At 45.8% G+C, this 235,378-nt stretch overlaps 2 protein-coding genes across 5 annotated transcripts; one reads left to right on the forward strand and one right to left on the reverse strand.

Annotated features, from left to right (window-relative positions):
- Positions 1-4,686: 4,686 nt before the first annotated feature.
- On the forward strand, positions 4,687-28,573 carry CHST7 (carbohydrate sulfotransferase 7). Of its 3 annotated transcripts, none has more exons than XM_030305651.1 (2): positions 4,687-6,368; positions 28,051-28,573. In XM_030305651.1, the coding sequence occupies exon 1, from the start codon at positions 4,876-4,878 to the stop codon at positions 6,334-6,336; it is 1,461 nt and encodes a 486-aa protein (XP_030161511.1). In that variant the 5' UTR covers positions 4,687-4,875; the 3' UTR covers positions 6,337-6,368; positions 28,051-28,573. The 3 variants fall into 3 exon arrangements, with proteins under 3 accessions (XP_030161511.1, XP_030161513.1, XP_030161512.1); XM_030305653.1 differs by lacking the exon at positions 28,051-28,573 and adding an exon at positions 16,265-17,529; XM_030305652.1 differs by lacking the exon at positions 28,051-28,573 and adding an exon at positions 13,303-13,612.
- Positions 28,574-29,424: 851 nt separating this feature from the next.
- SLC9A7 (solute carrier family 9 member A7) lies at positions 29,425-163,098 on the reverse strand. Of its 2 annotated transcripts, XM_030305045.1 has the most exons (17): positions 162,714-163,098; positions 99,058-99,257; positions 97,602-97,679; positions 93,924-94,000; positions 90,969-91,081; positions 81,728-81,833; positions 81,246-81,387; positions 79,382-79,487; positions 77,868-77,956; positions 77,662-77,775; positions 75,076-75,187; positions 71,163-71,316; positions 60,112-60,171; positions 55,738-55,801; positions 48,609-48,691; positions 38,971-39,076; positions 29,425-35,409 (listed from the first exon to the last, which is right to left on the reverse strand). In XM_030305045.1, the coding sequence occupies exons 1-17, from the start codon at positions 163,042-163,044 to the stop codon at positions 35,158-35,160; spliced, it is 2,187 nt and encodes a 728-aa protein (XP_030160905.1). In that variant the 5' UTR covers positions 163,045-163,098; the 3' UTR covers positions 29,425-35,157. The 2 variants fall into 2 exon arrangements, with proteins under 2 accessions (XP_030160905.1, XP_030160906.1); XM_030305046.1 differs by lacking the exon at positions 60,112-60,171.
- Positions 163,099-235,378: the final 72,280 nt, after the last annotated feature.

The raw sequence follows: 235,378 nt of genomic DNA on the forward strand, positions 1-235,378 counted from the left end.
ACAAAAGGAACCTATTGAACATCTGCTATATACTGGACACCCTCCTAAGCTCTTGCACTCAAGACCCCTCATGACTCACTTTACAAGTCTTAATGATTATCTTTTTTTTAAATGTTTATTTACTGATTTTGAGAGGAAGAGCCCGAGCAGGGGAGGAGCAGAGAGAGAGGGAGACAGAATCCCAGGCGGGCTCCACGAACCATGAGATCATGACCTGAGCCGAAATCAAGAGTCAGACGCTTGACCGGCAGAGCCACCCAGGCGCCCCAACCAATTGATTATCTTTAAGACCCCAAATCAGAGGAAGGCAGAGTGGACACAGAGACAGGCTAGGCAGTTGGTAGAGACTCACCTGGGCTAGGGTGTTAGTACTGGCAATGGAGACACATGAATGGATTGAAGGTAAAACCAACCTGACTTGGTGATGGGTTGCCTTGAGGGAAGGGGGCTGACGAAGAGGCAGGTGCTATAAACCAACTTCTTCCTACATTTCCGATTGCATAATAGAAGAGATGATTCCCCCATTCACACATTAACCTCGAAATGCCCTTGAGGCCACCAAGAAGGAACGTCAAGGAGGCAGCAAGGAGGCAGCTGGATTTCTAAGTTCGGAGCTCCAAGGAGAAGTCTGGGCAGGAAATGTCAGTCTGGGCTTATTGAAGACACCATAGAGTGAGAAGGGATAGGGCCTAGGGCTGAAGCTGAAATAATTTTTTTTATTTTATTTGTTTTGAGAGAAAGAGAAAGAGAGAGAGAGAGAGAGAGAGAGAGCAGGGGAGGGGCAGAGATAAGGGGAGAGAGAGAATCCCAAGCAGACTCCAGGCTGTCAGCACAGAGCCCAACGTGGGGATGGAACCCACCAACCGTGAGACCATGACCTGAACGGAAACCAAGAGTCGGACGCTTAACGGACTGAGCCACCCAGGCGCCCCTGAAGCTGAAAGAATACAAATATCCTAACATCGAATGGCCGGGTGGAAGAGGATGAGCTTCCCACAACAGCGACAACAAAGACTGGAACTCATAGTTGACGCTTTATTTCATCTCACGCACTGTTGTATCCTTCTATCTATCTGTCTTGGAAAATTTAATTCTTCCAATAACCCTGCAATAACCCTACTAGCAGTAGCATCCCTGTTTTACAGAGCCTGGTCTCCCAAACGCTTTGCTCTGAAGGTGCAGCTATGAAACGACAGGAGAACTGGGCAAGCGTGATGTCCTAGAAACGGAAAGAAGACAGTTTGGAGGCGGGAGCTGTCAAGGGTTAAATGCTACTTATTGAAGGGTCAACCAAGACGGGACATGAAATTGTCCTCTGGATTCAATAACGCGGAAGCCACGGAGAAGCTTAGAATGAGCTGTTTATGCAGCCATACGGGGCCGGAATCCAGATTGGAGTGTGCTGAGGAATGAGTAGGAGAGAACAAGTACAAAACAACTCCAGCGAGAAGCTGGGCTGTGAGGCTCGGGTGGAAGAACCCGCGGCAGGCAGGACAGGGGCGCGGCTAAGGGCGTGGCTAAGGGCGTGGCCAAGGGCGGGGCTGAAGGACGCAGATCCAGGCTGGAAGCCAGCCGAGCTCTGAATTTGAGCTTGGGCTTGGGGCCAAAGGAAGGGGTACCTTTTTCAAGGTGCTCGGTCCCATTTTTGCAATTCATCTGCCTGGTGAGGGCACCTTCTGATTCCCATAAGTCTCTGCGGCAGTTGTGCTAGGGGAGGGTGTGAATCAATGGGATTTCTTTTTTTCCAAAGAGAGAGACATTTGACTATGTTTAATTCTCTCGTTGGTGAGAACACTCTGGTTGAGAGCATGTGGTTGAACAAACAGGAAAGAGAGGTGGTGATTGAGAGCAGGGACTAGGCATATGCGATTGTCCCAGAAAGGAAAAAAAAAGGGGTGGTACCAGGTCTACTAAATTAGGTGTGCTAGAAGTCACTTTACAGAAAACCACTTTTTCTTTCCTTTTCTTTTCTTCAATTGAACTATAGGTAACACAATGTTACACTAGTTTCAGGTGTATGTCGTAGTGACTGACAGTGCTATCCATTATGCTGTGCTCACCACAAGGGTAACTACCAGCTGTCACCATACAATGCCATTACGATACCATTGACTATATTCCCCACGCTGTGCCTTTCATCCCCGTGACTTATTCATTCCATAACTGGAAGCCGGTATCTCCCAGAAAACAGCTTTATTTCTTAAAAAAAAAATCTTTTAAATGCTTATTTTTGAGATAGCACAAGCGGCGAAGGGGCAGAGAGAGGGGGGACAGAAGATCCGAAGCAGGCTCTGTGCTGACAGCCAGAAAGCCCAATGTGGGGCTCGAACCCACCAACCACAAGATCGTGACCTGAGCTGAAGTCAGACACCCAATCGACTGAGCTACCCAGGCACCCCAGAAAACAACTTTATTTCTGATCGAGCTTTCTGCTGGGCAATTTGCCTTGGTAATTCCTAGGGTTTCCCTACTCCTACGGTTGTGCCATAGACCTGGGGTCTTAGGATCATTAGGTCTTGGTCCACATAGGTGCCTCTGAAATGTCACCTACACTGTCTCTGCGACCCTTCTGCTGCCTCCAAGTTGCATCTGGGGCCCAGGAACGTTTGGGATAGTGCCTCCGATCATCTGTCGAGATGAACCATAGCTACTCCATGAGTTCTGCTCTTCCCTGACTCAGTGTCAGGAAGAAGAGCTCAGGTGCTTTTTGCCGTGGGGTCCAGAGACTTCTCTCTCCCTTCACCCACCCCCAACCCAGGGGAAGAGCCAGTAGAGTTCTGCTCTTTCCCCAGAGTCAGTGTAGACAGACACTGCCAAAGGGCGCAGTGAGAGGAGGGGAAAAATTTGTGGCTATTTTAAAAACCGACCACACCCTCCGCGCCTGGAGTTTAGGCTTTTGGAAAAAAATACCAGAGACTTTTTGCATTTTGCCCAGCCACATCCCTCCCTTCAGGTGAGCAGGGAGCCATCCAGTTGCTTAAAAGAGGAGAGGAGGGAAAAGTAAAAATATAGGGAAGGAAAAAGTTATCCTTTAATATTGGAAAATAATATCCCTGCCACCAAAGAGAAGATGGGGACAGAGGTAAGTGGATATATGGCTCTATAGTGGAAAGTGAGAGACTGTCTGATAGTTTCATTTTCTCTATGTAGTAGGAGGGAAGTTCATTTGTTGAAAACAGGGGAGAGGGTGCAAAGAGGGATATCAGAGGTCTGAGATGAGCAGACCAGGTTTGAAATAGTCATAATGGAACCCAAGACTGGGAATTGACATGGAAAGTATAGGATTTCAGGGATCACTTGAGGTTGACGATTATGACTTATCTGCCCTGTGGGGAAACTTCTTGCAACAGTGTTCGCAGGCACGGAGAAAGCCCAAGGCAGGGTTTAAACGGGGCGGGGTGGGGGTGGGGAGCTGTTGCCAAATGAGTAATGAAAAGCCAGAAGGTCAGGGAGTTTAGGTTATTGGCAGAAGCATTATCAAAACAATGGTCTGGGGTCTCTTTGCAGAATACGAAAAACTGAGACCAAGGTGGACGCAGTGGTCAATGAGGCTGGGGAACAGAGAGCAGGATGCTTCAGCTAATGATTTCAGAGGTGGAATAGTTTCTGTGATGAAAAAGACCAGAGATCTTTGGCGATGTTCTTACTTTTCCAATTGGAACACCTTCCCCAGATGGAGGTGAGCAGATTTGCTTTCTATCTTCCATTAACCTTACAACAGCTTCCTCCAAGGGGGTGTTCACTATCCTGCTGAAACAGAGCAAAATTATCCTTTTTAGTTCTCTTTTAGATTTCAGGAACTTCAATCTGCTTCTCGGACTTCCTGTCACGTTTTCATCCATCCTTGAGTACATATCCCTGCTTATGGGTCCTTTTAAACACTGATCTCCCGAGACAGTCCACCATCCTACCACTCTAGTTCTGTAAATGTCTTTCGCTCACGTGTCAGAACGGGCTAGGTTATGCAGCGGTAACAGGTGCCCCCCCCCCCAATCTCACAAGGTCAGGAGGTACGGGGGTGCTAAAAATCATCCGCATTTTACAAATGAGTAAACTGATCTTTGGTGTCTGAAAAGGTGCATAGCCCTCAGCGGGCAAAACCCTAAGGAACACAACACTTCACAAAGGCTCCTCCTGACCAATTAATCGCGCTACGTGAATACGCAGCCTCCAATTCCTCCGGTCCACCATGCAGCGTGCAATTGCGTATCTTTATCTTAGCGGAGAAGTTTTCCCATCCAGAACTCAGGAACACCCACCCCGGGGGCCGACGGGGACGCTGGATGTGGATAGTGACCAGGAGCCCCGCTCTAAATAGTGTGGGGGCGAGTCTGCCTACGACAGAGACGACCAGGCGGGGGACATAAAACAGAAGAGTCGGTGGAGTTCTCCGGGTGGGGTCCACGTCCCGTCACTGGGTACATTCTGTACACACGAGCCCCTCCCTTGCCTGAAGTCGATTGCTGAAGACTTGACTTCACTACGGAGGAGTTGGGGAAAGGTGGGGTCTGGCTCGGTGCGCCCCAACCACCGTCCCCACCCCGCAGCAACCCCGCCCAGATCTGGCAGAGCCCTGGGCGATCCCGGGCGGGTGAGGAGGCGGGGAGAAGCTGCGAGGTCGAAGGCGGGGCGGGCGGCTGCCAAACCAGCCAATAGGCGGCTCTCCAGCGGCTGAGCCGAGAGAGGGCAGGGGCGCCGACACCAGCACCATCGCCTCCCAAGTTTCCCCTTGTGGATGCAGGGCGCGGGTGGCTCCGCTCCTCCCGGCGCAGAGGGCCCCGAAGAGGCCGGAGGAGCGGGCTCGGGACGGGATTTGTGAGGAAGGGGAGAGGACGGGCGCCCCACCCACTCGCAGGGTGGGGGGCTCGGTGAACGATGAAGGGCCGGCGGCGGCGGCGCCGGGAGTACTGCAAGTTTGCGCTGCTGTTGGTGCTCTACACGCTGGTGCTGCTGCTCGTCCCTTCCGTACTGGACGGCGGCCGCGACGGCGACAAGGGCGCGGGGCACTGCCCGGGCCTGCAGCACAGCCTGGGAGTGTGGAGCTTGGAGGCGGCGGCGGCGGACGAGCGCGAGCAGGGTGCCGAGGGGCGGCCGGCTGCCTCGGGGGGCGCGGGCCCTTCCCCCCCGTCCCCGGGCAACCTCAGCGGCGATGTCGCGGAGGCGGTGTCTCGCGAGAAGCAGCACATCTACGTGCATGCCACCTGGCGCACCGGCTCGTCGTTCTTGGGCGAGCTCTTTAACCAGCACCCGGACGTTTTCTACTTGTACGAGCCCATGTGGCATCTATGGCAGGCGCTGTATCCGGGCGACGCCGAGAGCCTGCAGGGCGCGCTGCGCGACATGCTGCGCTCCCTCTTCCGCTGCGACTTCTCGGTGCTGCGGCTGTATTCGCCGCCCGGGGACCCCGCCGCGCGCGCCCCGGGCGCGGCCAATCTCACCACGGCCGCCCTCTTCCGCTGGCGGACCAACAAGGTCATCTGCTCGCCGCCGCTTTGCCCCGGCGCGCCCCGTGCCCGCGCCGAGGTCGGCCTCGTCGAAGATGCCGCCTGCGAGCGCAGCTGCCCGCCCGTGGCTCTACGCGCCCTGGAGGCCGAGTGCCGCAAGTATCCGGTGGTGGTCATCAAGGACGTGCGCCTCCTCGACCTGGGTGTGCTGGTGCCTCTGTTGCGTGACCCCGGCCTCAACCTGAAGGTGGTGCAGCTTTTCCGTGATCCACGGGCCGTGCACAACTCGCGCCTCAAGTCCAGGCAGGGGCTGCTGCGCGAGAGCATCCAGGTGCTGCGCACCCGCCAGCGGGGCGACCGCTTCCACCGCGTGCTGCTGGCGCACGGCGTGGGCGCTCGGCCCGGGGGCCAGTCCCGCGCCCTGCCCGCCGCACCGCGCGCCGACTTCTTCCTGACCGGCGCGCTCGAGGTCATCTGCGAAGCCTGGCTGCGCGATCTCTTGTTCGCGCGCGGAGCTCCCGCCTGGCTGCGGCGCCGCTACCTGAGGCTGCGCTACGAGGACCTGGTGCGGCAGCCGCGCACCCAGCTGCGCCGCCTGCTGCGCTTCTCCGGGCTGCGCGCGCTCGCCGCCCTCGAAGCCTTCGCGATCAACATGACGCGGGGCGCGGCCTACGGCGCAGACAGACCCTTCCACCTGTCGGCGCGCGATGCCCGCGAGGCCGTGCACGCCTGGAGGGAGCGCCTGAGCCGAGAGCAGGTGCGCCAGGTGGAGGCGGCCTGCGCTCCAGCCATGCGTCTGCTGGCCTATCCTCGCAGCGGAGAGGACGACGACCTGGAGCCGCCTGTGGATGAGGAGAAGCCGCTGGAGACCGAGGCCGACGGCGCCACGTAGCCCCCCGTCGTGCGCCCCCGGGACGGATCCGGGTAAGGTTCGGGCTAGGGAAGGGCCTCTGGGGAGCTCAGACCAGCCTGCGGGGTGGGGGGGGGGGGGAATGGGGGTGGGTGCCATCCCAGATCTCACCCTGTCTGAATAGATTCGAGCGGGTGGGAAAGCGCTGCTGGTAGAATTTGGAAGAGTGTCGGGATCTCCAGCTTAGCCACTTGCCCCCTCCGAGGAGGGCCCTGCGACGAGAAGGAGGGGGTTAAGTTTGGCTGAGGCGGAACATAGGCCCCCTCTATGAAGTAGGAGGGGTCGGTCACCTGTTGAGCACCTGTTGAGCATGGGGCAGGAGAGGGAGGGGGAAGAGAGGGAGAGGAGGGAAGAGGTCTGAAGAGAGCAAAGATTTGAAACAGTCATAATGGAACTTGAGACTGAAAATTGACATGAAAAGTATCGGATTTCGGGGACTATTTGAAGCTGGTTTTTTTGTTGTCCTTGTTGTTTTTTAACCTTGACACCGCTCTGTCCTGTGGGGAAACTTGGCAACACAGAGAAAGCCCAAAGCCGGGTTTGGTGCACAGTTATGGGCTCCTCTCCTCCCTACCCCTAATCTGTTTCATACTTCTTCTCTGTCTCTCTCTAATGCTCAGCTCCAGGGCTTTCCTTCTAAGTTACCAAGCATACAGGTGCACAAAGGCCTCTCTTGAAACGGTTTTTGCACGTGTGTGTGTCTCAGGGTCTGGTATGGTCGCAGAGAATGGACTCTGCTTTCTCCTGGCTCCTGTAGCATTTTCCTTCCCCCCGCCCCCCAAAGGCTGGCGTTTGCAGGATATTTGACCACATCCCATTCACACCAGGTCACAAAAGCTGCCTGGTCAGCTTCCTCTAGCGCCCACAAGACCTTAGCGCCGGGCTTCCCGCATTCTGCCGCATCCCTTTGAGAGATGGAACCTTTACAGGGACAGTAGCACCTTTGGCCGTGAAAAGACAGCCCCCACCCTCGATTTTTTGTTCTTTCTCTATAAAGCATGTGTCGTAAGACGCTAAGATGGGTCATAAATGACCTCAAAATGTGTTCAGTGTCCGTACATGGTTGGGCTGAGGGAAGAGTTTGTTCTGCATGATGCTGACCTTAGGGGTCTAGTTAGTGGCTTGGGAACGTGTTTCCCCAAACTGAGTGCGACTCTGTGTCTTGGGAGGGTGCAGCCTTCTGCACTGTGCAGTCTGGAGGAGGAGGAAAAGCCAGGCCTCGAGGGCGGAAGTGACTTAAGTTTCCATTCATTATTTTATGGTGTAATTCAGTATTCCCCTGGGATGAAGCTCTGAGGACAAAGTGGAAGATGTTAATAAAGACGGATTTTGTTGTTCTTTAATAGACCAGGGTTGCAGAGCGATTTTGCTCCCAGCAATCAAGTGGTTTTCTGGGTCAGTTTCTGTAATTGCTAGGAAGTCTGTGTTCTTTCCTGATTTCCAGAGCAGAGGAAGGTAAGGCACAGTGTGACTTGTCACGTCTTAACAAAAACATCCTTTCATCTGCTAATCCTGTTTTTGCAGATGTAAGTAATGAACCAGCCCCTCACCCTCTCTCACAGGCCTGAGGGAAGAAAGCCTCTCCAGGACGAATTCTGCAGCATTTTATGACTTTAAGAAGGTGGGGGGGGGGGTGCCTGGGTGGCTCAGTCTTTTAAGTGATGGCTCAGGTTATGATCGGACAGTTTGTGGGTTCGAGCCCCACATTGGGCTCTGTGCTGACAGCTCAGGGCCTGCTTGGGATTCTCTTTCTCTCTCTGTCTCTCTCTTGCTTTCTCTCCCTGTCCCTTCCTGGCTCGCATGCTCTCTTTCTCTCTCTCTCAAAATAAATAAACTTTAAAAAAGAAAAGAACTATCTCCCAGACACCTTTATGGTTTTCATTTTTACTATCAGTTATTCAGCTCTGGCTGGGGCAAGGTAAGAAAGAGAACAGAGAGGAGGACAGAGTGTATAATCTTCACCCTCTAGGAAGTTAGAATCCGTGTTGGTAACAGTGATTATGGAGCAGATGCTGGTGCTGCTGTTTGGAAGGCCAACGAGGCTCCCTTTGCAGGGACATTTGGGAGCAAGCCTTAGGCTCTTGCGTACGTTAGTGACTGAGCCCTCCTTCCCACACTTCTGCCGAAATTATCGGCCCCTACCATGTCACTCCCAACGAACCAGTGGATTTGTTAAAATGCATGAATTCCTGGTTCCTAGAAAGGTAACGTCGCTGGCCAGGACTTTCCAAAAACCTGTCATGCCCTGCTCTAGGGACACATGCATCGAGCTAAACACTGTACACGTGCCATTACTTTGGTCTATCATCAGTTTTACAGATGACGAATCCAGGACTCAGAGAAGCCAGGTGACCTGCCCAAAGTCACACCAGGGCTGGGGAGGGTGGGGTAGCCTTGGTGTTAGACCCCAGAGCTCAGAATCTCTCCTTCTCTGGGCCCCTTGGCTTCCCCTGGCGGTACCTTTGGCACCCCGGCCAGGCTGGAGTGGGAGACACAATTAGCTTTATTGTTAGTGAGTTCCAGCCACTGGACAAATCCATAAAACGTCCCCGGGCTGCCCACGGCACCTATTCACCTTCCCCCTGGCTGTCCTTCACATGGGACATCATCGCGTGCCCTGTGACCCGACCAAGAACCAAGGGGGGTTTGCTCCTTGCTGAGTCGCAAACACACCGGGTGGAGTTGTTGCACAAGGGGAACTTTATTTGCATCAAGTAAGGAGAGCATGGGAATAACTTCCAAAGCCATGACTCCCCAAGGGTCAGGACGAATATTTAGATGGGGGAGCCTGGTTGGGGGGGGGCGGGTGTCGCCGTGCACGGCTTCGCCTGTGCCTTAAGGAAACATGCGTATCCATGCCCTGCAGGTTATGTCAATGAGGCTTATGTGCTCCTCGGGCGGAGACTTTATATTACAATGAGGTGCTGACAGTTGGAGGTCATTTTAGAGGTCGCTCCGGGGTCCACAGGTGCGAGTGGGGAGGGGTTAGGCTCAAACTGGTCAGGGTGGTTTTGGTTCCCATTTGCCTAAGAGAGAAGCTGGAAAGAAGAGTTTAAGGGAAAATGTGGAACAAAGGTCAGTGAGTACATGCAGGTGGCAGTAAAAGTCAGGCATCGGGGTCTAGCTGGTGACACCCCTAGCTCAGCAGTGAAGGGGGGAGGGTGCTCTGCGTCAGTTCACCCGAGTACCTTCTGGATGGTCCATCCCGGACAGCCAGGATCTGGCAGGGAGGGAGGGAGTGCACTTTTTTTCCGGGCTGGGTGGGGACCAGAGCGCCATCAACCCGAGTCCCCAAGGACTCTTCCATCTTTTCCACCTTCTCGGCTTTCACTTACCAGCTTATCCTCCCAAGGATAATGCTACAAGATCATAGCCTCGGCAACGAGCATCACTTCCTCACACAAGGACGCTGCAGCGTTGTTAAAATGCAGGAAGGAAGCTGGTTAGCGGGTAAGGAAGGGGTGGAGGAGTTTTCCCTCGCCTGTCTCTCCTTCAATCTGGTTATAAAACCTTCCCAGAACCCCCACCCCCAGCCGACTTCCTTTGACCTCTCACTGGCTAGCACTTGGTCACGTGACCGGCACTAGCCCATTAATTGGGGAAAAGGAGGGGGCTCCTTGTGATCGGCTTAGACCCGAGATTCTCAGCCCCCCCCTGAACAGTACATTCACCTGAGGAGCTTGATTGATTGATTGATTGATTTTCAAATGTTAGTACCTGAACTCCACTCCCAGATATTCTGATTTTACGGGTGTGGGGTGGGGTCCAGGCACTGGAATGTTTTATTTACTTATTTTTTTAATGTTTATTTATAGTTGAGACAGAAAGAGACAGATCGCGAGTTGGGGAGGGGCAGAGAGAGGGGGAGACACCGAATCTGAAGCAGGCTCCAGGCTCCGAGCCCGCAGCTCGGAGCCCAGTGCGGGGTTTAAACTCACAAACCATGAGATCGCGACTTGAGGCAAAGTCAGATGCCCAACCGACTGAGCCACCCAGGGGCCCCGAGGCACTGGGGTGTTTTAAAAGCTCCCCAGGGGATTGTACTGTGCGGCCAAAGTTGAGAACCACGGTGGGACCTGGACTGGTCATGGGTCATCGCCCAGGCGGTGCTCTTGCCCCTGGAACAAGATCCAGATAGGGACTGAAGGGCTGTTGATGAGCAGAGAACTGTGGGCCACAGCAATTTAAGTAAAGGCACTTGGAGCTCTGAGGTTCCAAGAAGCTGGAGGGTGTTAATATGGAAAGGGAAAAACATCTTCAATTATTCATGGCCCCGTTTATCACTCTCTCCCATTCCTTCGAATGCTTTGTTGTCTCTAGCTTCTTACTTAATAATCCATCATTGTGCCCGCGATCCGGTGCTGTTCCAAACAGACCCATGCGCTGTCCTGTCCTTTTCAGCGTGTCTCCCTTTGATTTCTGCCCTTGGGAAGCCCCAAGATGTCATTCCTGTAGGCATCTAAGAGGCCTTGGTCTTAGGGTGCCTGGGTGGCTCAGTCGGTTAAGCGTCCAACTCTTGGTTTTGGCTGGGGTCATGATCTCACCATTCCGAGTTCGAGTCCTCATTGGGCTGCCAGTGTGGAGCCTGCTTGGGATTCTCTCTCTACCCCTTCCCATGCACACACACACACTCTCTCTCTCTCTCAAAATAAATAAAAACAAAGACACCCTGGTCTTTGTTCTTGACAAGATATAGATGGGCCCTTTGAATGAATTTAGAAAAGGAGGTAAGCGCACTGTAAACTAATAACCCAACGATCAGAAAGCTTTCTAAGGACACTATCCAGACAGAAAAAGAAATGACCAGCCACCACCAAATCCCCAACAAAGCATTTTTTTAAAGATTTTTTTTTTTTTGAGAGAGAGGGAGATGGAGAGAGAGAGCACACGCTAGGGAGGGGAAGACAGGAACTCCAACTCAAGAACGATGAGATCATGACCCCAGCCCACGTTGGATGCGTAACCAGCTGAGCCACCCAGGCACTGAAAAGTGAAACAGGTTTTTAAAACCCGTCCACATCCAAATCCTTAATGTCCCCTTGTGAGGTTAGTGCTGCCTCTGATCAAGACATTCTCCGAGCTCCCCTGTGGGTGGGGCTGCCTTCCCAAGCAGGACCCCCTCAGTTGATGGTGGATTTGGTGTTTAGGAAAAATCCAGACTCGTCAAGCGTGGCAGGTGAGGCAGGGGAGGAGGCTGCTCCTGCGAAGTGAGGTGTGGCCATAAGGTAGTAACCAAGTCATTTCTTGGCACATATGAAAATCCATTTTTGTGTTAAGGTGCAGGAACCCAGGATTTTGAGCCTGGCCCTTCTGGTTACCTCTTTTTTTTAAATGTTGATTTATTTTTGTGAGAGAGAGTTGGCGGGGGGGGGGGGCGGGCAGAGGATCCAAAGTGGGCAGAGAGCCGATGCGGGGCTTCAACTCACGAACTGTGAGATCGTGACCTGAGCCAAAACCGAGAATCAGATGCTTAACCGATTGAGCCACCCAGGCACCCCTCTCCTGGTTACTTCTTTTTTAAAAAAAAAAAAATTTAATGTTTATTTTTGAGACAGAGAGAGAGAGGGGGGCAGAGAGGGAGGGAGACAGAATCTGAAGCAGGCTCCAGGCTCTGAGCTGTCAGCACAGAACCTGACACGGGGTTCAAACTCACAAACCGTGAGATCATGACCTGAGCCGAAGTCGGACGATTAATCTACTGAGCCACCCAGGTGCTCCCTGGTTACTTCTTGACTGACCTTGGGCAAGTCCCTAAACCTTTTTTGGCTTTAGTGTTCTTACCAGTAAGAAGAGGAGGTCAAGAGGATTTTCAGGGCTTCTTGGAGCTGAGGGGAGGCGACATTTATTGTGTGCCTAGTTTGTGCACTGTTACATGCTTAATGCGTGTTGTCTGAGTGTCTTCACCTCAGCCTTATGAAGTACACAGTATCCCCATTTTTGGATGGTGAAACCAGCTCAGAGAGGTTGGGTAACTGTCAAGGATAACACAGCCGGAGGATTGCAATCAGGTGCTATCTTGAAACTAGCATCTAAAATTATTTTAGAAATAACATAAGCACACGGTGGAGAAAGAGCTTAAAACTTAAAATAACCCGCCAGTCTTACTTCCCAGAAGCAACCACATGTGTTTCCTAGAAGACAGACATGTCTTGGGGTATCTGTCTAGAAACGTTTTATGTGAAATCAAGCATAGTTAGCCTTTGCAGTCTAGTTCAGTCTTCTTATTTTTATTTCCTTAAAACATTTCTAATTGAGAGATAATTGACATAGGACACCGTGTTAGTTTCAGGTGAACGACGTACTGATTCAATATTCGCGTATATCGTGAAGCGATCACAGTCTAGTTAACGTCTGCCTCCGCTTGTAGTTAATTTGTTTTCTTCTAATGAGAACTTTTAAGATCTACTCTCTTACCAACTTTCAAGTGTACCATACTGCATGTCCACGACTTATTTATTTCATACCTGGAAGTTTGTGCGTTTTGACCCCTTTCGCCCATTTCGCCCGCCTGGCTCTGGAAAGTACCAACCTGCTCTCTCTCTGAGTGTGTTTGTTTTTTGGATTCCCCACATAAGTAAGATCATACAGTATTTGTCTTTTTTCCATCTGACTTATTTCATAAGCATGATGTTCTCAAGGGCCATCCATATTCTCGCAAATGACGAGATTCCCTTGTGGTTTGTGGCTGAATAATCCTGCATCGTGTATATCTAAGCCGTAGTTTCTTTATCCATTCCTCTATTGTAAATAATGCCGTAGTGAACACGGAGGTGCAGGTATCTTTTTGAGTTAGTGTTTTTGTTTCCTCTGGAGAAATACCCAGAAGGAGACTTCCCCGATCATGTGGCGGTTGTGGGTTTACCTTTTTCAAGGAACTGCCATACTGGTTTCCGTAGTGGCTGCACCAATTTCCATGCTATCATGCATTTTTGCTTCCATCTGCTTAAGTCCAGAAACATGACGTCTCTGATGAGAGTAATCAAGAACGTGAGTCTGAAGAAGAGGGTGGAGAGAAGTCACAAGTTCCAGATTCTAAATCGCTATTTTGGGCAAGTCCTCGAAGTCCGGCGCTGGACAGAACACCCCCGGGGAATTCGTCGGCTGCTGTACATTCTCTCTCCGCCAGCCCCTGGCCACCAGCCGAGGGCACGGATGTCACCTGTGTTTTGGAGAGTCTCAGTAGTGATTGCATTTAATAAATATGAGGGCGGGGCCCCTGGGTGGCTCAGTCAGTTAAGTGTCTGACTTCGGCTTAAGTCTTGATCCCGTGGTTCGTGGGTTCGAGCTCCACGTCCGGCTCTGTGCGGATAGCTCAGAGCCTGGAGCCTGCTTCGGATTCTGTGTCTCCCTCTCTCTCTGCCCCTCCCACACTCACATGCACACTCGCTCACTCTCTCTCAAAAAATAAACATTTAAAAAGTTTTCAAAAATAAATACAAAGCCATATTTTTCTTTCCATAGGCTATTTAGGGACATTTTTAGGAACTCTTTCAGTATCTCTGTGCTGGGGAAAAGACGGGAGGGGAGGTTGCTTTTCATTCTGAAAGCTGGGTTTTTAAAAAATGTTGACTGTTTCGAGACTAAAATTGTATATGCTTTCAGGAATTTGAAAGTCTGAGAATACCAGCTGCTGATGGTTGCCATTATGTTCTTACAAAATTATTTTCTGTTTTTCTGTGGAATGTTCCAGCAGCTATCAGTGTCATAACGTACTGCTGAGTTACATTTATCCTTCAGAGGATCAGTAACGTTTAGGGAAAGATTTATGGGCTTAAGCAAGAAACTTAGTACCAGCTCGCTGTAATAAGTTTTTACCTATTCAGATTAAACTTCACGATTCTTTAGCTTTTGTTTAGGGGTTTTTCTGGTGATCTTTTACGAAGAATCTTTTCTAAGGCACTGTTCTCTTACCTTTTTTGTGCCAGTGTTTCAGAAAATCGCGAACTGGATTCCTCTGCTTCCACTAATCCAGTTGTGACAAAATCTAACGTGTGAGGTATGATACAAAGGGTACAGGAATCGGGGCACCTGGATGGCTCAGGTCATGATCTCACAGTTTGGTTCACGAGATCCAGCCCCTCACTGGGCTTGTGCTGTCAGCGTGGAGCCCGCTTTGGATGCGCTGTCCCCACCTCTCTCTCTGCCCGTCCCCTGCGTGCACGCTCTCTCTCTCAAAAATAAATTAAAAACTAATAAAGGTTACAGAACTAAAATAATGAAACTTGGTAAAACATTATAGGAGTGTACTTTAACATATTTCATTAGTTCCCAGTCCCAACGTGACATTGCTACGTTTTTTCATGTTTATTTATTTGGGGAGACAGAGAGAGGCAGAGAAAGAGGGAGAGAGAGAATCCCAAGCAGGCTCTGTGCTGTCAGCGCAGAACCTGACGCGGGGCTCGATCTCGTGAACTGTGAGATCGTGACCTGAGCTGAAATCAAGAGTTGGGACGCTTAACTGACTCAGCCACCCAGGCGCCCCTCATTGCTACATTTGTAATCGTGTGTAAGTGTTAAGTATGTGTCTAAGAAAAACGCTACAGTAGGATGGCTTAACAGGTGACCTTGCATAGCAAAGGGTGCACACTTTTTACATTTTGAGAGGTAAAGTTCTTTGAAGTTGCTCTAGTGTTCACTCCCAGCGTTTCTGGGAGTGTCTGTTTCCCAGACTTTCAACAACGTGCATTTTCCCTAATTTTTTCATCTTGGCTAGTGTGATGGGTGGAAAAACGCTTCCCCCCAGAGCCCGGGCTCTCTCTGATCCCACAGCGCCTCTCAGACCGTAAATAATTGCCTACATGTCCGGTTGTGGTGACCAGGATGCCCCGACGAAATCGCCTTCTTAGCCTCCTGGACTCCACATGTATTTGGCAGGTGTCGTTCCCGTGATCCCTTCTGAAGGACTGGGTACGCTGTGAAATCAAAATGATCATCTTTATATAAAACCAGGCAGACACGTGACCGCCGGCTTAGGACTGGCCTTGTGGTGCTGTTGCAGTGGGTTCTACCTATTGACTTTGAACTTCCACTATTTCGGGACGCTATCACTGGGGGGATTTCGCTGATTTTAAATAAGGTTTAACCCGTTGTGCACGGTCTCGGTGCTCCTGAGAGCCCTCTTTGTTGTCTGGGGCAGCGGGAGGGCACAAATGCCCCTTTGCAGTTGTTGAGGAAGGATTCAGAGGGTTTTCAAAGAAGTTTTTTTCAGTCTGGGCAGAGATTTTCTTCCCATGAATACAAATGTCATATAAATAGTCCGAGCGATGCTTTTAAAAAACATTTATAAGCAGCTGGCTTAAAATTCCTCAGTATGCCTTTTCTCAGGCTGCTGGCAGCATGAACAGCCCGGAGAAGACCAGAAACTGAAAAACGCACAACTGGTCTTTTATGGGTCTGAGTTCCAGCTGAACAAAGTGAGTTAGAAATGAACCTCTCTCCAGGCACCTGGGTGGCTCAGTCGGTTAAGTATCTAGCTCTCAATTTTGGCTCAGGCCATTGTCTTGTGGTTTGTGAGTTCGAGCCCTGTGTGGAGCGTGCTTAGGATTCTCTCTCCCTCTCTCCCTGCCCCTTCCCCACTCTCTCTAAATAAAGTTTAAAAAAAAAATTTTTTTTAATTTTTTATTTATTTTTGAGACAGAGAGAGACAGAGCATGAGTGGGGGAGGGGCAGAGAGAGAGGGAGACACAGAATCCGAAGCAGGCTCCAGGCTCCGAGCTGTCAGCACAGAGCCCGACACAGGGCTCGAACTCACAAACCGTGAGATCATGACCTGAGCCGAAGTCGGATGCCCAACCAACTGAGCCACCCAGGCGCCGCTAAATAAACATTTTTTTAAAGTAAAGAGAAAAGAAATGAACTTCTCTCTTTTTCTTTCTCTCTCCCTCTCCCTCCCTCTCTCTCTCTCTCTCAGAGGTCTCCTGGCTCGTCATTCTCTTGCTTTGTAGTGGAACTGAAGGAATTGGCTCTATTGAGAGAAACATTTCTGCCTAGGTGCGGTATAGAGTAAGAACAGTAAGGACTAAGAAATAGCCCTGGCCCAAGTTCAAGAACATGGGGAAGTGGAGAACCCTTTGGGAGCCGAACAGGAAGCAGTTTCAATTGGAGAAAAGTTGCAGAGCTCAGGGATGTCTTCATGAGAATTGGAACACTTCAGCTTTGCTCCCTGCCTACCCCCCCCCTCCGCCCCCGGCCCCGCAGGCACCACGCCAGCATCCGGGTGTGACAGCTTCTGCAGCTGCCCTCGTTCACATTAAAGACCGTCGTGCTGGATGCTGATAGTGGATATTTCTCAGTGAGGGGGTTAAGGGGCTGTGAAGGGCGACCACCACGTCTGACTTCAAGGATGACCACGTTCAGAGTGAACAGACTGCCCTCCCCTGAAATCAACATGAGTAGCAAGGAGCTTTGCTGTAGGGCGACATTCTGGAAACAGCCACTGAGGCAGAACGTGTGTGCGTGCAATGGAAGCCCTTTCTGTTAAGCCTTTCTTTCGGACAGCAGTGCTAAAAGGAGCCCCAGAAGGCACCGGGCGAGCCGTGAGGACGCAGGGCAGTCCCTGGGCCCTGCTGGCCAGATGCCTCAAATCCGGCCGGAAATGAGATTGTCTAGAAGGCCAGCTTGGAGAGATTCATATGGTGTGATTAATGTCATTTGGTCGTGGCAACCAGCAGGCCAGAAGCAGAGGAACCAGCCTACCTGAAAAGTCAGAAACGGAACATGACAGAAACGTTTAAGGTGTAGGGAGCAGGTAGGGGCTCGGGACCGTGAGTTCTTTTGTAAAGGTGGTAAACTGAAGGAAGTCGGGAGCAGGTGCCAGCGTGGACTTGGGAGGAGGCCAACCGAAGCAGTTTTTACATACCAGACAGGTCAGGTGAGCTACAGGGAGAAAGACCCCAGAGCTTTTGAGGTCACTCTCCCCATGGCTGAGACCAGACTTTACGAGAAAGGACTCGTCACCGTTTCAGAGAGATCATGGGAACAGTAAGCCAAAACTACTAAAATCAAGAGTGTTTTAAAAATAGGACTTCCTTTCAGACAGCCTAGAGCTGGCATATGTTAAATGTACGGATATTAGAAGCAATGAAAGTAGATGGCCCTTTCTTGCTCTAATGAAGGATATCACCAACATGGATGTAATAAAGGAAAATAATACATTTTTTCAGGTTCTGCAAACAATAAAAAAGGTTACCCTTTGTTGTCTTTCTGTGCCCTCTCCCCCCCACTCACCCACCCCACCCCCAGCTAGGGATGGCAAAGGGGACTATCTCGCAAAAAAGGAGGTGGTTGGCTGAAAAAAAAAACCCACACAAGCACACCCTCCCAAAGATAACAGCATTCCCAGCACTACTGAATTCCTTTTACATTTCTTTTCTTTTCTTTTTATTTCCCAACAAAGGGAAAGAGAAATAGTTTTGAACTCAGGAAAAATTCACATCCTGCTCCTAAATATGGCAATTTCCGGCAGTCCTACGGGCCCAGGGGAAGAGTGGTTTCCCCACGCCAACACCCTGTGCCAACGTGAACCTGCTCTTGGCCATGGGGCCATTTTATCCCCCACTGAACTCTGGACAGGGCTAGATCCGGGTAGAGCTGACACGGTGCCTCACTCTAAAGGAAGAGATGGGCACGGACGCCGTATACTGGCGAGACATCCTAACCTGTGAACCCTAAAGTTGATGGGGGGGGTGGGGCACCCCAGGGACCCCCTCCCCCACCTGCAGCCAACTCCACGGACCAGTAGCCCCTGTGGGGGCCAAAGGGCTGCCTGAATGACAGATCCAAGCTCCCTCACTTCCTAGCCACACTAACCCGAGCCGCCCCCCACTTGGTAGATGACAAACATGTGCAGGTGGGCGATCAAATCTATGTTCTAAGATCCTGACTCAGTTCCTTTACTTGAGTCGGGAACAACTTTACTCACAAAAGCAATTATGTATGCCAATTAAAACTAGACCTCGGAGCAGCTCAATGAAAGGAAAAAACAAAAGCCAACTTAGGCAGACTTCGCGGTTTCCAAGTTTTATAAACACTGGTTTGGAGCACATTTTATTCATTTTGTTCTCGAGCGAGCTCAGAAACTTGGGACATTTTTCGCTGGGGGTGGGCATGATAAAACTAGAAACATGCCATTATTTGATCCCGTTCTATTGGGGAAGTATAATGGCCATTTAATTTGGGCTCCGGCTGACTCTGGAGCTTGACCAAATGACTCGCATGGGTTGAGGTTTTCCTTGGAATTCTGGAGTGGAGAGGTGAGTCCTTTTCTCGCACCGTGAGCAGAGAGGAGGGCGGGGGGGGGGCAGTTCAGCTCCTGGAGGGCTGCCAGCAAGTGGCTTCTCCCCTAGTTTCTCCCCCTACTCCCTAGGCACGCGTTTTTGTTTGTGTGTTTTTTTTAATTTATTAATTTATTTTTTATTTACAAAAACTTTTTGGGGGGTGCCTGGGTGGCTCAGTTAAGTGTCTGATTTCGTCTCAGGTCATGATCTCATGGTCTGTGAGTTCGAGCCCCGCATCGGGCTCTGTGCTGACAGCTCAGAGCCTGGAGCCTGTTTCTGATTCTGTGTCTCCTGCTCTCTGCCCCTTCCCCGCTTGTGCTCTGTCTCTCTCAAAAAATAAACATTAAAAAAATTAAAAATAAATAAACATAGAAAATAAATTTTTTTTAACATTTATTTTTGAGAGACAGAGCACGAGCGGGGAGGGGCAGAGAGAGAGGGAGACACAGAATCGGAAGCAGGCTCCAAGGCTCTGAGCTGTCAGCACAGAGCCCAGTGCCGGACTTGAACTCACGAACGGTGAGATCAGCACCTGAGCCCAAGTCCAATGCTTAACCCACTGTCCCACCCAGGCAGCCCTGTGGGGTTGTTTTTGTTTTTTTTTTTTTTAATTCAGTCCCTGTTTTCAACTTAAGCGAGAGTTGCTTCAAGGATTAAATCCCACTAGTGCAAATATAGTGGCAACACCCCTCCCCCCTCCTGCCACTTGATTTGTCAGACGGAAAGTCTGGAAATAATTTATAACGTTTATGCTATTTAAGTACATTTCTAGCTATTTGGGGGGTGCGGTTGTATTAGCAAACTAAATGTTTCCTATTACATTTCGCTTTAGAGTCACAGTGAGGGAATGCTTGCCCTTTGACATTTCTGGGGTTTCAAGTATTATTTTAACATCATCCCCAAGCATCTTCCTTAAAAAAAAAAAAAAAAAATCTTAATGGCCCTATTGTCGTAAACACTGTCAGTCATTTCCTCATTTCCGTTTTCCTTAGCGCCGCATTTCACCCATTGGGGGTTAAAACAGGAGGGTTAAGAAAACTTAAAAAGGGGTTGACAGATAATGTCAGGAATGCCATCCACAGAGGGTGAGGCCGGGCTGGGATGGTGGGAGAGGACCCCACGAGCACCCGTGGCCACTGAAAAGGAGCCTAACGCCCGTCCTCAGCCCATCTGCCCTGGAGGGGATCCAGGAGGAAGGCTGTTACAATGGGCTGGAAAGTAATTCACCCGTGATAGCGGGGCCCAGCTGAATACCCGGAAATCTCAGCCCCCCCCCCCCAGCCCAAGCACCACGTCGTCACACCGACTCATAGCATCTGGGAAGCAGCTTTCGGGGTGATCAAGCCGGGGTGCCTCACCTGGCACAACTGTGTGGGCCGGGACACGTGCGTACCTCCGGAGGCGAAACGAAGAAAAACTTGGAAAAGGGCCGGGGGGGGGGGGGGGCGGCGATCTACAAATGCAGTGGGAGGGGGAAGTGAGCTGTCCCGTGCCCCTGGGGGGGCCGTACCTGACTCCAGCCGGGCCAGGAAGGCCACCGAGAGCGGCAGGGCTGCAAGTTCATTTGGTGTGGCCGTTCTGTCGTCAAACTTGAAAGCCAGCAGGAAGTTGATTTTCCCCCCTCCCCCCATGCCAGCTTCGAAGGTTGGCCGAAGTGTGATTAAAATGCTAAGCGTGTGCCTCCCTGAGTTGTACCGGAGGGCAGGGAGCCTCGGCCAAGCCAACTGCACGCAATCGCAGTGAGGCTCCGTTCCCTTTGATGGCACTGAGGCTAGCCAACCAGCTGCGTTTGGGGCCTGGCTGCTCATTTAAATAATCAGGGAAACTGCCGCACAGGAGGCAAAATACACGCAACTCTTGGGAGTATGACTTTGAATCTGTAAGTAAACCATCGTTTCTTTAAATACATTTTTTAAGTTTATTTCTTTTAAGACACGGAGAGGGAGAGTGCGCACAAGCAGGGGAGGGCCAGAGAGAGGGGACAGAGGATCTGAAGTGCTGACCGCAGAGTCCCATGGGGGGACTCAAACGCATCAACCCCCACGACCTGAGCTGAAGTCGGATGCTTAAACCAACTGAGCCACCCAGGCGCCCCAACAATCCTTTTCCTAAAAGCGCACGTGGGGGCGCCTGAGTGGCTCAGTCAAGCCTGACTTCGGTTCAGGTCATGATCTCTCAGTTTGTGGGTTTGAGCCCCAGGTAGGGCTCTGTCCTGAGAACTCAGAGCCTGGATCCTGCTTCGAATTCGGTGTCTCCTTCTCTCTCTGCCCCTCCCCCACTCGCAGTCTGTCTCAAAAATGTTTAAAACATTTTTAAAGAAGTAAAAGTGCAAGCAAATTTGTGAATTGAGCATGAAGGAAAGACTTCACACTTCAAGGCCACATTTTCTTTTCTTTTTTTTTTTTTTATATATGAAATTTATTGACAAATTGGTTTCCATACAACACCCAGTGCTCATCCCAAAAGGTGCCCTCCTCAATACCCATCACCCACCCTCCCCTCCCTCCCACCCCCCATCAACCCTCAGTTTGTTCTCAGTTTTTAACAGTCTCTTATGCTTTGGCTCTCTCCCACTCTAACCTCTTTTTTTTTTTTTTTCCTTCCCCTCCCCCATGGGTTCCTGTTGAGTTTCTCAGGATCCACATAAGAGTGAAACCATATGGTATCTGTCTTTCTCTGTATGGCTTATTTCACTTAGCATCACACTCTCCAGTTCCATCCACGTTGCTACAAAAGAAGGCCACATTTTCTTAAAACAACCCTTTTCCACATGCTTCACAAAACAGTAATGTACTGAAATCTCTATACTTCTGGAAATTAGTTGCACTAACTTTTGCAAATTATCTCTTTTCAGGGCCCCTTGGTGGCTCAGTCAGTTAAGTGTACAACTCTTGGTTTCAGCTCAGGTCATGATCTCATGGTTTTGCCGGTTCGAGTCCCACATCCGGCTCTGCACTGTTAAGTGCGGAGCCTGCTTGCGATTCTCTCCCCCTCTCTCTGCCCCACTCCCACATGTGCTGTCTCTCTGAAATTAAATAAATAAATAAAATCATCTCCTCCTGTTATCATACAGAGTAGGTCTTTTTTTAAAAAAAATTTTTTTTTCAACGTTTTTTTTTTTATTTTATTTTTGGGACAGAGAGAGACAGAGCATGAACGGGGGAGGGGCAGCGAGAGAGGGAGACACAGAATCGGAAACAGGCTCCAGACTCCGAGCCATCAGCCCAGAGCCCGACGCGGGGCTCGAACTCCCGGACCGCGAGATCGTGACCTGGCTGAAGTCGGACGCTTAACCGACTGCGCCACCCAGGCGCCCCATAAGTAGGTCTTTTTTTAAATTGAAGTCTTAGGTTCCAGTATTGAGTCCACATTTATATACATTACAAAGTGATCTCCATGATAAGTATAGTCGCCATCTGTCACCATGCAGCGTTATTACAAAATATTATTGACTACGTTCCCTATGCTGTACTTTGCATGCCTGTGACTTAGTTATTTTATCACTGGAAATTCAGTGTCCTTAGTCCCCTTCACCTATGTCACCGATTCCCCCACCCCACCCCCTTTCCTCTGGTAACCACCTGTTTGGTCTCAATATGAATGTGTTTTGTTTGTTCCTTTACTTTTTTAGGCTACACAGTATTTGTCTTTCTCTGTCTGACTTATCTCACTTAGCAATAATACCCTTTAGGTCCATCCATGTTGTCACATATGGCAAGATCTCATTTCTTCTGGTTAATATTCCATTGTGTGTGTATGTTTGTGTATCTATATATATACATATATAGATACATATATAGATACACACATATATGTATACACACATATACACATGTATGTATACACACATACACGCACAAAAAAATACACACACACACACACACACATATACACAGCATATCTTAAAAAAAATTTTTTTTTAATCTAGGGGCGCCTGGGTGGCTCAGCTGGTTGAGCGTCCGACTTCGGCTCGGGTCGTGATCTCATGGTTCATGAGTTCGAGCCCCGAGTTGGGCTCTGTGCTGACAGCTCAGAGCCTGGAGCCTGCTTCTGATTCCGTGTCTCCCTCTCTCTCTGCCCCTCCCCCGTTCATGCTCTGTCTCTCTCTGTCTCAAAAATAAATACATATTTTTTAAAAGTTAAAAAAAAATTTAATGTTTATTTATTTTTGAGAGAAAGAGGGGATGGAAGGGCACAGAGAGGGAGACAGGATCCCACACTACAACAGAGAGCCCGATGCAGGGCTCAAACTCACAAACCTTGAGATCGTGACCTGAGCCGAAGTCATTTAACCGACTGAGCCACCCAGAAACCCCAAGATTTATCTAATTTTTAATCTTTTCAAAGAACCAGCTTTGTTTCATGGATTTTCTCGGTTTTTCTGTTTTCAGTTTTACTGATTTCTTGTATTTATTTTCATCTTGTTTTTTGAGGTGGGTGTTGATCATCCATCTGAGACCTTACATCATTTCTAGTAAGCATCTAATACTATAAATTTCCTTCTCAGCACTACATTGTCTGTGTCTCACAAATTTTGATATGTTGCATATTCATTTTAATTCAATATATTGGTGTTGTTTAATATTCTACGGATTATTTACAGGTGTGTTCTTTAATTTCCAAGGGTCCAGAGAATTTCTTGCTCTTTTTCTACTATAGATTCTTAGTTTGATTCATCATTAGAGAACACACTCTGTATTATCATTTCAATTCTGTGAAATTTGTTCAGGTTTGTCTCATGAACCAGGATATGGTCTAGCTGGTGAATGTTCCATGCGTGCTCAAAAAGAATGTGTTTCTATTGTTATCAGGTGGAATGTTGCATAAATGTCAATTCAGTCTTGCTTGGTTGATGGTATTATTTCGTTCCTCTATATCATTGTTGATTTTCTGTCTAGTGAATTGTATCACTTGTTAGAGAGATACTGACGTGTCCAACTATAGATGTGAGCATGTCAATTTCTCCTTTCTGTTCTTTCAGGTTTTGCTTTTAAAAAATTGAAGTTCTGTCGTTTGCTGCATATATACACATTTAGGATTGCTATCTTGGTGGGTTGAACCTTTTACCATTACATACTGTCCTTTGCTGCCCCTGGTAATTTTCTTTGCTCCAAGGTTTATTTTACCAGATATTAATATAACCATTCTTCCTTTTTTCTGATTTTTAAAAATTGAGATGGAATTCACATACCACAGTTCACCCTTGAAAGTGTTCGATTCAATGGCTTTTAGCACATTCGGAAGGCTGTACATTGATCACCACTATCGAATTCCTGTTTGTCTGATTATTATTTAAAAGTAGCAATTTATTGGGGCACCTGGGTGGCTCAGTCGGTTGACCGCCCGACTCTTGGTTTCAGCTCAGGTCAGGATCTCACGGTTTCGTGAGTTCGAGCCCCACATCGAGCTCCCAGCAGAGCCCGCTTGGGATTCTCAGTCTCCCTCTCGCTCTGCCCCTCCCCCGCCTGTGCTGTGTCTCTCTCTCTCTCTAAGTAAATAAACTTAAAACAAAATTTATTTAAAAAGTAGCAATTTATCAACCAAGTCATCAGTTTTCACACAATTTCAATAACTGTAGCAATTTCCTGAACCACCTGTAGAAATTCTGAAATGATGGCATTGTTGTTTCAAAGCTCTTGTTCTTTACTTGACCTGAATGATCCCCCACTTTTAGCACCGCTGCAACTTGTAAAACCTGTAAGCTGCTTGGTGACCTTGGACTTGGCTATGGCAGCAGCTCACTAGACCCCTCTGTGGCAAGTGTCTGGGTCTCGCACCACCGATTCCCCTCTCAATTAATGTTTGTATGGCTTACTCCTTTTCATTCTTTGACTTTTCAACCTACCTATAAGGTATTTGAAATGACTTTCTTGTAGACAGCATATAGTTGGGTCATGTTTTTAAAACCATTCTACTGGTATCTTTTTGGTTTTGTTTTTTGTTCTTTTTGAGAGAGAGAGAGAGCAAGAGCACACACACTGGAGAATTGGGGAGGGGCAGAGGGAGAGGGACAGAGAGAGTCTTAGGCTCCACTCCCAGTTTGGAGACTGATTCAGGGCTCGATCTCACAACCGTGAGATCACGACCCGAGCCAAAATCAAGAGTTGGATACTTAACCGACAGAGCCACCCAGGCGCCGCAGCTCATCTCTTTTTGTGTATCTGTGAACTTAGACCACTGATACTTAATGTTATTATTGATATTATAGGGCTTCAATTTGCCATTTATAAAACTTAATTACTGTTTGTTCCCTGTTTTTTGTTCCCATTTCCCTTTTTGTGCCTTCCTGTTAGTTATTTGAATATTTAAAAAAATTCATCTTTGGGGCGCCTGGGTGGCTCAGTCGGTTGAGCGTTTGACTTCAGCTCAGGTCATGATCTCAGGGTTCGTGATTTCGAGTCCCGCGTCGGGCTCTGTGCTGACAGCTCAGAGCCTGGAGCCTGTCTCGGATTCTGTGTCTCCCTCTCTCTCTGACCCTCCCCTGTTCATGCTCTGTCTCTCTCTGTCTCAAAAATAAACGTTAAAAAAATTTTAAAAAATTCATCTTATTTGCAGTTGTTTTTTTTAAGTTTATTTATTTTTGAGAGAGAAAGAGTATAAGCCGGGGAGGGGCAGACAGAGGGGGAGACACAGAATCTGAAGCAGGCTCCAGGCTCCAGGCTGTCGCCACAGAGCCCGACATGGGGCTCGAACGCATGAGCTGTGAGATCATGACCTGAGCCGAAGTCGGACGCTCAACCGAATGAGCCACCCAGGTGTCCCTGCAGTGTTTTTTTTAATGTCTATGTTGAGAGACAGAGTGCGTGTGTGAGCAAGCACGAGTCGGGGACGGGCAGAGAGAGAGAGGGAGAGAATCCTAAGCAGGCTCTGAGCTGTCAGCACAGAGTCCAGCTTGGTCACAAACTGTGAGATCATGACCTGAGCCAAAATCGAGAGTCAGACATTTAACCGACTGAGCCTCCCAGGTGCCCCCCATCTAGTAGGCTTTTACAATTTTGGTTATTGTACTTGACAGCTCTAAACTTTCCATTTGGTTCTTTTTTAAAAAATATTTTCCCATGGGGCGCCTGGGTGGCGCAGTCAGTTAAGCGTCCGACTTCAGCCAGGTCACGATCTCGCGGTCCGTGAGTTCGAGCCCCGCGTCGGGCTCTGGGCTGATGGCTCAGAGCCTGGAGCCTGTTTCCGATTCTGTGTCTCCCTCTCTCTCTGCCCCTCCCCCATTCATGCTCTGTCTCTCTCTGTCCCAAAAATAAATAAACGTTGAAAAAAATTTTTAAAAATATTTTCCTGCCAAGAATTTCTATTTTTAAATTTGTATCAAGTGTGTTCCTGATGGCTAACTAAAGCATAGTTATGAGAGTGGCTTAACATCATTTGCAGATAATTCCAGAGTCTGTGTTGGTTCAGTGTTGGCACCTGTCCCTTACCTTTTCTCATTCAAGTTGAAATTTCCCTGGTTCTTGGCTCGATAAGTGATTTTTTTAATGTTTGTTTGTTTTTGAGAGAGAGGGGAAGGACAGAGAGAGAGAAAGAGCATGAGTGGGGGAGGGGCATACAGAGAGGGGGTAACAGAGGATCCCAAGTGGGCTCTGACATGGGGTTCGAACCCACAAACCATGAGATCATGACCTGAGCCGAAGTTGGACACTTAAGTGACTGAGCCACCCAGGCACCCCTGCAGTGTATTTTTTCCCCTCATGTTTATTTATTTTGAGAGAGCAAGTGAGCAAGTGTGAGCAGGGGGGAGGCAGAGAGAGAGGGAGAGAGAATCCCAAGCAGGCTCCAAGTTGTCAGCACAGAGCCTAAGTGGGGGCTCAAACCCATGAGCCACGAGATCATGACCTGAGCCGAAGGTGGACGCTTAACTCAGCCACCCAGGCACCCGGAAAAGTGGTTTTTAAATTGTATCCTATTTGGGATACATTTGAATCTCTGAATTTTATTTAGATCTATTTTAGCAGGTCTCCGCGGACACTGCTGGGGGAGGAAGGGGTGCACCACCTGGTTCCTGGCAGGTGGGGGCGGTAATCTAGAAGTGTGTGTGTGTGTGTGTGACCATTTACGTTTCCGGCCTGCTGGCATCTTCAGCGTCTATTCCGGGACACAGGGGAAACAGAAAGGCAACCCAGGGAACTCATGGCTCCGTCGTCCCTTATTGTCTGTGGTCACTCCACCTTCTTTCCCCCACCCTTTAGAGTTTTATCTCTGTCTTACATATCATGTGGGGGGATTGTAGTTACACTTTGTACAAGGAATAAGGAGAAGGGCGTTTACTCTAGCTTATCTGGAACTAGCGCTAACCCTTCTGGAAAAAAATTTTTTTTAAATATTTATTGGTTTTTTGAGAGAGAGAATCCCGAGCAGGCTGTGAGCGGTCCGCGCACAGCCTGACTCGGGGCTTGAACTCACAAATCCGTGAGATCACGACCTGAGCCAAAACCAAAGAGTCAGACGCTGAACCGACTGAGCCAGCCAGGCGCCCCGAAATTACCTTGTCCATGTGAATCTTTACGGCACACGTTTCATCATCTTGAAGACGCTTCTTTCCCCAGGCTCGGCGTCACTAGTCCTCTTGAGCCGATGGCCAGTGTCAGCACGTTAAAACATAATGTCAAATCTGGCACATGGCCAGGGCAAGGGGAAGGATCACAAGGGAGCAAGAAACTGGTGGCAGGACTAGCGCAGGGTATCGTAAGGAGACAAAGAGTAAAGTTCAGATGCCGCAAAGTAGGAAGCTGGACTTGTTGCCTACAGACAGCCCCCGTTTTAGGGAACAGCCGACTCTTGTTGGCATGATTTATCGTGCACGTGTGAAGGATGGAGGGTGCCGTGGTCAGTGCCTGAAGGTACCGCTCTGATCCCAGGCCTTCCCCCGCTCTGCGCAGCTGGTCTCAGAAAGTTCTCTTCTCGGGGCGCCTGGGTGGCTCAGTCGGTTGAAGGTCCGACTTCGGCTCAGGTCACGATCTCACCGCGTCGGGCTCTGTGCTGACAGCTCGGAGCCTGGAGCCTGCTTCGGATTCCCCGTCTCCCTTTCTCTCTGCCTCTCCCCTGCTTGTGCTCTCTCTGTCTCAAAAATAAACATTAAAGAAAAAAAAAAAGAACGTTCTCTTCCCAACAGGTGCCCCCTCCAGCAGCAGTTGTAGAAAGCGCAGTCATGCGGACGGGGGTGCCCATCGTTCTCCTATCTTCATCCTCACCAAACCCCTCTTGGGCCACATTTTCTCCTGGCCTGTCCTCACAAAGCAGAAATGACAGTTCCTGCCTCGGTGTGGATTCCCAGCACTGGATGATGCAGCTTCCATATGGAAGGTCACAGGCTTCATGTTTAAGAGGCCTTTAAGCCGTCAGGGTTCAACAGGCTTTTCTGTCTGTGGACTTCTGTGTCCTGAAGTTCAAACATCCTTTGTTCCTTCCCTTCCAGGTCAGTCACCATGAACCGGGGCGCTCAGCATGTTGCCCCAGCACCGGAGAAGCCACACTGTGGAGGCGGTGTCTCACGCTGTCACAGGCTGCGACTTGGCTTGGTACCCACGGCTGTGCAATTCCGCAGCGCGGGGATATCGTGAGCTCTTAGATAATGACCGATGTGTTGGTTGCAACGCAGTTGTCAGTAAGGAAGTGACCGCACAATGTGGATAATTATGTCCATAAAATAGGAAGAACTTGAGTTCCCAGCCCGAACCTGCCTCTCCTGGAGCCGTAGCAACAGCGCGTTCTCGGGACAAAGAAGAGATGCGATTTGGTTTAAAGTGGACTCATTCGGCTTTTCTTCAAACAGCCCCCCCCCCTTACACCTGCCCCCAAACCAATTTTTGAAAAGTAATTTCTCTCCCTGGGGTGGGAGAACCCCACGGACCCGAAACAAGATTTTGCTTTCAAGTTTTTCTGTCTGGTGTTGTTGTTTTTGTGCTATTAAATGACCCTGGGGTCGTTGTTAACGACAAGATTTGTTTTGTTTTGTTTTGCTAGGATGCAGATTTCATGATGAAGTTCAGTTGCGCGGTTGGGGGGGTAGGGTGGGAGGGAGAAGCTAGTCTACATACAAAGGAATATGAAGGAAACTATACTGAGTTCAAGAACCTTAGCAGTTATCCAACACTCAAAGCCTGTTAACAACTGTTGTAGGCCAGAAGTTACAACACAGACCAGATTTAAAGTGTTTCTCTTAATCCTAAGGTACGTTTCAAAAAAATCTCCGAAATCTGTTGCTGTGATTAAAAAAATATTTTTTTAATGTTTATTTTTGAGCCAGAAAGAGACAGAGCTTGAGTGGGGGAGGGGCAGAGAGAGAGGGAGACACAGAATCCGAAGCAGGCTCCGGGCTCCGAGCTGTCAGCACAGAACCCGACGTGGGGCTTGAACCCAAGAACCATGAGACCATGACCTGAGCCAAAGTCAGAAGGCTCAACCGACTGAGCCACTCAGGCGCCCCAGTTGCTGTGATTTTTTAGACCCTGTTTTAAAACTTAAGGTTTAAAGCACCTGAATCGGGGGGTTGGCAAAAATCCTTTTCCGTAGAAAGTCAGATAGTAAATGGTCTGGGCTTTATGCACAAATACCTGCTCACTTCTGTCACAGCTACCCAGCTCTGCATGAAAGCACTCACAGACATTGTGCAAATGAAGGAGCCTAGGGCATTCCAATAAAACTTTATTTACAAAAATAGGTGGTGGGCCGGATTGGGTCCAGAGGGGCTGGCTAGCCTTACTTTGTCTTAGAAACACACTGAGAAAAGGATCACACAGCATTCTTCTACTAACTGACGATACTTATAAAATGCAAACACAAGATGAGCTCAGCCAGTTAATCTTTTTATTTTGAGTTTTGTAAAAAAAAAAAAAAAAAAAAAAGCTTTGAGAAAAACGTGTTAACTACCGGTCAAAGGCCAGAAGACGTGTGGCTAGATTTACAATACCAATCTAAACATATACACAAAGGCAAACGTTAAGTAAAATGCTAGGGAAAGTTAGCACTTTGGGGGCCTAACCTCGGTTTTCCTTATTGCACATAAAGGTTGCTGACAACTCCAAGTCCTCACCTTTTCACAGTTAAACATACTTTTATTTCATGGAACATGTTTATTTATATAACATACTATACTGTTAATTTTATAAAACCACCGGTTTGCTACTGATGAATGGAAACAGAAGATAACATTCTCCCCAGTTACATTATGGAAGTGCTTTATAAAAAGTGCCCCCACCCCCACCCCCGGACAGTCCTGTCATCCCACGGTAAATCCATCCTATTCTATTTTTAAAAACTGCTTTGCAGCTATTAAATGAATCTTGGTGGCCTTCCCATTCGATCATTTTATTGGACACAGTGAAACTTCCTAAGTAAAAAAATAAAAAGACAACCTAGGAGGAGGTGATCCTGAAGTCACAGGCTTTGAAGCAGTGATTTCAGTGCTGAATTCCGAATCCACAGACTTCTCACCCATACGACTGGAAATCATTCCTCTGCTTCCCCGAAGCCCACAGCTGGAATCATCGCAACAGAAGTCCACCCCCAAATGTCCAAGCCGTCGGACGGTCACCCAGTAGCACGGGGGTCTCAAATTTTCAGTGCTTTAGACAGCAGATGTGGAGTTCCTCCAACGTATGTACACGCCCAGTCGTTTTCCACTGACCCTGGCAACTGGCAATTCCGTGTAACGTGTTTTAAAAGGCGGCCATCCGAAAGAGAAGACGGCCCCTGCCGGGTGCTCTGATGTGCATTTCGGGGCTTTTCAAAATGCGGCAGAAAAGTGGCTGCCTGTGTGCTCCATGTGGGCCATGGTTCTAACCCTGCTTACAAAAATAAAACTAACATCAAAAGCTTTGGTTTTGCTTTTCACGATTGCTGCTAGTACTGGGTGACGAGATGTGTTAGTATATATATATATATAAAAAAAAAGCTCTCCTTATGAAAATCGAAAGAGGGAAAAGGCGTTGATTTCTAGGTGTGGTTTTGAAAAAGATTGTCAAAGAGAAGAGCCCTACTTGCTTTTCCTAGTGAGAGACTAGCAGAGCTTTCTAGAGTATGTCTCTGCGTATTGTCCTTATTGGGTTTTAGAAAGGGGAAGGTCTCTTCAGCTACTATGAAAGCACATTCAGATTAGAAAGCTTGTTTCTAACTCTTGGCCACTAGGTTCCTTCGACTGACTGTGTTGGAGCGCACAGCACCGGACATGGGCGGGGCCAGAGTTTCACTTAAAAACCAACGTAAGAGATCAGAAGTCACCGATACCACTTTCATAGCATGTGACAGACTCGCTCCTACACGAACTCATCTTCAGAATCAACATCAAGAGGCAGGCGTGAAACGTGAAACGTGTCAAGTTCCCCGTTTTTCCAAAGTGGAACGGGAAGTCACATGCTTATTGGATCAGCAAGCTGACCTTCCAGAAGCCCTCCTTCCAGAAGCCCTCGTTCCAGATTCCATCTTACAACAGATGGCACGGTCGGCTTTGTGATGTGCCTCTTAGGACTCACAGTGGGGACCAAGCTAGGTGTCTGAGAGGATGATCCCCCCCCCCCACATTGGCCCCGCCACCAGTCTCCCCTAAGGGCATCGGCGGTGTTTCTACCTTTAGAAATCATCCTGTTCGTATTGAATATCTGACATGGTGACATTAACTGCCCCTGTGGACAAAGAAAGGGGGAGGGAGAGATGACTGGGGGTGGGAGGATGTCATGAAACAGCCCTCTACTTTGGAAGGAGATCGCCCTAGACTGAAATGTACATGGACAGCTCAGCTAACGCTTTTCACGTTTTCCAGAGACTTCATTTGTCAACCAAACCACAGAGGGCATTTTCGGGGCCGGAGAACACAGCCTGAAAGCTCCTTGCAGTCTGCTTGATGAGACATTTGATGTCGCAGTGTGGTTTTCGGCTGCAAGGCGTCAGTGCTGTTTGGCCACCCCAGGGAGTACCCTGGATGGGCAGAGACCGTGTAGTTACGTACACGCTCTTCCTAGATTGGCTTCCTAGGAGGAAACGCAGCCTCGTTTAAAGTCCAAATTGCCCTCCGGGGGAGACAAAGTTCGGGTCGCCTTGTAGTGCTCGAAAAGAGTATTAAAGGGGACAACCGGGCTTCATGCCTCCCCTCTGGCAACGCCGGTGCCTCGTGAGCGTGAGCACGAAGGGGTCACAAGCTTCCCCTAACCGCAGGCCCAACCTCTACCCTGAGGTCTCCAGCGTGGATGCAGGCAAGTGGGGGGGGGGGGGGGGCGGGGCAAGCTGAGTGTGGCCAGAAAGAAAGCTGACTTGGCCGCAAAGGGGACCCCGTTTAGTCACACGTTGAGTGGAACAGCCAGCTTCTCCCAAAACCTTCCACTTGACAGTTGGCTGCTCGGTTAAGACCGAACCCCTTTTCTTTCCACAGGCGGGGGCAAAGAGGACAGGTGATGCATCCCGCCCCCCCGCCCCCGCCCGAATACATCCCCTCACATCACCCTTCTCTCCCTTTCACGCACTAAGGTTTTCAAATGTGACGCCGTCAGTTGTACTTTAGGGAGAAAGTTCTGGAGTTCTGCCAAGAGTGTCCACACGAAACTCTTTGACAGCCGTCAAGGCTGGGTTACTGGTCAACCCTCAGGGTGGTCCACGTGACTTGCAACTAAAGAAACTTAATTTGCTAGGCCATCCTTTAAGGTTCCAAATAGGGTCCATTGCAAGGTGTAGGCTACAAGGCTCGCAACTCTGGTTGTGCATTAGAATCCCTGAAGATCCAAAACAAAGCACGGAAGCCAGGCCCCACTCCAAGCCTCCCGAATATGAATCTCTGAGGATAGGGCCCTTGCACTGATATTTAAAAAAAAAAAAACCAAAAAAAACAAAAAAAACTAGCCAGGTAATCCTAATGGGCAGCCGTGGTTGAGAACTTGTGTGCTAGAATTATCCAGCTCTGCTGAACTGTCACCCCCCCCCGCCCCCAACCTGGAACAAATATGTTTATAAGATGTTAAACGTGTTAAAAAGACGTGAAATTGGATGCACTCAGCCGTTTCAACCTGATTTATGCCAGGCTGGCTGCAGATAGTTGGCCTTGTGTTAGTTGGTTTCTGGGCTTCGTGGCACGCACTTTCCCCCACTCAGCATAGGCATAGTACTTCTAGAAACACGGAAGCGTTTCAATGAATGGACTCATTTCCCAGGACCTCTAGTAAGGTCAGGATTATTCCGCACATCTTGCAAACAAAAATTAGAACCATAGGTCAGTGACTTACTCCTATCCACTGAAGAAAAAAATCCAACCAAGTAACTACAACCCTAGCAAAATTTTGGTCTTGGCAAATCTCCACTTGCTTATATTTAAGTAGGTCCAAATAAAAGGTTTGCAGTCAAGACTACAAGACCCTTTTGGGGAAAACACAACAATCTGTGGATCGACGTAGGCCTCGGATGGAGAACTCTGGTTATTTTTCCTCCTTGATTTCTTATTAAGTTGCCGAAAGCTTCCTGGAAAACCATTAATGACAACACAGCCTTGACGTTAATTAAGATGGGGGGGGGGGGTCCCTAAACAGCCAGGGTGGCTATTTTCATGAATCATATCAGGGTTTTTCCGGTAGTTTCTTTCCTCCAAAATTAAACAAGTAAGCGACATAAGAGATAAACAAGGCTTTATAAAGACCCAACCAAAGAGCCGGCCAGCCTATCCATCTCTGCAAATACCCAACACACACACAAGCCTCACCTTTATAGGCTTGACTGGTCGTTACTGAGAGAACTCCACCGAATAAAACTTCTGCCGGTTCTGGGCGCGGGCACATATGCACATCTCCAGCCTGGCAAGCTGCTCTCTGCACTCTGACACAACACCCACGACACAATGACCTCCCATCCAGGGGCTCTCTAAAAAAGAGGTTTCTCTGGCTGTGGCTCGTAGGTCTTCTTAAGTCCTTCACTAGCCTAGGTAATTCTGAGCCTCATGGGGTTAGATATGTGGTTTAGCTTGTTTTTCAAGCTTACAAATCCCACGGGTGCCCCTGATAAAGTCAAAATGGACTTTAGGGTAGACAGAAAGGAAAGGGGGGGGGGATAAAAAGCATCTAATTATATTATATCGAACCATATGAAACTGCCATTTGTTTTTTTCTTTTTAATGGTTCAATATCAGCAATTTCATATGGCTCAACCTAGTAATAATTTTTGCCTGGTTTACACAAACTATCACAAACTATGTTGTCTGCCACAATAAGAAAAATGCCCACATTTTATGAAAGCATTTTTTTTTAATAAATCGGGTTTTCAAATAACCTAAATTTCAAACCACGCTCACGCATTCAGCTGGTGCAAGCCTCCCCGGATACCAAGAGGACGACCCTTCTTTACATGGCACTCAAGTGTCAAGACATCCGGAGACTTAACCTTACAGACAGAACGTTCCACCGGACTGAATAATGCTTAATTTTCTAGGGACTTGCCTCTAATTTCTCACGTGGCCGCTGAAATCTCATGCATTCGTTGGCTCAAGGTTTGGAATTCTCCTCGGGTCTTTAGAACAGTATCCTGTATTTCGTTTTTGCAGTTAATTTTGTTCGCAGTGTGATTCCCACCCCCGCCCCCCAATACTAGCCTACTGCCTCCTAGGCTTGTTTTTGCTTTCTCGTCCCCAGATAAAAGCATCCCAACCAATTTTGGTGTTGTTCCTAAACCCACAGTAGGTATCTCGGCCCTCGGAATCATTTGCCAGGCAGTCAGCTTGTACGGTGGCCCTGAAGAATTGACTGATTTTTCGTCATCAGTTTCTAACCAGTTTCTGCTGTTCCCAGATTAATGTGAAAAACCCAACAGTGTAACACGATTTTTGCCTTTGGTTTTGCTTTTGGTAGCTTCTTCTGGATGGAGGCTTCCAGAGAAGGAATTCTAATTCTTTCCCCGTGTCGAAATGTTCACGGATAGATTTCCATTCTTCAGTCTAGAGGAAACCCGGGTTGCAAAGAGTCCAGAAGCCTGACGTGAGGTCGCAGTCCCGCAGCCCTCGGAGCCAGAAGTGCCTGCGGCAATTGCTTCTTCGTGAGTTCCGTCCCATTTACCACCGGCTTCCGTCATCCTTGGAGGTCCGGTCTCAGCTGCCTTCCTTCTCGATTGTTCTTCCAGCCTGCTCTCCTCCACCTTGCTATTCCTGCAGCCAGCCAGGCTTGCACTGCTGTGTACGGATCTGAAGCCTCTCCTGGGGGGACTCCAACCCCCCCCACCCGCCCCACACCTTGTTCAGATACTGCAGGTGAATGAGTTAGACCATTAAAGCATGCTTTTTGTTTGTTTGTTTGTTTAACTCTGAACAGCACACTACTATGTGAAAAAGTGGGAATAGGTCTGCATCTGTCTTGATTTAGAGACACTTTAGCCCCACCATCTTGGGTTAAATTGTAAAGGTTATTAAGATAGCTTCAGACCCCAATAAAACAGAAGCGTTAGTTCCACTCAGTCAGTGCCCCGCCTCAAACAACCCTGGGGCTTGCAGCCGTCCTCACCCTGCCGGTGGGCCGCCCCCGCCCCTCATCGCTGCAGGCTCTGGGGTGGGGGGAGGGGGGAGTCACGCATTGTCCTCCAGGGGGAACACTAGGCGCGTGCCCCGGCTCGAAACCGGCTGGTCTCCCATCCCCAGGGCTCGGTCCAGCACCTCCTCGGAGCTGCTCTTGGTTCTCCGACTGCCCTCGAGGCTCGTGGAGGCCGTGTGGGAGCCTGAGGAGCCGTTTGCAGTCACTGTGCTGTCCCCGTAGGTCAAGGTGAGGTCGCCCTCGGTCAGGATGAAGTCGGAGTCTTCTTCTCTCAGCGGTTCTTGGTTCTGAAAAGTGCAACGAACGACAACGACAAATGGGAGACCGGCATCTTCCGAGGGCTGGGGCCAACCCCCGACCTCAGCTCCTCATCTGAAAACCCCGGGCCCATGAAACTTGCCTGCCCGGAGCCTCTGGTGTGCATGAGGGTTGCAAACTGTAGCGTGCTATTCAAGGCAAGGTGCTGCTGCCGGAAACCAAGCCTTTGAACCCCAGGAAGCAGTTCTGATTTCAAATGCCTGACAGCTGAGGTTAGTGACACAAGGGGAGAAAGGGAGGCCAGCTGGGGCTTTCAGGTTCCCAGCCCACAAGGGAAGGCAGGGCAAGGTCACTGGGTGAACTTACAGATAGGTTTCAGGGCCCCCCTTCCCTGGGCAGGAGGCCCCATAAACCACCCTGAACCCACCTGATTTACATCTGAGCCGCTCTTTGTCCCAGTGAGCGATTGAGGGAAGGGGTCAAAGCATAATTACGATATCCTTCCTGTCCCCACAGAAAACCCCCCTGATGGGAAGCCCGGCGGCACAGATGCGGCGGGGCATCCAGAAGGAGGGTCTGTTTTCTCAAACAATCTGTTCTATGCCTGCCGGGAAGGTCAGGGAAGGGCTCACTTGATCCTTACCCCTCCCTGCCTGTGAAGGGCGGGAACACTCCTGTCACAGAGAAGAAAGCCTGGGCTAAGACAACCTCGGAAATGTGCCCGAGGTTTCCCCAGCTGGTGGGAAGCAGAGTTAGGATTTATGCTGGTCGGACCCAGGTAAAGGATGTGAAAAAATCACCCCATCGGGAGGAGGATGGACAAAAGCCGCAGTGAGAGTAAAAAAAAAAACCAGGCAAGGCGGAGCAAGGCAGGCGTTCGTTCTAGCCAGAGTGGCAGCCTCCGCAAATGACCACACCGTGGGGGAGAGCTCAGGAAGCAGCCCGGGGTCAGACACAAACCTTTCACCCTCTAATGGGTTTAACCAGCAAAACAAGGGGCGGTTCGCTCCCCTGCCGTCCCCACTGCACACAGGGTCAAACGCTGCGAGCGCCTCTCTTGAACGGCAAACACGTTTTCAAAATGCTCCGGCACACCGCTCTTGCTCTCCTATCTGCCATCTGTTCTTCAAAAGGCACCTGCATCCTCTACGTGTCAGGGTGTCCTCGGGGCAGGACGTGGGAACCTGCCTCCCTGACAGCCTCCTGCTCCCTCCTCCCCTGTCCGCACCAGTCACGCTGCTGCCCAAGGCCACGGGCAGATTCTCCCCAACCATGCCTGAATTCCCATCTAGGTGAGAAACCGGCACAGCACGTGACCGCATCCTCTTGGCACCCTTCCTCGAGATGCTTAAGTCACAGGAGGTGCCAGAGGAGTACCTATTCAATGCCCCGGCCTAGGAAGGGCTTCTGGGTCTGCCTAGCTCCTTCTCCTGTCCCAGCCTGTCTGGGTACACTCGCTGGTAACGAGCTCGAGCTTGTTTTCTGCGTTGCTTCTCAGTGATGACGGCTGCTCGGCGCTTCACAACATGACTCCACTTAGCCAGTGCTCCCCGGCTTTTTTGGATAGGCAAGCCCACGCCTCCTCTCGCTTGCTGCCTCAAACCCTCGCGGAATGAGGCAGGGCGCACACGTGCAACTAAATAACAATCCCGCACTCAGGCAGAGCGTTCATTCCAAAACTCACTCCAAACTCCCCAGATTCCTACTCTCCACCAGTGTTGAGAAAGGCCTGAAATTCGATCTGTCCTGTGATAGTTTTCTTAACAACAAATGAGATCACGTTCCCTGGTTTAGCGTTAACCGTGTCTCCTTTCGCAGGCGGTGTCTGCAAATGGGGCCACGCCCTCTACAGCATCGCAGAGGAGGCCCCCAGACACCAGCCCCTGGGTGACCCTCGCTGACCCCTGGCAGGGGAAAGCAGGGCTGAAATTCACCGGCAGGAGGAAACGGGACTGGATGTTGACCCGTTCCATTACGAAACTCACAAGCCCGGACAAAGAGTACCCAAGGAAAGGTCATTCCGAAACAAGGACCTAGTAAAACCCAGTGGAGAGGGATTTCCAAGTCAGAGCCTCCAATTCTAGATGACAAGATCAACAAAAGTTTTGTTAAGCTGGAGGCTTGTAATAATTATGTAACGGGCTGTCCACTGAAGGCTGCTAGGAAAATGCTGTGGAATAACCTTGCAAACGCGCGTGTTGCAGGAACGTGGGCGTTTGAAATAACCAGAAGTCACACTTTCCTGAATGGAAGAACACGGTTTCCTAGGTGCATGCAAACAGTGAATAATGAACATCTTCAAGATCTCCCAAATAAACCGGAAGTCCAAACGCCCTCTAGGTGATGGGTGAGGTCAACAGTGCGTCAAACAGCCACGAGAGCCGCCCAGCCCAAGACCCTCACCAGGCTCAAAAGCCTGCAGGGAGCCCCTCCACTCTCCCTGTGGCTTCCTCAATTAACTTTTCAAAGACCCTTTGCTCCTCCTCTCTCAACAATAGCAACCCTCACCGTGTCTGGAGCAGACTGAGACCCTGGTAGGGACCCCAGCCCAAAGCAGCAGTGGCAGTATGGAGGGATTCTTGCTTATTGCCCAGCTACAGTGTCTATTTTCCCCTCCGTACCATCCGAATGCAACGGTTTCCAAGCCCGCTGCCCTGCCCCGTTACCTGATCAGGACCCTTCTCGCTCAGACCTGGGCTTTGCATTCTGCTTTCTCAACACTAACCAAGTAAATTGCAGGTTATTTACTAATACTCTGAAACCTGCATTAGGATCACAGCTCTGTCAATTACCAATCCTGGGACCAAGGCAGTTTCTTCCTCTGTAAGATGGTAGTTATCTGCCTATTTACGGTATGGCCGAGAGAGCCATTTGTGAGCTGGAAAGCTCTACATAAATATAAGGAGTTCTTTTCTCCCGGGTGTAATGGTTATGTAGGATGGTGGAGGAGAGAGAGGAAGAAGGGCCTTTCCCCTCTCCTCCAGTCCTTCTATGGAGGTAGATTCTTGCTTTCTCCACAAACCCTCTGCCCAGCAACCCCGGTGAAGAGCTCACGAGTCAGCCCCAAAGCTCAGATGTCCACCGGTGTGGATATTCTTTTCGTACTGTGCTGAGTCTGAATCGGAAAACGGAAAGGACCTAACCATCTCAACATAAAGACACCATTTGCAAAAGGAATCTTCACGTTTGCTAAACACTTTGTGGTTCACCATATGTTTCCATACCTTAGCCTTTAATCTCACAGCCAAGCCCAGACGACGAGGCCCACTTTACAGACAAGAAAACTAAGGCTGCTAAGAACACTTAGATGGCCTCAGGGCTTGGATTTGAATGTAGCTGTTCTGTTTCCAAATCCAGAATTCCTACACCATGGCTGCAGACACCGCAGGGCCCCGCGGCCCAGGTACAAGGTTTCTCTGTTACTGTGCAAAATACACAAACATACGTTAACTTGGCCATTTCTAATCATCTTATTTAGAAAAGCAAAACTTGTGGGTTTGGAGGCTTGCGTGCAACACGTTTCCTCTTCCTGGGGAAGACAGTACCCTGGCTCCGTGATCAGGAACACAACCCTGACATGCTGTACTTACGTCGTACACCTGGGGACTGGTCAGACACCGAGCGAGCAGGCCACACCAGGCGGGCAGCGTGGTGGTTAAGGGGGGGCCGGTGTGTGTGAGGATGGGCTTCAAGTAACTTTGAAAAGAGGATTAAGGAAAATGCCTGCAAAGAGAACACACACCCAACGAAACATGTTTAGAAATCCCAAAGAGTAGGGGCGCCTGAGTGGCTCAGTCGGTTAAGTGTCCAACTTCGGCTCAGGTCACGATCTCATGGTCTGTGAGATCGAGCCCCGCGTCGGGCTCTGGGCTGACAGCTCAGAACCTGGAGCCTGCTTCGGCCCCAATGGCAACCACCAATCTGTTTGCTGTTATCTGTGAATCTGGGTTTTATTCTGTTTTGTTTTGGTTTTTAGACTCCACATGTAAGTGAAATCATGTATCATGGATCATTTGTCTTTGTCCGATTTATGTCACTTAGCACGATAGCTTCAAGGTCAATCCATGTTGTCGCAAATGGCAAGATTTCATTCTTTTTAATGGCTGAGTAGTATTCCACTGCATGTGTGTGTATGTGTGTCTTCCTATTTATTTATTCTTTCTTTATTTTTTCTTCCTATTTATTGATGTATAAACTTTAGTCAGAGGTTTTTAATCCCCTCCTGTGAAAGACGGTACATTTAATTCATTTATACTCCAGCTTTTCTTTAAAAAAAATTTTTTTATGTTTATTTATTTTTGAGACAGAGAGAAACAGAGTATGAGCGGGGGAGGGGCAGAGAGCGAGGAAGACACAGAATCCCAGGCAGGCTCCAGGCTCTGAACTGTCAGCACGATGTGGAGCTTGAACTCACGAACCGTGAGATCATGACCTGAGCCGAAGTTGGCGCTTAACCGACTGAGCCACCCAGGCGCCCCTATACTCTGGCTTTTCCATTTTTTCCTGATTTTTATTATACTTAATTTTATACTATAGACACGTAACACTTGCATTCTATTCTATAAGTCAGAAGTAAAGCTTCTGTGCTTTGTCTACGGATTGAGTCTAAATGTTAAAAGCCAGTAACTAGCATTGGTAATATTATTTAACGAATACTATTTGCTAGTAACCCAGCAGAGTGGTTAGAACACTATTAAAGGAAATGTGATACAATGTCATTTAAACTTTGTTCCTGAGAAGAGAACATGAGCTAAATACAGGCTCTTCTTTGAATTTCCTTTTGATCTTGTACATTTCTTGTGGGTTATAACAAATCGTTTCTTCTTCAATGTTGTCTCCTTAGCTGGGTCTGATTTTGATTGTGTTTGATCCTTGTGTTGTTGGTGGTTTTTTCCCCCCTTCTACTAGAGTCTGCACAGTGCCAAACTTTTGTGAATTCCTGGGTGTCTGAAAGCCACCTGTCTTTTTTTTCTAGGCTCAGAGTTTTTTCTTTTCATCCTAGAACTCTGGCAATGCTAGATGGTATTCTAACATTCAAGTTTGCTGATGCCACATTGGGTTCTTCTCTTTATTTTTATTTAATTAATTTTAATGCTTATTTTTGAGAGAGAGAGAAAGAGAGAGAGACAGACAGACAAAATGTGAGTGGGAAAGGGGCAGCGAGAGAGGAAGACACAGAAGCCGAAGCAGGCTCCAGGTTCCGAACTGTTAGCACAGAACCTGACGTGGGGCTTGGACCCACAAACTGTGACATCATGACCTGAACCGAAGTCGGATGCTTAACTGACTGAGCCACTCAGGTGCCCCTGGTTCGTTGTCTTTAGAGGATGCCACTTTTTTCTCTTTGGAAGCCTTGAAGAGCCCCGCTTTTCCTCCTTAGTTTTAGAATGTTCTTTCATTCTTTCTTTGCTTCTTTTTTTCCTCCATGGTCTCTATCTTCTCCTTTCATATTCTGTTCAAGGACTGTGGACCTTCTGGCTCTAACCTCCCTGTCTTGCAACCCTTTCTTGCACATCTCTGACTTTGTGCTTGAATTCTTACAGATTCTCTTCCTCAACTTCATCTTCCAGATCAACAGTTCGGTCTCCACCATGTAATTAAACTATCCATTACATTTTGGGGCTCATTTCAGAAACTTTAATTTCTAAGAGCTTCTTCTCATCTGAGTGCTTTTTCTTTTTCTTTTTAATTTTTTTAATGTTTGTTTATTTTTGAGAGCGAGTGAGTGAGCAAGCGAGGGAGTGGGAGGGGCAGAGAGAGAGAGAGAGAGAGAGAGAGAGAGAGGAAGACACAGAATCTGAAGCAGGCTCCGGGCTCTGAGCTGTCAGCACAGAGCCCAATGCGGGGCTCGAACCCATGAACCACGAGATCATGACCTGAGCAGAAGTCAGACGCTTAACCTACTGAGCCACTCAGGTGCCCTGAGTGCTTTTCCTAATAACCCGTTCTTACATCGTGACTGGAAAAGCCTCTCAACTCCAAGGCTTTTATTAGAACAATTAAAAAAAAATAGGGGTGCCTGGGTGGCTCAGTTGGTTAAGTGTCTGGCTCTTGATTTGGGCTCAGATCATGATCTCACGGTTGGTGGGTTCAAGCCCTGCTTCGGGCTCTGCGCTGACAGCTCGGAGCCTGCTTGGGATTCTCTCTCTGCCCCTTCCCTGCTTGTGTTCTCTCTCTCTCAAAAATAAACAAACAAACATTAAAAAAAATTTAAAAAAGAAAAATTAAAAAATAAGTATCTGGTAGGGTGCCTGGCTGGCTCAGTCGGTAGGGCATGCAACTCTTGATCTCAGGGTCATGAGTTTGAGCCCTGCATTGGGCATAGAGTTTACTTAGTGAAAAAATATACATATGTAAGTACACACACACACGCACACACACGCTTGGAATTAATTCCTTTGGCATGCCCCCCTCCCATGTCTTTACTCAGTTTCTCAGTTCATCAAGCAGGTGCGGAAGTCTACCACTCCAAAGTTGGATGGTGGGGAGGTTACTCTAGGGAGAAAAATCTTTGGTGGCCTCAAGATCTGTTTCTCTACCAATCCCTCCCCAGGCAGTAGCTCTCCTTTCTTTAGAGAGCTATGGCCCGAGGAGAAAATTAACAGCTATCAGCCGATCTGCTGACACAGAAAGTACTGGTTGCAGTCGTCACTAAACAACATTCTTTAATAAATCAGCTAGACAAACTGTCTCAAGACTCGAAGACAGATGGAGTCGGAGCAGAGAAAACTACAGCTTTGGTCTTGCAAGCAGTCACGAATATCTCTTCTGTGATTTCCAGGAGCCCCGGGAGAGCTGTATGTGCACTGAGCCTCTCATCTTACACCGGAAGGCCATCGATTCCATTTTCAGGCTTGTTCCGGGAAGGAGGTACCACGCTTCCTCTTGCCGGCTTGTGGGGATCATTCCCGCCCAGCTGGATCCTCTTCTGTTGTAGCCAAAGCCAAGTCTTCTCATTTAATCACCTCTGGAGCTATAGAATGAATCGTGGGCACCTTCCTGGTATAATTCCTCAGACGCTTTCCGTTCTTGGTCTCCCACCTCCAAACTAAACAAGTAGAAATCCCAGTCACTAAACTTTACATTCAGAGACTTCAGAGATCACTCCTGTTGCCCCGCAAAGAGTCAGTTTCTTCCGCACTCAGCTTCACTGAAGTACGACTGACAAACACTGAATGCATGAAAGGTGTACAAGATGTTTAGATATGCGTATATTGTGAAATGATTGCTACAATCAAGCTAATTAACATATCCATCACTTCACATGTTACCATCTTTCTGGCTATGTGTGGTGCAAACGCTTAAGATCTACCCTCTCAGAAAATGTTAAAATTTCCAGCACACAATACAGTGTTGGTAACACTCAAGTTGTTGCCATATCTTCATTACTGTGAATAATGTTGCTGTGAACATGGGAGTGCGGATTTCTCTTGGAGAAATGTTTTGAGGAACCTCCATACTGTTTTTCCACCGTGGCTGCACCAATGTACATCCCATCGACAGTGTAGAAGGGTCTCCTTTTCTCCACATCCTCCCAACTTGGCTTGTTATTTTTTTCCCATTTTGATAACAGCCATCCTAACAGATGTGAGGAGAGATCTCATTGTGGTTTTGATATGCATTTCCCTGGTGATGAGTGATGTTGAGCAACTTTTCACATATCTGTTGGCCAAGTGTATGTCTTCTTTGGAAAAATGTCTATTCAGGTCCTTTGCCCCTCTTTGAATTGGGGTATTTGGATTTTGGCTGTTGAGTTATAGGAACTCCTTATAGATTTTGAATATTAACCCCTTATCAGATATATGGATTGCAAATATTTTCTTCCATTATACAGGTTGTCTTCTCATACTATTGATGGTTTCCTATGCTGTGCAGAAATCTTCTAGTTTGATGTAGTCCCATTTGTCTATTTTTGCTTCTGCTGCCTACGCTTGTGGAGTAAAGTCCAAAAACGCACTGTCAAGACCAATGTCAAGGAGCTTTCCCCTGTGTTTTTTTTTTTCCTAGGAGTTTTATGGTTCCAGGTCTTGCACTTAAGTCTTTAAACATTTTGAGTTCCTTTTTGTGAGTGGTGCAAGATAAGTTCCAGTTTCATTCTATTGCATGTGGATATCCAGTTTTCCTGACACCATTTATCAAGGAGACTGCCCTTTCCCTATTACATATTCTCAGCGCCTTGGTTGAAGATTAGTCGATCCAATATGTGAGAGTACGTTTCTGGGCTCCCTCTTCTGTTCCACTGGTCTGTATATCTGTTTTTATTTTTTAACGTTCATTTATTTTGGAGAGAGACAAAGAGTGCGAGTGGGGAGGAGCAGAGAGAGAGGGAGACACAGAATCTAGGCTCCAGGCTCTGAGCTGTCAGTACAGAGCTTGGCATGGGGCTCAAACTCACAGGCCAGGAAATCATGACCTGAGCCATAGTTGGATGCTTAACCGACTGAGCCACCCAGGTGCCCCTGTATATCTGTTTTAATGCTAATACCATTTTGATTACAATGCCTTTGTAATATAATTTGAAATCACGAAGTGTGGCACCTCAGCTCCGTTCATTTTGCCCTAGATTGCGTTAGCTATTCACAGTATTTTGTGGTTCCATACAAAGTTTAGGATTGTTTCTTATTTTCTGTGAAAAAAAAAAAAACCCACCATTAGAATTTTGATAGAGATTTCATTGAATCCATAGATTGCTTTGTGTAGTATGGATATGTTAACAATATTAATTCTTCTAATCGATGAACACAGATATCTTTCCATGTATTTGTGTCCTCTTCAATTTCTTTCATCAATGTTTTTCAGTTTTCAGTGTACAGATATTCACCTACCTGGTTAAATTTATTCCTAAGTGGTTTACTGTTTTTTTTTTTTTTTGTTTTTTGGTTTTTTTTTTAATTTTTTTTTCAACGTTTATTTATTTTTGGGACAGAGAGAGACAGAGCATGAACGGGGGAGGGGCAGAGAGAGAGGGAGACACAGAATCAGAAACAGGCTCCGAGCCATCAGCCCAGAGCCCGACGCGGGGCTCGAACTCACAGAGTGCGAGATCGTGACCTGGCTGAAGTCGGACGCTTAACCGACTGCGCCACCCAGGCGCCCCAGTGGTTTACTGTTTTTGACGGTATCATAAGGAGACTGTTTTCTTACTATCTTTTTTGGATAGCTCATTGTCAGTGTATAGAAATGCAACTTATTAGTTTTAAAACAGTTTTCTGGTGGAGTCTTTAGGGGTTTCTATATATAAGATCATGTGATCTGCAGAGATAATTTTAATTCTTCCCTTCTGATTTGGAGGCCTTTTATTTCTTTTTCTTACCTAATTGCTCTGGCTAGGACTTCTAATACTGTATTGAATAGAAGTGGCAAGAGTGGGTGTCCTTGCCTTGTTCTGGATCTTAGAGGAAAAGTTTTCAGCTTTTTGCCCTTGAGTATGATGTTGGCTGTGGGCTTGTCATATAATGGACTTTATTATGCTGACATACATTCCATCTGTATCTACTTTGTTGAGAGTTTATTTTTTATCATGAAAGGCTGTTGGATTTTGTCAAGAGATGCTTTTTCTGCATCTATTGAGACCATATACTTTTATTTTTTATTTTGTTAATGTGGTGTATGTATCACATTTATCAATTTGCTTATGTTGGACCACCCTTGCATCCCAGGGATAAATCTCACTTGGTGTATGATCCTTTTAATGTGCCACTGAATTCAGTTTGTTAGTGTTTTTTTAATGTTTATTTATTTGAGAGAGAGAGAGAGCGTGAGTGGGGGTGGGAGAGGGAGGGAGAGAGAGAGGGGAAGGGGGGGGAGAGAGAGAAAGACAGAGAGACAGAGAGAGAAAGGGAGAGAATATATCTGAACTGTGAGATCATGACCTGAGCAGAAATCAAGAGTCTGATACCTAACCCACCAAGCTACCCAGGTGCCCTAGTTTGTTAGTATTTTGTTGGAGATTTTTACATCTATGCTCATCAGGGAGACTGGCCTGTAAATTTCTTTTCTTGTAGTGTCCTTGGGCTTTGATATCAGGGCAATGCTGGCCTCATAAAATGAAGTTGGGAGTGTTCCCAACTTTTCAATTTTTTGGAAGAGTTTGAGAAGGTATTAATTTTTTGAATGTTTGGTGGAATTCACCAATGAAGCCAACTTCATTATGGTGACATACATTCCATCTATATCGAATTTGTTGAGAGTTCTTTCTTTTATCATGAAAGGAGGTTGGATCTTGGAAGCTTTTATTTGTTGGGGGCTTTTGATTACTGATTCAATCTCCTGCTTGTTACTGGGCTATTCAGATTTTCTATTCCTTCTTCATTCAGTCTTGGTTAAGCTGTAGGTTTCTAGAAATTTATCCATTTTTTTCTAGGTTATCCAATTTTTAGTGTATAATTGTTCATAGGAGTTTCTTATGACTCCTTGTATTTATGTGCTATCAGTTGTCATGTTTCCTCTTCCATTTCTGATTTTTATTTATTTATTTTTATTTATTTTTCTCTTAGTCTAACAAAAGGTTTGTCAATTCTGTTTATCTTTTCAGTAAAATAACTCTTACTTTCATTGATCTTCTCTATTGTTTTTCTAGTTTCTATTTCTGTTCTGACCTTTGTTATTTCCTTCCTTCTGGTAACTTTTGGCTTACTTTCTCCTTCTTTTTCTAGTTCCTTGAGGAGTTAGTTTGTTTAGTTGAGATCTTTCTTTCTCCTTAATGTAGGCATTTATCACTATAAGCTTCCCTCTTACAACTGCTTTCACTGCATCCCATAAGTCATATGTCTGTTAGGTCCGTTTAGTCTACAATGTAGTTCAAGTCCAATGTTTCCGTACTGATTTTATGTCTGAACAATCTACCCGTTGTTGAAAGTGCAGGACTAAACGCCCATAAGAATCAATTTCTTATCACGTTCGCAGTTTGTCACTCTTCTGTGAACTCTCTCCAATTTTCTCCACGTCCTTTCCAAGCCCGGGGAGTAACATGCGTTCTGAATCATGATGTAGATAAAGTACATATGGCTTTTTAAAATCCCTGGGTGTTCTATTTCAGTTAATAGCAAACAAGAGAATTTGAACCACTGTTTCCACTGAGAGCAACTACAAGAGCTGGGCAAAAGATAAAAACATAAAATAAAACACAACAAAATCGGCTGCTTAATGGCATCAGATAGATGCCATGGCAGTGACGAGGGCCAGAATCTGGTGGAAGACATCCAAGAGGTGAGCCTGGTACTTGGTGAGCCACATTTCCCCAAAAGGCACCTGAGAAGCTGAGTAGAGCATCTGACAGACTGACAAAGATAGAGTGAATCTGACAAAAACTGGAGTCCTATCCTTCTGAGGAAGACTATGGAAACACCTTAGGCTCTGCATTAGAACCTTAGGGAAAAAAAGGCCACCAGAAAACAGACTAATCCTCACAGGAATTGATTCCCGGCTTCAAATCACCTTTACTCCTGACTGGGTTACAGTGATCTGGAACTGCTAACGCCCTTGCCTAGCCACTGACCAGATGTAAGTTCATCAGCTCTGAAGGATGACAGCCTCCTCAAGAGCATCTCAAATGATCAATGATCTCTACACTTTTTTGTTGCCCATGTCCATCACTCAGTAAAAAAAAAAAAAATAGATGTGCAGAAGATAAACAATAAAGTTTCTAGAAGATAAGGGAGGAAACTGGTTTCGTGACTTTGGTGTAGAGAAAGATTTTCACAACAGGACACAAAAACTACTAACCAGAAAAGATCAATAAATTGGATGAAGGCCTTTTGTTTATCAAAAGATTCTATTTAGAAGTGAAAAGGCAAGTCACAAGGAGAGATTTTTGTATCACATATAATTAGCAAAGTACTCACATCCAGAATACCTAAGGAATGCTTACAAAATGGTAAGGAAAAGGTAGGCAGCCCAAAAGAAAAATGGGCAAGAGACTTGAACAGGTGCTTCATAAAGGAACACACCAAATGGCCAGTAAATATATGGAAAGATGGTCAACCTTATTAGTCATCAGATAAATGCAAATTAAAACTATAATAAAATACCACTATAAACTCAATAGAATTGCTAAAATTAGCAAGACTGACAACACCAACAGTCAGTGGGGATGTGGAGCGACTAGGACTCTCATACCCTAGAGGTGAGTGTGTAACGTGGTACTACCATTTTGTAAAACTGTTTGGCACTATCTTTTAAAGTTGAACCAATGCATGTCCTATTACCCAGCCATTTCACTCCTGGGTATATTCCCAACAAAAAAATATACGTATACGTGCACCAGAAGACATGGACAAAAATGCTCATAAACAGTATTCTTTTTTGAGATGGGGGGCGGAGGGGCAGAGGCAGAGGGAGAGGGAGAGAATCCCAAGCACGTTCCATGTCAGCCTGACGTGGGGCTCGATCTCATGAACTGTGAGTTCATGACCTGAGCCAGAATCAAGAGTCAGACGCTTAGCCGAATGAGCCACCCAGGCACCCCCGTAGCTGTATTTTTCATACTAGCTCTAAACTAGAAACAATCTACGTGTTCATCAACTATCAATGGTAAGTAAATGGCGGTATACTCATACAGTGAAATACTATACGGCAATGAAAACAGGTGAACTAGAGCTACACGTGACAACATGGATGAGTCACACAAATGATGTCAAGAGAAATAAACCAGACACTAGGATGTATATAGTCTGCAGTCCCATTCATACAGAGTTCAAGAATTTTTTTTATGTTTTCCAAGACTGTATGCGAACTACCTACCCATTAGATCATGATGTCAAGTTAATCTATGAGAATGAACTTTCGGGTTTTTAAGTTTCACCTGAGGGCCAAGCGAATCTCCTAGTGTAGAGTTGGCCATGCAGGTGGCCCATAGAAGTGACCTTCCCCACACGGATAAACTGCTCAGGTTCTACTTTCCTTCCCGACCGCGGCACCTTTCATCCTGTGATTTTAACTAATTCACCTACATAGGCTTATTTCCCTTGGTCATAAGAGCCACCCAAGTCTACCAGGCTGTGGGGTAGCTACCCTAATGACATACTAATGATTCCTCTTGGCCAGAGAGATGTTTGCCGGGACTACCTATGGTTGAACGATCATTGCCTGTGGCCCAAGAGAGGCATGACTGCACCTTATAGCACGCACACAGCCTTCCTTACTCGTCAGAAGTTGTTCACGGATGACTCAACAAGAGAATTTCATCACCGCTGTTTCATGAGTACAGGGAGGTCACTGAAAAGGATACTTGTGGTCAAAGCTGTACCACAGCCTGAAGAGCCACGCACTCTCCTGCTTCGTCCGGTTCCCTCTGGCAGAATCCGGACCATCCTAGAACAGACAAGAGGACAGACGCTTAGTTGGAGAAAAGGGAATGAAATGGGGTGTGGGGAGGGGGGCGGAAGCTTCTTTTTTAACCGTAAGTTTTAGAGATTTTGAGCTCAGAGTCAAACATCCTATATCACCAAAGTTTTAGATACACTAGGAGGTAATGCCTTTTTTAAAATTTAAATTCAAGTTAGTTAACATATAGTAGAGTATTGGTTTCAGGTAGAATTTAGTGATTCATCACTTACATATAACACCCAGTACTCATCACGAGTGCCCTCCTTAATGCCCATTGCCCATCTAGCCCATCCTAACCTCTCGCCAAACCCAATGCGTTACCATCACCTGGAACGCTGCAGCTCTTGTCGAGGAGACTCGGGTAGGTCCCAAGAAGGACCATTACAATGAGTAAAGCAAAGGAAAGCTTTCTTTCTGAAGACAAACTAACAAAAGGTCTTCAGAGAGCTCTGCCTGCCTTCCACAAGGAAGATAAAGGGACCTTGAATGCAAGAAACTAAGAGACACCTTGTAGCCCTGAAATGTTACGAGTTGTAAGTTCCGAGCAAATATCAGGTACGACTTTGTAACAGGGGTGCCTAACAACTTCTCGTTCTGAGAGATGGTGCCAGACGCAGGACTAGGTACAGGAAGAATGTGGATAAATCCACGTATGGTGGCTTTGGAGAAATCAGGGGAAGTGTCTGCCCACAGACAAAGCGGGGACCTGCTCTCTCACCATGCCCCCTCCCCAAACCTGCATTCCCACGGGAGGGTTTACACCCCATGTCTTCAGCGCAACATCCTTTCGTACGGTCACCTTCTCCCACTGACAACACCTTGCCGGGGCGATCCCTATTCATCCTTCAGGGCTGGGTACAAGGCTGGCCTGTCTGAGAAATGTTTCAAAGGCAACACAGCAGTCCAAGGGGTATACGTAATGAGTGTCACAGGCTTCCTCAACCAACTATGGGGGTCCAAATCCTAATTCTACCCCTGGCTGTGCCACTGTCTTGTTGTGTGACCCTGTTGTATGATTACCACTGTAGCATTAGCGAACATCTATTTCCTGTCACATAATTATCAGTTGTTTTTTTTTTTTTGGCGACACAGTGCTGTTGATTGTACTTATTATGTTGGGCATGAGATCTGCAGCACATATTTATCTATTAGCTGCAGATCTGTCCGCTTAAACATCCCCCCAATTCTCTCGCCCCCGAACTCCTGGTCACTCCCATTCTACCCTCTGTTCTTGTGAGTTACACATGGGATTTATTCTTAAACTTTGTATTGACCTTACTAAGAGAGAAGCCCCTTGAAGAAAATACCGCTGGCTCTCCTTATCACCAATTTTCAGGGATATAACAATGAGTGTATTTTTTTTCTGCATACATTAAGCACCTACTGTGTGCCAGGCACCATGATGGGTACTGGAGACAAAAAGGAATGACGTTAGCACTTGCCCCTCAAGGAGCACGTTTCCGAGGTGGGGGGGCGGGGCGGGGAGAGCGGGGGAAGACAGACAGATACGTATACAGTGACAAGTGTGATGAAGAAACAGAAAGCAGATTAAAGAACTGAGTTCTTACTGTTAAAAGATAGAAAAGTTTAACCTTAAGGTCAGTAGAGTAGTTAGAACAGCTTATGGTTTTTTTCAGAGGTAGAGCAGCACACTGCCCCCCTCCCCCGCAAAGATTTCTATCTCCGAATCCCTGGAGCCTGTATGTTATGATACCCGGCAAAAGGGGCTTTGTAGATGGACTTACAGTTTTCTAGGAGGCCCAGTGCAATCACACAGGTCCTTAAAAATAGACAAAGAGGGCAAAAGAGAGAGTTGCGGTGGAAGAAGGGGCAGGAAGGATTCGAAGTGTGACAGGGACGCACCCTGCTGTTGCTGACTTTGAAGACAGAGGGGGCCACAGAGCAGGAAATGCACGTGCTTCTAGGACATGAGCTTGACCCTGGGCCAATGGTCAGCAAGGAAATAGGACTGTAGTCCTATAACCACACGGAACTGAATTCTGCCAGTAACCTGAATGAGTTTGGCAGGGGGTTCTTGCCCAGAGCCCAACCCCACCCAACGCCTTCATTTTGGCCTTGAAACGGAGAAACCAGCGGAGTCCACCAGACTTTTAACCTACAGAATATAAGACTGTTGGTTGAAGCCGCTGAGTTTGTGGGGATCCGTTACGGTGGCTCTAGAAGTCTAATGCAGAACAAAAGAGTAAAATAAGTGATATGACCCAGTTTGGGCCTTTTTCATGTCCCTGGGATGGTGGGGCCAACGCTTCTCTGAAGGGGGTATAACAGGTTTTAAAAATGCGGGTTCAGGTTCAGTGGGTCTAGATGGGTCCTGACAGTCTGCATTTTTACAAGCTCTCTGATGATGCCCAGGCTTCTGGTCCATGGGGACACTCGGGGCTGCAAGGACACATCTACTGATCTCACATCTGGCAGTCGCCACTCTTAACCCTTCACCACATTGTCACCACACCCTTAAGGATACGGATTCGTGTGTCCCCTTTGCAGATGTATCCCCAGAGCCTGAAAGAATGTCTGAAATAGAACAGGTGCTCAGTACGCATTTGTCAAATGAGTGAATTAATGTCAATTGTGAACTTCTAGGAAAAAAAAAAAAAAAGAATAGCCAAAAGGGAAATTAGGGACCAAGGGAGGCAATCAGAACAAAAAGAAAAGCGTGGTGGGGGTGGGGGAGTCAAAGAGTAGGAATTTGAAGAAAAAAAAAAAAAGGCACTACAGCAACTGTTTGAAATCAAAGATTTAAGTGACTGGGTATCAGATTTCAGCCTGGAGGAAAGCTGGAGAAGGACCCAGAAGAGTTATAGGTCAATAACAGCTGATTTTCTGCTCGAGGGTGTGCGCGCACCCGCACGGTGCTGTCCTTTCCTCCACATTCCATTAATATCCTGCTTGTGATCTTGCCCTGCTGAGATGAGAAAGCCAGGATAAATTCAGAGTCAAAGTGCTCCTAGCTACTCCAAAGCGGCCCCATCGACGAGTGCTCTTCTATAAACTTGGGGAAGGAAGTGAATGGTTTGTCTGCACGTCCGGCCAACGGCCAACGTCAATCTCAGCTCTGTCTGGCAGGAACAGCTCCCCCCTTGAATGGGGTGAGAGGCCACCCCCAGGCCCAGGCAGCTTGCCTCCAGCTGGGCTTGTTTTTGTTTTGGTTGCAAAGTCACCAAGACCTCCGGAGAAACAAAGCAACTGAGGTTTTTGTTTTGTTTTGTTCTAATGAGTCAAACTTGCCAGGGAGGTGAAGCCGAAGTCTGCCCACGATATTCTTATGCTTCCCTCACAGAAAAGCCAAAAGTCCTAGCCAGAAGCCCCTTTCCCTCGCTCACATGAGCTAACATTCTGGGCTTCTAGATCTAGTGAGGAAAACCGCACTGTCATAACAAATTCGCTCCCGTCAGATGTCACTTTCCTGTTTGTTTTTCAGAAGATCATTTGGAACATGCGGTGAAGAAAGCTGCCCTTTCTTTGCTAATGGGGAACAAACATCTGGACTTCCCCCATTTAGGATTTCAGTTTCATGACATCACTGAGCGTGTGACCTGGATCCCTTTCAGGGGAAACTGCAAGAACCCAGGATTTCACCCAAAAATGAGGAGCCCATTTATTTCTCTGTTTTCCTGTTGCTCGTGACCACTGAGTGCTCCCAGCCCTGCTGTTAGCGCCTCGCTGGACCGAGAAGGTCAGGCCAGGAGGACTGAGAGAAATAAGGCCCTTGAGGTACAAGGGCATGAGTCACCTTTAAGAAGGTGCCCCGGGAAACCAAACTTGAAGTTCGCCTTTTCCCCCCCTAGTCTGACAGCAATCTTGAAAGACTTTGAAAATGCCAGTGGAACTCATTTTGACGGCCCTCTGCATGACTGTGTGAGAGGCTTGGGAGGAGGGAGGTCAAGGGGCTGATGTGACAGCAGATCCTGGTTAGAGGCGGCCAACGGGTGCCACTGGGAGTTCAGCAGAAGTCACCAGCGCCTGCCCATTCTCAATTGGCCCAAAGGGCCCTCCAGGGAGCCATCGGGAACACTGATGACCCCTCCGGACCCATCTAGGGAGGCTCCTGAAACTCACCCCGCCTGGGGCAGGGTGCATTATCTTAGCTGTCACTGCATGGGCTGAATGCAGTGCCAGAACCCTTAGCACTTGGGACCCACAGCTTTCTCAAACATTTCCATGGAGAAGTGACCAGCCAGTTTGTTTCTAAGTCTCGTTACAAGCCAAGCGTTGCCATGTGAATTTCTTCTGAGATGAACAGTAGGTTCCGCCACATGAAACCAACCAAACCATTTCAGGTGCTTCCTTTCAGACATGCTTAAATCCAGAGGCAGGGGCAATTAAAACAACAACAACAACAACAACAACAACAACAACAACAACAACAACAGCAGCAGCAGCAAAAGGGCTGGGAAAGTTTGACTCATCTGGAACTGACAAGCTGAAATCTCTCCAAACCCTGGCTATCCAGCCGGAATTGGCCTGTTTTTCTCACAAAATTCATCTTGACCAGCCGCGGTCCTGGAGAGGAGGCTTTGGAATAGGGCAGTCATATCCCACCAGAGCCATTATTTTCCATTAAGTGGAATAAAGACACTTCACCCAGCGTTTTCTTATAGTGAGTTTCAAGATCTCCCTAAGGGTTATACACTAAAGTTTATTTATTTATTTTTGAGGCGGGGGGGGGGGAGAGAGGGAGTCACAGAATCCGAAGCAGATTCCAGGCTCTGAGCTGTCAGCACAGAGCCTAACGCGGGGCTCCAACTCACAAACCGTGAGATCATGACCTGAGCCGAAGTCGGACGCTCAACCGACTGAGCCACCCGGGCACCCCTAAGTGTTATACTCTAAATTAGCTTCTAGGTGCACAAGTCCCGAACGCTTGTTTTCCAAACTCCTCAATCAAAACTAGAGTCCAATGGCAACTTTTCACAAAGAATTTCTCATTGAAACTTCAAGCTCCCAACACAATGGCCAGTTCTAATAGAATCTCTTCTGAAAATGTCCAGGTCTTTCAGAGGTCGTGGTTTTGTGTCCCTGAAGGAGCATCACCACCAAGATGTGACCACCCCTGAGAAGGAGATCCGAAAAAGCCGTAGCGGCACCTCCCGGCCCGGCACAGCGCAACACTTTGCAACACTTGCTAAATCTGGTGTGCAGGATGGAGCTGTTTAGAAGGTCCCCTGGAATCTTCAATATGTAGCCTGGATTTAGGATTCGGTGCAATTCCAAGCTGACTGGAAAAGAGGGAAATGCCCGCCATGGCTTCACGCACAACACACAACACACACGAGGGGTCGGGAACCTTGCCGGCGGTACTGTTAACTCCTGCCGTCCCCCCATCTGCCCATCAAATACCCACTGAGAACACCCCACCCACCCCCACCTTCGTTGCCAGGCACTGCGCTCAGCGCTGGAGATTCCATCCCAAATAAAAGACTTCCTGATGCCTAAGGCCAAGTAATAGCATTTTGTACCAAATGTCTGCTCCTGTCATAACCCTTCTTCCCCCAACCTTGCCTGCCCGGGAAATGCCAGCCTTGGGAAGGGGCGAACCTGAACACACGACAAGGGTGTCGCGGCAGCTCAGAATCACGTCTGCCCCTTTGTTGACGCTCCTCCCATAAAGAGGTGACAGTCCCTCTCCCCTCCCCCTTGAATCTGGGCTGGCTCGAGCAGCTCACTGTGACCGCCAGAAAGTCACAGATGTGACGCCGGGAGACATCCAGGGTCAGGAATGGCCATGTAGCTTCCACCTTGCCTGCTGGGACGCTGGCTTTCGGAACCCTTAGCCATCGCGTAAGAAGTCCGATACCCCGCGGCCACATGGCGGAGCCAGGCGCAGGCATTCCGGCCGGCTGCCCTAGTCTTTGGGGTTCTCCCAGCCCAGGTGCCAGATACAGGAGTGAATGAGTCTTTGGATGATGCCAGCCCCCAGCTTTCTACTCGGAGCAAAGGCAAGCAGCTCGTATTCTGCCCTTTCCGACTTCCTGGCCTCGAGAATCCATGAGCCAGAGGATCGGCTGCTCACTTTCCTATGCCCGGTGCGGTTGGTTATATGCAGCAACGGTAACCGGAGCAGATTCTCTGCAGCAGCGGGGACGACTCTTCCCTGCCGGTCACACTCGATGCTGCCACGGGGCTCCTCTGGCACCACCCCGCCTAAGCCTTAACCATTATGACCTTCAGCCCCTACGGCAGGAGGTGGGGGGTATGAGTCTTGTTCTCTGACGTTAGCGGGCTCGAGGGGAACTCAGTTGTAGAGGATTCCAGCCCCTGGAGGAACAGGACGGCCTGTGATCAGCCACATCCTTCCTCTCTTCCTCAGATTCCCTGCACTGGAGAGTCAGACCCCAGCCCTCTCCTTCCCCTGTGTGGGCACCACTGACAGACTCTGACCCAGTGACGGCGAGCCCACCACCAGTGTATTCAAATACCCATGCCTGGAAAGTAGGCAGTCAGGGACTTAGCTTGAATGCTCTTCCTGGCCGGCCTACCCCTCAATATGTTGTTTAAGAACGTTGACTCCACGGTCAAGTCCCGCCTTCATGACTTTCTAATTCTCCAACTGTAGACGACTCACTTAGACTCTCAAACTCCAGCTTCTAATCTGTAAAATGGGGATAACGGTACCTACCTCATGAGGTTGTTATCATGCTCACAGTGAGGGAATCCATGTAAAGATGCCTGGCATGTAGTAAATGCTCAACAAATTGTAGCTATTTAAAAAAAGTTTACTTATTTTGAGAGACAGAGCAAACATGCATGTGTAAGCAGGGGAAGGGCAGAGAGAGAGGGAGAGAGAACATGAGCAGGGGAGGGGCGCAGAGACAGGGAGAGAGAGAATCCCAAGCAGGCTCTGCGCTGTCAGCACAGAGCTCAACGCAGGGCTAGAACGCATGAACCGTGAGATCATGACCCGAGCTCAAGCCGAGCCGGACGCTCAACCGACTGAGCCACCCAGGCGCCCCAACTTTAGCTGTTTTTAACAATGTCTTCCCCTGGAAGGAGCATCTCTTGTGACTTACCCCTTGTAAGACTTGAAAGCTGTCGTTGTTGGGTGGTGGGTCTTGATCTGGGTCAACACCGACTCTAGAAGCCGCCAGGGAGAAAGACAAGGAGAAAAACGGAGAGTGTTAGCTTGGACCGTGGCGGCCATGCTGGCGGCAAGTAGCCAAGAGGGCTGACCATCTCCCGGAAGCGGAAGGAGTAGTTAGCTAAAAGAAGAGGAAGGCCGCCATGCAAAAGTCGTGAGAAAGAGGTCACGTACCATGCCAGAGCCCAGGGGGCAGAAGAGGCAAGAAGTCCCGTGTGCTCACACCCTACCCTGGCCTCTGGGGAACGGCACCAGATGGTCCGAGTTATCCGAGGGGGGATCCCGCTGCCCCCCACCTTTTCCTTTCTGCTGCTTCCTCCCCTCTGCCCTGACCTTTGAATTCCCCAAACATCTGCTACGGGATGTTTCACATGTCCAGGGCAGTGCTGGAGGAATTCATAGTGAACACTTAGACGCCACCGTTGATATTTTGCTGGAGTTTCTTTATCGCATATCTAGCCATGTCTCTATCGGCTGTCTAATTTTTCAGAGGCATTCAAATAAAGTTGCAGCCGTCCGTACACGTCGCCTCAATACCCGAGCGTGCACATCATTAACGTTTTGTCCTGGTGGCCCCCGCGTCCTCCTGCAGCAGAGACGACCTGAGAACCGGCACATTAGAGATCAACAACTGAAGGCAGACGGAAAAGGCCAAGTGGCGAGATCCGCTCACAGCAAATCCCATGCGTCTACTGGGGTTGAGCTGCCCTGTACCTTCCTCACTCGGAGGCAGAAAGCTGTGATGCCCATGACACGGAGAGCATGGGGAAATGGGGGAGAAAACAAAGAGGCCAGGAACATTCTCTGTCTTCCCTCGCTCCCTTGGGTGCTGCAAAGAACTGTAAACTGAGAACGCGGCTTTTTTTGTTTTTTGGGTTTTTTTTTTTTTTGGGCAGGTGTAACTTGAGCTTAAAGGGAGGTACCAAGTGGCCTCAACCAAGGGTCTCTGCAGCCCCGTGTGCACACCTTACTTTTCTCCCTCTCCCTCCCTCTTTCCCACCTGTGAGGCCACGTCACGTCTTGAGAAAAGAGACGAATGGAAAAGGGAAATAGAAGACAACCTCCTCGCAAAGCCAACCTCCGCCCTGTCTCATTCCAGGTCTGTCCGGCACTCACCCAAGGCGTGGAGCCCTGGAAAGGGGCGCTCTGGAGGGAAAGGGGACAGATCTCCCAGATGTCGCGGAAGGCGGAGTTGAAAACCACAGGATGAATGCACACATCTGGCAAATATTTGCTGAGTGCCTACTCTTCTAGCTAAAACCTAGTGTACCTGACACAAGAGTTCCTCCCTACGGGCCTGGGGCTTGGGAGGACCTTTGCAGGGAGTTAGATGGACTTTGCTCTGTGTCTAGGAGCTGCCTCCAGGCAGGAGGTTCTGACGCTTGGAGGCTTGTCGTCATCACCGGACGTTATCCGGGGGACCTCTGCGCAACAAATCTCACAGAGATTTTCTGACCGGAAATCCGTCCAATTCAGGGGCCTCAGGGCTGTCCCTTAAAAACGTCACACCAGGGCCTCCATGTACCCGATGTGTCTAATGCATCAGAGTGCTAGAGGAGGGGTCGCATATGGGCTTCCTCACTCTTGATGTTGAGCCCTCACCTGTTTTGGAGACCCTGAACGAATGAACATACAGTTCGCAGAGAAAAGTCCTCTGTATGGTGAGTTTGTCAGCATTTGTAAGATCAACGGCTAGGAATCCAGGATGAGGCCTTGCTCTTTGGATTCTGCAGCAGCACGAAGCCACTTAATGGCAGGCTAGTTCACTTGGATGAGCTCCCCCATGCAGACTCAGAGGGGCGGAGCAGCGGTTACCCCGGCATTTCTCAGACGGCCTGCCAGAATGCCAGGTGACACAGCTGTCCTAGGCCTAGCCAAAAGGCCTAACCATACCGTGGGGCAGGAGCAATGAGACTATGGGATCTGAAGGGCATGGAATGCAGTATGGCCAAGGACATGGCGGCCCAGACCTGCCACTCATAATCTCTCCTTTCTGTACTGTGAATTTCGAAACAGGTGTAATGAGCCTTCATAAGTGGCTTCTATGTCAGCAAAGATGAAACAAATGGACTTTGCTGGCCTAGACGAAATAGGAAGGCGACGGGTAAGACAAAAGGTCACGTATGCCCCGTATTACGATAACGAAAACAAAACCAAATACAGTAAAAGCTGCCACATGAAATTTAGCCCCCTCTATTCTTTTAACGAATCTCTATTAAGAGGAAAACAACTTGTTTCACAAGAATCAAATTCTGTGGAACAAGAGCTGCTTAGAAAGACTAGGTGGTGACTATTCTCACTCGAGTCCTGGCAATGTCAGTGGAACTCTCTCTCCTGGGCCCGCCGCGGCCAGGCCGGAATGCAAAACAACAACGCACAACACGTTGAAAGGACTTGATAAACTCACAAAAGCAGGGCCACCTTAACCTCATCTCAAACCCGTAATGTTCAACATTTTGTTTGGGGGAACCTGGGAATGATTCCAGATCCACGCTGTCCAGCAGAACTTTCTCCAACGATGGTAGTGGTCTAGATCTGCGCTGTCCAATGTGCTAGCCACGGGCCACATGGGGCCGGCCGCTGAGCAGTTGAAATTTCACTCAGTTTCACACCAAAAGAGAAAACAAAGCAAGCAAACGAGTATGCTCATTCTGGAATGAATAAATACAGAAAGAAGGTGAATAATTTCCCTTCTGGTCTAAGTACCTTGGGATCAGCTGCTGTATAAAATGCCGTGAAATGCCAGGAATTTTAGAAGTGTTCCACTTTAATCGATAACTTTTCAAAAATTTGAATGGCTGAGGTCCTAAATAATTGGAGGACCATGAGACACATACCTTCATGCAAAACCCTGAACACCAGATCATAGTCGGGATTCTCGAACGTCCCAAGGGTAATAACTTGTACTTTGCCCAAAGGACCTTCCTTCCTGAAGGTGGGATATTTCAAAAGAAAGGGTTTCCTCTGCAACTTAACTGGTACCTAGAGTCAGGTCTCCAAAAGTTAACGTGTGTGTGTGTGTGTGTGTGTGTGTGTGTGTGTGTTTGCGCATGCATGTGTATTTTAAACAGTAGAGAAAAATGTGAACCCAGGGAATTTAACAGCTTCCTTTAATTATATGCACATCATTACAGTATATCTGGAGCCTAGTGATATCGTGATGAACATGCCTGATGACAGGCATCGCTATTCTCTCTGCTGCCCTCAGTGACGTACTTTCACAGTGGCGAGAACAGAGTTCAAGCCTATTCTGCGCTGGTTTATCTACCAGCATTGAGAATCAGATCAGGAAGGAAAAAAGAAACATTCAAGTCTTTGCTCTGCTTGCTCACGTTGCCACTCTTAAGCCTAATCCAATCGTAAACTTGGATGAACACTGAGAAACAAACCGCATTAAAAGAGTCTTTATCTTCTGGTTTAAAAAACAACTCTTTTTTTAAACCAGAAGATAAAGACCTTTTGGGATGAGCACTGGGTGTTGTATGGAAACCAATTTGACAATAAATTTCATATAGTGAGAAATAAATAAATAAAATAAAATAAAATAAAAAACAACTCTTTTTGTATCTTCTCATTCACCATAAGGTACAAGTACACAAATACAGACTTAAAAGTCTAAGAGAGTGTTGGTGCTTGATTAAGACTGATTCTCCAGTCACGGCGGAAATATCAAATGCTAGTTCTCTTGGGGCGCCTGGGTGGCTCAGTCACTTAAGTGTCGGACTTCGGCTCAGGTCATGATCTCCTGAGTTCGAGCCCCGGGTTGGGCTCTGTGCTGACAGCTCGGAGCCCGGAGCCTGCTTCTGATTCTGTGTCTCCCCTACTCTCTCTCTCTCTGCGCCTCCCCCATTGGCACTCTGTCTGTCTCTCTGTCTCAAAAATAAATAACCATTAAAAAACAATTCTGTCTTTAGGAGTTAAAAGCCTTGTCTACTAGACCAGAAACAAGACTTTGTGGGAAAAGATCTGCGGCTCTGAAAATGGACTGCTCTCAATGCTAAGCTCAGTGGTAAAAGAAGGGAGAGACACTTGCCATCTCCGGCCTTGGTGTTGACACACGTTGTCCAATATGCAGGGCAAGGGGACAGAATCTCAGGAACACCAACACATCAATCAACCCAGAGAAAGGGCGGGAAAAAGGGTTAGACGTGACCCGACCTCTTGCCCTTTTGCTGGAAGGGGCAGGGGGGTGGCACACACAGGGAGGAAGAAAGAGACAAAACAGCATGGAGAGAAACATCTCAGGTTAGGAGGAGGAGAGAAGCCAGGCCCGGTTAATTGGTTTCTGAGGACGCCCTTGTGTCACCTGAAGTACTGTGAGCGGCGTTCGTTCTGGTCCTCTTCGGAGGGCTCCTCGACGCCAACTCTGGGCAGCAGAAAAAGGGAGTGTGAGTGTGACAGGGACACGGGGGAGCCAGGAGCTACGGACACGGGCCCGGGACCACGCCCATCAGAGAACAGGCTGGCTCACCTTGAATATAAATCTAGACCCTCTCTTCAGCTGTCCCCATTGGCTTAAACCTGGAGAGGCCGAGGGGCCACCAAACTTAGATTCAAAGCAACAATGGTAGGAGCTAGCTCAAATGAGGATCGACTCGGAAGGAAGACGAGCCTCTCAAGATATAACGGAAGGACATCAGAGGACTAAGTGCAACGCGCAGGTGATGAGTTCCTACTTTTCAGGAATTCATCTGTTTCATAAAGCAAGATCCATCCGTAGGAAAACCGGGAGACAAAGTTGTCACTAAACACACACTTGAAGTGTTTACACATATTTTGACACATGTTGGACAGAAACAGCAAAAAGTAAACCATGTTGTCCACAGGTTTGACCTGAAGGTCAGGAGCCCAACTGCTGCTATTCTCTTTGTCTTGCGCCTTAGAGCTGGCACGGCCCATCTGCACCTTCCTTAACAATTTCTGGGTTATTCAGGGTTCATTTGAACTTTGCCATCGTGCTCTAGGAGCAGCGTTTCACCATCTTGGCGCTGTTGACATTCTGGGCCCTGGCCTCTGCCTACGAGATATCAGTAGCATCCCCCCTGCCCCCTTGAGGCAACCAAAAATATCTCCAGACATTGACAAATGTCCCCTGGGAGGCAACCTGCCCTTGGTGGAGAACCACTGCGCTAAATCATGTGCAATACCAATTAGGGGTGCTATTGCCCCCACGGGTGTGAAAATTGGTTCTTAGGAGACAAAAAAAAAACCCTTTAGATATTACAGTGGTTTCTAGCCCTCTGAAGCGTGATAGCACAGAAACAGGTATATAGCAGATCTGTGGTATTAAATTTTCACTGGAAGAGGTCTTTGGGAAAAAGACATTTTTGAAGGACTTCCTGTGGGGGGTGTGGGGGGGCAATAATGAAAACCAGAAGGGCAAAGACAATGCCCAAACTCTCATGCTACTAACATCCCCTGAAATATATGAGTGAGAATGTGATGCTTCTTCAGGTGCTACTTTTAACTAGTCACACGTTCAGAACGTGACTTAAACCAGACTCTGTATTTTACGGGAGCACTGAAAAAGCGTAACAAATTCCAGAAAAGCGAGCCGGACTCCACCAGTGTAAGAGTCACTAATGACCAGAACAACAGCAAGCGTAGCGGTACTAATGGTGATAGAAGAGCTAAAATACAGCAAATGCTTACCCTGTGCCAGACGGTACGTTTAATGAGCAAATTCTTTATCACATTTATTTGTCGTCACATTTTGGCCTCACGCTAGTGTCCCCATCGAAACCGGTGAGGGACAGTGAGTTGACGAGCCTCAATAAGTTGCCCAAGGTCACAAAGGTAGAAAAATGGTGGAATCGCGATGGCGGCATAGGAGGACGCTGGGCTCACCGCGTGTCCTGCTGATCACTTAGATTCCACCCACATCTGCCTAAATAACCCAGAAAACCGCCAGAAGACTAGCAGAACGGAGTCTCCGGAGCCAAGAGCAGACGAGAGGCCCACGGAAGAGGGTAGGAAGGGCGGCGAGGCGGTGCGCGCTACACGGACTGGCGGGAGGGAGCCGGTGCGGAGGGGTGTCCCACCGGCCAGAGCCCCCGAGTATGGCTGGCAAAGGCGGAGGGGCCGGATGGAGTGTGTTCTGACAGCAAGTGGGACTTGACATCTAGAAGGTTATAAGCTAATAGCTCTGCTCGGAGGGCGGGAAGGCTGGACGACAACGGGAGGGAGAGTTGTTGAGCCCCGGACGACACAGCTCAGCTTGGCGGGGAACAAAGGCACTCGCCAGCGCCATCTCCCTCGCCCATCCCCCAGCCAAAATCCCGAAGGGAACCGGCTCCTGCCAGGGAACTTGCTGGCACCGCGCAAACACCCAACGCTGTGCTTCTGCGGATCCATCCCTCCGGTGGGTCTGACTCCCTCCCGGTGCCGCAGGGCCCCTCCCTAAGCGGATCTGCGAAGGAAAAGCGAGCTGAGCCTGCCCCTCCGCCCCCGTGCACCTTGCCGATCCACCCCAGCTAATACGCCACATCCCCAGCACCACAAGCCTGGCAGCGTGCAAGTAGCCCAGACGGGCCACGGCACCCCACAGTGAATCCCGCCCCTAGGAGAGGGGAAGAGAAGGCACACTCCAGTCTGACTGTGGCCCCAGCGGTGGGCTGGGGGCAGACATCGGGTATGACTGTGGCCCCGCCCACCAATGCAAGTTATTCAAGACAGCACAGGGGAAGTGCCCTGCAGGTCCGCACCACTCCAGGAACTATCCAAAATGACCAAATGGAAGAATTCCCCTCGAAAGAATCTCCAGGAAATAACAACAGCTAACGAACTTATCAAAAAGGATTTAAACAATATAACAGAAAGTGAATTTAGAATAATAGTCATAAAATTAATCACTGGGCTTGAAAACAGTATAGAGGACAGCAGAAAATCTATTGTTACAGACATCAAGGAACTAAGGAACAGCCAGGAGGAGCTAAAAAATGCCATCAATGAGCTGCAAAATAAAATGGAGACAACCACGGCTCGGATTGAAGAGGCAGAGGAGAGAATAGGTGAACTAGAAGATAAAATTATGGAAAAAGAAGAAGCTGAGAAAAAGAGACATAAAAAAAATCCAGGAGAATGAGGGGAAAATTAGAGAACTAAGTGATGCACTAAAGACAAATAATCTGCGCATAATTGGTATTCCAGAGGAGGAAGAGAGAGGGAAAGGTGCTGAAGGTGTACTTGAAGACATCATAGCTGAGAAATTCCCAGATCTGGGGGAGGAAAAAGGCATTGAAATCCAAGAGGCACAGAGAACTCCCTTCAGACGTAACTTGAATCGATCTTCTGCACGACATATCATAGTGAAACTGGCAAACTACAAGGATAAAGAGAAAATTCTGAAAGCAGCGAGGGATAAACGTGCTCTAACATATAAAGGGAGACCTATAAGACTCGTGACCGATCTCTCTTCTGAACCTTGGCAGGCCAGAAAGGAATGGCAGGAGATCTTCAATGTGATGAACAGGAAAAATATGCAGCCGAGAATCCTTTATCCAGCAAGTCTGTCATTTAGAATAGAAGGAGAGATAAAGGTCTTCCCAAACAAACAAAAACTGAAGGAATTTGTCACCACTAAACCAGCCCTACAAGAGATCCTAAGGGGGACCCTGTGAGACAAAGTACCAGAGACATCACTACAAGCATAAAACATACAGACATCACAATGACTCTAAACCCATATGTTTCTATAATAACACTGAATGTGAATGGACTAAATGCGCCAGCCAAAAGACATAGGGTATCAGAATGGATAAAAAAACAAGAACAAGACCCATCTATTTGCTGTCTACAAGAGACTCATTTTAGACCTAAGGACACCTTCATATTGAGAGTGAGGGGATGGAGAACTATTTATATCATGCTACTGGAAGTCAAAAGAAAGCTGGAGTAGCCATACTTATATCAGACAAACTAGACTTTCAATTAAAGGTTGTAACAAGAGATGAAGAAGGGCATTATATAATAATCACAGGGTCTATCCATCAGGAAGAGCTAACAATTATAAATGTCTATGCGCCGAATACGGGAGCCCACAAATATATAAAACAATTACTCATAAACATAAGCAACCTTATTGATAAGAATGTGGTAACTGCAGGGGACTTTAACACTCCACTAACAACAATGGATAGATCATCTAGACACAGGATCAATAAAGAAACAAGGGCCCTGAATGATACACTGGATCAGATGGACTTGACAGATATATTTAGAACTCTGCATCCCAAAGCAACAGAATATACTTTCTTCTCGAGTGCACATGGAACAAATCAGGAGACTATACATGCTGGCGAGGATGTGGAGAAACAGGAATCCTCTTGCACTGTTGGTGGGAATGCAAATTGGTGCAGCCACTCTGGAAAACAGTGTGGAGGTTCCTCAAAAAATTAAAAATAGACCTACCCTATGACCCAGCAGTAGCACTGCTAGGAATTTACCCAAGGGATACAGGAGTACTGATGCATAGGGGCACTTGTACCCCAATGTTTATAGTAGCACTTTCAACATTAGCCAAATTATGGAAAGAGCCTAAATGTCCATCAACTGATGAATGGATAAAGAAATTGTGGTTTATATACACAATGGAGTACTACGTGGCAATGAGAAAGAATGAAATATGGCCCTTTGTAGCAATGTGCATGGAACTGGAGAGTGTGGTGCTAAGTGAAATAAGCCATACAGAGAAAGACAGACACCATATGTTTTCACTCTTACGTGGATCCTGAGAAGCTTAACAGAAACCCATGGGGGAGGGGAAGGAAAAAAAAAAAAAGAGGTTAGAGTGGGAGAGAGCCAAAGCATAAGAGACTCTTAAAAACGGAGAACAGGGGCGCCTGGGTGGCGCAGTCGGTTAAGCGTCCGACTTCAGCCAGGTCACGATCTCGCGGTCCGTGAGTTCGAGCCCCGCGTCAGGCTCTGGGCTGATGGCTCAGAGCCTGGAGCCTGTTTCCGATTCTGTGTCTCCCTCTCTCTCTGCCCCTCCCCCGTTCATGCTCTGTCTCTCTCTGTCCCAAAAAATAAATAAACGTTGAAAACAAAAATTAAAAAAAAAAAAAACAAAAAAAAAAACGGAGAACAAACTGAGGGTTGATGGGGGGTGGGAGGGAGGGGAGGGTGGGTGATGGGTGTTGAGGAAGGCACCTTTTGGGATGAGCACTGGGTGTTGTATGGAAATCAATTTGACAATAAATTTCATATATTGAAAAACAAAAAGCCAGAAGACAAAGCTGAAAATGAACGTAAATGCTAATTTACTACATGCTATAAAATAATCTAAAAAGAGAAAAAAAAAGAAAAAGAAAAAGGAAAAGAAAAGAAAAGAAAAGAAAAGAAAAGAAAAGAAAAGAAAAGAAAAGAAAAGAAAAAAATGGTGGAATCAAGGCTGCGACACAGAGGCTCTTAGACCCAGGAGCCCAATTCCCTCACCTCACAGAATCTGCCCTTTGATTACATGCTGGCGTCCTTAAACTCTCTTAAAATAATCCAGTTACAAATGCTATTACATAAAGAGCTCAGGGCTTTTCTCTGCCTTTGTTCTTCAAGTTATCTCGCAAAGAGCTTTATCGTAAATTCTCTGTCTCACAGGATTACCCTTACTTGTCCTTGAGTGTTTGCGTTCCTGCACACTGGGCTGTGAAGGGCAACTGCTCGTTGGACTGTGTCACTTGAAGCGGGGGCTCCAAAGAGAACAGCCACCATGCCGCCAAAATGTGCTCTGGGCACATACGAGACTCCTCTGCTGAAGCAATCGTGTGGTCACTTTTTTTTTTTTAATTGCCAAAATTATGTCCTTTGTGAATAACAACACCTGCTCAAGAGACTAAGAAAAATATGCAGTCTGTGCATTAACGGAAAACCATTGGAGCATTTTTGCTATTATGTTTTAAAATATCAATCACAACCTACCAATTTAGAAAGGTAAGCTGGATTTCTGGAAAGCAGCGACCTGCCTGTGGGTTTGTGTTGTATTCGTTTTTATGTTATGGACAGATGAGAATTTAGCCATGGTTAAAAATCACAACTAACTCCCAAGGGGCCCTTGGGTGGCTCAGTCGGTTGAGCATCCGACTTCAGCTCAGCTCATGATCTGGCGGTTCGTGGGTTCGAGCCCCGTGTTGGGCTCTGTGCTGACAGCTCAGATCCCGGAGCCTGCTTCGGAGTCTCTGTCTCCCCCTCTCTCTTTCTGCCCCTCCCCCGCTCTGCTCCACTCTCTCTCGCTCTCTCTCAAAAATAAATAAGCATTAAAAAAATTTAAAAACAAATCACAACTAACTCCTAATTATTTATGGTGGAACTCTGAGACCCACCCTGGGCTTCTGATGTTGAGCAGCCACTTAACACCTCATCAGGGCCTCTGTCAGCAGCCTAGAGAAGTAAGGAACAAGTAGGTATTAAGTTTACCAAGGTCACGGAGGTCAAAACCCCACACTGAACTTCACGGGGTTTCTGAATCAATTTAGAATAAGAACCTGGTTCACATAAATGATTCATGGCCATCAGGTAACATCACAAGCCACAGGCCAGAAAAACAATCAATCTCATTAGTTTATTTGTGAGGGAATGTCTTTCCGTGTAATCTCTACATATGTCAGTTTCCACACTTACGTAATCACTATTTATACACATCAGGAAAATGCAATGAACTAATGCCATGTGTATTTTTCACCAATTTGCTTCATGACGCTGTCTGGGTGGAGTTGGTCAGAAAGAAGGAAAGAATAAAGATAGGGGCAGAAACCGGAAAACGATACAGAAAATCAAGGCAATGAAAAGCTAGCTCTTTGAAAATATCCACAAAGTTGACAAACCTCTGGCAAGACTGAAAGAAAAAAAGAGAAAGATACAAATTACCAATATCAGCAGAGAAACAAGGGATATCACCGTAGAGCTCACAGACATCAACAGTTTCACAAACTACCATAATTCACCCAGTAGGAAACAGATCATCTTAATAGCCCTGTAAGTATTTTTTTTTAAATGTTTATTTATCTTTCAGACAGAGAGAGACAGAGCATGAACGGGGGAGGGTCAGAGAGAGGGAGACGCAGAATCTGAAGCAGGCTCCAGGCTCTGAGCTGTCAGCACAGAGCCCGACGCCGGGCTCGAACTCACGGACCGCGAGATCATGACCTGAGCCGAAGTCAGACGCTTAACCGACTGAGCCACCCAGGCGCCCCAAATAGCCCTATAAGTATTAAAGAAATTGCCTTCACAATTTAAAAGCTCCTGAAAAAGAAGTCTCCAAGACCGGACGATTTTATACGAGAATTCCATTAAACTTCCAAAAAGAACTAACACCAATTCTACACAATCTCTTTCAGAAAACAGAAGAGCAGGGAACATGTCCCAGCTCATTTTGTGAGGCCAGATTACTCTGATACCAAAAACAGACAAAGGTAGTACAAAACAAGAGAAAACTACAGACCAATATCCCTCATGAACACAGACCACAAAAATCCTTAACAAAATAACAGCTAATAGAATTCAGCAGTGTATTAAAAACTCATACACCACGACCAAGTGGGGGTTGTCTTAGGGAAGTATTTTAATTAATTGATGTAACCCACCATATTAACAGGCTAAACAAGAAAAATCATATGATTATATCAGTAGATACAGGAAAAGCATTTGAGAAACTTCAGCATCCGCTCATGATTAAAAAAAAAAAAAACCAACAAAACCTCAAAAATCTAACAATAGATAGAAACTCCCTCAACTTGATGAGGAACATCTACAAAAACCCTACAGCTAATATTATACTTATTGGTCAAAGACTGAATATTTTCCCCTTACGACTGGAAACAAGATCAGGATGTCAGCTCATGTCACTGTTACTCGACATCATATTGAAAGTCCTAGCCAGAACAGTAAGTCAAGAAAGGGAAATAAAACGTACACTGATTGCAAAGGAAGAAATAAAACTGTCTCTGTTTGCAAATGATGTGATGGTCTATGTAGGAAATCCCAAAGAATTTATAAACAAAACCAAACAAAAGCCTCCCAAAGCTAACAAACGAGTCCAGCAAGGTCACAGGATACGAGATCAACATACAAAAACCCACTGTATTTCTATATCCTAGCAATGAACACATGGAGCCTGAAACTGAAGACAGAGTAACATTTATAATTGCTCAGAAGAGAAGAAGTACTTAGATACAAATCTCACAAACCATGAATAAATGAAGAAACGTGCCGTGTTCATGAATTGGAAGACAGAAAACGAGATGGCAGTTCTCCCCAAACTTACTATAGGCTTAACGCAATCCCTGTGAAAATTCGAGCCAGGTTTTTTTCTTATTTTTTAGAGATGGACAGTCTTCTTCTAAAATATATATGGAAAGCAACGAGAACAGCTACGAGAGTTTTGAAAAAGAATAATGTGGGAGGGCTCGCTTTACCTGATGCTACAGCTTATTACATAACTATAGTTATCAGGACAGTGTGGAGGGGTGACCACATTCATCAGTGGGGCAGAATACAGACAAACCCACGTGCATCGAGCCAACTGATTTTTGGCAAAGGAGCAAAATTAATCCAACAGGGTAAGACTTGTCTTTTTAACACATTGTGCCAGAACAACCGGATGGCCAATAGGCAAATAAAAAAGATAATAAAACCTAAACCTGAGCCTCGCAGCTTATATAAAAATTAACCCCAAATGGACCACAGACTCAAATGTCAAGCATAGAACTAAGAAACTTTTAGAAGATAACATAGAAGAGGGGCGCCTGGGTGGCTCAGTCGGTTGAGCGTCCGACTTCAGCTCAGGTCACGATCTCGCCATCCGTGAGTTCGAGCCCCGTGTTGGGCTCTGTGCTGACAGCTCAGAGCCTGGAGCCTGCTTCAGATTCTGTGTCTCCCTCTCTCTCTGCCCCTCCCCCGTTCGTGCACTTGCTCTCTCTCAAAAATAAACATTTAAAAAAAGAAGATAACACAGAAGGAAATCTTCACGGCCTAGGGCTTGACGGAGAGTCCTTACATATAACACCAAAGGCACGATGTGTAAAAGGGAAAAAAAAAGATAAACTGCACTCCCTCAAAACTAAAACTTCTGTTCTTTGATGACTCTACTAGAAGGATTAAAAGACAAGCTACAGACTGGGAGAAAATATTTGCAAACCACATCTCTGAGAAAAGACTAGTATCTATAATAAATAAAGAACACTCAGAACTCAATAAAAAAACCCAAACAATCTGATTAGAAAATAGATGAAAAGTGTGAACAGGTGTTTCACCGAGGAAGACAGATGAATGGCAAATGGGCACATGAAAAGATGTTCAACATCATCGGTCATTAGAGGAATGCACATGAAGGCCACGGGGAGGTATCCCCACCCACCTGTTAGAACAACTACAATGACAAATGGTGGTTAACACCAAATGTTGGCGAGGAGGCGGGGGAACTAGATCTCTCGTACACCCGGTCACACACACACTCATTTCCGGGCCCCTCAGTGTGTGCTATGTTCTGGGTGCTATCTATATGTTACATCAGTATTTCCACAACACAACAGTGATTATATTTGTACACGTACAGCTCGTGTGCCTCATGGAAAGCTGCTCACACTCTCAGCTCTGGGTAGGGCAGTTTTGATGGCCCGATTTAGAAAAGGGTTACCAGAACTGCAAAATGTCCCCAAGTCACCTCTCTACTCTCACTGGAAAAGTATTCAGTCGTATCTGTGTGCGGTGGGGGAGGGTGGCAGGAGGAAAAGGGGACTTATAAATGAGCAGGAAAACCAAACAGGATTTCCTCAGGCTCTGAGCATCCAGGGTACCTACGGAGTGCCCCAACAGGAGCAGAACGTCACCTCGGAGGTCACCGAATGCAAAGGTCCTCAAGTGTGTGCGGGGGACAAGCCTCCTCTCTTGCGCTTATTCTTACACAGAACAAAGATGGTACCGTCTTAGGTCTCAGACTTAGCGCCAAAAATCTGTCCATTTTCTTCTTTAGGTTTGTATTCCCACAATGAATTATTTTCCCTAGAGACTCGTGCCTAGGAGATCGAAATTCTCATCACCCCCCATTTCACGACGCGGCGGCAGTCCCTAACACAGCCGACCTTCTTAAGGTTAAGGCTGTGGACTGTGTGGCAAGACTGCCCGGGTTCAAGTCCCAGCTCATCCACCGAAAGCTCTGTGACCGAGCAAGTTATTGCCAGCATCGCAAGTGTTAGCTATGATATGACTGTCTCTGACCCCCCCCCCCCCCGCTAGGTTCTGCAGACCCACCAGGATGCAAGGCTGAGACTCGCTAGCCCAGAAATGGTGGGGCTGGCAGGCGCCAAGCCCAGGAACCCCTGCCCGCCATCGATACAAAAGTCCCTGATGGTGGGGGAGACTGTTCTCTCAAATTCCAGCTTTCTCCCAAGTTCCACGTGTCCTCCTCACCCTAAGGATGACTACGAGATCTTTGTAGGTCCTCTCTCCTCCAAAGGTAGGTATGCTGGACACCGTTAGGCCAGTGCGCTCTGTGTTCCAGAGAAGGGAGTAGGGATGAAAGGCCAGGAGAGAAAGGAAGAAACAGTGCCACCTTGTGGCTTTTCGGAGGATCCTTCACACCTAAGCACTCAACCTCTGCAGACCCAAAACTGAGGGGCGCGGTGGGAGCCCCTCTGGGGAGGCAGAACTTCACGTCCAGGAGAACCGAGGCCCAAAGACGTGAAGGGCTTGCCTTGAACCAGAGCCGGGGTTAGGCTCTGGGGCTCTTGACCCCTGCTCCAGGCTCCTCTGTCCCCTAAGGAGCTGGGGGCGCAGAAGCACACTCTGGAATCCAAACCCTCTTTGAAACAAAATCAAATTTAGGTCAGTTGCTCTCTCTCCCGACACAGCTGCCAAACCACAGGCAGGGGACATCCATGAGGCTGCAACAAATAAGGGTTACGCAGGAAATGCCACACCTCTTTTGTGCACTCAAGCGAGAGGAGACACGGTTTCCTCTGAAAAACAAAACCCTAATTGCCTCTTTTTATTTCTTGTTATCATCTGAAGCGGATGAGCTTCTTTTGAAGGCCGCAGGTTTGATTTCAGAGGAACGTCAAATGCCAGACTCTGCCAGCAGCTTTGAGGCTTTTGAATTCTGGCCCTGTCGCTGTTCCAGCAAGGTCCAGGTGTTTCTAATGCCCCGTGCGTCTGTACTCACAAACATTTTACACGGCAACCCTTTTTCTCATGGAAAACTCAATACTCTGACTTTTCAGTTATTGCTTTTTATTTTTAAGCCCTCCCGCAAACCCACAACAACAACAACAACAACAAACGTAAAAACCTTCCATGCACTGAGCTGTCTCCCCCTGTGTGTGAGCACAGGGACATAGTTAGACGCAAAACTGGCCCTGCTTTCAAACTGACCTTATGTTAAGCCACGACAGCATGGGTGTTGTGCCTCCGCCAATGATCCAGACAGTGAAGAAGACGATGAGGAGGGTGGTCGTGAACATCATCTGGCGAGCGTAGGATGCCGTGTCGCGGATGGCCAGCGCAAATGCCATCGCACCCCTGAGGCCTGCGGGGACCAGAGAGGAAGATCTGGTTATAAGGGCGGATGACAATGTGTCCTCAGATCTGTTGCTGCCACTCAGGGCTAATAAACTATAACATCCACGTATGTTTCGGGAGTCAAACTGTCTTATTCAGAAAGAAGGACCTTAAGGGAATGTGGTTTTCTCTTGTTTGAAGTCTTCTTTTGCAAAATGCCCAAATGCGATGAGAAAAACACTGCACTACTTTGTCCGGCACATTCTAGAACAATAACACTCTTATTACGGAGATCATTCTCCTGCTAGTAACATGAAATAAAAAGAAAGATAAATAAGAACTAATGAATATAAGCTCTCTAGGTCTGTGATTCATTATAAACTGAAGTAACAGGCTAGGTCTGAATACATCAAATACATATTTGTGATCTGTGTCCCAAGACCCACAGAGCAGCCTAGCATTTCCTTAGCAAAGCTACACAGAGAAGTAACAATACCACCTGATCTACATCAAGCGTTGGCAATTTTTTTCTGTAAAGGGTCAGATAATAAATATTTTAGGCTTTGGGGGTCAAGAGGAAAAATCAAGGCTATTTTGTAGGTACTTACATAGAAGAGAAAAAAAAAACAATCCAAATTTCTACCAAATCTTATGGGCAAAAACCAAAAAGAGAATAATAACAACACAGTATAATGTGTTGTGATATAGGTAAATTCTTTTGGAGGACTATATTTCACTTAATTGGACTTCAAAGTTAGTGTCCTCTATCGTCAAATAGATTGTAAATGTCCATCTGTAAAAGCCACTCTCAGCTGTGGAGTATATGAAAATATGCAACGGCCAGATTTGGCCCAGGGGATGTAGTCTGCTGGCCCTTTTTCTACATTAACGGGTATTAAGGCTAAGCGCCAAACACACGGTGAGTACAGCATAGCCTGGAAAGAAGTTGAGTCATGATATTGGACATCTGAAACTAATATAACACTATGTGTCAACTATCCTAAAAAAACAACCCTGGGAGATAGAAATTAAATGTACGCAGTTAAGTATATTCATCTTTGCGTTTAAGTTTCAGAGCAGATGCTGTGACCTACAGAGTGCAACACTCACAAAGGAACTGAAACAGCACTGAATTTTTTTAAATGTTTTATTATTTATTTTTGAGAGAGAGAGAGAGAGTACGAGCGAGTGGGGGAGGGGCAGAGAGAGAGGGAGACACAGACTTCGAAGCAGGCTCCGAGCTGTCAGCACAGAGCCCGACGCGGGGCTCGAACTGACAAGCCTGGAGATCATGACCTGAGCCAAGGTCAGACGCTTAACTGACTGAGCCACCTGGGTTAATATATATTCACAAATATTTGTTCTCCTTTTATGCGAGTTCTCATATTTTCATCTTATGCTAGATTTTAATTACATTTAATAAAATGCTGTTTGCTTAAAAGATTAAGCTCCCACATTTTAATGTTTACCTTTCTAAGTTCTTTTGTTCCTTCTTCATACCATGCTCACCATTTGTTTTACGGTAAAGGCCGAATCCGTGGTCTTTAATAGACATCTGGTATAAGTTCCTATTCACCTTTGGCCAGACTGTGTATATTATATGAGAGAATAAAAAGTAATACCCACTGTATCTGTTTGCATATTCTCCCGCCTTTCCTAACAGTTTGGTAAATTCCCTCATCTGCGAACTTCACAATTCACTAAAACATGATTCAAAAAAGTTACATCAAAGGGGCACTTGGGTGGCTCAGTTGGTTAAGCAAACACTCGACTCTCGCTTTCAGCTCAGGTCATGATCTCGCGGTTCATTAGTTCCAGCCCCGCCCTGGGCTCTGTTCGGGTAGTGCGGAGCCTGCTTGGGATTCCCTCTCCCTCTCTCACTGCCCCTCCCCTGCTTGCTCTCTCTCTCTCTCTCTCTCTCTCTCGATAAATAAATAAACTTTAAAAAAGAGTTACGTTAAAAAACAGAGCCAAGTTAATGTTTTCTATTAATCCGTACTTGGGAAATAACACACACATCTAGATTGCCTTATAGCCAGCTTCGTCACCGATGAATACTTTGGCCTCTAAAGGGATGTTGTCTCAAAGAAGAAAAGTTAGGGGTCAGGGAGAGACAACGTGTGCTGCATTGTCTGGAGTTCCTTTTGATGGCGACATTGTTCCCAGCAGGAAATAATCTTTATAGGAGATACCTTTAAACAGCACTGTGGGGGCGCCTGGGTGGCGCAGTCGGTTAAGCGTCCGACTTCAGCCAGGTCACGATCTCGCGGTCCGTGAGTTCGAGCCCCGCGTCGGGCTCTGGGCTGATGGCTCAGAGCCTGGAGCCTGTTTCCGATTCTGTGACTCCCTCTCTCTCTGCCCCTCCCCCGTTCATGCTCTGTCTCTCTCTGTCCCAAAAAAATAAATAAACGTTGAAAAAAAAAAATTTAAACAGCACTGTGTACTGCCTTTTAGTCCAGAAAATAGTGGACATATTTTAAGTTTATCTTGGTGAATGAGTTCTCTCCAACTCATCTTGCTCTTCTCCACTAGAACTTTCTCTTTTAGGGGGGAAGGGGGTGCCTGCATGGCTCAGTCGGTTAAGTGTCTGACTTTGGCTCAGGTCATGATCTCTCGCCGTTCGTGAGTTTGAGCCCCACGCCGGGCTCTGTGCTGGCAGTCAGCTCAGAGCCTGAAGCCTGCTTCGGATTCTGTGTCTCCCTCTCTCTGCCCCTCTGCCCCCCCCCCAAAATAAATAAACGTTAAAAAATTTTTTAAAAGAACTTTCTTTTTTCTAATATTTATTTTTGAGGGAGAGAGCACAAGCAGGGGAGGGGCAAATAGAGAGAGAGACAGAGGCAGACAGACAGACAGACAGACAGCTCTGGTGGAGAAGAGCAAGATAAACTTAAAATATGTCCACTATTTTCTGTCCTTTCTCGCCTCAGCGGCTTCTGCACACTTCTCAGCTTTAGAGTGGAGAGGGGGGCATCTGGGAGACAGTATAAATCAAGCAGAATTATCACGGCCATTAACTTCCGCTTTGGGGCTCATCTTTGCTTACTCAAGTGAATTTTATTTTTTGCCTCACGGGAAGTTGGAGCTAGGAGGAAGCTCAACAATTAGCTCAATTTCATTATTTTCCAAGAGTGGATACTGCAGCTGGGAGGTACTGAGTGATGTGGCCTGTGTTCTTTCTCATTAAAGGCCCATCTCCCGGGGCACCCGGGTGGCTCAGTCAGTTAAGCCTCTGACTTTGGCTCAGGTCATGATCTCGAGGTCTGTGAGTTCAAGCCCCGTGTCGGGCTCTGTGCTGACAGCTCGGAGCCTGGAGCCTGCTTCGGATTCTGTGTCTCCCTCTCTCTCCGCCCCTCCCCTGTTCATGCTCTGTCTGTTTCTCTCTCTCTCTCTCAAAAATAAATAAACATTAAAAAAATTTTTTTTTAAACAGACCTATCTCCCTTCTAAGTTTAGGTCTGGAGCCCTTCTGGAAGATTAAGGGTTATGCACATCAACTAGAGACAATCAAGCACTTTAAATACTCCTATATCGCCAGGGCCCGTGGGCGGTAGAGATAAACATGAAGACGCGGCTGTTTTAGGGGAGAATGTTCACATTTGGTAGTATGGTTCACAAAATCGATATTACCTCTGTGTGACGCATAGGTCGGTCTACTCAGCACTGTGGGAGAATGCAAAAAGAACCAGGAATTTTAACTTCTTTTTACGAACCTTATCCATCATAGTTTAGTCACGCTGACACGCCTGCCGAAGAAAGCTCATTTTCTTTACATTCCCGGGGCTTTTACCTGAAAACATCATCATGTGTTGAAAGTTCCAGCCAATCTTATGCCTTCTGCCCAAGTTGAGGAAGAAGGAGAGCGGGTAGATGTGTGCAGCTCGGCCCAGGAAGATGGCAACCTGACCACCAGGTGGAGGTTAAGGGCCCAACAGGTTTCTAGAACGGCAGCTTCGCCCGGCCTCTGGTGGAGCAGAGAATTTTAGGAATGCTGGGACACCCTGTGACCAGGAGCTAACCGCACCACGATCAGGAGGGATGCGCAAGGCAGCCGGGCTAGACCCGGTGCCCTTGGAACGCGTGTCAGCTACAAGCAGGACGCAGATGGCCACCTTTCCCGACCTCCTAGCTCACAGAGGTAATGCCTGGCCTGCTAGACGCACTGTTGGAACTTCTTGATTTAATTAAGCAGGTGTGGACCAAGTCTCCCCCCTATCTACACCTAAACTGAGGAGCCCTGGCAGGGGTGGGGAGTTGAGAGGAGCAAACAGTGGCTTGGGCTCCGTTAGAAGAAGGAAAGTCATGGGGTGCCTGGGTGGCTCAGTCGGTTAAGCGTCTGACTTCAGCTCAGGTCACGATCTCGAGGTCTGTGAGTTCGAGTGCTGCGTCGGGCTCTGGGCTGATGGCTCCGAGCCTGGAGCCTGCTTCCAATTCTGTGTCTCCCTCTCTCTCTGCCCCTCCCGCGTTCATGCTCTGTCTCTCTCTGTCTCAAAAATAAATAAAACATTAAAAAAAATTTATAAAAAAATAAAAAAAAAAGAAGGAAAGTCATGAGAAGAACAAATCTCTAACCCGTGGGTCAAGAGCTCATAAGCTTTAGTCAGAAGTAAACAGGAGGGGCTCGAAATGACCAGGAAGATGCTATGGCTAAGAGGTGCGGAAACTTGGGAGCACTTGGGACACTTCAGATGCATTCATGTCCCTCCCAAGACTCAAGAGGGGGCAGATGTCTCTACCCGGGTGGCTCAGATGTCTTTTTGGAGGCGTGAGCCCATGGAGGCAGAGGAGTGTGGCAAGCAAAAAATTCAGGGAAACGGGCCATTCGTCACTCGCTGAGTGGAGGACAGAGCCCGGCAGGGAGCCACATGCTGTCGTGGTTACAGGAGGAAACTGCCATGGGACCCGCGGGGACCGGGAGCTTCCGTTCCAGCTGAGTGCCAGCTGCCCAGGGCCGCAGCTGTTTCAGACAGAAGCCAGGGCGGAACTGTCCTCTGCCTTCTCCAGGGTAAAGGACGGACTGTTTTTCTGCTTTTAGCTTTTTTTTTTTGTTTGTTTTCTCCTTTGGTGTTGTGTTGTGTTGTGTTGTGTTGTGTTGTGTTGTGTTGTTTAGAACGGCAGGAAAGCAGGTAGCGCTCGGAAAGCTCGATTCCATCCCAGAAGCCAGGCAACCGTCCTCCAGTGGGAAGTGGCCTTTGAGATTCCCAGGGGACCCGTCTTGCACCCCACCCCCCCCCCACCGTGAGGCCCTCATCTGCAAACAAGGGCGGTGCTCTCACTATCCCTTGCAGGATGCTGTGCCAGGAATACAAATCCAGGAGGCATGTGAGGAGGTCTTTCTGAATCGAGAATAAAAACACTGATCCCCTTAGATTTGCAGCTGTCACTCTGGTGAGTGTGTAAACCCGAGAAAGGAGCCCCGGTGGAAGCCGATTAACACTCTAACTGGAAGGCCTCCACGTGGCATTGGGCCACTTATCGCTATCTAGCTGCTTGGTGAGGGTCAGCTATGCCTGCACCGTAAACGAAAAGCCCAGAAGAGAAAAACACTCTTTTTTTTTTTTTTTTTTTTTTTTTTTTTTTTTAAGGTTACCCACGAGGCCTCAGAAAAGGCAAGAGTACGGGCATCTGGGTGGCTCAGTCGGTTGAGCGTCCGACTTCGGCTCGGCTCATGATCCCGCGGTTCGCGGGTTCGAGCCCCGCGCCGGGCTCTCCGCTGATGGCGCAGAGCCCAGAGCCTGCTTTGGATTCTCTCTCAAAATAAATAATAAACATTAAAAATTTTCTTACAAAAGTAAAAGGCAAGTGCAAATGCCCAGCAATAGGGGACTCCAGCTCCAGGCTGAGCTAGATCACTCCAGTTCCAAGGCCCTCCTGACTTGAGAGAAGCCAATCCCCTAAACTGTGTCTCTCTTCCAAAAACTGTGCTCACAGTGGAACTGAGTCAAGGAAATGAGTATTTTTCCATTTTGTGGTCTCTTCCTTTCCTTTTTTTTTTTTCCCCCTTAGGGGGGGAAAAAAACGTCTTTTCCACAGTGAGCTGTCACGGTAGGGATGCTCCCATGAAAGCGTGCTTATAACGCCTGCGGGCTTCTCTGGGCAGCCAGAGGAAAGGCTCCTCGCTCCCATGTGCGGCTGGGACCAAGACTAACAGAACCTTCGGGTCTTCGGAACTGGGAACCTCCTGGATTGGGATTCGTGCAGCACTGAAGTAAAAATGATTCGGGGACTGATGCAGATCCTGAAATACGTTTAGGTCTACGAACCCACGTAAGCCTTCTTTTTTCTCATCATGAAAACACCATGAACTAGCTTCCCCAGCGGCGGTCGCCTGTCCACGCAGAAAACGGCAGAACCACACACACACAAAAAAGGATACAAAAGCTCCAATGATGAAAACGGGGCTGAAGACATGCTTCTGGAAGGTAAAGAGAGCCAGGCCCATGTAGGAGAAGATGAAGTTCTCTGCCAGGAAGTGTAACACCTCAAAGAGCTGCACAGAAAGGGAAAAGGAAGCCGTAAGTCGTGTGGGCCCCCTCCCTGCTAGTCACAGGGCACTCGTGAGGACCCAGGGCCCACTCTCACCTGCTTCGTTCGACTTCTTGATTCCACCGACAGATTATTGTAGGTGTAATGAGCCTGCGTGATGCCACAGAAAAGGACAGCCACAACGCCTGGGGAGGGGTTGTTAAAAAAGAAAAAAAAATCAATGATGAAAAAAAAAAAAGGAAGCAGGAAAAAAATCCCCGCTGAAACAAAAAAGTTAGGGTAGGCCCAACATATCCAGCTACTGGAACAGTTTGGAAAAGTTTCCTATTCCTGAAGGTTCCCCCTGCCCCCACCACTCCTACCAACCTTTCCTTCTTCTCATTCTGCCCGCCTTCAAAGCCAAGGTCCTTGACTTCCCTTCTTGCTACAGTTTTAAGGGCATTGTCTCCCCCTCCTCTAAACTGCTCCCGAATTTGGCATTTAGCGTTCATTTCTTCAAAGAGGCCATGAGGGCCCATCGTGCCCTTTTGTCCTGTTCCTCTCGGTTCTCAGAAGCCAGGGATTTTCATTCCAGGCAAACGCTTTCTGTTTTTGCCTCGTCTAGGGCTTGAGACCAAATGGATCCAGAGTACCGTTCCATTTATCCGAGCCTTCATTACCTCGATTTCTGATTAATGGTAACCATTTTGTTGTGCAAGACAGCTGACACGGGGGCCTTTGCCTATACATTTACAGATAACTGTCAAGTTTTAAAGAACTGGGATATTTTACAATGCTGCCTATAAATGCATGTTGCACTATTTTGAAAAGAGGATAAAAGGGCTCCCCCAACTACCTGGCTCATGTATAGTAATTGTACTTGATTTTCTAGTGGAAAATTTCAGGGATTTAATAAAAATGTTTATTTATTTTTGAGAGTGAGCGAGCAGCGGAGGGCCAGAGAGAGAGGGGGACAAAGGATCCGAAGTGGGCTTTGTGCTGTCAGCAGAGAGCCTGACGTGGGGCTCGAACCCACAAACTGAGATCACGACCTGAGCTGAAGTCAGACGCTTAACCGACTGAGCTACTCAGGTGCTCCTGTGATATTCATCTTTCTTTCTTTTTCTTTCTTTTTCTTTCTTTTCTTGTCTTTTCTTTTTTCTTTTTTCTTTCTTTCTTTCTTTTCTTTCTTTTTTCTTTTCTTTTCTTTTCTTTTCTTTTCTTTCTTCCTCTCCTTCTTCTTCCTTTCTTCTTTTCCTTCCTTTCTTCTTCCTTTCTTTCTTCCTTTCTTCCTTTTTTCTTCTTTCTTTCCTTCTTTCCTTTCTTTTCTTTTTTCTTTCTTTTTTCCTTCCTTCCTTCCTTCCTTCCTTCCTTCCTTCCTTCTTCCCTCCCTCTTTTCTTCCTTCTTTCTTTTCTTTTCTTTGGTCCTTCCTTCCTTCCTTCCTTCCTTCCTTCCTTCTTCCTTTTCCTTTTCTTTTCTTTTCTTTTTTTGACGAGAGATTGTGAGGTGCTAAAACCACACGGTTACTTACACTAATAATTCATGAAACTGGCGTCATAAAAACACAGCACTGAAACACAGCCCCCACTACAGTAAGGGGAAGGGCAGCCCAAGGGTCGTGTGAACCCACCTGTAAAGCCACAGGCTTCCGCCAAAAGGAACGTGCTCCAGGACATCAGGAAGAAGAGTGCCGTCTCCAGGAGGGGGAAGCAGTGCAGCTTGGTGAACTTGGTCACGTGGGCCCCCCCGTCAAGGAACTCGGCTCCAGGAACAAGTTATCAGGGCCACCAAGAACCACGCTCCATCAGCCCGGGACTCCCCTCCCCCTCCCCAAGGGCTATCCTTTCCCTCCAATGCTTCTTTTGGGGACCCCACAGCTGCTGCTCGGTTCTTAAAGTCATAAAAACTGAGTTCTTTTTAGCAGGAAAGAGGTTACTGAGGGCTGGGAGAGAGGAGAAAGCGGGACACCGTTTCTTGGGTCCACGGTTTCTGTCTGGGATGATGCAAAGGTTCCGAAAACAGACAGAGGGGATGCTTACACAACGTGGACGCACGTAATGCCACCGAGGTGGACACTGAAAAGGGGTTACAGGGGCAAATTGTGTTATAGGTATTTTATCGCAATTAAAAAAAAAAACAAACCGATAATGTAGCATACCGAAAGCCAAATGGGGTGAATGGCACGGTATGTGAATTTTATCTTAATAAAGCTGTCTTAGAAATTGAACTTTCTAAGGAAACCAGAAAGAGGTCTTCTGTGCTCTTTGCAATGCCCCCTGGCTCTGAGGAGCACGATCTTGGCCTGAGGGGTGACTGGCAGGTCAGTCTTAGCAGTGCCGGGGTGGGGGGGGGGGTACCACAGGCAGGCCGGGGGAGAGTAGGCCAGTGAGACTCTGACCTCTGTGGGCCACCAAGACCAGAGTTCACAGCAGGTGTCTCATGAAGGCATGACACACTAAAAAAAAAAAAGAAAAAGAAAGAAAAAAAAAAAGAAAGCACACCCCCAGGGGCAACTACAAGGTGCTTGTGTCACTTTCTGGGACCAGAGATTGCCCTCATAGCACTGCCCTTCCACAGTGGTCCAGCACGGAACTATCTCACGAGTGCTTTCACCGAACAGTGGAAGTCCCCGGGGCATCTAAAGGGCCTCTGTGAAGAAAGCAACTGGATCCGCGCCATCCAATATGGCAGCCGCTAGCCACACGTGGCTCCTGAACGCGTGGCGTGTGGCTAGTCCGAACTGAGATACGCGGGAAGCGCAAAATATGTGCCGCGTCTCAAAGATTTAATATACAAATGAATGTATAAAGTCTCATTGATAATTTGTACAATGATCGGAGGCTGAGACGATGCGGCCGGCACGTGTGGCTCCCGTTACCTTGTACTGGGCAGTGGCGCCGTCGAAAGATACGACGAAGGACTCAGCACACCTGCCCGGGGGCCGCCTGCTCATTCCACACTGTGCTTTTACGTCGCTTGGTCGGTGTTTAACTCAAGATGATACCATCCTTCGCTTGAGGGAGGCCACCTTGCAGTAATTCCCACCAATGGCCGCAGGTGGTTGCGGCCACAGTAGCCGGCGTGACCCGTAACAGTAGGTGGCAGTGGCGAGCTGGAATCTAAAGTACTTCCCAGCCTGCTCCCTCCCGGCCTCCTGTGTGGTGGTCCCTGACCCCCTGCCTCCTCCTGGCTCTCTTTACCACCACCCCCTAAAGCCAATGTTTTCCCTGAACTCGCATCCCCAACTAGTTCACAGCAGGGAGCCAATGCAAAGGGGGGGCACCGAGCTTGGGCCAGAGTCACACTCCCCAACCTTTTCTCGGACTCTTAGCTACACCCTCGACGGTCACGTTTGACCAAAGGGACCCATTTCGGGAGCCTGCAGAAAAAAAAAAAAAATCCACCTCTGAAAGGGAGAACCGAGACCTTGTTGTCACGAGCGCAACAGCACACGATCCTACCCGGGGCGGGCACGATGACCACCAAAAGGATATTAGAGCCGTCACGACGCCAGTTACGGCTCCCATGGTAAAAGAGCCACTGAATATACCTAGGAAGATGCCCACTGATTTAAAAAAGGCAGCAGCATCAAAGGCATGAGTGTTCAGCCCCGCTGGCTGGTAGGCAACGATAGACCTGGGGTTTAAACAGAAGAGAGAGTTAAAACGGAGTGCACTGTCTTTACACCACGGTCCCCCCAAATACCCACAAACATAGGCATCTACACTCTGCCGAGCACTCCCCGTGGTGTAATTCATTTCATCCACAGCCATCCTGTCACGCTGGTATCAGCATTCAGATCGCTGCCAAGTGGACAAAGCAACATAACTTTTATCGACCAAGCTGATAAAACCTCATTTAAAAAAAACCCAGCCAGTTCAGTGTTGAACGCTTTTAAGATAAGCCTCTGAATTTGGCCCAGAGCATTCAGGAAGCCAGACTCTCTCTTCGTCGGGGAAGAAATGCTGTTACTTACGAGGACAGGACGATGGCAACAGCATCATTGAGGACGCTTTCTCCAAACAGGAGTGCGTAGAGGTCCACGTCTGCGTGCAGTTCGTTAAATATCGCCAGTACGGTCACTAAAAATGAGCACAAAGCAAATAAATTCGTTTCAGTTTCTGACTTTAAGCCACTGATGACAAATGCAGAGAGGCAATTCCTGCCTTTGGCGGGACAGGGTGGTTTGGGAGACAGTAAGGGAGTCAAGGACAGGTTGTGTATCTGCGGGATAAATGAAAATGACAGTCTTCCTGGTCTGGATGAGGTCTCATGTGGTGCTTGATTCTAGTAACACTGCACTGCGACTCTGCGCTTTCTACCGCAATCCCATCATGCTTTGAAAATACCGCTATTCCAGAACTTAAGAAAAATAATCACAGTTCATGTGATCTGGCTCCACCGGTGGGTTGAAATCTCTTTGAAGGCAAAAACCTTGTTTCATTGACCACCGCGTCCCCAGAACCCAGTATAGGTACGGAGAAGGCTTTAGTAAAGGTCTGTGAGATAATGGAAGTCTTCTTTTATGACAGAGCAGATGTCTGTCATAGCTCATAGTCTTGACATGTCTTAGACATTTAAAAAACAGCTATTCTCCAGGGGCGCCTGGGTGGCTCAGCTGATTAAGCGCCAGACTTTGGCTCAGGTCATGATCTCATGGTTCATGAGTTCGAGCCCAGCGTCGGGCTCTGTGCTGACAGCTCGGAGCCTGGAGCCTGCTCTGGATCCTGTGTCTCCCTCGCTCTCTGTCCCTACCCCATTCATGCTCTGTCTCTCTCTCAAAAACAAATACACAGTAAAAACAATTTTTAGGGGCACCTGGGTGGCTCAGTGGTTGGGTGTCCGACTTTAGCTTGGGTCACGATCTTGTGGTCCGTGGGTTCGGGCCCTGCGTCGGGACCTGTGTTGACAGCTTGGAGCCTGGAGCCTGCTTTGGATTCCACATCTCCCTCTCTCTGTACCCCTCCCCCATTCACTCACTCATTCATTCATTCATTCATTCATTCATTCTCTCTCTCTCCAGAAAATAAACATTAAAAAAAATTTAAAAAAATTTTAATGAACAAAAAGCAGCTATTCTCCAGATGAGCAGTTCTCAAACTTTTGGTCTCAGGACTCCTTTATACTCTTAAGGATTATTGAGGCGCCTGACAACCTTTAGTTTTGTGGGCTATAGCTATCGATAGTTACTGTATTAAATAAAACAAAAATTTAAATACTTATGCACTTAAAATTACTAACGAACCCATCATATGTTAACGTCCATGTGTGTAATGAAAAATAATTATATTTTCCAAAACAAAACAAACTTAGTGAGAAGAGAGCCACTGTTCTACAGTTTTTCAAATCTCTTTACTATCCAGATTAACGGGAGACAGATGGTTCTCTTATGGTTCTGTGTCCGATCAACAGATAGTCAGCACTACATGTTATGTAGCCTCTGGGAAACTCCACAATACTGCACGCTCATGATAAAAATGGATGTTAAGAAAGACAAATAACATATTACTATTATTAAATCAGCTTGGACCTTGTGCAGACCCCCTGAAAGCTTCTCAACATTCACACCCAACTACCTTCTGCTTTTTTTTAATTTTATTTTAGAGAGAGCACAAGTGAGTGGGGGGCAGAGAGAGGGAGACAGAGGATCTGCGCTGACAGCAGAGGGCTCGACGTGGGGCTTGAACCCATGAAACGCGAGATCATGGCCTGAGCTGAAGTTGGACGTTTAACCGACAGAACCACCCAGGTGCCCCTTATTATTATTTTTTTTATTTGAGAGAGAGAGAGAGAGAGAGAGAGAGAGAGAGAGAGAAAACACGCATGAGCCGGGGAGAGGGCAGAGGGAGCAAGAGGGAATCCCAAGCCGGCTCCACGCTCAGTATGGGGCCGAATGCCAGGCTCGATCCCATGACCCTGGGATCATGACCTGAGCCGAAATCAAGAGTTGGATGCTCAACTGACAGCCACCCAGGTTCCCCTAAATTTATTTTTTTTAATGCTTTTTTACATCTCGTTTACTGCCCGGGTTCCTTGTCTGTTTCTTCCTGTCAACTCTTTCCATAATGCTCCACTGTTTTACCCCTCTAATTTCTGAATTTTCCAATCCTGAGATATACAGTTCTTTCATAACCTCTATCGCTTTCTCAATTTCCTTTAGCTTCTATTGGAATATTAGTCTTAGTGTGCTTTGGTACCCGATTTTGCTGATACGACTTAATTATCTGCAACTTTATTATTCAGAAGGGCGATCTTCATTTTTTTCTTACAACATGCTTGCGTCCGATTCACCAATCTGTGTCTGCTGCTCCCTGTTAGGTGAGATGGGAAGACCCAGAATAGCTTTTCTCCTTTCATGGCTCTAGGGCTCCCTCTGCTGGTCTTACATTGAAGTATTGAAAATATGGCCCCTGAGGGTAGCCACCTTCTCAATAATTTTCTTTAAGTGTTTATTTTTTGAGAGAGAGAGAGAGAGAGAGAGAGAGAGAGAGAGAGAGAGAGACAGAGCGCAAGCAGGGGAGGGGCAGAGAGAGAGGGAGACACAGAGTCCGAAGCAGGCTCCAGGCTCCGATCTGTCTGCACAGAGCCCGACACGGGGCTCGAACCCACGAATGCGAGATCATGACCTGAGCTGGGAGTCGGACGCTTAATCAACTGAGCCACCCAGGCGCCCCGCCACCTCCTCAATATTCAATGAAATCTACTTCCTCTGTGTTCTATTGGCATCTGAGCTTGCTTTCTCCTTTAATGCCCTGTCAAGCAGGTCCCAGGCATTCATTTTTAGGGAGTGGCTCTGTCCTTCCAGAGAGATTTTCACAAGGTGCTTTTTTGAGAGCCCTGAGGGCTCAGGTCTCTCTAGCAGCCTCACACCTCCTCCCGTTGTCAGCCACAAATCAGAGCCTGTAAAGCACCTCCCAGCTGTAACGGTTGTTATCCGATATGCCTACAAAGTTCTTTACTCCAGGCGGGGACCCTTCCTTTTGAGGGTGAATACTTGTAGGAACGTTCCCTCCTCTTCTCACCTCTGCTTCCTCCTGCACAGCTGCTGTTCGGATCCCTAAGTCCCCCTGCTGCTGGCGGTTCGACGGCGGCAGATGACATTTGGGGATTCATGGGCCCTCCGTCAGCTAGCTGGAGCTCTGGTTTTCCATTTGCTTTCCTGCTTTCTCTATTTCTGCTAGGGGTTAAGGAAGATTCCCAAACTACACTCTCCCCGTCGTGCTTTCCTTTTCAAGTAAGTTTAATTCATTTATAGAGGGGAAGAAAGAAGTGATGTGGATATGACAGATGTTGACTGTGTCCAGAGGCTGCCCAGGTAATGATGCCCCTCCGTGCTCCAATCGCTACTCTAACCGTTCGAGCAGTAGTGGGACATCAACAGGGGGGCACTACCAGAAGCCGCAGTTCCTAGAGGACATGTCAATCTCTTTCCTCCACCCTTAAATACAGTTTACTGGGTGACACAATAGGAAAAAATCTTTAGGGATTTGACTGAAAACATCTTATTTTCTGGATTATCTATCTATCTATCTATCTATCTATCTATCTATCTATCTATCGTAAGAGTACGAGTTGGGGAGGGGCAGAGGGAGAGGGAGAGAGAGGATCCCATGCAGGCTCCATGCCCAGCGCACAGCCCGACCCAGGGCTAGATCTCATGACTGTGAGATCATGCCCTGAGCCGAAATCAAGAGTCGGACCCTCAACCAACCGACTAAGCCACCGGGGCGCCCCTGGATTATTTACTGCATGAACAGTATCTGTGGCTCCTTAGAGAAAATCCGTGCTGGTTAATTTTATGGGCCAACCTGACTGGGCCATGGGGACCTCAGATATTTGATTAAACATTATTCTGGGTTTGTCTGTGAGGTTTGGGATGAGATTAACACTTGAGTTGAAGGCAGAAGTCTCCTGCCTTTGGACTCGGCGTGGGACTACACCATTGGCTTCCCTGGTTCTCAGGCCTCTGGACAGCAGATGTGGGGACTTCTCAGCCTCCATAATCACAGGAGCCAATTCTTTATAACCAATAAATCTCTTTTCTCTCTCTCTCTCTCTCTCTCTTTCTCTCTCTCTCTCTCTCTCCACACACACACACACACACACACACACACACACACACACACACACCTATATATTCTGTTTCTGTGAAGAACTCTAACACAAAACCTTTATTCTAGTACCTCATCACTCTGTGACAAGAACTCTCTTTTTAAAAAAAAAGTTTGTTCATTTTGAGAAAGAAAGAGAGAGAGAGAGAGAGCAGGAGAGGGGCAGAAAGATAGGGACAGACAGAATCCCAAGCAGGCTCTGCCATGTCGGTGCAGAGCCAGACGCAGGGCTCGATCTCATGAACCGCGAGATCGTGACATGCGCTGAAATCAAGAGGTGGACACTTAACCGACGGAGCCACCCAGGCGCCCCAAGAATTATCTTGTTTTAACCCAATACGAAAGAAAAATTAACAATGCTAATAATAATAAACCACAATTACTAAGGGCTTACCATGAAGCAGGCACTATGCTAAACATTATTTTTAATGCTTATTTATTTTTGAGAGAGCAAGAGTGGGGGAGGGGCAGAGAGAATGGGGGACAGGGGACCCAAAGCGGGCTCTGCACTGACAGCAGAGAGCCCGACGTGGGGCCGGAACTCACGAACTGCGAGATCGTGACCTGAGCCGAAGCCGGATGCTCAACCGACTGAGTCACCCAGGCGCCCCTCTGCTGAACACTGGACAGTGTCATTTAGGCCTCACAAAACCCTAGGTGGGCAGTACTATCATTTCCGCTAATTCAGAGATGAGAAAACGGGTCTGATGGGCTGCTTTCTGCTACAGCATCCAAACTCCTAAAATCTCAGTGGTCGAACCCAGGAGAAGTTTTATCCGTCATTCTTGTGACACGTCCACTGGGGGGCTGGCACCGGAGGCCTGTGGTCACACCAGTCAACTCAGGAACGCAAGACTGCTAGAGGCTGGTCTCAATGGACGGGCGGCCCAGGAGACCTGGGGCCCAGGACTTTATCAATCAGGGTCCTGGCAGGAAACAGACAGCACCCTCGAACTGAGCAACTTGAGAAGCGTTTAATAAAGGGATTATTTACAGAAGTGTGGGCAGACTATGGGGAAACCACAAGAGAGAGAGGACAGCACGTGCGGGTGAAAACGGGGAGCTTTTATACCATCCCTCGGCCTGGAGGGTCCAGAGGAGGCGTGACTCTGCAGAACCAGGAGCCAGTCTGTGTCTCCACCCTCCTTCTGGTCTCCCACTGGTGCTCCCCTGTGGACACGGCCCAGGGGAAACCAGCAGGCAAAGGGACTTTGAAATCTTCCACACAAACCAGCCTCTTGGTGCCAAAAGGAGGGTGGTGAGTAAATCTGGAGGGGCAAAGAGGAGCCATCCCACGTAGCCGCCAACTGGCTATGAGAGCTTAGCACACAGCAAAGTCCAAAGATTTAGTGAAGTGGGGGGGTTTAAGCTCTGTGATTTTCCAGAGCCCCCGTGACTTTATTTTCTTTTTAGAAATGTTTTTTTTCTTTTTTTACAGTTTATTTATTTTGAGAGAGAGAGGGAGAGGGCGCACACATGAGGAAGGGGCAGAGAGAAAGAGGGAGAGAGAGAATCCCAAGCAGGCTCCGTACCACCAGCGTGGAGCCTGATGTGGGGCTCGAACCCATGAACTGCGAGATCATGACCTGAGCTGAAGTCAGATGCTTAACCACCTGAGCCACCCAGGCGCCCCCCCCTTTTGACTTTAAACACTATTTTCCTAAAATACTAGTTACTGGAAGTAAAAAAAAACAACAACAACAACAGTTAACTCACCCATAACCATAAAGGCTAGCTTGCATAATTAATACTAATCACAACGAACATTTACACAGCCCTGCTCTGAATGTGGCTGCTCTGGTTTTCAGTCTCTCATCCTCCCCGCCCATCACTTTATAAAACAAGGCACGAACCCCGCAGTGCCCCTTCTGAGCAAGCCTGTGCACGGCCAAGAGGAAGGAGCACTGTGGGTATGGACCACCAGAAGATGACGGGGCAGGGGTGACATACTGGGTGAGTGGCCTCTCAAGGCGGGGAGTAAACAGACTGCTCCCCTGTACAGTGGGACCCCCGAAATCAGGGACAGCAGGATCACAACAGCCGTTTCTAACCGGGCGCGGACTAAGGAATGACGAGTAGTTGACCGAAGGCCTCTGGTACGGGTATCTAAAAAGTAGCGGGGGTAAAATAAGAGAGCAGACAGAGGAAGAAGGGAAAATCAAGAACCGGGATTTGTTCCTTCGACTAAGTTGGCCTGAACACTTCACGTGTGTACTAAAGGGCACTTAGCACTTGCGAACCCTCAGTACACAGTGGTGAGTAGCGTTAAGTACAAAATAGGCTCGACTCAAGAGCCGTGGGTGCGAGTCACTGGAGGAGGTAGGGGAGTGCGTGTAGGCAGGTGGCAGATGGGACCTGAGCCTCAAAAGACAAGCAAGAGACTGAGCAGCCCAGGTGATGCGACTAGAAAATTACTGGCGCCACCGATCACCGATCACCGATCTGGAAACCTGTGTCGACATTTCAGAAAGATTTCCATTAAAAAGCAGTTAAAGTTAATGTCCTAGGGGCGCCTGGGTGGCTCAGTCGGTTAAGCGTCCGACTTCGGCTCAGGTCATGATCTCGCGGTCCGTGAGTTCGAGCCCCGTGTCGGGCTCTGTGCCGACAGCTCAGAGCCTGGAGCCTGTTTCAGATTCTGTGTCTCCCTCTCTCTCTGACCCTCTCCCGTTCATCCTCTGTCTCTCTCTGTCTCAAAAATAAATAAACGTTAAAAAAAAAAAACAAAAAAAAAAAACAAAAAAACACAGAGGGGGGTGCCTGGCTGGCTTGGTTGGTAGAGCACGCAACTTTTGATCTCAGGGTCACGAGTTCGAGTCCCATGTTGGGTGTAGAGATGGCTACAAAAAGAAATAAGCTTAAAAACAAAACAAAACAAAACAGAACTGGGATAGCGAAACCAAAAGGAGAGACCATTTTTTTTAAAAATGGGGAAAACAAAGAAATTTCTGCCTGAGCCAGATGTGGATAGAGACCAACGTGATTAGCAGATGCTATGGTCAGGGCTTTATACCTGTTAGTTCATTTACTATTCGCAACAGCCCTGGGAAATAGATATCATTACTCCTACCTCATGAATGCAGCAACTGACATGGAGCAGAGAAAGTGTGCCCAGGCCACCCTGGTCAGTGGCTGGCAGGGCTGGAGCTCAAACTTACCCCTGTAACTCCACACCCCGCGCTCTTTCTCAAACACCAGGGTGCTTCAACCAGCCAAGCCTTCGATCCTTCGATATCAATTTGCTTAGTGCTTTTAATAAGTTATGGGGCTAAGAGAGGTCAATGGTTTTTGGAACAGTGATGTTTTTCAGACCCATACGACTGTCTAGGGCCGTGCCATCCAATATGGTAGCACTGGGCACAGGTAGCTATTTAAGTTGCTTAACATGAAATAAAATTTTAAAACCGGTTCTTCAGTTGCATTACCCCATATTTTAAGTGCTCAATAGCCACACGTGGCTACTGGCTACCATTCTGGACTGGGCACAGAACATAGAACATTTCCACCATCGCACTGACCTAGGGGACTCCCCCGAGAGGTGATGCAGTTGTGTGGTGGGGAGAATCTTAGTAGCTTTAAAATCATCTCTGTCCAGAAGGTTAGTGGGCCTTTCCACCGCCACTCTTGGGCCTCCACCATGTCTCTGCAAATTCTTCGCCTACGATGTACTCTCGGTGGTTGACATTATAGGAAGGAATAGCTGTGACTACTTTATGTGAACTAATTATAGGTTCCACCTTTGAGAGGAGAGGGTTTCTGTTTGTTTTTGAGCTGCGGAGGAAGGGGGGCATATAATAATTCCACTTTTAAGAACTGGCTCAACTAACGCTTAAAAAATACAAGGTAAGAGATTTATTAATAGGAACCAGGTCATGGAGCAAAGGAGTTTACAAATAATGTTACATTCACTCCAGTGGTACCAGAGTACATTTCCACTACAAAAAGGGCTTATTTATTTTTAATTTTATTTTAGAGAGAGAGAGTGCCAGTGGGGGAGAGGGGCAGAGAGAGAGAGAGAGAGAGAGAGAGAGAATCCTAAGCGGGACCCACGCTCAGCACAGAGCCCGACATGACCCTGAGCCGAAATCAAGAGTCGGACCCTCAACCGACTGAGCCACCCAGGCGCCCCAAGAAAAGGCCTTATTTAAATGAAATGATGTATTTCCGGGGCACCTGGGTGGCTCAGTCAGTTGAGGGTCCGACTTTGGCTCAGGTCATGATCTCACGGTTCGTGAGTTCGAGCCCCGTGTCGGGCTCTGTGCTGACAGCTCAGAGCCTGGAGCCTGCTTCGGATTCTGTGTCTCCTCTCTCTCTGGCCCTCCCCTGCTTGTGCGTTTTCTCTCTCTCTGTCTCTCAAAAATAAATAAATAAACATTAAAAAAAAAAAAGAAATGATGTATTTCCTAAATGAGGCCAAAGGCAAGGCACGGAGGAAGAAGACAGTCTTGGTGCGGAAATTATGACCAAATTAGACATTCTGAAATGAAAGACAAAAGGGAAAGAAATACAGGTGGAAGCAACCCAAGTGTCCCGTTGCCGATGGACAGATAAACAAAACGTGGTATATATGCACAATGGAATATTATTCAGCTTTGACACCTGCGACAACAGAAATGAACCTTGAAGACGTTACGCTGAGTGAGATAAGCCCGGCACAAGAAGACAAACGCTGTATGATTCCACTTCTCTAACATATCTACGGTAGTCGAAGTCACAGGGACAGAAAGCAGGATGGTTGGTTACCAGGGACTGGAGGCAGGTGCAAACGGGGGGAGTCACTGTTTAACGGGTACAGAGTTCCAGCGGTGCAAAATGACAGCCGGGAGCCTGCTTGGGATGCTCTCTCTCTGCCCTGTCCCCTACTCCCACGTACCCAACCTCGTAACAAATAAACTTTAAAAAATTAAAGAAAAAGAAATAAAAGGGAAACGCACACACTTCTTACAAAAGCCATCTACCTCCGTTAGAACACTTCCGGTCTCTTCCTCCACCATTCCGTGCTACTTCTATTTAGTCTCTGTACCGCAACCAGAGTTAATGATCGCTCTGTACGTTTTAAGATGTAACTACTGGAATATCGGGATGACGAAGCCAATATGTGCAAAATACCTGGGTCAGTGGCAGAGATGATGGCTCCGAAAAAGAGACAGTCTGTGTAGTAAAACTTATCCGAGAGCTGCCCCACGACCTTCATGAGCTTCACTACACCGTACATGAGATTCCTGTAAGAAGGGAAGGTAAACTGCGTCAGAAGAGGAAATGAGACCCCGCCTGGGTAGCCTAGCCGACACGCGAACCGAGCAGCACCGGAATACCGCAGTTCGAGAGTGATCTGTGAAAACATCGGGCAGCTGTTGTGGTTGGACAGTCTCACCAGGAACACGTGCGGATAAGGCTTTGGCACCAACAAATGGTTTGCAGTTAATGTCGTGGCGCTGACACATCTGAATGCCTACTCGATTTCTCAGAGTTGTGCTTACTCACAGCTATAAAGCGCGGGCCTCGGTTAGCAACGACTTTAAGGCATCTTAAGCAGCTGGGTAATGGAGAAGAAAGGAAGAGGAAGAACGCTGCATCGTGGGTGATAGATTGCCACGAAACTCACAGGGTTCTAAGACAGTGTGTGTAACGCTGTGGAAATGAGTGCACGGGGCGAAGCTGGAGAGAGAGAAAAACCGGGTGGGCCACAGAGGTCTAAGCGTTCCACCTTCTCGGCTGGGACGGGTTTCCAAATTCTCTAAATGTGGTAGTGAAATACCAGTGCACCCATTGACACATGCGGCCTCTCCTTCTCTGCGTGGCTTGGGCAGGCCAGCCACGGCTCTTCTTGTACTGTGCAGCATGCGCCATGGCCCGAGACAGGCCACCAAGTTAAACATTTCAACTTGGTTACAGCACACTTCCTACAGGAGAGCTCACAAAATGGGAGGAGTGAGGAGTATTCAAAGGCCTAGTACATGTTACTAAGGGTGTATGTGTGTGTGTGTGTGTCGGGGGGGTGATGGCAGCTGCAGGGGTTAGGGGAGTAAAAATAACCACAGAATAGACTCATTGTACGCTACAGCTAATGCTCTCATCATGATACTCTTGCTGGTAAGGGCCACCTGGTGGCTCCTCTCCTTTGCACCCTGGGCGCCCAGAATGATACACTGTTCAATTTTAATTCCCAGTAACTCTGTGATACACGTTTGATTTGCCTTGTGTTGCTCGTCAATTACCTTTCAAACATTTCCTGAGAATGACACGTGCCTCTCCCTTTCCTTCTCCCCCAGACTTAAGACTCGGGCGCTAGGCTTCTCTCTGGCGGCCTTTTCCCATCTGGCCACCCATGCCAGTCATCTAAGCTGTCACTCTTCCATGGCTCGTCTCTCTCAAAAAGGACAAAGCCTGAGCCCCTTCTATTCTGGCCACATGGAAGGCCCTGGCCTTGTATCTCCAGCTTTCCGGCTAAGTTTTTAAAAATTAACTAAGGTCCACACTTTCTTCAGATTTTCTTAGCTTTTCCCTAACGTCCCTTTTCTGTTCCAGGATCCCAGCCAGGATACCACACGACACTGAGCCCTCACGTCTCTTTAGTCTCCTCCTGGCTGTGACAATCTCTCAGACCTCGTGTGGTTTTTGATGACCTTGGCAGTTTTGAGGAGCACTGGTCAGGCGCTCTGTAGAATGTCCCTCAGCTGGGACGCGTTGGACTTTTTTCTCATAACTACACCGAGGTAATGTGTTTGGCGGGGGGGCGGGGGGTAAAGTGCCACTGTCATCACAAACATCAAGGGGGCAGAGTATCAGTGCGATTTACCACTACTGCCTGCAAACCCCCCTCCCTGTACTCCATGGAAGGAAGGAAATCACTGCGAACAGCCTGCAAACAGAGCAGGAGAGGAGGTACATTCCTTCACCTGCGGGGTGGGGGCTGGGATCGACATACCTTATTTGGAACTCTTCTGCACAGGAGATCCGTCACCTCTCCCCCATTTATTTATTCTCCCAATCATTTATTTATTTTTTTATTTTATTTAAATGTTTAATGTTTATTTATTCTTGAGAGAGACAGAGCATAAGCAGGGGAAGGGCAGAGAGAGAGAGGGAGACACAGAATCCGAAGCAGGGTCCAGGCTCCGAGGTGTCAGCACAGAGCCCGACACAGGGCTTGAACCCACAAGCCGCGAGATCACGACCTGAGCCGAAGTCGGACACCCAACCGACTGAGCCACCCAGGCGCCCCTCGCCCAATCAGTAGTGTCTACATCAGTAGACACTCAGAGGTTTGCTTCATGGTTTGGGACCGGTACGATGTTATTTTGTTGTTCTTTGGCCATTGGCCTTGGGGGAACTTTCAGGTTGGCTCTGTGTCTCTTTGACATGCTCTAAGTTCTTCCATGTGTCTGTTTGTTTTCTGGGCGCTTTCTTGCTTTTTTGGCACTGTGCTATGCCCTGTTCTTATCTCGTGTATTTGCTGCCCTAGCCCTAGAATCTGCGATTTCTGCAAGGCATCCTGCTTCTTTTTATTGGAGAATGTTATCAGGAATCAAGATTGGGGGACTAGGTGCAATTTTATTTCATTTTATTTAAGCCTAGTCTTAATTTAAATAGCTACGTGTCATAAACATCAAAACATCATCATAAACATCAAAATCCTGGGCTCTGCTGGTGTTCAGGGGCTGGGGTGGGGGTCAGGGGACACGGGGAGATGTTGCTCAAGGGGAACAAACTTCCGGTTAGATGATTAACAAGTTTGGGGATCTAAGGTACGGCATGGTGATTATAGCTAATAATACTGTATTGCATACTTGAATTTTGCTAAGAGAGTAGGTCTCAAATGTTCTCATCACAAGAAAGAAATGGTAATGATGTGACAGGCTGAAGGTGGTAGCGAATACTATGGTGGTAATGACTGTGCAATTTCTAAATGTATCAAGTCAACGCACTGTCCACTTGAAGCTCCCAGGATGGAATGTGTCAAGTGTATTTCAGTACAGCTGGGGAAAACACCAACTCTGTGGACCCATGTGGATCTCATCTCTTTGGGAATGTTAATTTGGTTAATGACAAAGAGTAACTTACCCAATAATGAAGCAGGAAACGGCAGTCCCCAAGAAAGCATAAGCCAGAATAGACCCGAGATTTCTGAAAAAGTGTCTCTACAGAAAACAAAAGGCAGGAATCACATTGTGATTTTTGATACTGAGCATGAGAAACACAGTAAAAGTCTCTTGAAAGTGAGACTTTACTTACTGCCTCCATTATAACAAGTAAGAAGTGAAATTACTCCTGAATAAAGCTGTTTAGCTATAAACATTGTGGTTTTAAAATATCCCTTGTCCCACTAATCACTGAGGAAACAAGCAAGGGCTTGGTAAATTTCAGACAAAAGTCCCCTGATTATATTAAAGTACACGGAGAGAAAGTGTATGTGAGAGAGTGAGTGAGTGAGTGTAAGTAGACCAATCATTTTCATAGATTTAGCCCAATCTATTTACTGGTAACTTCTGGTTGTGGTGTACCTTAGATCATTACAGATCTAAGTTTCAAACTGATAAAGTATGAAAGTGCTGTCTAAGGAGCTTTCTGCTTAATTCAGTATCAGAAAACAGTGTCCTCAGTATCCGCCTCATGGCATCGGAAATATCTCCTGATATTCTTCTGGATTTATCTTTGCAGCCTGGGAAAGAGGGCCAATAAAAACAGAAGTGGAGAACTGAAACATAGGTAGCTCCGTTTAATCTGGGCCCATTTGTAAGTTTATATATATATGTGTATAAGTTTATATGCTTATACCAATGTAAGATCTAGCAATTATTCAGAAATAGATGGCAAAATTGCAATGCTCTCAATGCTTCTGTACATTCACTGGTTACCTTCACACACACACACACACACACACACACACACACACACACACGGCTTTAGTTCTTATAAGTTATTATGCCCATGGGACATTCTGATGTGGAAAGTCCCTGTCCTTGGGGTTCTTAGGACCCTGAGCCATGGTTCTTACTTCTCAAGGCATAAGCTGCTCTCATCGGACAATGAGAGCTATTTAACAAAACCAGACGAACCATAAACCCCCAAACACCCTAATTCAATAGGGGCCAGGAAGACTTCAACTAAGAATTTTAAAAGGCAGGAGAGTCCCAGTGTACCAGCTGAGCGACATCAGGGAAAGACAGGGCTTGGGAAGAACTCAGCATGATCAAAGGAGCCACCACGAAGTGCCCAGTGCTTGGCCCTCTCTGAAGCTGTGAAGAAGGTGTCAAGGAAGGCCTAGGGCCCCTAAGCCACCTGCTCAGAAGAGAATCCTCCAAGGGCTTGCCACACCAGCAGTCACCAAATGGGGGTGCTGCCTGTATATATTATGCACACATTATGTCTGCCTTTTAAATCAGTCACTGTCTCCAGTCTTTTTTTTTGCTTTCTTCTGGGTAACCATCCCTAGAGTTACTTTGAAAATGTTAAGTAAATTCATATCCGTGATTATTTGCCCAAACAAAACATTAGGAATATAAATCTGCCACCCCAAACACCCCCATGACATATCCTAAAATCTCACACACACACACGCACACACACACACACAACTACCCGTCTCTGTTCCTATTTGCTGATATGAATTGGCATACCTTGAAAAGAAAGGTATGCCAGGCCACTTATTTGTGTCTCATTACACCCAGTACTTAATTATGTGCCTCACAGCTTCCAAAGTGCTTTCACATACAGTGTAGATGCAAGACGTCGAAGGGCTCCAGAACCACATCCTCGTAGGGAAGAAAGCACAGCACCTCCTGGCCCTAGGACCGGATTCTGGTGGAATCCTCTGTCTTTCACCCTGTTCTCATTTGGCCAGTCATGTGTGGCTCCTCATGGCCGGGACCGAATCAAAGCTAATTCCAATGATCGTTTGTTCAGGTTAGGGGGAAAAAAAAAAGGCCCACGTCCCCCTGACAACTATATGTGCACAGGTCAAAGGGTCTGAATATCTGTCTCCGTAGCTACCTTTAAGTGGTGAGTTATTACACGTTTAATTGATAACAGGTTTGATCACAGGTGGCAAAACCAGACAAAAACCAGCTATTTCAGTGCCTTTATAAGGACTATCTAAAAAGGAAAGTGACTGAATGAACAGCGGACAGCCTGAAAGACTGCCATCTTAAAAACTTAGGCTCAGGTGGTTGACTGTTGCTTTCGGCTCAGGTCGTGATCTCACAGTTCATGAGTTCGAGCCCCGCGTCGGGCTCTGTGCTGCCAGCTCGGAGCCTGGAGCCTGCCTCGGATTCTGTGTCTAACTCTCTCTCTCTGCCCCTCCCCCGCTCGTGCTCTGTCTCTCTCTCTCTCTCTCTCAAAAATAAACGTTTAAAACATGTTTGAAAAATAAAATAAAATTAAAAAAATAAAAACTTAAATTGGTAACTGGCAAAGCCTGTTATTTGTTCTCCTTCTGAGGAAATAAGTCTGACACAGGGAAGGCTCTGCAGAACCCAAAGTGTTTTTCAGCCATTAGAGCAGCTCTTACAACCAGTGATTTGGTTCCATTTATTTATTTACTTACTTATTTATTTATTTATTTATTTAGAGAGACAGACAGACAGACAGACACAGACAGAGTGTGCAAGTGGGGGAGGGACAAAGAGAGAGGAACAGACACAATCTTCCATGGGGCTCGAACTCAGGAACCATGAGATCACGACCTGAGCCGAAATCACAAATTGGGCGCTTAACTGCTTAACTCACTGAGCCATCCAGGTGCCATACCTTATGTAACTGTAGTACAATATCAAAACCAGGAAACTGGGGGCACCTGGGTGGTTCAGTCAGTCAAGCATCCGATTTTGGCTCAGCGCATGATCTCGTGGTTCGTGGGTTCGAGCCCCGCGTCTGGCTCTGTGCTGACAGCTCGGAGCCTGGAGCCTGCTGTGGATTCTGTGTCTCCCTCTCTCTCTCTGCCCCTCCCCTGCTCAGGCTCTGTCTCTGTCTCTCTCTCAAAAACAAATAAACGTTAAAAAAATAGTTCTCTGTCATTTTATCACGTGTAGACTTGCGTATCCATTGCTGTATCAGGATACAGAACTTTTCCATCACCACAAAGATCTCTTTCAGGCTGTCCTTTTATAGTCCCTAGCCCGAGGCAGCCACTAATTTGTTCCCCGTCCCTATACTTTTGTCATTTCTAGAATGCTATTACATGAAATCATACAGTCCTTGATCTTTTGAGGTTGGATTTTTTTTTCCCACTCACCATAATGCCTGTGAGATCCATCCAAATTATTGTGTGTATCAATAGCTTGTTCTATTTTATTGCCGAATAGTATTCCATGGTATGGGTGTTTGATTAACCGTTCACGTATTGCAAGATATTTTGGTTGTTTCCAGTTTGGGGCTGTTACAAATAAAATTGCTATGGAGAATTGTGCACAGGTTTTTGTGCGAACGTAAGTTTTCATCTCTCTGGGATAAACCCTCGGGAATTAAATGGCTGGGTCGTATGGTGACTGCAACTTTGGTTTTATAGGAAACTGAAACTGTTTTCCTGGGAGGCTACACCATTTTATATTCCTACCGGCAATGTGGGAGCACTCCAGATTTTAAAAGAGAAACCAATCACTGATGATGAGACAAATATAGTCTCTGAGTGGGTGCAGAACACAGTGATAAGCAATCTGGGAGAAGGGAAAAACTAGAAAATTGTGTAGGTACATGAACGCAGAGACTCCCATGTTTTAAGAAATACTGGCAAAAATCTCTTACCTTCTTTAAACTGTAGCCGGCATGGAAAATAATCGGAGGCAGGAGAATGTTGAAAAAGACTTCTGGATCAAACGTTACCTGAAAGTTTAAAAAGAAAAAAAGTCAATTTCCAGTTTAGTACCAGTTGGTGCTATAATATTTGCTTAATATTTTAAGCCACTGACTAAAGTTTCAATGTTTAAAAAAGCAAATAAGACAGATGTGAAAAATCATGGACTCATCACAACAGAGAAGCCACTCCTGCTCTTGGTGTGTTGTTTAATACATATTAAGAAACAACAGTTTGGGGCACCTGGGTGGCTCAAGTCGGTTAAACGTCAGACTTTGGCTCAGGTCATGATCACACAGTTTGTGGGTTCGAGCCCCCGTGTCGGGCTCTGTGCTGAGAGCTCAGAGCCTGGAGCCTGCCTTAGATTCTGTGTCTCCTTCTCTCTCTCTGCCCCTCCGCCACTCATGCTCTGTCTCTCTCTCCCTCAAAAATAAATAATCATTTAAAAAATTAAAAAAAAAAAAACAGTTCAGTGCAATCTGAGATTTCCCAGAAAGCTTCGGGCCAATGGTTTGGGGATTTTTTTGGCCAATGTTTTTAAACAAGAAATAAAAAGCTTGATTTTTATCAAACCTTTATTCAAGGTTCCACTGCAATAGAAGATGCTGTCATGGTTCTTTATTAATTTTCTGGATCCTCCCACAGATTCATTTATAGACATAATTCTACTGAATTTAAGTCTCTTTTGAGGACCAGCCTTTTGTGAGACTTGATGTTGCCTGGATCAAAGTCTACAATGACACTAGAGGCTTTCTGAACATCAACATAAAAATTCAACAGCTCTAGGGCGACTGAAATTACCTTCTAGGCTTGATACGGGGAAATCACCCTGAAACTATTATAAAAGAGCAAAATCTTATCACATCTAGAGAAGAATGAAGCAGTCTATAAACCTCCCAAACTTCAAGAATTTGTTCATGTTGGCAGATGGACGGGCTCTTACTGAAATTAACCTTAAAGCTTCACTTTAATTATTAAAAGCCAAGTTAGCATGTCTCTTTAGAAACTGGAAATGTTAAGCAGCCTAATTAAAACTGCAATGCTTCTGGGCACCTGGGTGGCTCAGATGGTGAAGCATCCGACTTCGGCTCGGGTCATGATCTCGCGGTTCGGGGGTTCGAGCCTCACGTCGGGCTCTGTGATGACAGCTCGGGAGCCTGAAGCCTCCTTCGGATTCTGTGTCTCCCTCTCTCTCTGCCCCTCCCCCGCTCTCACTCTGTCTCTTTCTCTCTCCAAAATAAAATAATCATTTAAAAAAAAAAAAAAAGCTTCCTAAGCCAAACTGAGAGCCAGGAATGTTACCAATACTCCAGGAGTCTGAAAGGATTTCTCTTGCCAAGGTCGACATGGAGTCGGAAAGTCAAACACCCCTGGCAGGGCAGCAGTGGCTGAGCGTCCCCAGCTCACCTTCCTCAATATGTCATTCTGCTCTACGCTGTTGATCTTGCCAGGGCCGATTTCTCCTTTCAGGGTGTATTCGAAGAACTTCCCACTGACGTTCACTAATAAGGTGCTGAAGGCCCTGTCTTCCTGAGTACAGCTCACTGACTTGTCATGACCACCAGTGGCGGGGGTGCCATACCTCAGGATCACGCCCACGATGAGCCCTGCAACAGAGTGAACAGAGTGGGAGAAAAAACAAAAAACCACATCAGGCCTGGGGAAAGACAGACAGAGAGCAGGGAAAGAGCGACACGGTCGACCGGCAACAACAAAGAAGCCCAGGAGTCATCTCGGAGCCCAGGGACAAGGTGTGTATTTAAGAGCGGCGGCGTAGTCCTTCCGAAGGGTTAACATCCTCTCGTACAAGTCCCTCGGCCACCGGGAGGACGAGGTGGGACAGTACCTTCCCTGGTTATTACGGCGCCGAGTAATTTTCACGAGTGATCACATCTCACTCCTCGGGCTTTTGGCGGAGGAACATGCAATGATAAGGAGCACAGTGTTTTTCTGCCAAGGACAGCACAAAGCACAGCCTCTGAGCTTTGATCTGGTCCAGCAGCCTTCAGGCCAGTCCTGCTGCCGTCTGCCAGCACGGACTGGGCCGCAGGAATTTCTAGCTCCTCCGAATGTAACGTTGCTTTGCCACACACCAGGGGGAGGGGGAAGGGGGTATAAAAAAAAAAAAAGAATGAAAGAAAAGAAATGCTTTGGTTTAGGTCGTTTCAAGTACTGGGTGGAGGAAGTCATTACGTCCCTTGGGGAGCTGCACAGCACAGTGCAAATGCTTGCAATCATGACTCAAAGGGTGTAGAGCTGGTTTCTTGGACCTGTGGCTCTAATACAGCTCAGATAATTAGCTGCAAGTCTTATTTTTTTTTAATGTGTATTTATTTTTGAGAGAGAGAGACAGAGCGCGAGCAGAGGAGGGGCAGAGAGAGAGGGAGACCCAGAACCCGAAGCAGGCTCTAGGCTCCGAGCTGTCAGCACAGAGCCGGATGAGGGGCTCGAACTCACGAACCGTGAGATCATGACCTGAGCCGAAGTCAGACACTTAACCGACTGAGCCGCCCAGGCGCCCCCTAGCTGCAAGTCTTTAAGTCTCATACCATTCTTAGGAGGGGTTTCCCATTAGGAAAAAACAAAAACAAAAACAAACCCCAGCAAAATCGTGTATAAGCATCTGATTCCACAGTGAAGGAATGTTGTCCCCCTGGTCCTGGACATGTGACATGTGAAGAAAACATAAATCACCACGAGACACTTTCTATGATTCTCTTTTAGGAGGAAACCTTCAGATCTCTCTCCGTATTCCATTCTTTGCGAGCAGTGTTAAAAGACAGAATGGTAAAATGCTCTGCCATCTCATTTTGCCATTAATGGAGAAAGTTCTGTGAGATCAATGTTTACTGTATTCTGTGCATAATGTTCTATAACGTCTCTTATCACCAAGACATAGGAGAACCCACAAGACATTGCTGAAGAATAATATATGAAATCTAGAAAAAACACAGGTCCTTTAGCCAAACTCTGTCTGTACTGCATTATTAATTATTATTATTATTGGGGCACCCGGGTGGCTCAGTCAGTTAAGCGTCTGACTTCGGCTCAGGTCATGATCTCGCGGTTTGTGGGTTTGAGCCCCACGTCAGGCTCTGTGCTGACAGCTCAGAACCTGGAGCCTGCTTTGGATTCTGTCTCTCCCTCTCTCTCTCTGCCCCTCCCCTGCTCACGCTCTGTCTCTCTCTCGCTCAAAAATAAATAAACATTTATTATTATTTTTTTCCTTCCCCTCCCCATGGCCTTCTGTTAAGTTTCTCAGGATCCACATAACAATGAAAACATATGGTATCTGTCTTTCTCTGTATGGCTTATTTCACTTAGCATCACACTCTCCAGTTCCATCCACGTGGCTACAAAGGGCCAGATTTCATTCTTTCTCATTGCCACGTAGTACTCCATTGTGTATATAAACCACAATTTCTTTATCCATTCATCAGTTGATGGACATTTAGGCTCTTTCCATAATTTGGCTACTGTTGAAAGTGCTGCTATAAACAAAGAGGTTAGAGAGGGAGGGAGCCAAAACATAAGAGACTCTTAAAAACTGAGAACTGAGGGTTGATGAGGGGGTGGGGGGGGAGGGTGGGTGATGGGTGTTGAGGAGGGCACCTGTTGGGATGAGCACTGGGTGTTGTATGGAAACCAATTTGACAATAAATTTCATATTAGAAGGAAAGAAAGAAAGAAAGAAAGAAAGAAAGAAAGAAAGAAAGAAAGAAAGAAAATAAACATTTAAAAAAATCTTTAAAAACATGTCAGCTGGTGAAGAAAGAATCCCTGACTTCACAGGCATAGGACTAATATCAGGGAAGAATTTCGTTTTAAACTTTTAAAGAAAGCAAACATGGATGAAATTCCTTTGACATTTAACAAGCTTAAAACAAGATGGCGAGGGGCACCTGGATGGCTCAGTCAGTCAAGTGTCTGACTTTATAGCTCATGATCTCATGCTTCACGAGCTCAAGCCCCACTCTGTGCGGACAGCTTGGAGCCTGGAGCCTGCTTCAGATTCTGTGTCTCCCTCTCTCTCTGTCCCTCTCCTGTTCTCTCTCTCTCTCTCTCTCTCTCTCTCTCAAAAATAAATAAAACATTTAAAAAACTTTGTAAAGAAAAAATACCAACTTCCTTCACAACTGCCAACTTTTCTAATTTTTAAAAGAAAGACATAACAACAACAACAACAGCAGCAAAATAACCGCTCTCTACAGTTTATATATATGCCCATCCAAAAACTGGTGGTATGAGGAAGGAATTTAATTATGGACAAAGTGTGGCTCAAAAACCCCATAAGGCCATTAAAGAAGTTGGCCTCCATTAGTCTGGTGCCAGTTCCTGCTTTTGTGATTGAAGTTGTTGGGAAGAGAGTTGAGCAAGTCAACACTCAGCTGTAATTCGAGACAGCCATCCACCTGCTGTGATATTTAGATGTCTCTATTAATAAAAGCCTTTGTTAAGGAGCTGGCGAACAGGTGCATGGATACACTGTTCTCCTCTAATGAGATTTCACTTCCATCCTATGAGCCACTGGGAGTAGATGATTGCCAGTTCTGTCTGGCTACCACTGTGGGCTTGTTTGCGGCACCCTCAGAGTTGTTCTCAGCTTGAAAGCTTCATCTAACATGCTGAGAAGAGAAAGCACTTCATTCCACACCCAGTTACACGGTGTGCGAAGAAAGCGAATACAATCTTGAAACGTTTCCATTTGTAATCACTCTCTATTTCCTGCTCTCCGCCTCAGGCAATTACTGATCTACTTTCCGATCTCTCTAGATCGGACGTTCCATATAAATGGAATCATAGGGGCGCCTGGGTGGCTCAGTCGGTTAAGCGGCCGACTTCGGCTCAGGTCATGATCTCGCGGTCCGTGAGTTCGAGCCCCGCGTCGGACTCTGTGCTGACAGCTCAGAGCCTGGAGCCCGTTTCAGATTCTGTGTCTCCCTCTCTCTCTGCCCCTCCCCTGTTCATGCTCTGTCTCTCTCTGTCTCAAAAGTAAATAAACGTTAAAAAAAAATTAAAAAAAAAATAAATGGAATCATAAAATAGGGAGCCTTTTGTGTCTGGCTTCGTTCACGGAGCGTCATGTTTTCAAGGTTCACCTGTGTGTAAGGAAGGTCTTAGTACTTCATTAGTTTTGATTGCTGAGTAGTATTCCATTGTAAGGATATACCATATTTTGCTTATCCATTCACCAGTTGATAAGCACCTGGGTTGTTTCACTTTTCTGCTATTATGAATAATGCTGCTGTGGATATTTGCATACCAGTCTCTGTGGACATAGGTTTTCATGTCTCTAAGGCAGATACCCAGATGCCATTTTGTGACAATCCCTTTCCCCCCCAAGCAATGAATGAGAGTTCTAGTTGCTCCCCACCTGGTAAGTCTTGACAATACACCAGAAAAGCTGTGAATCGCCACACGGCCAGCCTGGGAGTAATACTTCCCTGCCAGAGGATGACTTTGATGAAAGAAGTAAAGTGAGCCCATAGCTCTTTAAGACCCAAGTTCTGTCTTGTCCCGACCAGTATATGAAACACTAAAATAGTGAAAATCAAGCCCGTCGGTCAAGCGTTCGGCCTCCAATCCAATGCCCCTCTTCTTTAGCAGCTGACATTTCTGAGGTTTGATTAAGACCAAGATGGAACACGTTTTTGTGATTCGAAGCCACTATCCGTTATAAGTAGTGTCCCCAAATATGGAATGTCACAGTCAGGAAGAAGAAGAAGATTTTAGGTCTTAGAGATCTGCTTAACAAAAGCAGACACGGAGAAACCGTTACACTGTCCCATGAAGCTCTTGGAAGAGGTTTTTATTTTTTTTTAAGTCTATTCATTTATTTTGAGAGAGACCGAGACAGCACGAGTTGGGGAGAGGGAGAAAGAGAGGGAGAGAGAGAATCCCAAGCAGGCTCTGCGTTGCCAGCGCACAGCCCAACACGGGGCTCGAACCCACGAAACCGCGAGATCATGACCTGAGCAGAAAGTAAGAGACGCGCACCTGACTTAGCCACCCAGGAGCCCCATTTGGAACAGGTTTTTATTGGAAACTAGGCCCAGGGAGGTAGACACGGCTTGATGGCTGGACTTTTTTAAATTTTTTAATTAAAAAAAATTTTTTTAATGTTTTTATTTATTTTTGAGACAGAGAGAGACAGAGCACGAGCAGGGGAGGGGCAGAGAGAGAGGGAGACACAGAATCCGAAGCGGGCTCCAGGCTCTGAGCGGTCAGCACAGAACCCGACGTGGGGCTTGAACTCACGGACCGCGAGATCATGACCTGAGCCGAAATCGGACGCTTAACCGATGGAGCCACCCAGGCGCCCCAAGAACTTGATGGCCGAACTTTTAACTAGAGGAGTCCAATATGGTACTCACATGTAGGCTGAGAGCCTGGAGCCTGCTTCGGATTCTGGGTCTCTCTCTCTCTCTCTGCCCCTCCCTTGCTCATTCTCTGTCTCTGTCTCTCCCTCAAAAACAAATAAACATTAAAAAATATTTGAATGCTTTTAAAATAAAATTCACAGATAGGTTTGAGTGGAAGATAATGGGAGGTCAGCAAATCCCTGGATTAGGTCTGAGGACCTTTCAAACTACGGTGCTGGCTTTCTGCTTTAGATCAGGTATATGATTTATTGGCTTCTGCTTCATACTCTGACATTTCCCAAAATCAAGGACAGCACCTGTGGGCTAAGTCGTCCCTCAACACATTTTAATTGCTGTGCTGTATATCTCTCCTTCGATTAAACACATCAATCAAATCCACGTCAATTGCCAAGGGACTAGACTACAAAGGTTACCACAGCAGATTATCACACACTTCCCTGACCTGTCTGCCACTCTTTGAAGGCCCAGCCGAGACTTGCAGATGAGCATCAACTGCCCTTTGAAATAAATTAATCAATCTTTCCTCTGAGCGTCTGCCTGGAAGTCTCTCCCCCACTCGGTCTTTCCCTAGTCATCCCCCACGGGGTTTACTCCGACTTTTCCTTCAAGTCACAATATAGTCCTCACTTCTTCCAGGCAGGGAAGCCCTTCGTGACACCTCAGGACAGGGCACAGTCCACAACCAGGGCTGTCGTCACAGCATTCGACATGAAAGATGCTCCTTGGAATTGTTCAAGGCACACGTACACAACCATATGTGGCCGCCCTCTTCATGAAGCATCTCTAGAACACGGTCCCTCCTGCGCTCTGAATGCCTTTTACCTGTGTGTCCCCCAGCCCCAGGACTAATTTTCCCGAGGGCAATGCTCAGTGAGTGCTCGCCAGCCATTCCTGCACCTGACCCACCATGGCCACGCAATAAATGACGGCAGACGACGGGGACGTTCGTCAGTAGCCATCTGTTAACCAAGAATTACCTCATGTGAGTTATAGAAAAAGATACTTAGCTCTGAACTCTAAGAAAGCAACTACAATTAGTTTCAACCTCTTAGCTGCCATAAAAATCCAAGAACGCCCACACTGATCAGCCTTTAGAATTGGGCCCAAATTAATGACCACAAGTCGAGTACTCTCACGGGTTAAAAACCTTCCAACGGTCTTATGAGGCGTATCATGGAATCCACCTTCCTAGAGGCTCTGAAGTTAAGTAACGTTGCAAATAAACAGATGCGCTGATCGCAGTTACCTTAGACAGCCATGAAACTGGGACACACAACAGCAACCACATTTGACGCTCATGTTACCGGAATCACTGAGGGATGGCTGAGTCTTAAACGGAAAGAAATGCAAACATATGGACACACACGAGTGGAGGTAGGGTTTTTGATAACACTGGGGAAAAGAAATGAACAAAATAGAGCTTGTACTTACCTACGTTTTAACTGAGGATGGTCTATTTTTGAAAATTAAAGAAAACAAAACCCATTTAAGAATTCACCTGAGGGGCGCCTGGGTGGCGCAGTCGGTTAAGCGTCCGACTTCAGCCAGGTCACGATCTCGCGGTCCGTGAGTTCGAGCCCCGCGTCGGGCTCTGGGCTGATGGCTCAGAGCCTGGAGCCTGCTTCCGATTCTGTGTCTCCCTCTCTCTCTGCCCCTCCCCCATTCATGCTCTGTCTCTCTCTGTCTCAAAAATAAACATTAAAAAAAAAAAAAAAAGAATTCACCTGAATTCAAAGGCTAGCAACCAAAAAAAGTCTGCTGTGGAATGAACTGTGTTCTCTCGAACTTCGTATGCTGAAGCCCGAACCCCCCGCCATGGGACTGTATTTGGAGATAAGGCTTTTAAGGAGGAAATAAAGGTTAAATGAGGTCATAAGCGGGGCTCTGCTCTGACAGGACTGGTGGCCTTATAAGAAGAGGAAGGACACCTGCTCCCTCTTCCCGTGCACACGTACACAGAGGAAAGGCCACAGAGGACACAGTGAGAAGGTGGCCATCTGCAAGCCAGGAAGACAGGCCTCACCAGAACCCAACTGGGCCGGCACCGTGATCTTAAGACTTCCAGCCCTCAGAATTGTGGGAAATAAATTTCTCTTGTTTGAGCCACCCAGTCCGTGGTATTTTGTAAACAGCAGCCTGAGCTAATACACTACCTTGCTGAGAAATTCCAGGTGGCCTCTCTAAACTATCAACAATATCCTTTTGGCTAATGCACACCTGACTGCACCACTAGGAAACTTTTCTTTCACAGATGAGAAGTTAGGATCCCACTGCTCTAACACAGGGTCCTTAACCCTTACTCCAGAGATGGTTTTTGTCTGTCTTTCCTTTTCCCATATTGACCTCCCGGCATGAACTCAGACTTTTGTAGAAAGTATTATCCTAGGGCACTAAGAAACTACCATACCTCTGTTCTCCCTGGTCAGAACTGATGGGGCCAGACAAGAGATAAATTTCCATTAATGCTTTTAAAACATCATCTTGGGAAGATGTCGAAATGTGTTTAGAAATCTAGTCGTAGGCCAACAATACATAATTTTTTAAAAATGTTTATTTATTTTGAGAAAGAGAGAGAGAGAACATGACGAGCAGGGTAGGCGGCAGAGAGAGAGGCAGAGAGGGAATCCCAACTAGGTTCTGCACTGTCAGTGCTGAGCCCGATGCGGGGCTCAAGCCCACGAACCAGGAGATCCTGAAATCAGGAGTCGGATGCTTAAACAACTGAGCCATCCAGGCACCCCCACAATACATAATTTTTAACTCAGATGATCAATGCAACAATTCTAAAAAAGGAGGACAAAGGTTTAAATTTAAATGGATGATTACATATATTAGTAAGTTAGCTATAATAAGACTATAAAAAACTTTATTAGGAAATATGTCAGATACCCCAAAATATAAGTAGAGTACATATAAGGGGAAAGAGAAATATAATCAGGTAAGAATACATGGGGGTGTTCAAAGGTACTGGTAATTTTCTGTTTCTTAAGCTGGACAATAAATACAGAGCCATTTATTCTACTTTTTAGCTTATAAACACTATTTTGTATACTCAATGCAGTTCACAAGAATTTATCAGGATAAGGGCCACCTGGGTGGCTCAGTGGGTTAAGCATCCGACTCTTGATTTCGGCTCAGGTTGTGATCTCCTGGTTCGTGGGATTGAGCCCCGCGTCGGGCTCTGCACTGACAGTGCGGAGCCTGCTTGGGATTCTCTCTCTCCCAGGCTCTCTGCCTCTCCCTCGTTCACACTCTCTCTCAAAATAAATCAATACACATTTAAAAAAAGGGAACTTATCAGTAAGAATGGTCTACCAGACATCTCTGTGGCTATCACTCAGTTCAATAGCACACTGCCAAGAGATCTAAGCATGCTTCGTATTCTTCCCAGTCAAGACGTGAACTTGCCCCCCACGCCCCCAGAAACTACTACCCTGAACTGGGTGTTCACTATGCTCTTAGAGTTTAACTGAGGCCATACGTTGCCGAATTTTGCACGTCTTTGAATTAATTACGTGTGATGTGAATTATTCGGGGACTGGCTTTTTTCACCCCATAATACGCTTATGAGAGTCATCCATACTGACATCCGGCTCCGGGGCAGGATTCTCACTTCTTGAAATTCTAATTTGGTTCTTTTGCAAATACGCTGGACTTTTTGTTTGTTGACAGAATCTGCACTGAGGGGTGACTATGTTTACGACCGTCACTTCTGCACTCTGTGACTACTGGTTGCTTACTCCAATCGGCTTCACGGGGTGGATAACAACACACTATTGTAAAAGGCTCAAATGCTTTCTGCAAAGGATACCGGCTAAATAGTGTCCCTTCACGTGGCGGAGTCTGTAACCACTGTATTAAAAAGAATGCAGCAATGCCACATCCGACTGTGGCTCAGGTCACAATTTCACTGTTGGTGAGTTCAAGCCCCGCGTCGGGTTCCGCGCTGCCAGCTCAGAGCCTGGAGCCTGCTTCGGATTCTGTCTCCCTCTCTCGCTCTCTGCCCTTCCCCCGCTCACACTCTGTCTGTCTGTCTCTCTCCCTCTCTCTCTCAAAAATAAACATTAAAAACTAAAATATATAAATAAATACAAATGACAGCTAAATACTAAAGGGGAGCCAGGCCATTTCCTGCCTCTCTGCTCTTGGCACCTGCTGTCTACGCTGCCCGGTCTGTCTCCCAGTTCCCACCATGCCCCGCCCCCCCCAACCCCCCGCAACCCCCCCCTCCCGTCTACCTGGTCACTTCCTATTCATCTGCAGGACTAATCTGAAATCACACCAGCTTTGGCACAAAGTTAACCGCTCCTTCCTCCGGGCTGTTAGTGCGTGTCTATTCTCCCCAGGAGATGGCAAACTCCACGGAACCCAGCACAACGTCTGGGACATGGTCATTGTTCAATAAATGTTTGCTGAAAGAATGAAATAACAAAAATCAAAAACTGTGGGGTGCCTGGGTGGCTCAGTCGGTTAAGCGTCCGACTTCGGCTCAGGTCGTGATCTCGCAGTCCGTGAGTTCAAGCCCCGCGTCGGGCTCTGTGCTGACCGCTCAGAGCCTGGAGCCTGTCTCGGATTCTGTGTCTCTCTCTCTGACCCTCCCCTGTTCATGCTCTGTCTCTCTCTGTCTCAAAAATAAATAAATGTTAAAAAAAATTTAAAAAAAAAAGAAAAAGAAAATCAAAAACTGTAATGTGACTACAAATAATGCTAATAGATTACACACATATGAAAGCATCGGTTCCCCAAACTGTGACCATATTGCCCTTTCCCCCCCTGCAACTTACATCTAGGGTTTGGCAGGCAACGAAGCGGCATCCGAAAAAGATTGCTTTTGTATTTGGGGTGCAATTTCTTGAGTCATGAAATTGGTATCTGGGAAGTATCCAAAGTCAACAACCAGAGGCGACATTAATGACACATCAAGAAACACGTCACACCATGCGCCCGGCAAAATCTTTTATGTGTTTATGAGGGCAGAATAAAATGTAATTACTCGGTAGTTCAAGTTTGACCCAGCTCGAAACTATATCGTATTTAACAGCCTACTTGGTAAAATTATTTTATAACAAAACACACACTGGAGAGGCTATAACAGAAAATCTGGGGGCGCCTGGCTCGCTCAGAGGAGCATGTAACTCCTGATCTCGGGGTCATGAGTTCAAGTCCCACGTTGGGTGTAGAGTTTACCTAAATAAACTTAAAAAAAAAAAAGAAAGAAAAGAAAATCGGTTTTTCGTCCTTCTGAGAGCTTGTACCGAACAGGTGTATGCTGTATTCCAGGAGGAGAGGGCTTTGGTCTGGGTGTTAAGCAGGCATGGAGCATTTAGCCTTCTGAGCTCCCCCACCAACACCACACACACACACACACACACACACACACACACACACACACACCTGCCAGCCACACACACACACACACACACACACACACACACACACACACACACACCTCTGCCAGCCTGGGAACACATAACTAAGGATAAAGCCAGCCAAAGTGACAACCACCATAAAACAGGCATATAAAGGGGCGCCTAGGTGGCTCAGTCGGTTGAGCATCCGACTTCAGCTCAGGTCATGATCTCGTGGTCCATGAGTTTGAGTCCCATGACGGGCTCTGTGCTGACAGCTCAGAGCCTGGAGCCTGTTTCAGATTCTGTGTGTCCCTCTCTCTCTGCCCCTCCTCCGTCCGCACGCTGTCTCTCTCTCACTCAAAAATGAAATAAACACTAAGAAATCAATCAATCAATCAATGAATCAATGCATGCATGCATGCATGCATGTCAGGGCGGGGCGCCTGGGTGGCTCAGTCGGTTAAGCATCTGATTTTGGCACAGGTCCTTATCTTGCAGTTCGTGGGTTCGAGCCTCACGTCGGGCTCTGTGCTGACAGCTCAGAGCCTGGAGCCTGCTTCAATTCTCTTGTCTCCCTCTCTCTCTGCCCCTCCACACTCACGCTCTGTCTCTGTCTCTGTCAAAAATAAAATAGGGGCGCCTGGGTGGTGCAGTCGGTTAAACGCCCGACTTCAGCCAGGTCACGATCTCGCGGTCCGTGAGTTCGAGCCCCGCGTCGGGCTCTGGGCTGATGGCTCAGAGGCTGGAGCCTGTTTCCGATTCTGTGTCTCCCTCTCTCTCTGCCCCTCCCCCGTTCATGCTCTGTCTCTCTCTGTCCCAAAATAAATAAACGTTGAAAGAAAAAAAAATTAAAAATAAAATAAAATAAAATAAAATAAACATTAAAAATTAAAAAAAGAAAACCAGAGGCATAAAAAGGTGACACGGTAAGGAACGGAATAAATAATTCTTTCAGGTGAAACAAGTAGTAGAGGAAAACTTCACAGAGAAGGTGGCTTTCTCAGTTGGGCCTTTCAAGATGAGTCAGACTTTCATGGATGAAGGAAGAAGGAGGTGTGAGCTAGATTTCAGAGAAAGCCCTCAGCATGATGTGGGGGGAGCGAACGTTATAGCCAGACCAGCGTGGCTGGAGCACAGACCATGTTAGGAGAAAGAGGAAGGGCAGAGACCGTGTGCCAAAAGTGAGGTTGGCTCGAGCTCACAAGGACAGACTTTAACCCACAGAAAGGAGACACCACAGACTTCTGGGCTAAGAAGGGGCAGGATCAGGCTGCAGGAAGACGTGGAGACGGCTGCAGGAAGAGAGAGGCTACAAGTATAAGAACTTTATCAAGCTTTCCTAAAAGTATCATGCCTCTCGGGGAAAAAAAAAAAAAGATAAAAATCAGAGTGCACACAAATTGAGGGAGAGGGGCAGAGGGGCAGAGAGGGAGAAAAAGAGAGAAAGAGAGAGAGAGTGCACAGACCCTGACACGGGGCTCAATCCCACAATGTTGGGATCATGACTTGAGCCAAAATCAACAACAGTCAGATGTTTAACCAACTGAGCCACCCAGGTGCCCCTTGTAGCTGTGTGTGTGTGTGTGTGTGTGTGTGTGTGTGTGTACATGTATTTAAAGATTCTTTGTCTTTTGGAAATAAACACTGAAATATTTACCAATAAAATTTGGGATTTTGTAACCACTGAAGTCTACTCCTGAAACCAACATTGCACTGTATGTTAACAAATTAAACTTGAAATTTAAAAAAAGCTTTTTTTAAAAGTTGGGATTTTGTATCGGCAACGTGGGTAGCTGTGAGGGGTACAGGTTAAACAAGATCGACCATGAACTGGTAATTAACGAAGTTGGCCAACGGGTACATGGGTTGTGGTTTACTATATTTCTGTGTGGGGTTTTGTTTTGTTTTGTTTTGTTTTCTTTTGTTTTCATACCATGAAACAATTCTCTGACGCGAGCCAGGCGTCCCACAATTCAACTCAATTCTGACACTATCTGCCTGGAGATGACGTCAGTTCCCACAGGGTAACGGCTCAGTCCCACAAGACTGTCCCCCCTCCCCCCAGCCCACTTCACCTGCCAATCACAAGTCCAGGTGGTCACCTGTGCTTCTGACCAACCGGCTACAGATGAGAACTGTGGATCAGAGCTCCCTCTAACCCTCCCCTTGGATTCCATTCATTTGCTAGAGCGGCTCACAGAACTCAGAGAAACATCTTACTTACTAGATCACAGGTGTATTATAGAAGGCTAGAACTGGGGAAGAGCCAGATGGAAATGATGCACGGGGCTGTGTGGGGAAGGATCCAGGAGCTTCTAGGCCCTCTCCAACTGCGCCACTCTCCCCAAGTGTCCATACATTCACAACCCAGAAGCTCTCTGAACACCAGCCTTTTAGGTTTTCATGAAGGCTTCGTTACACAGGCATGGCTGATTAAACCATCGGCCATCGGTGAATGATTCAACCTCCAGCCCCTGTCCTCTCCCCTGGGGTTGGGGGTGGGGGGAAACCTAAAGTTCCAACCCTCTAATCACAAGGTGGGTTCCCAGTCCCAGGTGCTTTCCTAAAGTCCCCTCATTAATGTGAACTCCAGTGTTTGAAAAGGCTTTTAGGAGCTCTGTGCCAGAAACAGGATTTATTTATTATAAATCACAATACTAGGGTCTCGACTTTTATGTGTTTGAAATTTTCCATAATAAAAATATTTTTAAGTAAAAAAGTCATCCAACCAACACGAAGCTGTAAAGCAGTGATTCCAGGGGCTCCGGGGTTAAGCGTCCGACTTCGGCTCAGGTCACGATCTCACGGTCGGTGAGTTCGAGCCCCGCGTCGGGCTCTGCGCTGACAGCTCGGAGCCTGGAGCCTGCTTCGGATTCTGGGTCTCCGTCTGTCTCTGCCCCTCCCCTGCTCTCACTCTCTCTCTCTCTCTTTCAAAAATAAATAAACATTAAAACAATTTTAAAACAGTGATTTCAGCAACTGTAGCTCCAGCAGTCTTTCCACCTCCCCACCCCCACTCCAGACACCCACAGCCAAATCCCCCCAACACCTCAACCTCCCCAGGTGCAAGAAGTAGCTGTCACTCCTCCCTGTGAACATCCTTGTCTCCGTGAGTGCCAGGTCCCTGTGAGTCAGCCCCATGTCATTCGCCCACGGGCAGCCACCTATAATGCACAGTGGCAACCATTCTTCTCACATGGATTTTTCTGGCAGCCTCCTTAAGCTGCCCCGCATCCACCTCATGCTCCTCTCGTCCATCTACCTCCAAACCACTGCAAGGATGGCCACTCTAAAATAAACATCTCTGCCTACCTTTTTTTTTTTTTTTTTTTTTGGTAAGTAACTTTAATGTTTATTTATTTATTTTTTTGAAAGAGAGACCGAGCGCGAGCAGGGGAGGGACAGAGAGAGAGGGAGACACAGAATCTGAAGCGGGCTCCAGGCTCTGACCTGCCAGCGCAGAGCCCGAGGCGGGGCTTGAACCCACAAACCGTGAGATCGTGACCTGAGCCGAAATTGGATGCTGAACCGACGGAGCCACCCAGGCGCCCCACATCTCTGCCTAGCTTAAAGTCTTTCCGGGGCTCCTCACCATCTAGGAAACAGAAACCTCTGCTCCCTGGAAAAGCCCAATCTGTTGATCTCTTTGTGTTGGTCTGATAAGGTCCTGAGGTCTTCCTGATGCCACCTTAGCGACTTCAGTCTTCACAAAGGACACAGACTCCATTTTCGAGCTGAATGTCTGAGTCGTGCAGTGAACGGCACAGTAGTGGGTCTCCTGAGGCGGGGTGGCCGGGCAGCCCTTACTGAAAAGCCAGAGTCACCATTCAGCCAGCGTCCTCTCAGTTCTGTACTCATGCCAAGGCCTGCCTGACCGTCCCCATAGGAGATGGGCTTCAAGGCTCGTATGTTCACAGCAGCTGGCTGACTAGATGGGCAAAATGTGGCCACAAACCAGAAGTTTTCTTTGTGAGGCTAAATGATCTGTTTAAGGCTCTCACTCAAACCCAATCAGCTGGTCTCCTACGTGTCAGAGTGACGGCACCTAAGCAAAGGAATCCAAACAGAAACTAACCATAAAAGCAGGAGAATTTAAGCCACAAAAAAGACATAAGCTGTTGTAAGAATAACAAATTGCAAAATACAGCAAAATACAAGCAGAGAGTATTTGGAGAAATAAGCCAGCCACTGGAAAGCTGCGCCCATGATGTCTTTTTCCAGCACCATTGACTATGTTGTCAATTTCTTCCTCCCATGAGCTTCTCAGTCACTCAGTGCCAAATGACAGCTTTTGCTTGCAGAGAGACAAAAAAAATGTCTTTCTTGCCTCAAAGCACTGACGCTAAGTAACACTGGACAGAACAAAGAGATCTAGGATTGGTGACAGTAATCAATTTAATGACAGCACACCTGACTGGCACCTCACCAGGTTGTACATTCAACAAATACTTAGTGAGCAGCTTACCACATGCCAGGCACTGGCAGTCAATAGGGCAGTCAAGGGGCGCCTGGGTGGCGCAGTTGGTTGAGTGTCCGACTTCGCTCAGGTCAGGATCTCACGGTCAGTGAGTTCGAGCCCCGCATTGGGCTCTGGGCTGATGGCTCAGAGCCTGGAGCCTGCTTCCGGTTCTGTGTCTCCCTCTCTCTCTGCCCCTCCCCCGTTCATGCTCTGTCTCTCTCTCTCAAAAATAAGTAAACGTTAAAAAAATTATAAAAAAATAGGGCAGTCAACAAGAGTGATAAAAGTCCTGCCCTATGTGGGCTTACATTCTAGTAGGGGAAAGAATGCTTTAAGCTTACATTCTAAAGATGTGTGTGTGTGGTTTTTTTTAAGTAATGTCTACACCCAAGATGGGGCTCGAACTCACAACCCTGAGATCAACAGTCATGTACTCCGGGGCTCCTGGGTGGCACAGTCAGTGAAGCAACCAACTCTTGATTTCGCCTCAGGTCATGATCTCACAGTTCGTGAGTTCGAGCCCTGTATTGGGCTCTGTGCTGGCAGTGCTGAGCCTGCTTGGGATTCTCTCTCTCCTTTTCTTTGCCCCTCCCTATTTGTTCTCTTTCTCTGTCTCTCTTTCCCTTTCTCAAAAAAAAAAAAAAAAAAAGAGTCACGTGCTCCATTGACTAAGCCAGCCAGGCATCCCTAACCTCACATTCTAGCAGGGGAAAGAATGTTTTAAAAACAAGGCAAATAAATAGTGCATTATGATGCTAAAGAGGAAAATAAAACAGGGAAGGAGCACAGGTGGTGTTGTGGGAGGTCCTGGGACTGGACAGTGGTGCAACATCACAGAGCAAGGACGGAAACAATGCCGATGAAAAGAAAGGGTAACAAACACTCATAAATCTTCTCATCTTCTTGCCACTGTGTTCTCTACCACTTATTTTTTTTCCGTGTTTTTAAAAACAAAATGCCCATGCCTTATTTAAACCAACCAAAAACGGCGTTTGGCTCATCATTTGCCAAACATGTATTGAGAACCGGCCTACGTATAAACAAACCCGTGTAAAGTGCTGAAAGGAATATACCAGGGCGAGTGCACGATGATTTCTGTCCTCTGAGAGGCCATCATCCGATTGAAGGTTACGTTACGGTAGTGGACGTTCACAGTCCTTAGGGGAATCATCACACAGTCAAATGCTGTGTGGGCAGGGAGGTCACCACACCATCTGGAAAAGTCTGTTGCAAAATATACTGTGAAGAAGAAGTCAGTGGAATATGGCAAAAAAAAAAAAAAAAAGATTGGAATGAGCAAAAGGGGAAACAGAAGTAAAAGAAAACACCAAGGCCTTGAGCTTTAGGTGGCTGGCTAAGATACGGACAGCATCTCCAGAAGGGAGAATGTCCAGTGGGAAAGCTGGTGTTAAAAATGGGAAGTGCAGGGGCGCCTGGGTGGCTTCGTCAGTTTAAGCATCTGACTTCGGCTCACGTCATGATCTCACGGTTTATGGGTACGAGCCCCACATCGGGCTGCATGCTGACAGTGTGGAGCCTGCTTGGGATTCTCTGTCTTTCCCTCTTTCTCTGCTGCTCCCCCACTTGCCCCTTCTCTCTCTCTCTCTAACAAAAATAAATAAACTTAAAAAAAAATGACACCTACACTGTCATCATCTACAGATTCCAGAGCACGGCATGTTCAGGGGGAAACGGCCCAAACAATGAGAACGTTTGCCTCCAAGGAAAAGAATGGGATAAATTTCTTTTTTTTTTTTAATTTTTTTAATGTTTATTTATTTTTGAGAGAGAGAGATAGAGACAGAGCATGAACGGGGAAGGGGCAGAGAGAGAGGGAGACACAGAATCAGAAGCAGGCTCCAGGCTCTGAGCTGTCAGCACAGAGCCCGACGTGCAGCTCAAACTCACAAGCCGCAAGATCGTGACCTGAGCCGAAGTCGGACGCTTAACTGACTGAGCCACCCAGGCGCCCCAAGAATGGGATCAATTTCTATCCAAGAATAAGGAAAGGCCTTTTTTTCCACTTGTCTCTTCTTGGGACTTTTGCATGTTGCACTGTGATCTGTATTATGTTCCCCCAAAATTCATTTAAATAAGTGATGAGTTTCAGGACTATATTGTAGGAATTCCATACAAGACTAAATAGAAAGACCTGTAAGCCAGCTACATAAACATGGCATCTGACGCCATGGATCAGAGAGTGAAAGAAATTGATCAGATCAAGGTCTGGCCTCTGGGCATCTCCACGTTTAGGCAAACAGAATGAAAGCAGGGACAGCTGGATAGCGAGAAGACCCTCCTATGTGCCAGGAAGAACCTCACTCAAAAATACTTCTAAAAGCATCATGGAATGCACTTGGAATGGTGGGGGCAGAAGTGAGGGTCCCCAAGATTTAAAGGTAAGAGAATGAAGGTTTTCTCAGCCAGCAAAACTGCCATATGTTAGATGTGACTGGCAAATTGTGGAAGTAAACCAGGAGATCAGCTGCCCATGTGCCCTGAAAAGCCTGGGGATCCCCAGACCACAAAGTGACCCAGATGGAATGCACCTGAGATTCATCTGGGGGGAGTCCAGCGTACTGTGTGATATCCAGTTTGAAAAATACCGTGAAAAGAAGAAGAAAAGCAAATCTCCAGAAGTCAGATGGTAAGATAACCCACATAACCACTGGCTGACAGAAAGGATACGGTGCCTCACCTAAACCAGTTTCAGCGGGGGGAGGGACAAGGCTGTTCCTACTAAGGAGACAGACCCATCAGCCATTTCCAGTCTAGATATAAGCAGATCACAACCAACTGCTTCTGTTTTTATTCCGTCTTCTAAGCAACCTTCTGACAACAACTTGGGATCTACACAGAGGGATCTGCTACTTGTCTACACACAGAAAACAGTCTGCTCTGTCTGAACTTTGCACTCTGGTTAGGTTCAGACTCTCTGAGCCTGGTGAACATCAGCTTGGCCCTGAAGGACAGAGTCCCTCGGGCTGCTGACAGTTTCAGCTTTTGAACGGGCGACATCACTGTCTAGGGTCTGGGCCAAGGTACATCCTACCGGTGTGGCCTCTTGCAGCCTGCCAACCTTCTGCTGGTGACATCTGTGCCACAGGCCTTAATATCACACTGCAAAAGCGTCTTTTCCCCGTTTCCATTTTGCAGCTCACTCCTATCATGACAACTATGTCTGTTTTCCGGGGGACCCGATAATACCAATATTTTCTCCGAATCCAGTCACTTCATACACAGACAAAAGTCACTGTTAAAAGCCATCAGGAGGGGCCACCCCTAGGTGGCTCAGTCAGTTGAGTATCTGACTTCCGCTCAGGTCATGATCTCGTATTTGTGGGTTCAAGCCCCGCGTCGGGCTCAGCTGACAGTGAGGGTCTCACAGCTCAGAGCCTGGAGCCTGCTTTGGGTTCTGTGTCTCCCTCTCTCTCTGCCCTTCCCCATTCTCTCTCTCTCTCTCTCTCTCTCTCTCTCAAAAATAAATAAATATTATTATTTTTTTAAAGCCACCAGGAAACAGCTGGGCCTAAGCAATCACAAAAATCTCACACTGTTAAAAAGCCATCATGAGGGGCCCCTGGGTGGCTCAGTCAGTTAAGCACCGACTTCGGCTCTGGTCATGATCTCGCAGTTCGTGAGTTCGATCCCCGCGTTGGGGCTCAGAGCCTGGAGCCTGCTTCGGATTCTGTGTCTCCCTCTCTCTCTGCTCCTTCCCCACTCTGGTCTGTCTCTCTCTACCTCTCAAAAATAAATAAACATTAAAAAAAAATTTTTTTTTCAATCACCACGTACAGACGTCTCCATCGCTCAGCGCTGCCTGTCCTACTCGGACACAAATGACTGGGAACTGCACACAGGAGAGAGAAAAAACCGGCTGTACCTTTCCTCTCCCTGGTTCCATCCCACCCCTCTGCCCCTGCGGTGCCCACCACCCACTTTAGCCTACGCCCAGGCCAAGGTTTACTAAATATACATATCCACAAATATATAGTATTCTTTTGCTTTTGCATTTTTTTTTTTTTTTTTTTTTTTTTTTTTTTTTTTAGGAAACAGGTCCAGCTGCTGGGACAAAGACCAAAATAACAGAGGCTTACGTGAGACGGGAGTCCAGTTTTCTCTCCCCTAAGGGTCAGAGCGTAAACACTGCTTGGGATGAAACGGTGGCTCCCCTGTCCTCCTGCTCTAACCTCCCCTGGGGGCGCCCTCACCAGCGGGCCCACATTTCAGGGGAAGAGAACTGGGCACACTACTTCTACTCACGCCCCACTGGCCACGCCTCGGTCACGTGGTCACATCTGGCTGCAAGAGAGGTGACAAAAGAAAGTCTTCTTTCCAGGAAGCCATGTCATCTCCTCCTCCTCCTTCTTCTTCACTTTTTTTTTTTTTAGTTTTATTTAGTCAACTAATCTCTACAGCTGACACGGGGCCCGAACTCATGACCCCAAGATCAAGAGTCGTATGCTCTTCTGACTGCGCCAGCCAGGTGCCCCGCCCGCCATTTCTCCTTCTAAAAGATCGTTCCAGGGCGCATGGTACCACATTTCCCTTTCTTCCCACTCGACGTCATGTTTTTGGGAGTTACCCATGTTCAAAACAGCAGTTCGTGCATAGACACTGCTGCTCAGTGCCATGTTGCGTGTCCTACACGACAGGCTTTCTTTAGAATTTGGGATCTATATTCTAAATGTGGTGTATCCATACACCACGTTTATTGAACCATTCCCCTATTGTTAGACACTTGGGACTTTTTAAAAGATGTTTTTTTAAGTTTATTCTGAGAGAGAGAGAGAGAGAGAGAGAGAAAGAACGCGAGAGTGGGGGAAGGGCAGAGAAAGGAAGAGAAAGAGAACCCCAAGCAGGCCCGATGCGGGGCTCAAACTCACGAACCGTGAGATCACGGCCTGAGCCGAAATCAAGAGTCAGACGCGTAACCGACTGAGCCACCCAGGCTCCCAACACCTGGGACTTTTAAACCCACTCCATTTACAAAGCATTTGGATCACATCAGGAGAAATGTTAAATTGGCTAAATGCTAACGTATGGGTCAGTCTCAGGTACAGGCTAGTTGTTTTGTGAAGCCTTTCAAGTCCCCTCCAGCAAGCCAATTAAAACAAAAATTGGTAATATTAAACTATATAGAAGGAGGAGTTAATTTTATGGTCCTCCTTGGCTTTCTGTTATTGTAATAAAGCATTAAATGGTGTTCTGGGTTTCTTGACAACTGAAAGAGAAAGAAAACATTGTGCACCACTCGATTCACATCATCTGAACAAAGGGAATAAGCCTGTTATGAGAAATAAATGCTTGATCCTAATTCTAAATGTTTTTTTTTAACATTTATTCATTTTTGAGAGACAGAGAGAGACACAGCATGAGCAGGGAAGGGGCAGAGAGAGAGGGAGACACAGAATCCGCAGCAGACTCCAGGCTCCGAGCTGTCAGCACAGAGCCCGATGCGGGGCTCGAACTCACGAACTGTGAGATCATGACCTGAGCCGGAGTCGGACACTCAACCGACTGAGCCACCCAGGCGCCCCGCTTGATCCCAATTCTAAAACAAATCTGTCCCATGAGCCCTTATCTAAAGCTCAGTTAGCAAAAAGAGAATAACATCTTTAACAACCAGTTATGTAGCAAATGTACAAGGCTTCTCCAGGAGAATGTTTTCGTTGGTGGACCCTTAACGAGCAGAGGACTCAACATGAAAATATTTTCTTCTGAGGGTCAGGTTAGCGCCCAGGTTCACGTCAACATGGGATTCCTGCCTGGAAGGGGACACCCATGAGGATGTCAGGAAAGGCTGATTTCCCCCGGAGCCTGGTGGCTTCCCAGTGGTCCGGTGCTTTTGGAGGCCATACTATTAGGGACTTCGGTCTTATTAGGGGATTTTTCCTCTCTTCTGTTAGCTCAAAGTTTCAAACCATTTTGGAGAAGTGAAAAGATACTGGTTATGTCTGTGAGTTTTTTTCATGACTGTGAAGCATCCAGATATGGTATCTTCTTTTCATTTTTACTCATATTCAGTATTTTTCCTAAGCCACAGTTCTGATACATTACCCCAGGGTTGTTCACCTCTTCCTATTACTGTAGTTTTCCCCAAATAGAAAAAATATACTTTAGTATGTTAAGAGACAATAATTACTTTTTTTGAGAGAGAGAGAGAGCATACGTGCGAGAGGGAAGGGGCAGAGAGGGAGAGACAGAGAATCTTAAGCAGGCCCCATGCCCAGCACAGAACCCAATGTGGGGCTCGACCTCAACTGTGAGATCGTGACCTGAGCCGAAATCGAGTCAGATGCTTCACCAACTGAGCCACCCAGGTGCCCCTAAAAGATAATAATTTCACATCAACCCATGCAGAATAAGAAACACTTATTGGATATCTACTTGACTCTAAGGGTTTTATTTCTAACATTATCTCTTAATTTTCACCACAACTTCCTGAGGTAGGTGGAGTATTTTTACAGTACTTTATAGTTCAGAAAACTAAATTGTTAAGAGTAAGGAACTTGCCTAAGGTCACATAGCTGATCCGATCACAGGAACTATAGGATTCAAAGGCATGTACTTTAATTCCAAAGCAAAAGTTCTTTCTGTTATTTCCTGATGCCTCCCAGATGACAAGCGAATTACAGGTAAGATTTTGCTCAGCTTGATGAATAACGTTATGTGCCTATTGTAGTGAACGCCTTAACCTTCCCTCAAAACACGCTACCCTGATCTGGTCGTAATGAATACATCCCCTGTGTCTTATTTCCTAGTGTGCTCTACAAGGACCTCTCCCCTTGGGGCGCCTGGGTGGCTCAGGCGGTTGAGTGTCCGACTTCGGCTCGGGTCATGATCTCACGGCTCGGGAGTTCGAGCCCCACATCGGGCTCTGTGCTGACAGCTCGGAGCCTGGAGCCTGCTTCCGATTCTGTGTCTCCCTCTCTCTCTGCCCCTAACCCACTCGCATTCTGTCTCCGTCTCTCTCAAAAATAAACAAACATTAAAAAAAATTTAAAAAAAAAAAAAGGACCTCTCCCCTTGATCTGACCTGACAGGTTTTATCAATGCCACCACACTTATGGACCACACATTTGTTCAACGAGTAAGTTTTCAGCTCTTACTATGTCTCAAGCACTGTTCTAATCCTCGAGGATATATATCAGTGAACAAAACAAACCGAAATTTCTGCTCTCATGGAACTTTACATTCTACTAGGAGGAGAAATTCTCTAAAGTTCCTTAGTCACGTTGATATCTCACTTATCTAAACAAATACCCTACATATTATTTTAAAATAATCAATATGTATTTTCATCACAGATTAGCCCAGTTCTTATGTTATTCCACACCCCTAACTAGACTGTAAACTCCTTGAGAACTAGGGTCTATACATTTCTTTTTTTTTTTAATTTTTTTAATATTTATTTATTTTTGAGACAGAGAGAGACAGATCATGAGCGGGGTGGGGACAGAGAGAGAGGAAGACACAGAATCTGAAGCAGGCTCCAGGCTCCGAGCTGTCAGCACAGAGTCCGACGCGGGGCTCAAACTCACAAACCATGAGATTGTGACCTGAGCCGAAGTTGGACGCTTAACTGACTGAGCCACTCAGGCGCCCCTAGATTTCTTTTATATTCTATTCCCACATGGAATAGCATAGTACTAGACGTACAGTAAACACCTGACTGCCCCAACCACTGCTAATTAGCTAGTCAACCTTGGGCAAAATTGCTTGGGCCCTCCTGGCAGCCAAAGTTAAATGAGCTCTATTTGCCAAGCCAGCATTGACAGGTCTACTTGAGTGAGATTAAGTAGGTGAATTCCTGCTTCAGTTTGAATCTCTGCTTCTCAATTACTAGTTTGATGACTTCACTTCTAATACCTGTTTCCTCTGTTTTTTCTTTTTTTTTGTTTTTAACGTTTTACTTGTTTTTGAGAGAGTGCAAGTGGGGGAGGGGCAGAGAGTGGGGACAGAAGATCTGAAGCAGGCTCACTGCGCCGACAGCAGTGGGGTGGATGTGGGGCTTGAACTCGTGAACAGTGAGACCATGCCCTGAGCTGAAGTCGGATGCGCAACGGACTGAGCCACCCAGGTGCCCCTCGGTTTCCTCATTTGTAAAGCAGGTATGTTAACAAGAGTACTTGCCTTGTACTGTCGTTGATCTCTGTAAGTGTAAGAGTCATGGCGTACCTGGGTGGCTCAGTCGGTTAAGTGACCTACTCTTAATTTCAGCTCAGGTCATGATCTCACGGTTGGGGAGTTCAAGCCCCAAGTTGGGCTTCGCACTCACAGTAACGAGCCTGCTTGGGATTCTCTCTCTCTTCTTCTCTCTCTCTTTCTCTCTGCCTCTCTCCCTCTCCCCCCCCCCAAAATAAATAAATAAACTTTAAAAAAAATACTTAAAAAAATGTAAGAGTCATGGCTCAGAATCCACTCACATCAAGGAAAAAAAAAAACCCAGAAGCTCTGAAATAAATGTGGACAATAAAAAACCAATGTGATCAAATATCGAATGGTATTGAACACATGTAAAATGCTCTATCAGAACAGATAACTATAGAGGTTTCCCACTATGTACTTTCTCCTCATCCTCTAATCAATCCTACCTGTCATCAAAAAGTCAAGAAAAGGGGCACCCGGGTGACTCAGTCGGTTGAGCGTCTGACTTCGGCTCAGGTCATGATCTCCCAGCTCGTGGGTTCGAGCCCCGCATCGGGCTCTGTGCCGACAGCTTGGAGCCTGGAGCCTGCTTTGGATTCGGTGTCTCCCTCTCTCTCTGCCCCTCCCCTGCTCGCATTCTGTCTCTCCCTCTCTCTCTCTCTCAAAAATAAAATAGACCTTAAAAAAAAAGTCAAGAAAAAAAAATTCCTTAACATGATCTTTAGGGGCAACTGGGTGGCTCAGTTGGTTAAGCAACTGACTCTTGATTTTGGCTCAGGCCATGATCTCATGGCTCGTGGGATTGAGCCCCAAGCTGGGCTCTGCACTGATAGCACAGGGCCCGCTTGGGATTCTCTCTCTCCCTCTCTTTCTCTCTGCCCCTCCCCTGCTCTCTCTCTCTTCCCCTCTCTCAAAATAAATAAACTTACAAAACATTACCTTTAAATTACTGTCACTACAACAGCCTGATTTTCTAAACTTTAATTGAATGTTTCACTAAGTACACCATGGACTAAAGGTATCTGGAGGGGGGGTGCTGGGGCTTAACTGCAGTACATATTATCTCTTGGTTCTCATTTTTGTCAAAGTATAAATTTCAAAGAGTCAAAAACAAGAGTCTCACAAAAATAAACAGTGAGCAAATGTCAAGGATATTTCACTATTTCGTTAGGAGGCAAACAGAATGGTAAAAGCTGGTGCCTTGGAGGAAAAGAGAGACCACTATAGATGCTCAATGCTGAAAAAAAAAAAGATTGCTACGTTAGATTTTAAAACACGGATTTCTATGGTCTGAATGTGTCCCCCACCCCAATGCATATGTTAAATCCTAATCCCTGGGCCTATTGTGAAAGCACTAACTCCTGGTTCAAAATATCCAGTGGCAGATTGGAGGTGCAAATGATTTACACCCAAACACGATGGATGACTGCGATGTCAACAAGGAAGTGATTCCCAGGTGGCTTTCAAATCCTACCTGAGGCTATTTTGATGATCAATTAAATTCTTTTTAATGTTTATTTTTGAGAGAGAGAGAGAGAGAGAGAGAGAGAGAGAGACAAAGAGGCAGAGAGAGAGACACACACAAGGAATCTGAAGCAGGCTCCAGGCTCCGAGCTGTCAACACAGAGCCCGACGTGGGGCTCGAACCCACAAACCGCGAGATCATGACCTGAGCCGAAGTCGGATGCTCAACCGACGGAGCCACCCAGGCGCCCCTATTTTGATGATCATATAGATTTTTGTAATTTAGGTTTTCCTTTTCTTTCTTTCATTTAAAATTTTTGTTGTTGTTGTTTCGGATTCCAGTTCCTTGATGTTTTGGGAAGGGGGAAATCACCCTGTCCTGAAGTCAGCTGGCTTCCAGACAAAGCCAGAAGTCTGATCAAAAGGAGAAAAGGGGCTGCCCAGGACCAAAACAAAACAGAAACCCTAAGGCTTGGTTCTCCATCCCGGGCGTCTGGTCACATGAGCTTTGCGAAAACACGTTGACCACAATCACGTATTTGCATTTTCCCAAAGAAACAATGAAATAAATGGGAAGGGGGGTGTCTATATTCCCGGACATACTCAACTGGTTCTCCACATCCTATAAAATGGACACATTTTTTTTAATACGAACTCCACAGGACTATTAAATGACTCTAAATCCTACAGAGTACCACAAAATTGCTTCAGTATTTCTTTTGCTAATTTCTATTATGTTTGGGTAATAAAATGTTTTAATGTCATTAAGAAAAAAATGGTCGTTCAAGGAAATCTAAGCAATCCTCTTAAATATCCTAATGTATACTGGTATAGGGTCATCCAAAGTTTTCATCCTCCTCAGAATGAGTGAATACCATTCCGACTGATTAAAGTAGAAACACAAATCCAGTTAAAACATCAATGCACACAGTAAGACAAAGGATAGAAGAAAAGCCATAATCAAACAAGTTACCTGAGGAAAACCAGAGAGAATCAGTTTAAAGCTTTGTGCACTTTTTGGACAAGAGCAAAAAGGAAAACACAAGAATAAACATGAGTTTCTTATTCTAGCCTAAGTGTTGATAAATCACAAAATTATTGTGTTGGTCCTGTACTCCAACAAGATTCTGTCTCGGGGTTTTTGTGGAATCTGGGGAGGGGGGAGCCACGAAGGTCAACAACAGCTTTAATAACATTTTTCTCCAAAATACAAAGGCATTCCACAAATAAGTAACTCTCAGAGAAAACTAAAGGCATAATGTTAGTTTGGTTCTATGAGGGCAATTCTGTGGACGGAATATTGGAGGGAAATAGTATATGGCCCAATGTCACTTCCTGATGTTTGGGCTAAAATTATTTTTTGAAGAATTAATACATAATATATTCCCCAAGAACATTCCTTTTGCAAATACCAACATTTCCAGCTAGGCTTCTGACGGACAAGATGAATGACCAACACGACTAAGGTCACTTAATAGCTGTACGAAGCTACCCTTTCAGGTGTGTTAGTTGTCAAGCTATTTGCTACCAACAAAAACAAAACAAAGATCTTGATGTGTATATTCCTGCCTGTTGAAGGGAGGTTCTAAAATCAAGCACAAGATTCTCCTCAGAAAGCAGCTCTTGTCCAGGCATGGATGCAATTACTTGATTCTAGCACAAAAGCTTGGTGGTACCTTTCCCGGTCCTGCCAACCCTACTTTCCAAGCACTCTTCCTGTTCATCCCCAATCCAACTTACCATCGTTACTCTGGTTCAAGTCTCCTGCTCGACTTCCCACAATAATTTCTTAACTATCCTCCCTGCCTCCCACCTGGTTTCCCAATCATCCATTCTCCAACCACCACCTAATTTCTCCGAACCACAGATAAGGCTAGTCATGCCAACGGTGATGGAAACAGGACATTCAAGGACCACAAAGTCCTGGCGCCTGCCCCTCTCTCCGACTTCACTTCCTACCACCGTCTGCCCCTCACGTGTAAACATTCGTCACAGTCGACACTTCAGGATTCCCTGCACAAACCTCCCTATCATGTTGGCAATACTCTCCTCCAAGACCTTCCTCACAGAGAATAGAAAAGAAAAAATGAAGACAAGAGAAGAAGAGAGAAGAGAACCTACCTATATTCTGAATTCCCAGAGCAAAATCTCTCAAGCAAAAAAAAAAAAAAAAGCATCACGTGAGTGGATGTTAAAGGTGAGACCTCGTGGTACAAAGAAATCCAAACTTAAGAATGAATGGACTGAACAAAGAACTTCAGATCACCATTCCCACCAGAGGACTATTTCTAGTCCAAATTCATACAACGGTATTAAGAAAAGTACAAAAGTGTATTTTCTGGGGCGCCTGGTTGGCTCAGTTGGTTGAGCGTCCAACTCTTGATTTTGGTTCAGGTCATGCTCTCATGGTTTGTGGGTTTGAGCCCTGCGTCGAGCTTCGCGCTGGTGGTGCAGAGCCTGCTTGGGATTCTCTCTCTCTCTCTCTCTCTCTCTCTCTCTCTCTCTCTCTCTGCCTCTCCCCTGCCTCTCTTTCAGAATAAATAAACTTAAAAGTATACATATTTGTGTTTTAAAAAGCGTATTTTCTGACTGTGTCGATTATCTTTGTGATCCTATCTGAAGATACAGTTTAACTTTGAGTTGGTCTTCCAAAATTCCAGGAAGTAATTTTTATTCTCAATAGAGTTTAATGTAACAGTCTGCTTAGATTCAAGTGCTCCAATAGATAGGGCACTTCCCATTCCTAAAATTAAGTCATTTAATGAGAATTGCCAGAAAGAGACTTTACTAATAGCTCTCCAGAATGGCAGAGAACACATAAGACATGTTTCCACTTTACCGCTCTCATCAGCCAGAACCGGTAGAACTTTCAAAGATGCCAATGTCCTGTTATCTTGGACCGAGATCAGAGCTGCGAGAGGAGACTGAGGCAAAAGGGCACACCCCTCAGCCTCTGGTTTCCCTGGCTTCCAAGCCAGAAGCAAATGATTCTCTTTTTTAGAATTCATCCATTAAGCTCCCGAGATATAAACTGTTTGCTTCAACATTCATTTTCCTGTAGCGTCGTCTTCAGATGCTGCGCGGTTTTAAGTTCATGACCACGACACAGCTTGGCTTCCAAAGTGAAGGTCCGGGATTCAGAAAAGACCCTCCTCTCTACATGGCACCACCAGCCCACCAAAGACTACAGAGAATCTCATACGAGCAAGGGGAAGAGAGAGAGGGAGACACAGAACATGAAGCAGGCTCCAGGCCCCGAGCTGAAAGCACAGAGCCCGACGCGGGGCTCGAACTCACGGACTGCGAGACCGTGACCTGAGCCGAAGTTGGATGCTCAACCGACCGAGCCACCCAGGAGCCCCGAGAAGCATTTTTTTCCATTTTGCTTCCTACATCCTCAGACAACATATAACTTTGTGGTTTGAACTATTAATTGTCCGAACACTAGATTAAACATGGGTTTACTATTCTAGTCTAGGGGTTGATAAACCAAAAATCTATTTTGATGATCTTCTGCCCCCAAAAAATTTGCCTCTGTTTTTTTTTGGGGGGGGGGGTGGAGGGTAACTGGGTACCAGGGTCAACAACAGCCTTAATAGTACTTTGCCCCCAGATGCAAAGATGTTCCATGCAGAAGTAGTGTATGAATATGGGTTTCAAAACAAACCTAAAACTTTAACTTAGATTTTCATTATGTTTTAGAATCGTCACTGCCTTAATGTTTAAACACCTGTTTAAACCCTCTATGAAGGGGAAAATGCCCGTTTGTGGCTTTTGTAAATATAAATGTCGTAATCTATGGCTTTTAAAGAAACATTTTGTTTCTGTGATGATGTTTGCTAATCTAGCTAATAGTTATTTCCAGAAAAATGGAGCACAATACCGAGTAACAGGGACTTTTTCATGTACGAGTAGGAACTGTTTCTTCCTCAAGCCACAGTTACTTGAATTATTCTGAGAATAATCGTAAAAACTACAATTCAGTGAAGAAATACAAAGGGTTTTGTCAACCCCATCTATGATGCTTGATTTAGGCAAGGCACATAAAGAATTGCAGTATTAAAGAAAGTAATAAAATAAGATATGGATGCTGAGGAGAGTCTTCAGGCACGTATACTGATAAAACCATTAAAAATGAGGTGAAATAGAGGATCTGAGGGCTCCAAAACTTTCTATGACAAAGTCAGCCCTTCTTTGTGCCTGCAGGTCATTTTAACAGTGGGACTGCCATTTTCTAGATGCCACACACGAGTTGTGTTGCAGGCTCAAAGCAGAGGTGTGGGGGGAACTTCCAGAACGTTCTTCCCTGGCAAGCAGGTAGACCTTCTGTCATTTTAGGCCACCGCATGGAAACGACTGACACTCACAGCTTCGGTCACAGAGTGGGGACCGGTCACGCTTCTTTCAAAAGAAAAATAGGACAGTGAAAACACCAACAGCTTGATCGGTGGGTGGGGGCAGCCTGTGCTCAGCCAGCAGGGTGAGGAAGCTGGTTCCCTGTGATAAAACATCGGGCTGCTTACAATGTCGACTAGCGACCACATCACTGTTTGGTAGCAAAGAACAAAAACCATGATGAGAAGGCTGTATTTGATCTACCCACCTAGCAAAAGAAAGGGGAATAAAATACATAACTCACCACCACACATAAGTGGAAGGACTTCATAGAAGAAGTCTTTGCTATAACTAAAGGGCCTGGGTGAGGCAGCCCACATGTTAACACGGAGGACTGCTTCCAAGAACAGGCGAAAAACGGTGACAAAGTAATGTCTGAACCCCTGAGCCAGCCCCAAACACACACTCGTTGCTCAGACCTTGCCTGGGTTTCCTCCAAAAGCAAACTCACTCACTCCTCTCTGAAGAGGCAAAGCAGGGGGTCCCAGGGGCATCACAGCTGCGAGCCCCAGGAAGGATCTAAAGATCCAAGATGGGGGGGGGGGGACATGCACCTTCTGATCCCAAGAATTTTGAGGATGGGGCTGTCTCACTAGCAAAGGAGGTCAACAGATGCGAAGTGTGGCTCTACAACCATAACGCAGGGCTTCCCTGGGAGTGTGCCAGCCAAAGGGTAGGTGCTGTCCTCACCTGCACACCACGTGAGGGGTCCGTGCTCCCGGACACTGCCCTGTGAGATGACCCTGGGCGGCGGTCACCTGCATAAGCCATCCAATTCAATCATCAACAGTGACATGTAAAAAAAGAAACCACTGGGGCGCCTGGGTGGTTCAGTCAGTTGAGCGTCCGACTCTTGATTTCAGCTCAGGTCATGACCTCTCGCTTCGTGGGTTCGTGCCCCGCATCGGGCTCTGTGCTGATGGCGTGGAGCCTGCTTGGGATTCTCTCTCTGCCCCCCTCCCTCCCTCCCTCTCCCCCCCTCAGAATAAATAAACATTACAGAAAATAAAATAAAAATAGGGGCGCCTGGGTGGCGCAGTCGGTTAAGCGTCCGACTTCAGCCAGGTCACGATCTCGCGGTCCGTGAGTTCGAGCCCCGCGTCGGGCTCTGGGCTGATGGCTCAGAGCCTGGAGCCTGTTTCCGATTCTGTGTCTCCCTCTCTCTCTGCCCCTCCCCCGTTCATGCTCTGTCTCTCTCTGTCCCAAAAAAATAAATAAATAAATAAACGTTGAAAAAAAAATTTTTTTAAAAAAAGAAAAGAAAATAAAAAGAAACTATCCCACTTGTGTCCTGTGAGGAAGAATGCAGCACAAGACTAGAGGAATGGGAGGGGCTCACAGCAGGGACACCAGAACCACACTGCCCAAGTTCAAATCTCAGCTTCACCCTTGACTAACCTACTCTACTTCTTTGTGCCTCACCGTTCTCATCAGTAAACTGTGACCGCTAGTGACTTATTACGAGGAATTAAATGAGTCATTATTTATAAAGGACCTGGGATGACACTTGGCACATGTCAAGAATCTGTTACATTTTTTTTTTTTTACAAAGAAAATTAAATAAAATGAAAATGTTTACACAACTAGGGAGAGCCCCTGGCCCCATTCAGACTTCTCACCAGAGCTATAGAGCTGGAGTTCTTTTTTTTTTTAACGTTTATTTATTTTTGAGAGCAAGCATGCACAGACACATGAGCAAGCATGGGTGGGGCGGGGGTGGGGGGGGGGGAGAGAGAGAGAGAGAGAGAGAGAGAGAGAGAGAGAGAGAGAATGAATGAATGAATGAATATCCTAAGCAGGCTCCACAGCAGAGCCCAACGCGGGGCTCGAACCCACTAACTGTGAGATCATGACCCAGGTGGAAATCAAGAGTCGGACGCTTAACCGACTGAGCCACCCACGTGCCCGTTACGCAGCTGGAGTTCTCATCTCCCTTCTGCCCTAGGTCATCTGCTGACAGGTGTCTCGGGGCTTGTCGCGAGTGCAGGTGTTCACGTCTCACCTCCTCGCTGCTATAATCCCGATTCAGGTCCCCGTCATCCCCAACACGACTACTCTAAAGGCATCCCCCCAGCCTGTACCGCTCGTTTTTCATTCCGAGCGGTGATGGGTTCAAGCCAGCAGCCGGGCTCCTGGGACCCAAACAGGTTCTCAGCTAACACAACATTTACTCGCCTCTAGAGAAGGAGATACATCAGGGACGGCAGCTCCATGGGAGGCCCAGGAGCCACCCAGGCACACGGCTTCTTCTATCCCCTCACCCACGCAGCTTGTCGCTACAGAGAAGCCACAGCCCCTTTTCCCGCCGATTCTGTATGCCACCCGCGTGCAGGCCAGAAGTCCACACCTCCCCACAACAAGCAAGGCAGACACCATATCCTCTAGTTGCCTTAACTCTACTGTCTTCAAAGGCACAGAGTATGGGAGACCAAGGTCATTGCTCAGGCAGGCCTAAATCAACGCAAGCCTTCACTCACAAATTCAACCCGATTCTTAATGAAACGGAGCCCCGGGGCTCCAAAAGGGCAACCGAGGCCCACACTCTGTTTCCTGAATACGTTTCCCGTATTATGTCCTACGGGTGATCCCCACATGCCCTAACCTCAGCCACACAGCCCGACCTGGCTTTTGGTGCAGTGACTCCCAGTGAGGGCGTCAACTCATTAGGGGCAAAAACCTTTTCTTTATTTCTTCTTCCCACACCTGGCACCCTAGCGTAGTCTCTTAAATACAAAAATTTCCAACCAAACATTAACCGCATTTAAGCGACAAATAAAGCGGAGTCACAATTATTCTGCTCCAGTGAAGGAAACTCATGCGAGTTTTCAAAGTTTCAATTATCTGCACAACAGTAAGGATGCACAAGAAATATTAAAGACCAGAGCCTCATCCAAACCCCTGTCTCAATTTCCAGAGGAGGAAGCAGCAGCCCCAGAGGGATCATAAAGGGAATTGTTCTTTTTTTTATTTTCTTAACGTTTATTCATTTTTGAGAGACAGAGAGAGAGCTGGGGAGGGGCAGAGAGAGAGAGGGAGACACAGAACCTGAAGCAGGCTCTAGGCTCTGAGCCGTCGGCACAGAGCCCGACGCAGGGCTCGAACCCACAAACTGGAAGATCATGACCTGAGCTGAAGTGGGACGCTTAATTGCCTGAGCCACCCAGGCGCCCCAAAGGTAATTTCTTAATAAACCGCTCCACACAGCATTCCCATAGCACTCACTGTGAGTAGGGTGTGCATCCCTGTACGACAGTCACAAAAGCTTGTCAATATGACTTAATTTTGTGAAAATCATGATTGGGCTTACTTGGGTCTTTTATGGGAAGACTGAAAGCTACAACTAATAGACAATAACAAAATAAACACACACACGAAAGCAATCCATACGGGGGGTGGGCAACACAGGTGAAAGGGGGAGGAGGGTACAGGCTTCCAGTTGCATAATGAATAAGTCACGGGGATGAAAGGCACGGCACAGGGAATATAGTCCATGGTATTGTAATAGCGCTGTATGGGGACGGGTGGTAGTTACTCATGCGGTGAGCACAGCATAACATACAGACTTGTTCGATCACTATCCTGTACACCTGAAACTAACATAGCATTGTATGTCAGTTGTACTTCAGTGAGAAAAAAAAAAAAAACACCAATCAATATACATTAGGGCTATCCCACAGTTTGACTTAGACAACAGTCAGCTTTGGTCTTCAGAAGTCACTGAAGATCTCTTGCAATGTCATTTTTGGTATTCCTTAACTGTTCATGACGAATGGCGGCATGGGTTGTCATCACATGTGTCCAGCATAACAGTTCCTTTGTACTTACTATCCAGTCTGTTTGTAACTTGGGAGTGCAGATTGCCTTATGTGTTTTACGTGGAGAAATTCCATCAGTCTCTTGAGTGCTATATCCTTTATTATCCTAAGAATAAAATAATGACTGGGAGAGTGGTTAATTTTATATACGAAACGGTTAGCTTGTTAAGAATGTATTAAGATCGACACGAAAAAAAAAAAAGCCACAAAGGAAGAAACTGACAAACTGGACTTTATCAAAATCCAAAACTTCTACTCTTCCAAAGACAGGGTTGAGGAAATGAAAAGCCACAGGGAGAAAATACTGCAAATCATTTATCTGATAAAGGTTTTGTACCCAGGAATTCTAAAAAATGCAACTCGATAAGAAGACCAAAAAAAAAAAAAAGGATTAAAAATGGGCCATAAATACGAACAGAGCACTACAGAAGATACACAGATGGCAAATAAGCATAAGAAAAGATGCTTCACAGGGGAGGTGGGTGGGGGTAGGGGTGAAATAGGTGATGGGGCTTAAGGAGGGCATTTGTCGTATTGAGTGCACTGAGTGATGTATGGAAGTGTTGAATCACGATATGGTGCGCCCGAAACTAACATAACACTGTATGTTAACTACACTGGAATTTAAAACACAATTTAAAAAAAAAAAGAAAGAAAAGATGCTCCACATCATTAGTCATTAGGGAAATGCAAATTAAAACAACAATAAAAATACTACTCCACCCTCGAATGTGCTAAAATTAAAAATTTCTAAATGACGAAAGTTGGTAAAGGGTGTAGGAGCCATTGGAAATGTATGCACTGCTGCTGGGAATGCAAAAATGTTCGGTCCCTTTGCAAAAGGTTGCCAGGTTTTTATAAAATTAAACATACACTTGCCATGCAACCCAGAAATCTCTCTTGGGTATTTATCCAACAGAAATGAAAACACATGCCCACACAAAGATGTGTAGGCAAATGTTCACAGCAGCTTTATTTATAATACCCAAAACTGAAAACAACCCAAATGTTCAACGAATGGGGAATGTGTAAGTAAACTGTGATCCAGCCACACGGATGAATCGCAAAAGTGTTATGCTAAGTGAAAGAAGCTAGACACAAAAGGTTACCTAATGTATGATCACATTTACATGAACTTCTAGAAAAGGCAAAAAGTGCAGTGACAGAAAACAGATCAATAGTCACCAAGGGCTAGAGTGAGAGGAGGGCATGACAGTCTGCAAAGGTGCGTCAGGACTTTTCAGGGGGACAGAAACGTTCCGTATCTTGACTTTGGTGGTGGCCACACAAGCGTATACATCTCTCCAAACTCGTCAAACTGTATACTTACAAGGAATGCATTTTATTATATATAAACTGTACCTCAATAAAGGCACCTGGGTGGCTCAGTCGGTTAAATGTCCAACTCTTGATTTTGGCTCAGGTCACAATTTCACGGTTCGTGGGATCGAGCCCCACCACAGGCTCTGTGCTGACAGGGTGGACCCTGCCTGGGATTCTCTCTCTCTCCCTCTCTCTCTGCCCCTCCCCTGCTCACTCTCTCTTCCTCTCTCTCAAAATAAACAAATAAACTTAAAAAAAATTAAAAACTAAAAAGGAATATATCGAGAAATAAATAGGCAAACAGACTGAATATTTGTTGGAATGAATTAAGGAATGCAGAGTGCGATCACTGAATAACTTAAGAAAAAACAATTTATCTGGTGAAGTCAACCAATGTCTAAAACTTTAAGTAACAACACAAGATAGAATAATAGAGGGGCGCCCGGGTGGCTCAGTCGGTTGAGCGTCCGACTTTGGCCCAGGTCATGATCTCACAGTTCATGAGTTCGAGCCCCACGTCAGGCTCTGTGCTGACAGCTCAGAGCCTGGGGCCTGCTTCGGATTCTGTGTCTGCCTCTCTCTCTCTGCCCCTCCTGCTGGTGTTCTGTCTGTCTGTCTCTCTCTCAAAAATAAACATTAAAAAAAAAAGAATAATAGGTATTCAATTATAACATAATTCTACTCTTTGTAGAACTGCTTGGCACAATGCCGTTCAAAACATCACAAAGCAAACTTCCGGAGTCGCATTTAATTTCTAGTTATCTCTTTAGTATCAGCCTCATATGACCTAATGAACTCCCATGCAATCTAGCCGCTGATAGTGCTGAGAAATTATGCTCTCTAGTGTCAAACTTTAAAAATACGACTAGTGACATTTTGAATTGTACTGCAATTTATAATGTATTCCTGAGTATAACTGCAATTTTATTTAATTCAGAGGTTCACTCTAAGCTGGTGATAGTTTGGTTTGATCCTGGCCACATACTGATCCTTAATACAAGTGATCAATCTGTTAACTTTTGGGGTCTCAAGTTCTGGTTCACGATCAGCCAGCTTCCACGAAAAGCAATGTCAAAATACACTCTGGGCTCAACCTTCTCTGTCTTCAAGCACCTATGATAAATCCCACCATTACCAGCATTTACACTAGAAACCCTAATTCATCTTTGGTACTTTCATTTTTTTACAATAATTTTCAAGATACTTCATTACAAGGCGGAAACACAGTAAAAAGCACTTGGCAATTTTCAGGTAATATCCTGGGCTATTAAGATGAAAGAAAATAAAAAAAAATAATGTGGCTAAACAAATTTAAAAGGAAAGAAATCCAGAACAACAATACGGTTTAAAGATATGACAGACAAGAGGGGCACCTGGGTGGCTCAGTCGGTTAAGCATGTGACTCTTGATTATTGGCTCAGGTCATGATCTCACGGTTCGTGGGTTCTAGCCCCACGTTGGACTCTGCCCTGACAGTGTGGAGCGTGCTTGGGATTCTCTCTCTCCCTCTATCTCTGCCTCTCTCTCTCAAAATAAATAAAGAAACTTAAAAAATTTTAAAAGGTATGACAAACAAGAAAACACCATTTGTAACAGTAACAAAAACATAAAATATCTAGGAATAAGGTTAACCAGAAATGTATAATACTTAAGAGGAAAACTCAGAAACACTCCTGAGGAACACAAAAGTCTTGAAAAATGGAAAGGCATAAGAAGCCCTTGAAAATGAGGAATCAACATTGTAAACATTTTTCTTCCCACATTAATTCCCAAATCCAATGCCATTCCAATAAAAATACCAATAAGCCTTAGGCAGGAACTAGACAAGCTGATTAGAGAGTTGTTTGTAAAACTAAACAGATATGAAGAACCAGGAAAACTCGGGGGGGGGGGGTGGAATGAGCGTCCGACTTCATTGGGGGGGGTGGAATGAGCGTCCGTTGGTTGAGCGTCCGACTTCGGCTTAGGTTATGATCTCGTAGTCTGTGAGTTGATGGGGGGCATCAGCTCTAGCAGATTTTAAAATACTCTAAAGGCCTCAACCATTGGTATTAATATTGGTACAATATTAATATTGGTGGCATCAATTCATGAGTAGAGGCATACCAATGGGTCCGTATAAAAAGTCCAGAAATATGTACAGGTATTTAGTGCATGACAGAGAAAGCATCTCCAATCAGCAGGCTCAATATGGACTTTCTAGTAACTGGTGTTGGGACAACTGGGTAGGCATTTGAGGAGTACCCTTGTAATGAAGTCCAGACATCTTAAAAGAAAAATTTGAACACTTCAACTTCTTGATAACAACAACAACAAACTTGTAAGAGGGAGAAACACATAATCAAAGGTTTTTTTTTTTAAGACAAAATGAAAAAAAATCGCAACTCATCACAGATAAAGGCTAATTTCTCTAAGTACAAAAAGCTCCCAGAATCAAGAAAATGACAAGCCTGTAGGAAAAAAAAATAGGCTGAGAAAATAAATACACAATTCAAAGAAAAAAATACAAATGGCTCTTAAGCATTTGAAAAGGTATTATTTGTAAGAGCAATACGAATTAAAATAATTCCAAGACCACATTCTTACTCTCAAATTGACAAAAATCCTAAAGTTTGACACCATACCCTGTTGGCAAGATGTTGCTGCTAAGAGTGAAAAATGGTATAACTTCTAATGGGAAGAATCTGGCAATATTATCCAAAATAGCAACCGTATTTACCTTTAAAATTTTTTTTTCAACGTTTATTTATTTTTTTTGGGACAGAGAGAGACAGAGCATGAACGGGGGAGGGGCAGAGAGAGAAGGAGACACAGAATCGGAAACAGGCTCCAGGCTCTGAGCCATCAGCCCAGAGCCCGACGCGGGGCTCGAACTCACGGACCGCGAGATCGTGACCTGGCTGAAGTCGGACGCTTAACCGACTGCACCACCCAGGCGCCCCATCGTATTTACCTTTTAATCCAGGATTCCTACTTCGAGGAATCTATCCCACAGATACAGATAGGAAATGCTCAAGGTTATCTGGTGCAGTAATGTTTGATTACAATAAGACTGGAAACAAACCTAGAGCCCATCGACAAAGGACTAAATTAGGATACCTCCACACAACAGAGTATCTTGCAGCTATAAAAGAATGAAGGGAAAAAAGGAGGAAAAAAAAAAGAATGGAGAAGACTTCTCTGATCTAATACGGCAACATTTCCAGGATAACTTACATGAAAAGCAACAGGCGCTATAGTATAGGACACATGGTATACTGCTTCAAGCAGGGAAAGGTGGAAATTAGTACATACACTTGGATTTGCTTGTATTTATGAAAAAAAAACACAAGATGAAACAATGAACTAACAAAAGTGGTTACTACAATGTCAAGGAGAAATGGACGAGGGGGAGAGGGTATAACTTTTTCAAGGTGTCTCTTTTAAATTTGCTTTTATGCTTGTACCATGTATTCAAAAAACATGCGTATTTGCAAAAGAGACTCAGCAAGGAAAAAAATGGGCAAGGCTCAACAATGTATTATTAAGGGCTAGGTATACACATCATAAGCTTACAAAGTCTACTCGGACATTTACCAAATTTCTTTTGTTGTTTTTGAGTCCACTTTTATTCATTTATTTTTTAATTTTATGTTTATTTTTGAGAGCGAGAGAGACAGAGCCCGACGCGGGGCTCAAACCCACAAACTGTGAGATCATGACCTGAGCCGAAGTCTGGTGCTTAACCGACTGAGCCACCCAGGCACGGCGTTGAGTCCAATTTTAATTCCTTTGAGGTCAGAGAACATTCTTTGTAGGATTTCAATCTTCTAAAATTTAATAACACATGTTTTATGGCCAAGCGTAGAATCTATTCTGTAGAATGTTTCACGTATGTTTAAAAAGGACGTGGGGCACCTGGGTGGCTCAGTTGGTTGAGCGTCCGACTTCAGCTTGGGTTATGATCTTGCGGTCTGTGAGTTGCAGCCCCTCATTGGGTTCTGTGCTGACAGCGTGGAGCCTGCTTGGGATTCTCTCCCTCTCTCTGCCCCTCTGCCACTCTCTGTGTCTCTCACAATAAATAAACTTTTTAAAAAAAAGGATGTATATTTTGCTGTTGTTTTGCTCTGCAAATGCCAGTTAGGTCAAGTAGGTTGATGGTATTGTTCAAATCTTCTATAAGCTTCCTGACTTTTTATCTAGTTGTTCTTTCAATTATTGAGGAAAAGGTATAGAAATCCCTACCCACTCTAGTTGAATTGCTTATCTGTCAAGTCTGTCGTTTTTTGGTTCATATGTATGGGGGCTCTGTTTTTAAGTGTGTATACCTTCAGGGGCGCCTGGGTGGCTCCGTCGGTTAAGCGTCCGACTTCGGCTCAGGTCATGATCTGGCGGTTTGTGAGTTCGAGCCCCGTGTCAGGCTCTGTGCGGACAGCTCAGAGCCTGGAGCCTGCTTCCGATTCTGTATCTCCTCCTCTCTCTGCCCCTCCCCACTCACACACACTCTCTCTCTCTCTCTCAAAAATAAATAAAACATTAAAAAAAAAGAGTTGCATGCTCTAAATAAATAAGTAAATAACCAACTGTGATTCCATAAAATTCACCCAAGTGTATAATTCAATATTTGTTAGTAAATTTACCAAGTTATGCAACCATCACCACTATTATCCCAACGAGATCCCTTGGTACCAGCTTACAGTTAATATCCATTTCCACACCCAGCCCCGGGCAACCACTAATATACTTTGCTTATGTGCATTTGCTTTTTCTAAATATTTCACGTAAATTGAATCACACAGTAGCTGTCCTTTTGTGCATGACTTCTTTCATGTAGTGTAATGTTTATGAGGTTCATCCAGATTTCTGCGTGAATCAGCATTCATTCTTTTTAATTGCTAAACAGCACGGGCAGTCCTGCATCTTGGTGGGAACCACAAAGCTGACTACGCAAGCTGAGAGCAAGAAAAGCAATCTTAATAATCAATGGGAAACAAATATCATTGTCCCTGGGTCTTTAAAAAATTTTGTCTGGGGTGCCAGGTGGCTCAACCAGTTAAGCCTCTAACTCTTGATTTCGGCTCAGGTCATGATCTCACAGTTCATGGGATTGAGCCCCGAGTTGGGTTCTGCACTGGGCATGGAACCCGCTTAAGAGTCTCTCTCAAAAAAAAAGAAAAGTTTGCCAAGAGTTAAAGACTCTTACTCTTGGTTATAAACGTAAAGAGAAAGTGAAAAGATAATAAGACTAACTTTTATTTAATGCCCTGTAACTTAAAACATCAGAAACACTGAGAACCAAAGTTTATTTCTTTGTAAAAAACTTATCCAGAGTAGTCCGAACGGTGCTCGCTTTTTCTCATCCTATAGCTTACAATATAAAGCGAGCATCTTTTCTTCTTTTGTTTTAAATTTTTTTTAATGTTTATTTTTGAGAGAGAAACAGAGTGCAAGCTGGGGAGGAGCAGAGACAGAGAAGGAGACACAGAAACTGAAGCAGGCTCCAGGCTCTGAGCTGTCAGCACAGAGCCCGATGCGGGGCTCGAACTCACGGGACTGCGAGATCACAACCTGAACCGAAGTCGGTCGCTCAACCGACTGAGCCACCCCAGAGCCCCTAACATTTGACTCCCCCAAAACGTAACTACTAACAGTCTACTATTGACCAGAAGCCTTAGCCATAATGTAGTCTGTTAACACATACTTTGTATGTTGTATTATATGCTGTATTTTTACAACAAAGTAAACTAGAGAAAAGAAAACGTTAGTACAAAAATCATAAAGAAGAGAAAATATATTTTCTTATTGAAAAAAATCCACGTATAAGTGGAACTGGGCTGTCCAAACCTATGTTGTTCAAGGGTCAACTGTAATTCTGTTTACGTTTGATATAAATTTCTCTTCCAGTGTTCTCACTTTTTCTTGCTTTGCTTTCATCTTTGTTGGCCAATTTCCTCTCTCGGTTACCTACCCTTTGTAAAATGTCACATGGGCTTATCACTGGGAGACAAAGAGGCAACACAACTACATGCTCTGCTGCCTGTGTGTGGACTGAATCACAGAAGGACAGTAACCAATAACACGCAGACTGTGAATGAAATGACATGGCTGGTCATGGATCCTGACGTGCATTCGTTATTTGTGTAGTGATTTCTGGAGCGAAGAACTGCCAGTAAAGTGTACCCTTTGTGCAGTTACAGTTAATATACCATGGTACCCCAATTTGAATCACGTTGCGAGGATACTGGTGTTATTTATTTATTATTTTTTTTTTAATTTTTTTTTCAACGTTTATTTATTTTTGGGACAGAGAGAGACAGAGCATGAACGGGGGAGGGGCAGAGAGAGAGGGAGACACAGAATCGGAAACAGGCTCCAGGCTCCGAGCCATCAGCCCAGAGCCCGACGCGGGGCTCGAACTCACGGACCGCGAGATCGTGACCTGGCTGAAGTCGGACGCTTAACCGACTGCGCCACCCAGGCGCCCCAACTGGTGTTATTTAAACCATGGTAACTGAAATTCATACATGCCAGACCGATGAAGGTGGGACTGCCTATATTCTGGGTGGGCGGGGCTTAGAACTTGCTTCTAACCAAAAGAATATGGCAAAGGTGATGGGATATCATTTCTATAATTATGGTACGTTATACGGCAAAGGTAACATGATTTTGTAGGTATAAAGCCCCTACTATTCCTTTTTTTTAAGTTTATTTATTTTGAGAGAGAGAGAAAGAATGCGAGTAGGGGAGGGGCAGAGAGCAAGGGAGAGAGAATCCCAAACAGGCTCTGCACTGACAGTGCAGACCTCATGAACGGGAAGATCATGACTTGAGCCAAGATCAAGTTAGAGGCTTAACCAACAGAGCCACCCAGGTGCCCCCCTACTGATTCTTGCTATGAAGTCTACTTCATTGGAAATTAACGTAGCTACTTTAGCTCTTTTGTTTAATGTCACATAGTGTATCTTTATCCTTCCTCTACCCATGTCTTTATAAAGTGGGTTTCTTATAAACAGCATATAGCTGTCTTCTTTTTCTTAATCCAATCTGACAATCTGTCTTTTAGGCCATTCACATTTAAAAAAAAATTGAGAGAGAGAGAGAGAGCCTGAGCAGGGAAGGGCGACAGAGAGAGAGAGAGAGAGAGAGAGAGAGAGAGAGAGAGAGAGAGAGAAAAGGAGGGAGGGAGAATCCTAAACAGGCTCCACACTCAGCACAGAGCCCAATGCAGGGCTCGATCCCTCAAACCTGGGATCACAACCTGAGCTCTAATCAACAATCCGGTGGACTGAGCCACCCAGGGGCCCCAGGCCATTCACATTTTCATACTTAAAGTGATTGCTGATATGGTGGCATTAAAATCTATCTTGCCGGCTGTTTTTCATTTGTTCCATTTGTTGTTTCTTATTTCCTCTTTTTCTGCTTTCTCTCCGTTGTGTTGAGCGCCTTTTATGATTCCATTTTATCACTTCTATTGCTATTTTTACCTGATGCTTAGTAGGGCTTAGATGCTTAGCTCAGTAGTGGGGAGGGGGGAGATGGGGGCATTCTTTTATGTTCCAATGAAGCCCCATTATTAGGCAGCACTGTGACCCTGGGTCTTAGGGCTGTGGCCTTCATAAGCATTCCTGATGGTCCTCAAAACACAGTGCCATCACTTTTTGCTATCCTTCCTCCTGCAGATTAAGACTTTTGTTCCTTAGGGAGATACGGAGACGTGTCTGGGCAGAGTTGGGCATGGCTGTTGCTCCCCTCTCCCAGCCAGCATATGGGACAAACTTTCTCCATAATCTTCCCTGTGAGCGCCTGGTGGGGATCTTGGAGGAAAAGTCTGCAAGAGCGGGAGAGCCTCTTCTACCTCTGTCCCCCGCCCCAACCATTAGCAATTCATTCAAAAGATGCTGGTTTAATCAGGGGCACCTGGGTGGCTCAGTCGGTTGCACCTCTCACTTTGGCTGAAGGTCATTATCTCGTGGCTTGTGAGTTGCAGCCCCAAGATGGGCTTGCCGCTGTCGGTGAGGAGCCCACTTCTGATCCTTTGTTCCCCTTCTCTCTCTCGGTCCCTCCCCCACTCATGCTCTCTCCCCCTCTCCCTCTCTCAAAAAAAAAAAAAAAATACTAGTTTAATCTTATCCAGCAGTGTCTGTACTGAGTAAGCAAATGCTCGAATCCGATTTCTCCCTGCACTGGCTCCTGTATGCCTTGAAATCTCAGTTTTCTGTGGCCAACTCAAGACAAGTCGCTGCTCTGCAATGTGTGTGCGGCTTTCTTCTTGTTGTAAGGATGGGAGCCCTAAGGTGTGCATCCTGGAGCTGAAACCAAAAGGCTTTTCATTGGTGTTTCAAGTGAACTTAGATCTTATATGCAGCCTTTTCCCACAAAGATCAGATATCTGACATACTGAGAGACGGTGTCAGGCGAATTATAATGCGCTGTGACAATTCGCTGAACATTCAGTTAAACAGATAAACAGAGAGAGATGGGAAATTCCTATAGTGTTAATATCTAATCAAGGATTCTGATCAATGGGCTAGAACTGATTTTCTTATCTGACTTGCTCTAATTCCAGTGAAAGAAAGAACTTGTTTTCATAAACTTGTTTTTTTAAATTATTTTTTTAATGTTTATTTTTTTTTTATTTTTTTTACATTTCTTTATTTTTGAGAAACACAGTGAGACAAAGCATGAGCAGGGGAGGGGCAGAGAGAGAGGGAGACACAGAATCTGAAACAGGCTCCAGGCTCTGAGCAAGCTGCAGCATAGAGCCTGATGCAGGGCTCGAACCCACGAACTGTGAGATCATGACCTGAGCCGAAGTCGGACGCTCAACCGACTGAGCCACCCAGGTGCCCCTTAATGTTTATTTTTGAGAGAGAGAGAGAGAGAGAGTGCAAGCTGGGGAGGGGCAGAGAGGGAGACACAGAATCTGGAGCAGGCTCCAGGCTCCGAGCTGTCAGCACGGCTGTCCCTAAACTTACATGTTTTTGTGACATATAAATGCTTGATGTCTATGTGGCCTTTTGAGGTAGAGGAAAATGCTCAAACCTGCATCACACCTTTGACCTTATGTCACTGGCCTAACCAGGGCCCCATACTGGTGGGGGAGATGGAGAACACTGCAGGTGCTTAAGTGACCAACTCCCGTAGAGATGTCCTCTTTTACAGAAACCCAACTCTAATTATGAATTTTTCAAACAATAACTGAATTGTAGAAATCGAAGAGATGTCACTATAAAACTAAATAACAGGGGCGCCTGGGTGGCTCAGTCGGTTAAGCGTCCGACTTGGGCTCAGGTCATGATCTCACCGTTCCTGAGTTCGAGCCCCATGTCGGGCTCTGTGCTGACAGCTCAGATGTTTCTCTCTCTCTGCCCCTCCCCTGCTCGCACTGTCTCTCTCTCTCAAAAATAAATAAAGATAAAAGAAAAATTAAAAGCAAACAAACTAAACAACATGATTCAGAGAGATCAGTACCCTCTACAAGCATCATTTCCCTGGCTGAACTTATCAAAAAAGGTCTTAGACACCCTAAGTATCACTGTTAAGGTGGCCCTATGAGAAACAGACAGTGTTACAGAAATATCTTCCATTGTGCTTGCCAGTATTAATGTATACATTAAATCAGAATGTTAATTACACTTTTTATAAAAAGGGTTTTTAAAAAAAAAAAAAAGCTTACTTATTTTGAGAGAGTGTGTGAGCAGACTGTGAGATCATGACCTGAGCAGAAGTCAAGAGTCGAACACTCAACTGACTGAGCCACCCAGGCGCCCCTAGAAAGGGCCTTTCATTCTTCCCTCCTATCTACCACCATTTCCTCCCCGAGTCATATATAATTCAATAAAACAGCACTGACGGATAAGCTTACAAAATAGTGGATGTGGGGTTTTTTTTTTTTAATTTTTAAAAAAAAAAATTTTAAGTCTTTTTTTATTCTTGAGAGACAGGGTGTGAGCAGGGGAGGAGCACAGAGAGAGGGAGACACAGAATCTGAAATCTGAAGCAGGCTCCAGGCTCTGAGCTGTCAGCACAGAGCCTGACGCGGGGCTCGAACCCACGAACCGCGAGATCATGACCTGAGCTGAAGTCGGACGCTCAACTGATTGAGCCACCCAGACGCCCCAAGTGGGTTTTTTTTTAATGCACATACTTAACATTTCAAATGTGAACTGTTTATCATAATTACGTCATCCCATGCTTTAGGCATATATTCCCACAGCAAATACAGCTTGTGCCTCAACACCTAGCTTCCTTCAGCCCGATGAGAGGGATACTGAGTCCTTTGAAACTGACCACGCGGCTTCTCTCCTCCCTTCTGGGCCTCAGGTCGACGTTCTGCCCTTTCTTGTGCTGCTACACGCCGCAGGGACACAGGGAGGGAAAGGGGGGGCAGCACTGGGAAACCGCATTTCCAGGCCTCCTTCCAAGTGGCTTCCAGCGAGATGCATCCAATGGGCAGCACAAAGAGAGACTAGAGCGGGCGAGAAAAGAAGCCAAGGTATCTCCATCTCTTTGCCGTGTGCATACATGCATGCGCTCTCTCCCTCTCTCCTTCTGTCCCCTCTGCCCCCCACCCTCTCTTTCAAGTAATGGCTGTGTGATCGCCATGGCCGAAGCTTCCAGCAGACAGCCCTCCCTATAGTGGTTCCAGTTCCCGCCAGGTGACCTCTTTCCTGGGTTCTGTGATGCTACCTTCTCCCTACGCCAGCCCTAGGGATGACAGGTGGCTTCCCGCTATTACTTATGTCTAGGTGGCTTCAGGGCACCCTGTCTGGCTTCTCAACTCTTCCAGTGCCTTGGTTCATAGCTGCCCCCTGCTGAACTACTTGCCTCTTTTTCCCTGAGGGGATAGTGGAGGGGGACGATTTCATCTGCCACATCAGAGCCCCGCCTTTTACCGGATTTCCCCCGCAATGGATACAAATCACTACAGATGACCATCTTGACGGTGTCTCTCTCCAGTGCCATCACAAACACTCCAACAGCCCACTGCCGCTGAAAGTAGACAGTTGTCTCATTCATGCCACTGAAGAGAATCCCTCTGGCTCATTCACAGCCTACTTTGTTAATGAATGCCATTGTTTCTTTCCCCAGTTCTCTCAACGGCAAAAATGTACCGCAGCCGACACATTCCTACACTAGAATATGACAGTCCGTGGTAGGCTTGTGTTCAGTGTGTGTCTGCATAAACACACAGACACACACATGAAGTCCACGGCTCAAAAAGAAAAAAACACCAAAAGGGGCGCCTGGGTGGCCCAGTTGGTTAAGCATCCGACTTCGGCTCAGGTCACGATCTCCCGGTTCGTGGGTTCGAGCCCCACGTTGGGCTTTGTGCTGATGGCTTACAGCCTGGGGCCTGCCTGTGTCTCCTTCTCTCTCTGCCCCTCCCCTGCTTGCGTGCTCTCTCAAGAATGATCATTAAAAACAAACAAATATATAAATACCAAAAGACAGAGGGTACATGTATGGGTGTTACAATGACACACACACAAAAAGACCAAAATCCCTTTATGGAACGAAGGCTTCCACTTCCAGACAAGACAGAGAAACAGGGACTAGATTTATCTTCAGGTCTAAAACAAAAACAAAGAAATACATGCGGTAACAGTTTTCAAGACACCAGAAGTCATGCTGAAGAACTGATCCCTGAGAGATGGGGAAAAATGAGGTGAGCGCTATGACGGCTCCAGCCTACTGCCTTCAGAGAATTTCCAAGCCACAAAGTAGGGAGGGGAAACCGAGACAGAGGTCTAGCCAACTCTCTAAACTGACAAAGCTGAGGGTCTAGATACAAGGTGAAGGTGGCTTAAGTTCATGGGACAGGGGACTGGCAGAGAGAATCTGAATAGAGAGAGAATCCTGGAGATCCACAGAGGGTCTCTCTCTCTCCGGTATTCAGGAGAGACCAGCATATGCGTATGAGGGGAAAGAACAATCTGAAAGGATTAGGGATGGCAGTACCTGGCTACAGGGACAGTGCCTGCTCCCACAAGCCAGACTGGAATTCACAATTCACAGGACACATGGGTAGAATATTCAGGATGGTCTTGCTTCAGTAGTGGGAATTACTAGCACTGCTCCAGACCTACCTAACAAATCATGAAAGCAAGACCCCGAAGGATCAAACTCTTTTGCAGTGAGTTAACTGCATCTAGGTACAAAGTGCAAGACGATTTGTAGGAATGCAAACACGTCCGGCACTTAACAAGGTAAAATTTACAATGTCTGGCATCCAACTAAAGATTAGCAGACATACAAAGAGGCAGGAAAATACAACCCATAATTAGGAGGATAGTCAATCAATTAAATGAAACTGACCCAAATTTTAGAAGCAGCAGGGAAGGGCATTAAGACAGCTACTGTAACATATTCCATATGTTCAAAAAGTTAAGCAGAGACGTGGAAGAACTTCTGAACATAAAAACTACAATGTCTAAAGTGAAAAATACACTGGATCAGATTAATTGAGATTAGATACTGCAGAAGAAAGAGATGAGTTAATTTAAGGGCCCAGCAAAAGAACCATCCAAAATGAAACACATGGAAAAAATAATCTCAAAATAGGAAAAGGCACCAGTGGGCTGTGTAACAATTTGAAGGGGTCTAATATACACGTGACTGGAGCCCCTGAGTGGGAAAAGGAAAGGATAGAAAAAATATTTCAAAAAATAATGGCCAAAAATTTTTACAAACTTAATGAAAACTATAAAAAACACCCCCCCCCAAGACCAAATGAATCCCAAGCACATGATACATAGAGAAAACTACGCCAAGGTAAACGGTAATCAAACTGCTCAAAACCAGTGATAAACAGAAAATATTAAAGGCAGCCAGAAGAAAAAGACATGTTACATACACAGGAACAAAGACAAAGATGACATTAGATTTCTCATCAGAAACAATATAAGCAAAAAAATGCCAGAGCAGAAAATGGAGACAGGAGAAAAACAAAATCACTCCAGAATTCTATACCCAGCAAAAGCATCTTTCAAAATGAAGGTGAAATAGAGGCATTTACGCATATGCCCACACAAAGAAAGAAAATTGATACATCTAAAAAAGTAATGGTTTTAAAAATAAGAGTGTGGATGAAACTAAAGAAATCTCAGGAACACAAAAAGCTAACAGTCCACTGACACCATGTGTTATTCTGCAGGAAAACGTTAACCTAACAGGCCTGATGTTGTGATCTCTAGGAGGGCCAGCTTGCATGACTGATCCTTGTAATACCTCATGGGAACTTGGTGTATAGAATACTCCCTATGCTACTAATTGATAAGGCTGTTTTTGTGCCTAGAACACTAAATTCTGCCCTACCAGCCTGGCTGTTGTTTTTGCAAATGTGATTTACGGCAAACACCTGCTTTCCTTCTGGGAGTCAGAAATTTCGGTAAGAGTCCTGATCAGCCCTTAATTTAAAAAGTCGAGGGGCGGGGTACCTGGGTGGCTCAGCCTGTTAGGCATCTGACTTCAACTCAGGTCATGATCTCACGGTTTGTGAATTGAGCCCTACATCAGGCTCTCTGCCGTCAGCACAGAGCCCACTTCGGATCCTCTGTCTCCCTCTCTCCCTGCCCCTCCCCCACTCGTGTTCGCTCCCCCTCTCTTTCTCTCCCTCTGTCTCTCAAAAATAAACATTAAAAAAAGAGATGAAGTCTTAAGCAAGCTTCCCTGGGCAGAAACACTGCACATGTGTTGCTGTATTTAATTGCTGGAAGAAGTGTGTCCTGTGAAACCCTACCCATAATCCCCCAAGGGAGAACTTTGGAAGCCCACATCTAGACTCTTCCAGACTCTACCCATTACACCTTTTCCCACTTGCTGATCCTGCTTTTTATCTTTTCGCTGTAATAAATCATAGCTCTGACTATAAATGTCTCTGAATACCATGAGTCGTTCCAGCAAATCATCAGATGTGTGGGTGGTCATCATATGCCCAGTTACCAAATATAAGTGGTACCTTTTAAAAATGTTTTTAAGTTAATTATTTTTGAGAGAGAGCACAAGTGAGGGAGGGGCAAAGAGACAGAAGTGGGGGGAGACACAGAATCCGAAGCAGGCTCCAGGCTCTGAGCTGTCAGCACAGAGCCCAAAACGGGGCTCGAACCCACAAACCACGAGATCATGACCTGAGCTGAAGTGGGACGCTTAATCGACTGAGCCACCCAGGCGCCCCTATAAGTGGTACGTTAAATCTTCACTCTTTCTTCAAACCCTTCCTGTGGACCTGAACTCCCTACTCTTTGGCCTCCCCTAGAATCCCAAGCAGTGCCTTATCCACTGTAGTCAAGAACATCTGCATCAGGTCCTCAAAACAGCCCCATATATCACACTCCAGTTTCAAGTGGAACTCAGAGCAGGTGTAGAAGTTACAATTAGGTTCATCAGCAAATAACAAACACCGATTTCCAGGCTCCTTCTGAGCCATCAGCACAGAGCCCGATGTGGGGCTCAAACGCACAGACTGTGAGATCATGACCTGAGCCGAAGTTGGACGTTTAACTGACTGAGCCACCCAGGCGCCCCATGTTGGCATTATTCAAAATATGTTACTAAAAGTTTAAGATGTTAAGTGAAATCTCCAAGATAACCAGCAAGAAAATAACAATATACAGAAAAGGAAAGAAAAGGATCAAGACTGTACACTATAAAAAATCAACTAAATACACAAAAGGCAGTAATGGAGAAATTGAGGAACAAAAACCATATAAGTCATAGAAAACAAATAGCAACAAGGCAGAAGTAAGTCCTACCTTATCAGTAATTACTTTAATATTAATGAATTAAACTCTATTATTAAAAAAATCTGAGATTGGCAGAATGGGTAAAAACACGTGATCCATTTATATGCTGTGTATAAGAAAGTAACTTTAAACACAAAGACACAAAGAGGCTAAAAGTAAAAAGAACAGTCTATGCAAATAGTAATCACAAGGGAGGCGGGATGGCTGTAGTATCTGACAAAATAGATTTTAAGTTAAAAATTACAAAAGACAAAGAAAGATCTATGTTGACAAAATCTTCAATACATCTAGAAGGTACAACAATTATAAACATACACATGCCTAAAAATGGATTCCCCAAATACATGAAGCAAAATCTGACAGGACTAAAGGAGGAAATAGTTCTATAATAATAGTTGATTTCAAAAACCGACTATCAATAACATATAGAAAAAAGAGACAGAAGGAAGATCAATAAAGAATTAGAGTACTTGAAGAATACTATAAACCAACTGGGTCTACAGACACATACAGAGCACTCTGCCCAACAACAGCAGAATACACATTTTTCTCAAGTACATATGGAACATTCTCCAGGATGGACTCTAAGGTCACCAAACAAGTCGTAATAAACTTAAAGAGTCTAAAAGTATATGTAGTATCTTTTCCAATCACAACGGGATGAACTAGAAATCAGCAATAGAAGGAAAACTAGAAAACTCACAAATGGGTGGAAAGTGAACAACAGACTCTTAACCAATAAGTCAAAGAAGAAATCACAAAGGAAATTAGAAAATACCTTGGGAAAAATGAAAACAACATGATGTACCAACAGTTATCAGATGCAGCAAAAGCAGTGCTCAGAGAGAAATTCTTAGCTGTAAGAGTCTACATTAAAAAAGAAGAATGATCTCGGAGCACCTGGGTGGCTCAGTCAGTTAAGCATCCAACTCTTGATTTTGGCTCAGGTCATGATCTCACAGTTCATGAGCTCGAGCCCCATGTCAAGCTCTGCGCTGACAGTGTAGAGCCTGCTTGGGATCCTCTCTCTTTCTCTCTCTCTCTGCCCCTCCCCCACTTGTGCAGGCATGCACTCTTTCTCAAAAATAAATAATCTTTTTTTTTTTTGAAAAAAGAAGAATGATCTCAAATCAGTAACTTAACTGTACACCTTAAGGAAGTAAAAAAAGGAAGAGCAAACCAAAACCCAAAGCTAGAATAAGGAAAGAAATGAAAAGATTAGAGAGGAGATAAATAAATAATAGAAGAAAAAAAGCAACAAAACCAAAAGTTGGTTCTTCGAAAAGATCAACAAAACTGACAAACTGTAGCTAGGGTAACTAAGGGGAAAAAAAGACTCAAATTACTAAAACCAGATATGAAAAAGGAGACCTTACTATCAACTTTACAGAATTTAGAAAGATTACAAAAGAATACTATGGGGGCCCCTGGGTGGCTCAGTTGGTTAAGTGTCCAACTTCAGCTCAGGTCGTGATCTCGCAGTCCATGAGTTCGAGCCCCATGTCAGGCTCTGTGCTGACAGCTCAGAGCCTGGAGCCTGTTTCAGATTCTGTGTCTCCCTCTCTCTCTGCCCCTCCCCCGTTCATGCTCTGTCTCTCTCTGTCTCAAAAATAAATAAATGTTAAAAAAATTTTTAAAAAAGAATACTATGAACTGGATAATCTAGATGAAACTCACACATTTCTAGAAACACACAAACTATCAAAACTGACTCAAGAAGAAATAGAAAATCTGAATAGACCTATAACAACAAGGAGAGTGAATCAGTGATCAAAACCTTCCCAACAAAGAAAAGACCAGGACCACATGGCTTTATTGGTTAATTTTACCACACATTTAAGAAAGAACTGACAACAATCCTTCTCAAATTCTTCCAAAACCTGAAGCAGAGTGAATACTTCCTGACTCTATGAAGCCAGCATTACCCTGATATCAAAGCCAAATTCATGACAAGAACAGAAAACTACAGACCAACAGTCCTTATAAATGTAGATGCAAAAATCCTCCAATACTGGATAACCAGATTCAGCAGCATATTAAAAGAGTTATATACCATGACCAAATGTAATCTATCCCAGGAACACAAGGATGGCTCAATATATGAAGGTCAATCAGTGTAATATACCACATTAATAGAATGAAGGAAAAAACCCACATAATCACCTCAACTGATGAAGAAAAAGCATTTGACAAAAATAGTATCTTTTCATGATAAAAACACCCACATAAACCAGAAATAGAAAGGGACTTTCCCCATGTGATATAGGGTATATGTGAAAAACCTGTATCTAATATCATACTTAATGGTGAAAGACTGAAACCTTTTCCCCTAAGATCAGGAACAAGACAAGGATACCCACTTTCACCATTTCTATTCAAGACAGTAATGGAAGTTCTAACCAGAACAATTAGGCAAGAAAGGGAAATAAAAGGCATCCAAATTAGAAAGTAAGAGGTAAAACTAACTCCATGTGCAGATGACATGACCTTGTATATAAAAAACTCTAAAGAATCCAAAACACTGTTAGAGAAAATAAACAAGTTCAATACAGTTGCAGGAGACAAAATCAACACCCCAAAAAAAAATCAGTCATATGTTTATACATTAGCAATGAACAAGAAACCTAAGAAAATAATTTCACTGATAATAGCATGAAAAGCAAGAAAATAGTTGAAAATAAATTTAAGGACACGTAAGAGTTGTATACTAAACCCCAAAACATCACTGAAAGAAATTAAAGACCTAAATAAATGAAAAGATATCCATGTTATGGACTGTAAGACTAAAAATCATTAAGATGACTGGGGCACCTGGGTGGCTCAGTCAGTTAAGTGTCCGACTTTGGCTCAGGTTATGATCTCACTGTTTGTGAGTTTGAGCCCCTCATCAGGCTCTCTGCCATCAGCACAGAGCCTGCTTCGGATCCTCTGTCCCCTTTCTCTCTGCCCCTCCCCTGCTCTCTCTCTCTCTAAAAATAAACTTAAAAAATCATTAAGGTGACAATACTACCCAAAGCAATATATAGACTCAATGCAATCCCTATCAAAATCTTAATGGCAGAAGTGAAAAAACACTTCCCAGTTTCAAAACTTATTACAAAGCTATAGTGGTACTGGTATAAGGAGAGACATATAGACCAGTGGGATAGAATTAAGGGTACCAACACCATTCAATGAGGAAGGGACAGTTTCTTCAACAAATGATGCTGGTATAACTGAACATCCACATACAAAAAAATAAATTTGGACCCTTACCTTATACCATATATAAAAATGAACTCAATATAAACCAAAAATCAAAATTTAAGAGTTAAAACTATAAAACTCTTCATAGAAACAGTAAGAGAAAGCTTCATGGCCCTGGTTTTGGCAAAGATTTCTTGGCCTAGGCAACAAAAGAAAAAATAGGTAACCCGAATGTCATCAAAATTAAAGCCTTTGTGCATCAAAGGCCACTATCATAAAATAAAAAGGCAACCCATGAAATCGGAAAAAGTATTTGCAAATCATATATCTAATAAGAGATTAATATCCAGAACATATAAAGAACTCCTACAACTTAGCAACAACATAAAAATAAACAACCCAATTCAAAAATGGGCAGAGGACTGGAATGAACTTTTCTCCAAAGAAGATGCCCACGAAAAGATGCTCCGCACCATCAGTCATTAGGAAAATGAAAATCAAAACCATAATAAGCTACCACTTCACAAGTACTAGGATGACCACCAAAAAAGACAACAACAGAAAATAACAAAGTATTAGAGACGATATGGAGAGACTGGAACACTTGTGCACTGGGGTAGGAATGTAAAATACGGCAGCGGCTGTGGAAAACAGTTTAAGCAATTCCTCAAAAAGTTAAACAAAGAGGGGCACCTGGGTGGGGTCAGTCAGTTAAGCTCCCGACTCTCGATCTCGGCTCAGGTCATGATCTCATGGTTCATGAGATCGAGCCCTGAGTCGGGCTCTGTGCTGACAACACGGAGCCTGCTTGGGATTCTTTCTCTCTTTCCCTCTCTCTGACCCTCCTCCGCACGTGCTCTAGCTCTCTCCTCTCAAAACAAATAAATACACTTTAAAATAAAAGTTAAACTTGGGGGCGCCTGGGTGGCTCAGTCGGTTGTGGGTCCAATTTCAGCTCATGCTTCGTGGGTTCGGGCTCCATGTCGGGCTCTGTGCTGACAGCTCAGAGCCTGGAGCCTGCTTCAGATTCTTTGTCTCCCTCTCTCTCTGACCCTCCCCTGCTTGTTCTCTGTCTGTCTGTCTGTCTGTCTCTCTCTCTCTCTCTGAAAAATCAATAAACATTAAAAAATAATAATAAAATAAAAGTTAAACACAAAACTACCATATGACCCAGCAATTCCACTCCTAGGTGTATATTCAAAAGAACTGAAAACAGGGGCTCAGTCAGACACTTGTATGTTCACGGCAGCATTATTCATAATAGACACAAGGTGGAAGCAACCCAAGCGTCCAGGAACTGATAAATGAATGAACAAAATGCAGAATGGAATACTATTCAGCCACAGAAAGGAATGAAGTTCATATATATGCTATGACATGAATGAACCTTGAAAATATTATGCCAAGCAAGGAGCGCCTGGGTGGCTCAGTCGGTTAAGCGTCCAACTTTGGTTCAGGTCATGATTCGCGGTTTGTGGGTTCGAGCCCCACGTCGGGCTCTGCGCTGACAGCTCGGAGCCTGGAGCCTGCTTCGGATTCTGTGTCTCCTTCTCTCTCTGCCCCTCCCCTGCTCCTGCTCTGTCTCTCTCTCTCAAAAGAAATAAATAATAACACATTTAAAAAAATTTTTTTAAAAAGAAAATATTACCCCAAGTGAAATAAGTCAGGTACAAATAAGTCATACACGTATATGAAATGTCCAGGATAGGCAAATTCATAGAGACAGAAACCCGATTAGAGGATACTGGGGAATGGGGGGCAGAGGAAGGAATGAGACATTGCTGTTTAATGGGTACAGAGTTTCTATTCGAGGGGATAAAAAAAAATTTGGAAACAGCGGTGACGGCCACACAATTTTACAAATGCCATCGGTGCTAGCGAATTGTACAGTTACAAATGATAAAAACGGCAAATATTACCATATGCATGCTGCCACAATAAAAAACATTTTAAACCACCATGTGGCTTATCAGCTGAATACACAATTGTCTGCAAACATACTCACCTATCCCTTTGTGCTCCTTCCTGAAACAGCTCTTGCTGTGATTCAGGCAGATGTTTTCACACACACAGTTTTCCCTCTCAGAAACTTCCCTGTCAGTGGGAATCTGCGGCACGAGAACCTGAAGGACCTTTCATGCGAAGCAGTGTTACGGCACCTTCTCTTTGTTAGACAAAACAGTATCTGTTAAATATTTCCATGGTGCCCACTATGTGTCTGGCGCCATTCTCGGGACAGAGGAGACGGCAGTGAACAAAAGACCGATATGCCTGCCCACCCAGTCATTCAGGCTTATGTTCTAACGTCTTTTGGAAGAGACTGATAGGCCTGTGGGAACCAGCATTGTAAGAGTAGTGAGACCTGGCAGTTCCACAGACCCAGTTCTACCTGCCTCCCCAGCTCTGTGACAGTGACCTACAGACGAGGCAGATTTTAAGCACCTGCTCCCACCTGAGAAGCTGGCATGGCCACTCTGAACATCCTTTGGCAGTTCTTCTGGTTTTTTCCCCCTTAGCAACTGGTAGCCTCCTGCCATATCGTCTTGGTCAGGGCCGCGATAACAAAGCACCATAGAGCAGGTGGCTTATACATCACCGAAATGTATTTTTCCTCACAGTTCTGGAGGCTGGAAGTCCAAGATCAGGGTAGTAGAATGGTCAGGTTTCTGGTGAGAGTCTCTTCTGGGTTGCAGACTGCTGACTTCTCACTGTATACTGTATACATGGTGGGAGAGAGAACTCCCAGAGGTCTCTTTTATAATCCCATTCTTTTCTAATCGCATTCAGGAGGGCTCCCAAAGGCCACAGCTCCTAATACTATCACACTAGGGGTTAGGATTTCAACATATGAATTGGGGGAGGCCCAACCAACCAATGTATACCACATATCAATGGGGTAACACCTGGAGTGTGGCCATTGGGATGAAAATGAACAGGCATTTTGGCCCCACTAGGATCCAAGGGCCCCAGGCCAATCTAGCACCGGAAAAGCCAGTCTTCCAAATTGGTCAGCCTCACTCCTTGCACCAGTACACTGGAGTTTGTGGCCAAGGCCCCAGCTAATAATAAAGGGACGCTATGGTTTGTTTTATCCTCTGAGCATAGATTTCCCTCGGGAGACCCCCTGGAAGCGGGGCATCGGGGCCGGATTCAGGCCAGATTCAGGTTCTGCCGTACCCGGGCCAAACACATCCTGAACCGTATTGATCTCATCCTTTAGGGTACCCCCACTTACTAATCTCAAACGGGCAACCCAAAACGAATGAGGTGCTAGGCCTAACTTTTGATCTCTTTGTCTGGCAAAATGGGACCCATAACACGGCCAAACGGCTTAAAGTATGCAAAGTCCTAAACACAGTGCCCGGCCATCATAACAGGTGCTAAAAAAAAAAAAAAATAGTTGCTATTTTTCTACAGTTATTTAATTACAAGCAACACAGTGAATATACTTTAAAGGGTGAAAACTTAAATAACAACAGTGAGTTTCGAACTTCAACTTAAAACAACAAAAACAAAACCCTGCTACCGTAATGAAACACGGATTTCTGGGTCCCACTCTGAGGCCGGACCTCCTAGTTCTAACGAGCTCCCAGGTGATGCTGATAAGTGCATTGAGACAACTTCACAAACTCCAGATGAATACTCTCTCCAAACTGGATTACTTAAAAAAAACTTAGCTTGTGCTCTCTTCGGCAGCACATATACTAAAAAAACTTAGCTTAGCAGCAGCAACCAAACCGCATGCAAATTCTCCCACTTCTCTTTTCTGGATTATGTGGGAGAAAGTACTCATCAAATACTGCATCGGACGTTGGCTGGCTGCTTTCCACCCTGGTCCCCTTCCTCCAGCTAGACTACACTGCCCCGCCTCTCTTCCAGTTAGATGTGGCCTCATGACCAAGTTCTGTCCAACAGAAGTGGGCAAAGTGACACGAACCACTTCCACACTTAGCACGCGGTCTTCCCGTGTGATCCCCTTTTTCTTTCCTCATTCACTGGCCGGAGAGAGAGGATTTCAAGGAAGCCAGAAAATGGAGGACACCTGGCTCCTGAACGACCACACCGAGAACCACCTGCCAGACCCTTGCACTGAACTCTTCTTATGTTAGGCCACTGAAATGTGGGGTTGGTCTGTTCTAACAGCTAGCATTACCCTAATACAAATATCCACATTGATTAAAAGCCAGGTAGCATGCTTTACCCAAAAGAGAAAAGTCTCCTAATACCTGTTCTCTTGCAAGTGGAAGAGAGGCAATTTTTCAAAAGGCATGTGAGCTTTAAAATGAAACCAAAAGGGGCGCCCGGGTGGCTCAGTTGGTTAAGCGTCCAATGCCAGCTCAAGTCATGGTCTCGCGGTTGGTGAGTTCAAGCCCCGTGTCAGGCTCTGGCTGGACAGCTCGGAGCCTGGAGCCTGCTTCGGATTCTCTGTCTCCCTCTCTCTCTGCCCCTCCCCCATGCTTTGTCTGTCTCTCTCTCTCTCACTCTCAAAACTAAATAAGCATTAAAAAGAATTTTTTAAACCAAACCAAAAAATTAAAATTCAAAAGAAGTTACTGATTCTCAAGTCGTGAAAGCCTAACGTCATCTCACAGCAACTAACGTCAAACAGCATTCCTCAATTTCAGAGTTCAATGAGAGTAACGGGTTGTATACCGCCTCACCTGTACAACCTTTCAGGGAGGAAAGTTAACAGGTTACCAGCTAACAGGTTAGCAGGGAGGTTAACATCGTCCCCAGTCCTCTATTTTAATGAAAATTTTGAAACACACAAAAAAAGTTGAAAGATGAATAGAAAACACACCCTTTCATCCACCACCCAGGTATAGCAAGTGCTAGCATTCTGCCATATTGGTTTCCTCTATATATGGGTGTGTGTATTTTTTTGACTGAACTTTTTGAAAGTAAGCTGCATGTGTCAGGACTCATACTTTCACCCTTAAATAATTCAGCCTACAATTCCAATGAGTACGTACGTTCTCCTGTATAACCTCCATTATCTCACCTAAGAAAAGTATCAGTAATTCCCTAATGTCATCTAACACCAAGTCCATGTTCAAATATCCCTGATTGTCCCCCCAAACATTCTATAGCTTATTTTCATGAACCAGGAGCCAATCAAGCTTCCTGTGCTCTGACTGCTTATATTTGGTCTCTATGAGCTTAGAACATGGTCTTAGTCTGCTCAGGCTGCTAGGACAAAATACCATTGACTGGGCGGTTTAAACAACAAACATTTATTTCTCACAGTTCTGGAGGCTGGAAAGTTCAAGATCAAGGCGCTGGCAGATTCGGCGTCTGACTAGAGCCCTCTTCCTAGCTTGTAGATGGCTGCCTTCTCACTGTATCCTCACATGGTAGAGAGATAGGGGGCTCTTGTCTCTCCCTCTTCTTATAAGGGCATTAATCCCATCGTACAGGTTCCACCCTCATGACCTCATCTAAACCTAATTACCTCCCCCAAACCCCACTTCCAAATAGCATCACATTAGGGATCAGGACTTCAACATAGGAATCTTGGCTGGGGCAGGGGGAGGGTACTACAATTCAGTCTATAATAGACACTAATCCTGCCTTTTTGTTTCCCTTTGACACAGACTTGCTGAAGAGACCAGGACAACTTGTCTCGTAAGTTATCCCGCATTTTGGATATGTCAAATTGCTTTCACGAGGTATTTGATAACTTGTTTCCCTCTCCCCTGTATTTCCTGTAAGCTGGAAGATGTGCCTAAAACCTCGATTCGATTCAAACAGAACATCTGGAGGATGAATCCGACACGGGTAAAGCTGTAGAGCTTCACAAGGAGCAAGGATAAATTTGATGGCTCAGCTATAAGACAGTGGCTGCCAGACCTCGCCATTACAAAGATACCTTCTTTCCTTCGCGATAGGCGAGTAACCTGTGGAGTTATCCTTGGCATCGTGTAAGTACCGTGTTCCCCAACAACTTCTCACCTAGGGCTTTGGAATTCCTTGAAACTCCTTGTCTAAGGCGTTGGGGGCTGTGAGACGGTGGTTTTCTAGTGACATCATTCCAGAGAGGTTAACTTCTGAAAGTTCTAAGAAACACTTTCAGGAAATGTCATTTTCTAATTTTAAGACACGTTTTGCTTCCGTGTATTACTTTGAAATAACTAAAAGATTTCCCTGTGCCCAGAGATTTCAAAAAGAACATCCTGATAGCCAAGGAAAATGCTACCCAACCACATAACTATGTTCTCTTAGTTCTAATGTATCTTTTGCTACATAAACGCTGTTTGCTTTTATTTTTACTTTTTTAACGTTTATTCATTTTTGAGAGACACGGAGAGACAGAGCATGAGCAGGGGAGGGGCAGAGAGAGAGGGAGACACAGAATGCGAAGCAGGCTCCAGGCTCTGAACTGTCAGCCCAGAGGCAGATGTGGGGCTCGAACTCACAAACTGTGAGATCATGACCTGAGCTGGAGTCAGACACTTAACCAACTGAGCCACCCAGGCACTCTTTTTTAATTTTTTTAAACGTTTACTTATTATTGAAAGACAGAGAGAGACAGAGTGTGAGCAGGGGAGGGGCAGAGAGAGAGGGAGACACAGAATCTGAAGCAGGCTCCAGGCTCCGAGGCATCAGCACAGAGACCGATACAGGCTCGAACTCACAAACTGTGATATCACCACCTGAGTCGAAGTTGGAAGCTTAACTGACTGAGGCACTGAGGTGCCTCTGTTTGCTTTATGTTTAAATAACATTTCAATTACAAAAGTAACGTGTGCCAGTATGGTAGGAAATTCAGGCCATTCAGAAGAGTACAAAGGGAAAAGTAGCATCTCTCTTCCCTCTCTCCCAACAACGGTTTCCACAACCAAAGGATAACCACTGCTAAGTTTGTGTATCCTTCCAAAGAAGCACATATGTCATATAGAAATGTGTATACATCATGTTTGTATACACATATTCCATAATTTTTAAAGCATAAATGAGATAATACTATCCAGACTGTTCTGCCCGTTCTTTTTTCTCCACGGCAGTATGTGTGGACAGGGTAGGCATACTGTAAATATTTTCTAGGTATTAACAATTAGCCCCCCCCCCCAAAAAAAAATCAAATGTTCCTCATCCCTACTAACTGTATCCGAATGCATTTTAAAAATTTTTTTTAACGTTTGTTTATTTTTGAGACAGAGAGAGACAGAGCATGAACGGGGGAGGGTCAGAGAGAGAGGGAGACACAGAATCCGAAACAAGCTCCAGGCTCTGAGCGGTCAGCACAGGGCCCGACGCGGGGCTCGAACTCACGGACCGTGAGATCATGACCCGAACCGAAGTCGGTCGCTTAACCGACTGAGCCACCCAGGCGCCCCTCCTAATGCATTTTTAAATTACAGGGGTGCCTGGGTGGCTCAGTTGCTTAAGCAAACGACTCTTGGTTGCGACTCAGGTAATGATTTCACGGTGCATGAGTTCGAGCCCCACAGTTGGCTCTGCGATGACAGTGGGGTGCCTGCTTGGGATTCTCTCTCTCTCCCTGTCTCTCTGCCCCTTCCATGTACGTGCTCGCTCTCTTACTCTCTCTCTCTCTCAAAATAAATAAATAAACTTTAAATAATTTACAGCAGGCCTCTACCTGAATTAACCTCAAGTAGCAAAGCTGGCCAAAGAATCACGAAGTCTAGAGTGAGAATGAGAATTCATATCTACCAAGTGTTTAAGTATCAGACACTGCACTTGACCTTTATGATATCTCAATAATATAATAATCCTGTGAAGTGTGGGATACTGTCTCCATTTTTGAAAAGAGGAAACCAAGACCTAATGTTACACAGCTTTATAAGTAACACAGCCAGCACTTGAACCCAAGGTATCTGGTACCCAAGTGAGACCATGTGGAGCTGCCCCAAACTGGGGCCAAAGTGAGGGACTCAAACACACACACACACACACACACACACACACACACACACACACACATAAATGAGGGCTCCCGATTAACCAAGAACAGCGTGGTTCCAAGATGTGTGCTCGCAAGGCTCAAACGTTAATTTTATGCTACTGTGCAGAGTCAGATTTCCCCTTGCAGATTTCGCCCATGAACCCACTCTCACGCTGCGCTTAGCAATTCGGCTCCAACAAAGCAACAATGAGCCCACGGTCCACAGAACCTGGAGGGGCTGACCAACGCGTACTTGAAAAGTTGATAGGCGTGGAGGAAGCGAGAAGCAGGTGGCAGGCTGCCACGGCCAAGTGAGATATTTTGGACCTGTATCAGTTGCCACAAAAACATTACGGGGGAAGTGGAACTAGCGTACGCATGAGAGAGAACCACAGTTAACTGACACAGTCTGTTTATACCACCTTTCCCTGCCTCAAACACTTGCTATTTCTGCTGCACAGACTTGCTGGGCCTGATAACTTTCAGATGGCACTTAGTCACGTACAGAGGCAGACAGCTGGGAGCTCCCTGCCCTGACAAAACAGGTCAGACTGGTGCCAGGTAAGCTCCTGGTCCACTGCCCTGCAGCTCCCATCAGGGCCTGGGGTGGGGGCTGCTTTCAACTTCCCTGGAGAGTCTGGTCTGTGGTCACCCTCCCTTATGGCTACCCGGGTCTGTTGTCAGGGAGGGGTGCTTGTAACCGCCCCTTGCAATTTAGATGTCGAGCATTCACTGTGTGTCTCTTATTGTCCTTAGATCCCTTGCATCTGAGCAAGCCCTTATTATGGGATCTATTTGTTGTGCACACCACTCCTAATATAGCATCAACTATTTTGGGGGGATAATGAAATAAAAAGGAGAGAGGGAAAGGAAGGAAAAGCTCTTTCCCCACGCCCCATTTTGTCTCCATTCCAGGCACAGGGCTCCAGAAGTTCCAGGGGTACAATCCACAATTGAAAGGTCACAGAAAATCGGTAACATAATGTAATTTAAGTAGGGAGAAGTGGGCATCACACTGGATGATTTGAGAAGCATCTTAAAAATGCCATCACGAATGCCACAGAACGGAGGCAAGGACACGCTAATAGGTAATTCGGCTCCCATAATTCAAAAATCGAAAAGCACAAAAGAGTATACAGTGTATTTCCCTCCCACCTCATGTCACAGCCACCTAGCTCCTCCCCCACACACAAAAAAACAATGTTACTAGTCTATTACCTGTCCTTCCAGAGATATTTTATACCAACAAATATATATAACCACAATTTATCTTAATATATGACTATATATAAATATATATTTACCATAACTTTTTATAAACATTAAAGCCTTCCCTTTCAGATTAAAGTGCCACTTAAATATTTTTTAAAGGGGCAGAATTTAACGTGTTTTTTTTTTTTTAATTTCGAACAGTTCTGAAACTTGCAGTTGAACTCTTTCTCTCATAAAACTTTACCAACATTAAAAAAAAAACTGCCCCCATTTAAAAAATTAAAAAAGCAGATACTGAACAAATGTTTCCTTACGTCTTTTTGTCCTTTATTACTCAGAGGCAACAGGACAATTACTCACTTCCTCTACTGATATCAAGAAATGAAATCTGTTTTCTTACTATTATTAACAAAGAGAAGTCCTGAAAATCTGTACTGTATTGACTTCAGCGCTCAAAGATTTTCATGCTGAATTTTTAAAAATCAGAATCCCTATCCCAATAGCCTTCAGGAAAGAATGAACAATTAGCTAATCAAATGACATTAGAATTCAGATGGGGCAGGAGGGCGCTAAAACAGAAGACTAAATATCCATGAGACAGAGAAATGTTTTCTTACGGTTACAGGCAAGATATCCACATCAAAATAGCAATATGTATCACATATTGGCAGACAAAATATCTTCGTATATTTCGAAGTAACACTAAAACCCAAAGGCAGAGCAAAATTACACAGAATGTTAGGAGACGATGTTGCCTTTTCTGAGCAAACATCAATTAAACCAGATTTCAGTTTCACAAAATGAAACAGTACATTGCAGCACGGCCCCAGCGACTAAAAAATTGAAAGGAGTTGAAACCGTACACATCAGCAAAGGAAAATTCCACTATTGTTCGGAAGCCTCAAGATAACGGTGACTGCGCTAAGAACATGGAGTAGTCCTCAGGAAAAAAAAATATTTTTAAATCCTCATTTATTTTCCATGCACTTGAACATGTATTCGTAAGCCTGTCAAATCTACCTTCTAAAAGTATTTCACGCTGTGATTTAATGAATTGGATCTAGAGGCCATAAAATAAAAAGATTTTCATGGTTATCTATAGACATATAAGGGTGATCTTCATTTGCATTACGTCTCAGAGTCAACCACCCCAAATGACAACACGCTTCAACTCCCCACTCTGCTACCTGCTCAGTACACCTCCAGCTCTGGCCTCCGTCACTTGTCACCCATGGACACAAACCCCAGAGCTCAAGAATGGCCAGGTATCAAGGCCAAAGTCTGAGTTCACATCTGTAATTTGCAAAAGCCAAACTCGCTTTTAGACCTGGTCCTGTTTCAGTTAAAGATCTGTTTAGGCCTCCACCTCTTTAAAACTAGAGGGCCTCCCGACAGCACTCCATAACCTTGGAAGCCACCAGCCTGGGCTGTCAACGACCCATCAAGAACCCTGAGAAGCGAGGCCCAGGGCCAAGGGTAATTTTCACATTAAAGATTAAGGCATCAGCTTTCCATTCTTTATCAGGGAACCCTGAATGGAAATTGAGTGGAGAGATCCCTCCAGTAAAAGCAATGAAGTAGGATGCTCCCTATTGGGAATAGTCATGAAGCGGGCTCATCTATTTCACATGAGGATGCCAACCTGGGCCTTAACGCCACTGAATTCAATTCAAAAAGAGAATACTGGGTTCCAGTCTGGAGTCAGAATGGGGGGTGGGGGCGGGGAGAGAGGGATGATTCAGATTACAGCTAACTGACATCCGTGTGACAACAGCAGATTGGTGCTGACCGCTCCGCGGGTAACACACTGGGTGCCATTAAATCCACAAAAAGATGATGGCATCAGCCCACCCTTCACAACAAAAGACGGCTGGCTCCAGGATTAAAACCACTACTTTTCCTCTTCATGCACTTATAAACGTGTCTTCAAAGTCACGTCCGCGTTAAAATCTGAAGAACACAAATCTCCTCTTTGCTTGGAGAAGCCAAGTAACTGGGTAGAACGTCCCACCTGGACAGACGGGTGGGAGGCGTGCCCACATCCCCGACTAGGCCCGACCGTGGCAGTGCACCACACTGGATCCTGGACCGCGCTCATTTTTCACAGCGCTTCACACTCTGACTTTACCAAGAGACCCAGGAACGCGGATTTCAGAAGTGGGCGCCCACCCGGGGTGACCATGGATGTGTGCATCCATCAGGCCCCGGACGCCAAGACCCAACCCCAGAAACCCTCAGTCCTCGCCCCCACCCTCACTGTGGCCTGCCTCCTGGGGTGACGCGGTCCCCAAGGAAGTCACCCACCCTCTGCCGCCGCGGCACACGTACCCTGTTGAGCTGAACTGGGGCGGGAGGTGGGGGGAGGCGAGTGCGGAAGCGCGATGCGGGGAGGGGGGGGCAGCGCAAAACAGAACCCGGTGGGCAGAACCAGGCCACCTCTGTGCCTTTCATTATCCTGGTTCCCCGGTGAAGACACAGCGAAATGGGGTGGAATTCTTTTTAACGGGAATAGAAAGCCAGAAAAAATGCAGACAGTTGACCTTGGGAACCAACCCCGTCGCAGCGGGAAACGGAAAAGAAACACGTTGGCAAGGGAAGGGGGGAGCGCAGCGCAGAGCGGGGCGGGGTGGGGGCAGCGCAGCGGCCCGGCCGCCGGAGGGGTGTCGGGGTGGTGGGCGCGGTAGGGGGTGCTCACCGTAGATCATGGCCAGCCCGGTCTCGTGCAGGAAGCGCACCCGGCGGTGCTTGAAGAGCCAGATGGTGAGGATGGTGAGCGTGAGCAGCAGGATGAAGGTGAGCAGGCTCACGCTGTCTTGCCGGTGGCTCTCCTCCGCCTCCTTCTCAGTGGCGAGCTCCTCCATGGCGCTGCTGTCCTCGGCCGCCGCCCCAGAGGAGGAGGCCGAGGCCGCGGCGCGCAGCCCCCGACCCAGCAGCAGCGGCAGCAGCAGCGGCAGCAGCAGCAGCCGCGGTGGCAGCGCCCGGGCCGCCCGGCCCCGGCCGAGGCGCGCCGCGTCACCAGGCTCCATGGCCCCAGGGCCGCCCGCGCCTCCTGCGCGCGGGGACCAGCAGTCCGCGCCGTCGGCGGGTTCCCGCGGCGCCGCCGACCTGCCCGAGTGGCCGTGGCCGCGGCCGCCGCAGCTCCTCCCCCCCGTGCGCGCCGGGCCGGGGCTGCGCCGGGAACCGCGTGGGGGAGGGGCGCGCGCAGTGCGCAGGATCCCCAAGCACCGCCCCCCGCCCGCGCACCTGTTCGGCCCCCAGCCGCGCCGCACCGCGCCGAGCGCCCTCCTGGCCGCCGAGGCCTACGGGGCCGGGGCCGTCCGACTCGGGGGCCGGGTCGCTGGCCCCGTGCCTCCCTGCGCGCCTCACCCGGTCCTGGCGTACCTGGCCGGGCCGTCCGGGGTCGCGGGGCCGTTCCTGGGCTGACGCCGCCGCGCTTCCTAAACGCGACGCCAGAGGTCGCCGGTGCCTGGCAGGAGCATCAGCTTGGATTCGCGCGGGCCGGCCGTGCGGTGTGGAGTCCTGTCTCTGGGTCCACCGCCAAGTGTTCGATCTCAGGCCGGTGTGTGGCTGCCCTGAGCCAAGGAACGAGGGGGCTCTGGGGGACGCGAGGTTTCGCGAAGCAGGGTTACCCCCCTGCGCCTCTCTTTCCACGATTCCCCCCCACCCCGTGCCTTCCAGTTTTGGGGGCTTAGCAGACTCTGCCAGGCTTCATTCAAACCTCTGCTCTAAGTCTGTCCCAAAGTGAGGCCTGATAAGGGGTTGGAATGGGGTGCAAGCATTAAAATATCTCCTTAACCACTTGGGGAATAGACTGACTTCTTATCGTGGACTGTGTAAGTAACCCTCTTTGGGGAACAAGGTTGAACCGGAAGGAACCAAACACTTGCCAGGGGTGGGGATTACCCTGGTGGCCCTTTTATGTTGACCTTCTGGTAGCCCCGGGAGTTTCTGGATGATTCTCAGGACGGCTCTGAGGAAAAAAATAAAGTAGACTCTGGAACAATAACTTAGGAACTAGAATTTTCAATCCACCTTGTTCCCCTGGTCAAGGGAGAAAAGAGAGATTGAATTCTTTTCTTAAGATTTTTAAAAAAGTAACCTCTACACCCAACATGCAGATCGAACTTACAACCCCGAGATTAAGCATCACATGCTCTACCTACTGAGCAAACCAGGTGCCCCCAGAGAGATGGAATCCTTAATCACTGAATCCCCAGCACCTAACGCTGCGCTCATAAGCGTTCGTTGAACTGCTCTGAAATCCGTACCAACCTCTTCATCGGGATTTTAGCTAGCATTGTTCCCTATTCGTCCAGACTATCACCCAGCCCCTGCAAAATTCCATATTCCTGAAGTTCCATGCAGGTTCCCAATGAAATTGCAAACACTAAAAACCTGGAGAGTCGCAGAAAAAGTTATACAACAACAGGAAAACTAATTTCTGGAGATTCACTAAAATCCAGGTTTGCTGAAAACTGGTTATATTGATCATAATATTTAATATTACACCCTCTTGGGTTCCTGTAAGTCAAGGACAGCACTTCTTTCTGCAGACTTCTTTTATTTTTTTTTTTTTAGTTTATTTATTCATTTTTGAGAGAGACAGAGACAGCGTGAGTGGGGAAGAGGCAGAGAGAGAGAGAGACAGAAAATCCCAAGCAGGCTCCATGCTGCCAGCGCAGAGCCCAACGCGGGGCTCAGACCCACTAACCGTGAGATCGTGATCTGAGCCGAAACCAAGAGTTGGATGCCCAGCCAACTGAGCCACCCAGGCGCCCCTCTGCAGACTTCTTAGTACTTCCGGCAGATTGTATTTTCAAAAAATGCCCACAACCATATTTCCAATTTCAGATGCCTCTCAGAACCTTGCCACTCCCCCATCAAGAGGTGGCATCTGTGTTCCCTCCCCCTTGAACTTCAGTGGACCCTTGTGACTGCCTCAAAGAATAGAATATGTCGGGGCGCCTGGGTGGCGCAGTCGGTTAAGCGTCCGACTTCAGCTCAGGTCACGATCTCGCGGTCCGTGAGTTCGAGCCCCGCGTCAGGCTCTGGGCTGATGGCTCGGAGCCCGGAGCCTGTTTCCGATTCTGTGTCTCCCTCTCTCTCTGCTCCTCCCCCGTTCATGCTCTGTCTCTCTCTGTCCCAAAAATAAAATAAACGTTGAAAAAAAAATTAAAAAAAAAAGAATAGAATATGGCAATAGAGACCACGTAACTCGTGAAACCAGGTCGTAAAAGACAGTCTAGCTCCCGCCTGACTCACTCTCACACTCTTGTTCTCCACTCTGGAGCCCTGAGCTTCCGTGTGAAGTATCTAGACCACAGCGAGCTGTCACACCTGTTAGAAAGGCTACCGTCAAAAAGACAAGGGATAACAAATGTGGGCAAGGGTGTGGAGGAAAGAGAGCACTTGTGCACTGTTGATACGAATGGAAATTGATACAGGCACTGTGGAAAACAGTAAGGGGGGGCCGTCAAAAGATTAAAAATAGGACTACCATACGATCCAGAAATTCTACTTCTGGATATTTATCCGAAGCAAATGAAAGCAGGATCTCAAAAATACATCTTCATTCCCGTATTTATTACAGCATTATTCACAATAGCCAAGATAGGGAAACAGGTATCTGTCAATAGATGAATGGCCAAAGAAAATGTAATGTAGATAGAGAGATCACGATACATAGACATAGCTATATACACACACAATGGAAAATTCAGCCATGCGAAAGACATTTCTGCCATTTGCAGCAGCATAGATGGATCTTGGGGGGCCTGTAAGTCAGTGAAATAAGTCAGAGAAAGACAAACACTGTATGACCTCACTTATACGTGGGATCTAAAAAAGCTGAAATGGGGCGCCTGGGTGGCGCAGTCGGTTAAGCGTCCGACTTCAGCCAGGTCACGATCTCGCGGTCCGGGAGTTCGAGCCCCGCGTCGGGCTCTGGGCTGATGGCTCAGAGCCTGGAGCCTGTTTCCGATTCTGTGTCTCCCTCTCTCTCTGCCCCTCCCCCGTTCATGCTCTGTCTCTCTCTGTCCCAAAAATAAATAAAAACGTTGAAAAAAAAATTTAAAAAAATAAAAATAAAAAAAATAAAAAAGCTGAACTTGTAGAAGCAGAGAGTCAAATGTTGGCTACCAGGGGCTGAGAGGCGAGGTGATTGGGGATATGTTGGCCAAAGAATACAAACTTACAGTTATAAGATGAATGTGTTCTGGAGATCTAATGCGTGGCGTTGTGATGACAGATAGCAATTCTGTACTATATATTTGAATGTTGCTAAGAGAGTAGATCTTATATGTGGTCACCACAAAAAAGAGAAATGATAGGGCAGCTGGGTGGCTCAGTCGGGAAAGCGTCCAACTCTTGATTTCAGCTCAGGTCGTGATCTCACAGTTCGTAAGATTGAGCCCCGCATCGAGCTCCAGGCTGACAGCGCGGAGCCTGCTTGGGATTTTCTCTCTCCCTCTCCCTCTCTCTCTGCCCCTAGCCTGCTCACGTGTACGTGCTCTAAATATATATATATATATATATATATATTTATTTACATATATATATAAAAAAAGAAATGGTAATTATGTGATATGGAGGTATCAGCTAACACTAAGATGGTAATCATAGTGCGATATATGAGCTTAAACTTGCACCGTGTCATATGTCAATTACATCTCAATAAAGCTGGAAAATGTTTAAAAATCTATCTGGAAGCTTCCATGCTAGAGAAACCATGGAGAGACAACATAGCAGTAGAGACAGACACCATAGGACCGGCAGCTTTTTCAGTGTTGCCAGCCCAGATACCACACCTGATGAGTGAGCCTTCAAATTCTTTTTTTTTTTTTTAACGTTTATTTATTTTGGAAGGAAAGAGAGACAGAGCGTGAGCGGGGAAGGGACAGAGAGAGGGGGAGACACAGAATCCGAAGCAGGCTCCAGGCTCCGAGCTGTCAGCACAGAGCCTGACATGGGGCTCGAACTTATGAACCGTGAGATCATGACCCGAGCGGAAGTCAGTCGCCTAACCGACTGAGCCACCCAGGCGCCCCTCAAATTCTTTTCTTTAATGTTTTTATTTATTTTTGAGACAGAGAGAGACAGAGCATGAGCAGGGGAGGGGCAGAGAGAGAGAGAGACACAGAATCAGAAGCAGGATCCAGGCTCTGAGCTGTCAGCACAGAGCCTGATGTGGGGCTCGAACTTATGAACTGCGAGATCATGACCTGAGCTGAAGTCGGATGCTTAACCGACTGAGCCACCCAGGTGCCCCTCAAATTCTTTTATTCCAAGCCTCCATCTTACTGTAAACCTCTGAGAGACACCCAAGGAAGAACTACCTAGCTGAGCCTAATCAATGCCTGAATCTATGAGGTAACAATGATTTGTGTTATTTTAAGCTACAAAGTGTGTGTGTGTGTGTGTGTGTGTGTGTGTGTGTGTGTGTGTGTGTGTTGAGAGAGAGAGAGAGAGAGCTCAGCACGGAGCCCAACACGGGGCTCAATCCCATGACCATGAGATCATGACCCGAACCGAAATCAAGAGTCGGACGCTCAACCAACTGAGCCACCCAGGAGCCCCTAAGCTACTAAGTTTAAGTGTGATTTCTTCCATAGCAGTAGATTACCAGAAGAATATTTATAGTATAAAGTGGTGGCCTCAAATAGAGCATGAAAAGATTTGTCCCAAGCATTCACAAATATACAGCCAAGAAAACGCTCCATTATGTATATATATTTATATATGAAGACTAACCTATATAATACAAGGGTTCTGATTCCAGCTAACACAGAATAATCACATTCAACCCATCCTCTCCCACTGGATGCAACGATAAAACCTGAAAAGAATGTGTGGATCAGCTATTTGAGGACCCTAAGAAAATTGTACCAGGTAAATTGAGGAAGAGCAGCAGAATTTGAAGTAAAACAACAAGCAGGCAGGGAGTTTGCCATTTTTTTTCCCTCCAGGAGCCACTGGGCTGAACTCAAGGCAGCCCAAAACCCAGAAGGGGACATTGACATGGACAGCGAGAACACCAGGAAGAACAGGAAATAGAGCCCCTAATGTTCGGAGAAAGTAGGGAAGTACACCAATTTTCCTTTTCCCTGTTCTCTCGCACCCTTGCCAATAGTCACCTCCCCCCCCCCCCGCACTGCATCTGAGTCAACAGTGACAGTGAGGGAGCAGTGCTGACGGAGGGGGGGAAACTTCCTCTCTGGTCTGGAATAGCTGTGGTCCCAAGACAGTGGGGGCAAAGGCCCATTGATTTACCTTTTTTCTCTCTCTGTCCTCCTGCTGCTTGGCCCCAGACATGGGTGACGTTGCAGGAAGTGGACGGCAGAGAGAAATATACTCAGATTTCTCGCCGAAGGATTGAAAAGAGAAACTCCAAAGAACTGCAAAGTCCCAGGGAGATTGTGGAGAGGGAAGAACTAGGGAAAACAACCCCATAGAGTGGTTTATGAGCTCCTAGATTCACCCTAACCTGCATGTGGATCTTATCCTAAAGGACATACCAAAGACTGTGAAAACTGAACTAAGAAACTGATCGCCACCCAGACCCTAGACTAGCCACTGGATAAAACACTAGTGGGACAAATCAAAATAGTTCTGCAAAAGTTTTGAAGATTGAATTGACTTTGGAACCATCATCCACCAAAGGAAGGTCAGAACTCGCGATCTGGACCCCCAACCATGTTGACTACAAGCTAAAACAAAAATATGAATATTCCTCCATGGGATTAAAACAAAACATAAGGCCCCATAACATACTACCAAAAATGTCCAGGCGTGCCTGGGTGGCTCAGTTGGTTAGACGGCCAACTTCAGCTCAGGTCATGATCTCACAGTTTGTGAGTTTAAGCCCCACATCAGGCTCTGTGCTGACAGCTCAGAGCCTGGAGCCTCGTTCAGATTCTGTGTCTCCCTCTCTCTCACTCCCACTCACGCTCTGTCTCTATCTCTCTCAAAAATAAATAAAAACATTTTAAAAACAATTTATAAAAAGTGTCCAGGATATAACCCCAAATTATTCAGCACATGAAGAACTATGAAACTCTCAACTATTGGTTGCCTATTGAAAAGGCAATCAATTGGGGCCCCTGGGTGGCTCAATCGTTGGAGCGTCTGACTTGGGCTCAGGTCAGGATCTCATGGATTCGTGAGTTTGAGTCCCACGTCCGGTGAGCTCGAGCCACGCTTCAGGTGAGCTTGAGCCCCACTTGGGGTGAGCCCTGCTTCTCTCTTCCCCTCCTTTTCTCTCTCTCTCTCTGCCCCTCCTGGGATTCTCTCTCTCTCCCTCTCTCTCTCTCTTTCTCTCTCTCTCTCTCTCTCTCACACCTGTGCCCTCTCTCTCTCTCTCAAAAAAAAGAAATGTTAAAACTGAAAAATATAATAACCAAGATTTTATTCTTTTAAGAGAGAGAGGGATTTATTTATTTATTTTGAGAGAGATACAGTGAGCAAGAGAGGGGCGGGGGGCGGGGGAGAGACAATCCCAAGCAGGCCCTGCTCTGTCAGTGCAGAGACTGAGCCCACAAACTGAAATCACGACCTGAGCCAAAACCAAGAGCCAGGCACTTAACCAACTGAGCCACCCAGGCGCCCCAATAACTGAGATTTTAAAAGGATTAGATTAGAATGAAGATGAGAGGGTCAGTAAATTTGAAAAGAGATCAATAGAAACGATCCAATCTTAACAACAGAGAGGAAAAATTGAGAAGTAAACGAAATAGCCACATGGTCCTGTGGGACATTAACAAAAGTCTAGCATTCACGTCTTTGGAGCCCCCAAGGCAGGAGAAAGTGTGATGCAGCAAAAAAAAATACAAAGATATAAAAACTGAAAACATTCCAAACTTACCAAAAGATGGAAACCTGAAGATTCAAGAACCTCGGCTCACTCCATACAGGATAAACTCAAAAGAACCAATGCCCAGACATATTATATTCAAGCCGGTGGCAAAAAAGACAAAGACAATACATTTAAAGCAGAAAAAGAAAAAAAATGGCACATTACATCGAGGGTAACAGCAATTCAAATGACTATGAATTTCTCATCAGAAACCAAGAACGTCATAAAGAAGTGCACAACATTTTTAAAGTGCTGAAGGAAGTGTCAACCCAAAATAATACATCCAGCAAAAATAGCTTTCAGGAACGACAGTAAAAGAAAGACATATTCCAAGAAAGGAAAACTGAGAGACTCCATTGCCGGAAGACCTCCTATAAAAAGACGGCTAAGCGAAGTTCTTCTTTTCACCAGTTCTTTAAGATATGATCCGCGATTGAAAACAAAAAGTATTTAAAGAAGAAAACAAAAGTTGTAACATGGCCTAATGGAATTTTCAAAATATGTAGATGCAATTCACAAGCACAGCATAAAGGGACAACGAAAAAGGGACCTACAGATTAGTGTGTTTTTCATATTCCCCTTGAATCGGTAGACGTTGATTCTAGGTTGATTATAAAAGCTTAAGTATGTATATTGTATTCCCTAAAACATACAAAGAGATACAGTAAAAGCGTAGTAGATAAATTAAGTGGAATACTAAAAAATGGTAGGGGTGCCTGGGTGGCTCGGTCGGGTAAGCATCCAACTCTTGATTTTGGCTCAGGTCATGATCTCACAGTTCACGAGTTTGAGCCCCGTGTCGGGCTCTGTGCTGGCAACGCAGAGCCTGCTTGGGATTGATTCTGTTTCCCTCTCTCCCTGCCCCTCCCCCAAATTAAATAAATAACCTTTAAAAAAGAGAATACTAAAAAATGTTCAAGGAAACCTACAAAGAGGCAGGAAAGAGGAAGCAGAGGAACAAAGAACAGAGGGAACAAACAGAAAACCATAAAATGTTCCACCTAAATCCGAACGTGTCAATAACGACGTTAAATGTAAACAGTCTTAACAAATCACATTAAATTTAAACAGTCTTAACAAATCGATTAAAAGAAATGTCATAATGGATTAAAAAAAAAAAACTAGGACCCCAAAAGGAGTGTTCACAAGAAACTCGCGTCAAATATACTGACATAGGTAGGTTTAAAATAAAAGGATGAAAACATTTATACCACGTAAAACATTAGTAATAGAGAGCTAGAGGGGTGCTTGGGTGGCTCAGTCGGTTGGGCGTCTGACTTCAGCTCAGGTCACAATCTCGCAGTTCATGAATTCGAGCCCCACATCGGTCTCTGTGCTGACAGCTCAGAGCCTGGAGCCTGCTTTGGACTCTGTGTCTCCCTTTCTCTCTGTCCCTCCCCCATTCACGCTCTTTCTCCGTCTCAAAAATAAGTAAACATTTAAAAAATTAATAATAGAGAGCTAGAGTGGCTTTATTAATATCAAATAGGTTAGACTTCCCAGCAAAACAAATTACCAGGAACAGAGAGGGACATGATGCAATCACAGATCTGCTCGCCAAGAAGACATTACAATCTGTATTCATTTTCTAGTGTTGCAGAACAAATTACCACAAACTCAGTGACTTCAAACAATGCACATTTACTATCTCACAGTTTCTGTACGTTAGGAGTCATGGCACAGCTTAACTGGGTTCTGTGCTTTAGGGCATCTACAATGCAGGTGTCTGCTAAGGCTGCAGTATCATCGTACACTTGACTGGGAAAAGATCCACTTCCAAACTCATTTGGGTTTCAGCGGAATTCATTTCCTTGAACAGAGCTTAATCAAGAGCATGACATCCCATCGCCTTTGCCGTCTTCTACTGGTCAGAAGCAAGTCCCAGGTCCTGCCCCGACTCCTTCTTAGGGACTGCCTACCACACAATCCTGGATGCATCCAATACCAGAGTTGTTTGTTTGTTTGTTTGTTTTTTCAATACCAGAGCTTTAAAATACATGAAGCAGGGGCACTTGGGTGGCTCAGTGGGTTAAGCGTCCGACTTCGGCTCAGGTCATAATCTCACGGTTCGTGGGTTCGAGCCCCGCCTCGGGCTCTGTGCTGACAGCTCGCAGCCTAGAACCCGTTTCGGATTCTGTGCCTCCTTCTCTCTCTCTGCCCCTCCCCCACTCGTGCTCTGTCTCCCTCTGCCTCAAAAATAAATACACATTAAAAAAAATTAAAATGCATGAAGCAAAAGCTGACAGAAAAGAAAGGAGAAATAAGCATGTCCACCATTAGAGCTGGAGACTTCAATACTCCTCTCTCAGTAAGAGCTAGAACTTACAGACAGAAAAACAGTAAGGATATAGATCTGAACAACACGAGCAACCAACTGGATCTAATTGACGTCTATATAACACTCCACCCAGCAACACCGGGATACACATTGTCTTTAAGTGCACGGGAGACAAAAGTCTGAAATCGGTTTCACTGGGCGAAAGCCAAGGTGTCAGCAGAGCTGGCTCCTTTTGGAGGTTCTAGAAAAGAATCCATTACCCTGCCTTTTCCACTTATGGAACTGCATTACTTGCCTTATGGCTCCTTCCTCCATCTTCAAAGACAGCAGCGTAGCATCTTGTTTTTGTTGTCACGCCTCCTGCTTTCTCCTTTGACCTTCTTGCCTCCCTCTTTTTTTTTTTAATTTTTTTAACGTTTATTTATTTTTGAGACAGAGAGAGACAGAGCATGAACAGGGGAGGGGCAGAGAGAGAGGGAGACACAGAATCCGAAGCAGGCTTCGGGCTCCCAGCCGTCAGCACAGAGCCCGACGTGGGGCTCGAACTCACGGACCGCGAGATCGTGACCTGAGCTGAAGTCGGACGCTTAACCGACTGAGCCACCCAGGCGCCCCCTTGCCTCCCTCTTTTAAGGACTCTTGTGTGAGGACTCTTGTGATTACAAATTGGGCCCACTCAGACAGTCCAAGTAATCTCCCCATCTCAAGATCATTAACTTAACGTTTGCAAGATCCCTCTTGCCAGTAAAGTAATATATTCACGGACTCTGGAAACGAATACTTGTTGAAGAAATTCAACTTGTCAGAGAAACATTCCAGAAAAGAATCCTGCAGGCCCCAGTGGTTTCACTGGTGAAGTCCACCAAATATTTTAAGACGAAATAACACCGATAACACACAATCCCTTCTACAAAATTTAAGAGAGTGAACACTTTATTTTATGAGGCCAATGTTACCCTGATACCCAAACCAGAGAGTTCGAGAAAAGAAAGCTACAAGCTAATATCTCTCATGAACTTAGACATAAAGACCCTCGACAAAGTATTAGCAGATTGAGTCTAACAATGTATAAAAAGAAGTATATGGGTCGCCTGGGTGGCTCAGTTGGTTAAGTAGCCGACTTCAGCTCAAGGCATGATCTCGCAGTCCATGAGTTCGAGCCCTAAGTCCGGCTCTGTGCTCACAGCTCAGAGCCTGGAGCCTGCTTCAGATTCTGTGTATCCCTCCTCCACTCGTACTCTGTCTTGCTCTGTCTGTCAAAAATAAATAAATAGTTTTAAAAATAAAAAAAAAGTATACACTGGGCGGGGGGCACCTGGGTGGCTCAGTCAGTTAAGAGTCCAACTCTGGATCTTGGCTCAGGTCATGATCTCACAATTCATGAGTTTTAGCCCCACGTTGGGCTCTGCACTGTCAGTGCAGAGCCTGCTTGGGTTTCTCTCACTCTCTCTCAAAAATAAATAAATAAACATTAAAAAGTGGTGTTTATCCTAAGGCTGCAAGGCTGGTTCGATGTCAGTCAAACAGCCAATGTAGTCCACTGGGATACTGGGATCCTGACTATCTAATGAAATTTTTAAAAAAAGCACATGATCATGTTGATGCAGAGAAAGCATTTGACAGAATTCAACATCCATTCACGATAATAACTGTGAGCAAAGAATAAAAGGGAACTTTGTTAACCTGATAAAGAGCTTGTACAAAGACAAACAGAAAACCCACTACAACTAACATCATTCTTACGGTTAAAGACAGAATTCTTTCTCCTAAGATGAGGAAAAAGGCAGGAAGGTCCACCATCGCCACTCCTATTCAACATTGTATTAGAATTCCTAGCCAGTGAAATAAGTCAGGAAAAAGAAATAAAAGGCACACATGTAGCAAAAAATCACAATATATAAATTTCAGTGGAATATTGGAGAAACAGAAAAACAAACAACCCAGAAGGAACAAAAAGAAAGAAAAGGAAGGAAAAAAGAGGAGTTTTCAAAGGATATTAGAAAATCTCTCCTATTTAGAGATGACATGATTATCTACTTAGAAAATCCCAAGGAATCTATAAAATCCTAGTACTAAATAAGTGAGTTAAGCAAGGTGTCAGGATACAAGGTCAGCACACAAAAATCAGTCATATTTGTATATACTAGCAATGTGCAATTTGAGATGAAAACTTTTTAAATATGTAATTTATAATACTAGAAAACGAAATACTTAGATATAAATTTAAGAAAACATGCCCTATATGCTGAATACTACAAAATGCTCATGAAAGAAATCAAAGAAGACCTCGATAAATGGAGAGACCTACCATATTCATGGGTTGGAAGGCTAACCCTAGCAAAGGTGTTAATTTTCTCCAAAGTGATGTACAGATTTAATACAACTCCTATCAAAATCCCTGCAGAATTTTCTGTAAATCTAGACAAGGAAAATCTAACATTAGTAGAAAAATCAAAGTGGGACATCTGGCTGGCTTAGTCAGAAGAGCATGTGACTCGGGGCACCTGGGTGGCTCAGTCGGTCGAGTGTCTGACTTCAGCTCAGGTCATGGCCTCGCGGTTTGTGAGTTCAAGCCCCATGTCAGACTCTGGGCTGACAGCTCAGAGCCTGGAGTCTGCTTCAGAACCTGTGTTTCCCTCTCTCTCTGGCCCTCCCCAGTTCACACTCTGTCTCTTGCTCTCAAAAATAAATAAACATTAAAAAAAGAAGAAGAAGAGCATGTGACTCTTGATCTTGGGGTCATGACTTCAAGCCCCATGTTGAGTGCAGAGATTATTTAAATAAATAAAATAAATAAATATGCCGAGTGGAAGTCAGTCTCCAAGGTTATATGCTATATGATTCCATTTGTACAAGGCTCTTGAAAAGACAAAACTGTAGTTAAGGAGAACAGATCAGTAATGCCAGGGGATAGTGAGAGAGGGTGTAATTATAAAAGGATGACACAAGGGATGTTTTTGAGGTGACAAAACTGTTCTGCATCCTGATTGTGGTGGTGGCTACACGAATCTGTACACCTGTTAAATTCAGACAACTGTAAATTATGAGACCGGTGCTCTAACCCCTGAGCTAAGGAACCTCAGCCAGATAACTGTACATTAAAAAAATACATTTTACTGTGGGTCACCTGGGTGGCTCAGTTGGTTAAGCCACTGATTAAGCTGAAGTCGGTGAGGTCATGATCTCACGGTCATGATCTCGGCTCAGGTCATGATCTCACGATCCATGAGTCAAGCCCCGCGTTGGGCTCTGTGCTGACAGCTTGAAGCCTGGAGCCTGCTTCCGATTCTGTGTCCCCCTCTCTCTCTGCCTCTCCCCTGCTCATGCTCTGTCTCTCTCAGTCTCTCGATAATAAATAAACATTTAAAAAATTAAAAAAAAAAAAAAAAAGAGAGAGAGAACTTAGGCAGACCTGGCTAGTACATTTGTGATTTGCCCCTGCCTACCTCTCTGGATTCATCTCTGGCCACTCCCCCTACTCTCTCACTAGCGTCAAGAAATCCTAACATCAGGGGCGCCTGGGTGGCGCAGTCGGTTAAGCGTCGGACTTCAGCCAGGTCACGATCTCGCGGTCTGTGAGTTCGAGCCCCGCGTCGGGCTCTGGGCTGATGGCTCAGAGCCTGGAGCCTGTTTCCAATTCTGTGTCTCCCTCTCTCTCTGCCCCTCCCCCGTTCATGCTCTGTCTCTCTCTGTCCCAAAAATAAATAAACATTGAAAAAAAAAATTAAAAAAAAAAAAAAAAAGAAATCCTAACAACTGGGGCGCCTGGGTGGCGCAGTCGGTTAAGCGTCCGACTTCAGCCAGGTCACGATCTCGCGGTCCGTGAGTTCGAGCCCCGCGTCGGGCTCTGGGCTGATGGCTCAGAGCCTGGAGCCTGTTTCCGATTCTGTGTCTCCCTCTCTCTCTGCCCCTCCCCCGTTCATACTGTGTCTCTCTCTGTCCCAAAAATAAATTAAAAAACGTTGAAAAAAAAATTAAAAAAAAAAAAAAAGAAATCCTAACATCTCTGGGCTACGGCATGTGTTCTGGGTTAGGTCTGTTTTCCTATATTTTCCCCCAAATACCCTGTGTTCACTTGTAATGTGGCGCTTCCCACGTTGTATTTGCATTACCTGATTATTTGTTGATATCCCCACTTTGCATTAAGCTCTTGGGAGGCAGGGGGTTGAGTCTTTTTGTTCTTTCTGTTGTGGCTGTATTCTTTACTGTTGCTTTTTGTGTTTGGTTAGCTCTTGCTAAACAATGCATTGAGCTCAATGCCTGATGCGTAGTGGACGTACAAAACCACCTGTTGAGTAAATGATAAAACATATATAAATAAAACAAAGGATATGGGGTTTTTTTTTTCAATGTTTCGCTAGATGCCTACAATGCCATTTAACTGGAAGTTGTTTTGTGAATTCTGTTTTTCTTTTTTTTTTAATTTTTTTAACATTTATTTATTTTTGAGACAGAGAGAGACAGAGCATGAACAGGGGAGGGGCAGAGAGAGAGAGAGACACAGAATCGGAAGCAGGCTCCAGGCTCTGAGCTGTCAGCACAGAGCCCGACGCGGGGCTCGAACTCACGGACCGTGAGATCATGACCTGAGCCGAAGTCGGATGCTCAACCGACCAAGCCACCCAGGCGCCCCTTCTCTGTTTTTCTAAGTTACCTCTTGAAGATTCTTGGTCATCTACACTGCTTAGAATTCATATCTTCTTAGTTACCATTTGCTTTTGTCTAGTGTATTTTCTGCCCCATCTTACTTTTGCTTCTCTGTTTCAGGACAGTCCTAGAAAAGGGTTTGAGGATCTTTTCTATATTTAACGCTACAATACCCCCCGAAACATGTTCCAAATTCAATAAAAGGTATCTTTAAATATAAAATAAAAGGTTTAGGGGTGCCTGGGTGGCTCAGTCGGTTTAGCGTCCAACTTCAGCTCGGGTCATGATCTCGCGGTTTGTGAGTTCAAGCCCCGCGTCGGGCTCTGTGCTGACAGCTCAGGGCCTGGAGCCTGCTTCGGATTCTGTGTCTCCCTCTCTCTCTGCCCCTCCCCCACTCACACTCTGTCTCTCTCTCCTTCAAAAATAAATAAACATTAAAAAAATTTTTAATAAAAAGTTTGGAGTTTTCAGCTATTATATTATCCCTCAAATCAGAGTGTTTCATTGTTTATTATATTTCCAAGGACCAGAAATCCCTCCTGACTGAATTTCAAAATACAGTCACAATTCAGATTCTCTGGAACAAAAGCAAAGTCATTTCTAGGCACTCCTAGTTTTATGTTCCTCATTACACACACTGAGATTCCTCTAAATGTGAGTCATTTAAGCAAAGCTTTGGGGAACCTCCAGATTCCTTTTTAATTATCTTAAAGTAGTCTGAAAATACTTGAGCAAATCCTGGAGAGAATGCCCTTATTAGCAAGATGTTTTAAAATCAAAAAAGACCTTGTTATGAGCTCAAGATACTCCTTAAATCTTTTATTAACGGTTCGGGTTCGTCTCCTCTATCTGCCTGTCTCACACCATTAAGCAAAATGTAGGTATTGCTTTTTTTTTTTTCTTTAGCTCTTTTTAGCATCCTCCCAAATACCAAGAAATACCAAGAGGGACAGAAAGCTGCGGGAAGACCCAGGCTTTCATGCCGGTTCAGAGCCAGCCAGACTGTACGTTTATGATTCGGTAGCCGTGCTAGAAAGTGCTGTCTTAGGCTGTAGTCAGAGGTTGGCCACAGTGTAGCTCAGGCTCCCCTCTTGCAGGCATCATCCTTCTCTCCCTGGCAGCAGTGGTTTCTGCCTCTGACATGTACAGGGAAACTGATCACTGAGAAGGAACTCGGCAGGTTCATAAGAAATACTGGGACGCCTGGGTGGCTCGGTCGGTTAAGCGTCTTGTCTTGCTTTCGGCTCAGGGCATGATCTCACGGTTCATGAGTTCGAGCCCCGCATCGGGCTCTGCAGATGGCAACACAGAGCCTGCTTGGAATTCTCTCTCTCTCTCTCTCTCTTTTTGCCCCTCACCTGCTCGCACTGTCTCTGTCTCCCTCAAGATAAATTAATAAACTTAAAAAAAAAAAAAGAAATACTTTTGCTGGAAGTGGCAGAAAGCCTGTCTCCCAATGGCTGAGGCAAAAAGGCATTTCTCTTTCTCGTATAACAGGAGTTCTCTCTGTAGGAAGCTGCTAGCGTGGATTCGATGCCTCAAGGATGTTAAGAACCTTATCGTCACATAGTTGAGCCTTTGCCATGGAAATATAAACACCGCAGCTCCAACCATCAGGGCAACAATCAGAACAGGAAAAGACAGAAGGACCCCTTCAGCCTCCTTTATCAGGAAGGCAGAATCTTTTCCAGACCCATCTCCCTGAGACCCAGCAAGGTTTCTGCTTGGATCTCACGGCCCAGAGCTTGAGTGACTGACTGCAAGAGAGGTTGGGACATTGCTGCCTCAACGTAAACGGAGGATCCATGAGCGATGAGGAAGGGCACTTGTCCCAAGGGCTTGGTACTCATACCAACGTCTGTCTCAGCAAGAACGTTCGGGAACACTGTACCCAAATGTAAGGCAACCGATCTTGGCTAGGGCCTTTGTTCAGAATGTGGCATGGAGAGGTAGTACGGCACCTGCTAAGAAGATTCTGCCCTTGCATTCAGACATAGAACAAAGGAAAACACAAACCACATGCTACAATGTGGAAACATTATGCTAAGAGAAAGAAGCCAGATGCATGTGATAAGATTCCATTCATATGAATTAGGCAGGATAAATGAATCTATAGAGACAGAACACAGATCGGGGGTTACCAGGGGCTGGGGAAAATGAGGAATAAAAAATAACTGTTTAACGAATTTCAGGTTTCCTTTTAGGGTGATGAAAAAGTTTCAGAACTCGGTAGAGATGATGGTTACGCAACATTGTGATTGTACAGAATGCCACTGGGTTGTTTGCTTTAAAATGGTTTATTTGATGGGAGGACCTGGGTGGCTCAGTCGGTTAAACGTCCGACTCTTGGTTTCAGCTCAGGTCGTGATCTCATGGTTCATGGGTTCGAGCCCTGCATCAGGCTCCACGCTGCCAGTGTTGGAACCTGCTTGGGATTCTCTCTCTTTGTCCCTCCACCACTCGTTCTCTCGTGCTCTCTCTCTCTTTCCCTCTCTCTCAAAGTAAATAAATAAACTTTAAACATGGTTAATTTGATGTTATGTGAATTCCTTTTGCCTTCTGAAAGAATTAAGACTAGCTTTGTGCAACTAATCTTTAAACAGCATTTATTCTTCAGCTCCTACAATCCCAGGAGTTTCAATAAGCACCACTTAGTTGCAACTGAGGCAGAGATAATTAGTCAGCCTTCAATACCCGCTTCTATCCTTTTCTTCCATAGTAACTGAAACCAGTCAATGTGCCCAGCTAAAAATCAAAAACAAAAAAACTACGTTTCCCAGCCTCCCTTGTAGCAAGGTATGGCCACAGGACTAAGCTCTGCTTAGCAAAATGCAAGTTCCCACTTGCATTGGGTAGGTCTTCCAGGTAGGATCCTTAATGGTGTAAGACGTTTTGTCCTTCCTCTTTTATTTTCTTTCTTCCAGCCTGGAAGATAGACTTGATGGCTGGAGCACCACCTGCCATATTGGACCATGAGGTGACCTTGAAGATGGAAACTATATGCTGAGTACAGTAGGACAAAAAGGGAAGAGACTGTGTTCCCAATGACAATCCAAAGATCCTATACCATTCATGGAGAGCCTGCTTTCAGATTTCCTTCCCCCGAGAGAAATAGGGGAGAAAATTCTAACGTGTTATTTGTTAGGGGGGAGGAGGTTGTTGTTTGCAGATACAGCAGCATAAACTTCAGACAATTCTTCATTCTTGAACTTATTGTTTTTTACATTTATTTATTTTGAGAGAGAGAGAGAACTAGAGAGAGAGAGAGAATTCCAAGCAGGCTCCTCAATATCCATGCAGAGCCTGATGTAGGACTCAAACTCACAAACTGTGAGATCATGACCTGAACCGAGATCAAGAGTTGGACACTTAACTGACTGAGCCACCCAGCCGCCCCCCCCCCCATTCTTTAACTTATTTAAGATAGCACAGCCCAGAGTGTGAGTAACATACTCCACTCCAAGGTTAAGATTGGGCCACAGCCTATTCCATAACAGGTGTTGCTGCCACTTACCTAGTCTGTCCAATGGGTACATCAAGTGTCCATTTCTATCAACAGACCTCAGAGGTCACAGATTAGCCAAACCCATTCTATAAGGATGCTTTGTTTAACCAGCACATTTATTTTGTTACTAATACTGTTGTCATTCTTTTTTATTATTTACTTAAGATACTTGAATAGGGTTGAAGGGCATGTACTCTCTAGGTTCCCATGACCCGCTCACTCTGTATTTTCTCAGACTGACTGCCTCACTTATGTACAGAACCTCCTGGGCTCCTGAAGGCATTCATGAGGACCACCCTTGGAAATGATTCTTTCAACCTGCGACTTTACAAATGGAGGGAGTGGAGAGAATTCACCGAGAATGTTTCAGCTTGCACTAGGAAATGATTCACTAGCAATGAACCGAAATACGGACGCACTGATAACAGACAACAAGTAACATAGCGCGTGGCTCCAATGTTAATTTCGAATTTCTCTCCATTAAGAGAAAGCCGTAGGATGTGATTAAGGAAGCATTTCTCAGTCATGCTGGACTTCAATTCCAATTGGGTTGGAGTCCGTGTTTTCTTGTCTCTGGACTTGAAGGATTTTCAGTCTGTCTTTATCAACTATAGACTGTTCACTCATCAACTATGGGTCCAGACTTCTAACTACTGTTGCTTCCCGGTTGCTGCTGAATAGATCGTACAACGTGGGGTATCAGTTGGCCCCACTTGAATGGAAGCTCTTTGAGGCCAGAAATCACGTCTGCTGTTCTCACCACCGTCTCACCAGCACCAAGCATACGGGGCCTGGAGCATAGCGGTCACCCAGGGCTTCAGGTATGTTTATGCGGGTCGTTTTCAAGAGTGCACACCAAGGGGACAGCAGGTTAGCCGGGACTGAACTACAGCCCTTTCTGCTCACCAAGCCTGCACCCTGGTGCGGGATACCTCCAATGGGAAAAGGGGGCCTTTTTTTAATTTGCACGAAGGTCGTCTGGGCTCCCCAGGCTGAGTGAGAAGAGCTACACCAGCGACGGGGTGAGCAGTCTTGTATTTCACACAAAGGTTCCTTTTAGAGTGGCAACAGCCCAGAGGCTCTCAAAACAGTTGTGAAACAAATACAGTAAAACCTTGGATTGCGAGTAACTTGTTCCACAAGTGTTCCACAAGGCGAGCAAACATTTCTAATAAATTTTAACTTGAGAAACGAGCGAAAGTCACATGATTACAACTGAGCCAATGGTTCTTTTTTTTTTTTAATGTTTATTTATTTTTCAGAGAGACAGAGAGACAGAGTGTGAGTCGGGGAGGGGCAAAGAGAGAGAGAGGGAGACACAGAATCCAAAGCAGGCTCCAGGCTCTAAGCTGTCAGCACAGAGCCCGACGTGGGGCTCGAACTCACGGACCGCGAGATCGTGACCCGAGCCGAAGTCAGCCGCTTAACCGACTGAGCCACCCAGGCGCCCCTCTTTTTTTCTTGACATATCTGGCTAGAAGCTTATCAATTTTATTAAGTTTTCAAAGAACAAGCTCCTGGTTTCATTAACCTATTTTTTTTTTTAAATTTTCTATATCATTGATTTCCACTTTAATCTTTATTATTCCCTTCCTTCTGCTGGTTTTAGGTTTTGTTTTGTTTTTTTCTTTTTCTAGCTCCTTTAGGTTAGGTCGTTAATTTGAGATTTTTCTTGCTTCTTCATATAGGCCTGTATTGCTATAAACTTCCCTCTTAGAACCATTTTTGCTGCATCCCAAAGGTTTTGGACCATTGTGTTTTCATTTCCATTTGTTTCCATGTATTTTTTTATTTCTTCTTTTATTTCCTGGTTGACCCACTCATTGTTTAGTAGCATGTTTTTAACTTCCACATATCTGTGCTCTTTTCAGATTTTTCTTGTGGCTGACTTCTACTTTAATAGTGTTGTGGTCAGAAAAGATGTATGGGTATGACTTCAATCTTCTTGAACTTGTTGAGGTTGGTTTTGTGGGCTAAAATATGACCTATTCTGGAGAATGCTCTGTGTGTACCTGAAAGTAATGTGTATTCTGCTGTCTTAGGATGGCATGTTCTGAATATATCTGTTAAACCCATCTGTTCCAAGCGTGTCATCCAAAGCCATTGTTTTCTAGTTGATTTTCTGTTTAGATGATCTGTCCATTGATGTAAGTGGGGTGTCAAAGTCACCTACTATTATTTGATTATTATCCATTACTTCTGTTATGTTTGTTAACTGTTTTACATATTTGGGTGTTTCTATGTTTGGTGCATAAATATTTACCATTGTTATACCTCCTTGTTGGATTGTCCCCTTTATTATTATATAGTGCCCTTTGTCTCTTCTTACGGTCTTTGTTTTAATACATTTTATTTTTTTATTTTTTTTAACATTTAATTATTTTTTGAGAGACAGAGCACGAGCAGGGGAGGTATAGAGAGAGGGAGACACAGAGTCGGAAGCAGGCTCCAGGCCCTGAGCTGTCAGCACAGAGCCCGACACGGGGCTCAAACTCATGAACTGTGAGATCATGACTTGAGCCGAAGTCGGTTGCTTAACCAACTGAGGCACCCAGGTGCCCCTACAGTCTTTGTTTTAATGTCTGTTTTGTCTGAAATAAGTATTGCTACTCCAGTTTTCTTTTCTTTTTTAAAAAAAATTTTTTTTCAACGTTTATTTATTTTTGGGACAGAGAGAGACAGAGCATGAACGGGGGAGGGGCAGAGAGAGAGGGAGACACAGAATCGGAAACAGGCTCCAGGCTCTGAGCCATCAGCCCAGAGCCTGACGCGGGGCTCGAACTCACGGACCGCGAGATCGTGACCTGGCTGAAGTCAGACGCTTAACCGACTGCGCCACCCAGGCGCCCCGCTACTCCAGTTTTCTTTTGACATCCATTTGCGTGATAGATGTTTCTCCACCCCTTCACTTTTAATAAAAGGTGACTTTAGGTCTAAAATGGTCTCTTGTGGGCAGCATATAGATGAGTCTTGTTTTTTATCCATTCTGTCACCTTGTGTCTTTTGACTGGAGTGTTTAGTCCTTTAACATTCAAAGTAATTATTGATAGATATGTACTTATTGCCATTTTATTACTTGTTTTGTGGTTGTTTCTGAAGATTTTCTCTGATCCTTCCTTGTCTTTTCTTGTCTTTCTCTTGCTCATGATTTGCTGATTTTCTTTAGTGATATATTTGGATTTCTTTCTCTTTATTCTTTGCATGCTTCTTACTGGTTTTTGATTTGTGGTTACCATGAAAGTTTGTAAATCAGCGTTTCTGCTAATAACAGTCTATATTAAGTTGATGGTCATTTAAGTTTGAACCCATTCTTTTCTCCTCGCCTCCCCACAGTTTATGTGTGTTATTGTATTTTGTATCCTTTTTTGTGAGTTCCTTGACTGACTTTTTAACAGAAATATTCACTTTTACCCTTTTTGTGTTTTCTACCTCTATACTGTCACTTTGGGTCTCTCCTTTCCACTCAAAGTGTCCCCTTTAATATTTCTTGCAGGGCTGGTTTAGTGGTCACGTGCTCCTTTAGTTTTTGTTTGTCTGGGAAACTATCTCTCCTATTCTGGATGATAGCCTTGCTGGATAAAGTGTATTCTTGGCTGCAGATTTTTCTCATCCAGAACTTTGAATATATCATGCCACTCCCTTCTGGCTTGCCACGTTTCTGTTGAAAAATCCCCTGCTAGCCTTATGGGTTTTTCCTTGTAAGTTAATGAGTTCTTTTGTTTTGCTGCTTTAAGGTTTTTTTCTTTATCACTATATTTGCAAACTTAATTACAATAACTCTTGGTGTGGGTCTGCCTTTGTTGATTTTGATGGGAGTTCTTGGTGCCTCCTGGATCTGGATATCTGTCTCCTTCCCCAGACTAGGGAAATTTTCAGCTATTATTCCTTCAAGTAAATTTTTTTGCCCCCTTTCTCTCTCTTCTTCTTCTGGGACTCCTATAATAGAATGTTATTCTGTTTGATGAAGTCACTGAGTTCCCTAAGTCTGCTCCCATTTTGTGTAATTCTTCTTGGGATATTTTTGTTATTCAGCAATAGGTAACCACAACACAGTTCTCAACCTTAGCTACACTCCGAACACCTCCCCTTGAGGATAAGTTAATTAGTCAGGGGTATAGCCTGGGCATCGGGTTTGTTTTTTTTTAAACCTCCCCAGGTAGTTCCACTTCTCAACCAAGTTTGAGAATCCCAGCTCCTTAAGGTATTATCTGTATGATCTTAGACATATCACTTTACCTTTCTATACTTAGGTCTCTTGGATTTCATCAACTGAAAATGGGTGCGATTACTTTTACACCAGAATCACTGGGGTAGCTACCTAACCAGCTCTTTTTCTTGAAACACATATTTAGTTTCTCCATAATCCATGAGGGTCTAGTAAGTTTTGGTGTTGACACAGACATTATAGGTTGACTGACGCAAACTCTGTTTTCCTTTGCCTACTTCTACTGCAGACTGTAAAAAACTAAACACTGTAAAAAACTAAACACTTCATTTCCCTCTCTCCACCACAGCTGATAGTCGCCATGTGACATATACAGATGATTTCTAGTTTCTCTTCTTCCTCTTCTTCCTTTTTCTTACTGGGATGCAGATGTGATGGCTGGAGGCGTTGTGGTCCTTTGCAGCCGCAAGGCAAGGAACATAAGGATGGAGGCAGAAACATGGAAAGGATTGCATCTTGACAGTATTACCAGATGGCTTTATTGCTCCTTGGCTGGATACTAGTTATGTGATGTAGTGGCCACATGTGACTATTTAAACTTTAATTTGAATTAATTAAAAATAAATTAAATTAAATATTCAGTCTTTCCATTTGCCCATAGCCAAACTTCAAGTCTGCAATAACCACATGTAGCTAGTGGCCAATGTGTTAAACAGCCAGAGTTTAAGAACATCTCACCAAGGGGCGCCTGGGTGGCTCAGTCGGTTGAGAGTCCGACTTTGGCTCAGGTCATGATCTCGCGGTTCGTGAGTTCGAGCCCCGCGATGGGCTCTGTGCTGACAGCTCGGAGCCTGGAGCCTGCTTCGGATTCTGTGTCTCCCTCTCTCTCTGCCCCTCCCCTGCTCGTGCTCTCTCTCTCTCTCTCTCTCTCTCTCTCGTTCTCAAAAATAAATAAACATTAGTAATTTAAAAAAAAGAACATCTCATTGAGAAATCTCTGCTTGACGGTGCTGGCCTAAAACATCCCTCATGGATACAGTGTATTTTGAAAGGAGCTTAGAAAAGAAAAGGGTGTTTTTTAAATCATCTTCCAAAGACAAAATTGTGTGCCTTTTCCTACAAGATCTAGGTTTGTTTCTGATTACAACGGAAGCGAGAGGTTTTTATTCTGTTCCTCTTTTCACCAAACCAATGTTGTTCCATGATCTCTCAAAGCCAGGAAACAAAAATGTCTCTGAAATTATGTGAAGCCACATCTAGACCTGAAAATAGAGCAGAGTGCTGCAGAAATACATGTGAACAGCAGGAAGGGGCACCTGTTTGGCTCAGTCAGTTAGGCAGCCGACTCTTGATTTCCACGCAGGTCACGATCTAGAGGTTTGTGAGTTCGAGCCCCACGTCAGGCTCTGCACTGACCATGTGGAACCTGCTTGGGATTGTCTCTCTCTTCCCCTCTTTCTTTGCCCCTCCACCACTCGTGCTTTCTCTCTCAAAATAAATAAACGTTTTAAAAAATGGGAAGTAATGAGCCAAAACAAAACAGACCTGATCTCTATTTTATTCTATTCTATTTTCTAATAACCATCCTTGAATGGCATTTAATGGGCTTTTAGAACTACCTGATTTTAGGTAAAATCAGGTTAACTGTAAGATCTTTCTAGCTTAGAGCCCAGGCTTCATGTATAATAAGCATAGCCTCACAAAATAAACTGCTATAGCTTTGCATTTTATGGGCATCCGTCACCTGGATGTTTTTTCCTACCATAATATTGTAGTAAGATATTGTAAAAATAAATAGACAAAGCAGGAACAAAAGAAGAAACCTGATATCCAACTATTATCTGTTTCAATCTTTACTTCTTTCAGCTTTGTTTGAACTGACCAAGAGAAACTTCCTCTTCTGCCATTAAATTCAGTTTCTCCGTGGGTAGGGTCAAGCCATGTTTACAATCAGATGTATGCACACCGGTTCACACAGAACATCACTTCTTTCGCACTTCCGTACATCACCCTGTGCTCATCACAACCAGCGCACTCCTTGATCCCCCAACCCCTCTTTAACTAACTGGAATTAAAACAAAAACTTAAAGAAAAAGAAAAAAAAGAACATCACTGATTCATGTGCAGCCTGCTACTTACTGATGCGTGGACGAATGTGTGCTCAGCCCTGGAAAAAGTGTGTCTTTTGCCCCAAGTTTCTTCCTTCCCCATATTCAGCCACTCAGATCATGCAAGAACTGTTCTCAAAGTGTTCCTCTTAACTCTCCATTTCGCCAAATACTGAAATATCTGGGGTCAATCACATATATGCACTGTAGTTTACAGTGGACATTGAAGTTTAATAGAATCACTTTCACTAGTTGACATCTTTTCTCCAAATAAGGAGTGTGTTGGGGGCCCCTGGGTGGCTCAGTCGGTTAAGCGTCCGACTCTTGGTTTTGGCTCAGGTCATGATCTCACGGTTCGTGAGTTTGAGACCCATGTCGGGCTCTGTGCTGACAGCTCGGAGTCTGCTTGGGATTCTCTCTCTCCCTCTGCCTCTCCCCCACTCATGCTGTCTCTGTCTCTCTCAAAAATGAATAAATTATGGCACAAAAACAGACACATAGACCAATGGAATGGAATAGAAACCCCAGAACTAGACCCACAAACGTATGGCCAACTCATCTTTGACAAAGCAGGAATGAACATCCAATGGAAAAAAGACAGTCTCTTTAACAAATGGTGCTGGGAGAACTGGACAGCAACATGCAGAAGGTTGAAACTAGACCACTTTCTCACACCATTCACAAAAATAAACTCAAAATGGATAAAGGACCTGCATGTGAGACAGGAAACCATCAAAACCCTAGAGGAGAAAGCAGGAAAAGAACTCTCTGACCTCAGCCGTCGCAATCTCTTACTCGACACATCCCCAAAGGCAAGGGAATTAAAAGCAAAAATGAACTACTGGGACCTTATGAAGATAAAAAGCTTCTGCACAGCAAAGGAAACAACCAACAAAACTAAAAGGCAGCCAACGGAATGGGAAAAGATATTTGCAAATGACATATCGGACAAAGGGCTAGTATCCAAAATCTATAAAGAGCTCACCAAACTCCACACCTGAAAAACAAATAACCCAGTGAAGAAATGGGCAGAAAACATGAATAGACACTTCTCTAAAGAAGACATCCGGATGGCCAACAGGCACATGAAAAGATGCTCAACGTCGCTCCTCATCAGGGAAATACAAATCCAAACCACACTCAGATATCACCTCATGCCAGAGTGGCCAAAATGAACAAATCAGGAGACTATAGGTGCTGGCGAGGATGTGGAGAAACGGGAACCCTCTTGCACTGTTGGTGGGAATGCAAACTGGTGCAGCCGCTCTGGAAACCAGTGTGGAGCTTCCTCAAAAAATTAAAAATAGAACTACCCTATGACCCAGCAATAGCACTGCTAGGAATTTACCCAAGGGATACAGGAGTACTCATGCATAGGGGCACTTGTACCCCAATGTTTATAGCAGCACTCTCAACAATAGCCAAATTGTGGAAAGAGCCTAAATGTCCATCAACTGATGAATGGATAAAGAAATTGTGGTTTATATACACAATGGAGTACTACGTGGCAATGAGAAAGAATGAAATATGGCCCTTTGTAGCAACATGGATGGAACTGGAGAGTGTGATGCTAAGTGAAATAAGCCATACAGAGAAAGACAGATACCATATGGTTTCACTCTTATGTGGATCCTGAGAAACTTAACAGAAACCCACGAGGGAGGGGAAGGAAAAAAAAAAAAGAGGTTAGAGTGGAAGAGAGCCAAAGCATAAGAGACTCTTAAAAACTGAGAACAAACTGAGGGTTGATGGGGGGTGGGAGGGAGGGGAGGGTGGGTGATGGGTATTGAGGAGGGCACCTTTTGGGATGAGCACTGGGTGTTGTATGGAAACCAATTTGACAATAAACTTCATATATTGAAAAAAAATATTGAAGTCCTAAAAAAACACAAAATTATGACATCTAATAACATGCTTGGCAAAATTTGGATATTATTAGTGATATTTGAATTAGTGAACAACAAATATAATGAATTAATAAATGTAATCAGCTTTTACCTTGAAAAAAGTGAATAAATTAAAAAAAAATTTAAAAATAAATAAATATGGGGTGTGTTGAAAATAAGTATCCACATATCAAGGAAAACTGATATTGATGAAAACTGCAAAAAGCTAACAGCAATGAAAGCCATAAATAATTGCTTTCTCTATACACCATAAATAATTGCTTTCTCTATACACTTATAATAATCACTAATTATTTTTTCATTGACTCAGGAGATATTTAATGCATTTCTCCTGTGTACAAAGCTCTGCAATTAAGTTAGCAAATTCAGTGACCTCAAAGACCTTATCATTCCTTTTTTTTTTTATTTTTTTTTAACGTTTATTTATTTTTGAGACAGAGAGAGACAGAGCATGAACGGGGGAGGGTCAGAGAGAGGGAGACACAGAATCCGAAACAGGCTCCAGGCTCCGAGCTGTCAGCACAGCTCGAACTCACGGACTGCGAGATCATGACCTGAGCCGAAGTCGGCCGCTCAACCGACTGAGCCACCCAGGCGCCCCAGACCTTATCATTCTTTATAGGTCAGGACTCTTCTGTTCCAGCCACAGATGTGGGGTTTCCATAGAACCAGCCGCAAGGCTGGACTGTCACACTCAGAAAAGGGGCAGAGACCACGGGAAGCTAGGCAGCCAGGACAGCCCCAACTGTGCCCCCCAACAGCGCCCCTGTTGCTTCCTGTGACTCCTGGAGGCTGCAGTTTAGACCGTGACCATGGGGTCCTGGCGTCTCATTGCCATTGCTGCCCTGGAGACTGGGTGTTGCTGCCACCGTCACCACCACCCGAGACAGTGTCGCTAATTATTTACCTTTCGATACAATGTGCCCGGAAGATGTGTTTCATTGGCTGGGCATTCAGGGACGCCTGGGTGGCTCAGTCGGCCAAGCGTCTGAGTCTTGATTTCAGCTCAGATCCTGATCTCACAGTTCTTGAGTTCCAGTCCATGTCGTGCTCTGTGCAGATAATGTGGAGCCTGCTTGGGATTTTCTCTCTCTCTCTCTCTCTCTCTGCCCCTCCCCCGCTCCCTCTCTCTCAAAAAAAATAAATAAATAAACTTTTAAAAATGTTAAAAATAGGGGCGCCTGGGTGGCTCATTCGTTTAAGCGTCCGACTTCGGCTCAGGTCATGATCTCGCCATCTGTGAGATGGATTCTGTGCCCCCCTCTCTCTCTGCCCCTTCCCCGCTCATGCTCTGTCTCTCTCTATCTCTCAAAAATAAGCAAACGTTAAAAAAAAAATTTTTTTTAATGTTAAAAGTAATGAGCATTCAAAGGAAGGAAAGATTACTTCTAGCTGGTGCAATAGAGAAAATTTGCTCCAAAAGATGATTTTTTTTTAATTTTTTTTTCAACGTTTATTTATTTTTGGGACAGAGAGAGACAGAGCATGAACGGGGGAGGGGCAGAGAGAGAGGGAGACACAGAATCGGAAACAGGCTCCAGGCTCTGAGCCATCAGCCCAGAGCCCGACGCGGGGCTCGAACTCACGGACCGCGAGATCGTGACCTGGCTGAAGTCGGACGCTTAACTGACTGCGCCACCCAGGCGCCCCAACGTTTATTTATTTTTGAGACAGAGCGTGAACAGGGGAGGGGCAGAGAGAGAGGGAGACACAGAATCGGAAACAGGCTCCAGGCTCTGAGCCATCAGCCCAGAGCCTGACGCGGGGCTCGAACTCACAGACCGCGAGATCGTGACCTGGCCGAAGTCGGACGCTTAACCGACTGCGCCACCCAGGCGCCCCCAAAAGATGATTTTTAAGGTGAATCTCGTGGGGTGCTATGGTTTGGATTTGGGAAGATGTACCGAAGAGCATCACAAGTGACGGGGTCGCATGAGCAAACAAATATCGAGTCGGGGAGATGTGGAGGCAGGAAATGACAGGGTTTTATTCCAACAAGCATTTATTTCACATATGCTGTGTACCAGGCGCTCTGTTTGGCACCGGGGCTGAGATGTAAAAGGCACACTCTACCCCTCAGGTGTTCAGGCTGGAGGGAAGAGACCACGTGAAACTAAAATGCTTCTGCACAGAAAAGGTAACAATCAACAATGAAAAAGCAAATTGGAATGGGAGAAACTTTTTGTCATTTTTTTCTTTTTCTTTTTTTTCATTTTATTTATTTTAGAGAGAAAGAGTACGAGTAGGGGAGAGGGGTGGAGGGAGAGAGAGAAATTTTTTAATGTTTTTTTTTTAATTTTTAAATGTTTTTTATTTTATTTTTGGGAGAGAGACAGAGAGACAGAGCACGAGTGGGGGAGGGGCAGAGAGAGAGGGAGACACAGAATCCAAAGCAGGCTCCAGGCTCTGAGCTGTCAGCACAGAGCCTGTCGCGGGGCTTGAACTCACAAACGGTGAGATCATGACCTGAGCCGAAGTCAGACGTTTGACTGAGCCAGCCGTGTGCCCCTAGAGAGAGAATTTTAAGCAGGCTCCACGCTTAATGGGAAGCCCAGTGCAGGACCCGATCCCACGACCTCGGGATCATGACCTGAGCCAAAATCAAAAGTGGGACGCCACCTGGGCATCCTGAGAAAATATTTTCAAACTATCTGATAAGGGGTTAATATTCAAAATGTATAAGGAACTCCTTCAGGTCAATAGCCAAAAGAAAAGAAGAAAAGAGAAGAAAAGAAAAGAAAAGAAAAGAAGAAAAGAAAAGAAAGAAAAGAAAAGAAAGAAAAGAAAAGAAAGAAAAAAAAGAAAGGAAGGAAGGAAGGACCAATTAAAAGGTGAGCAAAGGACTTAAATAAAGATTTCTCCAAAGAAGACACACAAATGACTAACAGGTGTATGAAAAGATGCTCAACATCACTAATCGTCGGGGAAATCACAACGAGGGATCACCTCACACCCATTAGGGTGACTATTAACAACCACAACAAAAGAGAACACACGTTGGCAAAGGTATGGAGAAATTGGGACCCTTGTGCCCTGTTGGTGGGAACATAAAATGGTGCAGTCACTATAGAAAACAGTAAGAAAGTTCCTCAAAAACTGGAAACTAGAGCTACCTTATGATTCCACTTCTGGGTATATATCCAAAAGAACTGAAACCAGGATCTGGAAAAGATATCTGCACTCCCATGTTCACTGCAGAATTATTCACTGTAGCCAAGATGTGGAAACAATCTGATTTTTTTAATGTTTATTTGTTTTTGAGACACAGAGACAAAGAGCGTGAGTGGGGGAGGGGCAGAGAGAGCGAGGAAGACACAGAATCGGAAGCAGGCTCCAGACTCTGAGCTGTCAGCACAGAGCCCGACGCGGGGCTCGAACTCAGCTGAGCCGAAGTCGGACGCTCAACCGACTGAGCCACCCAGGTGCCCCGATGTGGGAACAATCTCATGTCCCTCAATGGATGAATGGATAAAGACAATGCGATACAAACATACAATGGAATATTATTCAGCCCTAAAGAAGAGTTGAACCGTGCCATAGGTGACAACATGGATGAACCTGGAGAACATGATGTGAAGTGAAAAAAAGCCAGTCACAGAAGGACAATATTGCATAATTCTGCTTGTATGAAGTATCTAAAATAGTCAAACACGTAGAAGCAGAGAGTAGAACGGTGGTTTTCAGGGGCTGGGGGAAGGGGGAAATGGGGAATTGGTGCCCAAAGAGTATAAAGTTTCAGTTATACCGTACGATTAAGTTATAGAGAACTGTTGGGGCGCCTGGGTGGCTCAGTGGGTTAAGCATCCGACTTTGGCTCAGGTCACGGTCTTGCAGTTCGTGAGTTCGAGCCCCACGTTGGGCTCTGTGCTGACAGCTCAGAGCCTGGAGTCTGCTTCAGATTCTGTGTCTCTCTCCCTCTGCCCCTCCCCCACTTGCACTCTTGTCTTTCTGTCTCTCTCAAAAATAAATAAACATTTAAAAAAATTTAAAAATGGGCTCCTGGGTGGCTCCGTCGGTTAAGCGTCCGACTTCGGCTCAGGTCATGATCTCACCGTTCGTGAGTTCGAGCCCCGCGTCGGGTTCTGGGCTGACCACTCACAGCCCGGAGCCCACTTCAGAGTCTGTGTCTCCCTCTCCCTCTTTCTCTCTGCCCCTCCCCCGTTTGCACTCTGTCTCTGTCTCTCGCTCAAACATAAATAAACAGTAAAAGCTTTCTCAAGTTTGTAAAAAAACAAACTTTTTGTATTTTGTATTTGTATTTTGTTTTATTACAAACAAAATAAAAATAAAAAAGTTCTAGAGATCTGCCGTGCGACGTAAGACCTATGGTTAAAATTGCTGTATTGTTAAAATTTTGTTAAGAGGGTAGATTTCATTACCACAGAAAAAACAATTTTAACCTCCTCTTCTTACAAAGGCAATAGTCATATTGGATTAGGGCCCACCCATATGACTTCATTTTACCCTACGTACCTTTTTAAAGGCCCGACCTGCACATACAGTCACATTCAGTGTGTGAATTTGCAGGGCGGGTGCACGAGTTGGCCCCACACAAGCATCCCCAAAGGCATGGAGGCGAAAATTACATTTTCTCCTCAGGCAACTGCCGGAAATTATGGGGAAAGAGAAGACAAGATGAGATGGTTCCTCTCTGTTCCCCATGGGCTCCCACCCTCTAGCAGGCTAGTCTGGCTTTGCCCACATGGCCGTGGTGGTAAGGGTTCCCGCAACAAGACTGGAAGCCCACAGGTTCCCTTGAGGCTCACACCGGACATTCACACAATTGTTGGCTTCAGTTGCACATCAGGTCTCAAGGCCAACCCAGAGTCAAGGACCGGAGAGAGAGATTCCATCTCGTGGTGGAAGGAGCTTCGATCACTTGTGGCCACTTCTACGAGTCACCACACCAGCTGGGAGACAGATAGCTTTTTGTAACTCAGAAGGAGATAAATGAGGGGCGCCTGGGTGGCTCAGTCAGTTGAGCGTGCGACTCCTGATTTCGGCTCAAGTTGTGATCTCAGGATCATGGGATTGAGCCCCACATCAGGCTCCGTGCCGAGTGTGGAGCCTGCTTAAGATTTTCTTCCACTTCCTCTACCCCTCTACCCCACTTGCGCTCTCTATCTCTAAAAGAAAAAAGAGAGAGAAAAGAATGATAAGAACCAAACAAAAGTCATGAGCATGAGGATGAGCGAGAGACTGACTTAGGACAAGGGATCTGGGACTTGGTGATTGCATGGTCCTCCGGCCGTGGCTTCGGAAATGAAGCGATTGGTGGCATCATTTGGAAGGCGAGTATGGTTTGGATCAACCCCCACTGCAGTTCTAAATTCTTGCTCTTTGCACACACAGTCTTTATAGTTTGCCGTCCGCACGAAACATGGCTATCTGCTCGTGAACGAAATAAAATAACAGAAATGTTGGAAAGCTGGGTAATAGTTTTCTGTTACTCCAGCAAAAGATAACTTCAACTGTGCCTTTAAGTAGCAGAGAACTAGAGAAGAGGCATGATTTCCCTCAAATGCCTACCCCCTGTTCCTTCGCTTGCCCCCCTGTGTCTGGCTCCTTCTCATGGTCCCAGCCTCAGTTTACATGTCATTCTCGCGAAGAGACCTTCCCTGAAGGCCCTACCTAAATGCTACTCGTGTTCTACACCTGCCAGCTACTTTCTATTACCGTGCCTTGTTTAATTCTGTGTCGGCAATGTTCACAATCTGTTGCTTTCTTGGTTTGGCTTATTTATGTGTTCTGTTTCTTCCATTACCATAAGCTGCCAGGTTTGAGATCAGGGATATTGTCACTTTTTCTTCTCACATAGAGCCTGGCACATTCGAGGTGCTCAATATACATTCATTGAATGAAAACATGCTATTATCTCCATGGCCGGAGGTGTTCCTTAAGTGTTGTGTGTGGGTTTTTTTAATGTTTATTTATTTTTGAGAGAGAGAGACTGCATGTACATGTGAGCGGGGAAGGGACAGAGAGGGGGGAGACAGAAGATCCCAAGGGGTCTCTGTGCTAACAGCAGAAAACCCAATGAGGGGCTCAAACCCATGAACCACGAGATCATACATGAGCCAAGGTCGGTCACTTAGCAGACTGAGCCACCCAGGCACCCCAGGTGTTCTTTTTTTAGTTCTGTAATATGAGTTTAGAAACACCTATTGGGGGCACCTGGGTGGCTCAGTTGGTTACGTGCCCGACTCTTGGTTTGGGCTCAGGTCACGATCTCGCCGTTTGTGGGTTTGAGCCTCGCGTTGGGCTCCATGCTGACAGTGCAGAGCCTGCTTGGGATTCTCTCTCTCCCTCTCTCTCTGCCCCTCCCCTGCTCACTCTCTCTGTCTCTCTCTCTCTCAAAAATAAATAAATAAACTTTGAAAAAAACACCTATTGAAAAGTACAGGGAAGCTTTTGATAATGAAGATGTGAGTAAACACTGGAGTGATTGACTAATACGGTATTTACTGAGTTACTATGCCTTTGTATGTGTTAACTCATCTAGGAGACAGGGAAGTAGGTGCTATCATTATCCCCATTTCACAGATGAGGACAGTGAGGCACAAAGCAAGTAAGTAATTTGTCTAGGGTCACAGAGATAGTTCATGATGGAACCCAGACTTAAATTCAGGTGGTTTAGCATTAAAACGTGTGCTCTTAACCACGATATCATTGCTTCTTTAAGAAAAGTCTACTAGTCCCTTTTAAAAAGCCCGCTATGGGGGCGCCTGGGTGGCTCAGTCGGTTAAACTGAGTCCGACTTTCAGCTCAGGTCACAATCTCGCGGTCTGTGAGTTCGAGCCCCACGTCGGGCTCTGGGCTGATGGCTCGGAGCCTGGAGCCTGTTTCCGATTCTGTGTCTCCCTCTCTCTCTGCCCCTCCCCCGTTCATGCTCTGTCTCTCTCTCTCTGTCTCAAAAATAAATAAACGTTAAAAAAAATTAAAAAGCCTGCTATGAGGGTGCGTGGGTGGCTCAGTCGGTTAATTATCTGACTTCGGCTCAGGTCATGTTTGTGTGTTCGAGCCCCATGTCAGGCTCTGTGCTGCCAGCTCAGAGCCTGGAGCCTGCTTCAGATTCCGTGTCTCTCTCTCTCTCTGCCCCTTCCCTGCTCATGCTCTGTGTGTGTGTGTGTGTGTCTCGCAAAAATAAATAAACCTATTTTTTTTAATTTTAAAACATTAAAAGGCCTGCTATCTATTTGTCTAGTATAGGTCTGCTTAGAGACCGGAGCTGAATAAATATTCTATGAAGTTCCCTCCCAGCCCTATGAATTAGTAAATGTACTGCCATCTGAAATGCATCTTAACTTTAGTTCTTGTTTCTTTATATGGATAGCCAACTTGAACCAAGCAGTGAGAGTCAAAGCTCCAAAAATTTGGCTACACTATCAAACCAAATGTTTGAACCAGTCAAAGCAGTGTTCTTGAAATATGCTACATTGGATACTACACCAAAGGCACAAGCAATAAAAGCAAAAATAAACACATGGGACTACATCACACTAAAAAGCTTCTGCCCAGCACAAGAAACAATCAACAAAATGAAAAGACAACCTGCGGGATGGGAGAAAATGCTTGTAAACCATTGATTGTATAAGGAATTAATATCCAAAATGTATGAGGAACTCCTACGACTGAATAGCAAAAAAAAAAAAAAAAAAAAAAAGACTCTGATTTTAAAATGGGCAGAGGACCTGAATAGACAGTTTTCCAAAGAAGACATACACATGGCCAACAGGTATGTGAAAAGGTGCTCAACATCACTCATCATGAGGGAAATGAAAATCAAAACCACGGTGAGATATCACCTGATACCTGTTTGAATGGCTAGTACCAAAAAGACAAGGGGCGCCTGGGTGGCTCAGTTGGTTAAGCATCCAATTTCAGCTCAGGTCATGAGCTCACGGTTCATGGGCCCCGCATTGGGCTCTGTGCTGACAGCTCAGAACCTGGAGTCTGCTTCGGAGTCTGTGTGTGTGTGTGTGTGTGTGTGTGTGTGTGTGTCTCTGTCCCTCCCCTGCTCAGGCTCTGTCTCTCTGTCTCTCTCTCTCTCAAAAAGTAAATAAACATTAAAAAAAAAGATCAGGAATATTGTCTCTTTTTCTTCTCACATAGAGCCTGGCACATTCGAGATGCTCAATATATGTTCATTGAATGAAAACATGCTATTATCTCCATGGCCGGAGATGTTCCTTAGGTGTTGTGTTGTTTGTGTTTTTTTTATGTTTATTTATTTTTGAGAGAGAGAGAGACTTCAAAAAAAAAAAGACAAGAAATAACAAGTGTTGGCAGGGATGTGGAGAAAAGGGACCACTCGTGCACTTCTGGGGCAGGGGTGTGGAATGTAAATTGGTGCAGCCACTGTGGACAACAGCATGGAGGTTCCTCAAAAACTTAGAAAATGGAGCCACCATATGATCCAACAATTCCACTTCTAGGTATACATTCCAAGGAAATGAAATCAGAATCTCAGAGATATTTACACTCCTATGTTCATTGCAATCCACAATAGGCAGGATATGGAAGCAACCTAACATCTGTCAAAGGATGAACGGGTTATAAGAGTAACACATTTGGGGAATCTAATGTACAGTACAGTAGTTATAGTTAATACTGTATCATATATTTGATAGTTGCTAAGAGAATAGATCTTGGGGCACCTGGATGGCTCAGTCTGTTGAGCGTCCGACTTCGGCTCAGGTCATGATCTCGCGGTTTGTGAGTTCCAGCCCCGCGTCGGGCTCTGGGCTGACCGCTCAGAGCCTGGAGCCTGCTTCGGATTCTGTGTCTCCCTCTCTCTCTGTCCCTCCCCTGCTGTTCTCTGTCTCTCTGTCTCTCTCTCAAAGATAAATAAACATTAAAAAAAAGAAAAGAGAATAGATCCTTTTTTTCTTTTGTTTATTTTATTATTATTTTTTAATATGAAATGTATTGTCAAATTGGTTTCCATACAACACCCAGTGCTCATCCCAAACAGGTGCCTTCCTCCGTACCCATCACCCACCCTCTCCTCCCTCCCACCCCCCATCAACCCTCAGTTTATTCTCAGTTTTTAAGAGTCTCTTATGGTTTGGCTCCCTCCCTCTCTAACTTTTTTCCTACCATGGGGGAGGAGAATAGATCTTAAATGTTCTCACCACACATACAAAATTATAATTATGTGAGGTGATGAAGGAGTTGACTGAGCTTACCGGGGTAATCATTTTGCAATACATACGTGCATCAACTTGTTGTGTTATACGCCTCAAACTTACACAGTGTTATTTGTCAGGTATATCTCAATAAAGCTGGGGAAGGGGGGGAAGGTAGATTGTTAATCGAGGCACTATCCTACAATCCGATTCGTTTTTAAAAAGAAATCTGCTACAAACTATCAGCGAAAGTAAGCTGATTTTCTTAATTCTCTTAAAGGTACAGCTCCTTCGATAGGTAAATAAAGATGTTTATTCCTTTCAAGAAACAAGCCTTATCAGATGGGCCCTTATCAGTTATCTCTTATCATATAACAAACCATCCAAAACTTGGTGCCTTAAAATGAACATTTACTTAGTATAGGTACACCTGGCAGATATCATGTGCGTGTGAAATAAGCCGGTCACTAAAAGACAAATATTGTAGGATTCCACTTCACATGATGCGTCTAAAATAGTCAAATTCATAGAAACAGAAAATAGAAGGGTGGTTGTCCGGGGCTGGGAAGAGGGGGAAGTGGGGAGTTGTTTAATGGGTACCGATGGGGGGCTCGAACCCACGAACACGAGGTCATGACCTGAGCCGAAGTCGGACGCTCAACTGACTAAGCCACCCAGGTGCCCCAAAGGGTCATTATTATTTCTTTCTCACAGTTCTGGGGGGCCGGAATTCAACTGGGTGGTTCTGGTAGTGTGGCTTGGGATGGCTATGTAGCTATGTTCATCTGCGACCTTTGACCTCTAAGGGCGGCTGCGGCTGAAAGTTCTAAGACAGCCTCTAACCCTTCAGTCTTATAGCCTGGATTTCTTTATGGCGTGGCCCGCTCTACCTGTCTTTCCCACCGAATGCAGCTAGAAATCAGGGGTCGACTGCATGGGGCAGTTATTTCAAGAATCAAAAAAGTAAATGAGAGTAGGCACTTTGGGAAAAGGCCAGAACTCAAAGCATCACGGAACCAATGGTGAGTGTACTATTTTGTTTTTTTCCTTTCTCTGCCGTCCCCTGTCCCGAATTTTCAATGCAGCCCAAAACCCATCAGCGGGCTTCAGCACTGACAAAGAGAGCTTCAAAAGAAGTCTAGTTGAGGGGCGCCTGGGTGGTGCAGTCCGTTAAGCGTCCGATCTCAGCCAGGTCACGATCTCGCGGTCCGTGAGTTCGAGCCCCGCGTCAGGCTCTGGGCTGATGGCTCAGAGCCTGGAGCCTGTTTCCGATTCTGTGTCTCCCTCTCTCTCTGCCCCTCCCCCGTTCATGCTCTGTCTCTCTCTGTCCCAAAAATAAATAAACGTCGGAAAAAAAAATTAAAAAAAAAAAAAAGAAGTCTAGTTGAGGCTGGAGGGGTGGGAAAGGAGTCTTCTGAAGCTCAAAGAACGGAAATCTTCAGTTATGTTTTTCTTTCGCTTTCTTGGTTCTTTTACACCTGGCCTAAAAGCAATGGGTGATGGCAGTAATAAGGCCTCTACGTTTCACTTGAAAGAAAACAATATGTTGATTCCAAGTAGTGTGGTGAAAGTGAGCATTCTTATCTTGTTTCTGATCTTAGGGGGGAAAGCATTTAGACTTTCACCGGTAGGCGTGATGTTGGCTAGAGGCTGTGGCACGCACGCGTGCGCATGTGTGTGTGTGTGTGTGTGTGTGTGCCCTTTGTCAGATTGTGGAAGTTGCTTGTCTTCCCCGATTTGCTAAGAGTCGTGTGTTGTTGTTATTCTTTAATGAGAAGATGTTGGATTTTGTCAAAAGATTTCCTGCATAAATTGAAATCATCACGTGGTTTTGGTCTTCTTTTAATATGGTAGAATTCACCGGTCGATTTTGAATATCGAATCAGCTTTGCGTTCCCAGGATACATCCCGTGTGCTCATGGTATATTATTCATCATGGTATCTACAAATAGGGACGGTACTGGAAGTCCTGCCAATGCGGTAGGCAAGATAAATATTTAAAAGGATACAGATTGCAAAGAAAGAAATAAAACACTTGCTATTTATAGACAACATGATAGTTGTCTCCATAGAAAATCCCCAAGACTCCATAAAGTGACTTATAACTCATCACTGAGTTTAGCAAAGTCACTGAATACAAGGACACCACACAGAAACTTTTTAAAAACGAATTCTATTACACTAGTAATAAACAATCGCAAATAGAAGTTGAAAAAACAGTACCCTGCATCATTCACCATGAAAAGTGGGATTTACCCCCTGGCTGCCAAGATGCTTCGACATACACATATGAATAAATGTGATACACTGCACTCACGGAATGAAAAATAAAAATCACGTGGTCATTTCAACAGATACAGGAAAAGCATTTGACAAAATACAACATCCTTTCACGATAAAAAATTCTCAACAAATTGGGTATAGGAACATACCTCGACACAACAAAGACCACGTCTGACAAGCCCACAGCCAACATCAAACTCAATGATGAAAGTATATGAAAGCTTTTCCTCGAAGATCAGGAACAAGACCAGAGTAGCCACTCTCACCACTCCCATTCAGCATAGTACTGGAAATCCTGGCTAGAGCAATCAGGCAAGAAAAAGAAATGAAAGGCACCCAAAGAGGAAGAAGTAAAATTGTCTTTGTTTGCAGATGGTATGACCTTAGACGTACAAAACCCTAAAGACGCCACCAAAAACTGCTAGAAGTAAAAACGAATTCAGGAAAATTGCGGGACACGAAATCAACATACAGAAGCCTGTTGCATTTCTCTACTGTAACAACAAAACAGTTATAAACGGAATAAGGAAAATAATCCCACTTACCATAGCATCAAAAACAATAGAAGACTTAGGGGATAAATCTCACCGTATTTTTTTGAACACTACATAAATAGGAAAAAAAAAATCCTAAAATTTGCATGGAGCCAAAAAGACCCCGAATGGCCAAAGCAGTCCTGGGAAAGAAGGACAAAGTGGGAGGCATCGCACTCCCTGTGTGCAAACTCTACCACAAGGCTAAAGTACAAAACGGTATGGTAGTGGCATGAAAGCAGGCATGTACAACAATGACACACGATCGAGAGCCCGGAAATAAACCTCCACATATACAGTCAACTAATATTTGACAAGGGAGCCAAGAATACTCGACGAGGAAATGATCATCTCTTCGAGAAATGGTGCTGGCTTCAGCAACAGTTTCCTGGATATGGCAGCAAACACACAAGCAACAAAAGCAAAAGTCAACAAGTGGGACCACATCACACTAAAAAGCTTCTGCCCAGCAAAAGAAACAACCAGTAAAATGAAAGGCGACCTGCGGAGTAGGAGAAAATATTGGCAAATCATATCTCTGATAAAGGGTAAACATCCAAAAAACCATAAAGAGCTCATACAACCCAATAGCAAAAAAAAATTAAAAACCCAATTTAAGAAACATGGGCAGGGGAACCGAATAGACAGTTTTCCAGAGAAGACATCCACATGGCCAACAAGGACATGAAAAGATGCTCAGCATCACTCATCATCAGGGAAAACCACAATGAAATATCCCCTGACGCCCGTTTGAATGGCTATCATCAAAGAAAGAACTGTTGGCAAAGATTTGGAGAAAAGGCAATCCTAGTGCACTGTTGGTGGGAATGTAAATTGGTGCAGTCACTATGAGGGTGCCTGCAGGCTCGGTTGGTTGAGCATCTGACTCTTGATTTCAGCTCGGTAGTGTGGGGAAAATGAACATTCATGATCCCAGGGCCGTGGGATCGAACCCCGCGTCGGGCTCTGTGCTGACGGCTCAGAGCCTGGAGCCTGCTTTGGATTCTGTGTCTTCCTCTCTCTCTCTGCCCCTCACCTGCTTGCGCTCTGTCTCTCTCTCTCTCTGTCTCTCTCTCTCTCTCTCTCAAATATAAACATTGAAAAATAAAAAGATTCTCTCTCTCTCTCTGCCCCTCTCCCCCACTCTCTCTAAAAAAATAATAAATAAAATAAAATAAAATAAAATAAAATAAAATAAAATAAAATAAATCGGTGCAGCCACTATGGAAACAGTATGGAGCTTCCTCCAAAAATTAAATTAAAAATAGAACTACCATATGATCCAGCAATCCCATTTCTGGGTATATATACAAAAGAATTGAATTTCAGATCTCCTACGTTGCATTGCATTCGGATCTCCTACGTTCATTGCATTACAATAACCAAGATACGGAAACAACTTAAATTTCTGTCAGTGAATGAATGGATAAAGATGTGGTGTGTGTGTGTGTGTGTACATATATGTATGTGTATATATGTATATATATGTATGTATACATACACACACACACACACACACTGGAATTATTATTATTATTCCTTCTGAGAAAGGAGGAACTCCTACAATTTACAACTTGGATGAACGTTGAAGGAACTGATGTTAAAGTCTTCAGAACCAGGAATATTGAGAGTGGATAAGGTTGATGTCCCAGCTCAAGCAATCAGGCCGGAAGGGCCAAATTCTTTCTTCCTTCACTTTTTTGTTCAATTTAGGCCCTCGGTGGGTTGGATGATGCCCGACCACAGAGGGAAGGGCAAACCACTTAACTGACTTCACAGGTTTCATTGCTGATTTCATGCAGAAATGTCCTCCCAGACACGCCAAGAATTAATGTTGAGCCAAGTATCTGAGCACCCCATGATCCAGTGAAATCGATGTATGCAATTCACCATCACGCGCATTCGCAAATTTTTTGATTCTCCTTCCATCAAGAAGTGTGGCCGGGGGCACCTGGGTGGCTCAGTTCGTTGAGCATCTGACTCTTGATCTTGGCGCAGGTCACGATCTCATAGTTTCGTGAGTTCGAGCCCCGCGTCGGGCTCGGCTCTCGCAGTGCGGAGCCTGCTTGCAATTATCTCTCTCCTCTCTCTCTCTCACTCTCTCTCTCTCTGCCCCTCTCCTGCTCGCTCACTCTCTCTCCATGACTCTCAAAATAAAATAAATAAACATTAAAAAAAAAAAGAAGTATGGCCTATGTCCCCTTTCTTGAAACTGGCATGGCTTGCGATTCACTTGTAACCAATCGAATGAGGCAAAAGTTATAGTGCGCATTTCTGAAGCCAGGTCAGAAGATGGAGTGCCACTTCTGCCTTTTGCTCCCTGGGACGTTCATGTTAAGGCCCTGACTCACCTTGTAAAAAGGCAGACTATCCCGAGGCCACCATGCTGTGAGGCAGCCCCGGTCGCGTAGAAAGGTCACATAGTGAGTTTCTGGTCAACCCCCTCCCCTGACCAGCCAACAGCCAGACAGGCGCGTGAATGGTGATGCCTCCCTATGATTCCAGCCCAGTCTCCCCAGCCGAGGCCCTAGACATGGTACAGCAGAGAGAAAAATGACTCTCGCTGTGCTCTGTCCCGATTCCTGACCTATAAAACTAGTGGGCATGATGAAATGGTTATGATAAGCCACTCAGTCTTAGGGGTAATTTGTTACCAAGCGGTGGTAACCAGAATACATGACTTAACAAAGCTGAGTGTGATCAAGTTCTCAGCACGGGCTGTGCACTCTTACCGAATATGTTGCTCTGCCTCTTTGGGCTCTGCGGGAACCTGGAAATGGCCTAGAGAAATTCTCCCTTTTGGAGAACGGGAAAGGGGAATTTCTGGATCAGAAGCCTGATTTTGAAACGTCCGACTCTTGATTTCAGCTCAGGTCATGATCTCACGGTTCATGGGTTCGAGCACCACACTGGGTCACACTGGCAGTGCAGAGCCTGCTTGGGATTCTCTCTCTCTCACTTAAAAATCCAAGAGTGAAGGGGCGCCTGGGTGGCTCGGTCTGGCTAAACGTCCTACATCGGCTCAGGTCGTGATCTCATGGTTTGAGCCTCACATGAGGCTCTGTGCTGACAGCTCAGAGCCTGGAGCCTGCCTCGGATTCTGTGTCTCCCTCTCCCTCTGCCCCTCCCCCACTTGTGCGCTGCCTCTCTCTCTCTCTCTCTCTCTCTCTCTCTCAAAAATAAATAAACATTAAAAAATTCCAAGAGTGAAGATGTCTCCGGGGAGGCATCGGTCATCAACCACACAGGTTTAGTTTCTGATCCTAAATACTGTGTGAATGTTTTACAATTTAATCTGGTTGCCATTAGGTTCTTGTTTATTTTTGTAGCGACTGAGCATAAAATACGGGTTGGTCCAGTTGTGTTAGTCATAAAATATATCAAGTGATCTTAGTTAAATAGTTTCTAAAGTTCAGAATTTTCTCCCTGTATAAGATAAATTCCTTTAGTTAATATTTTCAGATACACTCAAATGACCAGAGCCTATCAGTGTTTGAGAAATCTAAATTCAGGAAGTTCTCTTGTTTTCAGAGCAGCTAAGATACTTGATATTGTTAACAAACAGAAGAAGTGAGAAATTCCACGTTTGGTTTTAATTAGAACGGACTCGGTGAATAGAAGGAACTGAAAACCCCATTTCCAGAATGTCAGAATGGACCCAATGTAACAAGCATTACCTCTTGAAATGTCAGCCAAATCTTCCTGGTGTTCAACATGGCTACTATTCTCTGGGCTGGACTTAAGAAAATTTCTACCTTATAACCCAGAATGTCTCCCCAGCTATTGTAAGCAGGTACTTTAGGGAAATTGTCAGGTCAGCTACAAGAAGCACCCTGGAAGGTTTCCACCTGACCTCTGAAAAGTTTCGGGAGGCAGCGAACTCCACACTCACATCAACTGTTTTTCTTCTAAACCTGGAAACCATCAGGATGTTTTACAAAACCTGAAACCTGTATGTTGCAAACAGTGTCTTTTCCTCCTTAATGCCTTCAGCGATCTTCTCAAGAATGCATGCGGTGGCAAGACAAATCAGAAAAGGCAAAACCTCAAAGAGGTATTCCCCATCGCTTCAGTCATTGGGGGACATTTGTTCTTGAGGTCATAGGGCTAGAAAAATGAACAGAGAAAATACGCGTTGGAGGCTTGAAGTGTCGGGAACTCTTTATCATCGGAGGGGCAACTAAAGCCAAGAGACATAGCTAACCTGCCCAACTCTGAGCACAGGCACCTTTAATTATGGAGACGTCCTGCTTCTCAGAGCGGAGCGTAGAAACAGTAGGAAACACTTGAATACATAAGTGACCACCTATCACATCCGGAGAAAAACAGAGGAAGCAAGTAGATCGTGAGCTGTCGCTTTGCCTCTTTCGACTTCCATTTCTGCCACCTGCCCACCAAGTCTATCATGTGTCCCTTTACTCCGTGTTAACCCTGCTTTTCCTCCATGTAGCCCACCCGATTACTTTTAAGCCAGAGACCCACCTGCCGCCATACTGGTTGCTAGGAGGACCTGACAAGGTAAGGTATTGCCGCAGTAGAACTGTGTAAATTGCAAAGTGCGATTTAAATGTGAAACGTTATTGGGGCACCTGGGTGGCTCAGTTGGTTACGCATCCAACTCTTGGTTTTGGCTCAGGTCATGGTCTCACGGTTCATGAGATCAAGCCGCATGTCAGGCTCTGCACTGTCAGCACAGAGCTTGCTTACGATTCTCTCTCTCCCCGTCTCTCTGCCCCTCCCCCACTGGCGTGTGTGCGTGTGTGTGCACGCTCTCTCTCTCTCTCTCTCTCAGAATAAATACACATTTAAAAAAGTTAAAAGAAAGTGAAACATTATTATTTTCTACGCTAACCTGATGTCAACATCCTGTCCCACCCTGCCTGGAATGGTCTACGTCTCCTTAAGAATCAGAAGCTGGAACCTTATTTACCGTCTTTACCATTTTTAAGTATACAGTCCAGTAATGCTAAGTATATTCCCATTGTTGTGCAACCAACCTCCAGAACTTTTGCATCTTGCAAAACTGAAATTCTATACCTGTTAAACAACAACTTCGCATTCCTCGCTCCCCTTAGCCCCTGGCAACTACCACTCTACTTTCTGCCTCTATGAATTTGACCATTCTAGATACCTCATGTAAAGTAGTCATATAATATTTGTCTTTTTGTGACTGGCCTATTTCACTTAGCATACTGTCCTCCAGGGTCATCCGTGTTGTAACATGTGCCAGAATTCCCTTCCTTTATTATTATTTTTTAAATGTTTATTTATTTTTGAGAGACAGAGTGTGAGCAGGGGAGGGGCAGAGAGAAGGAGACACAGAATCCGAAAAGGCTCCAGGCTCTGAGCTGTCAGCACAGAGTCTCACGCGGGACTTGAACTCACGAACCGTGAGACCATGACCTGAGCCAAAGTCGGATGCTTCACCAACTGAGCCGCCCAGGCACCCCAAGAATTCCCTTCTTTTTTAAAGCTGAATAATATTCTACTGTGTGGATTTACTGTACTTTGTTTATCCATTTATCCATTGAGGGACATTTGGGTTGCTTCCACTTAGAGCATTTCATTTTTTTTTATTTAAAAAAAATAATGTTTATTTATTCTTGAGAGAGACAGAGTGCGAGCAGAAGAGGGGCTAAGAGAGAGGGAGACACAGAATCTGAAGCAGACTCCAAGCTCCGAGCTGTCAGCTCGATGTGGGGCTCGAACTCATGAACCGAGAGATCATGACCTGAGAGGAAGTTGGATGCTTACCCGACTGAGCCACCCAGGTGCCAGTCTTAGAGCATTTTAAAATCAGTGCCACCACCAGGTCACACAAAAAGCAATGACCCCCACCCTCTCTGACCTGCTTCCTGCTCTCCGCTTTCATCGGTGTGTCAGAGGCTGACCCTCGCCTGCTCTTTCTCCTACTCCTTGACTCCTGTGCCTCCCTTGCTCTCTTAGTCTTGCAGGCTAAGACAACCGAGGGCTCTGGGCCCTTCAATGTATTTGTTCTTTATTTTTAAATACTCATCGAGGTGTAATTGACATAGAACATTGTGTAATTGACATAGAACATTGTGTAAGTTTCAGGCGTAGAACATGTAGATGTGACACATTTATGTATTGCAATATGATCACCGCCATAGTGTTAGTTAACCCCTCCATCCCATCACATAATTATCCTTTCTCTTTTGTGGCAAGAACAATTAGGATCTAGTCTTGTAGCAACTTTGAAGTGAATAATACAGTATTGTGGAATATAATTGCTATGTGGGCCCTTCGTTTTAGATGCCAGACTATATCCCTGGAAGACTCTGGCACTGTTTTTTTTTTTTCTTTTTTTTTCTGATGGGAAACGCCTCATATCCTCTATCAATTCTCCGTAGATGCTGGTTCCTAGACCCAAAGGTCCAAGGAGGGACTTTGCAGGTGGGTAAATTCTCCTGACGTGGCCCCCTGCTGCCATCTGCTGGCTGTGGTCATCAATGCTTCTATGGGCCCGTTTTCTGTTCAAAGGCTTTAGCCCTTTCCATCCCATCATCTATCCTGGGATAAGACTTTCAACTACTTAACTTTTTTCCTTCCCATATTTTCACTCTGTCCTGTTTTTTTTTATTTTTTTTAATTTTTAACGTTTATTTATTTTTATTTTATTTAAAAAAATTTTTTTAACATTTATTTTTGAGAGAGAGAGAGAGCACAAGCAGGGGAGGGGCAGAGTGAGGAGGGAGATACAGAATCCGAAGCAGACTCCAGGCTCCGAGCTGTCAGCACAGAGCCTGACGTGGGGCTCAAACCCATGAACCATGAGATCACGCCCCATTCACTCTGTCCCATTTTTAAAAGAAAGATCTTTTAGGGGCGCCTGGGTGGCTCAGTCAGCTGAGCGTCCAACTTCGGCCCAGGTCATGATCTCGCGGTTGGTGGGTTTGAGCCCCGCATCGGGTTTTGGTGCTGACAACTTAGAGCCTGGAGCCTGTTTCAGATTCTGTGTCTCCCTCTCTCTCTGCCCCTGCCCCACTCACACTCTGTCTCTCTCTATTGCAAAAATAAACAGTAAATAAAAAATTAAAAAAAAGAAAGACCTTTTAGTTAATCTGTATGCAGGTTACACATAGTCTCATCTGCCTTGTCTGAATAAAGAGAAGAAAAATCTCTCCAAATTTGGGCACTTCATTTTACCAAGGGACCAAAGAAAAGTCCCAAAATGTATATCCGTTCTCCTTTTCTCCCTGGAAGCAGTTATATTACATTCACATAAGTTGAATTGTGGATAGTATATAAAATACCAAGTACCAAGTATTCTTTGATACTCATAAAATGTTCAAAAGTGTTTTGAAAGCATTCCAACATAAAACAAGATTATGTATTGTTAACACATACATAAAAACGAAAACTATACAAACACAACAAAAATTACTTTACAGACTCCTGGGCCATTTTGAAGTAAGGTGAGCCAAGAACGGAGAGTAGATTTTGTGTTTACAGACAAAACTAATTTGTTGGGCAAAACTGAAAACACACAAATGTCCAAGCCCAGGCATTAGAGGTAAGGGATTAAAATCAAATGATGCTGACTACATCCTTATACATTGTAAAATGTTTCTTTTGCCTCCCCTGCACTGTCCTGCTTGCCTGCTTTATCTTCCCCACTTCACATAGGACTTGTGCCCAGCACATGTACACAACAGGGGTGGTCAGTGGCCCATGTTTTTTTTTTTTTTTTTTTTAATGTTTCTTTATTTTTGAGAGACGCGGGGAGGAGCAGAGAGAGAGGGAGACACAGAATCTGAGGCAGGCTCCAGGCTGTCAGCCCAGAGCCTGACGCAGGGCTTAAACTCACAAACCGCAAGATCATGACCTGAGCCGAGGTCAGACGCTTAACCAAGTGCGCCACCTAGGCGCCCCTCGGGGGCGCATATTTTTAAGGGTGGTGTATGAGTTGGGAAAAGAGAGGAGTGTCAAAGTTGATGGGAGGGTGCGAGTAATGTTCTGGAAATTCAGCCTCGGGAAACATAGTAGCTTTCTTGTGATTAGGGAGAAGGAATCGGATCATTCTGGAATCTGAGGAGCACCGAAGGAAGAAGCCAGATTTCAGGTGGTGATGATTTCAGAATTTGCCACGATACTGAAGGGGCTATCTGAACGAACGGTGGCAATCCGTGGTGACGGAAGGTCTTCTAGGGATCCGTCTTGGAGCTGCATTTTACCAGTTAACCTAAAACTGAGAAAGCGTCGGTCACAGTTCGAAAAAAAATGGGAGGAGCTGAGGAAATTTATGAGGGGGCGGGGCTTCAATTATTTTCCTTGATCACTGCATCTTGCCGCGTTCTGCTCTGGTCAGAGGTAGAGAGGTGAGAAATTGGACTCTGTTCAATTTCAAGGGGGACAGTGGAATGTCCGTGGCTGTGCGGAGACCAGTCTCCTAGCTACGTTGAGCTAAAGAAACAAATGAAAATTACTTAACATTTCTGTTGCCTGAAGCCTATGCCCTCTCCTGGAACTCTGGAGCCGCGCTAAGGTTGGGTTGGATGAGGGGAGTCAACCTACAGACATCGTCCTGAAAGGTGAAGAAAGGACTGAAGGTCTTTAGTCAGTGTTATCATGAAAATGCCATCCGAGCTTTGATACTTCCAGGCGGAGGGGCCAGGCGGATCAGCCCACGCCTTGTCAGGTAAGCTTGCTCTTGTCATAGAAGTCCGGTGAAGGGAATGTTTGGTTGTTTCCACTGACAAGTGTCGCTGCTAGCAGAGGAAAACATCTGCTAGAAGGCCGAGTCAGTGGGAAAGGTCTCAGGAAATACTGTCAAATCCTAACACAATGAACACGATTATTAATTAAATTCGGTATCACAAAAAATCCAATCCCTGGTCAATGACTTACCAGTGGCTTTGAGCCCTTGTTATGTACTGTGCTTTAGCATAAAGCGTCTCTTTTAACCTTCCCAACAATCCTATGAAACCTGTAGCATCCTATCCCACCTGTACCATCATCATCATTGTCACTGTCACCGTTTTACATGATAGGAAAGTGAAGTTCGAGAACGTTAACTTGCTTGTGGTCACAAGGTTCCTGGCATTCAGACTCTGGCAGTGTGACCTCAGAGCCCATGCTCTTAAACACAGTGCTATTTTGCCTTCTGAGATCCCTATATTTATTTACAAAACTTAGAAAATAGTTATATACTTATGTAATATTTATATACTTATAAAACACTTATAAAAGAATGCGGGGCCCCTGGGTGGCTCCGTCGGTTGAGCATCCGACTTCGGCTCAGGTCATGATCTCATGGTTTGTGGGTTCGAGCTCCCCATCAGGCTCTGCACTCGGAGCCTGGAGCCTGCTTCGGATTCTGTGTCTCCCTCGCTCTCTGCCCCTACCCCGCTTGTGCATGCTCTCTCTCTCTCTCTCTGTCTCTCAAAAATAAATATTTAAAAATATAAATTTAAAAAAACCTTTAAGAACTCTTTAAAAGTCCATTACAATAAAATGTCTACATGTGCACCTCACTCTGGAATAAGCATATATGGTGACACGGTTGGTTACCTACCCGGCATCCGTCCCTCGTCCAGCTTCTTGAATTTTATTTAGGTATCTGCCTGTTGCTGTTGAGCCCATGTAATATGGACAAAGGTGATTCGACTTGACAGGTGGGTCCTGAGAAGCCTAGGCCAGTTGCACTGTCCCCTTTGACCTTCCCAGGGATGCAAAGGCCCCGGGCTTTAATCAATCAATCCTGCATTTCCCCCTCTGGAAGTTGGTAGTGCTCCAGAGGTGGGCTCATGACCCAAACTGGCCCCAAATGTGTCAATGTGTCAAGTAGAGAGCATTTATCCCTTGGGTGGATTAAAAATAACTCTCTTTCTTTCTCTCTCTCAGTTCCCACCTGTCTATCTTACTCTCTCTGTCCCTATCTTACTCACGTGAACGCACACACACACACACACACACACACACATGCACGCACCTGTCAAAATGAGATTGCCCATTGCATCAACCATCCAAGAAAGAGCTGAAAAACTGGACCTATCCCAACCATCCCAAAAGAAAGTTTTGCAAACAATTCCAGAGAAAGAAAATCGCAATGTGACTCAAGACCAAAGTCACATACACTTCTCTTCTCCTTGCCCCAGGACAACTCCAATCCTGCGTGGCTCTAGCGGTTACCTGATTTCGAGGTGTTCTCTGACGCACAAGAGTTGTATAAAGCCCTTTACCCCCTAGTTGAGTCATTTTCTTTGTTTCTCTGCGACACTATCCAGTTGTCCCAACATAATGTATTAAAGATTCCATTCAGCAGTATTCCACAGAAGGGGCAGGTGGGAACAGTCCACCCAGCTGCTGGAGTGAAGGGAGAATTTTGTTATTTTATCACTGACGTGGTTTACAATCGATGATGCCTGATAATGATAGAAAGCAGGTTGATTTAGTCACTCTTATCATTGTTTCATAACAATGAACCCACGAGGTGAGCCATTCCCACTGTCCCACCTCCCTTGGTACCTCACTAAGTTCATCTTTTTTCTACTGGTTCAAGATATCACTGTCATTATGAATCAATTTCCCTTTCTGGATTTTCTATCCCATTGGTCTGTCTCTTCATTCACTAGTTTCACCCTAATGCTTTATGTTTTAATAGCTTTTGGTTCTGGTCCCCTATCGTTGCTCCTTTTTGTTTTTTGGCTTTGTTTTCGTCTTTTCAGATTTTTCGGGTGGCTTTTTTCCATATGAAGGTCGGGATCAGCTTGTTTAATTCCAATCCTCAACTTCTTTACTTACAGGTTTTTTTCCTCAGGGTTTTCTCTTTAGCCGATAGTTGAGCCATGTGGCTTTTGCTTTTAACTATAATTTTTAATCAAGTTTAATTAGAATATTTGAAGCTTATGTTCTTTCACTGGACATTACAGTCTTTCCTCTGCCAAGTTTGGGGGCAATCCCTCAATCATTGTATTTATTATGATTTAAAACTTTTAAATTTTAGTTGTCCTTTGAACAGGCGATAAGTTCCCCAGGTACAGAATTCAAAAGGAGCAAAAGGATTTCTAGTGAAAAGTCTTCTTCTCCCTCCTGTTTTCCAGACATCCAGTTCTTTTCCTGTGAAGCAACCTAAGTTACCAGTGTTTTTCAGAGCTTTTTGTTTTTTCACATAACGAGCAAACATATGGATATATTTTCTCTTTTCTCTTTACAGGGGTAGCACGCTTTATGCCCTGTTCTGCACCGCGCCTTTCCCACCTACCAATAGCTTTAGGAAATCACTCCAAATTAGTACATAAAAAGCTGACTCCCCGTTCCCATGGCTACATGGCATTTCATTGAATAAAGATACCATAAAGTACCCCATTGCTGCACCTTCAAGTTATTTAAAGATCTATTGCTATTATATACTGTATGATTTCATTTGTATAGAATTCTTTCTTTAATGTTAATTTATTTTGAGAGGGGGAGGAGGGGCAAAGAGAGAGGGAGATTCCCGAGCAGGCTCTAAGCTGTCAGCCCAGAGCCTGATGTGGCGCTCGATCTCACGAACCGGGGGATCATGACCAGAGCCTAGATCAAGAGTCAGATGCTCAACCAACTGAGCCACCCAGGTGCCCCTCATTTGTGTAGAATTCTAAATATTACAAGAGAATCTTACTGTGGTGACAGAAAGCGGATTGGTGGTTGCTTGGGAATGGGACACAGGGATAAAAGGGGATATGATGCCTGCTGAAATTCATCGAGTATAGTATACTCACCTATACTTTAGGTGAGTATAGTTTATTGTACCTAGGCTATACCCCAGTGAAGTTGCTTTTTTTTTTTAATTTTTTTTAACATTTATTTATTTTTGAGACAGAGAGAGAGCATGAACAGGGGAGGGTCAGAGAAAGAAGGGGACACAGAATCCGAAACAGGCTCCAGGCTCTGAGCTGTCAGCACAGAGCCTGACGCGGGGCTCAAACCCACAGACCACGAGATCATGACCTGAGCCGAAGTCGGACGCTCAACCGACTGAGCCACCCAGGCGCTCCACCAGTGAAGTTGCTTCTAACAAATTTCTTGCCACTGCAAGTAATGCTGTAATAAAGAACCTGTACAAATGGGTCCATTCTATCGCCACCTGTTTTCTCAATGACTCACTACAATGTCACAGCATTTAATTGTTCTCCTTTTGGAAAGAATGATTTGGTTGCAAAATCCAAAAAAAGATGCTCATTGATTTAGTTGTCCATTGGTTTTTGTCTGTCTCCCTCACCGCACTCCCTGCCCCGAGGAGGGAACAGGACCCTTGTCTGTTTCATTCACTACCTTATCCTCGGAGCACAGAATGGTGTCTAGCACAAAGCAGGTGTTCAACAAAATATCTCTTGAAAGAAAGAGCATTAAAATGTGTATTTTCAGGCTTCGCTCCTGGGGATTCTTTTATTTTTTAATGTTTATTTGTTTTTGAGACAGAGAGACAGAGCGGGAGCAGGGGAGCGGCAGAGAGCGAGGAAGACACAGAATCCGAAGCAGGCTCCAGGCTCTGAGCTGTCCGCACAGAGCCTGGCGCGGGGCTCAGACTTACGAGCTCTGAGGTCATGATCTGAGCCGAAGTCAGCCGCTTAACCGACTGAGCCACCCAGGCGTCCCTGAGGATTCTGCTTCCATAAAACTGTGATAGGTTCTGGGAATCTATATTGTTAATAAGCTCTTCCAGGCAATTCTAGTGATCAGTTAGGTGGAAAACAACGCTTTAATTCTGGCCATGCTACTTGTCACCCAGGTCACTGCGGGACCCTTCTTCCTCCTTCCTGCGAGCAGCACCCCTTCGTAAAGCATTGCGGTGCTGTGGTCGATGCTTCCCAGCATGGCGACCGCAATCCCTTCCATCCTGAATGCCTTTCTTCAATGCGATCTTTCAAGTCCTCCCATCAAGAGGGGGATCTCACTTCTCTGCCCTTGAATCGCATCTGGTTTTGTAACTGGCTTTGACCAATAGAACGGGAAACAAATGATGCTGTGAGGGTTCGTGGCCTAGGCCTTAAGAGGCCTTGCAGGTTCCAGTTTTGCTCTTTTGGAAGCTGTGTGGTGGAGAACAGAGGCATCCAGCCACAGCCTGCACCAAGTTCCCAGACATAGGAGCGAGTGAGGCCATCTGGGATCCTTCAGCCTCTGTGGGGCCATCTCAGCTGACACCTCACAGAGAGGAGGCCAGCTGCCTTTGCTTAGCCTTGCCCAAATTCCTAACCAACAGAATCACGAGCAATTAAGTGGTACTTGTATTAAGCCCCTCAATTTTGGAGTGGATTGTTACAGTTACCGATAACTAAAACATATGTTATTACACTGATTTCAGGACAAAGTCCTAAACCCTTAAAAGGGCTTGAAAGGTCACCTCTCTAAACTCACCTCCTGCTAACACTCCCCAGTCCAGCAAAGCTCACCTAAACCCCTAGCCTTCAGATGCTGTTTCACTGTGCTCTTGACTTTGGAGTAAGATAGCCCTGGGGTTGTCCAAACTGTCGGACTTTGGTTAAGTGACCAAAACTCGCTTGGTTTTAGTTTTCTCGTCTTCGAGACAGGAACATTAACAGCACCTGCCTCACAAGGCACATGACTGGTGTGAATTCATCAGGAGAATGCATAACAAGCATTTATAACAGCACCTAGCACATAGACAGCACATGATAAATGTTAGTAGTAGTAGAAAATAATAATAATAATAATAATTACATTGTCTTGTGCTTGTCTGTTTATATGTTTTCCCTATAGACTGTAAACACTGTGAGAACAGCAGAGACCATACTTTGTCCATTATTGTGCCCCTAGTGTCAATAAATAATTGTTGGAGACATGAATGAATAAGTAAATGGATGGATGAATGAATGAATGAATGAATGAATCAGCAAGAGAATAAATCAACGAGCTTGTTTGTGATGTGATATAAATGAACAGAACTGCTAAACTACATAGATTGGTGTTCCCTAAGAACAGAGCTTCAGGTGGTAATTAACCCTACAGTGGTAATCATTTTGCAATATGTACCAAATCCACATCTTACATGCTTTAAACTGTTTTTAAATTTTTTTGATGTTTACTTATTTTTGAGAGAGAGAGAGCGTGAGCAGGGGAGGAGCAGAGAGAGAGGGAGACTCAGAATCCAAAGCAAGTTCCAGGCCCTGAGCTGTCAGCACAGAGCCCGACGTGGGGCTTGAACTCATGAACCTTGAGATCATGACCTGAGCCAAAGTCGGATGCTCAACTGACTGAGCCACCCAGTCGCCCCTTATATACCTTAAACTTAAAGAATATGTCAATTACATCTCAATAAAGCTAGAAAAAAAGGAAAGAAAAAAAGAACAGTGCTTCAGGCATTTGTTAGCTCCACTTATTATGAAAACGTAATGAAGTTGTCTCAGGATCCCGATTAGACAGAATCATGGAGAGTGTGGAACCTGATTATTTGATTATGGGGGTTTTTTGACTTTTTTCCTTTCAACATAAATGCTATAGTTGCGATCTCAGCTCATTGTTTTTCTGAAAGGGCCACATAAATCTCTTAGTTTTGATATTTCTTAGGGCTTTGTCTTCAACGTGTATCATTTATTTGTTCATAACAAACTGTACTGTTATTGTGGGGGAGGCGTTTCAGTGGGGCTTTTTTTTTTTTTTTTTTGCCGAGGAAAGGCAACTTTCTAGTTACCTTCCAGTTAAGCTTCTGCATGGCTCTTCATTTCTGTTTTTGACAACAAACATGAAGAACCGCCGGTAGTCAAGGAGACAGGATCATTAGTGTAGTCTGAGAGCTGAAAACATTCGGATGTGTCACATTATTAATTAATCTGCCACATTATTTTTCGATCTTCTCTTCACACACAGTCCCTTGCTACCCTGGTTATTAACAAGGAGTATAATTTATCCCTCAGAGGCTCTCAGAGTGACATAATTATATTTTTAAAAACAGAGCCACAAAACGAGGCAGGAAAACATCATGTATTTTATAGCCCCAGAGCCTACTTATAAAGTTCGATAATCGGGTGTTTTAGGTAAATTTAATGGTGACTTACAATTATTATATAACATGAAAACGAGCATGTGAGATGGAAATTATTGAGTTTGGGTTTTTGTTTTTGTTTGTTTGCTTTACAAAAAAAAAGCTTAACTTTTTCCACACTATACTCGTTGTTTCCACTTCCTTTCCCGCCAGTCCCTCTGACACAAAATCCAGTGTGGCCTTTGTCCCTACTTCTGTACTGAAACTACTCTTGTCTAAGTCCTCAGTGGCCTCCATGTAACCAAATCCCATGGTCATCTTGTTCTACCTGAAAGACTTTCTTCCTTTGGCTTCTGGGCTCTTCTCCTACTTTCTGGTTATTCGCTATTAGTTTCTTTTTAATTTTTAAATTCTGGAATAATTTCAAATTCACAAGTAGTTACAAAAATACTATAGAGAGTCCTGCATACCCTTAATCCAGCTTTCCCTAAAGATAGCATCTGACGGGGGCGCCTAGGTGGTTCAGCTGGGTAAGCCTCTGACTTTGGCTCAGGTCATGATCTCATGATTGGTGGGTTCGAGCCCCGCGTCGGGGCTCTGTGCTGACAGCTCCGAGCCTGGAGCCTGCTTTGGATTCTGTGTCTCCCTCTCTCTCTGTCCCTCCCCCACTCATGTTCTCTCTCTCTCTCTCTTTCGCTCTAAAATAAATCAAAAACTCAAAAAAAATTTTTAAAGAGTATGATATAAACGGGATCTTTTTAGATTGACTTTTTCTCACTCAGCATAGTATCCTTCTCAAATCGTTGTGTATATCAAGAGCATATTCCTTCTTCTGGCTGAGTGGTATTCCATTGAATGGATGTACTGGAGTTTATTTGCCAAGTGAAGGACATTTAGAGTTCTTGGCCATTACAAATAAAGCTTGCGTGGACATTACCTATAGGTAATGCGTTGTTTCTCTCTGGCTGCTTTCAAAATGGTTCTGCCTTCGGTTTTCAGAAATTTGGTCTGTGGATTTCTTTGGGTTTATCTTGTTAAGAGTTGCTCAACTTCTTGATTTCTTAGGTTTATGACGTTTATTAAAGTTGTCATTGTCCTACAGGCCCCCGAGGCTCCGTTCATTATTTTTCAATCCGTTTTCTCTCTCTTGTTCACCCATGGGCTTGTTCTCTCTTCGTGTTCATACTCGGAGGTCTGCCCAGGATTTCATAATTTAAAACATCTTTTTCTTTCGCCCTCTTCTCTCAGTAATCCTCCCTCTACTCTCTAGGTGGGGGAGGGGGGAAGAGGGTGGCTTTATTTCAGATGTTCACCTGGAAATGAGCACGAGGTATAATCAAAATGTCTCTGTCCTGCAGAGCCACACTTTTCCTGGTTCTTCACCCAGAGAGAGTAGACTTTCTTTGGGGTATTTTTTTTTTGAGAGAGAGAGAGAGTGCACGCAAATGGGGGAGGGGCAGAGGGAGAAGGAGAGAGAGAATCTTACGTAGGCTCCATGACCAGACTCGGGGCTCCATCTCATGACTCTGAGATCGTGACTTGAGCTGGGATCAAGAGTTGGGTGCTTAGCGAACTGAGCCAGCCAAGTGCCCCCTCTTTGGGATATTTTTACCTGTGCCCATTGACATGTCTGGACTGTAGGCCTCTGCAGTGCCCAGGCCACGATATATAGGAGATCAAAAAACACAGGGAACTCACCACTGGGTTGTTCATTAAGTTCTGGTTCCCAATCAGCGTACCTTTCCTCCACCTTCTGGAGTCTTCTGTTGTTTTATCAACATCGTCCAGGGATTTTTTTTTTTTCTAATGACTGGGTTGACTAAGGTGGATGGTGCTTACTCCATCCATTATCATGTTTTTTTAACTTTTGTTTATTTTTGAGGGAGAGAGAGAGAGAGAGAGAGACAGAGCATGAGCAGGGGAGGGGCAGAGAGAGAGGCAGACACAGAATCGGAAACAGGCTCCAGGCTCTGAGCTGTCAGCACAGAGCCCGACGTGAGGCTTGAACTTGGGAACGGCGAGATCACGACCTAGACCAAAGTTGGACACTTAACCAACTGAGCTACCCAGGCACCCCATTATCAGGTTTTGTTTTGCTGGTTCTTTCTGGTATTCCCCAAGGTTCCCTCTTCAGACCTCTTTTCTTCTCCAGCTACATTCATCCTTTAGGTGATCTCATCAAATACTGTGACTTTAATTAGCATCATAAGTAGCCGTCAACCATGAGTGCTCTCCTGAACCCCAGACTCACATATTCAACCACCTTAGACGTCTAATAGATACCTCACACTAAACACTTCTGGAACAAAATTAATGATTTTCTGTGTTCCTTACTCATTCTTCACCATCTCAGAAAATAGAGATGTCTGGTGCTTCTTCTGTCTGGTGCTTAGATCACCTCTGAGTCCTCTCTTTTTCTCCTTTTTTAAAAAATGTTTATTCATTAAAAAAATTTTTCTTAATTTTTTTTAATATTTATTCATCTTTGAGAGACAAAGAGAGAGACAGAGCATGAGCAGGGAAGGAGTAGAGAGAGGGAGAAACAGAATCCGAAGCAGGCTTCAGGCTCCGAGCTGTCAGCCCAGAGCCTGACGCAGGGCTTGAACTCACGAACTGCGAGATCATGACCTGAGCCGACGTCGGACGCTCAACCGACTGAACCACCCAGGCGCCCCTTAATGTTTTATTTACTTATGAGCCAGAGGGAGACAGAATGCAAGCTGGGGAGGGGCGGGGGGGGGGGGGGCACAGAATCCGAAGCAGGCTCCAGGCTCCCAGCTGTCAGCACAGAGCCCGATGCGGGGCTTGAACCCACAAACCGTGAGGTCATGACCTGAGCCGAAGTCCGATGCTCAACCGACTGAGCCACCCAGACGCCCCTCCTTCTCTCCATCTTAATTCAATTCATCAGTACATCTTGTTGGCTCTACCTTCAAAATAAAACCAAAACCCAGCTTATATCCACGGCTACCTACCTGGTCCAAGCCAATATCTCTCACCTGGGTTATCGGAATAGCCTTATCTAGCTAGCTGCCCTGCTTCCATTCTTGCCTTCCCTACATTCTGTTCTTCACTCCAAAGTAGCCCTTATTGCATGCAAATCTGATCATGTCTCACCTCTGCTCCAGACTTCCTGAGTCCAACTCAGAGTCCGTATCGTGTCCCTACCTCATCTGATGCTGCCTCCCTTCTCGCCTAGATTTTCTGCCGATCTCCTTCTTGCTCACTGTGCTCTACCTACACTGGCCTTTGTGCTGTTCTTAGAACATTCCAAACATTTTTCTGCCTTTCAGCGCCAGCGTGTACTGTTGCTTAATCCAGATAGCCAAATGGTCTGGTCCCTCACCTGCCCCCAGGTTTCAGCTTAAATATTTCCTTATCAGCGGGGCCCTCCCGGACCACTCTTTCTAAAACAGTACCCCTGCCTCTCCCCCATCTCTTTATCCTGAGTGAGCCTTCTCCTGAGCATTGGCCCCGGCTATCCGTTGTTATGCAACAAACCACCCCCAAAACTTGCCACCCCCAAAACTTAGCGGCTTAACACGACAACCATTTTATTTATTCAGAGCTTTGTGGGATGGAGAGCCAGGCTTTTCAGAGCCTCAACTGGGATGGATTCAATGGCTGGGAGCCGACCTCACGTGTATAAGACCTCACTTCTTGCTGCTATCCGGGTTCCCCATTTCTCCTTCATGCCGGACTCACCGCATGGCTAGCTTGGGATTCCTCGCGGAGCAGTGGTGGCCTTGCGGATGGCTGGACTTCTTACAAGGGGGCTGGCTTTTACCTTAGATGAAGTGAAAATCACCAGGGTTTTCAATTTTTTTTTAAATGTTTACTTTTGAGAGAGACAGAGAGACAGAGCTCGAGTGCAGGTGGGGCAGAGAGAGAGGGAGACTCAGAATCCCAAGCAGGCTGCAGGCTCCAGGTTGTCAGTACAAAGCCCGATGCGGGGCTCGAACTCACGGACGTGAGATCATGACCTGAGCCGAAGTTGGACGCTTAAACCGACTGAGCCACCCAGGCGCCCCAGCCAGGCTTTTCAAAAGCCAGACTCAGCATTAATATGGCAGCGCTTGTGGTGTTCAAGGAGAAAAACAGGGCCAACCCCGGTAGAAGGAGGGAGAAACTAGGCCCCACTGCAAGGTGGGAAGAGCAGCGTACAGGTGCAGGGAGGGAAGGAGCCGATGGTGACAACGGCTATCTTCGAAGATCATTTGCCACAGCACTTATCCCCCCCCCCCGCCCCCAACACCATTCACGTTTGTTTACGCACTAGGACATGAACTCCCTGAGAGCTAGAGGTTGTCTGTTTCACTTGCTAATTTATCTCCAGGGCTGAGAACCGTACCCGGCGTATAGTAGATACTCAATAATTGTGCTCATACATTCTGTCTAAGAGCTGAAGCACGAGGACTCCTGACTCAAAACAAAAACTGAATTACTCTCCCGATGATTGTCAAGCTCTTTTGACACGTGGTCCGACCATATACGCCTTTAATTCCAAACTCGCCACACAAAGGGGAGTTTACAGATTTTACCTGTGGCGAAAGCGGGTGCCTTGGAAGAACAGAGGTGGAGTCCTCGGGGGTCCGTGGACCTGGAAAGAGGCGCTCTGCTTGTCCATGCCAAAAGTCTTAGGATAGTACATGGTCGTTACATAAGCCTCCTCTTACAGCAAAATCACAGGCAGAGCCAATGAGAACTTTTCCTAGCCCAGCAGATAAGCCAGTTACAGTCCCTACTCATTCTTAACCTTTCAAGAGGTTTCCAAATTTCTCTTTTTTTTTCAATGTGTACTTATTTTTGAAAGAGAGAGAGACAGAGCATGAGCAGGGGAGGGGCAGAGAAAGAGGGAGACACGGAATCCAAAGCAGGCTCCAGGCACCAAGCTGTCAGCACGAAGCCTCATGCAGGGCTCGAACCCATGAACCATAAGATCATGACCTGAGCCGAAGTCGGATGCTTAACCGACTGAGCCACCCAGGTGCCACCACCCCCCTCCCCTTTTTTTTTCCCAAAATTTCTAAGATAATTAAAGTCAAGGAAAGAAGATATATAAGATATTCGGGTAACAATAAGTAAACAGGAACTGAGCCACTGAGTTAATTGAATGCCAGCAGGCATGGGACTTTGTATGCATGTGGGTCCCACCCACGGCTTCCACTCAAGGGGTAGCCCTTGTGTGTGCACCATTAGGTCCTGTGATGGCCCACTAGCCACATATGTTTTTTTTTTTCAATATATGAAGTTTATTGTCAAATTGGTTTCCATACAACACCCAGTGCTCATCCCAAAAGGTGCCCTCCTCAATACCCATCTCCCACCCTCCCCTCCCTCCCACCCCCCATCAACCCTCAGTTTGTTCTCAGTTTTTAAGAGTCTCTTATGCTTTGGCTCTCTCCCACTCTAACCTCTTTTTTTTTTTTCCTTCCCCTCCCCCATGGGTTTCTGTTAAGTTTCTCAGGATCCACATAAGAGTGAAACCATATGGTATCTGTCTTTCTCTGTATAGCCACATATGTTTAGACTGAAGGTCAGGGACTCATCTGACCCAAAAGCAACAAATCAATAAGCCAGCAATCGAGGATCTCGCCTACCAAGAGATTAGCTGGGTCATATTCCACTCTGAGGAATCTAACTGGGAAATACCAAAATAATTGGACAGTAGGTGGCCCCAATGAGAGAACAGAAACTATGAATAAAGAAAACTATGAGTGGGGATTCCCTGCGGCAGTTAAAAATAATGTAATGGGGGCGCCTGGGGGGCCCAGTCGGTTAAGCATCCAACTTCAGATGCTTCAGGTCATTGTCTCGTGGTTGGTGAGTTCCAGCCCCTCATTGGGCTCTGTGCTGACAGCTCAGAACCTGGAGCCTGCTTTGGATTCTGTGTCTCCCTCTCTCTCTGCCCCTCCCCTGCTCATTCTCTGTCTGTCTGTCTCTCTCTTTCTCTCTCAAATGTAAATAAACATTAAAAAATTGTTTTTTAAATAATGTAATGAAAAGATGAAGTTCTGGGGATCTCACGTACAGCATGGTGACTGTAGTTAACGATACAGTATTATATACTTGGCACTTGCTGTGAGAGTGGAGCTTTAATGGTCTCGACATAACAACAAAATGGTAAGTAATTATGTTAGGCGAAGAATGTGTTAACTAGCCATATCATAGTAAACATTTTGCAATACACACACACACACACACACACACACACACACGTATCCAGTCATCACATTATACACCTTAAACTTACACAATGTTAATAATGTCAAATATATCTCAATAAAGCTAGAAAAATCGAAGCTCTGTGTACTGGGAAGAGATAGATTGGGGAGACAAACTGGCAGTCAGATAGAAATGAGCAGACTTTCGGAAAGTAGCTTAAGCATAATGAGAGCAGAGCACTAGGGCCACAACTCACGCTGTGCCTCCTGCCCTCTTCGATTCCTTCCACCCTGAGCCCTGATAAAAGCCTAAGTAAGGCTCATGCTTCAAGACCGTGTTTGGAAACGAGGGGAGCCTGGGTGGCTCAGTGGGTTAAGGGTCCGACTCTTGATCTCGGCTCAGGTCGTGATCACAGGGCTCGTGGGATCGAGCCCCGCTATGGGCTCCATGCTGACAGTGCAGAGCCTGCTTGGGCTTCTCTCTCTCCTTCTCTCTCTGCCCCTACCTGACTTGTGCTTGCTCTCTCTATCTCTCTCTCTCCCTCTCTCTCAAACTAAATAAGTAAACAAACTTTTAAAAATGTTTTAAAAACACTGTGTTTGGAAAGAGCTTTTCCTGTGTTCATAAACACTGCTTGAAGGAGCTTTGTAAACTATAACAGAAATATTTCAACTAGTGATTTCTTCTGCTTATTTTCCAAACCTGCTAAGCACCAGAAGAGCAGAGGAAAAGCTTATCCTCTTGGTACAGTTCCCAGGAGTAAGAGAAGGAAGGGCAAGTCGGATTGCGTCCCTTAAACCTCGAGCCAACCAAGAGAAATCTGGCATGAAAATGAAGTTGCAATGATTTTGATGATAGGCAAATTGTATTTGCTTGACTCAGTTCTTCCCTTCTACTGCCCCTTAGGGTGACAAGACCCCCAACAGTGCTACAAAGAGAGAAAATACACTCCCTTCCTAGATTTTATGAGGGTTTCCCTGGACGCCACACGAGAGGACTCTGGCTACCATCATGAGTGAGTGCATGGAATACCGATTCACAGAACCCCTGGTTCTGGACCGGGCTACACATCTGACTTGGCTTCTCTTCCCTCAGGGAGGTTGGGACGGGTGTGGCTATTAATCGGTGAGGAACCCAAGTCTCCTGGGTCCTGCCTCGCTGAATATTAACCTCTTCTGCTTTTTGTTGCCGTTCAGAATCAATCTACCACAACTCGGAAATTCAAGGTCCCTTTCAGACCTCAGCGTCGACAACTGAGCAGGACAAAATTCTCCATTGTGGGGCTGGTAGGGAATGCTGCAATAGCATGGAACAGAAATAACGAATTGGTCAATATATACCAGAAATGTAGGATTTTCTTTTTTTTTTAATTTTTTTAAATGTTTATTTATTTTTGAGACAGAGAGAGACAGAGCATGAGCAGGGGAGGGGCAGAGAGAGAGGGAGACACAGAATCTGAAACAGGCTCCAGGCTCTGAGATGTCAGCACAGAGCCCGACGCGGGGCTTGAACTCACGGACCGTGAGATCATGACCTGAGCCGAAGTGGGATGCTTAACCGACCAAGCCACTCAGGCGCCCCTTGAAATGTAGGATTTTCTAAACGTGGAAAGGCAGAGGTGGGGGTAAGACGGTACTGTTGACGAGTACAGACACATACACACACACACACACACACACACACACACACAACACACACACACACCTCATAACCACTGTGAGAGAAAAACATCTGTGGGGTAACTCAAGTTAAGGCAGTTGTCAGAGGCCTCCCATTGCCTCCTTCCACTTCTGAGACCCGGGACAGGAAGGCAGGAAGCTGGACGAAAGGAAGCTTCTGAGGCAACACAGTCGTGGACTGCCCAATTCCAGTGTCTTCTCCCTGCTTCTACCACACACTGCTTGGTCTCATCATCCATGCTCTTCCCTTGGGCATCAGTCTGCTCAGGCTACCATAACAGAATACCACAGACTGGGTGGCTCACACAACACAAATGTATTTTCTCACAGTTCTGGGGGCTGGTGGTCCAAGATCGGGGTGTTGGGTTTCTTCTGAGGCCTCTGTCCCAGACTTGCAGATGGCCGCCTTCTCGCTTTGTCCTCACATGGTCTTTCCTCCACGTAGGAGGATGTCTGTGTCCTAATCTCTTCTCTTTTTTAAAAAATGTTTGTTTATTTATTTATTCATTTATTTTGAGAGAGGGAGGGAGAGAGAGTGTGTGTACGAGTGGGGGAGAGGCAGAGAGCGAGGGAGAGAGAGAGAATCCCAAGCAGGCTCTTCACTGTTAGCATAGAGCGCGATGCGGGGCTCGAACTCACAAACCGTGAGATCGCGACTTGAGGTGAAACCAAGAGCCGGACGCTTAACCCACGGAGCCACCCAAGTGCCCCTCATTGTGGACACCAGTCATATTGGACTATACCACTTATATGACCTCGTTTTACTTAATTCCTTCTCTAAAGGCTCTGTCTCCAAATACAGTCACCTTCTGAGGTACTACAGGTTAGGACTTCAGCATATGTTTTAGGAGGACATAATTCAGCCCATAACACCTTGCAAGAATGCTTATTTTATGTAAAAGAATGTCAGAAACCTCCTCCCACCTGCTTCTTGCCTCAAGATCAGCAACCTCCACACATTATGTCGATGTTGGAGAAAGTCATGGAAGCTGAGCATTACGCTGAGGCAAGGGTGTGAGGGATCTTTTTGTGGTTTGTCAAAGTTAGAACCTTCTTAGTGCTCCTCGGTGTCCGGATCAAATTCAGCTTTGGATCCCTGAGACGGATGGTTATAGAAGCTTGTTTCTCGGGCCCTGGGTGACTCCAGTTAAGAATAACTTGTGGGAAAGGACACCAATGATCCCAGGAAGGAACTCACTGGGAAGAAAGGAGAAATTGGGATGAAACCCAAGCCCAGGGGCACCCGGGTGCCTCAGTTGGTTAAGCATCCAACTCTTGACATTGGCTCAGGTCACGATCTCACTGTTGTGAAATCGAGCCCCCACGTCAGACTCCGAGCTGAGCACAGAGCCTGTTTCCAATTCTTTCTCCCTCTCTCTCTCCCCCTCCCCCACTTGCTGACTCAAATCTCTCTCTCTCTTTCTTCTTCTTTAATGTTTATTTATTTTTGAGAGAGAGAGAAAAACAGAACGTGAGCAGGGGAGGAGCAGAGAGAGAGGGAGACACAGAATTCGAAGCAGGCTCCAGGCTCTGAGCTGTCAGCACAGAGCCCGACACGGGGCTCGAACTCACAAAGTGTGAGATCATGACCCGAGCTGAAGTTGGATGCTTAACCGACCGAGCCACCCAGGCACGCCGCACCCCCCCCCCCCGCTTTCAAAATAAATAAATAAATATTTAAAATGATGTGATTTTTGACATAATTTGGTGACGCAGGTTATAACTACAATACATACCCATTTTTATTTGGAACATACAAATAATTAAATAATAATCACTACATCTCTACCATCCACAAGCAGTTAATATTTTAATATGGCTCCTTGCACATTTTGTCAATGCCTGTATAACTTTTACATTGATTTTTTTCATATCACTATGCAATTTGTGTTCCATTTTTCACATGGTATATGAATATTTTCCCACACACACTTCAAAAATTTTGTCAACATAATTCTAAATACTTGCATTAAATGGCTGTGTCCTGATGTCCCCATAGTCACAAGTTAATGAATATTTCGTGTATCCATTTTTTTAAATTTTTTTTAACGTTTATTTATTTTTGAGACAGAGAGAGACAAAGCATGAACAGGGGAGGGTCAGAGAGAGGGAGACACAGAATCTGAAACAGGCTCCAGGCTCTGAGCCGTCAGCACAGAGCCCGATGCGGGGCTCGAACTCACGGACCGCGAGATCATGACCTGGGCCGAAGTCGGCCGCTTAACTGACTGAGCCACCCAGGCGCCCCTCGTGTATCCATTTTTAATTATTGTTTTAAAAATATCCAATAGGAACCCCTGGAAGGCTCAGTCGGTTGAGCATCCGACTCTTGATTTAGGCTCAGGTTATGATCCCAGAGTCATGAGATTGAGTCCTGCATTGGGCTCCACAGTGAGCATGGAGCCTACTTAAGATTCTCTCTCCCTCTCTCTCTGCCCCACTTCCCGTCTTCCCCCCACTTTAGAATTAAAAAAAAATTAAAAATCACAATAAAAATTTTTGGTCATAAATCTTTATCCCCATTTCTGGCCATTTCCTCACATCAGATTCCTATCAATGAAGTTACTGGATCGAAGGAAACAGACATTTTTTTTATTGAGAGAGCAAGCGAGAGCATGAGTAGGGGAGGGGTAGAGGGAGGGAAAGACAGAGAATCTTAAGCAGGCTCCACGCTCAGTGTGGAGCCCAAAGCGAGGCTCAGTCTCATGGCTGCAAGATCATGACCTGAGCCGAAATCAAGAGTCCAACGCTTGACCAACTGAGCCATCTAGGCATCCTGGAAATAGACAATTTTTTAAGGATACAGCTGTATCCTCTTCCTTACTTTTTTAAAAAATATTTTATTTTTCAGACAGAGAGAGAACACAAGTGAAGGGGGACAGAGGTTCAGAAACAGGCTCTGTGCTGAGAGCAGAGAGCCCGATGTGGGGCTCGAACTCACGAACCATGAGATCATGACCTGAGTCGAACTCGGGCACTCAACTGACTGAGCCACCGAGGCGCCCTGAAGATAGACATTTTTAAAGCTCTTTTTACATATTGACAATTTGCTTTCCAGAAAAGTGATACCTACTTGCCCCACTCCAGACTCCTTCCAGCACTTTGCTAATTTGGTTTTGTTTAATCTCCATATTTTCATTACTAGTGTGATAGGAATATTTTAAATATTTAATGGCTCTCTGCACTTCTGTGATTGTGAATTGTTTATTCATGTGCTTTGCCCATTTATTTGCTCTTCATTTCAATCAGATACCACGTAGATGAAAATATTAAAGGAATGTGAGTAGGGGTAAGTTTTGGGAAAGAAAATGAGGGTTCTGTGATTTGGGAGTTGGAAGACATACTTGGATTTGCCCCAGGTAAACCTTTTCCACATTCCCTCTTCTCCCAAGACCCCAGCCTTTGTCTCTGGCTGGATGGCAGGTGAAGCTATGTGTCAAGCACAAAGCAAAATCAGACCTGACCGATTCCGTTGGTCAAGAAATAATGAGCCCTTTTCATTTTTATTTTTTTTAATGTATATTCATTTTTTGAGAGAGACAGCATGAGCAGGGGAAGCATAGAGAGAGGTGGGGACAGAGGATCTGAAGCAGGCTCCATGCTAACTGCAGTGAGCCCGAGGCGGGGCTCGAACTCACAAACCGCGAGATCATGACCTGAGCTGCAGTCAGACACTCAACTGACTGAGCCCCCCAGGCGTCCCTAACAAGCCCTTTTCAGACTCAGTTCCTTACTCACAAAGATAGTGAAAGGGAGTGGGTAGTCAAAGGTGCCGGCTCCCCAAGGCCAGTGAGCAGGGCAGCACTGAAACAAAAGAGGCCAAGTGACCATGACACAAATAATAGGATTTTGTTGCTAAGGAGTCTATCCTAGACTGCAGCATGGTTTTATAGCCTGCAGCTCTGCCCGAAGGGGACAAGGCAAAAAGCCTCTTACCTGTCAGTACCCAGGATATGATAAGGCAGGTCCTTTCTCATGGTTGAATAATATTCCTGTGTGTGTGTGTGTGTGTGTGTGTGTACCATATCTTCTTTTTTTTTTTTCTTTTAAGTTTATTTATTTATTTATTTATTTATTTTTTATTTTTTTTATATATATGAAATTTATTGACAAATTGGTTTCCATACAACACCCAGTGCTCATCCCAAAAGGTGCCCTCCTCAATACCCATCACCCACCCTCCCCTCCCTCCCACCCCCCATCAACCCTCAGTTTGTTCTCAGTTTTTAACAGTCTCTTATGCTTTGGCTCTCTCCCACTCTAACCTCTTTTTTTTTTTTTTCCTTCCCCTCCCATATCTTCTTTATCCATTCATTCATTGATGGGCGCTTAGGTTATTTCCACAACAAGGACAGATCTGGAGGACATTATGCTAAGTGAGATCAGTCAGACAGAGAAAGACAGATACTGTACAGTCTCGCTTATACATGGATTCCAAAAAAACCAAACTCGTGAAAACAAAAAGTAAAATGGTGGGTACCAGAGGATGGGGGGTGGGGGTGAAGGGATAGGAGACATGCTGTTTAAAGGTATAAACTTGCGGGGCACCTGCGTGGCTCAGTCAGTTAAGCACCCGGGTCTTGAGTTTGGCTCAGGTCGTGATCCCAGGGTCGTGGGATCGAGCATCAAGTCGGGCTCTGCGCTGGGCACGGAGCCTGCTTGAGATTCTCTCTCTCCTTCCGCCCCTCCCCCACGTGCTCACATGCGCATGTGCGCGCGCTCTCTCTCTCTCTCTCTCTCTCTCTAAATAAATAAAGGTACAAACTTCCAATGAGTAAGAAATAAGTCCCAAGGATCTAATGCACAGAATAGTGAATATTCATAACATTATAATCATCAAACTGGCTGAGAAAGTGGAGCTGAATTATTCCAACCGCTAAAAAGAAATCTTAATTATGCTACTTGATAAGGTGCTAATTATTATCACAGTGGCAATCATATTACAATATACAAATCAATCAAATTAGCATTGTGTACATCTTAAATGTACATGATGCTATATGTCAAATATATTTTCCATGAAAAAAAATATATATATCGTATGACAGTCTCCCAGGCTGATATCTCCCGGGGGAGGAGGGGCAGGGAGGTGAGTGGCAAAATGGCTTCCGAGCAGCTTCTCACAAGCCTCCCATGTCTCATGTTCCAGAAGGATCAGCGGCTTCACGCCAAGACTTAGATCCAGAGGGATACAAGCCTTGTCTATGTAACCTATGTGGATACGTGCAAGGTTACCAGGGCACCATACGGTATGCAGGTAAAGGGTCTTGGAATTCTAGACCTTTTTATAACTTGCAGAGTTAAGAGAAAGCTTCACTAGTGTTAAACAGGCCACAGTCCTCACTACATACAAGAGCGATGAAAACTCTGCACCTACAGCAATTATTCTGTTGCCAGAGAGATCCTAATTGTTGTGGATCGGCACCTGTTTGAACCTCCTTAACACTATACCCTCCTCGGCTCTTTCTGTGGCTTTGAGCCATAATATGGCCCAGAAAGCGGGTGCGTGGGGCCAGTTCCGAGTACCCCCTCTTATCCACTGGCCTCACGAAGGCCTCTGACGTTCTCAGTAATGTTCCTGGGGCTTGGTGTGCACTGAGAATGTGAGGACTTATCCTCAAGGAGGATGGGACATATAAACTAGCGTGGCCAATGTGCAAATGGAGGGAAACAGGACTTCAGAACTTGAGAGTGTAATCCCGTGACTCCTGTTGATAACTACCAAACCTCTCACACAGAGAGATGTTGTGTCCTGATCATAAGCCTGAACAAAATCAGATCATCATTCCACATGATTGCAGAAGGGAAACTCCCACAATCAGCCTAGGGCCTCCAAAATAAATTACCACAGACTGGGCGGTGGGGGGCTTAGACAACAGAAATGTACTGTCTCACAGTACAGTACCCGAGGCTGGAAGTCTCAGATCAAGGTATTGGCAGAGGTTGGTTCCTTCTGAGGGCTGTGAGGGAAGGATCTGTCCAGACCTCTGTTTTTGGCTGGTAGGTAGCTGTCTTCTCTCTGTGTCTCTTCACATTGCTTTCCCTCTATGAGTGTCTGTGTCCAAATTTCCCGTTCTTGTGAGAACAGTAGCCATATTGGATTAGGGCTCACCCTAATGACCTCGCTTTCGCTTACCTCTGTAAAGGTTCTGCCTCCAAATTAGGGTCCCATTCTAAGGTACTGGAGGTTGGGACTTCAACATAGGAGTTTTGAGAGGACACAATTCAATCCATACATGACACAGCCTAAGATTTTCCTGATTTTTCTGCCACCAGTTTTGCTCAGTTTGGCTACTTTGGTCCAAGTATACCCTTGGACCAAGAGGTTAGAAAAACGAATCATGAGGAAACATTCTTTTGCAACCCTAAAACCCAAAGAAGAGTTAACCAACAAGGCTTCAAATTCCAGACCAAAATTCTTCAGGGACACACTCATACCAATCTTCAAATCTTGTGATTTAGCTGTTGATTACTGGAAAATAGCAGCAATCACACTGCTCCTGAGTAACGTTAAGAAAAATTACATACGATGTGGAAATAAGCAGGGTGGTTTCGTGGCCTTTAAACACCGTTCTGGAGGGGCACCTGGGTGGCTCAGTCGGTTAAGCGTCTGACTTCGGCTCAGATCATGCTCTAACAGTTCGTGAGTTTGAGCCCCGCATCGGGCTCTGTGCTGACAGCTTGGAGCCTGGAGCCTGCTTCAGATCCTGTCTCTGTCTCCCTGCCCCTCCCCTACTCACTTTCTGTCTCTCTCTCTCTGAAATATAAAACATAAAAAAAAATTTTTTAAAGAACAACAACACCATCCTGGAGCACTGTCCTATGAGCTTGACTAAGGTTCAGCTGACTCTCTAAGGGAATGTGACTTGTCTGGTATGTAGTGTGCTACTGATCAGTACTCAGATATTTGAGAAATCTGTAAAGTTAGAGGCCAACTTACAGAAAACTGGTAAAGTGTGATGATTTTGTTTTCTGCCCAGTTGAAAAGATCCCAAAACTTATGCGTCTTTTTCTTTTATAAAGTTTATTTATTTTTTTTTCAATATATGAAGTTTATTGTCAAATTGATTTCCATACAACACCCAGTGCTCATCCCAAAAGGTGCCCTCCTCAATGCCCATCACCCACCCACCCCTCCCTCCCACCCCCCATCACCCCTCAGTTTGTTCTCAGTTTTTAAGAGTCTTCTATGCTTTGGCTCTCTTCCACTCTGACCTCTTTCTTTATACTTATTTATTTTGAGAGACAGAGAGAGCAAGCAGAGGGGGGCAGAGACAGAGGGAGAGGGAGAGAATACCAAGCAGGCTCCGCACTGTCAGTTTGGAGCCCAATGCAGGGCTCGAACTCATGAACCGTGAGATCATGACCTGAGCCAAAACCAGGAGTCAGATGCTTAACCGACTGAGCCACCCAGGCGCCCCTGTGTCTTTTTCCATTTAGGACATTAACCAGATTTGTATCCATGGTAGCAACGTTATTTCAATAGTCCTTTTTCTTTCCTAACTATATAAAGCCCTACTTCCCGTATCCTCTTTGAGCCAGCTGGTTGACCTTTTGACTTCCTCATTAATGATTTAAATAAATATCGGACGTTGGGTCACTGCCAGTTGGTATAGGAATTATGTTTTTAATATTGTGAAAATTAGGCTTTGTTAGTACCCTCTTCAAGCAAGGATTTTCTTATCAACTAGGAGACAATATGGTAAGTCACTATAAAATTGAATGTTACTTTTGTTAAAATAAAAAGCTGGACAAGAGTTGTAGGTATCGAATTTATTTCAGCTTGAAAGAAAGAACAATACAACAGGTTTGATAACAGCTTACACTGTCTCAACAGAAAGTGTAAGCATCAGTCTTACGAACGGTTTGAGAAAAGAAAAATCTGTAGTCATTCCAATTTAGAATTGAAATGCTGGGCCTGCATATAAATGTCAAGATCCTAATTCATCTTTCTCACTGGAAAGTTTTTAAGAGTTTGACCAAATCAGTACGTCTGGTCGTCTGAATGTCTCATTGTCTCTGCGGATGGTTAACCGAGCAGTATAGTTTGCAGCAGGACTCGTTCTTTGCTTATCTGACTCTAGCAGCCGATTTTTTTAAGTTTACTTATTTGTTTATTTGAGAGACACAGAGACAGCGCGAGTAGGGGAGGGGTAGTGAGAGAAGGAGAGAGAAGGAATCCCAAACAAAATCCACACTGCCAGCGCCGAGCCCGAGCCCGATGCTGGGGCTTGAACTCACGAAACCAGGAGATTGTAACCTGAGATGAAACCAAGAGTCTGACGCTCAACGGACTGAGCCGCCCAGGTGCCCCTCTAGCAGCTGATTTTTGATTGGCTTTCATCAGGCTGCACCAGTTGACTTCCACTCCCATTGAGGTTTTTCATAAGTCGTTGGCAATTCTACAACATTACAGTATAGCTAATGAAACATAAGTTGTAGGGCCCTTCAGTTGTATGGCTCCTGTACGTATCCTAGAAGGGGCCCTAGCAATTTGCTCTTCATAATTTTGTATTATTTTTCTTAAAAAGGACCCAACCGCCCCCCCCCCCCCAAAAAAAAGAAAGAAAGAAATCCTACTCTTAAAAGTCCCAGGAAGTATCAGGCCTGCTTAGTTAGGTGTTGGCCATCTATGTGATAACCATTTTCTTGTGTAAGATTTAGGAAATGTTATCAAATATCCTTTCACTAAAACTTTTGCCTTGTGCATCAGTTATTTTGCCCAAATCTTTCTTTTTCACTACTGTGGAATTATTTTTATATGATACAAATGTTGATGAGTAGCCACGATGTGGGTTGGGATCTTCTAGATGTCAGATTAAGACTTTTTTTTCTTTTTTTTCTCCACGGGTAGAGGAAACCAGAAAAGATGATCTCTCATTTAGCTTGGGTGAAATGGGAAGTTGCTCTCTTTTGTTAATAAAATCGCAAGGAGGGGCACCTGGGTGGCTCAGTCGGTTGGGCTTCTGACTTCGGCTTGGATCATGATCTCACGGCTCGTGAGTTCTAGCCCCACGTCAGACTCTGTGCTGACAGCTCAGAGCCTGGAGCCTGCTTCAGATCCTGTCTCTGCCTCTGTCTCTCTGCCCCTCCCCTGCTCATGCACTGTCTCTCTCTCTCTCTCTCTCTCTCTCTCTCTCTCTCTCTCAAATATAAATAAACATTTAAAAATAATTTAAAAAAATAAAATCACAAGGATAAAAACAAACTTCATGAACTTCCACACTCTGATTACCTCTGTGGGTTTAGTTTTATCCTAGTTTGTCCCTTTCCTGAAAAGTATTGAAATGAATATTTGGAAGATGGAAATTCTACTATAAATTTTTTTTTAATTCCAGAAGCTATTTTTTTAAATAGTTTCCATTGGAACTGCTTTGCTTGTAAAAAGTTACTGGAATTATTTTTATTTTATGCTGCTAAATCCATTCACTGCTGAGACGTCTTTCTAGACTCTTCCACCCTCCCCACCCTAATCTGAGTAAGAAGTCTGTTTCCCCTGTTATTCCTCTTTTGTACTAACTTCCAAATACTTTTTTCTTGGCGTACGTTAAGAATTTCAGCAATAGCAGTGACTAAGATAGCCTATGCTAAGAGCAGTCAGATAAAGCACAGCATTTGTAACCTGATCACACACGATTTTTGATGCTTTTAAAAATAATTAGCATTGGTGAATAAGGTACTAAAAGAAAATTGGTAAGAAGTACCTAAAAGCTAACGTATGAGCTGAATGTTGGCTCAAAAATCCACTAAAAGAAAAAAAAAATTATTGCCTGAGCAATTTTTTTTTAAACCTTCCAATACCCTTCTTCAGTACCTATGGGATTCTTATTGACAGAGTTGACTCCCACTGTGATGGCTAGCCTCTGAGATGACACCCCAAAGGTGTCATTCATTCCCTTGTTTAGTCCCCTCCCTTAGTGAATCAGGACCAGCCCTGGTGCGACCAATAGAATCCAGTGAAAGTGATACTGCGTGGCTTCTGTGGCGTGCAGCTTCTGTCTTGGCCTCTTGGAACGTTTACTCCTGGAGCCCTCAGCACGAGATGCAAAGGCCGACTAGCCTAAGGCCACCTTGCTGGAGAGATCACATGAAGATCCCCTGAGATATCATATAGAGTTATTTCTGGCCAGTCCCCTAGCCATCCGAATCCTCCCAGCTGAGGGTCTACACTCAGCATGGAACAGAGCTCAAGTGTCCCCATTAAGGGGCGCCCGGGTGGCTCAGTCCGTTAAGCATCTTGACTCTTGATTTCGGCTCCAGTCAGGATCTCCTGGTTCGTGAGTTCGAGCCCCACGTGGGGCTCTGCGCTGACAGTGCAGAGCCTGCTTGGGATTCTTGGTCTCCCTCTCTGTCTATCCCTCTCCCATTCGCTCTCTATCTCTTTCTCTCAAAATAAATAAATGAACATTAAAGAAATAAATGAACATTAAATTTTTTTTTTTTAAATAGAGTAGGGATTTTTTCCAGCGGCTGTTGCTGCCGTAATTGATTTATTCGTGCTGTGGAGGTATACCTCTTCAGGTCTGTCTTCTGAGAAGCCACAATGTCACTTCTGTGGTCGCGACACGTGGGGAACCCAGACTCTCTCAGGAGCCTGTGGCTAGGTACAAACCCACAACCCAACTTAAAAAAAAACTTTTTTTAATGTTTATTTATTTTTGAGAGACAGAGCGAGTGAGCAGGGGAGGGGCAGAGAGAGAGAGAGAGAGAGAGAGAGGGAATCTGAAGCAGGCTCCAGGCTCCCAGCACTTGACCGATGGATAACCATTCTGTTATTGATTGGCCAGCAGTTTCTGTGGTTATCTTCCTTGAGAATGGGAACTAAGATATAAAGAGATTGTAGCATGCACTTGGACAGGAAGGCCAGGAGGAATCAGGGTGGGATGGCTGTTCTCAGCCACGTATATGGTATATGCCCATGAGTACGTAAAGAGAGCTAGTTTGCACACACACAAAAAAGCGGTAATGAGAATCCATGGTGGGAAGGGAAGAGAAAAAGAGAGAGGAGCAGAAAAGAAAGAGTAAGAAAGAGAAAGAAAGAACAGGACAGAGCTCTGTACTAGCTCTGTTCCCTGGCTTTCTAATCCTGAGTTCTTAAATTTTAATTTAATTTAATTCTTTATTTTAATTTTTGGTGAGGAGTGATGGTGGGATGGAATTTTTTTAGTAAATTTTTAAGTGTTTATTTTTGAGAGAGAGAGAGAGAGAGAGAGAGAGAGAGCACAGCGGGGGAGGGGCAGAGAGAGGTGGGGACAGAGGATCTGAAGCAGGCTCCATGCTGGCAGCAGACAGCCCGATGTGGCGCTCAAACTCACGAACCAGGGGATCATGACCTGCCCCAAAGTCAGATGCTTAACTGACTGAGCCACCTCACCCCCGCCCCCCTGCCCCGGGTTGGGATTACAATTTTTTTTATTTTTTATTTTTTTGTATTTTAGAGAGAGCGAGGGAGAGGGGCAGAGAGAGAGAGAGAGAGAGAGAGAGAGAGACTCTTAAGCAGGCTCCACGCTCAGCACAGAACCAACATGGGGCTCAATCCCACGACCCTGGGATCATGACCTGAACTGAAATCAAGAGTTGGATGCTCAACCAACTGAGTCACCCAGGCACCCCGGTGGGATGGAACTTAACAGAAAGGACTTTATCTTCACTTTTGCTTAGGATCCCAAAGATTACTGTTGGATATAGATTTTTTAAAAAAATTTTTAGTGTTTATTTATTTTCGAGAGAGACAGAGACAGAATGTGAGTGGGTTAGGGGCAGAGAGAGAGGGAGACACAGAATCCGAAGCAGGCTCCAGGCTCCAAGCTGTCAGCACCAGAGCCTGACACGGGGCTCAAATTCACGGACCATGAGATCATGACCTGAGCCAAAGTCGGATGCTCAACCGACTAAGCCACCCAGGCGCCCCTGGATATAGATTTTTGTTTTAGGTTTGAGTTTCTTGTTAATGAATACTGCAAAACTATGAGAGTTTTAGGGATCGTTCCTCTAAAATTAGTTTTGTTGGGGCACCTGGGTGGCTCAGTCAGTTAAGCATCTGACTCTGGCTCAGGTCATGATCCTGCAGTTCGTGAGTTTGAGCCCCCCATCTGGATCCGCACTGACTGTGCAGAGCCTGCTTGGGATTCTCTCTCTCTGCCCCTCCCCCACTTGCACTCTAAATAA

This window comes from Lynx canadensis, chromosome X, assembly GCF_007474595.2.
Source record: "Lynx canadensis isolate LIC74 chromosome X, mLynCan4.pri.v2, whole genome shotgun sequence".
Taxonomy (NCBI): domain Eukaryota; kingdom Metazoa; phylum Chordata; class Mammalia; order Carnivora; family Felidae; genus Lynx; species Lynx canadensis.

Bases quoted from the DNA above. Each gene is read 5' to 3' on its own strand.
- CHST7 (XM_030305651.1), top strand. From the start codon at position 4,876: ATGAAGGGCCGGCGGCGGCGGCGCCGGGAGTACTGCAAGTTTGCGCTG.
- SLC9A7 (XM_030305045.1), bottom strand. From the start codon at position 163,044: ATGGAGCCTGGTGACGCGGCGCGCCTCGGCCGGGGCCGGGCGGCCCGG. The intron at 99,258-162,713 runs GTGAGCACCCCC...ACTCTGTTGCAG, and splicing joins CGGGCTGGCCATGATCTACG to GGCTCATCGTGGGCGTGATC. The intron at 71,317-75,075 runs GTAAAAGCCCCG...TGGTCCCCGCAG, and splicing joins ACACATGATGATGTTTTCAG to GCCTCAGGGGTGCGATGGCA.